Genomic DNA, 211,236 nt, shown 5'->3' with positions numbered 1-211,236 from the left:
GAGTCAGGATGGCTGGAGCACAGTGGTGGTAAAAAAAAAAAAAAAGCTGGAGTCAATTGAGGGCATCAGTTGAGGTGAAGTGAGTTGTGGGAACTTCTCCTTTATATTTCAAACACTGAGGAAATTAGCCATGGGCAGCACTCAGCTCAGCTATGTTGTTTCCAAATATTATGACCATGAAATTTTAGATCTATGTTTGATCATTTTGGTTAATTATGATTATTTGTATTGCTATTAGAGTGGGAAACAGGGGAGATACATTCCGGGAACTCATCAGTTCTAATGAAAGAAATTTGATGAAAACCCTCCGGTCTCAAACTAGCCTCTCGCCCACAGTAGCTAAAAGCCGGAAAACGAAAACCTTCCCAACAGAATCTCTTGACCCTTATCTAGTGTGATCTTTCCACCAGGCATCTTGGTTTTTCAGTTTTATTGCACCCACATACAAAATATCTACCATCTCATGTCAGTGTGGACAGAGTGGGGGCAGCAGGTCAAATGAAGACGTGAACCGAGTCTCACTTGTGCCAGTTGAGAAGGCTGCAATCATAATGCATCTACTGCTGTCGTTACTTTTTGTGGTTCACAAAGCAAGACCGAGCATCTCTGCTTATTCCGATATATTTATTCTCATTTCGTTTACAAATAATAATGCAAAGATACAAAGACATAAGCCTTCACACGAGAAAAATACATCAGGTACAGTCCAAACAGAAGCATATTTCCATCTTGAATATATCTCACATTTACAGCCAACTTGGATTCTTTTGGTCCGATTTCACACTTAAATTAGAAAACACACCGTTTTAAGAACAAGGTCAAGACTTTTTTTTCTTTTAAAGGGTTAGCTCAAAAAAGTACCACTTTGCCAAGCTGTGCTGCAGAATGCTAGAGTTTGCATATTCTATGAAGATAATGTTTCCTGTAGCTGTGAGCGCACTGCAGGAGCACGGTGCACCCCCTTCATGGCAGTAAAATGCATGTGCAGTAAGTAGAATATTGTATCACCGTACTCAGAAACAAAATACATTATATAACAATTTAGCTGCCATTGAATGAGGCTTGGACCAGGAGCAGGCCGTCCTCAAAAATCTACATAAAGTATTTGTAGATGTGGTTAATCCACAGGCTGACCATGCATGACTGTCCACGTCGTCTTCCTGATTCAGTTTAACATGTCACAAAATCAACCTACGTACAATATATATATATATATTTATATATATATGTATATATGGCCTGACCATCCAGTATTTGTATCTGCTATTTCTACTGTTCTGAAGGTATGTTCTTGATTCCTCTGACAAGATAGTGTTATATTCACTTGAAAATAGTGTTTGACAACAGTTCTATAAAACAAAGGCAAAACTTAAATCATTTAAAAGCAAAATGCAACATGTCAAGGTTTTCTGACATATTTTTAAAATTCAGTATCATGCAGAAAAGAGATTTCCCAGGTAACGGACGATCAGTCACATCTCTCTAAGTTGTGCTGCAGGATTTTCATTAACTATGTCCAATAATTAATGCATTGATAAAGTCATAGATAATGTATGAAATTACAGAACATTTTCTTTCAATTATGGCTGATTTTAACTTTGGCTTTTGGCATAATTGTCAAAAAATTATATACAGTGTTGATGACAGACTTACATTAAAGATAAATTCAATAAAATCTAAACAGAATCTATTCTCTTAAAATAACATCTGATGTTCTGTATAGATAAGAATAAAGTCTGTAAATTAAATAAAAAGTGCTTTCAGGGCTTACTGAAATTAAATTACTTATTCACTATTGTAGTAGTTAATATGTGGTGGTTCATACATGTCTGTTATTGTAGATACAGCATTAAGTAATTTGACACATTTTATGAGGAGAAACACAAACATTGCTCTGTTGTAAACTCTTTTCTCTGTAAACACTGGCGTTAACACCAATGGATACCTGAACGTTGATGCATAAAAAGGTGGCAGTAACAGTAACATCTACATGACAACAAAAAAGTAGAAAAAAAAATCAAAACAGAAAATGGACCTACAAAGATGTCAGGCTCACTGTAAAGTCTGAGGTCCAGCAGAGAGTATAGAGCCACAATAATATATTGCAACACAGTATTTTCTCAGTGCATTTTCTCACTTTGACATCATATCACATGAAGCACGAAAAAACATTGTTCCTATAGTAGCAATATACAAAGCTAGTCTATACCGTGACGTAATAAAATCCCTGCGGGTGCAAAACAGAAAATAAGCATACATACTATAAATTGCAGAGTAAAACAAAGGCCTAACATAGTACCAAACGACAGCTTCTACATGTGCATAAAAGGCTGATTACCATAAAATCTGATGCTTTCAGGCTTCACACAGCATTAACGTAGCCGACCCATGACGCAGAATCAAAGAGACAAAAGACAGTTTTACAACACAAGGAAAACAAAACACTTAGGCGCACAAAGCTGAACGCGCCCTTGCATGGAAATAAATCCCAAAGTCATCAGGGGTAACATGTCCAGTGAGTCATGCAGTCACAAAACTCAAAATATCACAATAAAAAAAACAACAGCATCAGGAATCAGAAACATGATGCATCCAAAACTTAAAATTATTTTTTAAACAGGAAAATAATAAGTCTTCAAGGTAACAATTCAATTTCATCTGATTCGATCACGTTTCACGGAACACGTTTTGATTCACACGTGTGTGAGAAGGTGAAACCTTCTGACAGAGGGACTATGACACATAAACAGACACAAATTAGCAGCTATAGAACAGCCTTTTTCATTATGTGGACTATTGAAGGGATGTGGATGTATAGTATAAGAATTATACTAATATTATGGATATTTATATATAGATTCTATAAAATACCTTTCAGCGACTGATTGATTGATCGTGTCCTGGTACTGCATCAGTAATATGCCCTTTACATTTTGAGAAATCAGATTATTTCTGTATCTTTAATTATTGTAATAACAATCTTTTAATTTGCTTATTAAATAGCTCATTTAGTTCCATTTACCACAACCTGCTGTTAAAAGCAGAAAGAGCTGAAACATCACCTCATAACTCTGATTACCACTGTCCCAAAATAAATATGTTTTCCAAAATTTAGGAAAAATCTGTGTAACAGCAGACAGCCAACAAAATACTCACAGATTAAGTAAAAACAGCTCTTTGAAATAGACTATCTATATATGACTATTCAAAAATAATTATAATTTATTCTCATTTTTCTTTCAAATATTTCTGTTTTGTTTTATGTGTTTTTTACAAGAAGACAAGTTTAATCAAAGGGACAACAGGTCCAGTGCACACAACAGTCACATGGGGGGGTATAAATCAGTGTTTAAATAAATGCATAAAGTGCAGTATTGATGAATGTGACAGAACCCAAAAAGATTCACTCATTAAAGGAGCAGATGCATGAAGTCGTATCAATGCAGAGCCAAAGAACGGAGAGACACTGCACAAATCAACAAAAGGACACAAACACCATGAAGAAGCTGATATTCAGTGTCACCGTAGAGCCAAGGAAACAAACACAGTCACATGTAGAACGTAAAACAGAAGCCACATCTCCTCTGAACAGGTGAACCAGCTTTGGTCCAACAGGACGTAAAGGCTCCATATGCTAGGCAATGAGGATGACAACATGGCAACAACACAACAGCACAGATGTGACCGAAATACATTCTTGTTGCACCAACAATGCTGTTCTAGTACAGAGGCTGCTCAATCGTGTGGAAAAATATATATATCTCAACTATACTGAGGTCACATCTTTGGGAGTAATCCAGGAGAGTTTCTACCGTACGCCACACGCCCCGATCTGTTATTTTTTTTCTCCACACAGCCCTAATATAAAAGCAATGTCACAAAACAAATATAACATGACAGCATCCATCGCCGCTCATTCTCTCAAAGACTCCTGCCTCGTCTACGTAAGGATTCGTTTTCTCCGTTTCGTTTTACAGCCTGAAATCAACCACTGTAATTTTGCATAGATACTATTACGCAAAATCTGATCACATACTGTACATGTAAAAATGTCAAATAAAACCAGCCTGTAAACATCTGTTTCTCAAAGAATCATTGATCTGATGTGAGATGTATGAGCTGGTGTAGTGACGATAGATGAAGTCATGGATAAAGATCAGCACACCTCGAAAGTACAACTACACTAATGCAACTGTAAACACTGTCGGCCAAACCACCTGTAAAACAGTAAAAATGACCCTTTTTTCTTATTTACATAAAAGTCATGTTTGCATGACAAACCAAAATGTTTTAAGCTATTAAGGCAAAAACAAGTATGCACAGTGATTTGTGATCTCATGCATAACTCATTTTACTGCAATTTGCCATGTTGAAAATCAAACTTCAGCATTTCCTAAAAATAACTGAGATGGCAAAATGATGACTCGTGGTCACTCGAGACTTGACATCTTCACTAAAATCAAACTGGACTCGACTTTGGCTCCTCACACACAGGGATCAGCGCAAAACTAATACGTGTACTGCATGTACGACTGAGAACGACCAGCGCGACACGGGGGGGGGGGGGGTCGTTCTTGACCGGAGCTTCCTCTGAGTCATCACGCTACTCTGCACAGATGAGTTTGTTTGTTAAGGGTTTGCTCTGCGGACATGGCTCAGTCACTCATCAATGGAGATACGACACCAGAAACTGCCCTCGTGAAAACTAGGTATCTGAAATAAATCAAAGTTTGATGACCGCAAACATGATTCACACCGAAAGAGGAGGGAGGCTGGCAACAGTCTTCCCAAAACGTGTCGGTGCATTTTTCTTACAATAGTGTTTCTTTTGAAAGCTCTCTTTTGGGGTTCGATTGCTGTTGCCTGGTGTGGAATCGTTGCTCAGCCTAGACGAGGCCTTCACCAACATACTCCAAAAATACACCCACCCCCCCACAGGGCAGCAGCGTTCACACACCTGTGCATGAACACGTATGGTTGGTTAGAGCCGGTCAAGGCGAAACGTGTCCTCTGTGGCCGAGTCAGCAAGGACCATGTCTGGGTCATTAAGCATGTGCAGACCATCAAGCGTCAGTGGGTCGATCTTGAGATCATCCAGAGGGAACTGGGAGTCGACATCGAAGCTGAAATCTGTGGACAGTGAGCCTGTCAGGTCCTTGGGGAGGCTAGGGGGAGACTCTCCACTCACTGAACAGAAACAAGACAGGAAATTACACTTCAGTTCATTTTCAGTTTCAGTCTGCATTAATTCTTTTCCAAACTCATATGAGGTCACTAAGATGTTTGACTACTGGCATCGAATCAGTTAATCTTTGAGTCGAAATGACAACTGGTCAAAATCTGAAGACATTTCCATAATGTCAGACAGGCGACCACCCAAATCTAATCAGCTCATCTGTGAGTCTAAGTGAACATTTGTGCCAAATTTGAAAGGATTCTCTCAAGACATTCTTCAGGTATTTCATTCATAAGGAAAAATATGGGTTTTCTAATCAGGGCATCCTTGAGTCCAAGTGAATGTTTGATATGATATATCATAATCACAGGCCTTCGGCCTTCGGCCACTGGGTGTCTCCAGAGTGAAGGCATAAAATAAACGGCTAATAGTTTAAGGCATTCGTAGGCAGATTTTTATCTCTATTTTTTTTTTTTTTAGCAAATTAAATACTGTTTACTAAGTATACCAGTGCAATCTAATTTACTTTAACAGCCCAGTAATTAATCACATCTTTGTTAAGCTTAAATGTTCATGTTTATAATTGATTCGGTGTATGAGACACTGTGATGACAACAAAACAAACAAGCAAGTATGATACAGCTTTACTCTGCTCTGAGCTTTAACAAGCCACTTGCATTAAGAGTCAAGAAACCATGGGATGTGTCGCACTTGATGTGTTGAAGCAGCACCTGTGAGAATGATGTTGGGGATGTTGCCATGGCTACTGTAGCCCAGCTGCTGCGAGTCTTGGAGGTTGCAGTGGCCACCAGTCAAACCCATCATAAGCGCCTGGGAGTAGTTGAGGGTGGAGGTCTGGTTATACAAGCTGTCAGAGCTGATGGGGGTTTCCATCATGTTGAACTGCTCCAACTGGGGGGAAACAGAGAGAAGTGTCAGAGCTGTTGATCACTCTCAAATCTGCAGAACTAAATATGGACACTTATGACAGACAGTGATTGTACCTGTTGTGATAGAGCACTGGCCTGGATGGACGGGAGCTGCTGGTCGTAGAAGTCCGCGAACACGCTGCCTAGTATGGAGTTATGCTGCAACAAGAAACAGATCAAATCAGATTATTGATCTGCAGGTAAAAACTCATAGTGCCGGAAAGGTAATGAGTTGATTGTATGTATGCGAAAGCGCCCAGTGTTGTGTGTGTGTGTGTGTGTGTGTGTGTGTGTGAGATACATCATTTGTGTACATATTGCAGAAGAGATAGACTGCTCAGCTCAAACATTTACACAGCTTTAATGTGCACTGACAGAGGGGGGGATGATATACACAGCAGGACGCACTACAGGAGAAACATTTTCAGTCTCAGAGGACGTTTAAGACACACACACCAAACATGTGACCGTGCACCAAGGAATGTTTTAGTCCTCTGTTTTAATTATGAATGCAAACTAAACTCTATCCTGCAATATTTGCAACATTTTCTGTGGTATACATGTGTAGCAGACATCCGCCCTCTATTGCAAGAAATAACGCATTCATATTTATTAAGGGAGCTATATATGTATAGTAAATACATTAATATATAGGTGAATAAATAAGAATATATGCAAGCAAATAAAAGAGGGAACTTGATTAATCACTTGAATCACAACTTCTTCACGTCATATGCTATCATGCAAAAGGTCGCTTAGTACTGATAAATGACAGAGATGACTATAATGACTATGAGGGTCACAGCTCCTCCCACTTCCTCCTCCTTCTGTCCTTGGTGTTTTCATTAACATGAACAGAACTGAAATAAATTCACATGTAAAAGTGAATCAGTGAAAATAAAATCCCTCCTTGACTTTATTCTCCCTTCTCCCCCTTCGAGCGGCACCCTCTAATTCTCTTGAAGTTTCTCATTTCAATGTCCTCATTGAGACAGCGACCAGAAATTCTCCTGTTTCATCGTGGCCTCTTAATGGATAAGTAATTGGATCATATTCCCAACCCGTCCTCCTCCTAGTTCCAAACCAAATTATCTGTGTGTGCTGCAGATGTCCCCACAGGGCAGAGCAGGATAATAGAGCACATGAGCCTGTCAGTGGTTCAAGCCTGTGTGGATAATCTCAGGACTATACGAGTGAGACACTTCAGCTCAGGGAGGAACTGAGAAAACAGCAGGGAGAACAAACACAAATGCACACAGCGTTTATCATGGCTGTGACTCGCCTCAGCATTTTAGACAGACATATTCACACTTAAAACTCAGAAGAAGCAAAGACTTAAAATAAAATGCTCCCTGATTCGTTGGTTAACTTTGGGCTTTAATTTCAAACATTTAATGTCTAATTCAATGTTTCATTGAGCAGTGAATGATGAACAGAACAACCGCTTTACCAGGGTTTCAAATCTCAAATGCTTATACTGAATCTAACAGAGGTTAACAACCCTGATCCATGTTTACCTTGGGTGTGTTTAGTTTATCTTAAAGCACCACCCTGCAAGCAAGGCTCAGTTTGCCCCCATCCAGCCTCATCCCCCCTCCCCTTCCCATGCTAACTCAAATCCTCACACTTGTGCTGGTGCAAACCCTGACTAAGCACAAACATATGATTAACATACAAAAAAAACAGCAGGACTGAGGAAAAAGGGAAGAGATGCAACGCAAATACCACAGAAGCAGCAGAGAGTGAGGTCCAAGGACACATCTACATCACAACACATCAATGACACTAAGTGTTTATAGGGACCAGCAGTCAGATCTGGGCAAAAGAGGAACCACTTTTTCATGTCATCAACAAAGTCAGTTGTTTCTTTGACCTGACAAAGTTTAACTTGATCTTTTAGCATGTCAGAGCATGAAAAGCACATCTGTAATTACTAACATTAATGATGGTGTAATAGTGCACTCTGGGAGACTTCCTCTGCAGATTTCCTGCCATGACATGTTAAAATGTCAGTTTCTTATAACCAACATTTCCATAAAAGCGTAAAAACATCAACAAAATAGCCTGTGTTCATTTTAATTAATCTCGCTCAAGTGCTTGAAATAAACTTTTGTTTTTTTGCCCAGATCTACGAATGTTGACTCGACACAATAAAAGCAGCTGTAAGAGGGAGGGAGGGGTCAACAGATTCCTACTACAGTGAAGCTTATACAGAGCGAGCCACCGACTTTTTGGTTCACACGCCCTTACTTGAGGCGAGCCTCCGGGTGAGAAGCCTTGATTGGAGACAGGGGAGGTTGGAGACTGATTGGCAGAGGATCCAACCCTACTGCGGTACTGTTGGAGGGAGGAGGCCTGATACAAGAGGATATGTTTGAGTTATTCACACTGGAGGGTTGTCTGTGTGCGTTAATGTGCTTATACTGGTTATCAGGGGCAGATCCGGGGTTGGGCCAGAGGGATACTGGTCCAAGCTGAAAGCCCCCTAAGGTGCCCTTGTCCTAGATCTGCCACTGGAAACGCCCTGTTTTTGAAACTGTTTATCTATTTTCACAAACAATGGGTGGATTTAAACTGCAAGACACATGTGATTTCTGAGAAAGAACTTTCTGAAAGTAGCAAAACTGGAGGGGATTCATTTGGAGAAGAAAAATATTGCCAACAATCAGATCTGAGCAGCTGAACACAGTAATACTGGAGGATCAGAGAGAAACGACTCCTCTTTCTTCTCGTCTGTTCTGTCATATCTACTCTTTTCATTTTCCTCATCCAAAAGAATCAAAAGGAAGATATTTCCAAAGACCAAGATAAAAATAAACCAAAAAAGATGATTCTGATTCAAAACTCACAACCATAACTGTGGAGAGAGAAATATCAAAGTTACTTTCACAGTAAATAACAGATAAACTATCACCTGATTCAGAGTATCAAACGAGAGGGATCATTTCTTATCACTGGAAAGCTAACAGGGGTTCAAATCACCACATTTCTAATCTCTGAATAGATAAGCTATCATAATAGTGGTAGCATGAGATACAGACGTGATAAAGCAGTTCAAGGTTTCTGGATACAGATATAAACTACTGCAATGATCAGTACTGCAGTGGACATGTTTGAAACCAAAAGAAGAAGATATTTTCCATAACCAAGCCGTACCTGTTAGCTCCATAGCAAGAATGTACAGGTTAGAAAACAAATCAATGCAGAATGTGAGCTAAACTACTGCAGATGAGATTCTTATTCAGGATTTATTAATACAATGGTCTGAGCTGCGGGCCTGCCACAGTACAACTGAGGTGAAGAGAATGTAGGCCACTTAATTTCTGCAGGAATCCAAACATATTCCCACTGCAACACAAGTAGAGCCGCGAGAGCCAAGATCTGAAGGATGTGCAGCACTGTGCAAATACAAATAGATCTCATTGAGGTTGTGCACAGACTTTCAAGAATAAATGCACCCCATAACAACTTCACATTGTGACATAATGTGCAGAATGTTGACAAAGCAATAAAACTTTGACGAGGCAGTGTGTATTCAATGCACCAACGACATCTGAAAACACAGCCTCGCAACACACAGTCGCTTCTGTCAAGAAACCACGTCTGATGCGGACAGACGCGTGCACCGCTCACCGTGTTCATGTCCATGGTCATGTTGCTCTGCGAGGACGTGTGGTTGTCTAACGTGGAGCAGGAGTTCACCGAGGATGGCAGCTGGACCAGACCTGTCTGCTGGAAAATAAAGAGTGAGTAGACACAGATGATAAGTATAGTGATCAAGGGCCACTTTATAGTTATAATACTGGTTTATCACAAATACAGTACATCACTATCTGACCAGTGGGGAAACAAAACAGCATTTTAAATTGTATATTGAACCTCTTTTATTTAATTAATTAATGAAACTCTCATTCTCATTTTATTGTTTTTCAACTCTAATTCTACCATTAGCCCCCTCTTCTTCTTCTTATCAAAAGGCAGAGACAACAGATGGTCTGAAGCCTATGTGTTTGATTAAGAAATAACAGGTAAATTATCCAGTCATGTTTAGATTTAATGTGGGGGGGGATCAAAAATGATTGCTGTAAGCTCCAGAAGACTCACAGCCAGAGCTACCATATCTAATGGGGGTTTAATCAGCTGCCTACTTTGAGGCTATTTTTATTAACTATAATAAAAGATAAGCCCACTGACAAAAGCATTGCATTTCCTGTGACTACTTCACAATAAAAGTGATCTTTTGTCTTTACATGTGAAGCTGCAGCAGAATGAAAATTCCGTTTTTGCATTCGCAGGTATTCAATGCAGCATTTTTCTCACCACAGACGCCCAATTTGTAAAGCTGCATATTAATAAATATTGTAATGCTTTCATCAGCAGGCCACAGGTCCAATCACCATTGTGCTACCATATCTGTGGATGCATAGTGACTGAACATGTGTGGTCACAGTGACCTTGACGTTTGACCACCAAATTTTACTCAGGTCATTCTCGAGTCCAGGTGAAAGGGAAACTAACTTGCTGGCTCTGGTGAGTCTGGGACAACAGCTGCTGGTTGAAGAAGGCATACTGGGACAGCTGCTGCTCGAGGTTCATCGCGTTGATGGCTGCCTGGGGGGGTACAGGAACAGGAAATTAGATGAAGCTCCAATATTTCATGGGAAATGAATTGACTTCAGAATTGATTAACCTATTCATACTCATATAACACCAACGCAATAAAATCAATGTTCCACCAAGATATTGAAACACCACAAACACGACGAGAAAATAACAATCCGAACCAATGAGAATACTTCATAGTGAATTAAACCAAACACAATCGATGTTTAGCTTACTTGAGGCCAGAGAGTAGGTCTGTACCTGAGAGAGAGAGTGAGGTGGAGATGTTGGGGAGAGCGGGAGGTTCTGCTGCTGGTGGGAGTCTCCTACGTTCAGGATGAGAGGAACCATGTTGTCCTGTCCAAGCTGCATCTCCATGGTTACTGGCTGAGAGGTGTCCACGCCTACCCACCACACAAAGACAGAATATGGAAGGAAATCATTTTGTTAAAAGCACACACAGTGTCAAGTCTGAAATCACTGCATAATTACAGGAATCTCAAATTGTCTGTGGTACCTTGTGTGTTAGACAGGGTCTGTGTGCTGTTGGAGGGGCTGAACGAGGAGGCGGTGGCTGTATCATCCAAGTCAAGCGGGGTGGGCAGCGGAGGAGGGAACTGGATGTTGGTCAAGTCAGGCAGAGAACCGCCAGTGTTGTGGGCTGCTGGTTTGAGCGTGGTGGTCAGCTGCTGGTCGGGAGATGGGAATATGCTGCAGAAAAAAGATGGATGCAGGCAACTTGTCAGGGATGACGATCTTAACCTGAAAAATCTTCTGATTGAGGAAATTAAAGAACAGAAACAGAGCCCGACTGATTTATTAGTTGGCTGATAAAAATCACTCCAACCTGGCATTTTAAGAAGGTGGCCTTGTGGGTATTATGTGTGTGTGTGTGTGTGAGGAGATGTAGATGATGCAGTGTGTTGTAAGTTATGTTTATTCCCACCACCTCCATCCATGTTATTGACCTGTTTTGTGGCCACTGTGAACAGCAAGCCTGTATGTTCCCTGTAGTTTTGCAATTAAGTGTCCATTCTCTACTTCAGAATTGGTAGGGAGTGTTTTACTATTACCATCAATGAGTCGAGGCTAAGCTTAGTGTGCTATCGGTTTGGAGCTGCGACGCTGGAGAGGTGACACATCTGTATCAACATTGAACGTTTGTCAGTATGAAAGCTTTTATTTTTCAGAATTATTAGTAGTCATGTAGATGGTTGTATTTGTACTTTATTGGAGATAGAAAAATGTGTCATTAAACTGTGAAATATTAGCCTAAATTCCATTTATTTGTTATTAGGCTTTGATAAATACAATTTAGGAATTATTGCCAATTATATTCTGTCTATTTCTATATAGATAAATAGATAGATAGATAGATGGATAGATAGATAGACATTTTTACTTGCAAATATTGGTATTTGCATCAGCCCCCAAAACTCCATATCAGTTGAGCTCTGATTAATACTTGGACACTGAAAATGTTTTCCTAGACAAACAACCTCCAGAGATATCGAGACTTCATGCATTTGGCCAGTGGTACTTCAGCTAATGCATCTGTTCTACACTCTTATTACTGTGGTTGCCAAATGTAAATAAGAGGGAAATGAAATGATGTCTAATTACAGTCAGATCTTTTATTCATGCATGTTCTCCAGATGTTTGTAAGTATGCACTTGATTTGAAGCCACTGCTGCTTGTGTGCTCTTCACCGCCATTTTATAACAGTGCAGCCAAAACATCAATTCATTATGTTAATCTGACTTTATATAAATGTGTCCTTAGAATAGGTCAGATGAGGAAAACAGTAAAATACTTACTGGATTCCAGGAACTTTGCACAGCTTGGACCTTGAAATGTTCTAAACGGAGAGAATAATTGTAGCTATTGAAAATCGTGGAGATAAAGCTGACAGAAAAACATTAATTTTTGTGCAGGGTTTTCACCTTTTTACAGTCCCACTCCTGTTTTTGTCCGTCTTCATCGACCTCTAGTTTAACTGCTTCTGAGCCGGGCACAGTGAGCAGCAGAACTGCAGAGAGAGAGGAAAACAAATCTCCTCAGTCTCTTGGGTCAACAGATGTCCAGCCTGTTTGATCACAGCCCATATGCCCTTTTTCAATGTAGTCAAACCATATTTAAAGACGATATCAGAAAAATAGGAAGCGTGGAAAGAACAAAAAGTGAGACATTAGAAAAAAAATGTTTTAAACTGAGCAACCCCATAGCTGAAACGTAGGGTGTGTACCACATGGGTGTATATAAGCCTTGAGCAGCAGGTCCATGTTCAACTCCTGACCAGCTGGAACATTTACTGCGTGTCTTTATTCTCTACAAACATTTCCCGTCTCTCGTTCAAACAAAGGCAAAAGTCCAAAAAACATAAAATTACTGAATAACAATAATATGTAAAACTCTCAATGTGTCCAAGGAGATTTATACAAAGTCAACAAAAATGCTTCTGCAACTTCAATATCTGGCTCACGCAGCTAATTAGCAGAAAACTTCATCCAACACTTGGATCCGCTGCATGTTTGCAGTAGTTCCGCTCAACAATCTAAAATGCCACAAAAAATAATCAGGTTTACAAAAAACATCCTCCACCACTACCTATAACTGATAGATGATAAAAACACCTGAACAGTCTACAATACACATTAACTTGGTTAATGTATTAACTCTATGTGTGGTAGCAGCTTATTTTCACTTTATCTTATCTTTTTTATTTTTTTGTCTTTTGTTTTGCTCAATGACTTTTTCCTTATGCCTGGTGTCTTTATTATTAAAACTTTTCAGATAACACGTACCTCGTTTTGGCTGGAGCTCCTGTGATCCTCCAGTGAAAGAGGCCTGCTGGGCGGGGGTTAGTGTGCTCTGGTGCAGCGCTGAGTCCGAGTTTGTCCTGCGGCACAAGAGGTCACACAAATCAACGCGAAGTAAAATACAAGACAAGTCTGAATACTGTGCATATGTATGAAAGCAGACAGAATAATGAAAATAGCAAGAGAGTCTTGCTGTGAGTTCCCAGCTTTACTTTGAATGTGCCTTGTTCCCGCCTTTTCATGAAATGTTGCATTGAAGTGTGAGGATTTGTGATTGTCATTCTAAAAACAGAAACACTAAGCTGTACACTCATACTGAGACAATGTTTCCTCTTTTCAGGTCGTCTCACCTCCTCCAGCTGGTATCCAGTGGTGGTGACAGATACACTGAGCCATAGGGACAGCTGTCAATGTGAGATCTCAGGTTAAGAAAATAAAGCTTGATTCAGAGAGTCTTGGCAGATTCAATGCTTTGATTCCTGTGGATTATTTGAACATGAGAAGATAGATTTAAAAAAAAAAGAGAAAACCAAACCAGCATGTGATTTATGGAAAGAAAGAACAAACTTTGAGCTTCAAATCAGGTTCTGATATTAGTCAGGGCTTCATTTGAAATACCGACTGGATTCTATAGGATGTTTTTCAACATTTTCACCAATTTCCCACAGGTAATTAATGGATTTTGGTTAAAAATAAAATCTGGCACATTGAGGGGGCTGATATTTATGAGTATGTGCAATCTGGTGTAATTCCGGATCTTTAGTCTCATAATCGGACCGTTGGGCCTGCTGACTGCCATTCTAGTTTGACCTAAATTCAACAACAAGCAAAAACAAAACTAGTTGAGCGATTTTTAAACATCCGTTAATCTAAATGTCAGATAACTAATCCACAGACTGAGGATTTGTCATTTTTAACAAGCTGTTAACTGATGATTTATGGAGGCTGTATTTTTCCTTATGAACTATCTTACATGATAAATACATGATATACAAAATATTGTGCTGACTGACGTTCTCTGTGATTAATGATGATCAGAACCACTGCTAATATTCCAATGTCAAGGACAATGTTTGCCATGTTTTCCTATTAATGTGTTATATTTTTATTAGGCTATTATTCATCACAGTAATATCAAAGTAATTTAATTGTGACAATATCTGTTATTATACTTGATATTTGATTCATTCCCCAAAACGACAGGCTTTTAAATTAGATTGAGAGCTCAGATAGCAAATGATGAGATATGAGAAGAAGCAGGATTTTACCAACAGTGTTCAACCTCAGTCTCCAAATGAGAAACAGCATTAAAGGATATCTGGCGCCCATGTTTGTCCACTGACAGTGGTTTTTGATGCGGGGATGCAATGCGGTTCCGGTCCCGGTAGACTCTGTCCACCAACCCGTGGTGTCGTGTCGATCTGTTCATGTCCAGCTCTGAATTCTGACGAACAAAGACAAAATAAATTTGATTTAACTGAACAAATTGTAAATATTACCTATAATTTCAAGCCGCCACTTTTGTTTGAGGGTCAGCTCGGACTATATTTTGAATAATGAAATGCAAACAAAATTAAATCCTTTGCTAAAGTCTGACTTTAATTTAAACTAGAGAAGTATTGCACTAGCTCGACTGTTTTCTGTGTCCCCAGTTACACTGACTGTCCTTGACTCAAAGAGAATTAAACTGTGTTCTGAGCCCTCACATCAATAGAGATGCTTGTGGAGCAGTGATGAAAGCTAATACGACTCAAGGCAAGAAGAACTACAGAGAACAGGAAAATGCCTGTGAAATTAAAAATGAAAATGAAAAGGTTTTGGAAATGGGCCCATTTTGTTCTGTTCACACAGGTTTTCTTTTTATATTTGCAAAGGCATCATACTGGAGCTGTTTCACAGGATAACAGAAGTATTAAATCTCACCATACTCTGTATGTAGAGAAATTTAATTTAGTTCCTCGATTGGGATTATGTTGAGATTTTGGTTTTTTGTTTGAGATTCAGCTTCTGTATTTCTGTCCTGAAAGAATCGTATATATCTTTTACAGTAATAAAGCAAAGGCCTTTCAGATCAAGTGACAATTTAGTAGAACACAATGTTTGAACAAGAAACAATTTTCTAAATATATTAAGTGAGGTGTGTCTATGCCCAAAGCTACAGATGTAACAATAAACAATGAATGACTTAAATGTGCACCTTATGAATAGATGTTGGACATACAATCGGCCCCTCTGTGTAAATTGTGGCCCCCTCAAATCCAATATGCACTTGAGTTAAACAGACACTAACCAACACAAACCAAATCTTTCCAACATTATAGACAAATCTATTATTTTTCATTGATCCAACACCTCAGCTGTTAAATGTACTGAGATGAAATTCTACAGAAAAAAAAAAGTCTTGAATCTTACCTGAAAAGACACATCAACGGTGCCGTTTCCAATCTGATTGACGTTTGGCAAAGACCCTCCATAGTACTGCCCACGGTTCTGTCCCAGCTGCAGGTACTGAGTCTTCTGCAGCTGCAACTGGAAACACAACAACAGCAGGTATGAAACATGAAATTACAACTTTATTCTCCAGTGACATGAACAAGAAGCAAGAAGATGTAGTCATTAATAGTATTAATCATGACAGCTCAATGTGTTTCCTGCAGGGACATTCAAGAAAAATACTACAAAGGAGACATAATTGCACCCTTACACTGCTCCAACCCAAAACCCATTAAAGTCTTATAATTGTGCCGGCTTCCCTGAAACCACCATATTGATCAATCGATCATCTTTATTAACCATCTGTTTGAGACATGACAACATATTGATAGACATTTGCTGAGGTATCATTAAAAATGAGAGGAACAACACATTAATCTAACTAAGAAAGAAAAATGAATTCGATCCAGCAAATATTGATGCAGAATTTGCAGCAGTCATCGCAGCAACACTTTGTGCATTCAATAACATGTGAAGAGAAGTTGCACATGGTATGAATTACTAAAAAGCAAACTTCCTAAAGCCTGTATGACAGTGCTTATTTTCCAAACAATGTCCAGTTCCATTTCCCAATAGAAATCGTCTATTACATTTTCTCATTCAAGCCCACTGCTCACTGGTGGCAGGGCACAGAATCTAATAATAACAATTACTTTGCCTGTATCACTGGTGTATTTTAAATAAGCCTCAGACATCAGAGTGTGTGTTGGTTTTAAACACATGTAAACCCGCCCTGTTGACAAAAGGTTGCATATTGTGACCTCCTCTGATCAAGAGGTAAGTCGGTGCTAATCTTTTTAAACAGTGAGACAGGTACAGAGAGAGGAGAGCTGAAGGAGAGAAGGAGTGGACCGAGGGAAACTCTAGACCCGAGGTTTCATGAATCTAACTTTGGCTCAGATGTGAGCTTCATGTACTATTATGTCTGTTCCACCCATCCATCATCTACACCCTCTATTCTTTGAGGGTCACAGGAGGGAGCCAATCCCACCTGACATTGGGCGGGAGGTGAGGTTCACCCTGGACAGGTCCCCAGTGAGGGCCAGGGCCGACATACAGAGGCAAACAACCTGCACTCACACTCTCCTATTAACCTAACCCCCTTCTGCATGTTTTTGGATTGTGGGAGGAAGCAAAGAACCCAGAGAAAACCCACAAGAGTACAGGAGAACATTCAAACTCCTTACATAAGGACCAAACTGGGATTCAAACCAGAAACGTATTACTGTGAATGTTAACCAATGTTCCACCATGCCACCATTTGTCTTTTTAATTATGAAAATCATGTAAAACTGAAACCTTCAGTCAAGAACAAACTCAATCTTTAGACATGCTTCCTAAAATACAAATGCAAGATAACATGGCAATAAAAAAATATAACTTACAATTATACAGTTTTATTTCCACCGTCAAGGACGTTATGTTTTCGTCTGTGTTTGTTTGTTTGTTAATAAGCAGGATTACGCAACGTCTAGTGGATGGATTTCCACGAAACTTGGTGGAGGAGTGTAGTATGGGTCAGGAGAGAAATTATTACATTTCCAGTAGATTCAGATCAGGGAGCAGGGCCATTTTTTTCACTTTCTTTAACATTGTGAGATAGGACGTTTTGCAACATTCTCAGTGATTTCTCAGAAAATAATTCATGGATCTGTTTTTTTTTAAATCTGGCATGTTTTAGGTACTAGTATTTATGGGTGTGTGCAATTTGAATTTAAATATGTTTTCATAAGGGGACTGTTTTGGCAAAGGTTTGGACTCTCTGAGTTCCATTCTAATTTGTCACTGTGGTCTTATATCGCAACATCTGCTAACGCTTCATAAAAAGGCCTTTTTCCCGGCAGACATTTTGACCTGTTACAGCAGAAAAGCAGACGTGGTACTAATATTATTAATGAGTGCCCCATTCTGTTCACGTGTCCCAAATAAGTTATGGCAGTGAGCCAGCATGCACCGAGGCTTTTACAACTGGGACATATGAAAATATCTTCTGTTGGAACCAAATACGTTAAGAGTTGTTGCCTTTGGATGGATTAACTTTGCAGTTTTTCTAAAAACTAGTCCTGAGGCAGCTGGATATCACACGCAGCGGAGATATATACAGATTTCACACATGCACATTTCTCTTCCACTCAATATATTGACAGTTAAGAATATTCAGTTATTGCTATGTAGTAATAATAGTTATTGCAGTACAGTTATAATAGCTATTGCAGTATAGTTCTAATAGTTATTGCGGTAAAGCTATACAAGCTATTGCAGTAGATTTATAACAGTTACTGCAGTATAGTTATAATGATGATTGCAGTATAGTTATAATAGTTATTGGTGTATACTTATAAAGATGATTGCAGTGTAGGTATAATAGTTATTGCTGTATACGTATAATAATTATTGCAGTATAGGTCATCAGAGCATGGGTCCATCATGTTTCTCCTCACATGCAGCTGCAGAATCAGTCAGTACAGAGCCCAGCTGCCTCCATAGGATTTATTTTGGAGGCCTGTTCTGTATGTGGCTTAAAATCCACATAATCTGTTGGCCTTCATCTTTGGTGTAGATGGCAATCACGCTGCGGTGCACTGTGCACCCAGAGCAGTCAGACAACTTTACAGATCCACTCTGCTCATCACCGCCTTCAACACACACCGGCCTGTACACTATATGTAACATGTTATAATAACAATGATGGAGCATATAGAGAATAATACGTGTGTGTGTGTGTGTGTGTGTGTGTGTTTCAGTGGGTGATGTCCGCCTCTCTTCTCTGAGCACGAGACCAGGCTGCAGTTGGTCGCGCGCTGTCAAATCCGCGTGCACGCCCCTTCGCTTTCATGCGTGGGACAAGACAATACAAATGTAGGAACTTTGTTTTAGGTTCAGATCGTCCATGTTTACATCGATGTCACTGCGTGTTAGTGTGTGTGTGTGTGTGTGTGTGTGTGTGCGTGTGTGTGTGTGTGTTGGAGGTGGCGGGAAGCGTCGTTTGTTATTGTTTACCTCCTCAGCTCTGACTGCGTGGAGCCGCGACACTGACGCATATTTGACAGTTCGCTGAAAACACTCGGAGATGCCCCCCCCCCACACACACACATGCACACACACTAACACACACACACACACGCACACCCCTCCACACGCACACGCGCGCACACAAACACAGACACGAAGCGCTGTCTTTACCCTCGCCGCCCGCGTGATGCTCATGTCCTTCATCACTTCTTCGAACGCCGCCGTCTCCTCCGCCTGCTTCTGGTTGTGTAACGCGATTTTCTCGCTGAATTTCCGCGGATTGTTCGAAGTCGCCATGTTTCGCTCTCCTGCTCCGCTTCGCCGTCAGTGGTCAGCGTCAAGTTACCGGAGGTAACAGAGACACCACTTCCGGTTAGAGACACTGGGTTAGAGATGTTGACGCATCAGAGCGAGAGAGTGAGGTGAACATTTCAAATTGTGGAAGAGTTCAGTGATCGCCAGGGAAATGAAGGACGAAGAAATGACTGGCGAAGTATAAATAAATAGACAAACAAACAAACAAATAAATACGGAAATTACGATAGAATATTAGGGTCAATTATGGGACAATTATGCGATTTCCTTAATAAGGTCGTGCCGGGAAAAAAACATATCATTTTACAAGAATAAAGTTGAAATATTATGAGCTTGAGTATGAGTATAATTTGACTAGAAAAAAAACTTGAATAAAGTCGAAGTAAAACAAGAATAAAGTTGTAATATAACTCGATTAAAGTCGTACTATAACAACAATAACGTTGTAACATAACAAGAATAACGTTTTAATATAACACGAGTAAAGTTGTAATATAACAAGAATAAAGTTTTAGTGTAACAAGAATGAAGTTGTAATATATTATACTATAATACTGATATGATCCAACTGATTTTTAAATACATGAACTAAAAAGAAACACTGAGTGTCAAAGCAGTGACAAATGCTTTTTACAAGGAATCACAGACCAAAATGATCTTAAAATCGCTTATATCATCAATGTAACTAGTTGTCTGTTGATTGGTCAACAACTTTAACAACTTGACGCGTTTCCAGTGGCTTTGCTCCTGCTTGTCAAACTAAACTACTACAACTGGGAAAGCTTTTATTTTGAAATCCCATTGTTTTGTTTCCGGTGTGTTTTGTGTTGTCTATGTTTATCTTGATGCAGCCTCCTCAGTGAGGCTCTGCGTTCTCACGTCGCTGCATGGGGGTGTTGAGGGGGCACTGCACATCTGGGAAATGATTACTATAGTTATTATTATATCTATTATCGTCGTGGTTGTTGTTGCTGCTGCTGTTGTTATTATTTCACACTAGACTTTCTAGGCCTGGAGGTGATGCTCCACCACATGACAATGTGAATGTGATTTTCACAGGAGGATGAGCTTGAATTCACTTCACTGGCCTTTTTATCAGTGGAATATAAACCATCCTCCTGGTGTGACATGGCCTAAATGTTCATGACATGAAATCTGGGTCTGTGCCTCCCCCCTCCCGGCCTGTGCATGTGCACCCCTGCTGACTGAGGATAAACACAGTCACAACACTGTCTCCCTCTGCTTTCCAGCTGAACGCGCACACAAGGTGAATGGAGCGCACTGCCCTGTGAGAGATTTACTCATGTGGAGACAGATCAGCTCTTTAGCTGAAAGAGGAGGAGGAGGTGCCATTTCCATCACGATAAAATGTTAAGCCCTCTCCTCCGGTAGCATTATGTGATAAATGCATCACAATCAAGAGGAAAGGATCTCTGCGTGTCCGCTCTTGTTTCCCTACTGCAGTGGGAGTTTTTATTTTCACACAGAGCAGCTGCATGCACAACCCCAACAGGCCAGTGAGTTATTATTTACAATGACGCATTGAGATTCCTACTAAACAAAACATCCAATGCCACACCTTCATTTAATGTTTCCTATTATTGCTGTCACAGACACTCAAGGCCCAGTGGAGCTGTTTTACCTGCCTGTCAGGAAGGTGTAATTTGGTTGTCACGTAACCATGGTGACAGAAGAAGAAGAGGCGACTCCAGGGCAGGTGGAGAGAGGGATTATTCTGTTATTGCTTAACAAGGCTCCCGAGAGATGGGGGGATGGTGGAGGGGTCACTGAGGTTGGTTCTGATACAGTAAGGAAAAGCACATGTTGTGGTGCATGTTTTCTGTATCCAGCTGTGTTTGTGTCTCAGGATAGATTTATTGTTTATCTCAAAGAAAAAACCCTGCAGAAATATTACCAGTAAAACAAGTAGCGGCAGCTTGCACTTCAGTGCAGCAGTCAAACTTGAAACTCTAAATGTCTCCCCTGTGTTTTTGCACCACAAACCATAAGATGAAGCCACTGTGGCGTACCGCAATATCATTAGTATCATACAGTGAATGGATGCATGCGGGCTGCTCTAGGAAGCAATAATATTGTCATTTCCACATAGATGGAAGTTGCTTTATTTTGACTTACATTTTATTTATTCAAAAAATCAAGATATTTGCTCTGCTCTTGAACATCGCAACACTTGTGTCTCTCCAACAACAGTCTGTTCCAAATCAAAACATTAGGAAAAACTCCACTACCCATCCATCCTACTATAGCTTCACCTTTGAGGGTTGTGGCGGGGAGCTGCAGAAGCCAATCCCTGCCCAGGATCAACATACAGAGAAAGACAACAATTGCCATTCACACGTTTTAGTGTCTCCATTTAACTTAACCCCAGAACATGCAAACTCCACACAGAAAGACCCTGAGGTGACCAACCATCACACCACCATGCTGCCAAAAAAGCATATAGGCATATAATATGAGCAATATATAAATTCCATTCTGATTAAATAAATACAGAAAAGCAACGTTTAACTGCAGCTCATGTGGAACCCTTCTCCACTTGGGCCTTTGAATATTTGACCGCCAAGATCTGTCCCCTGCTGCAGCTCGTTTGTCAGTCGAGTAAAAACATCCCCAAACAGATTAAAATTGAAAGTAATAACCCAACATTTTTGTTGCTGTGGGTGGGAACGATAATAATCTGTCTGATCTAAAGCCAGGATAATGCGATTTGTCACTTTGTCAGCACGGACATGGATTCTCCTTCAGTGGAGATCTCCTCACGCTCTCAGCTGGATTCAGTGGCTGAGAGAGGTGATGCAGCTTAAACTCAAGAAACTTAGATTTATGGTACGTGGATCTGCTGGTGACTTTTTTTTATTTGCTGTTGTATCTCTTTTGTGTTGTGTTGCTGTTGTTCTTTCAAAAGAGAAGCAAGGAAATTATGTTTGAAAAAGTCATAAAAAATAAAACCTTTAACAGTAATAAATTAATATTTAAAACATTCAGACATCTGCACAGAGTAGGATGAAGGATCACTGAGTTCCATGTATTTGGTGATGGACTCAGTGATGGGCGCCTGCATGTGTATATGTGAGCAGTGTGAGATGCAGACACCTTTACATGTGGGGGCTTTGTTATCCAGCAGTAATAGTGATGGTTCAAATCCCTGATACAACCACATGCACAGGGGTGTACAGTGTAAAGTTAATGAAACATAACAGCCGGGTGTATTCTGAATATGGGAAGTGAAACTGACTGCAGGGGGAGGTAAAGGTCTGGTAAAACGGTGTCGCCAACAAGACAAACATGAGGATATATTCATGTAATTGTCTCTTCTTGGGACAATTTTATACTTTTTAACCAGAGAAATTCAAAAATACTACATTATTAATATTACATTTTCTTCAGAATCCACTATTTCATCAGAACCAATGTTCCAACATCTAAACTTATGGCTTATTCCTTGCTCAGACTGGAAATTTGTTGGTTGAGTCATAAAGGTTTGTACAACAGGACAAATTTGAGTCTTTTTTCAGAAGGAACATGTACAGGAAATCTTTCTTTTTTCAGCTCTTTCATTTCCCTCCTCCATTATTTCAATAAAGGGGAACTTTGCAAATGTGAGTTGCTGAAGAGAAACTGCATGACTCTCACTTCAGACCTTGACCCACAACGTCCCCGTCTTGTTCGGTAAGTTTTTCAGTGAGCCACACTTCTTTGTTTGACTTGGCTTACATGATTGTTTTTGATAGCATTTACTGGAATGTATTGAGATTGTACAATTAAGTTTTTTAATTAAATACATTTCAAAATGTTTTTCTTTTCTAATGTAATAATGCCCGAATCATGATATTATTTTACATTTTGGATGCCTTATTTTTAACAAGAACATATATTTTATGTTCTTGTTATTTACTGTATATATATTTTGGATTAATAATCATGAAATGTTAATTGTTACAGATAGAAATATACAGTAATTTGAGGAACAGGATGTTAACATCACACAGTTTCTTTCTTAAATTTGCAGATAATGATCAATAGCACCCTGCAGACTTTGGTTACTGGAGATGGCAAAGACACAGCACAGCCACTCTCCAGCTCCGTAGGTCTGGCTGTGGGGCTGACGCTCTTCTCTCTGCTCATTGTGCTTGCCGCCGGTTTGATCGCGTACAAGTTCCAGAGTAAAATCAGGAATATGGTGCAATCTGGACGAAGAGGAGGAAGAGACAACCAGAAGAAGATGGACTATCTAGAGGCGAAGGAAGATGACTCCCAGCACTACAGCAATCTGATCAGAGAACAACCAACCGCACAGAGCCCAATCTATGAAAACCTGTCAACGCAAACGCATGGCTACAATAGGCCTGCAGCACACCACAGCAGGTAGGCTGGACATTCATTTCTTATTAGACAAAATATGGAGGAAATGATGAGTCTGAAATGTCACTTGTGAAAGAAACAGACGAGGAAACAGTTTGATGCAAATTTCCCCATTTTGCACAACCCCTGTTGTAATGCATGCACACAGTTCAGCATCTGAAATCTGCAGGTCATTTCTGCTGTTGTTCTCCTGCCATTCAAAGTCTATTAATCAAACGTGCCAGTTCATGACTCAGTGCTGCAGTTTGTCTTCTGAGCAAGAATAGAAACTAGGAGAAAGTAACTGACACGTATTTGGCTTGATGTCATAATTGCTTTTGTACATCAGAAACGGGTTTCCTGATGGGAACATTATCAGTTACACGTATTGTTCCTCCGCAGGTCGCCTGGGGAACCGGAAGAGGACTTGTATTTGCAGTGTGATTCACCAGATAATGCGATATACAGCAACGACCCCAAGTGCAACCTCGTCATCTGTGACATGTCCCAAGAAGAGGATGTGTACATTATACCCGATTCATGAGGAGTAAAATATGTACAATCTTTTTTTTTTCAATTTGCACAGAATATGAATCATCTTTACAGGCTCAGAGGCTACAAATGTATATTGTTACAAGTAATAAATATACTGCTTCTGAATATAGCTCACCTATAAATACATCAAAATACCGTATACTCTGGATATTGAATTCAAGTTGACACCCACAGGCCACATATTTTATACATACTATGTTTTATTAATGAGCATCATCTGTAAAGTTGGAATCATGTGGAGAAGCTGCTGAAGGCTACATGTTCTGGTAACTATAGATTTAATGATTTAAGGGAAAAACATTTTATCATGAGATTTATGAGGCTGTCATTATATTTTGTGGTTTTTACACGTCTCCGACTACTTCTTGACACAGTTCCGGTTATGGCCGTATTGAACACAGTGTACAAGTTAACACACTTTGACAGCGAGCCAGGGTCATCAATTCACTGATTAGAGCTGATTGTTTTAGGGCTTTCTCTTGATATGTCTGGAAATAACTGATGACCCACTTTTATCTTTTCATGCTGACCTTTAGAGTTGAGAAGTTTATTCACACTTGTCTGATAAAGTCATGCATCTGACCGTCCTTTTTCTTTTCTATCAGCAGGCCTGCGTCTGGCCCTTTATTAGATTTTCATCATCTTTGTATGCTTGATAAAAGGTCAGAAAGGTTAGAATGCACATTTTCATTATAATTATATATATATATGATTTATTTGCATTAAATTAAATATCGATAGCTGAAGAATGCAACATATTTATGCACATGCCCAGTAGATTGCTGTAGCATTCATTATGTTAAGCTGCCACTTATAACTAACTAATTTAACAGTCTGTCATGGTAACAGCTAACCCTAACAGCCGCATCACTGACAGAGGTCACAGTGATTCCATTGAGTTAATTCTTTTTTTAAATGTTTTAAAATAAAATGTATATATATGTGTAAAAGATGTTTGTCATGTGGGAGTTTCATTTCTCCGACTCAGCACATATTATTATTACTTTCATATTCATCCCAAGTTCACGAGGACAAAACAAAAAAGAACATAAAATGAAGCAAACTCTACAACTGCATTTGAATTTAAGCTCAATTTATTAGCCAATAGATACAGTTTCTGTCAAAAATATAATTTACTATTAAATATCTGTCAGATACCAGACCTGCAGACAAGATGTATACTGAAAAAGTTAATCTGTTCAAATAAATGTATCATGGGAGGTTGTGTTCCTCTTATTTACCCCAAATTATGAAAGTAATTTTATTTGATGGACATGATGAAATAATGACAAATAATAATGAAATCATTAGCTGCATTTTCTATATCAAACCATGTACTTGCTTAATATTTGTCAAATGCACAATAAGATGAACATTGCATAGTTTTATAAAATATTATCAGAGAAGAAGAAATTATGTCTGCATGCAAAAATCTATTACTGCAAATGTCAGCAGCAGCACACTAAGGGTTCTGCAAAGGGGATGTGAATCTCTTTTTGACCATGTTGCAGAACTGAACTGTTGTTAAACCAGAGTTTGGAAAAAGAGTTTTTGCAGACTAATAATATGAGAGATTTGGTCTCGACAGACAGTGACTGGATTTGGGCAGGAAATTGTAGCCCACAATGATTTCTCCAGTTTCATTTAGATTTCCTGTAATTCTGACATGAATCTCAACAACAGCTCTGCAGCAACGTGAGGATTGAAACCAGGAGAAAGCCAAATAGTGGAGGCCAGTGAGTTCATGCTGTCTATTACACACAGAAGGGTTTGATAAATCCTGTCCCTAATTCTTTTATTCTTGTATACTTTGGGTGGTACTGAAACTGCGGACCTTTCAGAGTCTAAGATTGAAGACCTTTCCATCCACCCACAGTTGTGTAATGACTGAGGATGTCATCCTTGAAACAAAGGAAACAACAGAACAAAAACAAAGAAATGAATGAGCAGTTACTGGGCACAGGTCTATATTTACCATAAGAAAAGTGTCATTACATTACGTTTGTGTCTGCAGCTCCGATTAATCACCTTTTGATTCATCTGCCTATTTATTCAGTTGTCCAGGGTCAATCGATGTGCCCCACCCCTGAATGCATCAACTTTATTAATTGAGAAACAACATATGCTCACATTAAGTGACCTTTTCGCATTCAAAGATAGACTATAAAGGACTCATTAGGGGTGGTGGTGTCACATCTTGGAATAATTAAACTATAAATACTTCTGAGGAGCTTGCTACTGGCCACATTCATCAGGGCGCTCAGTTCATAACAGTTTTTACTGAACTCAGGCATCTGTTCAGTCCTCCTCTGTGAGCGTCTCTCCTAACGTGAAATTATTTCTTACTTGTCCTGGTGATCACACTTATCTTAAGATATCTCACCTATGTATTTGTTCATTTTCAAGCAACTTATCGCAACCTGCTTAAAAGCAAACACATACAGACACAAGCTCTGATAATCTGCAATGAAAATTCATTTACAGTATTGTCATTGATAAGTAATCTGACGATTCTCAAGTTTACATGGCGGACAGCTTTTTCCCTACATTCCCTCTCAAATCTAACTCATAACTAGAATGGCACTCAGTAGAGCACATGCCTCTGCCAAGGCCCAGCAATCCCCTTAAATTCAAACAAGCTGCACCACATTTCACACATGCAAAGATAAATATATGTATATGTAAAAAGAATATATCTTGTTGCAAAGTAAGACTTCATTATTCTGCTTACCTACATTACATCTGTGCTCTTTAGATTCAACTCATGTAATGTAAGTCATTGACTTATTTGACCTAAAGGAACAATAAAACCAAATCTACTAAAGTAAACTGGACTGGTGTTCCTGGAGATAAAGAGAGCTCAGCGTGTTGGGGGGACTGTGTCCCAGCATGCTCCGTGATAATGTTGTAGACAGAAGTTAAGTTGTGTTCCAAGACCTTATAAATTTTACTTGGCATTTGCCGGTGAGTTCTTTTCGTTATGACAGGTGAAGCTGCTGTTGGCACCATAAGCTATCGTATGTGCACGGTTAGTAAGACCCCAGAATAGGTGTGACTTTAACTTTGAGGGAATATACACCAACTTTTTATAGCAACTAGCATAATAAAGCATATAAATGGATTAATTATACACTGATAACCCTTGTCTATATTAATAAAGGATCTTGTTGTTATTTTCACTGTTGAAAGTTATGCTTGTATTTTCACAGTGAAGAGATCTGGGTTTAATTTAAACTGTAATGATTGTATAATTTAATTTATCATATTGTTATAAATTTAAAATTGTGTCAATTGCATTAAATAAAAAAAATGTGAACCAATCATTCTTTGTTGTGCTAACTTATCTGAGGCAATCAATTTCTTACTGGGTTAAGACAACTATTCAGTTTAATCTGAATATCAGTTTAATCACTAACTTGTTTTACTTTAACTGCTAAAATTTTAAAAGAACAAGTTGCTTTCACTTGCCATTCTTAAGTTGGAAATACTTGTAAAATTAAGTAAATGCTGAAAATAAGTTTTAAATGGATTTAACAGGTAGATATGAAGTTAACATAACTTAAAACTATGGTTGTATTTATCTACTTTTGTCAAGGCCATCGGTTTCTAGATTTTTCCTAAGTAAGAACGACTTCAGATGTTACAGTGCGTTAAGAGCACAGTGAACACGACTTCAAGGCCAATGATGGGAGATAGATGTTATCATATCTTGCTGATTTCTCTGACACACCCTGACCTTCAGAAACTACAGTGGTTGAAAGCACTTCTGGAAAATAAATGACAAATCTGATAAAATGTCACGCACATGTGTTTATTATGAAATGTACATTCAAGTGCAACAGTTCAGTGTGAATTAATCACGGCATTTATTTGGACATAAAATGATTGAAATGTTAATGACAACACAAGATTTCTCATAAACACTACAGCACTTTAAATAAATAATAAATTGTACTTGTAACATAACACAACAACAAAAATAACCATAAATACAACTTAAAATAAATAACTATATGGTTTAAGGCAAAGATATAAATCAACAGATTGACAATGAATGACAACTGAACTGTGGCTGTGTGAAGCAGTAACATCTTTTTTTTGATTCATTAGCTAAACTAAAAAAATGAAGAAAAAGTGGATGACCATAATTCTAATTTAGTAAACTGATGACGAGATTTGATAAATTTGTTAATTTAAGAACACAGTCAGTTTTGTTTTCACCGTGTAACATATTTTTCCCAGTGGAAATGATCCTCCAAAGATTACAGTGAGTAACCTGTGTTTGGCATCCCCCCCCCCTCAGGCACAGTGACATTTACTGACAATAAAGTCGTTAAAAGGTGTCAGCTTTAACTTTCCCCTACTGTCATAATGCATGAGAACCATTGGCTCGTAGGCCGCCGGCACGCAGCAGGGGTGAGGCGTCCCTCCTTTGGTAATCTGGTGCAGCCGGGACTTCACCTGCGTGTGCATGCTGGCTGGCTTGTAGTTGTGGGGGCAGGCGCCGTCACAGAGATGCATCGTGTATTCGGCCGGGGCCACAACCCAGTCCGTCCAGCCGATGTCTTTGAAGGACACGGTGACTGACTTACGGCAGCACAGTCCTTGTTCGTCACAGTCGTCCTCCTTGTTGGAGCGTCTTGTCCTCTGAGCCGGTTTGGGCTGCACAAGGCCTAATTCCAGAGAAATGATTGGGTTTGCCTTCAGTGCATCTCCGTCGACCAGAACCATCCCAATGTCCACAACCAGCACTTGACCACCATCACTTATCATCCACTCCTCCACCTCGGGGCTGAGGTCCAAAAGCACATCTTGACAGGTTGAGACGTTGACGTGGTCTGTGTGAGTCCAAGCAGCAGAGTTCATCGGCTTCATGCCGTCGACTCGAACTTTAACCTCTTGTCTCACCTCAGGCTTAACTGATGTGGGTTTATTTAAGATCTGCCTGGAAATCTTCAGCTCTGCCCGAGCCAGAGTCAGCCCAGTCTGGATGTGGGGGGTTTTATGGAAAACAGCTCTGTACCACTGCATATGTCGAACTGATTGTGGGTGTTCTCGCCTCCAAGGTAGTTTTACCGGCTCCACTAAAACACACACACACACTTCGTTAGAAAACCAAGCTGTAATGATTTACCAAATACATTCAGGAGACAATATAACAATTAGCAAAAGGGAGAAAAAGGTTCTTAAAATGCTTATTATTAAAGACATGAATGGAAATGTGTTCAGAGAGCATCATGGTAAAGGTGTGCCTGTCACGCTAACGCTTTCTAAAAGCTTATAGGAATGTGTCTGCTTTGTTTACACGGCTGTTCCATGGTTCTCCTCCAACACTTACATATGTTTAAAGTCTAAAGGTAAATTCCAGGACTGACATCTTTACGTGGAGCATGAGCTAGAAAGACAGAAGCTGTTTATTGTCTTCACAACAACACAATAGCTTTTATCAGCAGAGGTTAAACTTGTTTAAGATTTCATCATCTTGTCATAAAACATTCCTTCCTCCTCCCACTCAGACTGATTAAATTGTCTTTTCACATCAGCCGTTCCAGTGTGACAGTGGTTAAATCAGCACTATAAGTGTTTTCAGACATATCTCACCTGTGGATGGAAAAAGAACTGTGGAAATTGTTGATTGCCAGGTTTCGCTCATCGGTTGGCTGGAATTCCCTCTCATCTCTCTTAGCTTTTCTCTGTAGAGATGAAACATCTCCCTCAGCTCCGGGCCTGAGGCCTTTTGGGTCGCCCTGGGCTCCCTGTCCATACCCAACGAGCTGAGGATCCCCGTCTTCACGGCCTCCAGGAGCAGGGCCCTTTGGCTGTCTGTCCTGTCCATGTCAGTTGCGCCCCTGTGGGCCATGTGAGGCCGGCTCTCCCCTGGGCTGGAGAGAGAGAGGAGGAGTAGCAGCGTGTAGGAGAGTCCGTAGAGTGAGCGTGGTCTGAGCATGGTGAGCCCGGTGGGTAGATTTGGTCTGAGAGAGCTGCAGCTCAGTGGATGGGGTTTGTCATGTATGACAATTCTTGACATGCTTTTATTTATAGAGCTTGCGTGTTGCCACACCCCTGGTCTGTCAGGTGAGTCAGGTGAGCCTGTGATGGGCTCAGCCAGGGCCATATGTCAGTATGTGGCAACGTTGCTGCATTGTTGCATGACACCTATGGAAATAAAAATCTGTGGCATTTACTTTTAATTATCAGGGTTTTTTTTTTTTTATCAAACATTGGGAAGTGAAAGGACAGTGACATGAAATAAAGGGATTTCTGGATGAGATTTGGTTACGTCACAAGTACACAGTGTGCACATCAGCACGCTAGGTCACCAGGATTGTCCAGTAATGTGTCACTTAATCAAATAAATGACCATATGTCTTACAGTAACCAATTCTAAGGAAAGGTACAATGGGCAATTACATTAGTTCCTTCCAGGGTTATTAATGATAATGTGATAGTGTATTGATCCCTATGAGGCTGTGGCTCTGTTCCATTATAATTCTGCTCTGTACGGCCAAAGGTCAGGATCAGCAGCAGACCAAAGAAGTTAACTTCCCAGCATGCATGTTGCTAAAATCTGGGAAGCCCAATCTCGAAAAACAGTGCAGCCAAGTAAATAAACAATGAAAAAGACCCCCCAAAAAAGATGGAGAGAGGTAGTTTTGTGTTTAAACCAGCCCACACGAGAAAACACCTCACGGTTAATATCAGACAAACAAAGAAATATAAGAAAAAGTCTGTGAGAGTTATCCGAGACTCACATCACAGGAGCTCAAAGATCAAAGCAGAGCTGAGTGAAGGAGCTCTATTAAAATAGACTGAAACCATATCTGATCTCAGCCCTCACGGCCTCCTGTGCTGGATAAAAGAGCAGCATTCCTGCTCCGTCAGTAGTTAAATGTTGCCTCAGACCAAAGAGCAAAACACAGGCTACATCTACGTCTGCACAGTCGAGCGTTGCCAAACAGTTATCAACCTATTATGTGAAAATCCTCACTTGTATCAGTAAATAGGATCAGTACACTGCTTGATTACAAAATCGTTTCCCCACACTGTTACGTGGCCGTCTGTGTCTTGCGGACATTCCCGCGCACAGCAGTCGCTTGCTGATAAAGATTTACCACAACATGAATGGAAAAAAAGCTTGAAAATTACTATTACAATATTCTGCATCTGATTAAAAGGACAGTAAAAGTGTTGCGTGATAAGAAAGTTATTAAAAGTAAAATCAAATACTTATATGCACATTATGTTCTAATAAAATGATAAAACCATAAAGAAAATGAAAGCCACACAAACACAAGATTAACAGTGTGTATGCTGTTAAATTTCAATAACCAGTCATTTTAATGTCATAGTTGGAAAGGAGGGGTTTCAGGAAAATAAAGATTAAAATACTGCTGCACAAATTCAGTTTTTTTCATCATGAGATATGATTAATTTTAACCACTCTAACCAAAATCAAAATTCAAACAATTTGTAGAGGTAATATTAATTTCCTATATATGATAATATGTGAGTATATATATCAATATATTATAATTATAGATACAGGATATTCTTTTAGATAAATTGAAGCTGCTCTGCACTGCAGAGTGTGTGAATTTCTGAGCAATGAGTCACTGAAGTGATGAAATGATCATGTGATCTCTTGCAAGTTGAAAGTGTGTGAAAGGTGTAAAGTGACTCATGCAGACTGGCTCTCTCATTTCCTTCACTTTCTTCATATCACCTTCTTTCACCGCACTCCCATAATTCCCTTTTGCTATTGAGTCCTGTATGTCTTTGTGTCCCGTCTGTGCTTTAGTGTGTTTTTTAGTCTATTTTATTCAATTTGATGCCCATCTTGAACACAACTCTGAGGCAGATGAAACAGCATCTCTAAGTTGGATTAATGATAGATAAGGAGCTAAATGTGAGAGAAACAGAGAATGAAAAGGCAGAAGTAACAGTCATTTCACCACACTGGTGAAACATACAGAGAAACCTTTCACTCAAACATTAAAAACACATCTTTCCATTAAACTGCACAACTCAGACCTGTGAGGACGATCACAACTGTAAAAAATGGATTTCACTTCCAACAGTTATTAACATTAAACCTTCTATTTCAGCAGCACATGTGCACAGTTGTTTAAGGGACCTGCTGCAGGTACTGTCAGTAGTTTTAACATCTTGAAGAAGTTGCGAGAGTTCCTCTGCGTGTGTGTCCTCCAGTGGCGCAGACTGTGGGAGTCAAACCATCTCCTTGATCTTACTCATCTCAAAAGCAAATATTTTATAACTCTGGCTCTTTGGGCTGATGCTGTGGAATGAATTTGGAATTGATGAGACACCTCCTGAGGATAAATGTTCATATAAACAGATAGATAAACTAGTGTGTCTTTACGTTTCACTGCCATTCTTACCTTATTTGACCCATGTTACTTTCATTTATTCATCCATTATTTACTTTTTGTCCTTCCCTTTAGGTTTCATCACACTGGGATCTCTCCCAGGATGAACTTGGCAGATCAGAGAATAACCAGTGACACAAGCACATATAGCTGCATTCTGCCCCCTTGTGGCCCTAAAGCTACAGTACGGAATTTAATTAAGTCGGCTAAGCTTGATGTGGAGTCAGAGGGAAAGTGGAAATGTGAACTTCATGTTGAAGTCATAACAAAGATGTCTCTGGACAGAATACAAGAGGAAATCCTCTGTTTTCCAAAAGCTGAACAAAAGGTCAAGTGTGTGTGTGTGTGTGTGTGTGTGTGTGTGTGTGTGTGTGTGTGTGTGACAGATTGTCCACAAGAATAATAATTTTCTTCATTTTCTTTCTTTTTCCATTTATTCCGGCTGCTCCAGTGGAAATGATCAGGTTTGTGATTTAAACTTGTCCTCTAACCATACCAAACTTTTCAGCACTAGTCACCCGGAGGTTTCATTTATGTTTTATTTTCCTCATTTCTTTTGTGTTATATAATTCACACATCTGAGTGGCAGGGCTGTCAGATGACTCTGTGTGGTTACTTTTACCTGTCTGTGTTTAAATGGTATCAAACAGAAGAGGGTGAAAATTGGGCTGAGGAAGAGCTGACTTTCATACATGATTGGTTCCACTAATGAGCATGAAGCATCTGAAGATGACCTATGCTGGATCACATGGAGAGCGTGATAAAAGAACAAACAGTGACTCTACAGTCTGAGCCTTCTTATAAACTATCATCATCATCATCATCAGTCTGCTACACAACCATAATCCAGATATTTGTTCACACATACGATTCGTTTTGTCCATGTTTGTGATGATGTTTGCTCGGGATCATACAAATACACAGGGACACATCACACAAAAAAGAATACGACTTTATTAATCACAAAGGCAATCAGGTTCAGGCCAAGAAGACTTAAAACCAAGATACAGACATCCACTGAAACAATAACACAATAAAACATCTGTTCAGTTGCATTGAGCTAAAAAGGTTGTTATAACTAACTAAATTAATTACACAGAAGGACTCAGTAATTTCCCCCTGTCACCTGGACTGTTAAAGCTGATTATAATGTTTTAAAATGGGTTATAGTTCTGTTAGTTGATGGAGAATGATAAAAGGTGAAGACACAGAGATAACCTGCGATAGACACACATTAACAATAGCAATAATTTGCTGTGATAAATGTTGATTTTGACAAATAAGAAAGAAGACAAACACTGTGTAAAAAGCAGAATATATTAACGTTTGGACAGTGTTAGATCATCTCTGTGGTAGATTCCTGACATTCCTGAGGGGCTCTTTGTTGCCACAAGCACAAAGAAGTGAAATTAAATATTTTTCACGCTTCCCCCGTGCATTTTATCTCATTTAGATTGGTATCAAGGCCACTTTTTTAAAACTTGAATTTATGGAGACTTTGTATTTATTTCATTGTTTTGCTCACTCCGTAAATACTTGATTTCCAACATGTTGTTTTAACCTATGAAACTGAAAAAACATAAACTTCAAGGGGAAACAAGGGAGGATTCACATTCCTCTGCATTACAGACACGGACATGTGACAGCACAGGACAAGAGAATAACCATTGTTGTAAAAGGAAGAGAAAAAAAGCACATCACGGCACCGCTCGGTACCACACACACATCAATCACTGCTATTCAGCTTTAAAGCACAATTGTTCTTCATCCTCTCTCTGCTGAGGTTCCTGCAGACAGACACTGTGGTGTTTTACATGTCTGGTGAATGCATGAGGACTGAGGTACATACAGTCTATCTGCATGTGATGGAACATGTGGAAGTAAGTGGAGTGCATGTGTCACTGTAGGGGAAGGCTGTTCAAATTCAGTAGCAAATGGGCCAGACAGGAAAATCACTGGGGTTCGTCTGGTCTACATGTCACACACAGCAACAAATGTTTGGTGCATGATCTTACTCTCTCGGCAGCAGCACTAAGCGGGGTCAACCCACTCCTTTACTTACCAACAACAATAACAATAAATGACTCTTTGTTAGGAATTTATATCTTCTATGCCTTTTTAAATGGAATGATGTAAATGTGCACCTGATGTTGAACATGCCTCTGATTTTGAAAAATCCTAGATCTGCCATTGGCAGTAAAAAACTAAATGTGGTACATTCTAATGCCACTGTTCCTTAATTCACAATTCCCTTAATAATTGAATATTTTAATGTTCGTTTAAATTCTCAATATCCATAATATTTATAATTATATTCAGGCATTAGAAAATCAAGAATGTGTTCCTTTTTGTTTCTCACAAATCAGAGGGAAATGACTCAGTGACAAGATAAACCACAAATATAAATCATGGAGGAAATGTGTGTAAACATATGAATATATATCTGAGAAATATATGTATGTTACTGCAGGAGGCTCCATTACATATTCACTTTATTAAAGATGATTTGACCTGATATGAGTTACCTGATGTGTCTGTTGTTTGTAAGTTGTTTATTGTTTATTTATCTATTTACTGTGTGAATTCATTATGATCATGGATCTTGGGTAAAAGAATCTGATATATTATAAGATACATACGATTATAATAAGTCCCTCTATAAGACATGATGGGATGAGGATATAACAGGATCTTTGTGGAGTTTGTGTATTTGATGGCCACTGACCTGCAGAGAAATAGTGAAAACAGTCTTTGTGTCTTTTGTCAACAGTCTTTAAATAAGAGGGTTGGGTCAACATGCTCCATGTTCCTCCTCCTCCTCCCTCCACCTCAGAGTCAGGTGATCTGGTGCCCACCACCTTCTCTGGGCCGGTCGAGTGAGCCCACCCCGGGGTAGGAGGAGGAGGAAGAGGAGGAGCAGGTGGCTTCTGGTGCTGCTGCTGCTAGTGGAGGAGCTCGCTCCCAGGGAGAGGAAGACGCACAGCATGGGCTGACTGATCCAGGGATCCGCTCTGGGGCTTTTTTTTTACATTCAGAGATGGACGAACCAAATATCCTGAGACGCCGCGGTCTGCAGGTAAATGTTCGGCTGTCATGGCAACGATGGAGTTGTTTCTGGGCAAACGGGATGATATGATGAGGATGATGATGGCGAAGATGATGATGGGCGACGATGCGAGGGATTTCTCCAGGAATCGCTGGGGGTGCGGGAGCTGATCTGAGCTCCTCATAGCTTACATATCTATTTTAAAGCCCATACCGTTTATCCTTTACTCCCCTTAAGGACTATATTTATAGTAGATTGTAAACTAGATGTTATGATTGTTGTGTATTGATCATTTATTTCATTGTGTGCTGATCAACATGCTGTGACACTAACATGAATGAATATGCATTGGTGCACACAATGACATGAATGCATGTAAAGGCTATAGCAGCAGCTTACCCACTTGTATGTTTATATTTCGGAGCTCTCCATTGGTGCTCAGGAGGATCTGGTTGCCTTGGTGACAGCAGCACAAAAAGAGAAAATTCCTGCATGACTGGCACAGACATCCCTTTAATCTTCTGCATGTTTATCTCTGAGAAAGAAACCCAGAGAGGGAAGAATCCGGTGTTTTCTTCACTGTGTGTGTTTTAGCTTCTGCATAAATGAAGTCCCCTTGTTCCTGTGCCTCAGGTCTGATATGAAGGAGGTGATGTTGTTTTTGTGATCAAAGACACATCCGTCCAAATCCAATGTTGCCATTCAATTACAGTAATTTGTTTCCTTTCCACCTTGCATTCATCTGCAATTTGGATTTAAGCGGCGCTGTGATTATACTGATAATTAACTTGGTTGTGAGATTATTCAGGTTTGCTGCCGTCTCCCTGAAATCAATTATGTTGTAACACAACATGATATTAGTCTTGCACTGCTCCATATATTGTCTGATTGGTGATAAAGCTTAAATTCTAATTTTAATTAATTACATCTTTTAGGTGCTGTTTACAGGAACTGCTCCCTTACCTTGTTTTTAAATGTGATGTTGCTCACAGTCTGAGATGGACTGTCTTGAGATGTGATTGATTCCTATGGGAGAAAGGGTTTAATCACTGAATCAAAACGATTTAGTGCACAAGCTTGAGTGCCACCCTTCCCTGTTCTTCAAATCCTGATTGGCAAGTGCAGTTTTTCAGTTGCCTGAGCTAAAATGCAGCAGCCATGGGCTAGTGAGGGTTTGTATCCTTGCCAGTAAATGATGAGGAGACCTACTTGTCGTGCAACAAACTAGGCCATACAGCATCTGATGATATTTACACTGCATGGAAATTAAGATAAATGGGAATGACAGAGAACTGTGTTGCATTTAGGGAAATCCATCAGGAAAACCAATGAAGCCTTAGCTTTTTTTAGCTTAAAAAGCATTTTATAAATGACCACTAAGCCTCACAAAACCTTCATATTCCTTCCTGTTTATCCTGAGGAGGCAAAATGGGCTTTAATAACCACAGAAACAAACACGAATTACTCCACAGGTCCAACAGTCCCTTAAATTTAACCAATCTGCACCAGATTTTACACACATGTTTTTGTCCATTCATCATTTTTTGAGAAGTCATGGAAAACATGATAAATGCTCAATCTGGCAATGTTTAAGAAGGTGAAAACAAATCCTGGATCCACCCCGTGATCTAGATCCTCATCAAAATTTTGTGGGCTCCTCCCTGACACACACAGTCCTGTTGTTTTTGTGTAATCTTGCTTACAAACAAACATACATACAAGCCAGCCAACAAACAAACAAATTGAACCCACTGGGAATATATATAAGCCCTCTCTACTCCAACAGAAAAAGGCTGATATCTGCATTTCAAAGCAATGTTATAATAAAACATTAAAAGAATATATATGTTTAAGGACGTAGTCTTAATTCAGTCTTTTCCATCTCTTTTTTCCAGAAAGAACTGAGTCTTCCTCGCAGGGGAAATGTGTAAGTCTTATCCACTGAGCTATTCTGTGTCTCATTGTCTGTCTCTTTCACCTTTGCCCTCCCTCCCTCCCTCTCTCCCTCTCTCCCTCCTCTTTAAACCAGACCAGCCAGGTGTCTGTCACTTGTCCTCTTTATTGTTCTGAAGCATGTCCTATATCACCATTACACAGCAACCTGTGAAACCACTAATGCAAATCTCCTGACAGACGGAGCAGTCTCACCGCTCAGACAGGTTTTACTTCAACGAGGAAAGTGAGAGCAAGAATCTCTGATGGTCGCTGCTGTATGCAGGGAGTCTTCTCAGTATAAATGGGAAATCAATACATTTCCCCTCCCTAGCTACTAAAAATCCATGCTTATTGTGATATGTGAACCAGTTTTCTCCATTTTGCTGCTGCAGAGTTGATAATATCTCCAAGTGATAATGTATTTAAATACTTTTACTGAGCGTGCGAGCTGAACAGGCTCTTACAGATAGTGGTGATGTGTTTTTACCGCCATCATTTCCCTGTTCGGAACTCAGACGTAATTATCTGATGATTAATGGGAATTTTTTACAAAGCGATTACGGATGGTCTGATATTGTTTTAACAGAGAAGTGACCTTGCTGCTCAAAGAGGAGGTGACCCAGTCAGGACAACTTCTTGTTGCTGTCACTAACCTGTTCAGGGACTTTACACTGTCATTAGGGAAGAGTGACATCAACAATGGTTCCACTCTCAATGAGTCAGACGTCATATTAGAATCATGGGACATAATAACTGCAGAGCTGAGAGGGGGTGTTGGATGTTGGAAGTCTGTGAGATGAATGTATCATAAATAGCTTTTCTTATTTGTATATAATGTATAAGGATGAATGGTGTTAGAGACTATTTTTGTTTATTGCAAACTACATTTTCCTAAGTAAATTATTGAGCTAAATGCATCTAACTAATGATTTCAGACGATGATAGGCTGTGATGGAGGGAAGGGTTGGGACTGAGTCTCAGCAAACACTTCTAAATCAGATGGGAGACAGGGCATCAGTTTCGCTAACTATTTGACCTCATGTAAGACCATGCTCTGTTAGTTTATTTGAAGTTAAGCTAAATTAAGGTAACATTATTTGTGACTGAAGTATTTTGTAATTTGAATGTGTGACTCAAGAAGTGGAGCCTACATTAATGTGGCACAATTTAAAACTAAAGAATAGGCCTTGACAAACTGTGTCTCTGTGGGATCGATTATTTGACATCCTGTTTCTGGTAAATTAGGTAAATGAAGGAGGAATATACACCACTTTATAAAATATTGACACAGATAGAGAAGACATTTCCAAAGATATCCAACTGACAGTGAAATGCCTCAGGCCAGTTCACTTTAGCAGGTTGCTAAATCAACACTGTAGCCCGGAATAATGATGTGTTGTTACTGAAATATAAAACATGAAGTATTTAATAATTAACTTGAATTAGGACTAGGGGATTATTAACAATCAACATGAACAATAATTATTGCATTGTAATTTTCATCAATAACAATTTTAAGTCAATCATATACCGCTTATAGATGGTTTAAGCACAGTGTGGAGGAATAACACATAATTGATCAATCTCAGATTTGGAAAATGTTTTGCTGTTTCTCAAGTGTTTGACATTCATATGAACATTTTTGTGTTGATATGATTTTCGGCCACATCGCCCTCCCCCCATGTTGAATAGCCCAGGGGTGGATCCAGGGGAGGGGACAAGGGGGCAAAGGCTCCAGTGGAAATCGGATGTCCCCTGAAGTGTCCCTGTCCTGTCAGTCCTTCTCTAAACAAACCACTCGCTTACTAACAATACTAACAATAAATATGGCAATTGTTATGGTTTATTTTATCCAAGCTTTTTTGAAGAGCACAATGTACTTGAACTAGGAGCAGTTTTTAAAATGCATTCTTTGATGTGTGGCTTCGCTCAAAGAGCTGAAAGTAAATAAGGAATGGCTTAAGCCTTACTGAATCAGGAATTGTGCACAGATGTTGGACATACATGCCCCTCTGTGTAAATTGTGGCCCCTTCATGGCCCCTGATTTAAAAGATTCTAGATTCACCACTTTAGTAGCCCTGTTTTTAAACTGTTTATTTACTTTCACAAACAATAGGTCTGAATTAAAATTTAAAAAACTGTTTTATAGGAACATGTGTGCACTCTCAAACAAGAGGCCCCCAAGAGGTGTAACGTTCAAGGCTGCTTGAAAACTGCCGAACTGACATTTGCAACCATGATACAACCTGCTGTGTACGTTTTACTCTTTTTGTTTTAGTGCATGTATAGATATTTAACTAATAATAAACTTAAAAACACATAACCCCTCAGTCTTCCAACCACATTATTTGACTAAACTTTACTATACAACATTTACAAAACAAGACTAGGGAGCAAGAAAACACACTCCCCTTCACAATGGTGGAGATAACATGACAGTGTTGTAGAATAAAACAAGCAAATGAGATGGCAACTAAGATAACAAGGGATTTGAACAAAAGAAAGAAAGACAAAGAAAAGAAAGAACAAAGAGGTACACATTTTTAACCTTGTTGTTCCCCAATATATTTTACTGACAAAAAGTAGTTGTGCATTAACATATTTAGGAAGGGGTACTGCCATTCCTCTTAAGTATGGATATGACACGATGAGTCTTTCGATATCTCGGTGGCTCAATGTTTTAATGGATGACCGGATAATTCCGGTAGCACCTGAAGGCACCGCCAGCTCCTCCTCCCCGGGAGCGCGCTGACGCGGCTGCGCGGCGGACGCTGCTGCTGTTGCTGGAAACTTTGTGTCACTCTCTCGCTGTTTGGAAGAAAGGAGGCGTCCGTCCGTCTTATGTCGCGTCCCGCCGGAGAGTGAACCGTGCCGGAGGAGACTCTGCTGACAACCGGGGGCTGGAGGAGAGGAGCGGACATGGCTGCTACACCCGTTCGGAACCACAGAGCTGCCGCTGCCGCCGCCTCAGTGTCGCGGGTCTGGGGTCAGTGTGTACCGGAGCTGCTGAATGGAGTCCGAGCTGTTGGACATCGAGTCCCGGCCTAGCTAACCACCACCACCACCACCAGGAACAACCACCACTCCACCGGAGCCTGGGACACCATGCTCCCCATTTGATTCCTCATATCTAATTCGGCTTTATCGGTCACCACCACCATGTCTGATCAGAACTACTACTGGACCGTGCTGCCGAGCTACAAAACTAGTTTTGTGACCGGGGCCATGATGAAAAGATCGAAAAGGTAACAGCAACCTGCCATAACGTGTGTTTATACGTAAATGTCCCCACACGTGCAGACAACCTCGACACAAACATGTCCCGTGTGTCTGGGGTTGTCATCAGCAGCTCCCCCGCAGCGAAGCAGCGATTTGTTGAACGTTAATGTTGAGCCATTTGTTTCTCGGCGGCACGTAAACGCAGCGTGTGCTCCCCCCCCCATCACTGTCCCCTTCACATCCATAATGTCACCGCGAGAGAACTCTGTGTGTCTGTGTGTGTGTCTCTCACATCCGCCCTAGTTTTGGTTTCCGACAGAGAAACGTGGCCATTGTAGTGTGTGTGTGTGTGTGTGAATGGGCAGACTGCATTGTCTGCTACCAGCTGTCGCATAAAACGACACAGTGCCACCGCTGATCGATTCCCCTGATGTGGTTAGTGGGACTGTAAATGTGCTGTTTATTTGTGAGATAGATGCGATCAGGCCTCAGAACATGTGTGTCTCATAAGTGAGAGATTTTATCTTAATTAATCAGTTTTATCCTGTTCGTCATTCCACCAATATTTCTGATCTATTTCTTATTTGCAGTGATCCTTGTTTACAATGCATCTGTCAACATTGCTCTCAGTGTCATTGACTGCAATTAAATGAGAAAACAGATGCAGTCGTTTTTCAAATATATGCTGTATAGCATTTTGAATATGGGCAGAAATTATATCTAGTTAACGAGTTTCATGTCACTCAACGTCAATAATTATCAATTATTCATCCATAGCAGCTGTTTGCAGCCTTGAACGTTACATCTTGTCCTCTTAGGAACCTCTTGTGCCTTTCATGGATTTCAAAAACTGCACTGCACATTTTTTTATGTTTTATAAACCCAGCCACTGTTTGTGATAAGAAATGAACAGTATCAACAATGGAAGCATGTTGTATGGGTCAAGGGAGAACCATTGAATTTTGGTGTGGCTCCAGATCAGGTGGAGGAGTGTGACCTTGATGGAAAAGTTCAGGTATATTTAATGATTTTTAAAAGTGCATTTTTGTTGCAGCTTAATTGAATTTAAGGGAACTATTGGGCCTTGGCGGGGGTGTATTGAGCTCTGCCGGGTGCTATTTTAGTCTCTGTATATATTGGACCTTTGTTCGATTGCTGCACATTGTAAATATATCGCAGTAATTACTGATATTGTTGTATTGCCTAGCCCTATGATAAAAAATCAAAGTACCCACTTTTTCCATCTAACATGCATTAGTCATGTAACCCACTGAGCACAGTGTGGCTTTCAGCTCAGCTTGGTGAATAAATGCGTCCCATTCACCATCAGCAGACGTGAAACTTGCAGGCCTTTACATCTCAGTGGCCTAAAGTCATCATTCTTCATGGCTTCCTGCAACACACACAACAAACCACATTGTTAGTCTCGAATATGTGTGGCCTTATCGTGGCCAACTGTTGATTAAGCTCACGTGATCATGTTGTGACACAGTGATGCTTTCATGCCATTTTTGCTCAGGCTCTATAGTGTGAAAGGGTTGTCTGTTTATTTTCTGATAAGAATAAAATGGCGTTTGCTCATGGTGTCTTATGTGGTGGGAGCTATGTTGTAGCCAAAGTCCAGCTCTTATTGTCTCTCGCTCTCTCTCTTCTCTCTGCTGCCTTGCCTCCTCTGCCACATTTTGGGTCGGGGGTGTGACACACCGAGCGAATTTGCCTCAGTGCCGACCCAGAAATGTCAGGCTCTGTTGTCGTTTCAGCCCCTCAATTATTTTAGGTCACTGCCAGAAAGAGGAGAGAGAGATGGCATCGGAGTCGCCAGGATGAAACAGAGAGCATGATGGGATTACATCCAAAACAATCTTAAAAGGAGCCCTCAGTGTATGTTGAATAAAGGCCTTAGCACACACAGCACGAGATGTACAGACGGCTGAAGGCACCATACATACCAAACCACTATTAGCGTTTGGTCTTTAGATTAATTGAATCATAATCTCACTGGCATCTGTGTGGGTGGGGCACAGTCAAAGAAAAGCCATTTAGGTTTAGTACTATAGAGACTGAGGTGGATGTTAGGGAGTAAAACATTTCTGCAGTAGATAAAGATCTGCAATGATTCCTAAGATGTAGTAATGATGTTATCAAACACCTATAACAAAGCAATATAGTTGAGGCTTTATATTTAACATCTCAAGTACAAACTTTATTATTGATCACTATAAATAAAAATAAATCATGATATGACCAAATATATTGAACTTGAGTTATGAAAATAAATAGATTTTTACTTAAAATGTTCACATAGATGCAGATCCTGTCTGTATTGTTTGTTCTGTAAACACTTTCAGATCAGCAAACATAAACGCCTGTAGAGATTTTTGTTGGGGAACAGATGAATGGTCGGGCTAGAGTTCTATCTGCAGCTTCTCTGCAGGTCTGCACAGAGAGGAACAGAGGAAGAGGCACACCAGTTGCAAGTTGAAGTCAACCAGCAGAGCAAAACGAAACCAGTTTTTATTTAAACATCACTAACAATTAAAAAGCACTAAACCACACCTCTTTGATACTCTCTATGAAACTGTGCAGCATGAGCTTTTAGCAGAGGTGACATGTTCAGAAAAGACTATCTGACTGTTGATAATCGGTGCCTATGGATCGGTTTGTGTTTACACTCACAGATTGAATTCATGTGTGGTGATGGATCTGTAATGGTACAGGCTCTATGTTATGTCACAGAAGTCACTGGGTCCCCCTGCTTCTCTGCATTCTTGTGTAAAAACCAAGTGAGTCTGTGATATAACATCAGCAGCTCTCAATCAACAGAGGTTTCTCATATTCTTACGTGGAAATTCCAGCAGAGATCAATGGGTCGTCATTACTACTTTGGTGTAATAACAAAGCAAATACTTCATACTTCTCATTACTTAATGAATGTTCATTTTACTTCGAGGTATTCCGTTGTTTGGTGTGTGTTTCTGAGTAGAACAGGAGGAAAACTCAAAGTAACACACTACATACTCAAGGTGTGTTTACATATATACATGTTTGTAGCTACAAGTGTGTGTATGTACACACTGTTGCTTTTACCATCACTGCCATCAGTGTTTTCCACGATCAACAACTGGAGTTTGTATTTTGACTATGGTTTTATTTTACATGACCGTACACTGCACTGAAGAAAGAATGATAAACAGCATGTGCCTCTGGGTGATTATGTCCCGAACTGCACAAGCAAATGTTTTATCTCATCTGTATGTTTTTCCTCCTCTCACAGTTCCCGTAACAACAAGAGAAGGAGTTTAGCGGTCGGAACCCCGTCGCCCACGCTCTCACGACCGCTCTCACCTCTCCCACTCGCCACAGGTACTTGTGTGTTGTTGTTCGGTTGCGTATCTGCTCTTGTTGTTGTGGCAATTACACTTTGGTTCATAGGGCCTACTGTATATAGATATGATTGCACAGAAAACATGTGACAGGAGAACACTGTGCCTTCAGCCTTGTGTTTGTTTTGATGCTGCATGTCACATGGTTTTCCTGTGGTGTTTATGAAGTTTTTATTGCTCATATTACAGTGTATAGGTCATACAATCACCCCCCCCCCCACGATGATGTTGCTTCCTTTTGGCTATTTATTAAGCTTCTTGACATTGAGAGGCATTCACTGTCTGCTTGGGTTTAAAAAAAAATTTGATTCAGGGTGTGGTTTTAATTTGCCCACAGGTACTGGCGCTGAAACCTTTTTAGTAAAACTTTCAAAAGTTTGTAATGTTGTGGGAACGACAACAGGACTTGCTGAAACTGAGGCAAGGGAGAGGCCTAGTTTACTTCTAGGAGCGTGTTACTGTGATCTATTTTTTCGTAGCTTCAGGCTGAAACATGAAATCACATACAGGCTGCAAAATTTAGGATAATGATCACAGAGCGTATTTCAAACTGAGCATGAAAACGAGGGGATACACAGAGACATTATTCAACGCTACACTAATATAGTTTCATACAGTTTAGGATCAACTGCTGTAACAGCTTGTTTTTGTTTCTTCAGCTGGCAGCAGCCCTTCAGAAAGCCCCAGAAATGTCTCTGCCAGCACCTCTGCCAACTTCCAGTTTGCCCGCAGGTAAGAATGAAGTCATAAGTCATAAATGTTATTTATATGGATTTGGTCTAAAGGTCTTCTAGCTCAGCCAACTTACTACAGTAATATTTCCCTATCCAGTGCATAATTTAGAAAAACATAGTGGGTGATCTTAAAAAAAACCCAACTCATATCACGATCACAAACTTAATCTAAATCTGATCTTTCTTCCCATGAATCCATGAAATGTACTGATGACAATATCCAGACTTGAACCAGCAAATGGACTTATCTGTTTTAACCATTTAAAACACAGTATTGCATTGAAGCTAGGGTTGGTAATCCTGGAAAAGCTTGTAAGAGCAGGTCTGCCTGAAAACCGCTCGAAGCCAACTTTTCTGTGACTCTCTCACTAACTTCTTGGTGTCTGTGATTCAGCAGTGTATGTCTCCTCGGCTTGTGAAGAATCCGGTCATGCACTGTGAGAGCACGGGTAGGGTCGGTTAGTGACAGACTTGTTTCATTTCATCCGGCCTGATTGAAATGATTGGTTTTGTTTATCACAGTCCTGCGAGGGCCACAGACACAGGCTTTTTTCATTTGTTTTTCAGACAACCTAATTAATTGATGGTTATGGGGCTAGGATTTCAACAAATGAAAAGTATTTCTGAAGCAACTTACCAACCCTACCTTTAAAGAGTGTTTTCAAAAAGGCCCTGCATCAATATCTTAAAAACCCTCATTGTCCATGATTCACCATATCCAGAGCTCGACATAATATGACCGTCTCAGTCACCTTTTTTCTTCATTTGCTGCTTTAAACGATTATTCAGCTGCTGCTGCTGCAGTTGCATATGATCCATCACACTCTTCCTTGTGAGGTGGTTAAAAAGATGTGTCGCAATTTCTCCAGAACCACTGTCGAGGTCGGTTCCTTGTTTGGCACCAGCTCCTCTTCTATCATGCTGCTAGTTCATGTTTAATTGTCAAATGCACTGTACCTCATGCATGAAAGATGACATGATTTGGTCAATCAGCACAGCCATATAGTAGGAACTCTTTCTCTTGGTTTGTAAACGTATGGAGCCACATTAGTTGGCTATATCGAGTGTAAATGTCATACAATTTCGCAATCTTATCACATCTTTATGATCATTCAAGATATAACATTTTTAGATCTCCTACCAGAAAACAGCTAAAACTGTTTATCTGATAAAACTGCATAGTAGAAATAGTAGAAATGAGGGAATGGGAGAAGCAAGTCCAATCAGCCGAAAGGCCCCAGGGCCACTTGCTTGAATTGGTTCTTGGCATTTGTTGAGGCAAATAATGTGGCAAGTCTGTGTGCACACACACACATACAAACTATTTGCTCAGACCAGAAAAGGTTCGCAGCTTGCCCTCTCATCACGCTTCTTGCAACTGTTTATAGACTCTCTGGGAAGGAACAGTGTATACAACTGGCATCCTTGAGGAGAAATTGTGTGTTATTTACTTGCCATTGAGGAGATTGTGGCATAAAAACACCAGCGTGTGGGCTCACTCTGAAGGAGTTAATAATACATACATACAGTATAAACATTACAAATATGTTGCGTCTGTCTGACTGAATCTACTTACAATGTATGTTTATGCTGCTTATCTTATCTATCATGTATTCTAAATTGGCATTTATTGTTGCAGTGCAGTAGCATATTGCACCATAAGCTCAGGGATGGAGAGGGGATGTCTCCTGGTAGAATCGGCTGCATGACTCATCTAAATTTATTGAGACTTTTTAAGCTGCCAGTGTGTAGACGGATGCTGTGGCTGCACTTTTCAGATTTCTGCTGGGTTTATTTGTTATTCGCACAAGCTGTATAGCCCTGCGGCTTGTGGTCGTTTTTTATTCATGTAAACATGGAATAGCCCAAATCACTGCGTAATAAAAAAAGTCCTTTTGATGCAAGTGAAGTAAAACCATGGTAAAGAACAATCCCAAGGGAGAGGCACACGGGTTTAATTGCAGCTCCCTTTTAGACATTGAAAATGCTTTTTTTTATTACGGGTGTGTGGACTGCCCACAAACAGGTCCACAATAGTTTTTTTCTCCTTTTACACAAAGTTTTTATTCTAACATCAATTAAAAACCGTATTTTAATGTTATCTTCCCCTTAAAGTTGGTAATCCTTAAAAAGAGCAGGCTACACTTAAATATGCAACCAATACATCCCACCCCCTCCCATCATCAAATGTTCCAAGATGACTTTTCCTTGACATGTAGCTAACTTCTGGCTATCGTCTCTGTTTCAGCGGCTTTTCTGGCCAGTCATTCGCAGTGAGAGCACGGGCAGGATACACACAGTTAGGCCATTTGGTTATTCAGCTTTCAGGCATGCACTGACCTTCAGATAATCTCCTTATATTCTCCAGAGGGGCTGGATGTGAGAACGCAAATGTCTGAGACAGAGGCTGCGGACATACTCCGTAGTTTCTCCTGCTAGCCCCCTTTAGTGAACACATGAGAATGTAAGAGTGAGCTAATGTGAGAATACAGCAGGAGATCCTCTGGAGGATTCACCACAAGCGAGTGAGCGTGTTGATTATGTTTCTAAGGCAAAATTGTAAAAACAAAAAGTATACAAATATCAGGATGAAAAAGCGGTGCCATACACGTAGAGGACACTGACCAAGATGTCAAGAGAGCATTTGATGATGGTCATGGCGACGTTAGCAGCAAGATTTATATGTAACATGCCGCGCGTTGTCACAAACATACAAACCCCACCTTTAAACTTTGAAGGATCTTTATACAACCAAATAATCAAATTCTTATTTTATTACTCACACAATGGATCTCATACATATCAGATATAAACCAGATGAGAAAGCACACATGTGAAACATCTCACTAATCCTCAGATCCCACTGCAGAGCAATCCAATCTCATCGCATCACGTCTGATGTAGCTGCATGTCCCCAAGAGCTGATGTCTGCGAGCAAACATTCGACCATTCTTGTCAGCACAGATTGAATCAGTGAAAGAAACTGGGCCACGTCCTCAGAGTGCCATATTAGACTGAAAAGCAGCGGCGATAGAGTCCCTGAAAGTGGAAATTTCACACAAGAAGGTTGAGGCTTTCTGCCCATCATGATGTGTATGTACACATGTTGTTTATGAGTGTACTCTGCGTGAGATGAGTCACACACAAGTGTCTGTGGTTCCCAGTGCTGCAGTATGATAGCACCCTGGCAGGTGTTCAGCAGCAGCAGATCACCACTGGCTGGGAGCTGTGACAGACAAACAGAACTCCCACTCTGACAGCTAGACTTGTGACTATCATTAAACACTTTTTTTTTCTCTCTCTCACTTTGTTTCCTCACCCTGCCCCTCTTTTCTTCTCTGCACCCCTCTTCTTCCCCATTTGTGTCTTCCTCTTTTTTTGCTTTTTTGCAGCCAACTGGCCCGAACTGAAAGGTAAGAAAACAGCAGACTTGCATAAGAAGATAGTTTTTTAATTCTAATGAGATTTTGCAGTTATAGAAAGGACGTGCAGGTTTGATGTTCAATGTCACGTGACCACTGAGGAGTGTGCAACTGTTTTGTCTCTGCAGACCGGACGGGCGAAGGTGGTCTGTGGCGTCAGTTCCCTCGTCTGGATACTGCACCAATGCACCTAGTTCATCAGTTTCTGTAAGCTCAGTCTCTTTCTGTTTCTCTGTGTCGCCCTCTTTCTTTTTTCTCTGTAAGACCTGTCTCTCTTTCTTTTGTCATTACCATTTCTCACACATGCCATTAGAGCATTTGTTTTCCTGTTTTACTTATTCTCCCTGTATCAGTGACTTTACAGTGATTTAATGTCTCATGGTGCTGAATGGCTAAATCAATTTAACTTTATTTGTATACACTTTTCATACAGGTTAGTGCAGTTTGAAATACTTCAGGATTCACTGATGAGCCAATAATAAGACAAAAGAAATCCCATCACATTATACACACTGCCTATAAATGGTTACATATTTAAAATGCATCATAAATTCTTTTACACCCTGAACCTGGATCATGTTTTAGATGAAGTGTAAAAATGTTTAACTTTTACCCAACAACTAAAGATTATTTAATTTGTGTTATAGAAGTTGAAAGTTGAAACTGGATTATCTCATTTTAGCTACAACTCTCTTTGTCTGTGTGTTGCCGTTGTTTTGTTCCACAATTTGCTTCAAAATTAATTTGTTTATCTAAATTCATTCAATATCACATCCTCATTCTTTGATATTAAATCTATGAATGCAAATCATTCGATAAAAGTATGATGTAATCCTTTTAATGACTCAGCTAAAACAGGATATATTCAGTGAAGAAGCATCCTTCCATCGTCATCCTTTTAACCACACTTTCCACCACAGAGAGGAAACGGGAATGAATCCTCAGATGCCTTTCCCACAGTTTTCTGGGAATTATTTACTCAAGAGCGGTTATAATTAACGATGGACCGGTTTTATATTTTGTGACAATTTAAATACACAAAACTTGTACTCAGTGTGGTGGGTTTTCTGGCAAAATGCAACTATCAACTCTGTTATTGGTGAAACTAAAGAGATTAAGGCATTCAGAGTGGTTGGAAAGTTGTGAAGTTAATGTTTCACTGCTGACCCTTCTTCTTAAATAAATGACTTCATAACTAATTGATTTGAGCTCCACTCTGCGTAGCCACTTTAGACGGAGGGAAAGTACAGGGATAATAAGTCTAAACATTAAAATAACAGGTCTTGTTGAAATGCACGCTTTGTCTTTCCTGCCTGACATCACAAAACGAGGAGGGGCCGTGCAGTGTTTTGAAGTGTTCTCGCTCAGCTTTTCCTCTCAGGAAAAAGTCAAACGAGGGGAGCGTGTCCAGTCTCCCAGCTACACCCAAAGGTTATTTGTTGAGGGTTTCTGTGGCGATTATCGAAACTGCAGTTGGTCGTAGAAAAACAATACCCAGCTCTTCTGTCACGGTTGTAATTTCGTACGGCCAATCACATGGCTTTTAGTCAGTGAGGTCAGCCCTCATCGCACAATGCTCCTTTCAGGCTGGCTGTCAGTGAGGTCTTTATACTGCTCTCACTTGCTTCTGACACGTCTCCAGTTTCCTCCTCAGGGTATCTTTCTCCTCCATCTTTTTTATCACTTCTTTTCTGTCTCTTTCATGCTCTTGTTTTTTCAGTAGTTCAGTTTCTTTTTCACTCTGTTGTTTTTACCTCTTTTAGACGTTTCTCCTTCCTGCAGTCAGTCAGTTCCTTTTGCTTCCCCCAGTGAAACACAAGATCCCAGCCAGATGGGAGTTCTCATAAATTCCAGGCTGCGTGTCACATATTTTGGCTTGGAACGAGAAAACCAATGCATGCATGGCCAACACAACAGCTGTTGCTGCTTTCCTCTGAGTGTGCTGCAGCAGGAACGGACAAAATGCTGCTTCAGGGGAGCAGAACACTAAATCTCACAGAGTCCCCTTTTTTAAAAGTAAAAGTGGGATTTGTGATGTTTTACTTTGCTGCAGCGTTTCTCAACATGCCCTTGTTAAGTGTTCAATCTAATTCAGATCTGTAGAAGAACACAAAAGCCTTTAAGACTCTGGGTATTAATAGTATAATGGGTGAATATATGAGAGTGGAGTGGTGTGATTGTCACAGGAAGCTCAGGCTGTTATATCATCAAAGCTGCAGAAGCAAAACCTGTAATAGATACAAATGTGCAAAGAAAAGTAGGCTATAAAAAGAATAAGTAAGTAAGTAGTTGACACTGTTAATTACAGATTTAAAGTGATTACACTTATTCTTTCTCAATGTAACTTCTCTTTGTCCCCTGTGTGCTTTTCCCTCCCAGTCTTCTTCTTCCCAAGAGTTATTGCACCAGTTGCCCTTCCAGCCCACACAAGATGATCTCCACTTCCTGTTCAAACATTTCCGGAGTACGGAGAGCGTGGCGGACGAAGAAGGAGCACACCCCTCGCCCACTGTCAGACTCCGCTCACGCAGTCTCAGGTAGCTTGGAATCACACAATAACTGCACCAGATGTATGGACTGTTTGCTTGTTACAGAAACATTCCCATAACACAACACTGCACTGGAAGGAGAGATAATGACGCCCTTAAGGTTGAGTAAGAGAGCGGACAGATGACATGAGGTTTGGCACTGAAGTCCACTAAAACACACTAATGTTAATTTCTAATATAACAAGTTTTAATAGAAGTTGAATTAGCACACTGCAGAATGCCAGTATACCAGTATGCTAGCAATATGCTAAACATATCTGCTTCATATCTCAGCCTCACTCTTGACTTTGTGTTTAAATGACTAATTTAAGTTTGTAGGTCAAATGGTAACTAAATGGTTAACATGCTGAACATCAAGGCTGTGAGTGTGACTGATATAACTAGAATGGCACTCAGAGAGCACATACCTCTGTCAAGGCCAAACAATCCCCCTATGAAACCACATTTAAGTTCCCTAGATCTAGGTTTTTATTTGGATTCGCACCAGATTGTACACACTCCTACTCACCTGTCCCATAGATATACCAGAGTTTTTTAAATCCATGAATTATTTTCTGAGAAATCAAGGACAATGTTGAAAAACACCAGATCTCACAATGTTAAAGAAAGTCAAAAAAATTCCTGCATCTACCCCATGATCCAGCTCCACATCAACATTTTAATGAGTTTTTCCCCGAACCGTACCGCATCCTTCCACCAAGTTTCATGGTAATTGTTTCAGTAGTTTTGTTTGAACACTGATGAAAACATAACCACTTTGATAATTCAAAGAAAAGATAAGGAAAATAAGCATAAATTCTTATTTGTCTTATTCAACTAAAGTGTCTTCTCTTCCAGTGAAATAATAATCATGTTAGCTAAAAAGCTTTATCGTCACTTCTGTGGCCCAGCGTCATTCTGCTCTCCTAAATGAAAATGAGAGGTGTGGAGCTCATAAAAATCCCACCAGCTCCACAAGCTAAAGACACACAGTGTGCACCAAACCTTGTGTTTACATTTCCCTCCGTTAAGCAGCCACTTACCCAAAGATGGATTTAAAATATTTCTATGAAAAATTAACAGTAAGCAGCGCTGCAGCCACTGAAAATCCTAGAGTGAATAATGAGTTGTAAAATACACACTTGGGATTTGAATATGGTGAAAAAATTATCTTATGTGGTTCTGGAGGAAGCCTCTCTGCTGGTTACTGGTAATCTCCTGGATAAGAAAACAACCATTTCTTATCTAACAAGCCCTCAAGTACAAAATGGTCTTCATCCTTATTATCAAGAATCCCCCTGCTAGCAGTTTGTATTGGTCATGTGTAACTGATCACGATTATTCATTGCCATTTTCTGCGTAATGTGAATAAAACGTAAAACATTACATCATCTATGAACATGAACTTCGTCTGAATCATGTCAGGTAGATGTTTATTGACAATGGTCATGAAGACAACAACTCTAATGATCCAATGCGTTTTCACAACGTCATCAAACCAGGCGTTTGTTATTGTTTGGATCGAGTGGCACATTATAAATTCAAATTCAAATTTTACAACGATTGTCAACTAGTTTGATTATAGACGTTTCTGCTCAGGAAGAATGTTTCTACATGTATAAAAGAAACATTATATGGTTTGTTAATGTGACCTCTGGCTGAGGCAGCTGTTCAGAGATGAAACATGAGAATCTAGAAACTCAGAAACAACAGCAGAGATAAAATGCGTAGCTGACTAACATAATGTAACGGACTTTTGTAATGCCATTAAACACATCTAAATTACTGCATGTGTTGACTATGGAAATAATACGACTCTCCATGTTGCCCTAAAATAGCTCCAGAGGGTGTGTGAAGTATTTCAGAGGGTGCAAACGGTGGCTGTTGCCCTCGTTGTGGTCACCCAGAAATAGTAAAGTGCTTGTGTCATGTCGATATTGTTATTTGTAGTGCGATGTATTGGGGCGCCCAGTTTCTATTTTTAACACGTGATGACAGTCCAAAGATATGTAACATGTATGGACAGTTTAAAAGGTGCCCTCTCGTAACTGAAGCCCCGTGCACACAACAGATGTGGTCACGGATACTGCACATGATAACCTGATCTGAATCACATTAGTGTTGGGACGGCCGTTAACACTTGGAGTTGGAATTTACGGATAAGACATGAATAGATTTTGTGTAGCTTTAATATTATTTTTGTTATTGACATTATTATTTCTCCACATTAGTATATCATCTGTTAATTTAATGTAATAAAACTTCTCCTCTTTCATCACCTCTCCATCCCCTGATCAGTTTGCATCAGTTCCATTGTTTTGTATGACTCAAAATGAACATCCATTACTTATTTATTATATCTGTGCAGAAATATTGTCTGGTATTTATTGTTGTGATATCACATTTTCTGTTTTTCTTTTGCCTGGTTCTCATCCAGCCCTGGACGGACCTGTGGAATATTTGACAATGAGATCGTCATGATGAATCATGTTTACAAAGAACGCTTTCCTAAGGTACAAGCACTCCTTTTCTCGTCTTTTTTAAAATTTTTGCTTTCTCTATTTAAAATGTTGCTAATGTATCTTCATGCAAAACGATGATCTACAATAGTGTGGATGAGGTTTGTTACACATGGAAACCAGGACAGGAGATTTTATGCTCCTGGCAAAGTCAAAATCTTGAGTCACTCACCACTGGGATTTAAAGTAACAGTTAATAAGTGCCACTGTCACTGCTGTAAATTACTTCTTCCATCTTGGTTGTTTTCCAGGCGACGGCACAGATGGAGGGTCGGCTTCTCGACATCATCGCAGAGTGTTCCCCGGGCACCGCTCTGCCCCTGGCTGACGGCGTGCTGGGATTCATTCAGCACCAGCTGCTGGAGCTCGCCAGAGACTGTCTGGACAAGTCCCAGAAAGGTCTGGTCACCTCCAGGTACTTTGTGGAGCTACAGGAGAAGCTGGAGAAGCTGCTGCACGAGGTGGGTGTTCTCCATCACCAGTAAATGTTTAAGGAAAATACTTACTTTGCTGCTCACTGTTAATTATTCATCCACTAAGCCAAGTCTATTTCGTTTGAATTTACTGCCAGTGGGTTTTTGATGGTTGGTAGCTCAGATTGCCCCCTGGGACATTACAGCATACGACACTGTAGCTGCACTGGGATTATTGAATTGAAAATGCCTGTTTGATTGGCTGTCATTCGAAGCTGACCCCAGTTCACTGGGAGTAATGGTGTTGTCATTTTCTATCATTGCATCGATTTGTGTAGTGGTCAAGTATTTGCTTATGTAATGAATGATTACATGACCTTTCCACCAGCAGTTTTCCTGCAGCAAATGCTGCTGCTGCTAAATAAATCACAGCCTCTGCTGCAGAATGACTTTCTCTTTTTATTCAGAAAGTTGGATAATGTTACAATGACTTCATTTCTAATGGGGCCATAGTTTGCACACTCGCTCATTGCAGTGCTTTTTTGTGTTCTTCCAGTTTCCTAGCAGCTTTGTTTATCCTACAGTCAAACCAGGACCGCACAAACACTTTTTGAGTTTCTACTAAACCACATTTCGAAAATAATTTTTCTGTCTTGGCATAGAACATTTTTTTTAATGCCAGAAAAGGTTTATTTTAAAAAAAATTGTGTGTGCTTAAAAATGTGGTCAAATTATAATATGGTTCAATTTGTCCCTGTGCTTGTTAGGTTCTCCTATGGTTTTATATTTCATGATGCTTTGTTTCTGTTTGAAAATTACTTTTAAAAAAAACCTTGTAGCTCTGACTCTGAACACTGACATCACTCTTTCCCCATCTCTGCAACACAGACTCTGAACCTGCTGTTTGACCAAGGCAAGGCAGTGTTAGACTAAGATATGCAGACAATGAGATTCAATAATAGTGTGTTGGCAGGTATTATTTATTAATCTGGCAAAGGCAGCAAGCAGAAACAAGCATTGATGCAATATGTGGAAATATCAGCCACAATCGCTTGACTCAACATCAAATAAAGTAAGAAGATGAAATAGGTGCTAAAAATAATGTGAGGGTAAAGTGTCTCTGGATGAGCCCTCTTGCCAATTTGCACGAGCCGTGAGGTGGCACAAGTTCAATCCATCGTCTTTGTCTTTTTCCTAATCAGGCTTATGAGCGTTCAGAGAGCGAAGAGGTGACCATCATCACCAAACTGGTCAAGAAGATTCTCATCATCATCTCCAGGCCTGCCAGGCTCCTGGAGTGTCTGGTAAGAATAATCACAGACAAAGTAGTGATTATATGTAAGTGACACAACATTTGTATAATGTTCAGCAATGTAGAGCCTTGAGTAAACTGTTCCCTCAAATGCAGGTGTGACAGGCGACTCTAATGATGCACTGTCGAAATGATAGCTTCTGCAGTAATAATTACAGTTGTTAGTGTTATTGGAATAAGCCAAGAGCAATGAATTCACAACACGTCTTTTGTCCTCTCTTCTCCAGGAGTTTGATCCAGAGGAGTTTTACCAACGTTTGGAAGTTGCAGAGGGTCAAGCTAAGGTCGGCCAGGGCATCAAGACTGATATTCCCAAATACATCATCAGCCAGCTCGGCCTCCACAGAGATCCTCTGGAAGGTGCAGCACCAACTTCCTACTTCATTTTTCTCCTCCTATTTGTCTATTTAGGTAGAATAGTTTGCTTTCAGTTTCAATTGCACTATATTTTTGTGCTGAATGAGCTTGATGGATTGTTGCCATCATTATTAGAGCAAGATCTAATCATTCAACAGAATTTACTTTCTTGAAATGTGCAGTTATTGAATGTTATACCTCAATGACCACACCACAATGAGAGAGTATACATTGTTTTTTAAATTAGGGCAAACCCACTAAGACAAAGAAATCGAGTCCTTTCTCATTTCCAGTAGAGGAGTTTGCTTTTCTGTTTTATTTCCCTGATTAATGTTCGATATCAGAAACGTGACAGAAACTGAGAAGCTCTCTCGTCTTGTCTGTATTGCATTTTAGAGGATGCGAAGAAAATATCGCTGTTGCACTTTGTACCAAAGATGTAAAAAACAATAAGTACACAAACATTCATGTGTCTTTACTCGCCAATACACAGAAATGTCATGCGGGTTGTGTCTTTACCACAGGACAGCACTACCTTCAAGATCCAGCCTTCCAGTCCTCAACTGAATCTGATGTCGTTAATCATTAAAATGAAGTGACTCATTATAAAAGAATTGCATGAAACAAACCTGCCACCAAATATGATATATATACAGGGACAGCTGTCTGATTTTGTTTTACTGAGCATCATTAGTATAATTGCTGACAGTTGATTAAACATGTCTTCATTGGAGCTGATTTAAGGTGAATGGAGTTTGATCTGTGTGTCTGATGCTGTTACAGAGATGGTTCATCTGGAGCAGACGAGCCCGAGTCACAGGTCGGCCAGCAAGGATTCTGATGACACTGGAGATACGACACTCACACAGGTATAACACAGCAGAGATGTAGTTCATTTACTCTCAATGAGTTCACAGAATAAACAGTGGTGGGCAAAGGAATCTAAAAGGCAGAAGAAGACTTCTTATCACAGGCTTTTCTCTCAGTGAAGACATGAAGTAAATGGATTCATGCTTTTTTAGAAATGATGCAGCAACTAAGTTCCTGTTATTTTCCTCCTCATTTTCCTGATGTGTATGATTCAGAGCCGAGCAGCATGCACCCCTCCTCGTAGGAAACCGCTGGAGAGTGACTTTGAGACCATCAAACTCATCAGCAACGGCGCCTATGGGTGAGTCAGACAGACGTCTTTGTTTGCGTTTTACTGACTCACTCTCTTTGTTGACATTAAAAAAGGAGTTTTTAATGAATAAAAGCACGACAAAAAACTCAAATGAGGATGGTTTGTTGTCATGTTTTTGTGTTTACAGACTTTACACTGAGAATTTTTTCAGCTTCCGTTTCTAATGTAATCTCACTAATTATCTCCCTTCCACATCTGTCTTGCCCTCATCTATTTGTTCCCTCATGTTCCTCATTTCCCTCCTTCCATGCAGGGCTGTATTTCTAGTGCGCCACAAGGAAACCCGTCAACGTTTTGCCATGAAGAAGATAAACCGGCAGAACCTGATCCTAAGGAACCAGATCCAGCAGGTGTTTGTGGAGCGGGACATCCTAACATTTGCTGAAAACCCATTTGTGGTTTCTATGTTCTGCTCTTTTGAGACACGGAGGCACCTCTGCATGGTCATGGAGTATGTGGAAGGTAGGCTTGGTTTGGATTGGACTCTAACATTTATTCAAAGTTTTTCACACTGATCTGACAGAGCTCATGTTGGCCTCCTTTCTCCTTTAAGGTGGGGACTGTGCAAACCTATTGAAGAACATTGGTCCTCTGCCTGTGGACATGGCGCGGATGTATTTCGCAGAGACCGTCCTGGCGCTGGAGTACCTTCACAACTACGGCATCGTACACAGAGACCTCAAACCTGACAAGTATGTCTCCAGCCACTCTCAAAAGATAAAACAGCCTCACACATTTTTCATATCTTCTCTCTTTGCTCTCATGCAGCAGCTCATTCCTTTCAAGCTCTCATCATTTTGGATTAACCATCATTTTTTAACACCAAGTCTTTCTGAAGTTGGAGCAGAATTCTCTGAAATATTCTGCCTTTAATGTTTTTTTTACTGAATCTGAGACACATTTTTGTGTTTCCTTCCCTTCTAGTTTGTTAATCACCTCCATGGGCCACATTAAGCTGACAGACTTTGGACTGTCTAAAATTGGTCTTATGAACATGACGACCAACTTGTATGAAGGACACATTGAGAAAGACACCAGAGAGTTCATTGACAAACAGGTTTGTCTCCTCTCATATCATCCTCTCCTCATTCCTTCAGTTGTGTTCTTGAGCTTACCTCACATCTGTTCTGCTCTTTTCGCTCTCTGCAGGTCTGTGGGACTCCAGAGTACATCGCTCCTGAGGTGATCCTGAGGCAGGGTTATGGAAAACCTGTGGACTGGTGGGCCATGGGCATCATTCTCTATGAGTTCCTAGTGGGCTGTGTGCCTTTCTTTGGAGACACACCAGAGCAGCTTTTTGGTCAGGTGGTAAATGGTAAGAGAGCCAGTGAATGCATTGTTGCTCCTTGCAAGTTTATTTTTGTCTTCATATTATAGATGGAACTGGATTGTGCTTCTTTGTCCAGATGACATCATCTGGCCTGATGGGGAGGACGCTCTGCCTGCTGATGCCCAGGACCTTATCACTAGACTACTGAGACAGAGTCCTCTGGAGCGTCTGGGAACAGGTTGGTGGTAGTTAGACTGAGGGGGGGGGGATTTTTTGTCACTGAGACCTCTTCGGTTTTGGTACCAATGACACGAGGCATCCCACTGGAAATGGATTTCAGAACAAGTCAGATGTGGAGAATGTTTGGAAAACATTTTAAGTTGCTTATTGACATACATTATAAACGACATACCTCAGCTCTGGTGCTGGAAAGTAAAGCAAGTCTTATGACTATATTCCATAGAAATTGAGTTAATAAACCACCCTTTTCAGAAGGCAACTATTTTGTGAAGAAATCAAAGGATTATGTGATTTTTCAAGCAAAAATATTCAACGTGTGATGATTGTTGGCTCTCAAATGTGACAACTCACTGTTTTTCTTGGTCTTACATTATATATTTTGACATGGAAGAAACAAGATATTTGATGACAGTAGCTTTTTTTCATGTTCTCTAATATTTTATTGAACAGACCAATAAAAGAAAATAGCCATCAAATGAATTCTAATTAATTCTCCAGTTGCAGCTCTACATGAAAATAATCTAATGATTAAACTGAATGTTTTTATAACAAACTGATATAGTCTGGTGTCAAAGGAGGTTCTCCTCACATTTTGGCAGAGGATTAGCTGTAAACTGTGGTAAATGCCTTTTCCAGGTGGAACAACTGAAGTGAAGATGCACATGTTCTTCCTGGGTCTGGACTGGAACGGGCTCCTGAGGCAGAAAGCTGAATTTATACCTCAACTAGAGACTGACGAGGATACTAGTTACTTTGACAGTAGGTGGATTCATTCACAAATACACATACAGGCTTTTCGTGAAGCAGGATGCATTACTATGATAATCGGATGTCTGAATTTTAATGTCAATTCAGATAAAAACTATTTTTTCAAATGTTTTAATGTCATTCAAATTCTACAGCTCGATCGGAGCGCTACTGTCACCTAGGCTCAGATGAAGATGATGAAACAAATGATGATGAATCGTCTCTGGAGCTCCGTCAGTTCTCCTCTGTGGCCCATCGCTTCAGCAAGGTATTTGTTCTGGCTCTGCTCACTGATCCTCATGCAACCTTCTTTGCTATTACTAGATATATCCAATATAAATAACTTATTCATTGACAGAATACAGTATTGGTGTGAATTCTCAGAAATAAAACAGCAATAGTAACACATGACAAAAGGAAAGCAAAGCTTCACCACCCCTCTGCTTGAATTCTAGGTGTACAGCAGCACAGAGCACCTGTCCACCTCAACTCCGTCCAACCAGAGCCTGTCGTCATCAGAGCGAAGCCACAGCGAGGAGAAGGAGGAGCGATGGGAGGGCAGGGGAGTCCTCTCTCCTGGCGACGGGTACAAACACTCGACTTGTGGAGACAGGAGGGCAGATGGACACAGGGGGAGGTGAGAGCATGAAACACCAGAGAAAGTGATATCCTCATTATGAGAGGAGAATGAACCAAGAAGAAATATGTGATGGAAATGAAATTTTCTTCTCTTTTTATGAGATAGTAATGGAATTTTTTGGTAATATGATCCAGTTCCCCCTCTGACGCCAAAACATAAATTACTGACATGATCTCGACTGAACAAATTGTGTTGCTTTGGCAGATTAAACCAGTGTTTTTAAAAAGATGATCAGTTGTTAGTTTTTTACTAAAAAGCTGATTAACAGCATAACAAAGCTAATTTCTTTATATGTGTGGAAATGTAATATAAACTGAGAGAAGTTTGGTTAACTCTTTGAATTGTGTTGCCTGTTGTTTTCTTATTTTTGATCCATTATTGCAGTTTTTACAGAGAAAGCAGAGTTTCTCACTCAACCCTGTGTTTTTATTGAGTGATTTTTTTTCCTTTGCAGTCTGCGTCCTCGTGCTTCATCTAGTTCCTCCCAGTCAGAGCGCAGTGCCAGCCCACTGGTTATGAACAGCACCCAGAGCCTTGACATCATGCCTCGCCTCGCCATCTCTGCAGAAGAGGAAGGTTAGCTAACAAACGCAGACCTATGCATTGTCATTTGTTATGATATTTCGCAGTTGTTAGTCCTCAGTGGTGTAACGTTTTGCTTCATAATCGTAGACGGGATGGTTTCCAACCTACGGCGCATTCGTCTCCGGAGCAACAGCACGGGGACCAGGCCGTCATTCAGGAGAGGAGCATCTCGACGAATTGCTCACCAGCTGGAAACCCCAGAGAAACCCAGATCCCCAGCTGGCAAAGTCCCCAAGTCTGCGTCTGTCTCTGGCCTCTCTCTCATCATCACCCCAGGTAGACCGGATAATAATCTGTACAAAACATGAAGGAAATACATTTATATTTGTCCCTTACCTTCTTATTGAAGCTGGTATACATTTATTTACATGGCCACAATAGATTTTACTTTTTTTTTTCAAGCTCCAGTGCCACCTAACTGTATTTGCCAAAACAATGTATTTGTTTACAGTGCCCTCTTCAGGTGGACCCTGTCTAATTCACAAACCTTAAATACTAATTCTATGTCCATAATAACTTTCTGACTAAGAATCATGTATAGTGGAATGACTTCAGTTGGTAGGATTATTATTATTTTAGTAGTTTGGTAGAACTTTTATAAAATACTGTACTGTATCAAATGAACTAAAGCAGCAGAGGTAAATTACATATAATCCATAAACATTAATCTTCTATTCATCTTCCTCTCCTGATCCAGACGACTCAGCAGCTCCTCCTACGAGCCCCAAATCTTCCTTGTCCCTGTCGTCCAACCCCTCGTCCAGAGACTCGTCTCCCAGCCGGGACCTGTGCGTCAGCGTCAGTTGCCTCAGGCCTCCTGTGGTCATCCACAGCTCTGGAAAGAGGTTCGGCTTTGCTCTGCGAGCAATCAGGGTCTACATGGGAGACAGTGATGTCTACACTGTCCACCACATGGTCTGGGTATGTGTCCTCATATCAAATGTGAAAATTACAATTTGAAACAACTTTCATATACTGTGTTTTACAGTTTTTATATGTTTTTCCAATGCACTAAGTAAATGTGTTTGATTTCCCTGGTGTCTTTTTTCTCAGAGTAAGTAAACTGAAAACACTTAGTAATCAGGTGAAACATGGACTGTAGTACTAACAGCTGATTAGGTGGTTGCTTGACCAGTAATTTTGATCTGTGTGTGTGTCTCCACAGTGTGTTGAGGAGGGCAGTCCAGCACATGAGGCAGGACTGAGGGCGGGTGACCTCATTACTCATGTCAACGGAGAGTCGGTCCAGGGACTCGTCCACACTGAGGTGGTGGAGCTCCTGCTCAAGGTAAAAGGGCTTGTTATGCCTTACAATGTCTTTGTAGTATATATAAATCTAAATGTAGTGCCTCCCTGTTAAATATATTAATCTTCTGTCAGGGACATGTCATTTTGTGGCTCTTCACCTGCCTACGTATTTATGGTAACAATCTGGTTTAAATAGAGTGGCAACAGAGTGACCTTGCAGACGACTGCACTGGAGAACACTTCCATTAAGGTGGGCCCGGCCAGGAAGTCGAGCTATAAGGCCAAGATGGCACGACGCAGCAAGAAGAGCAAGAAGAGGGATGGACAGGACAGGTACGTGACGGGGGAATGAAGTCATAACTGTAACATAAAAGAATACAATAAACTAAACATAGATCCACTTTTTGCTTTTGCAGCAGACGACGTAGCATCTTGAAGAAGCTGTCGAAGCATTCGCCGCCTCCACCCATGCAGAGCAGTCGTAGCTTCTCCTCAGGGTTCCACCAGTCATCGAGCGACAGCCTCTCTGGTTCCCCCACGCAGAGTCTCTCTTCTGGGCCTTCCACACCCTGCCGCTCCCCTGCTCCAGACCATTCAGGAGGTGAGTGAAGATGCTTTGTATCATTTGCAGAATGTATCCAGTTCTCTTGTGGATCTTTAGTGCTTCATGGTTGTCTGTTTCTACAGGAAAAATAAAGTATTATTTCTCTTTCCTTCTGTTAGATTCCAGTTCTTCACCTTGTTCCAGCTCCCCGAACTCACCTGTTCCTCAGGCCCGCCCCAGTTCCTTGCATGTTTTGGGTCGCTACACCAAAGCCGGCCGCTGCAAGTCCACCAGCAGTATCCCTCCTTCACCGCTGGCCTGCATCCCACCTCCTCAGCCTCTCTCCCCCCAGTGCTCTCCATCCTGCCTCCCCAGTCACCCCAAGTCCCTGCAAGGTTTCCACGGCAAAACATTGTCCCCTCCCACTATTGCTCGCCATTCTGTTCGCCCCCGCAGTGCAGAACCACCCCGTTCACCTCTCCTCAAGAGGGTCCAGTCAGCAGAGAAGCTGACAGGAGACAAGATGACGGGAGGGTACCACGGAGACAGGAAGGCCTACAGCACCCGCCGCCATACCATGGAGGTGCCTCTGTCTGAGGGGGAGGGGCTGGAGGACATGGAAGGGGACACAGCCACCGGGTTCGTTTGCGTTGGTGAGCACGGCCGTCAGGGGCTGTATATTGGAGGGCAGAGAGGCCACCAAGACACAGCCGGCGGCATTAGCGAGCACCATCGTTCCACCGTCTCGCCACACCGTAGCGGCAACCACCACTCCAATGAGGTGGTGGTGATGAGGAAGCTGGCTCTGTCAGAACGCAGGGACTCCTTCAAGAAACAGGAGGCTGTGCAGGAAGTGAATTTTGACGACCTGGAGGAGAGAGATGCAACACCGAGCCCAACACCTCCTGTCACGCAGCCGAAGGCGTTCAAGGCGTCCTGGATCAACTCGGCCGCGGCAGAATCCAGCATGAAGCTGGGAGGAAGAGGATCACAGGGTACAAATACACAGCAGAAAGCCAATCCAAAAAACAAGGAGGAGTTTGGCAGAGATAATAGGTCAACAAAGTGAGTGGAAGTCTGACCTGCAACTGTTCTTACAAGCGATAGCCTTGTGTCCAGAAACTGTGACTAAGCCCCATAATCATCATGAGCAACTGTCTGCAGACGGAAGAACAAAAATTAAAGTCGATGTTTCTAAGTAATATATGCACCCTGCAACACTGTTAACGGAATAATGACTGCAAAACTGTGTTCTCTTCCTCGATGCTTGTTTTCTCTCTCAGTTCTCAAATCACTGTGGCACCAACATCTGATGTAGTTTGTAAATATTTTTGTTTTACAATGAAGAAACCTATTTATGACTTTTTATGCTCACCCTGTTTTTTGGGGGGGCGGGGGGGTCGTTGAAAATGCCTTGGATGCTTCAGCTGTTCTTATTTCAGGAATTGCACAAATAGAAAAAGCCACGCAACACTTTCTGTATGTGATTTTTTTGCATTAGGTGAAGAAAAGAGGAGTAAAAATCAGTCAATATCATTTTTATATACCACCAGGGGTCAGGGGTGTTATATGTTCAGAAAGAAACCTGCAGTGTTTGCTCTGTAACATATACTGAACTGTAGAATTCAAAAAGAGATTCAGTGCTGCCTCTGAAGTATTTTTTGTGGTGGTAAACATTTAAACTCATCCATCCTGATAGCATTTTTTTTTTAATAAATATTTTAAAGAACAAAATATCAACATCAAACCATTTGGAAAGTGTGACACTGGTGCCAAAGCATGGTTTAAACAAAGAAACCATTTAAAAGAGGAACTGTAGTTGTACATAAGAACCTTCATGCATGTATGGGCGTCAGTGCTACTTGCCGTCTGTCCTGTTAATAGAAAAAAAATGTGCTTGCACTCCTTGCAGCGGTTTCAACCACAGCCTGATCACCATGCAGGTGTGTAGAAAGAGCTTTCGCAAATACCTTCGGAAACCAGGCTGTTTCCTCCGTCTTCTAAATACCTTGTTGAATCAAGCCTCCGTCCAGCTGCTCACAAAACCTTGTCTCGCTGAAGTGTTCGTACAAGTCGTATTAGTGGTAGAACAGTTGGAGAGCGTTGCCATTTCAGGACGATCTCTTTTCTCTGTGGGATTCAAATATTGTACAGTGGATGCAACAAACAGAAATGGCTCCCTTGGCTGTTTTTTAATGTGTATTATGAATGAATGTTTACAATTTAGTGCAAATATGTGTGTGGACTCGTCAAGGTTTTTGTTAAATTATTATGGAGAAAAAACAACAACAACAAATGAATGACAGGGAATGGCAGAATTCATCCAGATGGAGGAATGAGTCGAGACGATCGCTCCTTTTGTATATTTTGATATGGAAACAGTCTTGTTGCAGTACTATTAACCTATGCTGTTGATGTATGTTTAAACAATGGTGGACCTTATAGCAGCTGTAGGTGGTGTTTCTTTGAAAGTGACCTTGTAAGGGTAGATGGACTCTGAGATGAGGATCTTAACCTTTTGTTTTGATGAACCTGATTTTTTTTTTTTAAAGGTTAAAGTTATTAACCTTGTTTGAGAAGCCTTGAATTTTTTAAACATGAGAATGATTTGAGGGTTAAAGTGAGGATAGAGATATGAACGCAAGGGGATTTTGTTTTCTGCTATAGGTTCCTCCTTTCTATTTTTACTCCAATTTTGAAGCTGTTTTAGTTGTATTGTTTTTATTCAGACAACGACTGGATCAGCAGCCAACAATGCTTCCAGTCTTTTCATTTACATTTGTTACACAGAAGACACGTGCGTCTTGTTGAAGGAACTTAAAATGGGAATTTACAAGTCTTGAATAATGGTTATGAATCGTGGGGGTTTAAATGAGACCTAATGATATTTTTTCATTGTAAAAAAGAACAACTGTGGGATTTCTCTCTGAATTTCTGATGCAATATACCTGTACATCCTCGATTGTACTTGATTTCATTTTCATTTTGCATCGCCACCAAAACATTATCTCTTGACCTGTAAATTGTATCATCAAGTCATGTTTTTTAAATCAAGAGTTCATTTTGTGGGGATCTCAACAGCAGCAGTTCATTACACATCATCACAAGGAGCTCCTCATCTCTCTATTTGCCTCTGTGTGTGTGTCTGTATGTATGTAATAAAATCCATGTTCTCAAACGGTTGCACAATGTTGACTCTCCACATAAGCCACACTCCTTATAGCGTAGTCGTGTGTTAGAAGTTGTTGCCCCCTCCTCAACCCCACCATGTCCCAGAATGACAAACTAGCCTTTGTGAAATTCTTTCCATGTGGATATCTGGTGCAGACTGGTGTGACATTGTCTGTTTTTTTTCTATTGTCTTAACAGTGCTTGAAATAAATGAATTGCAGAGGACTCAAAAGTCCAGGACTACAACAACTTGTGTGTACCTGTCGTCTGTCCCTCATACAACAATATTTGCAAGATTGTGGCAACAAAAACTATCTGAATCTTTCTTAAATGTACTAATGGTCAAGTGTGACACTCCTCACACTTCATGTGTCACTTCAACAACACAGATTCATCTTAATGTGTTAATGTGTTAATAATACACAGACAAAGCTGAGTATTAAAACTAACACGCAGAACCCATACTGCCGCCAAAATAAGAGCTCTTCCCACACCAGACCTATGACCTCAATCCTCAGGCCACAACTTGCATCACAACCTCAATAGACATCAGGACACCGGTACGGTTCAATAAGGTGCAAAAGGGCCAAACCCTTGTACCTTCAGCCAAAGCAGCAACAGGATATAAGAAGACACAGTGACAAACCTCAACAGAAAAGGTAGGTAGCTTCTATTGACAGGGCTCGTCACTGATTGGACAGACTGTCCGTCCTTTTGAAGAGAAACAAACACTGACAAAATGTGTTGAGTGATCTGTTGTGTTTTCTTCTTTACTGTTGTTTTCACTTCTTTGCTGTTGGGTATACTGATTTGTTGTGTTTGGTTATTTGTCATTTCGTTTCTTGATTTGTGGTTGTATTTGGTTATTTCTCATTGTGTTTTCTGAATTACCGATGTGTTTACTTATTTGCTGTTGGGTTTTGTGCAACTAACAAACAAACAAACTAACTAATGTAGATAAAATCCAGATTTTTGCTGACTTCTTCTCCTTGTTAAAAATCAAACAAGCAAAGCAAGATACATACATATGTTATAATTGCGAAAGCAAGATACATTATACACATTTATAATTGACATAGATTGACAGCTGGAATGATAAATAATAATGATAAAAAACTAAAATAGAATAGAAGTAATTCAAATTTCCGAGACCATCCGGTGACCCCTCTGTGATGGTTCGGACCTTTCCGCCGAACTTCGTCTCTTTCCGCTTCTCCTCATGTGAGTTCCCACGCACTGCTCCCTGCCGGAGCTGGAAAATGGCTGAGTAGAGGAGTCGCAGGAGGACAGGGAGAGAGAAGAGAAGAAGAGGACAGAGAGCTCTTCTCCTGGAAGCTCAGTGCGCACACACACACACACACTCACTCACACACCGAGGAGCTACAGCCTCCACGCGGTCTCTGGTCGTGTTGTGTCCGCTCTGAAGCTTCGCAGCGCCGCACGCTCAAAGTGAGAAGAGTGGAGGAAAGATCCGCGGGTGAGTTTTTCCAACTTGCTGCACATTTCCAGCGCAGCGGCGGACACTGGGCTGGAAAATGGTGGAGGCGCCGCCGCCAGCGAGCGTTTCACTCGGGCAGCAGCCCCGACATGTTCTCCACTGTCCCGCTTTTGAAACCTTAAACCCAACTCTCTGTTTGTCCGCAGCTTTCTCGCATCTTCTTCTTTTTATCGCGCTATAAAAAGCAGGTCTTCTTCGCGGGGCTCGTCGACAGTTGACGTGTATCAAACGTGGAGCCCGTTAACTCACTGTAACGTTGCGCGTTATTCACGAACTTTAACTTGACTCTGCGCACTTTTTCTTTATTCTTCACGGTCGCACAGCCCGGTAATAACGCGAAGACGACTTTTAAAACAAACCCGAGTTCTTCAAACTAAATCATTTAACCTCAGAGTTGTTTATCTTGATGCACACAGTCAACAGTTGTAGGGGTTTTCGAACGTGAGGAAAGTTGTGTTGGGGCAGCTTCGAGTCAGACCTGCGTGCAGCACTGTTGCTGTGTATGACACCACAACACTGCGTTTACACTGGCTGCAGGGTCCAGGCGGCCATGCAGTGTGGAGGCCTCTCACTGCTGCAGGCCTGACATGATAGGGGTGTGTTGTGTCCCTGCTTTGACTCTCTGCCATGCACCGAGCACTTAATGTGGCACTTGCATAATAAGATAGGCCTCTACCCCCCAATACCCCCTCCCTGTCTATTAATTACTGAATCCAGAGTTATGCAACAAAAATTCAATTCTCCAGAATAATGCCGCTGCTTTATCAGCGTGAAAGCTCGGCTTGTGGCAAAGCCTCCATTCTTCCTCTGCATGTTTTTAGAAATGCCCTCAATGACGCTTTGGGGCCGGTTGTGTTTGAACTTCCAAGAAGTGAAGCTTTGCAGAATGCCAAGTGTCACTTATCAGAAGGGCTGAATGAGACATTATTCAGCCCAGACACAGTACAGCTGTGGGTATTGTTGCTGAACGCCCCTCAGCTGCGGGAGCCAGTTGAACTGAAATTGTGTTATTTGATCAAAATAGCATCAGAATGTGACTCCACTGGAATGGCTGCAGACTCTGAACTGAACAGAGTTAGATAGATGGACCTGATTCGCCTTCTCGGTTGTTGGGAACACGTCCGTGACATTTCGACTGTTTTCCCACTGCTTTTTGTTTTGATCCAGGAATAATGTTGATCATCACATGTTTTTACATGACCGGAATGTAAAGGTATAGACAGAAACCCCTGAAGTGAAATAGATTTGCTGTTGGTGCTATTTAATTTAAATTATTGAATTACACTGCATTATACTGGGGGAAAGAAACTATTTATGGCAAAAAAAAGTCTCATGGTATTTTCATGCGGCGCTGACTTTGGAGGTTTATCAGATTTCTTGTCTTTTTTTTCAATCAGATTTGTCTTCGGTCAAACTCCGCATCGCCTGCGTCTCATATCATATCTGATAGATACAGCAAGTCCTGTTGAGGCTTGTGGCACAGTTGACTTTTTCTGAACAGTGCTGTCTCAGTGCTGCATAATCTTCGCAGCAGATGTTTCTGTTTAGCAAAGGGAGCTGTTTTAGCTTCATTAAGCATAGATAGAGTTCAGGTGGGCCTAAGTGAAATTATAACAAGCCTAAGCCACTGTTTGAGGCTGAAAAAAGAAGTTCTTGTGTTGTTGGCCTGTCCTCCCTGTCTGTGGCGCAGTAGATTTTTTCGCCTCCATGTGGACACATGGCCCGAAGCCAGGCTGCATGCGTGGTGGCTCAGCTCCTCATCAGCAGAGCAGTAAAGGGCCAACACACACACACACACACACACACACACACACACACACACACACACACACACACACACACAAAACTTTAAAGAAGCAACTGTTACCATCTAGTATATGTCTGAATTCTATACAGCGTGAAAGAAATGAACTGTGATCCACATGAAATCCATAAACTGTGTCTCCGAGGCGTCGGCCAACATGTAGCCCAGCATTTATATCCTTTTATAAAAACTGCACATGCTAAGAAAACATTCTTTAACTCATCAACCTTTCAGCTCTGTATGAAAAATCATCACATTCAACCGTGGGGGGGGGGGACTGCTCTTGATATTTGGACTGGATTTGCTGTGGCATGTTTCCCTTCAAACTCTCAAAGATATGGAAATTATGGGTTCGCATCATTTTAAACAGACCTACATAGATGTGACTGTTGAGGAAACGTACACTAGAAAGTCATGATTGATGATGTGTTGGTGTGAAAATGTTCAACACAGCCTCAGGTCCAAGAGAAACTTGTTTATCTGCATTGGTAGCAGATAACCGGGTGATTGATCGACAGAGGAAATTAGCTGCACGCTTGTATTTGGGTATATTTTAATGTAGGTTGTTAAATATCTAAGTTCCAGCAAGAATTCAAAGTTCCAGCAAGAATTCTTGCATCCGTCAATGGGTGTGATCATGATCTGGAATATTGACTTAAAGAATTTAGAGGAGATGATCAGTCTTCAAATTATTGATTTTAAATTACATTATTTCACTACCAGGAAATTCTTCCAACTATTCTACTCCACACCCATTTGCACATTATGTAATGAGGATGACGTGGAAACTTATTTACCTTTAACATGGGCCTGTCCAGCTGTGAAGCCCTTTTGGTTTGTGTTGCACACGTACGACCGGGTGTAACTGGAATGGATTTTCTTATTATTAGACATTATCTCTCTGGAACTCTCTATGACACGAACCAGTGGAGCAAAGGGAAATACAACTGACAGTTGATCCGAGGTACTGCAGAAGTTCAAGTAAAGTTATATAACTGGTGAAATGTTTATATCACTGCAGATATGGTCTGCATTGTTTCCTGAGGCAGATTTTGATATTTAGGCTGTCGTGCCAGGGAGGAGGGGAGTACCGATCCAATATCAGTCAGTGCATTTAAAAAAGTTATATAAAGTTATAAAGATTGACTGCTGTATGCTGCTAACCCTGTATGGAAGTGATGATTGCTATCATTAGAGTATGGCCAGGCTCAGCCACCCAGGTTAAACCCTTTGAAAAACAAATATACACAGAGAATAAATGACATAGAACATATTTTACTGTCACGTTTGACCACAAATCATTTTTTCCTTTGACTTGGTAAACTTCTTTTGTGTAATGGTTCCTAAAATGCTTCATGAGATTGCTAGTATTGTAACACTATACTATACACATTGCAGTTTTACCTGTGGGACTTTCCAGCCGGAAACAGTGTGGCAATGAGTGGCAGGTGTTCGTAAGAGAGACAGAGAGACATAGGGAGTAAAGAGCGCTGCACATATGTCTCCAATTAACTAACAATGCAAAACACAAATCTGAAGATCTTTTCTGTTTAAATGAGAAGGGTAGAAAACGTGTTCATTACCAAACTGTGGCCACTAAAGTACTTCTTCTCATGATTATGTTAATATGATCAATGACCAGTGTTGAAGGTGAATTCAGTGGCTCATGTTTTTCTCTTTGTTTTGTCCTCCTGTTCTCGGACGTTACGATAAACCTGCATTGTCAAACTTTGGTCCCCACCCTCTGGCAGTAAGAGTAATTACATAAACGTTGTCAATGTTTGACGTATGTCCTTCACGTGGATTGCTTCCTTTTTTGACTGTAATCCCTCCTCTGAATGCTCAGTTTGCTTTTTATCTGAAGCTTTGTAAAATGTCCTTGGTTGCATCCTAGGTTTCTATGCTTAGGCTCTGCTAGTCGCTGCTGTAGCCTACATCATCATCTTCATCGCTATGGTTGCTCCCCTCTTCACTTCTGACAGATTTTGTCAGCGTGAGAATGCTGCCACCAACACCAGATTTAAAACTGTGGTTCAGGGAGATACAGAGATATTTACCTGGGGTTGAAAGTCTGACTTAACATTCTGTGACATAATTTGGCAAGATCTGACTCCAGCTTTGATTTTTTATAATGGATGGTATGATTTAATAGACTATATTTACTGTCAAACAATAAGCTTATGTACAAATTACACTGTGATAAATGTCTATAGTTTTCACAGTTGTTTAGTTTCCCCCCTGATATATGACTGTACCTTACTGTACTTTCTTGATAATCAATAGTATTTTTTATAAAATTATATATATGCATGACGTAATGTCAATTCAATTTCAGAAAAATATAACTGCATATTATCTACATTGCCCTCTTATTGTTACGTAATTTAAGTTTGAAGATAGTCTGGGGCTTATCAATATATTTGTTTGAGGAATTATTTATTTAATGATAATTGTTTGGCAAATGTTGTTAGACTTTATGAAGAAACCTGGTACGAGGTGATGTTGATCTGAATTGATATTTTTATATATAAAACTGAGAAAAGCAGTAAATTATCACAATTGAGGACCATGAAGTGTTTGACATTATAGCTTGGAAAATGTTTGATTATTTGATTAACGTAAAAATATCAATTCTTTTGTTATTCTGTTTTCTGCAAAAAAAAAATCATCAATTTATCAGTAAAAAGAAATGAGTTAAAACGTACTGGTCTTTATTCAGTGTATCCTGTAAATAATAAGAGAAGACATCCAGTAAAAATATCTCTAGTCATATTGAATTTTTCTGCAAAAATAATTACTGTGATCACTGTGTTAGTGATGCTCTGAATGGCTTGTTTGCCATTTTACATTATGCATACTGGTGTATAATGAACAGGTCAGAGCGACACTGGGTGACTAAACACATCAAGAGTCATCTGATGTCTGCAGACAGCAGAGTCTAATCTAAATGCCATTTTAGGTTCAATGTAGGTCTCGCTTTCCCCCACCGTTATGTTAAATGTCTTATACTTTCGTGCTATATTGCTTTCTTGCTATACTTTTCACACACAACTTGTCACAATGTTGTCATTTTGTAAAATATATAACTATTTATTTCCTCCTTCTCGTGCAAATAATCACATATATTATCATGCTCTTTCAGAAAAACAAATATCTCCTCTCATCCCTTTGCCCGACTTTAACATGACTCATGGAATTTGCTCCAGTCACGCTCAGCCTTCACATTTTCCATGTTGTGTTTTTCATCATCGGCATCATCAACCTGTTTCATTTAATGTAATCCAGCGTTTCATGAGAGATGATAAACAATCATCAAGGTTACACGCATGAGAAAAGTCAAATGTGTGGGGAAAAGGTTGAGTTGTTTGGGTCAGATGTTTGATCGCTGCCTAGATACATTTTCTAATATTAGAACATTTCCTTGATTTGCCCGGCTTCTCTGGTGACTGGGGAACACATGGCCAGAGCAGCAGCCAATCAGAGCGCGGGATTAGCTTTCCCTCTCTCTAGCAACAGTGAGTTACTTGCTGCCTATTCATTAATTATTTTCCTGTGGTCTCCCTCAGCCGTTTGGACTGTGCTGATAGCAAAGTGCTCCGTCTCTCACTGCTTTTTTTCACTGCTCTCTGTGCTCTGACAGAATAAAAAGTCTTTTTAAAAAAGGGGGATGGATCCAGTGAGGCTGAGCCTGACAGCTGCTGCTGCTGCTGCCCTGAACTGTGAGCTACTACATCAGACCAGGACTGTAACAGAGATGACTCGTCTCTCACCTCGCACGACTTTTTCTGCTTCGGAACTAAATAATAAAAAAGGATTACTGATTCAGAGCGCTCCTTGCGCACTGCTTTTTCTTCTGCACCGTCTTCATCGAGTTTTCGCTGCTTTTCTGCACCGGTGCTCTGACTATAAACAAATAAAACATGGCAACTGGAAAAACAACTGGACTTTCTCGCTGGCTGAGGATTGGGGGGGGGTGTCAGTTGGAGGCAGGACTCTCCCTCGCTCTGTGTTTTATTTTTTTTTCGGAGGGGGTGAAGAGCAGGTGGAGAGAGGAGGGAGGGAGGTTTAGGGTTGGGGGGGGGGTATGGTGGTGTGAGGATTGCGGGCTGTGGTTGGGTATGCCAGTGCCACGTGTCTCGCCTGGCACCTCTTGCTTCTCGACTCGAAGGATGTTGGACTGAGAGTGTGGCTGAGCCTGTCGGGCTTCTCTCTGAACCAAAAGTGGGGTGAGTGTTGCACTGTGCTGCATCCTGTTATCACGATAACTCTTAAACCTTTCATTTAAAAAAAAAAAAGGATGATATTCTTACGAACAAACGTCTGCAGGGAATGTGCGTTTGCTTTCTGAATGTAGTGGGGGCAGAGAGGATAATCTAGACTAAGATTCGCAAGCATGCACTTTGGCATTCACAGATGTAAATCGGAGGTGTAGGTTTATTTTTTATGCATTCACCTAATTTTTCTTAAGCGTCTGCAATGCATCATTCAAAACATTGTCCATTCAAGAGCGTTTTCGAAGTGATTGCACATCAGGCCTTGCAAACCAGGCCTGTGGTTATTTCGATTTGGGCGTTTTGGTAAATTGCCCCAGATAGATTCTTACTCCTGACATAGAGAACCAAACTTCCATCCACCTTCCTGTCGCCTTCGTCCTCCCTTGCTACCTGCTCCATCTCCTCACGTACATCTTTTCATCCCGTCCAGAGAGGTTAACATGACCATTGTCCTCGGATGGTCCACAAACCACAGATGTCGTACTTAATCTGGAAACCCTAATCTCTCTCGTCCTTGCTCCCTGTCTCTTGCAGGATTTTTATTCTTTTTTTTCGTTTACATCTCAGATGACCAGGCATGATACATTGTTTTGATATTTTACTGTGGACATTATAATCCAGTAATTCTGATTTTTTGCAATCGAGTGTCTGATGAATTTGGTTTATTAGAACCCCTTACACCAATCCCTCCTTCTGAAACTGTTATGTTGCTGCTATATAGTGATATTTTCGGTTTTCTGATTGGCATTTTATTGGGCCTTGCAATCATCTCATTGAGACAATATTTGTTACGGTTACATGGATTGACCTTTTGCTGTATGCAGATATGGTATGATCGACTAGAAAGAGCATTCAATTATTCGTGTTAGGTGGTGTTTGTTGGTCTTTGGTTGCTCAGTTGACGGTCCATTTGGTATTCTCATGCAGAAAAATCTCAAATATATCTAAGGCAACACAGAGCTGCCTCTTTTCTCTCCTAGGACAGAGGGAACTGTTGCAAAAGGTTCCACTTCTTTCCGAAAATTCTGGTTGCCCTACAAACATGGTACAGGTCTTAGTTTCCTTTGCACGCTCATTCTGCAAAAACCCTGTCTTCACCATTTTGCCTGGATTTCTTCAAATCCTGTTAATTGCACATGCTGTTGTGAGTTGAACGGATGTTAATTTCACAGTAAAAACTTCTTGTTCCTGTGGAAACTGTGATGCGCCAGTAAAAGCTATGAGTGTGTGAATGTAGAATGGAGGGAATGGAGGCTCCTGTCCAGGGACCCAGTCTGCTGTTGGTTATGACGCAGCAGCATCATCCGATCTCTCTGTCCTAACCGAAGACTGCACAAATGCATTGAGCTGCTGCAGTTCGCCATTTTCATGCACCGCTTTAAGCTTCGTTTCACGTAGATATGGGCCGCTTTACTTCTGGCTGTTTAATTAAATCGAATTCACCGTTTGTTCTTATTTTTCACAGTTTTTATTATTGAAATTTTCAAACATTTCTTGCCCTCTTTTCTCAGTTTTTTTGTTTTTTATTCTGTGCAGGTCGGTCATAATCCCTGTCCGGAACATGTTGGAGCCTGAGAGAACCCAATAGGATTAAAGACCATCCCACTCCGCCACTTGTCTTCCAATCAGACCACTTCATTTGACCGCGGAGAGCCAGCAACACAGGGCCCTCAACTGGCAAAGACTTTTTTTTTCCTTCCCCGGCTGCTCCAGTAGCACCCAGCCAGCAGGTTTCCGCTGCTTGAAAGAGCATGTTGCCAACGTTCTCGCTCTGCTCCATCATCTGGCTCAACCGGGGAATCAAGCTGAGGAAATCGCACCAGTCCACCAACACCGGTCAAGTCTGAAACCGCTGCAGCCACAGACACAGCAGCAGCAGAACGCCATCTTATCGACTTTTTGAAAATGCTTCTTAGCTTCGGGTGACTCCCCCCTCCTCCCATCATCCCCCTACCCCCTCCCCCTCAAGCCAAACTAACATCCAACACCAGAATTTAGTGACTCGACAACCTTTTTGGTTTCTGAGGAGGATATCTGTAACACTTGCAGTTGCAGTAGCTCATCTAATTCTTTATTTGGTGGCCATTTTAATTTTTGTCTCCCCAACAAAATGGCGGCAGAGGGTTTTCAGTACCGTGCTCTCTACGCATTTACCAAGGACCAGGAAGAGGACTTGGACCTCCAGCCCGGAGACGTCCTGACAGTCAGCAAGGCGTCGCTGTCGTCCATGGAGAAATACCAGGAGGGCTGCGAGGAGCAGCCTGAGTGCCTGGGCTGGCTCCTTGGGTACAATGAGCGCACCAAGCAGAGAGGCGACTTTCCGGGGACTTACGTTGAGTACATTGGCCCTGTTAAGATGGCAGTCCCATCGAGTCAACCCAGGTCCCAGCGACCACTACCTGCTGCACCCAGACCAGAATCGCCTCAAGGTAAAAACTTCTTCATATAGATAACATCACCTGGCTTACCTCAGCTGTGAAGATGCACAGTAGGTCAGTCATTTTCAAATAAATTGTCAATGTTACACTGAGATAAACGCTCAGCACAAAAACTTTTACAAACTGTGAGACCACCAGTTAATATAATGTATCAATAAAAAAACCAGCACATAATTTAATTGATTTCTCATTTTGTTTGCACAGTTTCATGTTGCCAGTGAAGTTAATAGTAAAACTGTCGCTTAATGCAGTATTGCAGTGAGTTATTGATGCCAAAACCCTTACTGTGCATTTTTTACAGAAACTAACTCCACTCTCCTGATTCTCTGCATTTTTCATATTTATTTTTCTTTATTTTCCTACTCCACTTTCTACTCTGTTGTTTGTATTCAATTTCAATTATTTGTTTGTTAGCCTCAAATATGCAGAAGATATCCACTTTGAAAGGTTGACAGATTCATGCAGCCGTTTGTGCCTTTGTGAATATGGATTTTCTGGGTTTGTCTTTATTCGTCTGAGGAGGTGTGGAATTTTAGACGTAGGCTTTTTTGCAAATAAATATATTTTTTCTTGACCTTATCTCCATAAGGAGAAATGTTTCTTTGAGCTCCCCATCAATTTGAGTTTAAGATTTTTTTCAAACAAGACCATTAATGTGAGAGACACCAGCTGCAGATAACATTTTCAATCAAAAACCTTTTTGCATTTTGAAGAGTCTTTTTGATTTTAAGAATTGAGGAGTCATTGAGCTTTTTATAGAATATAGATAGGCACAATTATAATATAGGACCACCATTATCTTGTCTCTCAGTCAAGATTTAGGGTTATGCACCAACCATTGATTAAATACTGAAATCAAGATATTGATAATCTGGGCAAACTGGACTATGTAGATATACATCTCTCAGTATAGAATATCCATCAGCCAGTTCAGCCAAGCCATAGTATAATGGTTGACATGGGTCAGGGGTCAGGTTGGAGGAAAATACCTGTAAAGAACATAAACCACATTAATTGGAAGTGGCTTAGACGTGTCCCATGGAATGAGTCATAAGCCTCACGTCTTCGTACGCACAGCTAACCAGACTGACTTCCTAATAATAAAGAGCTAATCCATCCACCCACTGGACTCTCCTGTACAGGTCGGCCTTTCACTCTGTCTATCTGTGTCTCCTTAAATTCAGCAGTAACATGTGGATGTTAAGAGGCATCTAAACTGCATCTGGGCTTATCTGCACAAAAATGCCTGCCGCTCTTTCGTTGAACCTTTACTCACCCTATGGGTTAAATGATTGTGCAGGCTGGAGGGGCTGTTTTCTACTGTTAGAACCAAGATACAGATATAAATGGTAATTTTGGCACACAAGAGTTATACCTGTTTACTTACATTTCAAGAAAAAGAAATGTTTTAATGGGTGTGTTTGTATTTTGTGCACATTTAGTTTTTTTTTTCTTTCTGAGAGATAAGTGTTCTGTTCTTTCACACCTCTCTTCACTCCTGTGACTTTGGGAAAATAGGCACGTCTGATGTTTATTCATGGTGGTAAGTGCCTGCTTTCAGCTACGACGGCGTCCAAGTCAAACATTGACATGGCGTGGATTGGTCGACTTTAGCGAGCTCAACTTCAAGTAAAACCTTTTGATTTGTTACCACAGTCTCCCAAGATTTCCATCATTTTTTGCTCATTTGCTTTTTGGCTTCGGCTGCTTGATTTATTGCTTCCTTGTATGGGATGCCAGGAGAAAAGATGCGTAGAGCCAAGACAGAAAAATAAAACTTTTTTTTATTATTCTACATATGAAACCATACATTCCCCTTCTGTCAAAGGCTGTTTTCTCTCCCAATTCCCCCATGCTTTTTTATGACAGATGGGCTAAGTACCACTGTGAGCACGTAGGCTGTGAACTCTGAATTACCTCTGGTTGAGCCAATTGGCTATTCATCGAGTACAACAAAGTACACTGAGCCTCATTCAAATTCATTAGCTGGAATTCATTTCTGAGTATTTCTCTCCGAAAACTCCTAAAAAGCACAGGATATCATTGCTGCAGCACAAATGTATCGAGCATTCTTATCAAATAGGATTTCTATTTGCCAAGAGAAAAATACAAATTTAGGTTGAAGGGAATGTGTCTGTGAATAAAACAGGCCTCCACTGTCTCCGGTAGAGGAAGGTGAGCGGAACAGTATCCTCGCACTTTGACAGACAGTGAGACAAACCAGTTGGGCAGCAGGCATTTGTGTCTGATTTGGTAAGAAAGGGGCAGAAGAACTAAGTGAACGCCTGAAAGTGAGGAGTGGGAAGTGAGGTGAGAGGTGTGGGGGGGTTGGTGGGAGGTAATTTTACAAATATCATCTTCATGTCCCTAAAGCAACAGAAGCCCTGGTCATTGTGTGAATAGAGCTATTGTTAGTGTGGCCCATTTACTATTCACATAAAACATTTGTTGTCAACTGGCAGAACCAGCGCCTGGTGGTCAGGAAAAGTTGACCAAGTTACATGTTTAATCCCGGTGTCTATATTTCAATGTACAGCTGAATGCGTCATTCATTTCCTCATCTTAACTGCAGTTATTAGAACACACAACTTTCTCAGCAGTTTGTTTGCCTCTTGGAAGAAAAGAGCTACTGATGCAGTTGTCAGCTGCTTGCACTTTGAAATACCAGAACAAATAGCATGATCGTGGATAAAATACAGCAAAGTAAAGAAAGCTGTCTTTTAATGCAGAAACCTGGTTACTGTAAAACCCACATTCACATGCAGCTGGTTGTTTATCAGATTTCAGCTCAGCCCCCAACAATACTTCAGAGCCAAGACTGAACATTTGAATTCAGATATTAATATGTTATGTGAAGACTGGCCCTGTTGTGACAGAGCAGTTTCTCTCCCTTACTGTAGTAAATGTATACATGTTAAATTATATTTATACAAATGTATTTTGTTTTAAATTTCAGGCTTTTGGATTTTATTGTTTTTGACACAGCTACAAGAATGGCATGCAGTCGAGTGCATACATCTGCCAAGGCACGACAGTCTGCTTATGAAACCACATTTAAATCCCCTAGATCCAGATTTTTATTTTGATCTGCACCAAATTACACACAATCAGTCCCATAAAAAAGATTTTTTCATGAAGTTCCATGAATTATTCTCTGTGAAATCAAGGAAAATATAGTATTGAACGGCAACAAAATTGAATTGCTTCTTCCCTGACATATTCCACATCCTTTCAATAAGTTTCATGGTGATCCGTCCAGTCATTTTTGTGTAATCTGCCAAATATCAGACAAATGCTGATGAAAACATAACCTCCTTCACTGCTGCTACTGTGATGTTCAGCCTGCAGTCTTTGTCGTGCAAATACACAAGTAAAACTCATCAGAAAGTGTAGACAACATTTTGCCAAAAAAATTGGCCTATTTTCCAGAAATGTTATTCTTAACCAGGTTTTTCCTAATCCCCTATCCAGTTTCAGGAAACCAGGTTTCTCATTTGCATTTTAGAAATCAGGTTACTGCAGTATGTCACCAAGACGACGACTACTATAGTTCATGTAAATGTAAAAAAAACAATGTTTTTCTGAAGTAGCAAGCAATATAAATAATGCATATTTCTTCTGCATGCACCTACACTTTTGTAGATTTTGCATGTTTTATTTTTGGGTTTACATAATTGAAAATGTAAAAAATAACATTCTGTGTCAAAGTAAATTTTGTGTTATTTTTTTCTTCATTTCTACTGTTTTTAAGGTTTATCAGAATGGATTTAGTTAAATTTATCATCATCGCATTAGGTGCATTTTGCTTTGGCACAACCAAGAGATAAATTATGACTAAAAATCACTTCCAGTCCTCAGATTCAAATGCATAACATTTCTAAACTTGCTGCAGAAATAATTCTCCAAACCCAGAGAGAGTTTTTTTCTCTTTTCTTCCTCCTGCTCTCTCCTCTCTTTGGCCTCACTTTAACTGCCTGCTGAAGTGAACCATGGCTTGGCATTTTCGCAAACTCCTCCCTCCGTATCCCCCCCCCCCTTCTCTCCCTCTTTTTTTGCAGCCTCGCTCCCTGATTCACATACACGTCTGATACTGTCTCTGGGCAGCTATAAACCATGTTAGCACGGCCAGTTCTCAGAAAGGAGAGGCCTCCGCTCACCCTCCACTCCCTGTGCCTTACCAGGAAAACACTTTCAAAGAACCCATGGAGGGGCTGCGAGAGGAGGGGAGAGGGGAGAAAGAGAATGGGAAAGATATGAAGGGGCTGGAAGGGAGGGAGACGAGGACTACAGTGTAGGCCAAGGCCACCCTATCCAACTGCAAATATAGGAACCAGCTGTATTATTTCTTTTCTATTCTGACGGTTGTATTATTCTCCTGGACTTTTGTAGATTTAGCATGTTGCAATTTGCTGAGCTATAGGATTTAGTTTTGTTTATGGTTCTGTTTATTTTCTTTACTGCCAGAAAAGGAAGCGAGAACTCCTTCAGGCATGATGTTGTCTCAGAAAAAGATGAATGGCTTTAGCAAACCAGAAATAGAGTAAAGTATGTTTTGTATAGTTGACAATGTGCATTTTTTCACTAAAATAACATGCATAAAAGACTCAAAGGTTGTGTGAAAGCCTGGCACAGAGAGAGACGTTTACAGAGGGATCACAACACACACTTTTGTTCCTTAATTCCTGAAAGTTATTTATAATTTTGCATTTCTTATGTACACATGAAAAGTGAATTCAGTGTCTTGAAGAATGAGAAAAAAGTGTTTGTGAGAAGTCGCGCACCCAGCCAGTGGCTGTGTGAAGTGGGCGTGAATTTCCGACTGTCGAATTTGGAATGTGACAAAAATTAACGCCCTGACTCTGATGTTGGAAAGGCTTTGAGACGGAGTTCAACAACTCGACAAGCATACTGACCCATCTCTCCTAGACTGTCAACACTCAGGCCGGTTGCTATGAAGCCATGTGCACAGTTATAGAAGACAATTTCCCTGTTTCTACAGTCTGAAACTACAACTGAAATGTACTAATATGAAGACAATTGCAACACAATATGTTATGTATATTGTTTTGTTATGTTCTTATTGTTTCCTAAATGTTCTCAATGATGTTCAAATCCAGACAAATCTACAATTTTATTCAAGGTAACAGGACGTATCAATTTGGTTTCATATTAAATGTGTCATATCCACTTAAAGTTGTGGCTTTGCTGCCACTGTTATAACTTCTGGGGCAAACGACGTAAGGTCAAGAAAAAAATGCGCCGCTTGTTAGTTAGCTAGTTAGTCAGTCAGCTGTTTTTTTCCTTCTATTCTTTGTATTAGTCACTAGTAATGGATCACAAATATTCATTATCATTTGTTGCATAATATGAATAAAACTTAAATACTCATCCATGAACATGACTTGTCACGTCAGGTAGATTTTCATTGACGGTCGTGGTGAAGACAGTAACTCCCATGATCCCACGCTGTTTCACGACGTCATCAAACTAGATCTTTTGTTATTGTTTTGATTAAGAGGCCCAAGTTATTTAAACGTTTAAAATCAATGTATAGACATGTTAACATTTGCTCACCAAACAATCACTCAAGTTGTCGCTTACATTGTGAATGTCCATTCCAATGGAACAATAAAGCTACCAACTTTGAAACCTAATAGCAAAGTGACATAAGCACAAAACTGTCAATTATTTACAACTTTCAATATTACCTTGCTAAAACAAGCCTAATATTAATGGGGTCCCTCTTTAAAAATATAATGAGAAAAATTAATTCTCATATTTGTTAAAATAAATCCATAAATTGACTCTCATTGGTTCTTTTTTGGGGTTAATATTTTTATTAGCATTTTTTATTTTTGGGACCTGGGCCCATTTCAGATACAGCTTCAGTATGTCTTTTTTCTAAAATCTCAATCATTCTGCTCTTACTTGTTATATACCATGTTTCTGCATTCATATATTTTCTGAGTGGAGCGGGCAGGCCCATAAAACCAGACCTGACGTTGGTGTGTGTGGGGATCACCTGTGTTTGACTTGGTTGCAGGGTCTCACTCTACACGTGTAGCTTTGAAGCATGTTGTGACAGAGGAGTGGATGGTGTGCCTGGTCATGATGCATTGCCTGTCTGCATAGTTGGGATGCAGTGAAGACATGTAGCAGTGAAACCTGACCAGCAGCATACACACTGTTACACACCATCCGTGAGCCAGACACCAACTGGGCCTGTCACCACTGCACACAAGGAACACATGCTTGAAGTAAACGGCATGGGTCAAAAATGTTCCAGCAGATTTTGTTCTCGTTTGTAGATGCATGTGTTTATTTGTAATTTAGCCCTTAATATTTATGTTCCTTTGGAGGCCGAGGGAACCCTGGGAACTCAGAGATAAAAATGAACACCTTTAGGTGTAATTGAAAACATTCAAGTTAATCTCATTATAGAGTTTTGGGGATATTCCATTCACTCTAATGGAAATCAGAACTTGGCAAAGCCAGTACTTCTACAGCTAATAGAAACCAAAATTACTCTGAGATAGAAAAGTTTCAACAATCTCCAGTCAATATTAATCATTCTGCTAGTTGTTGGACATCTGTGTTTATTCAGCAACGAAATTGCGCATACTCAACCATGAAACCATACTTCCATGAAATCTTGTGGAGGGATGAATGCTGACACAAGGCAGAACCCAGATATTAGTGCAGATCCAGATCAAGGGATGGAAGTTTTTTTGTTTTGTTTTTTATCATTGTTGATCTGTCAGAGAATAATTCATGGCTCATGATGAAATAAATCAAGCATGTTTACAGTTCTACGGCACTTATATTTGTGTGCTTGATCCATTTAAAAATCTGTATTGATTGAATTTAAATGTGATTTGTTATGGGGGCTGTTGGGCCTTGGTGGAGGAATACACTCCACTGAGTGCCATTCTAGTTTAATCCTAACTTGCCTAAAATCTGACGTAGATATTTCAGTGTACATAAAATCTTTGACCCAACACTGATTTGAACACATGGCAAATGATAATTAGTTGTGCCACCATAAGTACTGTTCAATAATTTCACATAATTTACACAAAACCAGTACAAATCCACAGTGTTGGAGTTAAAGTGAGTAAATTCCTGAGAAGTAATGCGACCAGTGAAATCCTGTGAATACATTCACGTCGTTTCTCTGCACCAGGAGAAACTTCATTTTCTGACAAACAGCTCCAAGAGGGAGAATGCAGCAGAGCCAGCATATTACATAAGAACACTGATGCAGAAGATACAGAGCAAATCATTGGCTTTGCATAGTTTTCCCTCATCCAGTCTTATTTTGCCTTTAATCTGCTGCTTGCCTTGGACTGAGCGAACGATTCAGCGTAAACACACAAAGACAGAATCTGTAACTTTCATCCGACCTTCGCACTCTCAGTGTTGTGTGTAGACGACACACACTACACGTGACTTTGTCGGGTTCTCACTCACACAGATGTTGTGGAAGGACTCAGTTTGGTCAGAATTGACTTCCTGTTAAGAGTCTATCTAAGCTTCACTTTAGGAAAATTGAAAACACGGTCTTAAGATTTTGACTGTAAAACAATGAATCCATGTGATAGAGACACGTGTAGCAGAATTCACTTGGCAAAGTGTGAGTGCAAAACTACTCTCTCTCTCTTTCTCATGCTTCTTTCTATCTCTCCATCTTTTCTCTCTTTCTGTTGATCCTATTGGCTACGTTTCAGGACATGTCAAGTCATATGCCTGTCTCTGAGCTGTCTGCCAAGGAAGTGGTTCTAATTGACTAACAAGTTGCTGTTACTTTATCTCTCTCTTTCTCTCTCTCTCTCTGTCTCTCTTTCCCATATCTTTCCAAAACCCTCGAAGTCTCCAGAGCTCCAGCTGCCTTGCCAGAATAAAGAAACGACTCCCTCTTTGCACGAAAGTCAAAGTTGGACTCATTTTCATTTTGAACACAGGAAGAAAAATATACAAGTGAAATAAATTGTTTGAATGTAGGAGTGAGAAAGTTTGCTCCTTTGAAAAAATATGGAAATCCATGCTCTCTTTCTTGCAATCTGTTGGAACGTGTTCATTTCTGTGTTTTTTTAGCCTATGTATTTTCTTAATTCTCAGTTTCATTTGATTTCACTGTTTCATAGCCTGCAGAACATTATATGAGTTTCATGAGGATTGGATTTTGCTCTCTTGTACTGAATAATTAATACATTCTGCTTTCTAAAGCAATATCATTTACATTGTGCTGTGTGTGTATTTGTGACAGTCCAGTCCAAGGTTTATTTTCTCTGACAATTGCAGATTAGAAAACTGGCATAGAAATATTTTAGTAATGATCATATAGTGACATCCGGCCTATAGCAGAGTCAGGTCAGAAAATGCTTGTGAGTTTTGTGATTTCATACCAAATGTTTTATTTTAAACCTTGGTTTGGGATTGTTATTACAATATTTGTCAAAATTGTTTTGCACATCCAGAAGAGAGATACTGTGATGAGGGGGGAGGGGTCTGCCAGTCAAAATGGCCATCAGAGATCAAGATGAGGTAGAGGTGTGTCTGTGTCTCTGTGTGTGTGCGTGTGTGTGTGTGTGTGTGTGTGCGCGCGCATGCACATGCGAGTGTGCATTTGTGTGTGTGTGTGCACTATCAGGCAAAGTTTCCATGTTTAACCCGGCAGGCATGAAGAAAGAAAGAGAGAAAGGCAGAAGAAAAAAAAAGAGAGTTAAAAAAAAGAATCTATGAAAAACCTAAAGTGAAAGGGAGAAAAAAAAGGAAGGAGCAGGAGAGAAAGTCCTGCAAAGAGCAAGAATGCAATAGAGTGAAAGAGAGAGAGTTCACAGTACAGAGGGAGTGGGGGTTAGAGAGACATCCATGGAGACTGAGAACAAGAACCAGAGAGAGCGAGGGAGGTGGGGGTGGTGGGGTGCCGGGGACGGAATGTGCTGACGCGGCGTTTCTTGTTTGAACTCCTCAAATTAATAATCAGCAGCGGTTTAGCCGAGCTGTGCCAGGAACAGGAGCCTACTGCCAAGCCCCGGCCAGGCCAGGCCCTCCCTGCTCCCAGCGTTACCCCCACCCCCCCCCTCATCTCACCCAGCCTCAAACCCCAGCTCACAGCACACTGCTCTGGGGCCGAATAGGAGGCGCTGCCTGTCCTGGTCGGGCCGGGTCTGGCACACTGCCACAGGGCTTTTGCTTGTTCAGGAGTTTTGATTAAATCCTTTATTGTGCTCCACTCACGCAAAGAGCTAAGGCGAAACACCGAGCAGGACGGAGCGGTGGATAGGAGAGAAAGCGAGAGGGGAGAAAAGAAAAGGGAGAAAAAAAGGGAGGGAGGGAAATGGGATCTCTCCCTTTTCCCTCTTGCTTTCTCCCTTTCTCTTTTGTACTGAAAAGATGTTTGATTTAGTCTTTGGGGAGATGTGAAGTAGATAAAGTTTTTCTTACCGGCCATCAGCAGTTTTTTGTGGCCTTTTTATTTTCACTTCTTTGAATAATGCATATTTTCATTCTTTTGTACGTTAACTAAATTGCTGTGGGTTTATTATCGTTTATCTCATCAGCTAGACTTCCAGACTACAAACCAGCTCAATAACGTGCTTCACACGCTTCAGTCCTGTTTTAATTCTCTTCAGGAGGTTTTGTTTCATAAAACTCTGCAAACTAACTCTCACGCTCTCTGGTTTTTGCCAAACAGGTGTGCTTTTTGCAAGAGTGACTCCACCTCATCATATCATTTGTGTTCTTCACAGATTGTAGATCGAGTATCAGCTTTAAACACGCTCTGTATCTCCAACTGCTGCTAGTTAACTGTACCCTTGTCAGTGCTGCAGCACCCCCATGGTCTCTCAGAGGCTTTGTGCCAGAAGTGTAACAGTGATTTGTGTTGTTGTTTCAGCTGTTTCTGTGCTGGACCTGAGCGAGCAGTTCACACCGCCTGAGACGGCTCCCCCAGCTCTCACCAGCCTGATCCAAGCCATAGAGAAGAGAGGTATATCCATGTCAGCCTGCCGTCGTATCCGTCTGTCTCACTGACACCCTGTCCGCCTCCCCGCCTTTCGTCTATGTGCGACTGTCTCCCTCCCGCCATCTGGCTCTTGCTCTCTCATGCCAGCATTTGCACAAGTGTAGACACACAGACATGTGAGTGAAGTCAGACAGTCAAACAGATGTAGAGGAGAACGTGCACACACAGGACCGTGCGTACTCTCAGGACCTCCTCAGATGAATGGAGACTTAATAAAGTTTTTCAACATTGATGCATAATGCGGTTTTAAGTCAGAGCAGTTTTCATTGGCCTCACTGAGAGTCCTGCACAGTGGGTTTGGTTCACACTATGTTATTAACAAATAGAGCTCAGTGGGACTCCATTCACAGTTTTTCCTCTTTTTTTCTATCTACCTTCTTTTCTTTCTCTCTTTATTCAGGGCTTTAACTAAAGATTACATTCAGTTTTTATGATATGAACATGATTATGTCAAAAACTTTTAAAAGATACATCACAGTTTCTCAGGGGCCATTATTAAATCTTCAAACTGCTGCCGACCAACAGTCCAAAACCCAAATATACTCAGTTACAACAATGTAAAACCAAAAAATATTTGGCGTTTTTGCTTGAAAATGATGAATCGATTTTTAAGTAGCTGCTGATTAACGTGCACTTACTGTAGCAGTAACATTCAAAGTCCCTTCAGTCAGGATACAAGAAACCAACATATTTTTATCCAGGAAATACTGCAATACTCAACAGTAAGAGAAAGCAGAATGTCTGAAGTTTGAATATTTTTTTCTTGACCTTTAAGATTTCTCTGTAGCCGTCTCACCGCCTCTGGATTATTGGTGTCAACAGATCACTCTAAAATCAAGCATTTTGTGAGCTTGTAAACTTTTTTTGAGGATACTAAATTTCTGGCATTTTCATTGTGAGCACATGTACGTACTCTAATCCTGTGGTGTGAAATTAGGTCACAGCTTTAGTCTGTTCATAAAGTTATTAATGCCACTCAAAAAATAAAAACTGAAAGGAGTACTGCAGATAATCAGATCCTCCCTGTCGTCCTTCTGGTCGAGAGAAATCCACCAAAATGATTTGTTATACAAGTAAAGATTTCAAAATGTCTATATTAGATTGGCGACAGGAAGCCTGCCTCTGAACTAAAATGTTGCAGCGAGACTTATTTCCCAATGTTGGATGCACACACGCTCTGACTGCATAGTTTGGTTTTCACAGCTACCTGAGAGACGGCCTTGTCTCGAGGAATTGTCTCCTAGATGCAAGCTGTCTAGACCCAGTGTTTCTAAAATGCTTTTTTGTATGGGAAATCTGTGATATATTCATTTGAGTTTTCTTCAGTTAGAGTTTCATAGGATATTTGAAATGTTTCTCTTCCTCGTGGAACAATCTGCTGAAAAGAATCTCATGACGCAGGATTTCAGATTGCAGAGTTGTTATATTTTCTGGGCTGTGTCTGGCTTTAAACCACATTTTCCACGATAAAAGAACCCAAAAAAAAAGAAATGAAACACTTAACAGAGGAACATTTGTTGGCCCCTCTCTAGTAAATATTGGTTGTAGAGAAACATTTTCAGGAGCAACTCTCCCCCCATTTGATTATTTACCTTCACTCTGTTATTGGATTTGAGACCAGAATGAAAACAGGTGACACACGCTCAGTCGTGTCCACGTTGTTGCTCACACAGTAACACCGACCAACTGGTCATAAAAGTTGTGGGTTGAGTATCTACTTACTTTTTTAAATTTGGATTTTCATTTTATTTTTCTTTCCAATACAAACAACACAGTCCAACAACATCGTCGCCAGAGTATTTATATGATATAAATACTACCCATATAAAAACATGTGTGAACAAGTTGTTTTTTTTTACAGCATTACATATTTTGAGTAAGTCCTCCCAAGATTGACAAATCACAAATAAATATTTAAATGAGTAAATTGCTCTTTCGGAGACGAGATACCAACCTAGTTATTTTTGAAAAATATATTTTCCCTTTTGTCCATCTTGCGAAATGATGTCAAGTATCTATTTCCTGATATTCCTTCTGGCTCAATATCTAAATAAAGCATTGTGCATTTGTTGCTCAATTACCTGTGGCGTGATTCACTAAGTACCTTCGCAAAGAGTATCTGCTATTTTTGTTGTAGTTGGAGTGAGCTACTGCCTAGAACGTTTTGTATTGACTCTTTGTAGTGACTGTGATACGTTTATCCATAGTCTGTGACCGAGAACTCACATGCAGTTTGCATTTCTCAGGTCTGGATTTCATGACATTGTACAGGACAGTTGGCTCCCCCTCAGGTTCAGACAGTCAGGTGTACTGCCTGAGCTCTGGTGAGTTAATTTGATACCTTATTGTTTTTTTCGGAGCATTTAACCGATTAGTTTCTGATTGTTTCCAGAGCATGCATGCTGCTTTGTACCTGTGCCTCCATATTTAATGTTAGTCAGGAAACAGCGATAGTCTACTGCTATCAGCCAGTCAGTAGCTCAATGGTATGTCTCCCCTGCCTGTTCATAATTGCCAAATGACCTTACAACCTTCAGATCATAGCCCTGCCTCTTTAAAGATCTCCTCAACCAGTGTGGTCAACGAAACAAAATGTCTAACAGGTTTATATTTAGTGATTTGATCGATTATGGTTGAATTTGCCTCTAAATGTCTCTGTATTCTGTGTGTCTTCTGGTCCAGAGAGTGACGCGATTCAGAAAGACGTGGGTTACCTCTCTGAGTGTGTCCTGCACTACCTGAGAGACCTTCCATCACCTGTCATCCCGGCCTGTATCTACCCTCACCTTCAGACTGTTGTCACGCTGCAGCAGCAGGTCCTACAACAGTCAGCAGGTCGGTCTCATCTCATGAGGAAATACTTCAAGCTGACACTTAAACATTTCAACTGTTTTATTTCTTCTCATTAGGACAGTCTTTTTGAAATGTCTTTTTAATAGACAGTTAGGACATTTTACTTACAGTTTCTGTATGTTACTGCTGATTATTATGGATATGATTGTACCATATTCTTTTACAATAAGTAGCAACATTATGCCGTCCTGTCCTCAGTTAATAGTCAGCTGCCATCAAGTCTTGTCTTGTTTGATTAATCAGTGTATTTGGAAATCAAACTGTAAACAGAAGTTTAGTTGGTTGTCTAAAAACCATAGTCTGTATATAAAGATGGACGACACATCTCCACTTTCTACTACTATCCAGAAATGAAAATATTCAGAATAGAAAGGCTGCCATCTTGCACATTTGGAACCAGTCTGTGCAGCAGCAGTCGAGGGATGGGGTCGTGGGCGCAAGGTCCCATTGATGCATCAAATAACTTATTAAAACCAAACTTATCAGAAACATTAACACAAAGTCAGTGATAGGTACATAAAACCACAGAAAACATTTTTGAGAAAAATTAATTTGAAGTGTATTTGGTCCATGCCCCTTCCACTAACATGGAGGAGGTGGGATTTATAACGCAGGCAGCCACCAGGTGGTCATTGGGGTACTTTGGGTTTTCTTTTGGGGAGCTCTCAATTCAAGACTCAGCAAGAGGATGTCATCATACATGTTTAACTGAAATCAGCAGCTTTCTGTAGGAACATATACAAAAAATATACATTTATCAGTATACGAACCCACTGTATACTCTGTAGAATAGTCCTTTAAAAGAAAAACTGAAGTTACATCATTCCTGACTGCTCTAAATCTAATCCAATTAATCCTGGAAAACAAATTAAGTTGATCTGTGTTGATGTGAAGAGAAAGACAACTTTCATTGCTTCAGTGGCTGTAATTGAAGTAAAAGAATTGCACTAGGCCCAAGCTGAGTGTTGTTTGCTGGTGATCGAGGTCAGTCGCATGTTAGCGTTGAGAGAGTAGAGTTAAGTGTCGGGAGAGGATGAGCTCACTGTGGCATGTTAGAAATGCTTCTGATTCTCCTTTGTACAGAGGAGGCCGTGATTTCATTACAGATATACACTGTATACTAGATCTATTTACAGAAACATGCGCAGACCTCATTGACCATGATTGTCATTGCTTGAAAAAGACCACACTCTAGATCAGATTAAAGATATAAGGATGTTTTTTTAATAGCTTTACTGACATTCCTGAGATTTGATGTAATTGTATAATTGTGATTGTGTTTATTTGATTCACTGTTACAGATGGTGCAGTCGCTGGCAGCCATGACAGAGAGGTAAGCCTGGTCCTTGAGAGCTCCACCGCCGTCCCTCTCCACAACCGTCTCACCCTGCAATACCTCCTCACACACCTGGCCAAGGTCACCCAGGTGCAGGCCAGCAATGGCCTGGACACACACACACTGGGAATGATCTTTGGACCACTGCTTATCCGGACAGGCCCCTCTACTCCATGGTACATATTTCTTTCTGATATACATAAACAAATGTGAGAGTGTGTGAATTTGAAATGATGAAGAGGGATCAGGGATCTTGGAATTTTCTCTTCTGTTCGGCAGTTTTTCTAGATGAGTGTACTAAATATATCAGCCATTGTATGTCAAACTGTTGTGGTTGATTGCTCCATAGGTTATCACTTGATGAGAAGTTCCCTGCCCTAGTGGTGGAGAGACTGTTGATAGAAAGAACTATGGAGCAGGACCTTACTCCTCCAGGTGACTAGAATGTTTATTTTACCCCATAGCACAATAGCATATAATCTGTTTATCAGACAACTTTATACTTGTTTGCAGTTTCCTGGTGAGTTATGTATTGACTGGTTTTATTTTCTGTGTGTCTATGTGCGTGTTTCTATGTAGTTCTTCCAGCAAAGCCAGTCAAGTCAAAAATGGCCCCATCAGCCATGACGGACACAAGCAGCCTGCTGAATGATGCTGAGTGGTACTGGGGGGAAATCTCCAGGTAAAACCCAAAAGTGAACTGTAACTGTTAAGAGAGCAATTGATCAGAGTTAATGAGGTTTCCATCCATTTCAAAGTCTGAGACCTCACCTGACTTTCTAGATGGCTGGATGTTTTTTGATCACATAGACACTCAACAGTCGAGCAAAGCTAAGGCTAATGCTGCTGTTTGAAAAACCTTCAGACCAAGTAATCAGACCATACAAAAGGTCTGTCCTCTTGGGCATTTATTAGATTCTGACTGAAATTGCAAATTTTCCCAAAACTACTGTATCACTGAGGTAATTATATTACTAATGATAATTTGTCATCTTTTCATTCCCATTCACTTACCTTAGACTCTTTGTGGAGGCCCACCAAGTATTCTGTCTTTGACAGAAAGGGTAGCTTTAAGCCATTAATTGCAATATATAAGCTTTTGATAGCCACAAGCTAAGGACCTGTCGTTAAGGAAACACACTGCAGGAGCACAGGCCCTCTGAAAATTCATTTTTGACCTAGGAGGGACTATGGGTGGAACCACTTGATATTTTTAGTAAATAGGATTATTGTGTGCACTAGCAGCACAACATACATGTAAGAACTTACAGAAGGCCTTGTTTTGTGGTTTAGTATCAGCTGAGTTAGTGTTAATGAAATGAATATGTTGCTTTGTTTGCAGAGAGGAAGTGAATGAGAAGCTGCGAGACACTCCAGACGGCACCTTTCTTGTCCGTGATGCCTCAAGTAAACTAGAGGGCGAGTACACTCTCACCCTCAGGTAAAACAGCACTTCTTTTTTAAACTGTATTTCTGCAAACTGTCATACTATCTCCAGTCTATGTAAAAGAAAAACTAATTTTCATTCTCATTTGGCTTCTGTCTCCCCCTGCAGGAAAGGGGGGAACAACAAGCTCATCAAGATTTACCACAGAGATGGGAGGTACGGCTTCTCGGAGCCTCTCACCTTTCTGTCTGTAGTGGAGCTCATCAATCACTACCGCCACGAGTCTCTGGCTCAGTACAACGCCAAGCTGGACACCAAGCTTCTCTACCCGGTCTCAAAATACCAGCAGGTTTGTGATGCTGCAGATTTTAAAGCAGTTTGTTGGTTGCTGTGTGAGTCTTCAAATTCACTTCCCAAACATACACATTTGTATGAATGACAATTATCACTGTTTGAGTTGTGTTTTATTGTTTCAAGCATCAAATTGGTGATGTTGCTTTCACCTGCTTTTTGCAGCTGGTTAAGGAGAACAGCATCGAGGAGGTGGGAGAGCAGCTGAAAGTTTATCATGAGCAGTACCAGGAAAAGAGCCGCGAGTACGACTCTTTGTATGAGGAGTACACACGCACCTCACAGGTACGGGTTCAACACACAGAGTCACATCAACACACACAAACAGGGAATGTGTCGCACAGTGTTATGAATCTTACTTTTTAAGTTATAAAAATCATAGACACATGAAATATATCCTGAAAATAAGATGAAACCTGGTTTTAGCCAGAAAAGAATAAAAATATACTGGAGCTATACAACCATGCACATAGCAACAATTTCTTAAAGAATTTATGATAAAGATTAAATGTGTGTATAACACCAACAGTCGAGGATAAAAACAATGTGAAATCATGTAAAATGAGACAGCACACAAAAATAGAATATGCTTAATTATAAACAAGTAAATTGTTTAACATGCTAGATAAATATATATCAAATAATATGAAGATTAAAGATGTTGTGAGAAGCTTACATATTTTTATGATGTTCAAAGTTGCTGTGGAGAAATTCATACATAAAAATAATTGTTGAAGACTGTACACACTCTACAAAAGCATTAAATATTAAATCAAATGGACTTTCACAGTTTTTCTCCTTCTCTCTTTATTCCACAGGAGCTGCAGATGAAGCGCACAGCCATTGAGGCCTTTAATGAAACCATCAAGATCTTTGAGGAGCAGTGTGAGACTCAGGAGCGCTACAGCAGAGAGTCTTTGGAGCGGTTTCAGCGCGAGGGCAATGAAAAGGAGATTCAAAAGTACACTTATGTTTTTTTTTTACTGAGCTGTAAATCAAGCTGCTAAATATGTGAATTGTTAAGCATTTAAAGGACACATTTATATACATCATTTTATTATTCCCCTCAAATCAGGATCCAGAGCAACTCAGAGCGTTTAAAGTCTCGTGTGAAGGAGATCCACGACAGCAAGTGTAAACTGGAGCAGGACCTGAGACAGCAGGTCTCTGACAACAGAGAGATCGACAAGAAGATGAACAGCCTCAAGCCAGATCTCATGCAGCTGCGCAAGATCAGAGACCAGTATTTGATGTAAGAGGAATGAATCAAACATTTAGTCCCTGGATAAAATACTGTACATGCTCACCCAAACTCCAAGCACACGTATCAGAACTGGCTGTCAGCGATGTAATCATCTCTGGGGTGTTTTGCAGATGGCTGACACAGAAGGGGACACGGCAGAAGAAGATCAACGAATGGCTGGGCATAAAGAATGAAGCTGATGAGTAAGTGTTTGAAATGGAGGAGCGGTTCAGCAACTTGTGCTGTGATGACAGGGTGCCGTCGTATCTGCACCTATAATTTAGAGAGTGGTTGGAGCTCGCTGTAATGTTCATGGTATGAGATGTACTTCAGTTTTTGCTGCATTATTTCTGCCTTTCCAGCTCCTACTCGCTCGAGGAAGATGAGGGCTCACCCCACCATGATGAGTGTGCCTGGTACGTGGGTGACATCAAACGCACCCAGGCTGAGGACATGCTGAGAGGCAAATGTAATGGAACCTTCCTCATCCGTGAGAGCCAATCACAGAAGGGCTCCTACGCCTGTTCTGTTGTGTGAGTTTGTGTTTAATCTTATTCGAAGGACAGAAATCCACCTGAATAGTGATTATGCTTTTCCATTGATATAGATTTTCTATTGAAAATAATAATAATAATAAAGCTGTTTTCTTAATAAACTTACAAAGTTCTCAGCAAAGTTTTACACTTTCAGTTTAAAGTGATTTAAAATGGTAAATTGTTGAACTTTCTTGTGAAAGAGGGTGAATAAAGCTACCAGGGTTTTAACCACAAATGAAATGAGTTCTGTCGAAGCACGTCATGAATCACAATAGTTTTATCTGGCATCTGATTTTGGTTTGTTTTAATCAGTTATAGGTCACACTTGATTTCAAGCTCAGGCACTGGTTGCTCAGGAGCAGTTGTAGTCCTTAGAGTTTAATTGTAATATATCAGGCAGTCCTATTACATGTCATACCTGCAATTCTGTAAAGTCAGCATGCTTAGAGAGCATTCAGAGCAGCAGGATGACTGCTTGTTTGTTGTAGTGCAGCACAACAAGGATTTCTGTCGACAACATTGTGGGATCTCTGTACTTAAGGTGCTTTTGTAACTTTGCATTGTTCAGTTACATTTACACAGGGAGAAATCCCTCAGGAAACTGGCAAAGAGTAGGATGTATGACTAAGATGCAAACAGTTCAGGCTTCATGCTAATTTCTTCCATTAATAGGAATTCTGGGAAATGTAGGAAATAAGTTCAGCCGTTCCCTAATATGAACTACTGAGAATGTCCTCAGAATTGACATCATTTCCCTTTCAGTACAATAGTAAATATCTTATCCTTGTTTTCAGCGTGGAGGGTGACGCTAAGCACTGTGTCATCTACAAGACGGCCACCGGTTATGGATTCGCTGAGCCCTACAATCTCTACTCGTCCCTCAAAGACCTGGTGCTCCACTACAAAAACGTCTCCTTGGTCCAACACAACGACCAGCTGAATGTAAATCTTGCCTACCCAGTCCTGGCCTGCTCCCAGAACCAGAACCAGCACCCCAGATGAATAATCGACCGGCAGTGTCGGACGCCAACCAGGGTGGGGAAACTAAATTTTCAATCAGATGCATTGGGGGGGAGGAAATAAACATCTGAACAATGCAAGTGTTCATGTGGTTGTCGGCAGCCACAATTAAAACAAAAATCATACTTTTTTTGGCTGGAGGCTGGTGCTTCTTTCCCACACTGACCCCAGTCCAGCAGCAAAGAGCACTCCTTGCTAACAGCATGGCTTCAATATAAGCACACTGCTAGCAGCAAGTAAGCACTGTACAGTTAGCCTGGCTGACGCAGCGAGTTTTACTGCGAGGAGAATGTCAGCCAGGACTGTACAGTGTGAAATTTAAAGACACCTTCGACAGGAAAAACAAGACTAAATGTGTTGAAGGAAGAAAAAAAAGCACACGCAAATGTTGTTTTTCAAGATGGTGAAGAGGAGAGACCAGATGGGATGATGGGAAAATATACAGGGGGCACTTTTTTTTTTTTTTTGCTTTGAACACGATGAGTGTCTATAGACAAAGGCCTGATCTGTCATCCCCAGACTGCCTGCAAACTCTCCGTAGACAAAAGCCTGAGCTGTCATCCACTAAAAGGACTGGCTTGGCTAAACCAGGCTGCTCGTCACACCTGAAGGCGGCTGAGGAACCGTGGACCAGGAGGGTGTAGTCACTGGAGCCGGGGGGAGGAGGGGAGTAGGGGAGGGGGTGGAGAAACTGCTGGGGTTGTTATTTTTGGGGTTTTTAAAAAAAATGTATTCAATTTAAAGCTTGCTCAAGTGCCATAGTAATAGCTTTGGATGACCACAAGCCTGTGTCACTAGAACGAGGGGGCACGTCGCGGTCGAAAGAAGGAAGGAGAGAATGAACGCCTGTCGACATTGACAAAGCTACAGCTTTAAAAATGATCTTTATTTCCAACTGCTCCGGCTTGTTGCTCTCTCTCTCTCTCAGCGGCGCCTCCCTCTGATCTGATGAGGTACAACGGACAGCAAATAGTGTATTTCATGATAGAAGTGCATGCTACGTATTTGGTATATTGTGAATATAGAAATACTTTTTAATCACAATACACTAGATGCACAGGTACATTGATAAATGCAGTTCCACATAATTCAGGTTTCCTTCTTAAAGGAAATAGTGGAAAGAGTCCTGCATTAAACGTCTCTTTGTTTCTGACTTCTTCCTTCATTTTTCATCCTGTTTAATACTGTAGCACCTGTAGCCATTGACTTAAGGCATAACTGTTAGTGCTTCTCTTAAGTGTCTAGTCTCTATATGATAAAGACACTTGCAGGGCATAAATCTTTGTGATTATTGTATCTTCGGTACTGTATTTGCTTAGCCTCTGTTAGATTAGACTGTTGTTAGTGGTACAATGTCCTCGCAGATGTTTGTTGTTGTTTTTTTTTAAAGCAGATTTCACTCTCGGTACTTCCTCCCCCTTGTGACTGTTGGTTTAATCACAAGCTTGACTCACAGAGCTGTAGAACATAGATGTACAAAGAGAAAGCGGTTATATAACACACACATATATATATATATATATATATATTTCAGACACACATGCAGACAGTATGTGATTTTCTACAGATTAACCGCCGTGTTTCTTGAATTGTTTTCCGAATATTTGCTATCGCTCTTAGATTCTGTTCGAGGATGCACAGTATCCAGCTAATGTGAGCCAAATGAAGGATCTTTTCATGTAGCAAGAAAGAGAAAGCAGAACCGGTCGTTTTGCCATCCAGTGTGGCCTTTGTGGTCTGAGAGATTATCTAGTACGATATGCATGGAGTAGTCCTTCGTTTGGGTAGAGGTTTTTCTTTACTTGGTGGCTGATAATTGTGCATTTTGTAGAGTTTATACAGTATGGTATGTGGTGAATGCAGTAGTACTATCATACTGTAGTACTATGCACACCATACATGTATAACAAGCTTTAGATTTATAGCGCTCGGATCGGTTCCCGTGCCGTGGCAGCGAGTTTCTCCTGTTTTCCTCATGTTCATTTGGCTCGAGGTGGAGATTGTACCACCTCTGTTCAAAGCACAAGTCATTTGTGTAAAAGGCAGGATTATCCAGTCATTATTTTGTGGTCGATAAAGAGGCGTCACATGATGTCGCCTCTGAAATTGATTTTAGTTGATTTCTTGAGATGAATGAATATGAATAATCTCTCAAATTTATTACACTTTGTCGACTGTCATTGCCAAAAAGAAAAGTATTTTTGTAGAAAGTTATGAGTCGAAAGTCATTAGCAGGAGAACGTTTCAGAAAAATAATGCACTGCTTTTAAAAGTTACACATTTAAGAGTTCCATGGATTTTGGATGGATGGATTTTGTTTTTATTGAGGAGGGATGGACATTGCGGTTTTGTTCCTAAATGAGATTCTCACCCACTCAACATGTCATGAAACTCAATTATTAGTGAATAATTACGTTTCATCTGATTTCAGGTACCAAACCCATTTTCAGATCGAACTCAACCTGTAGAGGTTAAATCAAGACGTCATTGTTTTATCAGTCAGGATGAATCAGTTGTACTGTACTTTGCACAAGTAGAAAATCCCAAGAATTTGATTCTGATGCTTGTGGTTAGAGGGCTATAAAAAGTGAGGAAGATTAGGGAGATACTTAGAAGTGCCTTTAGTCATCGTGATGAGCTTGTTTCTCCTTGTTGGAGCGTTTCTCCACAAGATGGTGCCACCACCACACATGCTGTGCCCCATGGTTAAAACTTTTGCCATTTGTCTAAAACTGGCAATTGAGCATTGTGTGTGTGTGTGTGTGTGTGTGTGTGTGTGTGTGTGTGTGTGTGTGTGTGTGTGTGTGTGTGTGTGTGTGTGTGTGTGTGTGTGTGTGTGTGTGTGTGTTAGAAAGAGTGACTTGGGCCTCTTTATTGTTACATCTATAATTGTTACATATTCCTTCTCTCTCTGGTGGGGGCTGTACATTGGCTTGGTGCGCTCTCTCTCATCGTGCACACAAGCTAGCTTTCTTTGGTGTTTTTTTTAATTTCTGCTATATTTTTGAATAACACTCATAAGATAGAAATGTGAACCGTACATATCCACGTCCCAGCCGAGTTGTTTGAAGCTCACTTGATAAGCTCCAGAGTTAATGCATGCAACATTTCTCAGTGATTTGTATTAAGAGTCGCTTCCTTTGTGAACGGCTGTTCTGGTTGGGTCATCCGCCACTGCTGACGCTTCCTTTATCCAGTTTGTTGGACCAACAATTTGCGACTGCACTTCGTCTTTTCTGTTCCCCGCCCTCAGAGCAGTGTGTCTAATGCCCAACAACCATAAACTCACAGACAGTGGCAAAGCTCAGTTGTGTTAGTGTTTTATTTGGTAGTTCTCTGTCTTTCCACACAGTATATCAGGAGTGTTTTTCTTTACAGTGTACAATATATACTTTTGTTGTCAACACCTATCATGTAATTCTGATGTTTCTGACTGATTGCAATGTTTTTAGTTTCACTAAATGGACTGTGTAAACTCTTATGCAATTTTGTGTCCGCTTAGCAAACATTGTCTAACTTAACAAGACAAATAACGTGAATTTTTCTAAATGGTCAGTTCATCCAAAACTTGATATATATATTTAGACATGCAAGTAGTTTCTGAAATATCAATATTATAGTTGAGCTTTTAACTGAAGAAATTTGAGGAAGTCTGTGGATTATCCGGAGAAACCAAAACATTGTTCCTGAAAAGATGTGTTTTTGATGTTTTTAAATGTTTTAATTCTTTTACTAGCACAAACAAACATCTGTTCACCTCCATTGTCCTGTAGGTGGCAACATAGGTTCTATCCCCAAAAAACTACAGTACATGGAAGTGAAACTAAATGCATGGATAGATACCACTCAGAAAAGATTAAAGGTTTCTGGATAAATCAACCATTTAAAATATGTCTTGGAAAATCCTGCCAATGGAGCACGGTACTTTTAGTTTATTCCACATCAGGTCAACTTGTTTCAGAGAAGTCTATAAACGGGGCGGTTCTGCTTCTGTTCAAGCTATTTTTTTGTTTGTTTTTAAAAGAGAGAAGAACTGAACTTCATCACTTGTTGAGTACTTATAACACTTTCACCTGCCATATGCTCCTCACAGATGTTTAATGGCTAGAAGCAATGCAACTTCAGTAGCAATGGAACCCGATGGCGCGATGTGTTGGGCATGAAACAGGCAGGAGATGAAAACTTTTTTCGTGCTTCGACTCCGAGGTGACTTTTGTTGCTCGGAGCATTCATCCTACTAATCTCCTACATATGCATTTGTGTTGAAGCTTCTAGGAGAACACTTTTCTATACAACACGTGACCATTCAAGGAATTCAGATATTTTTTCATCCGCTTTGGTACACTGTAAATTATATTTCTTGAAATTGTCTCGTACGCAAAGCACATCTTTCTCTGACTACAAGGAAACACATATTTGGTGTCTATTACGGTTTGAAGAATGAAATACATACTAGAGAATAAATATTTTGAAATATATTCTTAGATATCTATATTTTTGGATTATGTAATTCTGATTTTGGATCGTGCTTGAAACAAATCAGAACGAGGCTTTGATGTGAACATGATTCTTACGCTTGCTCCACGGGTGCTTTGTATTCAAGCGGTTATTGAAACGCAAGCATTTTTACTAATTGGCTGCAGTGAGTTTCATCGCGATCAGCAACACGCTTTGCGGTCGCGGCTGATCGACATACACGTAATCGATTGAGCATGAATATCAGGTGCATTCAGAGGATGAAGCAAGCTCATGTACATGTGTTAATATTTACAGAGCTATGTCTATATGTTAAATGCAGTCCTGGCTGCTTTGCATTTATTAAATATTAGAGAAAAGTATTTTTTTTTTTGGTTTTTCTTTTATCGAACGTGAGAATCTGTTAATATCAAATGGAAGATTCTGTTTTTTGTTATTTGTGAGTAGAGGCAGTGTTAAAAGTTGCACCACAAAAGAGACACTTGGACGCTGCCACAGAGATCCACCTCAGATTGGACACTGTCGAAGTTACCACTGTATCTTCCTCTGGTGGATCTCTGCGGACGCTGAAGTGGAAGTCAAAAAGTTAAACCTGCAAATCTGACAAGAGAAATAAGGTACGCGATTCGACAGCTCACGATCACTCCTCTGTGCAGATCTTTGTACTTGGAGCAATGATGGCATTAGAAAGTGTTCTTTTATGGTGCCTGAGTATAAATATTTTTATTTGGCTTTTTAAAAAAGCTGATAGATTTGTCTGTCCAAGGTTTTTTGGTTTGTTTGTTTATATATGTTAATGATAACCTTACAGAGCCTATAAAGAAAAAAATAAGCTAGCTTGAATATTTTCCTCCATGCAGAAAAAAAATACAAATGTTTACAGTATGTAATTAACCAAATGGTAAATATGCGTTTGAGAATCAATCTGTCTGTCCCTCAAAGAGGCTGAGATGGATTGATTTTATATTTCTTTATTTCCTCTGTCATTTTAAACTTGAAAATGTTATGAATGCTTGTTCCGTTTCTTCCTGTTTCCTTTTTTTAATTTTTACTTGTGAGAACAGTGCTCCCTCAATTTCAAAATAATAACTCAACAAAACGTCGTTAAAAAAAAGATTCATTTAAAACCACAACATACATGCACTCATCAGTCTGTCATTTTCTACCTGCTGACTGCTTCACCTCAAACTGAGCCTTGTACTGCAGCTTTTGCTCTTTATATTACGTACTGTGTGTTCTGGCTCCGTCAGGTGTCTCTCTGGGTCGTAGAGGGTTACAGTGAGTTGTTGTGAATAACAGTGAAAACTCACCACTTGGTGAACATGCTTGTGCACAACTTACGAACATAAAAGCTGTAAATTCAGGAAGAATTATCAAGAGGCATCCTGTTCTTGATTTTGCACTACACAGCAAATGGTACTCAAATGAAAAGGCAAATCAATTTCCCTGTTGGTTGATATCTGATTTCTTAGACTAAATGGCATCCAGAATAGAATCCAGTTTCCATTTAAAATACAATTACATTTCCCCTTTTTCTGCTTGTATACAGTCAATGTAACTTTACAACTAAATCTCATTCACTAGTGAAGGTTAGAAGACCTGCAGTGGTACAGAGCAGCGACAATCGAAAACATTTTTAACAAAACCCGCTGCTCTGTAACGTTTCCCATCAAACTGTATCGCTGCCAAGGCAGAAGCAACATACTTCTCTTATTTAATAGTGATCTCTTTCTTTCAAACACGTGAATAGAGATGAAGGGGGCAGTCCGATAAATTTACTCTACACCAAAGTGCAATTGAATTCAGAGGGAGCACTGTTAGTAGAGGCCTATTAGTTGTTGTGTGCTCAATTCCCTATGCACGAAAACGATGGTTTCTCTTCTGCTTCTTCTCTTGCTATATCCTCCCTTCGTTGGTCTGTCTTAAGTCAGATGCAACATTTCTCTCTTTCGTGTGCAGCTTGCTTCAGAAATGTTTGTCCTCAGACAGGTACTCTTTCATCTGTACTGTTCTTTCTTTATGCCGATGCAATGATTTTAAAAGACAATAAAAGACGTCAAATGGAGGGTGTGCCTGTTTCGCTGCTTCATAATAAGTTAATCATCACGCTGTCTCACTTTCTCAGAAGTTCTGACTCACTCACTGTGGTCATAAACAAAAAATATATGTATATATTTATATTGAACATTTGAAATGCATTTGGTTGCACATGAGATCAAATTTGTTCCCATTTTGATTCATTTGTGCACACAAGTTAAGTGTTTCTTCATATATGTATAAATGCAACACAATATTATTTACTCCTTTGCTATCCTTTGACAGTTGAGTATATTTTTTTTATATGTGCCAGGCACATTTTGCCAAATCCTTTCAAGAGCTGGTATTAAAACTGGCTCAGCATTTTCCCTTTGCAAAAAATGTGTATCGTGGCTGAGAAAAGAGATTGAAGGGAAATCAGGGAACTTGGAACAGAAGAGATAAGTGCAACAAGTGCAGTTTCAAAAATCTTATAACTGAGGGGGTAGTGAAGATGAAGACAACTATCAAGCAAACATGAATACAACTATGTAGAATCTAAGCCATTTTCAAACATTATCTTTGCTGAATTTCAAAGGAGGAAGGGAACGCATGCAACATATCTGCTAGACCTCAAGCAAACAAATAATGCATTCAACCCAGCAGTTCATAGGAACTTCAGTTTAAGCGAAACTGAGAGGAAACTGAGAGGGTCTGTGGTGTTAACTAGATTATTTTCTTTTCTAGAGAGGAACTGTACCGCACTGCACCTGCACACTGTAGGTAAATACAGCATAAAAACACACCACAAAAACAGTCACACACCTAAGGCAGCGTGAAGCAGAGAGAAAGCTGTGTGAGTCATGCACAGTCATGTTGTGTCCTATATCTGTCCTGGTGTGTGGAGGAAAGGCTGGGAGACATCATGTGAGAGTCATCAGGTAAAACATTTTAGTGATCAAGGGTTTGTTCTGTTTTTCAGTCTGTTCTGAGAGTTCTTGAGAAACACCTATGAACTTAGCTGAGACATCCCTGTCCCGTCATAATCAGCCAGATGGTGCCAAAGTCATCGCCAGGAAGCCGATCCCACTGAACAAGTCAGTTGAACAGATCATAAGACTGCAGTTCCTGATGTTTTCTCAGTTTCCTCATGATTCTATATCTGTGAGCAGCAGATCACCAAACCAACCCACCACTGGTTTATGGCCTGTGTATAACAATGTATGAGATGGATGGAAAACTGTTTTGCATTGACTTAAAGAAAAAATTTAATATTCATTTAGCAGGATTCTTTTCTCAAAATTCTTTCTTTCATTAAAAAGCTGAATATAATCTTGTTTATTTAAAAAAAAAACAGGGAATTGTTTCTCAGATTTTTTCTCATAACAATTTAATATGCTCTTGTTGTCTTGAAAAATGGTGGAAATATTTCCCCTCATAACAACAGACTGTAGTCTCATTAGTTAAGCAGAATTATTTTATCAGAATTGTTTTTCTCATTAATAAAATGAATATAATATATCTTATTTAGAAAACTGTAGTTGTTTTCTAATTTAGAATACACTGTTGTTATCTTGAAATGTTTTGAAAAAACGGGTCAGAATTAATTATTTTCTTATCAAAACAGAAAAAACATGGAAGGTGGAATCAGAAAAAACGGATTCATTCAAAAAACAGGGCAGATTAAATAATCTGAATTTCTCATGAAAAGAGCAAATAATCTCAATAATCCAGAGAATCATCAGATTGTTTTTCAAAGATTTATTGACTCATAAAATAATGGAGTTAATTAAAGGACAGAGCTTCCAGAGAAGAAGAGTAAAGTAAATAAACTTTCTGTGTACGAACTTGTTTGTCACATTTCTACAAAGCTTCAGGCTCCATTTAAATGTGTCTCTGCTGGTAACAAGTGACGCTGCCGTGATCATGTGACCGAGAACCAATCACAAAGCAGAGTCGCTCTACGAGGAAGCGGCAGAGCAGGATATAAATGTGCTGGGTAGTGTAGTTTGTAGTTTGTGGGTCCGTGTTGTGTTGTGTTGTCGCTGACTTTGTTAACTTGTGTCAAACTGAAGAAGATGAAGATGACGAAGGCTCCTGTGCTGCTGCTGCTGGTTCTGACTGTGTGGTCAAACATCGGACACTGTGCTCCCTCCTCCTCCTCCTCCTCCTGCTCCTCTCCTCCTTCGCAGTGGTGCTCCTCTCTGGACTCAGCTGTCCAGTGCGGGGTAAGTTCACATTATTTAAGATTTGTATTTATTTAATAAGAAACAACCCCAACGCACTACTTTAACCTCACAGGACATGACACATGCCATGTAGTTCCGGTCGACAGATCAGCCACCGTTTGAAATCCCTGCCCGGGATGAGAATGGAGGAAACCATGGCAACACGTTAAATTAGCTCATTTAGCTCACGAAGTTGTGTGGACTTCATTCTGTCCCATCTGTACGGTGGCCTGGAGAGTTCAACGCATTGCAAATTAACAAAACATTATGCAAATAGAAAAAAAACACATTGAAATTACGACTTGATCGACACATGCGCTGCAAAGAATCACAGCACCTGCAAAAAAAAACAGAAACATGCAAATAGCGACAACGGAAATGTTTCCAGGGGACCCATAAAAGCGATGAACCTGGCAGTAGTTCAATGTAAAGTCATTGGTTGGCTACTCTCTGCTAAGTGGTTGTATTGATTTGCAGTGGGCTCTGTTGGCCGCCGTTCATCTGCCAGTTTTCAGTTTCCTTGAAGAAGTGGACAAATGTGTTTTAGTGGGAAGTCAGGGCACTCAGTGAAAGAGGAAGTGAAACAGTATCTATCTCTCTGTCTCTCAGTGCAGAGGTAGGACACTGGCGTAAACACAGATAATGCCATGTTTAGTTCTTGATTTTTATATTACTATGTTTAAACCTGCTTTTTCTCTTTCACTTCTTTCTTAGGAGCTCGGTGACATTTGAATTTCCCTACGGGGATGAACAAAGTATTTTTGATTCTGACTCTGATTTGAATAAACATCACAGTACATGAAACCCACTGTCAACATCTGGGTCATCTGCTTTGTGTATTTTGAATCGTTGATTTTAAGGTGGCACTAATGTAAACAGACATGTTAACACTCAGTAGAGTACATACCGCCACTAAGGCTCAAGAGTCAAGCCACCCCATAATTGGACACACTCATACATATCAGTTCCCTAAAAATGCCCCAGAAAATGTCCATCAAGATCCATCTGTGATCAAGATCCACCCCAAAGTTAAATGGGTTCTTCTCTGACCCACACCTTCCTCCAAGTTTCATGGAAATTTGTCCAGTTATTTTTGTGTTATCTTCCATGTAAACAAACCAACTAACAAACAAATGGAGAGGAGTGAAAATATCCTTTTGGTGCAGGTAACTAGAATGGAACTCCACCAAGGCCCAACAGGCCTCTTAACTTTAACATAGCCGTACAAAAATTGCACATACTCAGATGATCTTTCTTGACTCACATGTCACATCCCATACTTACATCAAGTTTCTTGGAAATCCACTCTGCAGTTTTTGCGTAATCTTGCCCGAAAAACAACTGAGTGTATTCATGTGGTCTCGCAATAGTCTGAAAAACATGTTCCCGACTGTTGAACACTCACGTGAAGTCCAAACAGAAATTGCTGAGATGGTGACATCATCAGTTATAAACCAACCGACATTACAAAATCAAACTGTTGCTTTTAACGTGAACTCATCACATGTTACCCCCCCCCCCACACACATACAACTAAAGTTGATCTCTCCACTTTTGCCCTCATGTGCAGGTTTTGAAGCACTGCCTTGAGTCTAACTTCACCAGGTCCCGCCAGACAGCAGATCCAGTCGTGGTGGGGCTGTACTATGAGAGTCTCTGTCCCGGCTGCAGATTATTTCTATCAGATGTTCTCTTCCCAACCTGGGTCTTGCTGCAGGAGATCATGAAAGTTACTCTGGTTCCCTACGGAAACGCTGTGGTAAGCAGTGAACCAAGGAGGTTGGTTCTATGGTTCGATTGTATTTCTATCTACTCTAGATTATGGAGGGTTTTTGGTGTTGTCATAAAGATAAGTGACGTTTATCTTACTAAAAGAAAAAAAGAAGTATAGACAGGAGAAGTCAAATCTAAACAATATGTCAAACTTTTTTGTGGTCACAAAAATAAGCAAATAGACATGAGGATCCAAGTATAGGTTTCCCTCTTAGCTGCTGATGGGAAAGGTAGAAACATGTATAGTAGATCACAATCTTGCTCAAGAAATTATGTTTGTTTGTTTGTTTATTACTAACCTTTGAATGTGTGCATTTACCCGTTCCCCATCCACAGGAGAAACCTGATGGAAAGAAGTATATTTTCGAGTGCCAGCACGGAGAACAGGAGTGTCTGGGTAACATGATCGAGGTAAAGTTTGATCCCTTAACACACAGTGAGAGAACTGCACTGCTGAGAGTTAATCTACATATTGGAACCATGTTATCCGCCATCAGTGTGGATTTTTATAAATCTGGGTGACGTGATAGCATTGTAATTGGTCAGAGAATCACTGTCTCCAAATTTCCTTATTGCCTTTTTTATACTTGTTATATACACACTACTATATTTCCTTGATTGTTAGTCATGTGTGTTTCTGCCCCACTCCTTTCAGACTTGTTTGATGAACAAGACCGATGCTTTCCCGATCATCTTCTGTATGGAATCCTCAGCTGATGTCATCAAGTCAGCCAAAAGCGTAAGAAAGTGTGTGTGTGTCATTTGGCTGTTGTCTGTTTGTGTACCTTTTTCTTTGGACCATCTTTTCTTTCACTATCACCCCCCCACACACACACACATATTATTTCACTGCTGTGTGTCCATTTGCTTCTGTTGAAATTTGTAGTGTACGGAAATCTACGACCCAGACTTGAGCTGGGGCGATGTCATGAGCTGTGTGACAGGAGACGTGGGAAACGAGCTTATGCATCAGAATGCCATGATGACCAAAGCTCTGAACCCTCCACACGAATATGTGCCCTGGATTACCATCAACGGGGTAAGGCTCCTGTGTAATTAGTCAATCCTGCAGAAAAACCATGCCCAGGAAGTAGCTAGAAATGATTGCTCTCTACCACTTATCCTTTGAGGGTCACGATGGCCACGAAGCCAATCTCAGGCCCCTCTTTTCAGTGCCCCCGTTCTGCCGCTGCTGCTGCTGCATGCTTTGTAAACAAGCAACGTAACATTTAAAGTGATGATATAATGTTGTGATCATTTAGAATTTTGCCCCAAAGCTCCAATCAGGGAGTCAGTGAGTGCTGTGACTGATGCGTGTGAAGCTGCAGCTTGATGTGACCCAGGCTCAGTACAACAGATGCCACTGTATATCTGCCAAGAAACCTGGGGCCAAACACAGTGACTTGAAACTGGAGTTCACTCAAAAGCTACTGGGCAAGAAAAGAAGGGGGGGGGGACTCATCACTCACTAGGCACCAGAAAAGAGCCAGTCACTGTGTGGAGAGCTAAAGATTTGCAGCAGTTTACTGTATTCAAGCCTGAACAGAAACAAAGAAAAGGAATTTTACAGGATATACATTTCTTTCTAAAATAAACAGGACATTTACAAGATTGCGTGGAACCCAATATTCTGATGTTAACCAGATTAAGACATTAGTCTGAATTAGACACTGCCACACAAAAAGCATTTTCTAACTACATTAACCTGAATAATGAGATAGAAATGTGAGTATTCTGATCTTAGTCGCATTATGTAGACATGTACGCCTTAAACACATTATATTGTCGTACAGCAACGATGTAGTTAACACATGCTTGATGAGCCATGACCCCTTCACGAATAACTATGTGCTTTAAGACACTTTCATGAAATCATACTTAAAGAAGTGTGACACGGCTCCTCAGATCATTATTCTTATGATTTAAGTTCAGCTTTGGTCCTACATTCGGCTGGTGATTCATGTTTGGGAAACAGCCTCAGTGACACCAGCTCCGGTTTATAAAGCTGAGTCAAACTTCTCATCTTTACAGAGTTGAGAAGCAACAGTTTTGTGGTGTTGAGCAACAATCACATGACCCTGTAGGTAAACTTTAACTGCAACCGCTGTTGCTCTTTGCCTTCGCACTCACTCTGTTTTGCACTTTGTAGTTTTTCAGTGTGACTGTCGTACTATTATAAATGTATATTATAAATATGCAACTTTTGGGCAAACCTCAGCTACGTTCCACTGAAGACGGTGTTGCCCTGCGATGCATCCCTCCCTCCGGGTCTAAGAGCGTCAAAGAGGCAGAGCAACAGTTTTCAGAAAAGCGTGAACATATATTTCTAGATCTGTTGAACTGGACAATAAAGCGACTTTATCCTGCCACCTCCGTAGTACAAAGTCTGTGTAATGTCCGAGCTGTAACAGGCAAACATGACACAAAATGTTCATTAGCATTTTGCACTTCCACAGTTTTCAACTACATCCTTAATTTCACACATTGACTATCCACGATCCGCTCATGTTCGAGGTTTTGACTTAGTCTTGTTTAATTTTGATATGTAGTAAAGTTAGTGATAGTGTGAGCTCCAATAGAAATATGACATGCTGCTATGTGGCATTTGTTATAACATTGCCTACTGGGTTGCAGACATTGCGTCTCTGTCTTGGTTATTCCAATAAAAAGCTTTTAATTTGTATTAATTTTCAGAAGCACACAGAGGACCTCCAGGATGAAGCCATGAATTCTCTCTTCACTTTGGTCTGCAACATGTACAAGGTGTGTTTTGTTTTGCCTTCTGCCCTTTATCACAATTGTACTTGTCATTTTACTTATTTTTTATTTGCTTGGACTTTATCTTTGACCTCTAAAACAATCCCTTCATTTCTTTTTCAGGGCACTAAGCCTCCAGCGTGTGGAGGGGACCAGAGACACTACAAAAGCTACTGCCACAAAGAGTGAAGGAGCATCACCAGCTGTTGTGCTCGCTCTGTTCCAGGTGTGGCCTCCAAACAAGCAACTCAGAGGGATGTCATCAAGACATTTTTTTTTTTTTTTTGTTTCTGTTTGTGTTTGTATAAAGGGAAGAATTGATTACCTCACTTTATAATTCACAGAATATAAATACAAGGTCATTTTTTAAATAAAAAAGTGCCATCATTAAAACTGTTTTCCTAAACCATGAAACCATAAATAACTTTTTGTAGCATTTGGTCAATGTGTTAAAAAGTGTTTTTAAGTGAGTGAAATGAAGTGGAAGAATCCTCGTGGCAGCCATGACAAGAGCTGGTTGAATATTTGAAGGTGCTTCAGGGCTTCCCTTTTTACAGCTTTTAGCATAGCACACATTTTAGGAAAGGACATGAGATATTGCCATCCCACAATTCTTTGAGGTAGCAATATTTAATAATGATAATAATAGTCACAACATTTTGTATTATTTTTTGGATTTATATAGTTCCTTTCAAGGTACCCCATGACGCTTTACAAAATAAGGAAAATCAAAACGTAAAATGAGACAACATAATAGAAATCCAACTGGGTAGTTTTTTTTTCTAGAGATGTGCCGGAGAGTTTCACAAGGTGGGGGCTGCCACCCTGAATGTACTGTCACCATAGGTTCTCAGGTTGGTACAAGGAACGGTGAGCAGATCTGAATCTGTGGACCGTAGGTTCTGGGATTGAGTAAACGGGTGGAGGACAGGCACTGGAGGACATGGAGGGACTTATGTGTGATGAGCAGAAGATAATTACATAGTCTACGCTGCTATATAAAACGTCCTTATGAATTTTCCTTCGTAACTTTCCTCAATCTCATTCGTGTTTACATCAACACAATGGAAAACATGGGCAGGAAAGGTTTAACTGTCAGTGTTCTTGCTGTCCCTTAGATGGCGCCATATCTCACAGTCTCTTTTTATCGAAGTTAAGAGAGAAACAAACAGGCACATGTTTATGTTATGTGTAAAGAACTGTTATCTGTGTCATACTAGTCTTGAGATCATTATTTTAACTCCATAACGTTCCATAACTCTGAATGCATTATATTCTGTCCTATGAAAAGTTTTACACAACAGATTTCAAGTTCAAATACATGTTATAGCAAAGTCCACCTAATTATACTTTCTACACTTGTTAATGAGCAAAGCAGAGCTCATAACTAAAGGCACTGCAATAGTTTGAGGGATTCATGTGTCACAACTGACGTCATACTTTGTTTTGTGTTTGGATTTTAAACCCAGCTTCATGTGGGTGTGCAGCAGCAGGAGCAGGGTCATTAAAGTTCATCTCTTTAGAATCCTACTGATCATCCTGCTGATGATTAGAAATAGTAAATCCTTCAGTAGTTTAAAAACGTATGTTAAATGTTGACGTTGCAGGCAGGTCTGTCGGGTCCGACCAGCTCTGGTTGCCCTCGGTCGTCTGATTCTACAGTCAGATAGACACACGTGAATAATGGTCTGTAATGCGTGCAGCTCCACCACCTCAGTCTCACCCCCAGCTAAAATCTGCCCCCTCTGTATGTTCAATCATTAACACTCAACATACCAATGATTCCCAAAAAATATTCATTGTATCTTGGTCTAATTAGCTCACAGGTAAGAGGCCACAGTTTGTTTAACTGACGAGAGAAAAGGTAGCTGCTGATCACTGATGTATCGACAGCTGACAGTTTCTGAAGAGGCGTGGAAAAAGTCCTTCGCTGAGTGACGGGCCAAAGAACCGTTGGTGCCAGAAACGACTTTGTAGCCGATGTTAGATGTTGTTCCTGTGTCCTGTCTTTCCCGCCTAGTTCCCCTGATTTACTGAAGCAGCTGAAAGCATGAGGAGAAATAACTCATCAAAAATATTCAACTTCACCGAGGTAAGCGTCATTTTTTATCTTTTAAAAAAATACAAAGAAGAAAAAATTATAAATCAAAACAGTAAATTCTGTTTATGGCTTTGGATTCAAAGTGAGCATGACTGAACAGCTGAAGAGAATATTAAAGTAAAAATGAATTAAAATAAGTCTTATCTAATTACAAGCTCAGATCAATTGTGACAAAAGTAATTTGTCTGTTATGTTTATTAGTTTAAACAATTGTGTTTTGGCAGATATTGAAATAATTTAAATTTACAAACATAATTTCTTAGTAATGGTTTATTTATGACAAGAGAAAATCTGTGTTTTGTCCTGCTCCCTGTGTCCTGGTCACCTTGCTCATAAATGGGCAGCAATAAAACTGGAGAGTGTGTTGACAATTGTTTATGGAAAGGTGGAACATCCCAAGCAGATGGAGATATAGGGTCACGGGATGGAACAGAAAACAAGGACTGTTATCTGCCCCCCCCCCTCAATGCTGACGCTGAAAGAGAGATGCCCTAAGAGCTAAATCCCAAACACCGTCTCACTGTGAAAACTGTTTCTCGTGTCCAAGGTGTGTGTGTGTGTGTGTGTGTGTGTGTGTGTGTGTGTGTGTGTGTGTGTGTCTCAGGACCTGAAATCAGATAAACATTTTCAAAAATAATGCCTGGGTGGGCTTTTTGTGAGGGCTCGTCACATTTTCAGCAGAAGCACAATCACAGCCCTGTCTGCGATTTACCTAAAAATCTCCACTTTTTTTTATACTGTCTCTTCAAGAAGTTCAACAAAGGCCAAGCTTCACCTTTTTAAGTTTACTGATTGTGTGGACATTTATCTATGTACATATGAAAGTGAAAATGTCAACAAAGTCCAAGACAAACAGCTTTTTAATTTCGTCTTCACTGAGCTGTAACACACACCAGCTAATGTCATTAACACCACTGAGGCGCTCGAGGTTCCATCATATCTGTATTTCATCCTCACTGCAATGAAAAGACACTGCTGACTCTTCATATACTGTTTTACGATGGCCCTGAAGTGCAAGTCACTGGTGTGTGACTGTGAATAAATAAATCAGTGAAAAAGTTCAGACAGCTTTTCCATCAGCCGTCACTTCCTGTGTGTAGGAGCAGCCCTAATTCCCCAGTTTCACATTACAGGCATCAGTCTAATAATTGAATGTAATGACTTGTGTTTCCTTTTGCTTTTGTTCACATCTCACTCTGTCTCATTCTAGTCTTTGTGTTTCTTCTGCCATTCAGAGACAGTGGGACTCTTCGGAGCAGACCTCCTACACTGAGGCTGTGCAGGACCCTGATGACAGATGTACTGTGAGGAGGCTCTTCTCTGGCACTCTGCAGCTGCCCAGGCTTTCCTGCAGACAACCCACACCGGACAGACCTGAGGATGGCCCCCAGTCCAGCCCCTTGGCCTGCAATATCAAATCCTCCAGGAGCCTGGGGACTCTGACCAACTACTTCTCCATAGACTTGTGAGTCAATGATGCTGTTGGTTGTCAGTGTCCTGCTGCAGATACACTGGATGTGTTTTATAAAGTCCATCAGGTTACTTCAGAGTTACTAAATTCACATTATTTAATCTCCTCACGCTCATCAACATCACAAAGTTTGAATTTTAGGTTAAAAAACATTGTTAACACTTTTAAACCAAAGGTTATACCCAACATTTTTCCTTTAAAAACGTTTTTGTGAAAATGTGTGGTTTTTTTCTAGTTGCCGGGCACATTTTCATAATCAATCTATACCCATCTCGTGTGAGCTCACAGTGTGTTGTGGTCTCGTAAGCTGTAGCACAGATTCAGGATAACCTTGCAGCACCTTCTTCCAATTCGGTTTCCTGTAAAAAAAAAAACAAACAGCTCATTGACGATTTCTGTTGCTTAACTACCTCATTTATATAGAAAAAAGTGAATTTCCTCTTGAGCATAACATTTGACAGAGTGCTCTCCCGTCTGCCACACTGCAAACATTTTCCACTATAGAAGATCAGGCAAACAGGGCTCTTATGATTGTTTCCACAACATTCATGCTGCTGCTGTTTCAAACACACCTGTAGCATGTGGTGTTTTGCCTGTCTGCACTGTGTGTGTTTGTGTGTGTGTCTACTGTAATTCTTCCACACGTCGAGGGAATGCAAACAGACCTGGTTGTATTCGTAGTTAGCTGTAGTGCATGTCAGAGGTGATCAGATATAGATGTACTTTGTTTGGACACAGTTGCATCAGACTGTTACAGCCAACAAACACTGTTTGAATGAAGGAAACATCACATATACTTCGATATCATGCAGACTAAAGAGATGCTGGTCATATCCCTATTCACTAATAATAGTCTGTATGATCAGATTTCCAAAGATCTAACCTACAGTGCATGAAAAGTATACAGGCCACTTACATTCAGTTTACCAAGACACATACTTTTATTAAGACACAGTAAACTGTATATCTAAAATGAAAGAAAAAACATTGTGATGATGAGTCTATGTTTATTCCATAAATGTTTATTCACCAGCAGGTATAAAGCAGCACTCTCACAGCCATGACTCCTGTAGTGTTGATAGACCTAAAAGCCTTTCATTGTGCTCCTCGTCTGGGAAGAGGGCCATGTGCTTGTCTGTTTACAAGTTGATAGTGCAGTTTTGATGCGGTGCCAAGGAAATTGTTTATGGAGCAACATAAATTTAAAGTGAAATGAGTTCAAACCTGACAATGCCACACATGTTGGAGAAATCTAATAAAAATATAACTGATTGACTTTATTAACATATCCCACACATTTTGTCATCATATATTTGTCAGGTAATATTCAACTGGCACGAAATATCTATAGAATAGTCAAATGATGACATGTAGAACTTGTTTCTGAAAGTTGACAACAGACCATAGACTGCTTACAAAGATGGACGACACGTCTCTACTTCTTCCAACTGCTCAGACATGAAGCCAAAATACCCTGGGTAGGAATGCCACCATCTTGCTCATTAGGAGCAAGAGCCTGAGCAGTCTATCTGGGAGATGGAGCCGGTAGCGAGGTCCGATCGTTACAAGTTGTTCAAAAGCTTGAACAGTCCTCCTCCTGTTCTGAATGACTCTGTTCTTTGTCACATTAACTCTTCCCATGCAAATGTCCGACCTGCAGCAGTGCCGTGTGGAAGAGAACATTAGGTGTCGTCCAAATGATTAAAAAAACTGTACTTTAAAGAGTGACTTGTAGCATGATGAAGAACAATATAAAGATTAATATGAAAAGATGGATGATTTTCTATTCTCAAGTTATGTATATCATTTTATCATGCTGCCCTAAGGGGGGGCCCACTATCTATCCTCCCAAGGCTAGAGAGGACTCATTCCCAAGCATGTTTTCATCAATCTATAAAAACGCTGCCTATAAAGACTACATCACTGTCTGTAGCATAGATTGTGGATGAAGATGGACAATATGACTGCTCTTCGAAAGTCAAGGCAAAAGCATCTCAATTGCCACCTGGCTGCAGGATCCTGCCTCTTCCATGTTAGCGAATGGGTCATGGACCAAACAAAAAGTCATAGTACACGTCAAATTATTTTTTTAAAGATGATTTCTGTCATTTGTGGTAGTTCTCATCACATCGATGTAGTTCAAGTGTTTCTTTTTCTGTTAACTTGAATTCTAATTGGTTGATTCTATAAAAACAGGTATATTGATATGTACAGTTTTAAAATAGGTTTGAATTTAAATTCTGCCTTATCAGATTTGCTATGATCTCTGCAGGGACACTTAGAAAAACCGTTAATAATAACCGTTGATAATGCGATGATACTGTCGTTCTGTGAATCTGGTGTCAGAGAAGTTATCACTTGGGAAGGATGGGTCAAAAGTCATATCCGGTGTTAGACACTAATGATGGCTGATATAAACAATGTTGACATGCATTGACCTTGACTGGTTTACATCCAAAATGTTAGATTTGGATGAGAGCACATTTCTGCTTGTACAGTGCTGTCGCTCCAGAATACATACAGCAGCTCAGAGTGTACGTCCATAAAAAGAATCTTTCTTCCCTGTTCTTCCTACCAGCTGTTGGTCATAGGTTCAGTCCTGTGTCAGATGCTCCAGCTCCCTAGGTTATTTCAGTTTCTCTAGACGGCACCAGTGTTTAGCTGTGAGTCCTTAATCACAGGAGGACCTTTTCTCACTCTTTAGCGATAAACAAAGCGATTGGGTGTGGCAGAAGATGATGTTGCCTCTGGTCATAGATAAAGAGCGCCATCGTGACAGCACCCATGCTCTCTATAGCTTTTATCTACCTCTGCTTTTTATAGTCAGAGGCCCTTCATGTGACTCTTCCTGGTAAACTCAGAGCATGTGAAAGGCAAAGAAGCTGTCTCTCAGGAAATAGGCAACCTAACAACAAATAGCACCTCAGGGACCAGAGGAAAAGCCTGAGTATGCAAAGTCAGTATAAGTGAGAGTAAGAGAGGCAAGCTGGAGGGCCAGGCCAGGCGACGGCTTAATGTTTATAAACTGGAGGAACTCGGAGAGGAAGTTATTATGGAGCACAGTCTGCAGTTCATAAAGAATATTCCCCATCAGATTGGGAGTGAAGGAAGGGGGAGGCAGAGTATTGGAAAGAGGGTGACCCATGTTTCTCCTCCCTGTAAATCAGACGTCCATATTTAGTTGGAAAGAGGGAAGGCCTAGCACTAATGTAAACAGAGCAGGGGAGAGGGAGGGAGCAGGGAGAGTACATCAACACTAATGTTTGTGTATATTGCCCAGTCCGACTGCTAGCATGGTCTCGAGGAAGAGACAAGGAAAGGGTTGATTAGGTTTCAAATAAAGATTTAAATAGATGCCTTATATAGAGAAGTGATTTCAGAGACTTTGTGGAGTGGTGCTGTTTCTCTTTTTGGACTTTTAAAGCAATTTTTTTTAGAGTGGATATGAGCAGGCACAGGTTTTGTTCAAATGTGAGGAAGTGAGGGCTGGGCCAGATCTTCACCAGGATTTTGGAAAATCACGACAGGTCAGGGCATGTACCAAAAACTTCACATAAAGCTTTTTTGAGAAACAGACACTAAAGTGATCCTTAGACCAAAATCACTAAAGGCAGTGCGAGTAAAGGACCTAACCACCTGGCCCCTGACAGTCCTCCACCCACCATGAATGACCTGCGCTCTGAGAGCTCTGAGGAAGAACATTCTGAGGTTGAGGAGAGGCCGAAGGAAAGAAAGATGACCAGGCTTCCAATCATTCAGCTCAAGCCCAGATCCAAAGCAGGCTCACCGGGAGGATCCCCGAAGAGCTCGCCCAAGGATTCCCCATGTGGGTCTCCCCGAAACTCCCCGGTTCTCTTCAGGAAGCTGCTAATGAACCGCAGCATCAACCTCCAGAGGCGCCGCTTCACCCTCGCCCACACACCCAGGTAGAGTCCATAACGCTGGGGTGATGATGACAAAGATGACAGTGCCGTTCCACCGATAAAGAAATGTGTATATTTAACAGTACTCACTCGCTTCTGCATCTGCACTGGACCGCTTGAGTGAATATTCTAGTCGCAGCTATAAAGTGGTAGAGAACAAGCCAGATAACCACATCTATATACCAACTTAAATTCATATCCCAATATTTACAATGCAAGCATATTTGTTACGATGCTCAAATTTAAAATATGTGACGAATGCTCAATATACACAGTACTGTTGGAACTTTTTAATTTGTTTAACAACGTTAGTGTTAACACAGAGAATTCATTTTATTGCCCTAACATGCCAAGTGCCAGAATTTTGACAGATTTATATTTTGACCTGAGGTTTCATTAGTAGAAGACTCATAACTGAGATTTTCTCCAGTCTCTCTGTCTCTTACTCTTCAGTTATACTTTTTTAAAAGCTCTGGTTAGTGTCTCAGTGGATCTGTTTGTGCTGTTGAAGTAGGCGATGGCTCCTTGTCTCATGGCCAATAGTCACTCCACTCAGCTCTAGATGTTACATTTATTTTTGGTTTATTTTTGTGCAGGCAGGCAGCAACCTTTCACACTGGAGAAGTGGTTGCCCTCAAGCTTACGTTATGAAATTGATCCTGACCACAAGATGTTCATGTACTGCTACATTTCAGTTGAACCCACTGTCCTCTACCAGAATAAAATCCCTCCGCCTCAGGCAAATTAGGTGAAATGAAATCCTATTAATGTGAGTATTTTATAGATGCTCTATTATCCTCTGTAAATGGAAAAGGTGATATTTAAGAACAGATGCAGGATTTGTTCTTGATATTCTGCTTGATTTTCTATCATTTATATAATTGATCAACAAAGTACTCACAATAGATGCAAAAAAGAAATGGATGCGTATATGTGCTGTCGGTTTTAGTGCTTCATTTCCTACAGGTGTGAGGGTTTTCCCAGCTTTTGTCAGCAAACACACAGCTCAATGACACTGCTGCTGGACCGGCAGTTTGCTGTTCCAATTTTGTCAAGCAAATACTTAGCGACTAAAAAAACCATTTTTAAATAACCACACAGCAATGACACACACTCATCAAGCGTGTAACAGTTTTTTCCATTTATTCTTAATTGTTCACGCTTCATAGTGCATTTAACTCTTGTTTGTAAAGAGCACAGCTGTCTTGCTAGCTCCACTCTGCTACCTGTTGATAGCTTTAGTTTTATGAGGCGTTATTGCATCACGCTCAGCTCATATTTTCAATGCTAATTAAACATTTACATGGTAAATGATGTCATGGCAAGAGTCGTATGATCAATTAAACCATACATGACTTTAATTCATTGAAAGGAAGAATAAATAAGGCCTTATGTGTGGATGGATATAGAAACAGTCAGATATGTGTTCTCTTTTGCTTCAAGCACACTATGTATTTCTTTCTTTTTAAATATGTCTGTAGGTTCCTTTTAATGAAGTGCCTGTTGTGGAAAATTGTAAAATCCTGTAAAATCGATCGAATGTATCTTTTTGTCAATGTATACCATTCACCTCTCAACATATATGCACATTCACATATAGGTACATGCAACTGTTACAAGGTGTTTCCAACTTGTTGAGGTGAGGTCAGATCACATGCACCTCCGTGACATAAAATTAAAAGCCTGGGAAAAGCTCCAGCTTGAGCTTTAAAACCCAACCTTACTTGTATTGGCAAGAAAAGAGTATTAAACATTCCTTAAATAAGCCAGGGCCTACTTGAAAACCGTACAGTGTTTACAAGTTCAATCACCCTTTATAAACACATAATGGGGTGGATCATTTCCCTCCAGGCGTTTAACGGTGGACACGTGTCTTTTCTCGGGTTTAGTGTAAGTCTGCAGCCAGGAGCTTTCATTAATTTCAGGGTGTCTGTTGAAAATCTAAATATCATGGAGGGAGAGTCGGGTTGAGGGGATTTCAGTCAGATGCTTGTGGGATAACAGAGATATTCAACATATCAGAGTCATTACACAGATCTGAGGTCAGGCCATTGGAAGTTTCCCTCTGCTGGGTATGTGCAGAGTCCTATAATGTCAGCGCTGAGATAAATGGAAGGGGATGAGTTACTGCAGGATGGCTGGCAAGGATGAGGAATTAAACAAACTGGTGGTCAGGCGGAAAATAAATGTCGCAGGCAAGTTCAAATATAGAATGTAGCCATGAAGTTATTTTCACTTAGTGTCTTAGTTGATTAAACCTCTTTTTCCACTCAACAGACTCCGCATGTCAAGTGGATTTTTTGATGAAGAACATTTTGTGAAAATTGTTTTCGTGAGCCAAGTCTGGGGTGACGGCCAGTTTTGTTTCCGTTATGTCTTTCATTGATAAATTAAAGAACATTTTCTGGACTGACAGAACTTAAACAAACACAATGATCATCACTTTTATGTGCATCCTCATCTGCAGTCGATCAGGATATATATATGCAGGATGTATACACCAAAGTTGACATTAACATACCAGAAATGCATACACAGCACATACAACTATATATTCTCTCTCTCTCTATATATATATATATATATATATATATATATATATATATATATATATATATAACTTATTATACCCTAATTGACATGTTTTTCCTGGATTACGTATATATAAAACATGTAGAAGAAAAATAAAGGACATGGAAAAAACATGAATAAACGTACAGAACTGTTACAAATTTAATCAACTCCATAAAAAGCTTTTTTTCCCCTCTTCTACCCGGCATTCTCCAACTAACTAATTTAGAAGTTTCATTAATAAACAGCCAACTCAGTCAGTACTTTTGTACAGCTCCTGAAGCTGACCTGGATGACTATCTCCACATGTAGTTCTCTGTACCATATTTAGTTTTTATCATTACAAAAATATGCCATTTTGGTTTCATCCATAAATCGCTGGCCCACTGTCCTTTATTTTGTGCAAACAGATCCTCTAAACAAACAAATAGTAACCTTTTCATTGCAATCCCTCTATTACAGAACAATATGAACACATCTGTAGACCAGGAGCTGGTCACATTTGTCTTGTAGTCCTGCTTTCTTCCATATCAAGTAACCGATTCCATAACTGAGCTAATCTTCCAACGGGTCTCACATGATTCCCATTCTATGTCCCCCACTATAGCCAACCTTGGCGTGCATTCATTTACACCTAGAAAATATCTTAAAGCACTATTTTTCACTGGTTCACAAAGAGATATATATAAATGACCTCTGACTCCACACAGACTTGAAAAACCTTTGTATTTATAGTATTACTGTGTTGAAAAATGCTACACAACTGAAATACAAGTGATAAAATGATTTATGTAATAATTCATTGCATATGGGGCTGTGAGAGATTTGTATTCAAATGTTTAGTTTTGTGAGTGATTAGATATTGCTCAATAAATACACAGGCATATGTTTCATGTTTAGATTTTTTCAGGATGCCAACACTTTCTCCAAAAAATGCATTTGCTGTGGTTGTCCACTAGAGGCTGCTGTGTTGTGAAGCGTGTGCAGAGTCTGTCAGGAGGATGGGTCACAGTGGAGGAAAGAATGGAGTATTTATATTTTAATAACAATAATAATAATAATAATATGGCTCTTGAATGAGAAATGCTGCTGTTAAGAAATATTAGTATCTTTATCTATATGTTAGGTCTTTTCTCTGAGTTATATCAAACTTACTATTGTAGATAAATAAAAGTTTTAAAAAGTGAAATCATGCAAAGTAACTTTAAAAACTCTCAGCTCATTCATTTGAGGTTTTCCAGAAGTTACAACCTGATTTGTGTCATAAAAGGAATAGAAGAGGAACACGTCTTCCATGTCGCTGAACCTTATACCTATTATGGACATTAATAACCTCAAATCTGACATAACAGACACTTCCTCTTTGCTCCTCCCTGACATGATGAAAAATGTGAAGTTTCCATCTCTTTGCTGATCACCTATTTTCTGCAGTATTTTCACAGTCACGGGTTTGGTGACACCTTTATTTGTTTAACATTGCGGAGGATATTGTGCGAATCCGATGGATTAGAGCACAGCACGAGAGGAGGACTTAATATGAAATTGAATCACCTCTAACTCACACACACACACACACACACACACACACACACACACACACACACACACACACACACACACACACACACACACACACACACAGTATTGAAGTATTGATTGACCAGAATGCTATTGCTGCTGCTGGCATGGGGGCAGGCTGAGAGAGTAAACACTCATCATTGCAAAAAAAATAGTTTACAATCTTGTACTTGTAATATTCTTATGTAGCACAGTGTTAAAAAGTTTTACATAAGCTTATACTAGTCCCACTCCAACACCACCACTCCACTTTTTCATCACTGTCACTCTCTGTTCTCTCTGTTCTCTCTCTCTCTCTCTCTCTCTCTCTCTCTCACCCCACCCCTTCTTTCTCTCTCCCTCTACAATATCCCTCTCTCTCTCTCTCTCTCTCTCTCTCTCTCTCCCCTCTCCCTTACTCTCAGGGGAGATAGTGTTGTTGTTTGTTGTTTTAAGCCTGAGCTTGGTCCCACCACTCTCAGGAGAGACGAGAAAAGGGAGACAGAGCACAAGTCTGTTATGGCCCGCTGACGAGGGACTACATGGGACGTCCCACTCCGGGAGCATCTGATGGGATTATAACAATCTTTTCCAGCTCACTTTTTTTCCCCCTTTCCCCTCCACTAAGAATAACTCAGTGTGTGTTGGTGGTTTAGCATCACAGAGGAGACTCTATGTTCAGGCGGACAGCTCTGTGTCAAGATTATTGGACCTGATTTTTGTTTTTTTTGAATGCAGAGAAATATCTGGGGCCTACTGTTGAGGAATTCGGTTTTGTGAGTTTGCAGCTCATTTGGAAGAATTCAAGCTTGCATTTTCCTATTCAGGAGTAGAAGAGGATCAAGAAAACTCACACACACACTCAGCCACAAGAGAGCTGTTTTTCTTGGCACGTCTGTGATGGTGAACTGAAAGGAGAATGAGAGAGGAACTAGTCCCAGATGAGCACTGACAGCTGACACCATCCTCAATTCCACTTGATTTGATTTGGCACCTTACTTCCACTGTCAGTGAGATGATATGCTAACTCGCTCTGTGATAGGTCTCTAACAGCCAAGACTCTTTGCCTTTTTAGGCTGTCCACACACAAAAACACACACACACACACACTCAGACTGTGCTCTAAACCTTTTGGGTTCTTTTTTTTCTCTCACAAAAAAACAAACGGACATATCCTTAACACCTGGATCAAAATCTGAACTTCAATATATATTTCCAGCTTGATGCTCTTTGATCTGTTGATTCCACACTGAGCTGGAAGTGAATTGCGTCTAGCTAATCAGTGTTATCTAATAAATACAGAAGGGGGACCCAGCAGGCCTTACTTACTGTTGGGTTCACTTTTAGTCTTGATTCTACCAGGGGCAGCTGCAGAGACTCTGAATTGACTTTTGCTGTGTTGGCCCCTGTCACTCTTGGACCTGTTTTTTCCTGCACCATCCTCTCAAAGGGACCTTTCACCCCGGTGCCATAACTTGACCATAGATAACATAAAGGAATCCGGACTGTTTTCGTTTCCAATTTATGACAGCATGGGGATTTTCATTCTGCCACAGATGTTAACTTTGTGCATCTCTTGCCTCCCAAAGTTTCTATTTTGATGCTGCCCTGAACTCAACTCACGTCTTTAAAAAAAAAAAAAAAAAAAAGTGAATAAGATGATGAACAAAGACTCTCGCTTCTCAAGGAAGATGCATGGCAACTTCTCCACCCGCAGACACTCGTGCATTGGGTACGTATCAGGTTGTGTGACTGCGAATACATTTGCTGATGTCAAGTGAAAGCAATGTAATACATGTGTTTGCAGAAGTTTGGGGAGTATTGGGAAGCTGTTTACAACTGTTTTTTATCTTTTACAGCACATGAAACATGATCAGCTGATGGTTATTATTTGACAGTGCTGTTCTGTTTCTGTGGTTACTGTGGTGTTGTGTTGCATTGCTGTGTTTTGTTTGACTAGTGGCTTTTGTGTTTTGTTAGGTTATGCAGTCTTCATTTAGATCACATAAAATATAAAAATGGATTCATTCATTCATTCAAGATAGAAAGGAATATTTATTTATTTGCAATTCTGTCAGATGAAACCCTTATATTGTTTTGTGTCAGTGACAAGAAAAACACTAAAACAAATGGACATGTGCTGTGGTGAAGCCAGTGGGTGTTGCTGTTGGTGTGCTGTGGTTGGCAGCACAGGCCTCGGGGGGGTATTGTGGATCAATGGCCCTGTCCACCAATGTCCCTCCTTGGGGTCCGTGGACCTGAGCCAAGCCGAGACATCCGTGTTAGGCACGGTATGACTGTCATGTGGTCCAGGACTTTTGGGTTTCATAAGCAGGCTGGAGAAATACTGGCGCACTGTGGAAAATTATCCATGAAAGCACAGTTCATTTTGTCCTCTCGGAAACAAAACAGAGGAAAGTAAAGTATTGTGTTAAATGAACTCACTTTAAGGTGTTAAATCATGGTGTCAGGCTCCCTTGTTGACAGACTGATGCAGCTTATTTACCTAAGTGTAGTTGACGCTTAATGATGAGTAATGTGTAATCAGCAGACCGGTTTCTGGGAAAACCCTGCAACACAGGTTTTTTTTAAGTTAACAGACACTAAAAATAGAGTCAATATATGAAACAAAAGAGCACAGAGAGGAAGACCCAGCATATGAAAATGCACATGCACATAAATCTGGAGGCCAACATGACTCTGCAGATTTATTAAGAATCTCTAAAGTCAGATCTTTCTTGGGATATTTTTCAGTGCAGCAAACTTCTATGAACTCTGGGCATAAGGCATGTGCTTCGTGAGTGTCATCTGTACTCCTCCAGCCGTGAGCCTGTTTGGATCATATGAGGAGATCAAAGCCGGAGATTTTAGACCACAGCCAGAAATACAGAAGTACAGAACAGAACAAATCTCTATTCTCCTATTACCTGATTTCTGCATCGCACTTTCTAGCTGAAAAGCAAAGTTCAGAAAAGTTTTTTTCACTTTCAGCGCCAAGGAAATAGCGATCTATTTATTGTATGATGGAGGAGAGAATACCATACTGAAATAGTACTTAAATTAGAGTCATTAAATTCATTCTTCTCTATCATCATACAATACACACACTCACACACAGATACACACACACTCACACACAGATACACACACACTCACACACAGATACACACACACTCATACACACACACAGATACACTCACACACAGATACACACACACTCACACACAGATACACACACACTCATACACATACACAGATACACACACACACACTCACACACAGATACGTGCACACACACAGATACACACACACAGATACACACACACTCATACACACACACACACTCACACACAGATACACACACTGACACAAAGCCGTCTCTTGTAATCCAGATGTGTCCATCACAATAGACAGCTCTCATCTTCACTTGTACTAACAGTACCAGGGCACTATTCATCCTACCTTATGACTTATGACATACACGCACATATATACATTCACACACACACATGCACATTCTCACACATATTCAAATATACATATACATACGTACATATTAATGCACATATACACACACACACACCTAGTAACCTTTCAATGTTTTTTATGGCCTATGTGTGGTGTCCATTTAAACAGCACTGCATCAGTGCATTTAGTCGGACACGGCTGGAGACGGGAGCTCTTAGTATCAGGAGAAGATAGCTGATGTTGCTCTGACAGTCTGAGAAGATGCCATTTATTTATCTGAAGTAGAGGACGATAGGAAGAGACAGCGAGAGGACAGACGCAATAGTCGACTGGCTGGAAAAAAGAGATAATTGAGACAGAGAGGGTGAAGGCGCAGACGAGAGGGCGGTGAAGGAGTGATAGAGTCAGCGTGGTTGCGATAGCCCTGCTTTTAGTGCAGAGATAAAGAATGAGTGGAAAGAGAGGGTCAGTCGAAGAGGTGGGGGTGTTTACAGACCATTAAATAGATTTTACTGAAGTAGATGAAAAAACAAAACAATCAAGTGCTATGTTTAATTTTCTTATTTCAAAGTCAGGATACAAAGTATTTAAAGAAAACAAAAAAAGATAGGCAGTGTCAAACTGGCAAATCGTGCAAAGTTAAAACTTACATTTATATGCTCATATATATTATACAAATACTAAATGTTGTTCAATTTCCACCGTTCACATGTAAAATGATAAGACCAAAATAAACTTGAGAAGGTTTCAGGATGTACAAAATAAAAAGAGCAGTTAACATCTTTAACCAATCTTTAACCAAAAAAAGTGTCAAGTGAGGCCATCCCACCAAAGGGCAACAGTGTCAATGTCAGAGGTCCTAATATAGCTGCCACCACCCCCCCCCAAACACACCCAGATTAGTCAATAGGGCCTGTGTGGCTGTGGTGGCCTGGCTGCTGTGTGCGTCACTGCTGTACTCCATATTTTCAGCATGACTGATTTCCCCAATCGCCTCCAGAGCCTCATCGATTCCTGAGGCTGGCAGCAACAGCAGCACAGCACAGCACTAACGCTGCTGAAACTCATGAACATGAACGGCTCCACTGTGTGAGGGGACATTAAAAGTGTCTCTCCTTTATCCAAAGTTCACAGAGACTGTGGCAAGAAGCAGAAAGATAGTAAATGAAGAGAAAGAATATGCTATTTTGTTTAAAAGGTCTGATCAGATGCAATTAAGTGCAATTATATTTCATAAATAGCACCATATCAAAATATACGTTGTCACAAGAGTATGGTAAAAACCTTAGAATATTATAGTGTAGATTTTTAATTATATATCAAACCTGAAATATTGTTATGTGTTATAATGATAAATGTAAAGTATTAACCATCGATGAATATATACTGTACAAAAAGAGATATGAAAATGGAGAAAACCCGTTTTATTTCAAACATCAGTGCTGGGTGTTAGCGGTGCCTTGCAGCAGTATCAGGATGACTGTTCTTTGTCACCACTAGAGGGAGAAACTGACTAAGCTTATGGTCAGAGACAAGCTGATCAGAGGGCTGAGACCTCCGGTTGACTAAGCACTAGTTGGACATGAGGGGAAAAAACGTGTTGATTTGGTAGAAAATAATAAAAAAAAATTGAAATTGGAAATTCTCCACATCATCTCAGCCTCGAGGTCCAGCTCCTCAAGGCACAACTGTCTCATGATGAGATATGAAGATACTGAGCAGAAGAACATTTAACGTCTGTCTGCCACCTCGGTGACACAGATACATAAAGTACTTATTACTTTTTTGACAAGAATGAATGTTTGAAATTAAGTATAAACAAAATGATAATATTACAAAGCCAACATAGATGATATGTTTTCCTATATTACATAAAATGAGCGTAACCCTACTACCCTACTACTGGTCCTGACAAGGTCAGTGTTACTGCTATAAAAGGTCCTAAAGATGTAACAACACACACACACACACACACACACACACACACACACACACATACACACATACACACACACACACACACACAAACACGCATGCACAACTTGGCAGCCATCTGACTAACTTGTTTCATATGGTTCGTGTGTCTGTGTGTGTGTGTGTGTTTGTGTTTGTGTGTTTGCGTGTTAAGGTTGAGTCTCCAGGAAATGAATGTAAGCCAATGGTAATGTCCTCCGAAGTCACTGAAAGAGGACCCTGTTTGTTGTTGTGAGTGTTTGTATGTACATGCGTGTGTGTGCCCACAAGTCTTTCATCCGTACAATCCCCAAATCAGAGGAGACCCAGAACCCTGCCATCATGCGAGCAGATGGCGGCCTAATGAATCACGAGGCGACACACTGATAGCCTTTACTACAGTACATGCTGTAACATGATGTTTGACATCACTAACTCAGTTAAATATAGGCTGTTAGCAGCAGCCCCATGCTGACACCTGGTGCTGCTGCTTTGTTACGTATACTCAGTATTTAAGACGATGTTTGTTTCTGCAAGATATTTGTTTTAGTCTGTTTGCCTTTCTTCTGCACTTTGGTAATCGCCTTAAATTATCTGAAATAATCAGAACAAGTACGTTGCTGTGTGGGTAAAACTCGTATTTCCAATGTGGATAGTTTGCATTGTTGTGTTGAACACTGCTGCACTTTACACAGTTTGTCTTTTAAGGAAAAGGTTGTTTGGGGAATTATTCTTCCTGGAGATTCTGTTACAGATCAGCGACGATGAGCGACTCATGTGAATATGCCTGTGTGTGTATATTACTGTGTTTTTTTCTTCTATTCTTCTGCCGCTGCTTTTTTTAACTCTTGAACTCTGCTGTACCCATCACTCTGTCCCTTTTATACAAACTCACATTGTTTAGTCCAGAGTGGTTAAAACAGACAGTTATTTCAAATTGTAGAGGAGATCCCAGAGTTTTTTTAAGACAGGCTGAACTTAGAAGAATGTAATGTTTTGGGTTTTGATGTATTAGAGGCAAGTTTTTACTAAAGTTTTGCCACGCTCTTTTAGACACCTGTGAATAGAATAGCATTTGTTTGTATTTATCATGTGGCTGCAGAGAAAGTACGTGCCGGCATGATGGAGAAAAGCATCAGTGTTAACAACTGCATGTTTGGATTAATGCAATATGTGTTTTATGGCCTTTGTATGTGAGCACTCTTTCTATAATGACTATGCCTTTTATGTACTTTGCTGAGACAACATTGCTCTGGTATTTTAGCAAAAACAAGTGAACATGGAAAATATTGCGGTATTATCACTATCACACTGTTGCATGAATTTTAGAAAAAAGAACAACACAAAGTGACTGACACAAATTCACAAAGTTGACACAGGATTGACAGACAAAAAGTTGTTGAATGTTCTTTCTTCATTAACCCACATGAGAACAGGTTCTCCTTTCCTTTCCCAGTTAAAGTCAAATACATTTTAATACAGATCAAACCAACGTGTTGGAACACAGTCCCTCCTCGTTCAGCTGCTGGGGGGTTTTATTCCAATGTAAATGTTATTATATTTTGATTCTAACCTCACCAGTTGGCAGTGGACAATATGACAGTGGAGATTAATCAGTGTCAGCTAGCTTTACAAAACAAACCGCAAACAGACGGTGTGTCCACTGACGGGCAACAATTGAACAGCGCTCCTTGCTGACTTCAAAACAGCTCGTTATACAGGAATGCTTACCATGCCTCCGTGTAGCCAACACATGATGTCATGAGGCCCCTTTGCAAATAATGGACTATTAAACCCACAACTTGTGGGTCAGCCAGAATTTATGATGCCTCCTTATTTTATGAGTTTTAAGAGATCACCACATCCACTCTGCGTCCAGCGCCTCAGAGCACGTCTGTCTTAAAATGAGAAGTGAAGATTACCCATAAAAGAGTTTTGCAGAAGCAAACATTTCATGTCTGTCTTTCCTCAGACAACCACTCTCTTCCACCACACTGACGCAGATACATGAAACACTGTGAGAGCCTCTGTATTCCTGCCAACCTACGCGTGTGTGTGAGTGTGTATGCATGTTCACTCTAGATAACAAGGAATACTTCACTTGAAACACTTTATTCCTCTAACTGCACATGCAAACAATTTTCCTGTCATGGAAATGTATCAAAAGTGCAGGTCGCTGTGATTCCCAATGGGGATTAACTCTCCATTTAAAAAAATCCACAGTCAGATTGCATGCCAGTGTTTGTACAGTGTGTATTCACAAAAGATAAGCATGAACTGAAGCTTGGAAACTAAAGAAAATGAAAATATTAAGTCTGTTAGGTTTCACTTGTAGCGTCTCCTAATCAACCGAGGAGAGGCCGGATCTTGATTCTGATCCTGCACAGTCAATCCTGCCAAACCCAAGCAGCTACCATTTAAGTCATGTGATTGGATTCATAATCTGTTGCTGCTTAACTGGGGCTCCAGATAATATAATGTAAATATAATGCACAGCAGTGTTGTAGGTCTTTTCAGTTTGTGGTAATGATTGTACGTGCACCTCTTCAGATTTCCTTACATGGTAGTTTTTTTTTTCTTGACGACTGCAGACACAGAATCTTTGTATAGTAGTGCCTGATTCTATCAAATCGTTTTAGAGAGAAAACACCACAGCTATGAGAAGCCTGTGCTGTGTGTTGCAACCAACATAAATATAAAACTGAGAAATAGAACCATATCGAATGAAAAACTACTTTAGTGGCTTTCACATGATGAAGCAATGGCTCTGAGATTCTCTATAACAAGGCCTATTTTGTTTTAAAGATACCTGTTGAGCCTCGTCTGTGTATATGCTCATACTTTTTCTTTTCATTCTTTGCCTATTGTTGTCTCTCTGCCTGCCCTCCGTGAATTCCATGGTGATGAAGTGATGCCATTGATTGATTTGCCAGTTTAATTGAACCGTGTCGTGCTGCATGTAGGTTGGGTTCAAGTCCATTTATGGAGATGTTTTTGATGCGTAAGAGCTAGCTGGACAGCGATTGATCCTTTGTCCAGCCACGCCACGTCTGTCAATCTTTCTGTACTCACGAGGCACGTACAGTACATATCAGCTGTAGCTAGCACGCTATATTAAGCTTATTTTAGCTCCATGAGTTGGTTAAAAAGGCTGTCTCAAGTTTCCTGCTGCCTTTTTATTAAAGATAGTTCTTTTAAAAGGATCTTGAATATGAAATTGATGATATAAAATAAGATAAAAACACAAGACCGACTAAAGCTTCATGTCCCAGGGATAACATCCTCAGGATGATCCGTGTGTAGGACGTGAAAGACAACATTGTTCTTGTTTTGCAGTGTGGGGCTCGTCAGCCCTTGTTTTATTGTATGAAAAAGAATCATACTGTTATTTCATTCTTACATAACTCTGTTTTGCCACTTAGCTTACGTACATGTTCATATTTTTAGCAGTCTGTCTGAGGGCAAACTGATGTGTAATATAATGCTATCTTGTGTAATCTTGTCCGGAGATGCAGAAGTGTAAAACCTTCCAAATACAATGAGGAGTCAGAAAGAGCTGCTAAGGTTAGCTTTAACACTGAGGGGCGTCTTCTGCTGGGGAAATACTACACAGTGTATATGCTAGTAGCTAACGTGTTGTACATAGTGTTACATGTAACCCTATAAACTAATGTAGTGTGTTGCTCCTTGCTAATCAAATATATCACTATTATATTTCTCCCCCTCCGTAACTCAAAGAGGGTTTTTTACTCATTTGTTTCTAATTTGAATGAAATACAAATATATGAAAACTTGTTCTCCGTCATCCACAAATCCATAGTAGCACTTCTTCTGTCTCTGGGAATATATCCTGTAGAGACATGGCTCCTGACGCATACAGAAGCTGTCGTATTTACTTTTCTCATTGCTGTTCTTTAAAAGTACACTTCCCCCAGCCACACTGGTGCCTAAGCTTGTGTGTAAGAACACACTGTATACGAATAAGTGTGTGTCTGTGTATTTGCATTTGTGTGTGTTTACGAGCTTGCGTGTGTGTGTTTGTATGTGTTCTCCGTCCTGTGCAAGCTGTCCCAAGAGCTACTTACTATAATACCGTATCATACTCATCCTGTTATCAATCTCTTTACCTAACATAGACAAGACATACTTGACACACACACACACACACACACACACACACACACACACACACACAGAGACACACGCGTGCACACACACACACACATACACTCCATCTGGAAAGGATAATGGCACTGTGCACAAAGAGAAAGTGCAATCCTGCATAGTATCAGGGTTGTGTGTGTGTGTGTGTGTGTGTGTGTGTGTGTGTGTGTGTGTGTGTGAGAGAGAGAGAGGGGGGGGGTAGGAAGGGGTTAAAATGGTTAAAACATTTGGAGAAGGCAGGGACCAAGCTGCCTCTGACCCCGCCCCCTTTCTCAGCTCTGACCTCACTCTGAAACTTGTTCCCCCTAGTGTGTGATGCGCACACGCACGCTCGCGCACACACACAGAGCTCAGTCACATGCCTACACACACGCGTGCTCACTGACGTACACGCTCAGTTGCTCCCACACACACACACACACACACACACACACACACACACACACACACACACAGATCTGTGGGGCGCTCGGACTCACAAAAACAGAAAGAACACCCGCAGACAAACTGGAGCAGAGGAGCAAGTTTGCTCAGGGAGAGGAGAGGACTTTGTTCGTTCTGTGACTGAAGGTGAAGCAGCCAGAGGGGAGAGGAGGAAGGAGGGAGAGAGGGGGAGAGAGGGGGAGCTGCAGACAGAAATGGAGAGGGCAGCAGTGTTGCGCCACATTTAGACCGAGGGGACCGATTAATGGAGCTCTGATGAAAAAGCTTCTTTGACAGACAGACAGGAGGGAGGGAGCAGCTCCCACAAGGTGCTCAGAGACGAACACACTCCGAGGCTTCCACCGAGAGGACGCCGACCACCAGCAGCTGTCAGCGGCGTGTCTCACTGGAGCCGCTGGTCGTAGAGCCGGCGTCCATCCCTGCCAGAGGTAATGAGAAGTCCCGGGAAGCCGTGGAGAGCCGGACAGCCCGACAGAGCGAGACAGACGAGGAAGCGGGCCGGGTGTCACAGGGATGAGAGGGGCCACAAGCTGAGAGGAACCAAAAGAGGGAGAACAGCGGAGCAGCCCCGACGAGGAGGGTGAGGAGGCGCTAAAGAGAGTAGAGCTAAAGAAACATGAGTGTGCCGACGAACTGTGGGTTCTGTTACTCCGTGGAGCGGAGTATCACTGTGCGGAGTGGGAACATATGGGGATCGCCGTGTGCCGTCAACAGGCCCATTGACATCATACAGAAACGCAGGCGGTAATTAAGAGCTCCCTCATTTACTCTAACTCACTCCTATTGTGTTTGTCTCCCTCTCAGTGTCTGCTTTCATCTCTCTCTCACACACACACACACACACACACACACACACATCCAGTGTGTAGCACATCATCATGTGCTGCATCACTGATCATTTCTTGAATCAGTACAAACTCAAACAATACAGAAAAGTTTATCTGGCTACCCATGTTTTTTGTTTTATCTTTTAGAGAATAAGGAAATCTTTGGAATCTGAAATCTTTGGACTGCATACTGTCTTTTATCAGCTGCAATATTTACTAAAACATTCTTTGGGCCCTTATCAGTTTTTGTTCATATCTCCAACTCCCAAAATATTCTTTATCAAGTTTCCTCTTGAACACTTGTGTCTCCTTTTTAGTGAGACTAGGCGCCGTTCCAGAGGAGGTTACATAAAAAAAATATACTAATGATTAACTATACAAACAGAAGTATCATTTAAAATATGTGAGGGAGACAGAAAAGTGGCTGTGAAACTCTTTTATGGGTAATAAAGTTTGCAGAATTATATAATCAAACTGAAATATGATTTTCAAATAATAAAACGTGTTCATATTCACTTTTACTAATAAAGCAAGATATGCTGTTCCTAAATGTCACCTTACATGTTGGACAAACAGCAGGCAAGAGAAAATCATACATGTCTCTTCGCAGTAAAAGATAATTGAATGCACAACAGCAAGCTGCTTTCTGAAAAAATGTTGGATAATGTAGTGAAGTGAGACACTGATCTCACATTGTGTTTTAATTTAATTGTTAATTGTCAGTCTGTTACATTTTAACAGCAGCAGTATAGAACATTTTCCTGCACTGTCACTGCAGTGTCACAAAAACAACCACAGTCATACACACTCAACACCAAAAAGGAAAGTCTTGAATGTGTGTGGTTGCAGACTGTTAGCACATCCTGCTCACATCTTCCATATGACTCTTTCTCATGAAAGTATCTGCCATGTAGCCCTGATGCTGCTGTTCCTTACACAAATGTTCTCACAGGAAAAGTCCAACATAAGTAGCTTCGCACATAATCCTCAATGCCAGCGGGGAGGCGGCGAGGGAGGACTCTGAGATAAAGTAGTGTTTACATTATGGTCTCTTTCTCAGGCAGGATCTTTGTTTATCAGATGTAATGCAGAACATTTGCGAGCATGGGGGTTTGAAAGGGCAGTTGTCCATTCAGTTTAATTCCCCTCAAGACCCTTGCCAAGAAATGTAATTGACTTCTGCTCTTAAACAAGCAAAGATCTCCTCTGTAGCTGAAACTTGAGGGGTATGGATGGAAATGTTTGAAAATTACTTCATGCACAACTGATTTGATGACATCCACCTGTGGATATAAAACTCAGTCCAGGAATTCTCTTCCTGCTGGATTATATTTTTAAAAGCAGTGGTATTTGTTGAAGTCCAAAAAGACAGGATGTCATTGACCTTGCCAGTGAACATTTGGGGAAACTATTGATAACATATTCAAGAAAGAAAGAAATCATTAGATAGAAGTAATGACTGGTGGCATGTAAATCATAAACCATCTCTACCATCTCCTGTGCCGCTCAGTTAATCACAAAAGACAACAGCCGGACAACACAGGCCCTTTTTCCTTAGATGGATATGTGGCAAGTGTATGTGTGCAAAACACGTACCATACAAATGAAAGTGTTTAATACCTCTGCTCTTGATGCATCCCATACTACTTTTCTGAAAAACCCTCTGGATGAGTAGTGGTTGGTTTTGCCCGTGGCGGTTATTGTTTTCTGCTTTCAGCTTTAAAGGTAATACCTGCTTTTCCTAAAAGAGGACAGATAAAGGGATTCTGTTAAAATTCCTGGGTCGGTTGCAGCTTATTGGCTATGATGTGTTATACTGCATTCATTTATCCTTTGATTTCAGTTTTATTAAACCTAAAATTGGCTTCAGGCAATAAAAGCCATCTGGCACATTTAATGTAACTTTATTTGCCAGCCAAGAACAACATAATAAAACTTTTTATATCAGCAGCGTCGCCCAGTGGATGGCAACATCTGTCAATCAATTCACCTTTTTTGTTCAGACAAAAGTTGAATGGATTTATATGCATCTTGTGACAGACATTCATTGTCATCAGAGGATGGATCCTAATGACTTCTTTTGCACCATCATGACATTGTAGTTAAATATCTCCACAACTATGTGACCAATAGCCATGGCATGGCTTAGATACTAATATCTCCCCGAGGTTGTTTTGGTGAACCTCTTGCATTTCATCTGGCGCCACCATGCCGTTAGCATTAAGCTCAAAGCACCTCAGGATCACAGAGCAATGAGAATGGCTGTAAATGCTTTGTCTTGTTTTCAGAAAAGACCACATTTAGTAGTTTATTATAGTATTTGAACCTGACAATGAATACAAGCATCATTTTTTATTCAATAATTAAGTCTTGGATAGAATTATATTGATTTTCTGCCGATTAATTACCTCTATTGATTTGAGTGACGTTACTCCTCTCCTCGGCTCTCACCATTTACAGACTCCTGTGTGCCCATATGGCTACTGATCTAATTTTCCTCAGTGCTGTCTACAGTGGGCTGAGTATAAAATGAAGTGGCAATGACACACGCAGCATTACAGCCAGGAAAGGGATGTAAAAAAAATCCTAAAAGATTATTTCAAAATGAACCACTGACAGCAAATACAAGTATGAGCTTTGCTGCGTGTTTGGGGGTGAGAGGTATGATTCATGCACAAAGTAATTTAATATGAGTTACAAGTCTTACAAAGTTTTGGCAGGATGCATGTGAGTGAGCTAACTGAGGTTCAGCTTTAAGTGTATTCTTAGAAATCCAATACTCTCCCCTGTCAGTTTAACCTGGGAGGAGAGGAGAGGAAAAGTGAAAGCTTTATCTTCCCAATTTATCAAAATTACTAAGTGTGAAAGTTGGATTCATTCTTGATATTTTAGATTCCACAATTCTATCAGGCATCTTTTCGCTTTTGATTCTGGTTACAGATAAAATTGTGTCTATAAAATCTTCTCTTTGAGATAAATGAAGTGTGCGTGTGCCAGAGGTCAGTTATCTAAATATCTATCTTAATTTGCCAGGTCAATGTGGCCTTGCCAAATTAACCTGAGCTTTCCGTCACACTACATGAATCTCCTAATTTGCATTGCCCTGCGGGATAACTCTCACTGGTCCTGGCAAACGAGAGGAGGCGTTGCAGCCAAAAGACGTTTTGTACTAATAAATGTGTCTAAAAGTATTTCCAAGGCATTTTCTTAAATCATCAGTGTCTTCTAATGGTGGTCTGGCCTGCAGGGACATTCATTTGTCTGCCTCATAGACAGGAGGAAAAGATCCCCCAGAGTTAGGTTGCAGGCCTCACGAGCACCGACGCACTCATGGTTTACTTTACTCGCATGAACACTCAAACTCAGTGTCTCTTGCTGGGTCATTTGTAACCCTCACTCACAGTTAAGTCATGGCTGAGTTTTCACAGTGTGACAGGCATTATGGACTTAATGCTCCTCTAAACCCCATAAATTTACTGTCCAGTGATGAGCTTTCCAGATACGCACACAGGAATATTTTTCATAGAATGACAGAGTAATTGTGCAATTATATGTCTGTGTGCGTGTGTGTATGTGCAAAAGTTATAGCTTTTTTTTCATTTGACATCCAGAGTGTTCTTTAGCATCAAGATACTTTAACCCTTTATTGAAGCAAGTGAGCAAGTTTTACATTGCCTCACTTTAAACTGCAACAGTGATCGTTTTTTTAAACGTTTTTAAAATATCCTCCTCCTTCACTAGTAACAGTTTGAATCTTTCATTTCACATTTCATATTACACCTTTTTGCTAATAACCTTTGAAAAACAAGTTGTGTTATGCTGTCTTGACATATACACATGATGTGTGATGTCTCACCTTTACCACTAATACCTCACACTGATCATGTTACAGCTCTATAATAGACCAGGTTCTGAACTTTTCTCTTCTCTCTTCCTCTGTTCATGTGTCTCCTTCGCTCTTTTCCCGTTTCCTCCAGTTCTCACTGTTCACTGTTTTCTCTGCTGCTCTACTCGATCCTGGAGGATAACACAGACTGAAGTCTTTGATATGTGTGTGTGTGTGTGGCTGTCAATGTGTGTGCAGGTGGACAAGGACTCTCCTATGAGTCACTATATATTTCTTCTGGTCTCTAACTCACTCAGTTTTATTTGAATAATTATTTCAGTTAAAACAATAGTCCACAGTTTGAAATACAGTACATACAATATGCAGGATGTCAGGGAAAAATATACATTCATCTTTTAACACTTTGGCTGCAATAAAACAGCTTTTTTACAGCTGATAAAAACATGTAGATGTAGATTTTAAGGAAAGAGGGAAAAACACTAAAGTTTACAATTCAAAATGGACAAGTCATTTGTATCTCCTGCTCTCAGCCACCTGGAGATCCACAGCTCTCCTGAAGCTACGATTGTCTCCTTGATTATGATATCATACTTTCCTGCTGCTTACCAGTCAGCTTGTCCTCAGAAACCACCTCGCACTGTACAGTTCATCAGAGGTCAGTGTCCACCAGTGCCGGCCTCATAATCCTGGTGTGGTTTCTTTTCCAAAGGAAATATTCTAAGGAAGAGGGCAGGGCTCTGATTACAGCCGTCAGAGAGGGAACACTGACAATACACTTTACATATAATAATAATTTCCCACACACACATACTCAATAGTTTTGTGTTTATTTTTTATGTACTTTTCTTGCTTTTGGCTGCTCTGAGCTGCTCATAGCAAAATAAACTACTCTAACTTAATCACACACACACACACACACACACACACACACACACACACACACACACACACACACACACACACAAGCACAGCTCCTGGTTTATAAACTATTCAGTGAGGCGACAGCTGCCAAGCTCTGTGTGTGTGTGTGTGTGGTTGCGTGCGTGACACAGATAAAGAGAGAGAGAGCATGCCCTTTATTTAATATAAATATCTTATATCTTTGTATAAATATAATAATATTTGCTCATTTCTTACTCACCACTGTGCTGATGGGGGGGTGGGTGAAGTGTTTGAGTCCAGAAAAACACTCGTGGAGGGAAAAAGCCTAAAAAATACGTTAAAAAAAACACTTGTGGAGTTTCTCGACTGAACAGCTTTGCAGCCAAATCCAATACAATTGAAGTAAATGGTGACCACTTCTTCAAACGTAAAAAAACCCATAACATGCCTCCATACTGCTCCTGAGATGTCATCCAAGTGTCCATAAACCCAGACATTCACATTCGACTTGAGACGGCATCATTTACATCAAGTTTTGAGCCTAAATGTTCTCTGTTATTCTTTTCAGGAGCTGCATTCATGCATGGATCACAGTAGACATTTGGGCTAAAAACAACAAATGACGCTGTTTCAAGTCGAATTTGATCCCTTTAATTCAACACATTCAATCTTTTTGAGGAATTAATAGTTTTTTAAATATTTGATAACCTACTCGTACTTCTTTAAAAATAAAAAGTTTCTCTGTTCTTATGTCAAACACTTCCTGTCCCAAAACTGTCAACAGAGAAACAGTGGAGTCTTTGTCACATCTCCATCTCTATACAAACTTAAAACATTCTCTGATTTACTTGGTTTATATAAAGGTCATTGAAGTGATTGTGTGTTCCTGCCTTTCTGTTGTGTCAGCTCTGTTGCCTCACTTTCTTTTAAAAACATTTTCATTGCTTAATTGTGAACAATGGGCATACATTTATATCACAGTTGCGTAATGTCTATACTTAGTTTTCCTTTTTGTTGGATGTGAAATGATGCAGCGTCTGAGAGGTTATTGTTTGTTGCTTTTCATGAGTAATTTTTGAAATAATAGCAACTAAAGTCGACCTTTAAATTCTGTCTGACTGGGTTTGTTGGATGCTTTGAGTCTGATCTGCAGAATAAATGCAGTGTGCAGTCGTCTCCTTCGTGTTTGGTAACAAGGGGGATTAGTCAGTAACAGAGACAAGGGCACAAACAGAGGGCCAGGAGCCAGATCTCGTGTTTTCAGCACACTGCTGCTCTAAGAAGAGTTATACCCCTGAAACCTGAAGAGGTTTGACATCTTTTAGAAACATGAAATACAGCTGGAAAATTATTTTGCATTCATGTAGTGACAGATTAATCGGAAAAATGAGTTCCTGACTGGGAAATTTCATGTGAACGCCAACTCAAGTTGGAACAACTTGGAAATTTGGGGGAGATTTTGGCCCATTAGTTGCCAATTGTTGTCGTCATCACTTATTAACATAATGTTACAATGAGCTCAACAGTCGCTTTTAATGTGAACTTGTCAAATTTGATGTCATTTGTAAACTGGATGTCCATCTCACACTGCTGCCTGACAATACAAACCTTTCATCATTAACGTGCATAACCCTTTTTCTTTGCTCTTCCTTAACAGTGTCTGAGTGTTGTTTTAAGGCTCCGAAGACATAAATACAACATATTTTGTTCACACCTTCATGTTTTTCACATTTTTGAAACACACCAAAAGTCGGAACGACATCTTAATGATTCAGACAATTGGACCTAGTAGTAAATGAATGTACAGTTAAACAAAGATTACTGCTGAACAGTAAGTAATCGGTAAAACACACCATCTTTGTCAAGTTTGCCACACGGCCAAATAGTTTGATGTCACAGGAAAGGGAGAGGAAGGACAAAACAAACAAACAGGGTGGTTCTCCCTCTGTGTGTGAGGGGCCGCAGCAAATACAACCAGACAACTGTCATACCCGAACACACACTGTCGTGACTGTCGGGTTGTGGAGTAACTCACACTGAAAATGTTGCAGTGAAATGGAAAATTCTCCAGAGTGTATACTTTTAAATCTCTGACCAGACTGACCGCCTCTGTAGTTCAGTCACTGTTCATTTTGTTCTGTTGAGCTGCAGGTGTGACCTCTGGTCTCATCAGGTCAAAGCTAATCCCTGTTCTCTCCAGAGCATCTTTCATGTGTCGTGTGCAGATGCAGCACAGTTGCAGTCTAGATTATAAAAGCTTCAACCACAGCAGGAAAAATACATTCGAGTTTTACACTTGTACCTCACAGATCTTATTTTGCTTCCGCTTGTTTCAATAGACTCATTATCAAAGGGAACACAATACTCTCAGGCGTCACGACATGAGATCTGTTACATGTAATAAATGTTCTGCATATCTCCTGAATAAATGGCTGAACCAGTCCTGCGAGTCAGCTCCGGTGTAACCAATTCTACCTCTGGTTGTGTCACAGTAAAAGCTGGGGAATGATGAATGAAGGTTCAGATGACAGTTTGCCCTGGTTTACAGGCCTATCTCCTCTCTCGCTGCCTCGCTCGCCCTCGTGCTGCCCCATAGCTCCTGTATTTTAATGCTCCACAGATGGGATTGACGTCGCCCTGACAGGCGGTGACGCAGGCAGGGTGTCGAGTATCATGGCCACTGATAGGTTACCATCAATCACGCTTCTTAATAGCCAGCCACTTAAATAACACACCTCTCTCTTTATACTTTTATTTTATTTTATTTTTTTGAAAAAAGTTTTTATGATGCCCCAGGAATGTTGGCTCCAGTTTGGGCTTTAGACTAGAGAAAATCATTAGGCGTGTTTGTATACAGTGTGTGTGCACGCATGTGTGTGTGTATGAGCCTCTGTCCATGTGCAGGAGGTGGATTTGAATGAACCCCAGTGTGTGAACTCAGAGGTCAAACTAGGATGGATGCAATTTAACCACATCCAATACTAAAGAGGTGGCCTTTGTTTCTGCTTGCATGTTTTATTACATGTTTGTTCAGCTTTTCTGCTTTTAATCTGTCTCACTAATCACAAAGTTTTGTACCTTAAAGGGATAGTTTTAATTAAAATCCACTCATTATCCACTGGTATGGAGGGAAGTGTTTGAATCGTTTTTCAGTTGATAAATACACTTTGGTTTTTGCAATTTCTATTTTTTTCCTAACTTTTCTGTGATATTCGGACAAAGATAAAATTATTTATCTGAAAAATATCGAAAAGAAAAGAGTAATTTCCAAAAAACAACTGCTTGAAATAGAAAACAGCAATTACAATAAAATATGTTGAAGACAGTGAACTCTGGATGAAAAGTAATAAAACATATTCATTTTACTATAAGACAAAGTAATGTATAAAATTTGAACCTCATAATACTTTATTAAAGACTTAAAGGTGTGGTTGACTATCACAATTGTTGGTCACTTATTTTCACTCTACTAACTGTGTGATCTCTGCAACATACTTCCGTTGTCAACAGTGGGATAGCCAGGTTGCTCAGCTCTTGCAATCCCGCTGAAGCCCAGTAGAGGGTCCCTCTCCTCAGACTGAATGAACAGGTTTAATTCATTTCTCCAGACAGCAACTGCACACACACACATCAGCCATCTAGTTTATCGGGTGTATTGTCAAACAACACCCTCCCACTCAACAAGGTTATTTTTAAAAAACTAATTCCGTTTTGTTCTTTTTTGTTTGTGTGATTTGTGGCTGAGGCTGAGAAAAAGAGCGAGGGAGGGAGGGAGAGAGGGAGGGTGTTAGGAAAGGAGAGAAGAGGTGGGTGGGTGTGAGTGGCTGCCATGTGAACGACACAATGACAATGGAGGGGTTTTTGAAGACTGACCGTCCAAACAGCCCCAGAGCTACTGTGGGAGTTTCCTGTCTGGGTGACATGCACGCTAAGCCTTAACGCTGACCTTTGACCTCACGGAATCACAAAATGCCTCAGTTGACACATTTAGCATGCGTTCTGTAAATTGTCTGCTTAAAGCCTGTGCACAATAGAGGGGTTAAAAAGTCATGATTCCACTGCATTGAAACCATACTGCCACTGCTATTTGCATCTAAAATGTATTAAGTTAGTCGTAAAATATAACTTATGTCACTATAAGATATTAAAAGTTCATCTTATCACTATCCTATCACTTTATTTTCAACACTAGATGCATTGGGTACACAATATAGTATAAATATGATATAACACATTTATATACTTCAACATACGTACAATGCATTACACCAATAACAACAAAGCTGGTTTAACAGCTTTCTGACACAGACATTTTCACTATTGTACTGCTTATTTGTATCCCCATCAGTTGTTACCTTGGCAACAACTACTCCTAGGTTTCATGCTACTGTGTTTATTATCCATTAGAGTGTGATTCATATAAACCCAATTGGAGAACATTGCGATTATGCCAGTGAGAATCATGCGAGCCAGATATATTGATCCAAAAATACAATATCATCGTGCCTCAGTGTGTGCAAGTAAAAGGTAATTAGTCCAATGTCAAGAGTAAGTCAGGACTCAATGTTCGCTACCCTGCGCTGAACTCAGCTGAGCAAGAGAGAGAGAGAGAGAGGAAGCGTGGAGAAGACTGGAAGTGAAATAGCAGCGAGGGAAAGACGTGGGCGATATTTTGATCTGTGGTCTAATTTTAGCCCAGCGTTGCCTTCAATTGGAAATGTCTCCATAAATATTCATGAATGGGGGGAAGAATCTGCTGCTCTGTGATGCAGAGGGGGAAGGCAAGGGAGGGAGGGATGCTCTGTATTCTACCTGCAAGTCTATTTTTAGCTGCATCGCTGCCTCTTTCGGTCTATTCCTCCAAGCGTGAGGAGGCTAAAATTAGCTACACAGAGACAGAAGCGTCGTGCAGAAACAAAAATAGAAACAAGTTTATGGTCAGAGCACGCAGGAACAGCCAGAGGTACAGCATCATTAGGGTCGACAAAAGTAAAGCGTAAGGAGTGGTTGAGGGCTCCAAGCTGCATGTGCCCTTGTAGTGCAGGGATCATGTGTGTGCACACGTTACAGGTGTGTATTGTGGCACGAGTGTAAATGCATCACAGTAGTATTTCCCGGTACGCACACTATAAAGTGAAACCACACAGTTTGCAGTCAGAACCCCCAAAACCCCCGATGTACGCATCTCAGAACACGCTGTACTCTTCCTCCTCGCTTCCTGAAATTTTGTTTACGCTCTTTCTCTCTTTGCCCTATTTTACCTCGGACGTGCTCCCACTCACCCCACCATCTCCGCTCTCCTTCCCTCTGACTCCTCCTTGGCTATGTATAGTGCAGTCAGTATGTCTGAATCAGTCACATGAATGGAGGGAAGGGGACTTCTGTTCAGCTGGTGGTTATGTAACAGCCTGTAACACACCAATGTCTTGCCTTCATGCAGCATCCCAAGCACGAAGGAGGAATGAATGGGGTGTTTTCATGCTGCAGTTGGTGCACTCCTTATGATAAAGCCTTGTAGAGAGTTGTATTTTTCACACACCAAACTAAGGTTGTCAACATGGTAAACATTAGCATGTTAGCATTGTCACTGAGAGCCTTTTAGCAAGCTAATGTTAATGTTTTATTATCGATCGTGCTGAGTAAACATCTATGAAGTGGCAGAAAATAATAAACAATGTCACGAGTTCTCAGAGCTCGGGGATTACGTTAGAGTTGTTTGCTTTGTCAAACCATCAATTCAAATCGCAAACAAACATGTTGAATTTAAAACCCTATAAGTAAACATTCTTCACGTAAGCGCTTATACAAACTTCTCTGTACGACTTTTCTATTCAACTAATGATTTTATCCAATCATTGTGTCAGTAATTAGCAGAGTTCCTGCTGAAAGATGCAGGACACCAGCAGAGACATTAACATGTCATAGGAGGAAGTGCAGAGATTATTTATTATTATTATATAATTAACGACAGTAATTCCATTGCATTCCATTAAGATTTGCTGGTACCAGGGCAGCATTATGATGGACTTGCAAACGTAATAATATTTTATTTCTTCAGCTGTCATTACTGCCTTGGGTTTCAGAGATTTCTATTTTTGAATATCGTTTCCCATGCTGTATTTATTTTAAAAAAAAAGTTGTATGTGCGTGTGTGTGTTAGCATCTGCCCATCTAAAATCCTCCACATTCTGCTCATGGTTGTTTTGTCAAAACATGGATTTCTCCTCTGGAATACCTCAGACTGTTTAGAAACACAGAGGTGTTGCCTAACGCAGCTAGAGGCTGACAGAGTGTCTCCGGGCTCTAATGTCAGCAGAGGGGCTGTGGGAAAATTGAGATGTAGATCAAGGAAGACACGTGCCGAGACTTTGAAGAGGAGCCTCTTTCCCACAAACTCTCTCTCTCTCTCTCTCTGCCTTTATTTGGTGTTTTTCGTCGGATCGTGTTTGATCAGGAGGAACCCCCTCTCACCTGTACGCCCGGCTATTTTTAGACTCTCACACTCACATGACCCGACGTCAATACGCTGATGCTAATTTTATACGTGTTGTTCAGTCACAGTCCACCACACACATACACACACACACACACACACGCACACACAAACCTTTCACCTCTCATGAAGTGCACATCATGTAGTCCATGAAAATGTGTTGGGTTTTCATCAGAGTTAGAAACCATTCGCTGTCTCAGGCTTTCAACACCCATTCATTGTGGTTTCAGACTCATTCCGCTGTTTCCTGTTCTTATCGCCCATTGTCGGACACATTTGAATACAGTGCTGGTTTTTCTCTATTTTGTGGGATATATCCGATCAGGTTTGATAAGTGCCTTCCCACATATTTCACACACTCGTATTGTTTTTGCTGCTCATTTAAATTTGTAATTTTTAGCTCTTATTGTGGTGTTTACTGCTTTATATTATCCTTTCTTCCCAATTACACCACTTCCTGTTCAAGAGATAAAAATGGCTGAATGCTGTTACCCACTGATGAAAGCTTGGGATATTTTTAGATGTGGAGTATTGTATGTCATATTCCTTTTCTCTGTTTAATTGTTACTGGAGCAGTAATACTCTCTTATAGGTGGAGGAGAGAATGGATTTATTGTCAGTTATGTTTTCAAGAGAGTTCATTGGAAAGGCTAAAGTTACATTTCCATCGTTAATTTGAAATCTCAACTTTATGGATCTGTGATCATTGATCCATTTATTTGCCGACTTCCTATTCTCTTGAGTAATTACTGACAACTCATTTGGTCAAGAGGACACCACAATAACAGCTCAACCTGTGTATTTCTAATACTGTTAACGTTGCTGTCTGATAAAGTTTGTCATCTAACCTCAATGAATTTCCTCCCTCTCTCTCGTTCTCCACAGTTTTGATGTGGAAAATGGATTATCAGTGGGTCGTAGCCCCCTGGACCCCCAGGCCAGCCCTGGCTCTGGTGTGGTTAAACAGGCCAACTTTCCCCACAGCCAGCGGCGGGAATCCTTCCTCTACCGCTCCGACTCCGACTTTGACCTTTCACCAAAAGGTCCCTCCAGAAACTCCTCCACTGCCAGCGACCTGTAAGTCAGTTTTCCTACTCAGCTGTCCACGATACAGTTGATGTGTTTTCTTTGGAAAGCATCATATCATGCACAGCAGCAAACAGTTTTGGTCCCAACTTAATTTGCTGATTTAAAACTAGTCTGGCATTTTCCTAAAGTGAACTCTTAAGCCTTTGGGCTACAGTTTAGAGGATGTGCTCACTTTTATAGCTTTGTTCACTAATGTTTTCGAAAAGTTTTTATTTGACAAAGGGAGTGATGACGATTGTCAACCTAGATGCTTTTCTTGTCTCATTATTTCAGTTCTACAATCTCATAGACTTCATTTAAAACATGGTCTATGGTGAAACATTTATCTTTCCATCCAGCATTTGGCATCCAGCATTAATACGTGCTTCATGCATGTGTGTTATATGTTTAGAGTCAGATCCCCAGTGTCAGAAAGAGCAACAATATACTTCTGTTTCTCCAGCACACAATGCTTGCATGTTAAATCTGCTCCGCTGTGACTGCAAAATGTTGGAAGGAAGGAGGCAACTTATTTGTCTGTTGCTTTATTTTTTTGATAGTTTTGTCTCAATCATGTCCCCAAGCTCAACCCCCTCCTCAAATTCATATTCTCTAAACACCTTTACGTTTGGAACGTAAGCAGTCATAGGTGTCCTCATCGACTCTCACCTATCTGTGTTTGAAGGGAGGAAAGCTTGAAGCACTGGGAAGTCAACTGGTTGTCATCTCGGTGAGAAGAACATAATAAAACAAAAGAATGAGATAAAAACACTGACTGTGTCCCCCTGAAGCCTCCTCCTGCATTCCCTCTAGATGGTTCTTTGGCCATTTCCCCCCACCCTTCTGACAAACATGACTAAATATTAAGCACCTCACCCGTGACCTCTGTTAGGCACCTGTAAAACACCCAGTTCTGTTGCATGTAACGCTTAAAACCAACCAAATATGATAACACACCCTGTGGTTTTCTTTATTTGTGAGTATTTACCATTTCATACCTGTATCACAAGCCTTTCTACCCCACATAGTCTGTTTCCTGATCAAGCAGTGCATGTCACTTTTTTTTTTTTTTTTTACATAGCTATGTTTTTATTAGAATAATGATGAAGGGAGTGATAACCGAGGATATCTGACAAATAAATGTGAACACTAATAATGTTCTCTAGCTGCCTAGTTGCACAGATAATCTCTGGTTTTGATAAAAACTAGATGTCATACCTCCATACCTCTCTTTATTTTGTCATGACAAAGTTAAGTATCATTATTTTTATATAACACAGATGAAATATAGAAATTAAGGAGCTTGTAGATTTGTCATCTACTCAGTGTAACGTGTCTTTGTCCTTCCTTTGTGTTCTGTTCTCTGTTTCAGACACACAGAAGACATGATCGTTACACCATTTGCACAGGTGAGTCCTCTGAAATCTTTCCATTCAGCATTTTGAAGCCATATTCCAAACTGAAAAGAAGCCAGGTGGTCAAATAAAAAGAAATGTATGTTCACTTGTTCGCTGATGAAAGCAGGTCTTTTAAAAACTCCAGATGGTTCGAGACCAGGCTATACTCCTGCACCGGAACAGCCCTCAGCGTTGTGTTGGCCCCGCGACAGGATCAGGCATCCTGCTGCTGTTGCCTGGCTCTTGCGTGGGACGTGCGTCACACTTGTGCTCACTTTACACAGTTGAAGAAGCAATGAATCTGCTGGATCACGCTGTTTAAATTTACATGCTGGCTGAACGGACTCGCACACATGGGGTCGCACACTGGATACTCTTGTGAGCTCCCTCTATGTGCTGAGTCAGTGTTTGGCTACAAATGGAGTGACAGACGTGACATGGGGGAGTGTCAGTGATGTCACCAAAACATCAGACAGAGACAAGGGAATGCCTCTGTGCAGCGCAGAGGACAAAAGCAACAGTATCCGGTTTTCTAGGGCCTGTCAGCAAATCCTATTGAGAAGCACATGATGTAGCGCCAGACCAATTAAGTGAAGAAGCGTATTTAAGTATATCACTGAGATGACACCTTTGGTTCTTTTATATGACAAATGCTTGGGGCGCTACACTCGATGAACTCGTACATTCAGTCTCTTGTTTCTTTCCTGTAGGTCCTTGCCAGCCTGAGGACAGTCCGAAGTAACTTTGCCATTATAACCGATCAGCAAGATCGCCCAGCAAGCAAGTAAGTTATTGGCAAATGTCCTTGGCTGACAAATATAATCATGCTGGATATATAGTTTGTCTTTTCACTTGCTGACTGTGGATGGTCTCTGTCTGCAGGATGCGATCCTCAGGCAGCAACCCACCATCCATGTGCAAGACCAGCCTCGCAGGTTGGTACTAGTATTAAAATATATACTGATATATACTGTAAATTTTGTCATTTAAGTCCTAGTTAAACATCTTTGAGAAGTTTTAACAGTATCTGAATGCACACTACTAGCTGAATCCATCCCATAATGCCTCCCTGTGTTTCTGTGGTGCAGAGGAGCCTCACCAGCAGCTGGCCATAGAGACGCTGGATGAGCTGGACTGGTGTCTGGAACAGCTGGAGACGCTGAAAACTCGGCACTCTGTCAGTGAGATGGCTTCAAACAAGGTACTTCATCATAATACACAACCCTGACACAGTAAATCTGACCACAGATTATACACACCTCAGAAAACTCACCACAACACTGTGCAGGTTAACATTTCATACAGCAAGGTTACCTGCAGAGGTTTCATTGCACTGCCTTAAATCTGTACTGTGATTCACCCCCTGCAACTTTAAGGTACAGTCACATTCAAACTCCAGATGACCCTGAATTCATCGAAGTCAAACTGCATTCTGAAGAATTTATATTTAAATTAAAAGATATATAACGACATGATTATGTACATCACATGGAAAAAGTTAAACCTCTTAACATCAGATGCAGCATATATCAAAAGTTCAAGTTTAGCCCCAAATTACAGAAATATCTATAAATATCTCACAATTCCTTCCTCGTCTCCCTCAACTACAGCTGCTGCCTCAGATGAGACAGTAGCCGCCAAAATTTAACAGTCATAGTGTAATTAAATAGATGTTTCCTTTTTCACAGTTTTATTCTAAGTAATAGATATGGATTTTCTGTGTTTATTTTTGGCTACATGAATGAAATCACCCCCCTGGCCCCCATCCATTCAAAGCCTTTCCTCCATATCCTCTTCAAACTTGGTGCACATGGTATCCACAACCTCCTCCTCTGACACTCCCAGCCCTGCCCACCCTGTGCATCCCCTGGCCAATGAGGGACCACCGCCTCTCCCAGCCTCTGCTGCAGCGAGCGCCCGATTGGCTGCTATTCTTAGGCTTTTTTTTTTTGGGAAGGAGGCGGGGATTAGAGTACCTCGTTCTCCCTCTGTTTACACACACACAGGCAGCCAGTAACTGAGTGAATGAGAGAGAGTGAAGGGAAGAGAGGGAGTGTGGCTTCCCAGCCTCTCCATCCTCGCATCCCACAGCGTTCCCACAGCTGTGCGTCCACTCTTTTGTTCATCTCTGGACTGCTCAACTGTTCTTTTCTTGCATCTGTTCAGCTCTCACTGATCAGAGCTCTAACAGCACTAAGCAGTGGACTGCTCTGCTTGCTTGCAGTGGATTTTGCTCTCAGTTGCAGTCTGATCCTCTGTCGAAACAGACAGTGTCACAGGAACGACCAGAAAGCTCAGCTGACTCAATTTTATTTTTGCTCCCATGCTTGATTTTGCGCTGAAATGCCAGAAGTGAGTTATTTAATCTCCGTGTCGTGGATGTTTTTTCAGGTAAGGGGAGGTGAGGGATGAGGGGAGGGGACCAGGGCAGCCCCAGGCTCACATGTTGCTCGTTTTGTGAATGAGTGTGAACCAACTAGTGGTCGAGATCCTCTGAGACTCTCTCATGTAGATGTGTGGATGGTTTAGGTGCAGCCTGCTTGTGAGTAAAGTCAGCCATGTGTTTTTTCCGTGTCCAATCATTAGCCTCTGCACTGTGTGTGACATGCAACACATTTGTGTGCTCCAGAGATCTTGTTGATTCAGTGATTCTGGGTAGATTACGCGGTAGATGTGTTTCCTCTTTAGAGCTATTGGTTCTCTATGTTTTAATAGTTAGGCACTTTAATACATTTGCTTGAACAGACAAAAAACGCTTCAAGTTCTAGTAAGTTTTAATTCTATGCTTATTTAAAGTGACATTTGCTGCCTTTAAGCACTGGAGAGTCAAGAGTTTGTCCAAGTTGTTTTTTTGTGCATCCTCAGACATATAATAAGAGCTTCATTCATTGTACAGAACATCACTTTCACTTTTAGTGCATATGTTGCCTGATCAAACTCATGGATGCTTTATGTGCATGTTTGCATCTCCAGTTCAAGAGGATGCTGAACCGGGAGCTCACCCAGCTGTCAGAAACCAGCCGGTCAGGGAACCAGGTGTCTGAGTTCATCTCGAGCACCTTCCTTGGTAAATCCCCTTTATTTTATACATTTCACAGAAATGCAAAGAAACATATTTAATATAGATTTGATCTATAATACTATTTTACCTGTTTCCTTCTGGCAGAGAAGCAACATGATATGGACATCATGTCTCCCCCCACCAAGGAGAAGGACAAGACGAAGCGGCCTATGTCCCAGATCAGCGGCGTGAAGAAGGCCACCCACAGCCCCAGCGTCGCCCCCTCCACCATCCCACGCTTTGGGGTCAACACCAGCCAGGAGGGACTGCTCATCAAGGTACGACTATTTCAATGCTTCATTTATCATTTCACTGCAGCTGGTTCTACATGTTCTCCTTTGTAATGATCTATATTGTTCACCGGCAGGAGATGGAGGACATAAACAGATGGGGCATCGACATATTTAAGGTCTCCGAGTATTCAGGGAATCGCCCACTGACCGTCAGCATGTACACCATCTTCCAGGTAACACATGTTAACATAATGTACTCTTCTTAGAGTGTTGTACTCGTACCACATGACCTCATAAACTCGGTACAGTAAATGAATGAACAAGAGTGAATGAATGAATGAATGAGACAATGACTCAACGAACGTTAATGAATTATTCATCTCTACCGCAACTGACCCAGAGTGTGATGTGTCTCCTGCGTCCGTAGGAACGCGAACTGCTAAAGTCCTTCAAGATTCCTGCCGACACTTTCATCACTTTCATGATGACTGTGGAAGATCACTATCACGCTGACGTGGGGTACCACAACAACATCCACGCTGCTGACGTAGTCCAGTCCACACACGTCTTGCTGTCCACACCTGCCCTGGAGGTAGACACTCACTCTTGTTCGTCCAAAATAAAGAAACACACACACACACAAACAATGATAGAGACACAAACACACACAGACACATATACTGACTTTCTCTCCCTTCTCTTGTGTGTTGTCCAAGGCTGTATTTACTGATCTGGAGATCCTCGCCGCCCTGTTTGCCAGTGCCATCCACGACGTGGATCACCCTGGAGTTTCTAATCAGTTTCTCATCAACACCAGTAAGTTAGCAAAGCTCTACGGGGATTATGTGTGGGTGTCAAGAGTATTTAACATCGTGGATGAGGTGTCTATAAATACTTGTCTGTGTGGAATATGATTTGTTAAACCTTCAGGTGGCTCACAGTGCTGTCTCTAAACTTTGTTTTTGCATTTTTTTGCCTTCAGACTCGGAGCTGGCCCTGATGTACAACGACTCATCGGTGCTGGAGAATCACCATCTGGCAGTTGGCTTCAAGCTTCTGCAGGAGGACAACTGTGACATCTTCCAGAACCTCAGCAAAAAACAGAGACAGTCATTGCGCAAAATGGTCATTGACATGGTGAGAAAACTTTGGCAGACAAGGCATTCTTCCTACATTTTTCACCTTTAAACTGTGAATTCTAATTATTCAATCTGACTGATATTTCCGCAGGTGCTTGCGACAGATATGTCTAAACACATGAACCTACTAGCAGACCTGAAAACTATGGTGGAGACGAAGAAAGTCACCAGTCTCGGAGTCCTGCTCCTGGACAATTATTCAGACCGCATACAGGTCAGAACCGTGTTTCTGTTCATACAAAAACAAAATCAGTAAACAGGAATAATCTTCTGTAAAAGTGCTTCTTCATCTGACAGCCACACACTGTTCACCGCAGGTTCTTCAGAACATGGTGCACTGTGCAGACCTGAGTAACCCCACCAAGCCTCTTGAGTTGTACCGACAGTGGACGGACCGCATCATGGTGGAGTTCTTCACCCAGGGGGACAGGGAGAGGGACAAGGGCATGGAGATCAGCCCCATGTGTGACAAACACAATGCCTCCATAGAAAAGAACCAGGTACAGTAGACAAACCACAGTATTAATTTATAGCACCTATTGTAAATCATTATAGTGTTAAGGATGAGGATAAATCCCTATAACCTACCACTTTCCCCTGTTTCCTCCAGGTTGGTTTCATTGACTACATAGTTCATCCATTATGGGAAACGTGGGCTGACCTCGTCCACCCAGATGCTCAGGAGATCCTGGACACTCTAGAGGATAACAGAGAGTGGTACCAGAGCACGATTCCCCACAGCCCTTCACCCAACTCAGAGGGCCAGGAGGAGGAGGAGGAGGACCTCACAGGAGAAGCTTCAGCACTAAGTGGTGGTTCCACATCCATCGATAAGTTCCAATTTGAGTTAACCTTGGAAGAAGAAGGGGAGTCCGACACAGAGAGTCCACCTGAGGAGGAGAGCGGCTGTGATCGCAGGAGGGCTTCTGCCCTTTCCAGAACTGGTTCTGGCAACAGATTTGATGCATTGTCTCGCCGGTTCCCCAAAATGCTCACCACTGATTCAGACAGGACGTTTTCTTTAGAATCTGATAAAGATATGGCAGAAGAAAGAGAAACAGACCAGGAAGGCATCTCTGGGGAACCACCTGTCAGACTCGGCACATAGCACAACTCATTTGTTTTTCTTTGGGCCTTTTTTGTTTGTTTTTCTGGATTTCGGTGCCTCATCCTCTGTCACTCCCCCTTCTCCCACTCCGACCAAACACCTCCACCGCTGATTTCCGTGGACAAAGGGTGACAGCTTCGGGGGGTGTGGAGTACAGCAGTACATGCAGGTGTTTTAAGGTGTTGAGAGAAAGTCTGCAGTTTTACACAGCAGTCACTTGCACTGGAGAGAGACAGATAGACTCAGAGAGGACAGGAAGCCAAGTTTCTGACAGGTCCTTTGCGTTCTGCGTCTTTCAGTCAGACTTAAAGAAACTATGAGAAGTTTATTTAAAGATACTTTCCTTTCTACCAGCCAACCTGAGGTCTTCTACTACCAACGGCTGACCCGTCTTCCTCTTTTGGAGTACTCATGAAGAAAGTGAGGAAGTGATGAATGACTGTGAAAACACTTAAACAATGTCTTGGAAGACTCTTGCCAAACTTGCAACTTACAGGGACAATGCTCTTTACCTGCCTTTTTGGTTTTCTGTTGGTTTATTCTGTTATTTCGGTCCATACACCATGAAATGCAGTAAAGGAAGGTTCAGTACAAGGCGCTCCAAAGCAGCATGAGCAAGTTACATCAGAAAGGAGCTCTCCGTGGTTTTATGCCGTACACTGTAGACGTAGCAGACATTTTGAGTTGTTTTTATTATTGTTGTACACACAGCACTCCTATAAGCTAAAAAGCTCATTAGTTATGTTTGGCAGTCGTTATAGAACATGCATATGGTTATGACGACTGGGCTAGCAGTACATATTATTTTGAGATTTTCAGTTGTTTCAGATTCATTTTTTCATTTTTTTATAACCCTAAACTCTGATATTGACAGCAACTAAACTGAGCCAGAGTCTGAATCACAGTCACAGGATAACGTCTGAAGCAATGTGGACTTTGCATCTGGCGCCTCCCAGTGTCAACAAGTGGAACTGAACTGGCTTTTGGAGGCTAATAATTTGCGGTGTTTTCCATGGACTTACATGGAAAATCCATTCAAAATGTACTTAACTGTAGCTCTACCCAAAATATCAGTCATGTTTCGGTTTTGTTGTGCTTTTTAATGTTTTTTTTAAATTTAAAGTCAGAAATGTTGCTTTCTTAATATTTGTCTCCCATTTTATCAGTTTGCCTTCAAGTGTAGCACTTTACAGTTTTATTCATTGCTAGCCCTCATTATGGTTTTTCAGGGCTTGAGCCGAAACACTTCTGAGGCTGTTGACTAAGGAGCAGTTTGTCATTGACTGTAAAGCAAACCAGCACAAACTTCATACAAAGAACACTATCCATTCAAATCCATTAATGTTACTACACAATGTGTCAAACACAGCTACTGAAATGCAGATTTTGGTAACTTGCATAACGTACCAGACTAATAAGGGCAATGTATTAGATGTGTGAGTGTTGCAAAGAATGATGCTCGCATCACTGAAACTGTAAAAAACCCAGGAGGTTACCAAGAGACAGTTTCCTGTGCCAGAACCTTTTTTTCTAATCTTTTTTTTCCTCTCATTGATCAATATTTTGCTCTTCACAAGGACATAGTCAATGACAAAACAAGTGCCAAGCAAGCATGATACAACCCGTACTGTAATTTCCATTTTGCCACTGGCTACTTTCCATCAGTGACTGATAAAGTTGGTTGATTGTAGCACCCCGTGTGCCAATCTGACCCTACTGTCTCTGGTCCTTTTTTTTTAACTCCTGTTCAAACAGTAACTGAAACTGATGTTGTCTTAAACAGTGATGTGTGTTTGTGTGTGTGTGAATGACTTGGTTGAATTTTTTTGATGTATTTACTTAGAGAGAGAGAAAAAAAAACCAAAGCACTTTGTATGGTACTTTTACAGTTCTGCACTTCCAGTACAGTTGAACATGTATATTGTGACTGTTTCACAGTTTTTTCTGTCGGCAAAAGGCCTGGTGATCGAGTTGAACTGCACGGGCTGGACCACTACAGCTCTTAAAGGTTGGATGTTGGAGGGACTGAAGTTGTTTTTTTGCTCTTTTTATAACTGACTGTACAAAAACAGGGTTTTCTGTTGAAATGCATGACATCGGCTGCAGGATTCTTAGACAGTGAAGAGTAAACACACAAAACTTGCCTGTGGAGAAACTTTATTTTATTTTATTACCGTGAAACAGAAAAACTCATGTTTTAATGTGTGAATGAGCTGAACTTTTTTTTCTTTAGTCGCCTTATTTTGGGTTTTGGTTGTAGATGTGTTCACTGACATGCTGGAGGATAAAACACGTGCAATCCCTTCTGTAGGAACTCAAGGATGCCTTCAACATTAAGGACTATTTAACAGAAGCGTAACCAGCACAACATGCAAAGATTCAGTCTATCTCTCTGTGTGTCACTAATTGTTTTGATTTTGTACATTTTCCTCACAGTGCTTCATGTACAGTTTATTTATTATTTCTATATTATCTGTCAGAAACAAGCAGCAGTAGACTTTTTGTTAGTCTGAGGTTTAGCGCGCAGTTGTAGCTTGATGCGTGAGAAAGTCAAACAGGACAGATTTCAACTATTACTCAGCTTTTTCCCTCCTCGTTTAATTTCTCTATCTTTGCGACTAACATTATTCATAAGCAAAAATGATCTCTTTCATGTTTTTCTTGTTATAAAAATAGTTGAGTGACAGATTTCCGTCTTGGTTTTCTGAAACATCTCGGAAGACAGATCTTTTCCTTCTCATTCTCTGTTTCCACTGATCTACTCAGATTATGTATTCATAAAGGATCGTACAGTAAATGTGCCGATCAAAAACGTCTTTGATTCATAGTGAAGATAATTTAGTCATACAGCCTCAACGGTCATCCTAGATCAGTATTTCTTTTCCCAGAGATGTTATGAATATGGGTTGTGAACCAAGACTGCAGCTTTGACAATCCAAACTCTGCTGTTTAACTGTGGGTGGGTTCCCCCTCTCTCCAACTAGAACTGTATGCCTTGCCAATAAAGGAAAAGGTTTTCACTCTTTGCTGTCTTCTTCTCTTTTACAAGGTGTATTCATGAGAGTTAAACCTATGCATAAGTGGCATCATCCTGATAGGATAGAATTGTATTAATCCTGAAGGAAATTATGTGAAAATCTAGCTCTAAAGTGACAATAATAAAGAATAATGTAATAGTAGAAACCTCAGAGAGAGACATGTGAGGGATCCCTCACCCAGGACGGAAAGAAGTGCAATAGATGCCACGTGTAGCTGAGCACATCAACAAAATAACAGTACAGCATTTAAAGATGTCTGATAGAGATGACATATGAATTGATATATAACAATAAAAGTTAAAAGAGAACAACAAACCATTTTTTGTATTTGATATAATAAATGCTTGATGGTCATTTCTGTATTTTGCAAACTATATCAAAATCTCAGTTTGTGGCCAGCTGAACACTTTAAATATTTTGAAGGCTACATTTTTTATTTAAAAAGTAAGCAGTAATTGCTTATTATTATTATTATTATTATTATTATTATTATTATTATTATTATCATTATTGTTATTATTATCAGTATCATTAATGTAATTATTATCAGTATCATTATTGTTATCAGTGTCATTATTATTATTATTATTATTATTATTATTATTATTATTATTATTATTATTATTATAAGGTTCATGATTATTCAATAATACAGAATTTCTGCCTCTGAACCATAGACTGTATAAAGAGCTCTGAACATAGAGTGGGTGGGGTCAGGTGTTGTGTGGTACCAATGAGCGGCCTCTCTTCTGTGATTGGTCGGCGGTCCTGTCACTCATCCTCGCGCCCCGGGGCTGTCACTCAGGAGCTGGTGCAGGTGCAGAGCCGAGTGGAGCGATAGCCGCAGAAGGAAGGAGGACCAGAGCTAAAGCACATTTCAGGGTAAAAACTGCGCTTATTTCTCACTGCGGGGCGGAATCATCGGCAGCAGGAGCAACACAGGACCTGTCCGTAATGCATCGCTCCGGAGTTCCTGTATCTAGACTGAGAATTTAGCCGTAAATAAGGAAGAGTAACCTTCATTTGACATAGCTGGGATGCTTAGCTAGCTGGGTTTTAAATACTGGTAACGGGGCGCCGCGCTAGCATTAAAGGTAGCGGTGCTAGCTTAATAACACGCATTTCTAAGGATTGCATTGTTTTCATTTGTGTCGCTTCCGTCTACTGAAGCCGTCGCTCGGTCTTTAATTGAGGTGAGCAGAGCTGGATAACCATGGCACCATGGCACCCTGCGTTTTCCAGTTTTCCCCGCAGCTAACACGAAGCAGACTGTTCACCAGCCGCTGTGGGTGTAAAATGCAGGTTGAGGCCATTTAAAGTGGGATCGTGTTGTGTTCAGGGTGCTACGGTGGTTTTTTTCGTTTCCTGTGGCCTACGAGGTAAATTCTGACAAACCATATGGTCATTGACGATAGCCCCGGCTAGCTCCACGCAGGCTCCCTGCCCTCCCTGGTCGGGAAGGGATAGTCCGTTTAGCCGACGCTTAGCCAGCTAAGCCCCGGTGCTTCCGTCCTCTTATCTCGCGTCGGGGCGGAGGTGTTTCATTCCCTGTCCGACCAGTATTATTGACATGAAGCAGACACACTTAAGGCTGTGAGGTGGTATTGGCTGCTCGTGTTGACACAGCCTCTCAGCAAAACGGTTCGATCATTTTATTCCCCGATAAAGATGTGAACCAGACTGTGTGGGAACCATATGGAGTGTGGCCCGACCTCGGCCAGCAGCAGATAGTGACGCTATTGAACCTCATCTCTGGCAAAGGGGTAAACACAAGGATGGATTACCCTTCTTTTGTGAATTTAGATGTTTTATTTCCACCATCTGCATTGAGAATTTGGATGATCTATATCTGGATTTCCTTTTAATGACCTCTCGATGTCTGCCATGATGTATTTCATGTAATGTTAGGAAACCAACCTAAAACACTGAATAACAAGAAACAGCTGCCAGGTTCTCTCGATAGTTGCTGTCTGTCATTAAAGTAAAATATTCCCATTTGTTCTTCAGTCCAAACGCCATGTAGGATCAAGGAATGTGGTGTCTTTTCCTCAGACTTTTCTTTCGCCTATCACCATCTGACATGAAGCCAATATTTTCTGCACGATGTTGACTCATTACTTGTAATTCTGTCCACAGATGTTTAAGACCTGTGGAGTTCAGAGGTGTTCACTTTACTGTGTAGCTCAGGCAGAGGATGTGAAATCTGCTGTGTCAGTGAAAACATGTCAGAGGATGTTTCTATTTGATACTAGTGGTTTGATCTTTCTTTTCTCTCTGTCAGTACTTTCCATCTTTCATATCTGTTGAATGTGGTGACATGTGATCTTTTAATCTCTTTCACCATCCATCAACTGTGTACATCTAGAAGAGGCTCAGAACTTGTCACATCTCCTAAAGCAGAACAGTAACAGTCATTTTCCGCATTATATAATGTTGACACTGTCACAGTATTGGATTCAACTTTTTATTTTTGCAACTGCAGTTTTTTGTGTGGGTGGTATTGTATCATGTATTATTTGGTCCAGCCTCTGTAAATAAGAACATACTGTTTCTTTAATCTTGTTTGTAACTGATCGCTGTGTGATTTCCATCCCTGCATAGATGGCGTCTGCAAATGCCACCTATGGACAGAAGGAGTCCTCAGACCAGAACTTTGATTACATGTTTAAAATCCTAATCATTGGCAACAGCAGTGTTGGAAAGACGTCCTTCCTTTTCCGCTACGCAGATGACTCATTCACACCAGCCTTCGTGAGCACGGTGGGCATCGACTTCAAGGTCAAGACCATCTACAGGAACGACAAGAGGATAAAGCTGCAGATCTGGGTGAGGAAGTGGACACATGCTTTACACATTTACAGATGTGTTGAGGGCGTCATGTACAGATTGGTCCAGTGGTTCCAAGAGCAGGTTGACAGGGTGCCTCACTCTTATTCGTAAAAGGAATCAAAACTCGCCTTGCTTTGCCTTTTCTTTTATCAATGTTTTGTATTTAACACCACAGTTCAGAACTGTAAAGTCTAAACTCAGGTGTTCTGTGTTGGTGTGTGGTCTATGGCCATACACTTGTCTTGTTATTATCAATTATATCTTTTTTTATTGTTAATTACTACAGATGCCACAGTAAGTATTTCCTCACAATCTGCTGTTGCAAAGTCTTATCTGATATTTAGATTTTCCTTCCTTCAAAACACAGTAATGTGACACACCCTCAGGAGGCTTACTTTGCTATGAGAATTACTGTTAAGGTGTGTCTGACAGCTGAATATGAAAATAAGAAAATCCAGTCTGCTCTACGTTTCAATTTCTTTAACTTAACCAGATGTTTGACTGCAAAAACTTGATACTTTTATTACCTACAGATCATCATATAAATGCATGTTTTCCATGTTGCCCCATCACATCTCTGACAGAGCTGGGAAAAAAAACACATTTTCAAAGTCCAAACATGTATGAAAAGAACTGACATTAATGCTGTAAGTGGACTTAGTGGAGCTGTGCATGGCTCCCTCCATGTCTTCCCAGGACATGGTGGCACTGTGGCTGGGCTGTGTGCCTTCTCCCTTGGGCTGTGGAGCCCTGTGTCCCAAACCAAAGCAGAAATCCTGTAACACTGTTACTTACTTGTATACTTAAGCATTTTTTTATTTATCTCAAGTCATATCCTCATCGCAATATTCAACAATTTGATCGCATATGGCACGTTTTCCTAATATCGTGCAGCCCTAATGTGTAATAATTCCCAGCTGTTAAACTGGCCTCTCCAGTGTCCAGCATCACTCCATCTGTGTGTAATGACAATACCCTTGAAGTGTACTTAACATGAGCCATAAAGCATGACCCTGGGACCAATTGCTTATTACATGCGACACCAGAGGAATACCTAATGCTCATGGGAGTTTGGCTGAATGGTAAACCCAGACAACCATAGGGTGGAACATGTGCAGTCGTTAATTGTTTGCAGGTGATGATTATTTACACAAAAAGACGACAAAACACCCTCACACTGCTGAGTTGTTACCAGGGCTTCTTAAATTCCACATTGACATGACAAAGACCATCCGTCATGTAAATCATGTCATCCTTGTTCCCTGGGACGACAGACCCACAAAAAAAATCATGTATACTCAAAAGTAACGGTTAAATGAAAAAAAAACTGTGTTTATGTGCATTTTTGTAGGACACTGCTGGGCAGGAGCGCTACAGGACGATCACCACAGCTTATTACAGGGGAGCCATGGGCTTCATCCTCATGTATGACATCACCAACGAGGAATCCTTCAACGCTGTGCAAGACTGGTGAGGGACAACTGAGTCTGCATGTCTCATGTGTATGAGGGCAGCAAATGAACAGCCTACAATCTTAGTTATTTAATTTAGTTCAGCTTCCATGTTGTTGGTGCCACATTTCCTGCAGCTGAAGAGACACTCGTTACACAGTGGAACCACAGGTGTGGTCAGATAGACACACCAGTTGATGTCATCTAATGATCTACCAATTTGTTTTCAAGACAAAAACGCATTTAAATTATGTTGATTATAATCATCATTTACTTTATCAAAAAGCAGGTTTGTGTGCCCAATAAAAGCACTGCAGGTCATAGTTAAACCAGAAGGAAGCATACACTGGTCCAAGTTAGGAGTTTGGATAATTGTACTAAATCTGATTTGTTTGAAACCTTACTGTTTGAATTAATTTCAGTGGCTCCATATTAGCTGACCACCCTGTTCTGTATCTGCCAACAGGTCGACTCAGATCAAGACATACTCATGGGACAATGCTCAGGTGCTCTTGGTGGGGAACAAGTGTGACATGGAAGATGAACGAGTGGTGGCTGCAGAGAGAGGCCGGCAGCTGTCAGAACAGCTCGGTAAGTCAACTGCTCGGAAAGAAAACTGGATACCACATCTACCATGTGAATTATATATTATTATGACTCATAGGGTTGTTTGTTAGGAGGATTACAAAAGAATACTAATCTGAAATCCATAAAAGCTGATCTGGATAAACAGGCAGATCCAGGACTTTTTTTGAGACTTTGACTTTCTCATATGGTGAGTTAAAGCATTAGCCTTGTTGGAGGTATGTGCCCTCTGAGAGCTGTTCCAGCATTTTTACTTTAGACACAATTTCAGGACCCCATCATTTTCAGCACGTATGATTTGTTGATAAATACTTCCATGAATCGGAAATGGGGGATGTGTCCTGACATTATGAGATAAGTGAATTAACTGAAAAGCTTCACACTGGAACAATAAGAGTAATCATAACCTCCCTCCTTCTGCGTCTGTCCCTCCCTCCTGGCAGGTTTTGAGTACTTTGAAGTCAGCGCCAAAGACAACATTAACGTGAAGCAGACCTTCGAGCGGCTGGTGGACATCATCTGTGAGAGGATGGCAGAGAGCCTGGACAACAACGACCCGACTGTAACCGGAGCTAAACAGGGGCCGCAGCTCAGCGAGCAGCCCCAGAGGTCCCATCAGGATTGTGCTTGCTAAACACACACACACACACACACACACACACACACACACACACACACACACACACACACACACACACACACACACACACACACACACACACACACACCTTATTTTTTCAGTTTCTCTTTTGCTTTCTCTTCATTTCTTATAAGCACACACACAAACACTGCCATACAGAGTCACACAACCTGGCTGCTTTAATTCTCCACCCCTCTCACTACATGAAGAGTACCGTCTACATGAGTCCGAACAAGTTTTCTGAGATGCTGTCTGAAGGTTTTTGTTCATTAAATGTGCTAATTTAGTCATAGGGGTGAAGAAAGTTCAACAAAGGTTTCCACAATCCTGTTTACACACACACACACACACACACACACACACACACACACACACACACACACACACACACACACACACACACACACACACACACACACACACACACACACACACACACACTTGTTCACAATGCTAAGACTCCATCACTCCTTATTGATGTGTCTGAAATGGGCGTTTAACTTAAAAAGGTCATGAAGGGAAAGATATTCTCCTCCAGGTCCCACTTAGCACCGAACGCCTCAAACCCGAATGGATTAAAAAAATAATTTGCCGTCATTTAACTTTAAGTCCCATTGAGAATATATGTTTGTTGCCGTAAATAGAGTTGATGTTTCTATTGAAAGTATTTTGTGTTGGTTGGGTTTGCTTTTTTGAGCATGTGAAATCTCTCGTCCTTCCCAGTGTTGAGTTTCTACTGAGAATTATGGTCCAAGTCTGACATCCAAATTGGGTCATTTTGAAAGTTTACTTTTTAATTTTAGGGCTGATTGCAAGAAACGTCATGCATATCAGTTTGTTAGTCATGTTACATTGTTATCAGATCTATTGTGGGCCCCTTCTCAGATTTTTAAAACCTTTTTCAAGTTTTGGTCCGATGTAAAAAGCTGCATAGCCTCTGGGGCTGCTAGATTTTTAATTTCTAGTTTTTTGTTTATTTTTTACTTTTCTTACTATTTTTAAGACACAATAAGAGGATAAGGGACCTTCATCACATAGGGAAGAGTGTATAAATGTTTAAAAGTGAATAGATGTGCATTTGTAAATGCATATATAATATAAATACAAATATAATTAACATATTATACAAATCTGAATGATTTAGGATATTGGATTCCTACCTGCTCTTTACTGAGAGGTGCATGTTGTTTGTTTTTGACCAGTGATGGTTGCCTGGATGCTTGTGTGAGTCGTGGCTGAATTTAAAACCCATCTGTCCGACACTTTCAGTACCAAATGGGGGTGAAGAGTTTCTCATGCTAAGCCCAAGGCCCTTCTCAGTATATTAACTTTCATACCACATCCAGTGTGCACCATGCACTCACTTGTCACCATGCACATCACAGAGTGCCACCTCCATCACCTCCCAGATAGACACAGACAGTTTTCATCTTTGTTTTGGAGGGAACATGTTTTTTTAAAGCACGCTTGATGTCAAATTGTCAGTTTCATTTCTCTCTCTGATGTGAAGGTTAGGGATTTGCGTTCACAGATGTGCTGAGGCATGTGGAAACATTCAAGTTATTCCAAAATATAACTTATTTATTTTGTATTATTTATAACGTAATTTATTTTTAAGATATTGTTCTTCCTAGATTATGCATCGCTATCTGCACTTGACTTCTTAATGAGATGTTCAATAGTACTCGATCGCTTAAACTGTTCCAGCTTTGATATGAGAAGGAGTATATTTGTGTTTACAGTAAGTACAAAGCTTGACATGCTTCCTCATGAGGAAAATTAAACATTCCAGTGTAAAAGCCTCTTGATCATGTCCACGAGGCTTTGGAGGGAAGTCTGTTTGTCTTTTGATATTAGTTATGTAACATTTAAGACTTGCTAGTATAGGAGCCGACTGTTTCTGGCAGAGCAATAGCAGTTCTTCTCTCCACGCCCAAATGTGAGCGGTGTACAACCCTGCAGAAGGTTTACTGTCCTGCACAGTACGTGGGTGTGTGTATGTACAGTTTGCATAAAGGCAGTGGTAATATTTGTTCTCTCCAAAGAGGTCTCGACAAACACAGTCGGAGCCAAAAAGACTGCTTGTTGTTACACATTGTTGGACTCGTACTGACAAACTCGTGCTTTCCTACTCAGCAGTGGCTTCGAAGAGAGGAAATGCTTTAGGAAGTAAACTGAATAAGCTGAACATTTTATTAAAAAAGTGACGGTTCTTACTGCATTGGTTCACTTGTCTGTTGATTTTTTTTTTGGTTACTTTCATTGTTATTTTTTGTTACAGCTGTAAACTTGGCAATGACTTACGCATCAACCCCGTCCTCCTCCCCCCTCCTCTCTCTGTCATCAGTAACCTCTGTAAATAGAACTTTTTTCTGACCGTCGGGTATTAGTTGTGTGAATTGTGCTGTAATTCTGTAATGCCAGATTTGCTATAAATGAGGAATCAATAAACCAATTCTAAATGCTGGAGTTTTGTGTTGGTTCAACGATTCTTCCCAAAGGTCAGTGGGTTTTAAAAGAAGAGCACGTGATGTCTGAGAAATGGTTCGGAGTAGATTCTATTGTGCCCACCAGAGGGCATGATCCTACAATAATGTCTTTTTTTCTGCCTTTTAGAGTAGTTTTACCATCTATGGTTTTGTTCAGCTTCTCTACTGCACTTTAATGCAACACCCACAGTGTAGGCAATGTTTAAAGTGATGCATTTATTCCCTTAAAAATGTTATAGAAGCAAAACACGTTAACTGTAGTAATGTAGTGAATTTAATAAATGTCAGGTAGAGACTCAAAGTCCATTACACATGGATACATATGGTTGTTCAGCACGTACACATACATTCATGGAAGTCTGGTGACTGAAGAACTACACAGCGGCCACCATAATGATAAAAACACGGTTACTGTACACGAAGAAGCGACAAGACATGCAGTGTTTTTCATTTTTTTGCAAAAAAAAAATACATGAGCAACAGGAGATAAGACCATATGCAAAATAAGAAATGTTTCAGTAAATAAAATATATATATATTTGTCATTGCTAAGTGCTTGTAAACAAGTAAGGCATTATATTACACAGGGGGTGACAGCACTTGGTGACACCCTGGTGTTTGGTTGCACTCTTTGTTGAGATTGTCCAGCTTACACACACATATCATATATGCTATCCTACACAGCACATCAGTCCACTGGATAGCACTTTGCTACATGGCTTCCCCCTCAAAATAAAGGATTAGGGCAACAAAAGTCTGTTTGCTGCATAACACTGTCAGATCATGTCTGAGAGGAGGCTGCAGCTCATACCTGCTGCGGCTGTTCAACCTGACATGTTCCAGGTGACTAGCAGCTCAGCTTCCACCAAGGCCTGCTCATCTCTGTACAATGCAATTCAAAGGTCTCTCAGTTACTGCCTCCTATCTGCAGGGGACATGTCCCTCACATGGAGTCTTTAAAGAGGATTTTAAGTTACAAAAGGCAGATGTTCATTATCCTCAGGACAGAGCTGGTTAAAAAGCAGCACCACAGCTGGGATCTAGTAAGCCTGGACCTGGTTTGGTAAAAGCTGGCACCCACTGCTGACATGGTTCATCACCTTCTGCTTTAGCTGGGCCACTTGCTCCCTGAGGACACTGGCTGTGGACGCCAGCTCGGTGTTCTGCGTTTTCAGGGACTTGACCTTGTCCTCCAGCCGAGAGATCCGCTCCAGTTTTCTCTTGCGGCACTTGGAGGCGGCTATCCTGTTCCGCAGCTTCTTCCTCTCCGCCTTGATGCGCTCCTGGTTGTCCATGTCGATGGGAGACAGCGGCGGGCTGTCCCCGAAGCTCTGCATGTCCGGCACCGTCTGAGGCTCGTCCTTCACGCCACTAGCGGACTGGAGTCGCGACAGAGCCGCCGCGGCCGCCGCGTGTTGCTGCGCCGCGCTCGCCAAATGAGAAGGCGGCGGCGGGAAGGGGATGGTGTCCGTGGAGTAGTTGATGGTGGTGGCTCCGAGCGGACTGGCAGCGTAGCCGTTCAACGTGGTGTACACGGGGAGGTCCGAGGTCTGGAGCCCGGCGGCACCCACCGCGTTGGAGGAGGCGAGCAGCTCCAGTCTGTCCACGGAGACGCAGCCCGCCTCGCTCAGCTGGTTCTGCTTGTGTAGATCCTCCAGCGCCTTGACGAAGCCCTCCGCGAACTCCTGCTCGTCGCTGGCGGACTTCGGGTAGAGGAACTGGGACGTGGGGTTGGTAGTGGCCGCGACCAGACCGTTGGACTGGATGATCAGGCGCTCCAGGTCCGGGGAGGTCAGCTTCAAGAGTCCCAAGTCCGGTGAGTTGAGGAGTCCGTCTGCGTCTCGGAGCGGGTTGGATTTGTGCTCGGGGTTCTGGTCCAGGTTCAGGTTGATTTCCTTCTTCATCATGGTGCTCTGGGAGTAGTTGCCGGAGACCCTGGGAGTGTGATCGGTGCCTGGGTAGAGGGTCGTTTCCATTCTACACCCTCACTTGAGGGAGTGTGGAGCGTTACGCATTAACGAGTGTTGACCAGGCGCATCCAAACATGAGGAAATCAGCTGATCCTTATTTGAAATGACCCCCTGCTCCTTTAAATCCTCTTTATTCCGAGTGATATCACACACTCGATCGCTTCATGTGTTGTTGTGGCTCCGGGGCTCTGACGGATCTCTCCTGCGCGCTGCTGATATTGTCTTTTCCCGATGGCACGACTGCTATGCGCAGCGCCAGACCTCGCTCGCTTTCTAGCCCTAAAAATTCCATTATGTCACTCCAGAGCGCGCAGATTGGCCCAAAATGACGTTGGTTTCCGGTTTAATTTGAATAAGGGGCCGAGCCGGTCTTTATTGCCATGGAGACTCTAGGTAAACTACAAACAGTGCAATGCATTGTGGTTTGATGTCATAGAATAAAAAAGCTCGGGGTCGCCAAAAGAGAGCAGAGACTGGGCGGGGAAGGTGTAAGAGGCGAGAGGCAGGGAGAGGGAGAACAGAGGAGAAGGCCCTATAGAAAATATCCCTCAAGCTTAGCTCTTAAAGAAGAATAGAATAGAATAGAATGGAATAGGTCAGGCCTCTAGCTTGATTTTATGATTTGATTCTATGATTATTTTATTGATTGAAGTACAAAGTCCACTGCCAGACTCACCAGACTTTACAACACTAACACCTCTGGTTTGAGCTCTTTAAGGATCAGTACTATAACAACCAAGCTTCAGATGAACAAGGGAGAGAGTTGAAATGAGGTGTGTTACAACAACCAACGCCTTGAGCTGAAAGGGTTTCCGGGGAAATCGAACGAGCACAGGAGAAGGAGGCCCTGACAGTGGAATGAGGAAACGTGTGTTCGCTGTGATTGAAAGTAAAAGCTGTCAGCTGGGAGAGGGCAATGTACATTATGTTCCAGAAAATAACAATGGATCCAGCCATGGAACGCAAGGCACAAAATGAGATAAGAGATAATTATAAAGATTATGAATAACCAATAATCAAGCAATTGTGCGTGACCAACAAACCCTCTTTAAATAAGAATACACATACAAAAAGTTACCTACTATTAAAATATCAGTAGAATCAAATGGAAAATAAAATAGATAATAGAAATAGAGTTATCCCTTTCTCTCCAACATGAATACTGTATGACCACAACACACAATAATATACATTTAAAACGTCACCTACTATTCAATTAGCAGTGGAATAAACCGGAATATAAAATAGAATATAATAGAGTTATCTCTCTCTTGACATCATGAATATGACAATTAAGCTATAATACCGCCTTTTCTGATTTAACCTAGGTTTTTGTGTTTAGATAATGGTTTATATTATTGTTGTGCGTGCTCATGCGTAAGTTTTATTTAATTTACTTTGTAAAGCACTTTTTAACTTTGTGCTATATAAATAAAGATATAATTATTATTATTATTCCCATTACACGTGCAGTACGCAGTATATAACACACTGGCCCTGTGGTGGAAACTACAGTAGAACATTATTATTCCACCCATACACAGCGAGGACGTCAGCAAGAGCGTCTGCATCAGCACCACCGAGCCGAGAGGGCATCATTAGTTTCCATGGCAACACCAACATAGCCAGTGACGCAGGCAAGAGAGAGGGAGAGAGGTGAATGGGTTGAGGGAGGCGAGGCGGGGGCTGCGAGCGACTGCAGTGCAGGTTGTGTAGGTGGTTTGTGGAGGTGGGATATTGTGTGTGGTGTGATCTTTGTTGAAGCTGTAACCTCAGAAACTCTCTTGTAAAGACAAAGGTTTCATTTGTTGGAAACATTCACCACCACCTAATATTCTCCCATGAAAGAAAAAAAAATCTCCCCTATATGCCAGCTTTGGAACCTCATTGGAATCCTAGTCCAGAATGTGTGAGTCATTTCGCAACCCAGTGGGTGTGTGCTGCAGAGTGCACCGCGAATGAAAAAACAAAAAGAAGTGTTCCTCTGAGATGATATTAGATTAGCTCTGCCTTCATGAAAGCAAACTGAGAGGTAGTCTTGTCCTTGACACACTCAGGTAATTAGTGAGCCGGATGTTGTGTAAGACACAGTTTCTGCTCCCTCGGCCAGAGAAGTGTCCTCTTGACTTTTACTCTCTTGGGAGAAACTAATATGTTCAGGAACGCCCTTGTGTCGCACTCACACCATTACAGTGCATACATTCACACCTGCCCAGCTAAACCAGCAGCTCCACTGGAGCCGCTGGAGTGGGCGTTAAATGTTCTTTCATTAGAGCGATTCTGAACTGGTCTTATTGAGAGAAAGGAGGCTGTGTTTTTAATAGACTTTAGCTGCACACTCATAAGACGGATAGATTCTTTATTTGTCTCCATAGAGGAATTGGTTCGCAGCAATAATTATACCAGCATAACAAAACTATCATGACATGATTGACACACTGTATCTTCAGCTGCTCTGGATTGACATTTAGTCCAGACTTGTTTTTGTGTATGTTTAAAAAACGTGACAGCTCGTGGCGAAAAGGAGATTATTGATCTTTTGTTGTTAGAGGGGGCAGTCACATTGAAGGAGCAGTTTACTGGCTGTTGTTACTGTTATTCCATCAGTTTTTTCTGGGCTTCATCAGGATTAACAAAGAAACACACGTGTCCATCAGAACGTCGAAATACTTCACATAAAAGCCGCAGTGGCGGATCTAGAATTTTTCAGGGGCCATCATTTACACAGAGAGGCCAAATATACATCCAACATTTAAATGATTCCTTGTTTACTTTTGACTCTGTAGATTCGCGTAAAGCCACACATGTACCTATTAAACCCACAAATGATGATGATTGCTTTTCATTTTCTCAGTAAACACGTGCAACTTCAGTCATATTCTTTCGATCAAAATACATTTAAACACTTTTTTTCATCCCCTTTTGCAGAGATCCAACTCCTCAGAACCCCCGATTACACCTCTTCTTCTTCAATGACTTCTCACTGTGATCTGCCGTGGACAGATACATGCCTGCACAGTAGGTGGCAGTGTGATCCATCCAGAGCTGATGTGTTATTTCCTGTGAGCAGTGAAGCAGAAGAAGAGCAGCAGGCAGCCGAAGGCAATCCTGTGCAGACATTTGATCCCAAATATTATAAACCTATGACGGTGTTTGTTGTGAGAGCTGGGGATCATGGCCAGTAAGAAGAAGGTTATAGTGACAGGTGAGAGGTTATGCTTGGTGACAGGAGGAGAGGAGCGAGGTCGGTGGTGCTCTGATGATTTCTTCGTGTTTACTACACTGCTGTTGCATGTCAGAGACTTCTACTTGTGTGTGAGCTGCACAGATGTGTGATAATGACACATGAAGAAATGCATCTGAAGTCTAAAATTCACCTTTTTCTCGGAACACAAATCTTCCTACATATCGTGTCCTTTCTCTGTATCATGCGCTTGACGGCTGCAATTAATGTTCAACCTGATGCAACCTTTAGACTTTGAATGAACGAGTCCCTTTTTTATACAGTCAACCTTGTGATACCGTGCTATATAAATTTGATTGATTGATTGAATTTGAACCTTATCACTTCTGTCCATGACAGATAACCTTCCTCTGTGACTTTTTAATCACCACGCACCGTCTCTGAAGCAAAGAATTTAGTTGATAGTTTGTTTAACTCATGTGTTCCCTGCAGGTTTTGAGCCTTTTGGAGAGCATGCAGTCAACTCCAGCTGGGTGGCAGTGCAGGTAATCAGTAATCAGGGTTTTCAATGTTTAACCAAGGTGCCACTTCAGAGATTTCCTTATCTTTGGCGCCATCTGAATGTGAAAGTGAATTTACAATAAATTTCTCTCTTACGTCAAAGCCTTTAAACTCTAAAATGCAATGGACTTACTGTACATTAGAGAATAGTTGAGAAAAAAAGCCCCGTTTTAATTTCTAACTTTAATATTTTTCATTTATTTTATTTATGATTAATTTCTTTCTATCTTATGCCTTACAAATGTTCAGTTTCGAGTTGCATCTCTTATCATGTCTGTAAAGCTGCACTTGTTACTTAGCTGTTATAATGCTATACAATAATAATAAAACTTTATTTCTATTGCACAAAGTTGTAAATTGCTTTACCAAATATAAAGGAATAAAACGACACAGAACCAAACAAGACAGGACAAAGAATAAGAAAAAGAACAAAAGCAGAAAATAATAAGAAGAATAAAATTTTGTAAAAGAGTAATACAATATATTTTAAGTAATGATTTAAAAACAGGTAAATTGGTGTCAAGTGTCCTCAGGCGAAGGGGCTCCAGAGCCTCGGGGGCCTGATGGCAAAAGCACTGTCACCATAGTTACCAGCCTTGACTGATAGGCGCTAAAAGCAAGTTACTAGCAAGCTTTAAAAGTTATTAAAAGAATCTTAAAATCAATCCTAAATTTAACTGGCAGCAAAAAAAAGGGAGGCACGAACTGGAGAGATATGAGCCCAATACACTTGGTGTTGGTCGAAATGGGAGCAGCACAAAAAAGAGCTGATTTGATTTTGGCTAAATTTCTTCTCTAGAGAAAGTCACAAAATGTATTAAGGTTTAAGTTGATACAGGCTTCAAATTATTTAAATGATACAGTATGTTGATCTAAGCCATAGTGTTTGTACATTTGCTAATTGTTCATGTTATAAAAGCTTAATCTTAATGTGTCTGTTAAAGGTGAAGGAGTTTTGTTTTGTGTGTGTCTGCAGCTGCAGTCAGGAGCTTTATAAAGTGAACTGTGTGTTTGCCTACAGACGCTGGAGCGATTAGGTCTGGGTGAGGCTGTAGAGCTGCATGTGTGTGAGGTGCCTGTCGAATACCAGGCTGTTCAGAGTCTGCTGCCGTCACTGTGGAGAGAGCGCCAACCACAGGTATTCAAGGGAATGCACAACACTGTACATTAACACTCGAGATGCTCACATACCATTTAAAAAAAACCCTAACTAACTTTAACCACTGTTATGGACGTTTTCTGGAAGCTGGTGAAAGGAGAACTCAGACAGCAGCTAATGTCTTATGCAGAAGATTTTAATGTGGTCTTGATGCATCAAGGAGACCAGAAGGTGGAACAATATACAAACACTAACACAGTAACATGAGCAATTGTCACCCCCAAGTCTGAAGCTGTCTCACCCAGCATCCACATATATCTTCCTCTACTTGTGTCACCCATTCTAACAGCACATATATGAATGGCTGTTACATGTAGGTGTTCACATCCTATTGGATACTGGTGTTATACGCAGAAAGAGTTGAAGTCGGTGAGAGTTGAAGTGCCTCTCTGTCTGTGGCATCTGAGTTAGATATGAAAGTCCCTAAGCGTAGACACTGTTTATCTATAACCTGACCTTGTGTACTGCTTAGAGAGACAAGGGAGTATCTGTGGAATTAGCCAGGCACTCTTCTCTTAATGGTGTACAGATATAATGTAATATACACTATATATACATAACATAGTATATAGTGGCATATACAGTAATGTGTGAGGATATACGAAAATTCCTCAACAACCACCTTTGTCTTTTACGTTCCTCTGAGCAGTTAGTCGTCCATGTCGGTGTTTCTGGATTAGCGACCACGGTCACTCTAGAGCAGTGCGGCCACAACAGGGGCTACATACGTCCGGACAACAGCAGCTTCTGCCCGGACTCAGAGTGCTGCATGGAGGACGGCCCCGACTGCATCAGCTCAGTGCTGGACATGGAGACAGTCTGCAAAAGGGTCAACAACTCTGACATCGGGGTGGCTGTGTCAGTATCGAAAGATGCTGGAAGGTCAGTGATTTTATTTAAACGTGTAGGATAGTTCATGTTTAGAGGAACTATTCAATTCATCCTGCATATTGATAGAATAAGCACTGCTGTTACCAATAGCATCAATGATTCCAACATAATACAATATCAGGGCCCTGAAGATAGAGTGGCGAGATTGGAATGCAGCCATCATTGATTTGTTTATTGATTATTTGATTATTTATGTCAAGATATCTTTTGTGGAATTAAAAAAGGCAGATTCTTTTTGAACTAATCTTTTCATCTTGATCTGTATTTAGACTTCTACTACATAACAGAATACAGAGATAAGCTACAATAGATAATACGTACAGAACAAACAGGACGGTGTGACAAACACATGTCTTAGCTTCTAATAAAGCTGCATGTATTTCCCTCTGGCTCTCACTGCGCTACTCATCGATTTTGATAAAGTAGAAATGTGATAACACAAATTTGACATAATCTTAACAACCATCCTTTGCCCCTGGCAGGTATCTGTGTGACTACACTTACTACAGATCTCTGTACCTGGGGCGGGGCCACTCGGCCTTTGTCCACGTGCCTCCTTTAGGGAAACCCTACAGCCGCCAGGACCTGGGTCGAGCCCTGCAGGCCATCATACAGGAGATGCTCAACCTGCTGGAGAGGGACTGTACAGAAGACGAGACACACATACACAATGATCACTGCAATCACAAGCATCAACACCAGCATGAGTACCAATGACTGATTCACAACCTGAACAGAGTCAGATTAACAACATTCAGGAAGGACCACTGGCTTGTAGTAATGGTTTCATCAATATAAATGTAAAGGCACATTTTAATTTGGTTTTGCTGCTTAGAAAGTTTTCAAGCTGTGAATTTTACACACACTGATGACACAAGTAGTTGGCATCAGTGAGTTTTTGTTTTGTCAGCCTCAGATTATCCAAAAGACTGTGAAACTCACCATCATTTACCAGTGTTCATGAAAAAGGGGATTTCTTTTCTACTATAATAACATATAATCACCCGTAGCAGCCAACTAATACGATAGTGTCTATGATAATAGGTTTTATGATGTCACACTGTGGGAATTCTTACTGTTCTCCACTTTTCCTAATCCTCCCTGTATGATTTTTGAGTAATGTTGTAATTCACTGTTATTGCTTATGTTTTTTACCAGAGAAATGAGATGACTACAAAATGAAGGGAACTTGAAGAAATATAAAGATTCACACTTATAATCGTTTGTTAATCTCAGGGAATATTTGCACTTGCAATCTGAGCTTGCAGTTCGATTAACTGGATGTGTCTGTCCTGTGTGTGTAGTGGAGCTTTACAAAGCAAAGCCACCCTAAATCTGTTTATAATTAAAACACTTAAATCACACTTAGTTTTCTTTTTCTTGGTCTGAACTCTTTAGTCCGATGTTATATTTCCCTGTTCCAGAAGCATTTATGCTTTTTAAGTAGATTGTAAATTGATCCTAAACATGATATTCTAAATAATTTATTTGGTTTTCTGTGGTTTAAAGGTTCTGACAAACAGTAAATAAATACATTTTTTTCTGTTAAAGTATCATTTAAAAACTGTTCTTCACTGCAAATCTGTATTTGAGCATAAATAAAACAAATCAGGAAGACTAAAAGTCCACTGTCCCATTTTAATGAATGGGGATACTTTCTGATCTATTTCATTTTAGTTTAACTATCAAAAAACATTTGATGATTGTTGATGCAAACATGGCTCATAAACATACTCTCTAGGTCTCAGTGAAATTACACTGATATTTTCTTTATTTTTTACAGAATGCCTTGGAGAGATAATGTCAGCAAATATAATACATTTTAATGTTTAAATCTGAGGAGTATGGAAAGTTACTGCTTAAACCATACAGGTGAGTTTGTGACCTACCAGACCTATGTTCTCCAAGTAGATTTAATTCTCCTGAGATGCTTCCTCAAATTTGAGAAACATTTATATTATAACTATTTTATTGTTCCTTAATTCAGTTTACCTATTACTCTTTACCTTGGTATAATGATAATTCCTGACTCTAGTCATACTGTCTTAAGATACATTTGATTTGTGATTTTTCTCCTGTGTTTGTTTGAGATTTGATAGGCCTGTATATTTTAAGTCTGCAGTTATTCACTGACAAAAACATTTACAATTCTTTTATCAGCTCTGGAATGTACAGTATCTTTGTTTTGTTGTGTGGTTCTTCATTCAGTTGCAGCGTGGATTATGATGGGTGTGTATGTTGTGGTTAGACAGACCTGCTAAACTCGTTCTGACCTGTCAGATTCGTGCAGGACAGACAGAAGCAGGTTCTACCTGACTATGAATGAATGAAAATGAAGTAAAAAATTCTCAAACTGAAGTATAATAATACAACCTGTTTGGGCACAGGAATAAATAAATGTTGTAACCTCTCTTAGCCTACCAGTGCCAAACCCAGTACAGCCAGTGCCAGATTACATCTAATAAAAATAACAATACTTCATAAAAAATATCAAATAAAAGCATATCTTTAAAAAATAATGAGTTTTTTAAATAACTTTAAAAGATATATGACAGGGAATAAACATTGACAAATAACTAATATATCACTACCAAACCAAATAAATGAAAAAAACAATCATGCCATCAACAACAATTCAAATCAATCATATTTACAATTTTCTAAATAATGTATTTATGAATTCAATAAAAGTATTTTAATTCCACTACCTTGAAAGCCAATGCTCCATAAAGAACCAATAAAATGTCAACATATACAGAGATATTCCCACTCATGAGTACAAAGATAAAAATTGTACCTTGAGTGGTTGTTTCTTTATGTGATGTGTTTTATTACAGTGCTGTCAGTGATATTGAATCATATCGTTTTGTACACATTTTATTGGGTTGAAATGTTATACGATATGAATAATGAATATATTTAAAAATATGAAACAATACATATTTCTCATACTTCTACATTAATGGCACAAAAATATGAGTATGTAATATAGTATATGAGTTCTATGAGTTGATGATGTAATAACATGTTATTATGTGTTATCATACTGTGCACAATACTACTTCTTAAAAAGCTATAGATACATTTCTTCTCTTTGACTTATACATCTGCTCCTATAATTAATATGTACTATAAACCAATAATCACTTTTGTGATGATATAGTTATCAAGTACATGTTGTGTGTTACCATACAGCATCAGTGGCTGTTTGCATATTCTTAACATCTTATATTCAAACTATGTTGTTTGATCGTGTGAAATAAACTGATAATAATTAATGAATTAAAATCTGAAGAGCTCTAAATAATATTCACAACTATTGACTCCGCTCACATGGTTACTGCATAAATATATGAGTAGTATAAGTATGAAAGATGTGACCTTGTTACATAACAAACTGTGCACACATGTCTCCTTGTCTCCTTTCCTTCCCTCGCCCCTTTGCAGGTGACTTCCGGTAGGGAACAAGCGGTAGTGAAGGAGGGAAGGAAAGGAGAGGAGCGGGGAGGGAGACGAACGGAACGCAGCCGCAGTCACCGCCACTGTTTGTCGTTTCTCCATCAACACTGTCTCCGTTATTCGTTCCCTCCACCGGAGCAGCGGCAGCGGCAGCAGCCTGTGGAGTGTCCGGCGGGTTTACGGGGAATTAGAAGAGCAGCACCATGAGCGTGGAGGCGTACGGGCCGAGCTCCCAGACTCTGACGTTCCTGGACACGGAGGAAGCGGAGCTGCTGGGAGCGGACACCCAGGGCTCCGAGTACGACTTCACCGATTTCACCCTGCCGAGCCAGACCCAGACCCAAGGCCAGACCCAGAGTCAGCTCGACGGGCAGGTGCGTTTCAAAAACAGCGTCCTCCACTGAACTAGCCGAACGTTAGCTCACAGTCCAGCTGGCAGGCTTCCACCGGCTAGCACGGCGACGCCTTCCATCTGTTACCATGCTTTTATCCCCACTAATTGGCTAGCACGCTAGCTGGCTAACTAGCTCGCAGCAACAGAGTTAGCATATTGGCACAGCTAGCATGTGAAGGTTCAGGACTTTACTGCAAAACAAAACAAGTGGTGAAATGAAAAAGTACTGCTTCTACACAATCCACTTGTACGTGCTAACTACCTTCAGTGTGTAGTGACAACAACAATCACACATGTCAGTGAACACAGCTGCTTCGATGACATATGTCAACACACTGTTTACACATGTGACAGTTCAGACCTCTCATGAACAATGTGATCACCGGTGCATTTGTCTGTATGTTTGGCTGTCTGATCTTTGTACAATCCAGTATTTTGTATTAGTTTATCCCACATGAAGCTGACAGACAGTTTCAGTTGATATATCTGATTCTCCTCACCTCGTCTCCTCAGGTTAATGGTCCTGACGGGGTGCTGCAGAATGGAGACGACCCTGTGGTGAAAGCCAGTCAGCTGCTAGCAGAGCTGAACTTTGAGGAAGATGAGGAGGATACCTACTACACCAAGGACCTTCCTGTCCATGCCTGCAGGTAAAGGGTCAGACAGTCACTTGTGATTATTTTCTTCTTCTTTTGTTGCGAGTAGTGTCTGTCAGCTATCTCTGATTTCACTAGTTATGACTTCATACAGACCCTGTCTTTACACTCAGTGTCAATGGGTTGTGGAGCATTGACCATGTGTGTTTTTGCTGACCATAATGTCTGAATTTATATTTTCAGTTTTTGCATTCATATTAATGCCACTTTAGACGTACTGAAATTGTTCAAACTGAGCATACTAAAAGCTTACATATTTCTGCTTCCATCTGCTGGTTTTTGCCCATGTTGGCCATTATTTTTTTCTCAGAGTAGCAAGAGTTTTTGGAATATTTGCCCAAAAGAGTAAAATACAGATAATAACAAGACAAAAGCATAAGTGTGTGGGGGGGTCACTCCCTCTATAGATTAAGACTTGAGCCAATTCATCAGATCATCTTGAATCCAGCTAATGTCAATGATAAATAATCAATATTTGTGTTGTGTCATGCAAAGCAGTGCTGCTGTTGTCATAATTACAGTTAATACACTATTACACAAACAAACTCTAGAATATAGTCTAAATATTAGTTTAGCTGGGCCAGAGGTCCTGCTGAGTTTGTCTGACCAGACCCTCTCTTTTACTCAGTGAGCATTATTTTATATAAACTTTGATACCCATCAGCAAAATACTGTTTAAATTTCTTTCATATTTTCACTTAAAGTTAAATTCTTACAGCACTGAATGTTTGCTGAGCACTTTCCATTACTACAAAGCTACTGTAAGTCACTTCTTTAAAATTTGTTTCTGAAAATGTGAAAAAGATGTGCATGTGCTGTTGCTTTGGTATAAATCTGCTGCAAGATGAATTACTGCCTCTCTTTTTATTTTAGTTTCATTAATAAATGATGTGTTTATGACATGAGATATCCTGCTGTTCAGTCTGTCTGTTTTGAGAGTTCAAGATTTAAGATTTTATGTTCTAACATGTCTTGTAGTTACTGTGGGATTCATGATCCAGCCTGTGTGGTTTACTGCAACACCAGCAAGAAGTGGTTCTGTAATGGCCGTGGAAACACATCCGGCAGGTAAGATACAGCAAATTATCAGCAAGACTACAGTACACATTTACTGTAATACTAATATGTAATTAAAGTCCAAAATAAAGAAGTATTTTTCTTCGAAGTATTAATAATCACTTATAGTCATTTTAGCTGATGATTGTGTCTTTATACATTTTTATAATTCAACTCGTTGCTGCTTCGGTGTTTCCTCTATATGTTGATCCTGCTTTTTGTGTATATGGAAGAATTGCTAGTATTTACACCCTGCCTGTATATAGGACTGAAGTCTTCAGTGTTTCCTCCAGCAGGGACATAAATTATCACTCTCTTTACTTTTAGCCACATTGTAAACCACCTGGTGAGAGCAAAGTCCAAGGAGGTGACTCTGCATAAAGATGGACCTCTAGGGGAAACGGTACTGGAGTGTTACAACTGTGGCTGTCGCAACGTCTTCCTGCTGGGCTTCATCCCTGCCAAGGCTGATTCAGTCGTGGTGTTACTGTGCAGGTGAGGGCACGTTTATGCGGCAGGCTAAGCACTCTGATTTCCCTGCTGATCGAGTCAGTTGAAGAGTTTCACATTTACATTTGACATTTTTGCTGTGGTTGTTACACAGGCAGCCATGTGCCAGCCAGAGCAGCCTGAAAGATATCAACTGGGACAGCTCACAGTGGCAGCCTCTCATCCAGGACCGCTGCTTCCTGTCCTGGCTGGTCAAAATCCCCTCAGAGCAGGAGCAGCTCAGGGCCCGTCAGATCACCGCCCAGCAGATCAACAAGCTGGAGGAACTCTGGAAGGTACAGTCAATACAACTCTCTGTGCACACACCCGTCCGTCATTTTGCTATGTAGATACTCTAAACCCACATAACTTACATCTCATCATGGGTTGGGCTTATCTATGCAGTTGAGCAGATATACACATACAGTAGAGTGTGATGCAGGTAAATTAACTGCATGTGTGCTGAGTTGTTTCTTACTGTTCAGTTCAATTCTTATGTTGCTATTATCTGTAGTTTCCTGTGTATAAAAGTTCTTTCATTCCTTCATTCTTTCATTCCTTCATTCTGTCATTCCTTCCCTTTGTCTTTTCACTCTTGTTTTCTTCCTTTCTTTCTTCTCTCCCTCGTTCCTCCATTTCCTCCTCACAGGAAAATCCCACTGCAACCCTGGAGGACCTGGAGAAGCCTGGTGTAGATGAGGAGCCGCAGCACGTCCTGCTCCGCTATGAGGATGCTTATCAATACCAGAACATCTTTGGTCCTCTAGTGAAGCTGGAAGCTGACTACGACAAGAAACTCAAAGAGTCCCAGGTAAACAAAAACTTTTTATGATAACATTGTATTTACAGGATTCAGTGTTTGTCATATCAGTTAATGATTAATTATTTGTTGATTAAATAATAATTTAATCAACTTGTGTCAGTTGTAGTGTAATTTGGTTTATTCACTGTTTTTTTTTATTGTACCAATGTTTCAGCAATTATCCAACCTTATTAATTTTTTAATTTTCATAAATTTAACCTCAATATGTTTTCTGTTTAAGTAATAAATGTATTTTTTAATGTTGCTTCTTAACAGACTCAAGACAACATTACAGTCAGGTGGGACTTGGGACTGAATAAAAAGAGAATTGCATATTTCACTCTTCCCAAGACAGACTCAGGTACTGAATTGTTGTTTATCTTTGTCGAACTTTGTCTTAGTAAAAATTTGCATGTTATTCTAATACAATTATCCAGAATTAACTAGAGACCATCTTGTGATGGATCACATCAGATGCAATGACCGTCAACACATTCTGAGCCCTGAGTACTAGTAAAACTAGCCTTTTGAGGTTCCTTTACTTTATGTCGAGATGCATATTTAACAAAGTGATTGTTTTCATGTATACTTCCCTCCAGATATGCGACTGATGCAGGGAGATGAAATTTGCCTGAGGTACAAAGGAGACCTGGCTCCTCCATGGAAAGGCATTGGACACGTCATCAAAGTCCCTGATAGTATCCTTATGACTGTTACAATAGACAAACTATATCTATCATTTTACTGGTTATTCACACATTCATCTGTTTGCCTCTTGATTAACTTTTAATTTATCATAAATTAGGAAAAATGTCTCAAACACTGACATATAGGTCTTTGGTAGCATCTAGTGGCAGCTGTAGAAAACTACAAAAATATTGGCAAACTTGGTTCTGTACTTTTTGGTACATTTAATCTGTAGATTTCTTGTACAGTTAAACATGTTCATTCAGCAAGAAATGAGGCTGCATATCTAGACAGTTCATTCAACCAAACTTTTCTTACCCATTTCTTTGAAGTTTAGTATTTATTACTGAGGTTCACCTTTGTTTTGATGAAACAAAGGTCTGTGCAGAGAAGTTACCTGTTTTATAAAGCTTGAAAAGTCTGCAGCAGGTAACAGAGAAGTGACTGAGAGCATAAAATATTACTGATAGCATCTTTTTGGTCATCTGACTTCAAATCATCAATAAAGAAAAACAGTTATACTGATATTGTCAAAGCAGTTACCACAAATATAATAATAAGTACATACAGTATGTATATTTAAAGGCCATTACTCTTCCTTGAGTTACTTTATCAGACTATGGCGATGAGATCGCTATAGAGTTACGAAGCAGTGCCGGGGCTCCAGTGGAGATCCCACACAACTTCCAGGTCGACTTTGTGTGGAAGTCCACTTCCTTTGACAGGTATTTACAAGATAATTACACACACTGATGTTTTTTGTTGTGACACCTGCCATTCACCATTTATAACAACAGACTATTTTGCTGTTTAAGCAAGGCCTAAAACTCAACTTGATCTCTTATTAAATGAAAGTACACTGTGGTTTGAAATGCATATTTTCATGTCAGAGTTTAAAGGTTATTGTTAGTCAGCCACTTGTTTAAAGCAGAGGTCAAAGTATACATACATACATGAATATACACAGAAAAAAAATCACTAAATGTTTCCAAGAAGTCTTTGCATTTCATAACAGTGTATTAAGTCTAGTGTTTGTAGCTTTTCAGCATGCAGTGATTTAGTTTGCTCCATATTTTAGGTTTTGCACAACTGATAAAGACACAGTCCCTTGACAATGTATTTCAGAACATATGACAATATAAAGAATATCTCTCTCTTCATCCTAAAACATTGATTTAGTTAGTGACTGACTAATTTAAAAAAATGTTTCCACTCAATGAGGGGGTCCTGTTTGTATAATCCAGCTACCCCTGTCTTAATATTCTCACCTTTCCATCATCCAGGATGCAGAGTGCCCTGAAGACGTTTGCTGTGGATGAGACCTCAGTGTCTGGTTACATCTACCACAAACTGCTGGGACACGAGGTAGAAGATGTGGTCATCAAGTGTCAGCTGCCCAAACGTTTCACTGCTCAAGGCCTACCTGATCTCAACCACTCCCAGGTAAGTTAAATAAAACAGCCACATTGTTTTCCTTGATATACTTTGGTGAAGTATAATCAGACAAATGTTGCCTGTGCCCACACCTGCATTACAGAAAACACAAACATGAAGGAGATAATTCAGAGTTTTAAGATTAAGGTCACTCATATCTCATAAAGCAATTTCAAGGCAAACCCTGGTACTATATATAGTGACCTTTTTTTAATAGTTTAAACATCTTCGTTTTTCAGTCACATCATTATGTTTTGCTGTAATACAGGTATATGCTGTGAAGACAGTGCTGCAGCGCCCCCTCAGTCTGATCCAGGGACCTCCCGGCACAGGGAAGACAGTAACCTCTGCCACTATTGTCTACCACCTGGCTCGACAGGGTAACGGGTAAGACACACACTGTGTAAATGGTTTCCATCTGTTTCTAGTATTTGACGTTTTTTAGCATCGGCCCAGTTCAGACCTGATGTTAACATCAGCCTGTCACAAGTGGACATTTTTATGATCATTCAGTTCACACCTGGCATTAGAATGTGTCTCAAGTGATCACATATGATCAGATCTCACTTCCCTGCTGCATAGGCAAATAAACATGCACGTCATCTGTCTCTCTTTAGGCCAGTGCTGGTGTGTGCTCCCAGTAACATCGCTGTTGACCAGCTGACAGAGAAGATACACCAGACAGGACTCAAGGTGGTGAGGCTCTGTGCCAAGAGCAGAGAAGCCATTGACTCGCCTGTCTCCTTCCTGGCTTTGCACAACCAGACCCGCAACATGGACAGGTAACACATAACTGACTAGTATCAGTTATCATTTTTAAAGAAGACTTTTCACTGGTTAGTTAAGTACCAGTTCTCCCAATAATAATTTACAACTTTAGTAGGAAAATGTTATCATGAACCCCTGAGAGAGTGAAAGAGAAGCATTGGCTGGAGATTGGGATGATATTGTGTATTAATAAACTGAAACATGGGAAGTACAAATACCATCACTGGTGGCCTATGTTTATTCCAGACCTTTAAGTAATACTTGTAATGCAAATACTAGTCATTGCTCTCAAGCACAAAACTGATCTCTTATTTCAAACCTGCAGTATGCCAGAGCTTCAAAAGCTTCAACAGCTGAAGGACGAAACTGGTGAGCTGTCATCCTCAGACGAAAAGCGCTACCGAGCTCTGAGACGTACCGCTGAGAGGGAGCTGCTTATGGTATGAAAACTGCTCTTGATGAAACCATCCTATATAATTTCCTGTTTTTGCAGTGCTATAGACACTACAATGTATATCAGCTTAGATTTAACAGTTACTATCAAGTGCCCACTAATTATTATGCTAATCCAACATGCCATGGTATTAGTTTTACCATTAAAAACATGAACAAGTCTGCTTTATTCCCTTTCTCTCCCAGAATGCTGATGTGATTTGTTGTACCTGTGTTGGTGCGGGGGATCCTCGTCTGGCTAAGATGCAGTTCCGCTCAATCCTGATCGATGAGAGCACCCAAGCTACTGAACCAGAGTGCATGGTGCCTGTCGTCCTGGGGGCCAAGCAGGTTGGAGACTCATGAGTGAAAATGCACATGAATCATTCTATGGCATCAGCTATCTGCTGATGTTGTGAGGTCTATGGTTTTATTGTGACTTTTCCTCTTAACTTTATGATCATCTGTTGTTTTGTCCTTAGTTGATTTTGGTGGGTGATCACTGCCAGCTGGGTCCTGTGGTGATGTGTAAGAAGGCAGCTAAAGCAGGTCTGTCCCAGTCTCTGTTTGAGCGTCTGGTAGTTCTGGGGATCCGACCAATTCGTCTGCAGGTCCAGTACCGCATGCACCCAGCCCTCAGCGCCTTTCCCTCTAACATCTTCTATGAAGGCTCTCTGCAGAACGGAGTCACTGCTGGTAAACTGCCCCTCAAAACTCCTGCCAAAGCTCCAGAATATGCCTGTTATCAGACTTCCTCATTTGAGAAACATGTTATTGACTGTACTCCGCTGTGCATCCTTGTCACCAGTATTTAGTCACATGTGTTTGGTTGTTTTTCCTTCAGCGGACCGTGTGAAGAAAGGCTTTGACTTTCAGTGGCCGCAGCCTGACAAGCCGATGTTCTTTTACGTTACACAAGGCCAAGAGGAAATTGCCAGCTCTGGAACATCATATCTGAACAGGTATATCACTTGTTCTTATTCTCTGTTTGAGTCAGGTGTCAGTTTGAGACCATGTTTAAATTTCTCTAATACACAGGCAGCCACTAAAGGCACTAAATGTTCCTTAGTTGTTTAAGATATACATTAAACCACTAAATGCAAATAATTCATGTCCATAAAATATCATAATATGACGCTTCTCGTTCATGCAGGACAGAGGCAGCCAATGTGGAGAAAATCACCACGAGGTTGCTGAAGGCTGGAGCAAAACCTGATCAGATCGGCATCATTACTCCGTATGAGGGACAGAGGTCATACCTGGTCCAATACATGCAGTTCAGTGGCTCCCTCCATACCAAGCTCTATCAGGTACAGTGAGGTTTTTTTGCAGTTTGAATACTGAATTGAGAAATTGAATTGAAGTGTTAAATGTATCACAACCATTTTAAATGAAATACAACGAAGCTGCTTTAAGACAGGAGGGGCTGTATGTGAGAACCACAGTTAGAGTCAGTTGCTCTGGACATTTTCCGTAACTTTTTCTAGTAAAATGTCCAACCATGAACTTATGTGAGAATACAACAGGTAAATGCCTAGAAAAAACACAGCAAAAGATTGGGGATGTCGGTGATGTTACTTACGCTGTACGTACTGAACCCTTGATAAAATAAAAGGATTACTAATATGTCAGAATAGAAAAGATGTTGAAGAAAATGTCGACTTGAAAGGAAAACTAGATTCCAGAGCTTTTGATGATAAGAGCTTACACCAGTGTAGATGTGCTGTAAACAAATTCTGAGTAGAATGTGTTATGTCCTTCCTCCTGCATTCTCTACAAAGGAGCCACTCCCGCCTGAATGTTCTGCACATTTTCCTGTTGTTGTTGTGAACATGTCTGCCCCAGATAATCTCCTGGGTAACTGTTTATTTATGCTTTGACTAAGAGGAGGCAGAAATAATTCCAGAACCTTAAGTCCCACTAATTTCTCTTCAATCTCTATTTAGGAGGTGGAGATAGCCAGTGTGGACGCTTTTCAAGGCAGAGAGAAAGACTTCATCATCCTGTCCTGTGTGAGGGCCAATGAGCACCAAGGCATCGGTTTCCTTAATGATCCCAGACGTCTAAATGTGGCACTCACCAGAGCCAGGTAACAAAACATGAAGTGAAATACTGATACTAACTTTACTCTTAATCCTGAGGTCTTTGTTATTAATCATCATCTGCTTCCGTCATGTAGGTATGGTGTGATCATTGTGGGAAACCCCAAGGCCCTGTCCAAGCAGCCCCTGTGGAACCACCTGCTGAACTACTACAAGGAGCAGAAGGTCCTGGTCGAAGGCCCCCTCAACAATTTGAGGGAGAGCCTCATGCAGTTCAGCAAGCCACGAAAGCTGGTCAACACCATCAACCCTGTGAGTTTAATACATGTTTTTCTCTGTGTGTGAATCATATAGAATGCATAGGTCTTTTTTTCTTGGTCAAAACTTACCTCTGCACCTAGAGTGAGCAGTTAAAGGAAAACATAAGTTTACAGGCAAGAATAAATAAACTGAGGCCTAAAAACACTTAATAGTATTTGTTTTTCAGGGGGGTCGATTTATGAGCACAGCCATGTATGATGCCAGGGAGGCCCTCATTCCTGGATCTGTTTATGACCGCAGCAGCAACGGTGAGTCATTGGGAAAACAAACTTATTCTTATCTCAAATGTTACAAAGTTTCTTACCAATTATAACAGATAAAGGAGGTATTTACTTTGTGATTTCATTTTGATGAGATTCAATGTTCTTAGTAAAGAATTTAAATACAAAAACAAGAGCTATGAGCACTGTAATGGGATAATACAAGCTCTGCACACAGTCAAAAATTAAGTACAATTAACATGTACGTCTTTCCCCTGCAGGACGCATGTCCAACATGTATTTTCAGACCCATGACCAGATCGGTATGATTGGCACAGGCTCCAATCCCATGACCTCAATGAACATCCCTATCCCCTTCAACCTGGTGATGCCCCCTATACCCCCCTCTGGATACATGGGGCAGGTCAATGGGCCCACAGGAGGTGAGACGGATACAACTCTTTGAGCCAGCTGCATTGTTCTTACACCTGTCTAAACTGTGATACCTAACTTCATCGTCGTCCAGGTCGTGGTGGAGGTATGAAGGGGAAAGCAGGCAGTGGAGGTGGAGGCGGGACTCGAGGTGGTCGTCAAAGAAACCGTGGCAACATGGGAAACCATGGTGGAGGGAATGGAGGAGCAGACCGTGGGCATGGAGGACATATGAGCGGCAGCCAGGCCAGTCAGGACCTGGGCTCCCAGTCCTTCTCCCAGGGTCCTCTGACGCAGGGCTACATCAACATGAGCCAGCCGTCACAGATGAGTCAGCCTGGGCTCTCACAGCCTGAACTCTCCCAGGTTTGTTTAACTTTATTAGAAAGAAATTTTGAATACAAATTCAGGATTCGAGAGGTCTTATGATCTGATAACTAGTTGCACTTAAAGAGGCTAGCTGTTTATTCACAGCATTTACTTTGCAGTGCCATAGCTGTCTGCACATATATTCCAACGTCTTGTCCAGTTTTCCTCCTCAAGTAAAGACTTCATCTTGTCCTTAGCCACTTACTTCTTTTTCTGCCTGGAAATAAGTGAGGGAATAACTGTTGACTGGTCTTTCTCTGTTTGTCCCATTATAGGACAGTTACCTAGGAGACGAGTTCAAGTCCCAAATTGATGTGGCTCTGTCCCAGGACTCCACCTACCAGGGGGAGCGGGCCTACCAACACGGTGGTGTGACTGGACTGTCCCAGTACTAGACTGTAAGAAATTCCACTGCGGACTCAGCTGACTCACAGAAAGTAAAGGAATATTCTGCCCATTTGTTTTCCTGCTGAAAATTACATGAAATTACATGAGGCTTCACTTTTCCAGCAGTCTGTCTTTACTTGTTGCAGCTGAATTACTGCAGGTTACTTTTACAGTTTCAGAAAGAAAGCATTACCACTGGCCAAACAATTTTATTAATGATCAAATAATGCTTTATATAGATTTTGGTTAATAAATGTGTTTGTCATTTTCTTACAGATTGCTGGAAAGGAGCTAGGCCTGTGTGTGGCTTAGTTCATCGGTATTTTAATCTGGGTAATAACAAAAAAGAACAAACATGGATACCCGTTTTCCACTGCTACAACCGAAGCACCACTGTGTGAAAGTAACAGGAGAGAGACCGTGAGAAACCAACCAATCACAAGAGTGAGAGCAAAAAACATGGGAGTAGAGCTGGACAGGAAGAGAGCAAGAGACCAGAGCGAGAGGCAGGTGGAGGAGAGAAGGCACTGCTGCTCACATGCGAAGACATGGCGAGGGAGAAAAGCTTGTCATCGTTGGAGCTGCACAGTTGGAGAGTCGAGACCTTGGACAGGTCAAGGAGGGACAGAAGGTCCAATCAATGCTGGAGAGGGGAGAAGGACAACTGTGTCATCTTGTCCCTCTTGCGCCCCTGAAGCCTCTGGCTTCTCTGGGCAGTGTGGTTGGGATTCTTGCTCCAGAAGCTGAGAAAGATGGAGAAGAAGAGGTGTCTCACACAGAAGTCCTCCAAGCTAACCCAACAGGATGTCCTCTGTGACTTGGAGAGAAAGAAAGTGAGAGAAAACAAAAAAGGGGACACAACTCTTGAAGCAGTTGACATGGCAACTTTTTTAAACTCAAAGCTTGATATGGGGCTCTGCATTTGATCACATCTAAGCATCCAGGAGAGACGAGTGTCAAAACGCTATTTGAGTGAACTCTAAAGCGCTCGTGGTGTTGTGTCTCAAAGAGCTGAAATGATTATTTGAGGATTACACTGCCGCCGTGAATCGTTAGCTTTGAGTTGGAAAGTTTTCTAAATAGATCTGTTTTCATTGAGGTTTTTCAGCGATTTAAGCTATTGTTGTCGGCCGTCTTTCAAGGCAGGTCTTTCTCGAGGTGGTCTGTAAAGAACATGTGGGGGAATTAGCTCTTAAAAAAATATAAACGCAAAAAAAGAAAAACATCTTTGTCTCCAGATCTGAGGACGTCGATGACGCCAAAGATCTGCAGAGAGGGAGACAATGTTGTTTTTGTTCTTCTAAATGTTTCTTTAATATTGTGCAAAAGAGTGAAAAGCACCATAACCAGCTTATAACTTAAGGAGGCAGTCATTCTTTTCTGCTGTCCTTGAAGCTAGCAGGTAGTGATCATCTCGAGCATATTCACGGCAGCTAAAAGCATCAAAAAAGCCAAATGAAGAGGGAGTTACTCCCCAGACACCTTTGCCCCAAAATGTGCTTACAATGAATATATGTGCAGTTAAAGAAGCTGATTATTGGAGTGACAAGAGGAACTTTTATATAGGATAAATCATGATCTTGTGTTTTCAGGCCTTTAGTGGAGTCTCTTGGGAACTCTTCACTACTAAGTTATGAAAACTTTTAAGCCCCTCTGAGAAAAAATGTGTCAAAGAGAAACTTAGTCATAGATTTTACCATGTTGGATTTTGATGAAGGAGATTTCGAGATGTTTTAACGAAGGTCAACTGATTACATATTTATTAGCTTATATGTTGTCCACACACTGTAAAATCTTGGCTTGAAGACATCTTTTAATTAAGCAACGATAATGTGTAATGTATATGTAGTTGGACTTGAGTCCAGAGAATGACTCGTGTTTTCGTTAGTTTGTTGTCCTGAAGTTTTGAGCTCTTAGAAGAGTGAAACAGTTACAGAGAGTATTTCATGTGAAGAACAGAACAGTTAGTTTGTTCAACTTGAGTAAACATTAGTGTCTTTAGTTTCAGCTCCATGTATGTGTTTCACTTGCTTTATGAATTTTTCATGTAGCTTGTAGTTAAACAGTAACTCTAAATTTTACTATGTACAGCCTTTGGTTTTCTGATGATCGAAAGGACTTTTATTTGCATGTCATGCCCCCCCCCCCCCCACACACACACACACACACACACACACACACACCCACACACACACACACACCCACACACACACACACACACTGTCAGTGCAGCTGTTTGTCATGAACTAATCTACCATGAGCTAACGTGGTTGTTTCATCTGTGCGTTGCAGAGGGAACCTAAGCCTTCTCCTCATACTGCAAAATAGACAAAGCAAACACAGATCTGAATATGTTTCTGCAAACAAGTCACTATAGAGTGTTTTTTAATATCCTCACAATAATAAATTGGTAACAAACTCAGGTCAGTTTGTGACCAACTCCAGATGTGCAAATAATACATCCCCTACCTGTACAGAAAAACGGATTTTTCCCCCCCGCATGAATTATCTGTGGAGCTGTAGATCATCTATCTACTCTCGTTTATGGATGACATATGTCGCATGTACTGTGACTCGAGGGTAACTTTTTGAGTTGGATTTTCTTGCTATACATATTTATTTGCCCTGATAATTTAATTTGGCTTATTTATTTTTCCACCTGAACTGTAAATAACGACATTTTGTGTTGGCCACATGGCCGAACCTGTCTGCCCACTAAATTATGTTTGTAGTTAGAAAATAATACTCACAAACAATTCTCCTGTCGATAATGTTGGTAAATTAAAGTTTGCTTCTTTTTCCTTCTTTGACTTCTTAAACTCTGGTCTTTAAGAACTTCTAAGTCTTTTTAAACAATCTACAGTTCAGCATTTCTCTTGAACTTGCTGGACATCGGTCAGTTACACACTTATGAGCTCGTACTTGCTCACCAGTTACATAGAGCTAAGAATGGGTGTTTAGAGTGAGAGTGAAAGCCATTAAACTAATTTTGAAGCTGCTATTTTAAAGTTTAGAAAAGTTTCTGTGATTGTGTTGCTTCGAGTGAAAGTTTAAAAACTAGAATTACCTGTTCTGCACAAATGTATCCTGTGAAAGTCATTTATTATACACTACATTATGTGATTATTATTTGTAATGTACCAGCACACATATTATCTTATTGCTGATAAAAAGTCCTTCACACACAGTTGGGGGAGTTTTTCAGTCCAGTGCTGGGTTGACCTCCTCTGAAGGAGTCACAGGATAAACCTGAGATGATTCATGTCGTAGGAAAGAAGAAAAACAAAGTTGTTATGTACAATTTTGTAATAGATTTAGGTATTTTTCCTCCCCAATAATTTGCTTATCTGTAAAATATTATTACAACTCATCTGTAACTCAAACCATGAGAGAAGTTTGAACCTTATAGTTTCATGAAGATCATTTTTGTCAGGGATCAAAACAATTGCTGTTTTTTTATCTCTAAGAATAGATTCACTCTTTAACTTTCCACAGGACAGAACTATACCTGCAGTTGTAAAAATGTCTGATGATCTCAATGTCAGTGTGTTGCAGCTATAGGCCCTGGCTCTGCTGTAGGATGACTCTGGATGAGTCTTTTTAGGTCATGGCTTCTCCTTCGGGACGATGTTTTCATTAAGCCCCGGAGCTGGCAGCTCCTCGCAGACCTATAAGATCCAGTCCTGCGGTATATGCACACATGCAGACGGAGGCTGGTTGGCTGCGGGCGGACTGACACAGTTTCCCCTGCTCCTCCTCCGCCTCCTGCAGCTGTAGCGGCTGCTCGGAGCCTCTGGAGCCAGCAGGTGGTACTCTACCGTCGGCTGTGTCCCGCTGCTGAACGCGATCAGGCGGCTGGATGAGGAGCTGAGGAGGGTCAGAGACAGAGAGAGGGGGAGCTGTACCAGCACGAAAGACAAAGAGAATAGGGAGGAAGGAGCAGCTGTTGCGTCTCTTCTCTCCGGGATGGACACAACCGGGATCGCGGTGATCCAGGTCAGCCGCTCCGCCTCCTCTTCCGCCGGTCTGTGACTCTCCGGCGGATCCCGGTGACCGGCGACACTTGGCCGACACTTGGCCGCCTGCAGAAGGCTGTGTGCGGCTGTAGGCTTTAAAATCCTCCGGAGCGCTTCGCCTGCAGCGTCAGGGTGAAACAGCAGCTTCAGTGTGGAGTTAATAGACTCAACAGGGTTTTAAACACCGACATGGGGTGAGTGTGTCTGGGTCAGTGCATTTAATTAGCTGGTCTTTAACAGGAATTCCTGTTAAATTATCTGTTGGGTTAATAATTCAACTTTTTCTTTTGTAGAAGAGAAGACTCAGTCACCTTGTAAGATGTTTCCTCACCACAGAGAAAGGTAAGAACATTTAAAAGATTTTTCTCCTGATATATAATCATGATTATTATCATTATAAGCTTCATTTGTGTAATAATAATACACTTTATCTCTGTAGCACATTGTCAAAACAGTTTCAAGGAAAGCAAACAATAATAATTTAAAAGCAGGATACAGAAATAAAAAAATGTAAGAAAAGAGTTAAAACAGTGTCAAATAAAACGTGATAAAATGATTAAAATAGGCCGTTAGTTACAAACTGCTTCACTAGAGGATCAAACAACAATACAACCCCAATACAATTAAAAGTATATATTTAAAAACTGCAGTATTTCATATGCAACCTACTCCACATTCACCTCACAAAAAGATTTAAATAAAGAGAAACCTGTCTGAAACTTCTCTATTGTGAGAATAGTAATTGTAATAATACTGCAATGCAGGATGAGGAAAGGATAGGATCAGTCCTCTGATGCACACGTGCACATCTGTAGCAATGTTCTGCTTTCTTCTTCACCTTTGTCTGAGCACAGATTCTTCTGAATCATTGCAGACTTTATGTTAATTAATAGACTTTAATCTGTTAAATTCAGACATTATTATTTTGTGAAACTATCAGAGCTTTTAGATTATTTGATCTATGATCTAGGATGTCAAGTCAAAGCTTCTTTGTATAGCAAGTTTAAAACAACAGCAGTTGACCAAAGAACTGACCAGGTTTAATAAACGCAATGAAACATCATAAATATATGAGAATTAGAATAATAAAATAAAATCAAGGTCTCAAACTTGGTTAAACACTATATAAGTTACAAGCAGCCACTTGTTTTATCTTAGCACCAGCAGAAGTGGAGCATCTGCACCAATTGAAAGAAATGACACAAGCATCACATCAGAAATCAGGGGGCGACGGGAGGAACTGGGTGAAGCAGATTGTGGATATTGTAGATTGTAGGAATTAGTGGGGTTATTCATCTTGAGGTGCCGTCCAATCACTCTCAGGCTTTGTTAGACTTAAACACCCCCATTAAGCCCTGGAGGCCACATCCATCTGCTGAGGATGAAGGTCGAGCAACATTTACTCACACACACACACACACACACACACACACACACACACACACACACACACATAATCAACATGAGTGTCTCAACAACTATTTTCACGCACAGGAAGGAACAAGTGACAGGTACAGATACACAAACACCTAAAGCCAGTTGTTCTCTGTTCCAACATTTGGTCCTGACTGTGTGAAACTCCTAACTCCACCTCGGGGGCTTGATTCCTGGTTGATCATGAGTGTCAGACAGCATACGGATGTGGGCCACTTCAGGCAATGATGCAGCACGTGTGGCCTTCTTGTAAAATAGCAAATGTGACCTGAATATCCCAAAACAAATGTGGGTCTCTTGATAAAGTTGCTGCGCTCTAGGTGAGGTGTAATCTGGATGTGAACCTAAATATGCCCATGTGGTAAATGGTGACTATAGCCCAACTAGCACAAAATAAATGTGGGCCTCCTTTAGTATTTAGTATTGCTGTGGCTTACTTGTGGCCCGGATCTGGCAAACAGGAGCATATCACCCAAGTATGTGGGCCGGGTGACAGTGTGGCAGAGGGACAGTGTCGGCCAAATCTGGGCCAAAAACACTTTTGGCCCCTCTGTATAAACTGTGGCTCATTTATAGTCCCTGATTTCATCAGCTAGTTTCTAAAAGTAATCACTTTGCCAATCAGGCAGAAAAGTAAAAAGTCTACATAACCCAAACATAATGTCAGATTCTTTCATGATGTCAGATGAATTATGTCACTAGAAGGTAAGAGGTAAAATCTCACTCCAGCCTCCAACAGGCTGCTTTTGTCTCAGATCTGCAAATCCACTGACAACAACAGGATTACTTTGAAATGACGAGACTTACAGCGCAGGTTATTATCAGACTGGAGTTCTGGCGAAATGCCACTGTTCATATCAACATCTTCACGATCACACTGTGTATGTACGAGTCCATATGATGTCCCTTTAGTCACCATCTCCAGACAAGACACAGAGAGACCGTTCCTGGATTTGTGTGTCACTAATGGGGTCAGATATAAATGTACAGGGACTTGCCAAAACCTTAGAGTTCTACTGGGAACAGCTACAGCAATTCACAATACACCATAGAAAAAGAAGAAGAGGAAGAGGAAGTGTCCTGGTTTTTACTGTTTCATATTTTAACAAGTCTTGTTGGCGACGAGTTGGAGACGAGCAGCACAAGTGAAGAGAAGCATCATGTTGAGATATTGAATAGTCTGTTCGTCTTTGTGTGTTGATCTGCACTTTCACTGTTACGCAGAAGGATCACCATTGTACTTATCTGTCTCAGTTTGATGGCGTTTCACAGAGAAGGCCTGCAGTGAACAGCTCTGCTTGTATGTTACTGGATGGTGGGATGGCAAGAGAGAAAGTCCGTCCTGTCTTTCAGATTAACAGCTCATTGAACTTTCTTTAACTTATGGTATTTGGTCGTCAAAGTGACCTTCATCCATCGGTCGGCAATGTCAGTCTGTTGGTCAACGTTCTTTGGTCCAGACTGAAGTATGTTAACATGTATTGAATGTTTATCCGTGATATTTAGTGCAGCTATCCTTTGCTTTTCATAGTGCAGCTTGTTTTCAAATGTTTTCTTGGAGGCTCCCCTTCCAAAGTCAAGGAAAGTATCAGCTATCAGTCACTTACAATGATGAATAAAAAAGCTGATACATTTCTAGTGAAATAAAGGTCATGATAACATTAGTATTTGTTTATTTTTACTACATTAATCATCTATTCATTCATTATCTATACCGCTTAAGCTGTTTTTTAAGAAGGTCAGGGGAGGGACCTGGAGCTAATCCCAGCTGACACTGGGCGATAGGCAGGTTATGCCCTGGACAGGTTGCCAGTGTATCACGGAGAGATAAACAACCATCCCCACCTACAGTCAATACAGAGACTGTATGTGTTTGGACTGTGGCAGGAAGTCAGTGTACCTGGAGAAAACCCACGCAAACAACATACAAAGAGAAAGACACTGGCCAGACTGGGATTCTAACCAGGATCCTTCTTCCTGTGAGGCTCGATGGCCCTTAAGAGGTGCCTGCCTCCATTTTGAGAGCCACTGATCTATTAACATAATGAGGTTAATATTTGTTTGGTGGGTGGATTGGGGATTTTTGGCACATACATTCATGTTAAGATAAATATCAATAACTATTTGACTATTCTAACTTCAGCAGTGAGATTTGTTTTTTTAGTTCGACATAACAGAGTGTGGGGATACACACTGTGGGAAATCTGCTGTCTGGACTCCATCTGGAGAGGAAGAAGGGAGTTCAAAACAGAGGAAGACCTTTAGCAGTCTTGCTATTTACACCACATGACTGTGGCTTAACCACCTCCCTGCACTGGAGACGTTGTAGCTTTGATATATTTACCTTGTATCTAGGAGACATCCCTGCAAGACACTGCCAGGAGAAGAGCAGAGGGCGGAGGGTGAATGACTGGGGAGAGGGTTCAGAGCTTTTAGTCCTCAGTGTCAGTCTCAGCCTGTATATGGCTGGTGAATGACGCAGGAAAGAGTGAAGATGAACGAGCCAAAGGTTGATTTCCAATATTATCCTTATATGACGGCGATGTCTCATTGTGAAAACCATCAAGGATGTACCTTTTAAGCAAAAGCAGGACACATAATGAGGATTGTACGATAAAGGATTTTAAATTAAAGGTTCACATTTTCAACTTTTAGATTTCAAAATATCCAAAACTTCCTTCTCCTACCGCTGCATCATATTCAGTTGCTTTTAAATCATAGTTTTTAGACCTGGAGTCTGTGGAGGGATTTGCATGTTGATATTCAACATGCACAAAATTTTCTTTTCCTCATATCTCATAATTTCTCCTGCGTTTCATCCTCCAGGGAGCAGCCGATCTTCAGCGCCCGGGCCCATGTTTTCCAAATCGACCCCACCACCAAGAGGAACTGGATCCCTGCCAGCAAACATGCTGTCAGCGTGTCCTTCTTCTACGACGCCAACCGCAACGTGTACCGCATCATCAGCGTGGGCGGGACCAAGGTGAGAGGGAAAAGCCAGAGTTTTCAAATAAACACCAGATGTAGATCCAGAATCTGGTCACTCAGAAGTAACATGTAAACGATGGATCTTTCATAATCAAACACACATTTCTGAGGGATTTTCTCAAAGCTAAACACTTTGATTCCAGTCAAAACAAGCTTTTCAGTATTTGTGACAAAAGCAAAAGGTAACAAAAAAAACTAATAAATAAATAAAACCTCTGACGATGAGAAATATGCCACAAAGCCAAACCACAGTGGGTGTAAACAACTGAGCAGGCCTGTGGATATAGATTACGAGGAACAGGCCACATCAAGCAGTGGATTGGAGGGAGGGGGGGGGGGTCTATCTGATCTCTTCTTAGCACCTCTGGTCTGACCCACATTTCTGCCTCCCTGCAGGCAGTGCGGGGGGGCAGTTAGTCACTCAGCAGCCCAATCCTGCCAGGACTGGTGTCTGCCCCGAGAATAATCTTCACTGCCGCCGCCACCGTCCAACATGTTATGTCAAAGCATAGAAATGCAGACCGCCGGGTTCATGTAATCAGTTGTTGGACGGGAGAGACGGAGGAAAAAACCTCCTCCTAAGCTGCCACTGCCCTGCAATTCTGGGGGTTTAAATCAGTCCCATTATTGTAACGCTGGAGATGACGTAAAAAGGTTTATAAATAGGTCTGTTCTAATATTTTTTCTCATGTGCTCAGGATGGAGAGAGGTGGCTTCATTCACTTCCCTGAGAATGATGCGATGAACCTGCTGGATGCTCCGTGTCTCTTAAGCACAAATACAATTTCAAGTTGCCCTTTGCTCTTAGACTTAACAATAGGAGCTTGTGGTCTGGCAAAGCTTTGGATTATGATCATTTTCAAAACTATCTTTAAAGAACAAACACGTCTCGAGAGAGAACGTGCTTGAAAATATGTGATTGTCAGGAATCCCAGAGGAGAAATAATATTTCACACGTTTCAATGTGCAGATGTTTTCCTGTGTTCTTCACTTCTGCAGCAAACATGTGAAACATGGAGTTATTTCAGTGTAGACAGGATTTATGTACATACAAAAAAAAAAACGTATTTAAAATGTAAAATATAAAATATACTTAAAACTGTCAAAATATCACACTGTGTCTTATTCTGATAAGAAATCTATTTCTCTATCTTTATACTTCTTTTGATTTCCTGCACAATACTTGAAATTAAAAAGAATACAGTGTGTCAAATGCTTCAAAAGCAACCCCCATATCCCCAAATAACCCTTTTCGGTAAAAAAAACAAAACAAATCTCAACCACTGTTGTGGATTTTCTGAATAAATCTGCATGAATTAATTTGCAAAAAAAAAAAGATTAAGATTAAAGAGGGAAACTACATGAGCGTTACCTTTCTCTGACCCTCTCACTCCAATGATCATTTTCTCCTGTAGTAAAAAAACCTGATCACCATAGATCTGCTTATTCATGCTTCAACTTCTTGTTGAGTCTGTTTTTTGCTGCTGAACTCCCAGAATCCTCTGTTTCATTCACATGTATGATCACACTTGTAACCTGCAGGCAATTATCAACTGCACCGTTACACCCAGCATGACGTTCACCAAGACGTCCCAGAAGTTTGGGCAGTGGGCTGACAGCAGAGCCAACACTGTGTATGGTCTGGGTTTCGCTACAGAGCAACAACTGCACCAGGTAAATTATACCACAGAAGTGAAAAACACTCTGTAAATACTTCTACTTATTTCACGCACACTGTGCTTCTCCTGTGGTGAACTGCTGTATTATTAATATTTCTTGACCTGAAACAGTGTATCACTTGTCCTCTTTTTGAAAAGTTCTCCGATAAGTTTAAGGAGGTGAAAGATGCAGCTCGTCTGGCTCGAGAAAAGTCGCAGGATAAAGAACTGGCCAACACAGCACTGACCATCGCTGCTCCTCAGGTGAGGCAACTAAAGCTTTTAGAAAAGAAAGTATAGGCAGAGCAAGCCTCCGCAGGTGTCAGGCAGAAAGTGGAAATGTCATGAAACATCCAACAATGCAATTTTTTTAAGATTCAGGAGACACACAGTTTGGATGCAGGCACCTGTGTGATTCTGCAGCGGCTCAGCTCTCTGATTGAATCAAAGCAGGGACGGAGAGAAAGGAAAGAGAGATGAGCTGGGTCACTCGTCTCGGAGGGAAAGTGAGGGAAAAGTAGGACGATGGTAAAATTATCCCCCGCCGCTCAGCAGCACACCTCACCCGTGCACTCTCCACCCGCTGCTGCCGAGAAGCCTCCATCACACTAATAATAAAAATGTAGTCAGCGAGGGGCTCCTCTGATCAATAGAGAATAATTTCCCATCAGTTACATCCGCCTGGTCATGAAGAACATGCCCATTTCCTTTTAATTCTACAGCCGAGTAGATTCCAAGTTTCTCTCACGTCTGTATCGATAAGATGAACACATCAGAGGAGCCGGAGCTGCAGAACATTGCAAACAGCGTCATTTATTTTGTCCGTGACTCTCGCTAAGTATCAATGTGCTGTAAAACTTGTCACACAGCCCTGTATCATGGTCATAATGTATGTTTCTTTGTCTGTTCTTCTTCCTCATGGACTTACACTGTAGTTCTCACAGGTGAGTCCTTCGCTGTTTGAACGTGTGAATCCTCTAAAGTCATTTTAAGAACACATGATGAAATTGGAAGATAGAAAATAGGAAGCATTTTTAAAGCAGTTCTGTTTTATATTTTCACTTTATTTGTGTGTATTTTTATTTAAACATCTTGATTCTCAGGTCTAAAAGTAGTTCCAGTCTGAATTATACTGGCGTTGAGCTACACTGATGTGTTGTGTTGTGAGGAGTGTACATTTACTGATGTGTCCCTCAGGACCTCGCGGATGAACTCCAGTCTCCACCTGTGATGTGTGTGAACGGACCGGAGGACAAGCTGTTCCGCAGCCAGAGTGCAGACATCACCCTGTCCTCTGAGAAGGAGCGAATCAAAAAGATGCTCTCTGAAGGGTAACACACACGACCACACACACACACACACACACACAAACCTTTTAAAACATTTTTGTTTCTTTCTCTTCTGCTTTCAAACTCGACGACTGATTAAAAACTAGTGGAAAAGTTTTAAAGTCACATCTTCATCCCCGGCCAACAAACGTGCAGCTCATAGTTTTCATCAGTGGATGCAGTTGAACCAGTTGTCATGCAGACGGTTCAGTAGCCGTCACATGACCGAGGAGTGGGACCAATTGTGATAGTGATGAACAACAGGTGACAACCGTCTCCGTGACAACTGAATCAACTCCCAATGACACTGACAGCTCCAGTTAATCTTCAGTAAATGAGCTGTGTGCTAAAATATAATTGTTATTTTTTACAGTGTAGTATCATTACATGAATAATTCAACATTTGGATAATCATTTTATTCCTTTTCTTCCAGACAGAAAAATGAGATTGATTCGGTTATACGCTAAATATAAAGTGTGGATGAAGCTTTGATCTAATTGTATCGATATGCTGCAAGTGCTGCAGTAATTAAGAAAACTGAACAAACTGGAGTTTAGTGAGAATATTTGACCTCAGTAAATTGAAAAACGTCATGTAGGTTTTTCATGATTTCATGCGATCGATACTATTGATTATACTTGAGCAGGTAATCTCTTGCCTTTAGCTTCGGCCCTCCCAGCAGCGTTCAGAGAATTAAAATGGTTTAAATTATATGTTGTTAATTAGAGTTTACACTTGTTCAGTGGTCCTGTTTACTAAGCTTTCTGGAAGCGAAGAGGCCATTGTTGAGGTAGAGGTGACTTCACATGAGGCTTTTGAGCCCTTTGAGCCTCCCTCAATGCTTTTACATCTTACAGTTTTATTATTGCGACTGAAAGCTGCTTCTGAATGGTTGCCATGGTAAACTGTTGCCATGCAACAACCTCAAGCTTTCAAGATGTAGAGGAACACGGTGAAGACGAAGGATGATATATAAAGAGCGTCTGATCTTTTCTGCAGATTATACAAAAGTAAATTGAAGTTGATGACATTTAACAATCTCTTATGTGCATTAATGAATCAATGGTGTTTAGGTTCCCGCTAAAAATCATCTTTATGTGAATGAATGCATGATATATTTAATTTTATTTGATAGGAGCAGTCCTCATTAATTAAAATACTGTAAATGACCCAGAGTTAGCAGTATGAGCTAACTTTCATAGTATTGAGTATTTATAGTACAGAACTAACTGTGTGTCATTGTTATTTATTGATGTTAAAACAAAATAGTTGACAAAACTGTCTCCCCTCCAGGTCAGGTATAAATGTTCAAAATATTTGTTTTCAGAGCACTTAAAAGACTTCTTATCTATGTGGCCTCAATATATAATTCCATGCCACATAAGGTTTATTATACAGTATTATATGTACCATGTAAATGCATCTCTGATTTACAGTTCACATGTTTTTTCCAGGTCTATTTGTGAGATGAACCTGGAGGCTGAGCTCTTCACTCTGCAGGACAGCAACTCAAAGCTGGTGGCAGCTTTGCACGAGGCTAATGCTAACGTGGAGCAGTGGAAGAAGCAGCTGGCGGCGTATCAGGAGGAGACAGAGCGGCTGCGAGAACAGGTGAGCCTCTACTGGACACTTTGAGGACGCTCTGTTTCAGTGTGTTTACCCTGACGACTGAATCAGCCATTGTTAAACAGGCTTCATGGAAACGTTGCCCTTAAAGCTGTGTATTTCATGTATTGCAGAGACTTTTTAAAGCAACACTATGTACCTTGGCTGAGTAGCAGCGCCCTCTGCAGCCACTCGCAATAACCTATTCTGATGGGCTCCGTGTCTGAGCGATCAAGTGGTTTTCATGTTGAGGAAAAAACATAGCCAAGTGTAGTCCCACTCATTGAACTGAAGCACAGCTAAACAGTGGATATTACCCATGATCCCCGGCTTCCTTAACCAGAAGAGTTGGTGCTCTAACAAATTCACCAAACTGTGTTAAGAATTATTGATATTTTAAGCTTTTAAGGTAAATATTGGAGATAAATTCTGGTTTATAAAGACTTCTAAGTCTTTTTAACTGATGTACTGCTCCGCACTAATCTTGCTGTGCCTGATTCTGGTGATTAAGCTGCAACTATCTATCAATTACTCAGGAGATTGTACCCAAACACCAAAGTTGCAGGAACAGACTTTCAGGATGAGGAGTGGCACCATTCTCCCTACCAGTCAGTGAACCTTCAAACTAATTTTGAAGCTGATATTTTAAGGTAAAAAAGTTAGACAGTGTTGCTTAAACTCTGTTTATAGCCACGGTTGTGATTGTAGAAAAAGGCTGAGGCAAGGTTTGTTGGTGAGACATTAATTTTGGCTAAAAAGCATTCATGCATTGTTAAAGCAAACACCGAAAAGTAGTTCTTCTTTTGTCCTCTAGTGCAGCTAAGACCTTGTTTATTCTGCAGGAACCTGCAGAGCCGGAGCTGAAGGTTTAGGTCAGATCTTATAATCAGTGCTGGAGCTGTTACAAGAACAGACACTCAGTTTGTTGATGAAGGAAAGTTTTTCTCAAACAAGAGCAAGGTGAGCTGTCACTCTGTTGCTCTCAGTAAGGACAGTTCCCCTGGTTTTACTTACGTGGTCGCTTACAGACACTTAATTTCCCTGGTTTTCCAGCGGCAAGAAAGAAAGGACAAGTTGCTCAGGCTGGTTATATTCTTCATCATTCAGTGACATGACTTGTGCTGCAGGCGTTTCCCCCTGCCAAGCTTTAATCGATGTGTTCTCGGCTGGTTGAAGTGGTTCACTATAGAATGCATATACAGCAATGTCAAATTTCACCACAGGAGAGTTTGGTCTAAATACACAGAGCCTCAGGAGGATTTTATACTTGAATTACCTTTCAGGTTCCACTGGATGCAGATACCCCCCCCCCCCTTTTAATTCCTGTTATTTTCACCTTGGTGGCTGATTCCTCCAGGAATGATCCCGCCTCAGGCTGACAATTACAAACCTCTCTGATTCAACGATTCGAGACTTTGATCCCTTTCCATTATAGCCTGGCTTCACAGTATTGATCATTGCTTTTAAATTCTCTAGCACTCTATTTTTTTGTATTTCTGATTGATTTCATACAAGTCAGATCCAGGTTTCCTTTTAGGCTATAAGTTCTCGTTCCCTGTGTCTGATGAAGGGGACCAGGTGGCTGAAAATGGTTCACGTCTCTGGGGAGGTGTGAGAGGAAGAGGGGTTTGTAGGACAGCAATATCCTACTTTCAATGCCCCAGTTAGGAAAAAATGAAAAATTACCAGAGGGAGCTGGCATCCACTCGCTTCTCTTTTTTTTTTACTTCTTCTTCTTTCTGCTTCTAGTCTCAACCATACATGGTTGAAAATGACCTGCCTCTGTCAGACACAAGGGGGGGTGGAGGAAACCTGCTGTTTCTGATTTTTTCACTGCAGTGAGGACGTCTCTCATGTCAATATGATAATGGTCTCCAGTCGGCCTGTTGATTAATCCTTGTTGTGGATGAAGTCATAGTCAATGAAAATATGAGTCATGACGAGCAGAGAAAGCACATCGAGCTGAAAATTCTCACAAAGTCATTCAGACTGAGTAATGGGTTTTTTGTGTTACTACATACTGTAAATGCAATGTTGTGTAGACTAATTATAATAATATGACTGAATATAATGAATAAATGTTTAATTATTATATGACTATAATGCTATTAGCCATGTGTATTAGAGCCTGATTTTACCTTCAGCACAGATTTCCACACTGTAATTCATTGAAAGGCTTCATAAAATTCAACATAAGACTAAGAGATGGGTTTATACTATGTGTGTGTGTGTGTGTTTTAAGGTGTCTGAACTGGAGGCTCATGGAGGCCATGGCCCCAGTGACATGCTGAAGGACGAGCTGACCCAGTCTCTAGAGGAGCTGGAGGCGCTGCTGAAGGCCAAAGATGAGGTTGGTTCCATTTTCACCATCAGCATCAGTCAGAGGTGGAAAGATGTTTTGTTCGTCTCAGGTGTTAATGAATGATGCAGCTGCTCAAACTACTGTGAACCTTTCACTCTGTTCCAGGAGATCCACATTTTACAGAGCAAGAAAGCCGACTACCATGAGATGGAGCACAATAGAAATGAGGCCATGCACAGATTACGGGTATCACAGCGGCATTGCTTTCAGAAATGATGTGCACGTTTGTTGAGTCGTTGAATTAAGTTCAAAATTTTCCTTGCCACTCTGCAGGAGATGGAGATGCGTAATTCAGACTTGGAGCGGCGCATCCAGAACACAGAGCAGAACCTGAGTAACTCTCTGGAGGACCGGGATCGCATGGACACTGAGATCCAGAGAGCCATAGAGATTCTGGACATCAAGATCTTTGACCTTAATGACCTCCGCCAGAGCCTGGTTAAACTCATTGACAAATAAGAAATAAAAAAAAACACAAATCCATCAGAGAGCAGGAAAGAGGAGACTGAGTAAAATTTGTTGGCAGCAGCTAGTAAAGGAAACTAGATGGAGCTGGTCCCTGTCCTCTTCAAGCACAAGAACCACCTCGGCTGCAGGAAAGCGACAACACATCTGCGTTGCGGCAGCGGCTGCGCTGTGCTCAACGACACACTGCAGGTGTTGGCCTATAAGCAGCGGCATACACACGGTATTGCTTGTCCGATCTAATGTAACGCTTCATGTTGCTTTCAAGGTAAACATTCAGTGCAATAAACCAACTTTAAGGTAAGTGCTTAACACTGCTCGACATTTACTATTGACAACTGGTGCTTGTAGTTTTTCATGTATGCTTTTTTTTCAAGTATGACTTTTGTATTAAAAAACAAACAGACAAACAAACAGCGATGCAGTGTCAATATGAACGCTAAGAGGCCTTGCTTTTTGTTTTCCACTGACAGATTAAAATTCAACAATGAGATGAGTCAAGGAGCATTCAATAAAAGAGCGCACAAGACAAAATTACTTAAAAGTTTAACAACCTGCATTCAACGTAGTAAATTCACATTTAACTGAGTTTGATTTGTGCAGAGATAAACTAGTGTATCGTCTTGTCATTGCCTGTGTGTATTGTAGCAGCTACAATGTTGTGTAGGTGAAAGACAGAGTGGTTTTCTAGGTTGTAACGTACATTAAAAATCAATGATATAGTTGTGCTAATACTGTTCAATATGACAGGAAGCATGGACACACAACTTGAACTTGGATCTGAATATTGACACCAAAGATCAAATGTTAAAAGCAGTCGTTGACAGCAGCTTGTCTCTCATCACATCTTTGTTTAAACTTGTGAGGAACCTTTAAATATAAAGTAAGTTACAGAAACTCTTAGGTAAATGTTAGTTTATGATGTATTATTCAATTAAAATAAGGATAAGTGTTTTCAGAATAATACACAGTAATGAATGAGTAAACATAAGAAATATAAACCATCACTTAGTTTAACAGATAAGTTTAACTTACATTGCATCATATCTCAACTTAGCCACTTATTAATGATCGCTCCAGCTCTGAATAAACAAGTCGCTCTAAATGCTGTGACACATCCGAGAACATTTAGGAGACATTATTGTTCTTCTGCCATTTTGCAGCACGTTACCTTTATAACAACACCATTTGCCATAGGCCTTGAGAGTGTGGCTGTACTGTGTGAAAAAAGACACTGTTTGTATTGTATAACTTTGTCTATAAAGCTGTATTTGTATTAAATTATTTTTCCGGCCTTACTTGTTCTATTTAAGGATGATTGTGGACAGCAATGCCAGCTCTCTGAGCTTTGAACGACAGTTTGGAAATAAAAACAAAGAACACAGTCGCTTGATTATCTGAATGTCTTTTTTTCATCAACATGCTTAATGAATTTGTATTAATCGGAATCCTCAGAGCAAGTAAATGACATTGATGTATATTAACCTTTATTTTCTAGGAGCATTGTAGAAACAGCTATTCAGTGCTGGAGACATACATTCTTTGGTAGAAATGTGAGCACAATTGTTGCGTTTGCTTTGTTTATAATATTTGCATTGTACGGTCAGATTGTGATTGGTAGGTTGTCGGTTCGATCCCTGCGGACACAGCATGATAAATGTGGGTGTAGATAGGTCATTCCTGCACTTAAAATGCAATGAAGCATTGATTCTTCAAACTGAATCCTCTTTGAAAAGCAGATTGTCAATATACAACAGGAGGCCTACATCACAACGTGCAGCTCAATATAATCGATGGTTTGAATTAGATGTCCCATTTGCCTGCAACTACACATGAGCATGCAGAAAATGTCACTGGTCTAATTTAATAGGATTTGATGCAGTTGCACAAACTGCAGGCAATTCTGTAGGCAATTCTATCTTTGAAATTTACTTTTGAAATTTCTTTTGCAGCAGATGACAGCGCGTGGATGCCAGTGAGCGCTGCCCCTGACTTGAGAGGAGAACGCTGGTAGATCACAGTAGCACAGAACCATCTTGTCATAACAGATGAATCTCAATCTACAAGGTCTTCTCTTTCATGAAAACACAACTACTATTAAACACTTTGTTCAGGCTTTTCAGAGCCACATAGCCATCTCTAAGTCATGAGATGACATTTTAAATAGAATAATGGTTTAGTGAGAGCCTCAATGAGCCTCTGATTAGATTCAAATTAGATTCAAATTAAACATCTGAGTATGTGCAGAAGGGATTGGCGGATGGATCCGCGGTATCAAGGCCCATCAATATATTCCCTCGATTAACCGCGTCTTACATAGCATTTATAGCATCAAAGAACTAATAAACTATTTAAAAAAACAATTAAATACACAATTAATACGGCGATGGAGACACTTTAACTTCACTATTGGGGAGCAGTCCCTCTTCATATAAACTCTATGGTGAACATTAAAGCAAGATATACATCTCCTTAATGAGCATCACTTGTTTTAGTCTATTAACATGAAAATAAAAATGAAAAGAAGAAAGTCTCCCTCTCATTGGTGGGAGGAGATTTTGTATTTGAAATATTTTGTTGCCACAGAAACCAGCTTGCAGTTACATCTTCCTCTCTGAGACTGAGTTTGTCACACTAATAAAACACCATTGTGCAGGCCATCTTCTCGCAGTTGTACTTTTGAGCCAGTTGTCTCAGGCCAGCAAGCTGTAGTCCCACAGGGTGCGTCCGTCCTCCAGCTGTTTTCCAGCAAAGATGAAACATATACCTCCAAACAAAACAGTCCCAGTTGTTAACTGGTGATTGTGTCAGGTATAGAAAATAATTTTACATTTATAGCTGCCTATCAAATGTCAGGCCTATAATAAATGGTGTTACTCATAGTCCTTCTGTAATGGGGTTTCCTTAGAGGTCAATGTATAGTTTAAATACTACTGATATCAATAGACCCTACACTACTATATATATATATATATATATATATATATATATATTAACTGCCATTAACTGAGAGGAAACCTCCTCTCAGTTAATGGCTGAGAAGCAGCACCTTGCACGGGCCGGATCATGAATCTGAACTCGAACCTCGAACCTGTTGATTCGAATTTATATATATATATATATGATAACAGATTATATACTCTCTAAAAAAATAAGATTGACATGGATCTTAATAAAACATTCTGAGAGTATTTTGGCATTTTCTTGAAATATGGAAAAATAGAGAATAAAAGTCACTAAAGTCCTTTTGATTTTCTACATTTTATTTGTCCACATTTTTGAATAACAGACTCACAATGTTTTAGGGATTTACAAAACAGATCCCATCACATTATGTTTTACAGGAGGATGAGACACTAGAGTTAAATTGGGACTGATATTTATTTAAGAGGCTATAAGATAGTTAGATAAATCTGATCTAAAGATAAAACTGGTCTGTATAAAGAAGTGATGAAGTTACACTGGGATTTGTGCTCTTAGAGCATATGGTTCTGATTATTACATAACATGTTAAGTGTCACAGCAGCTATTTGTATTTTCCCACATCTGTTCGTCACACTGCAGATTATCGTCTTTGTCCTTGATTTTAACTCGATGGTGTCACTGGGCTCTACCTCAAGTGTAATGGTTTTAGAATCTGCATTGTTTCACTTCTTATCTAACTGCTTATGAAATCTGATTTGCCACATTTCACTGTTATCAGCAGGGATTTTCAAATGACAAATAACATCAACAAAAAGAATCATAACACAAATAAACTAATAAGGGTTCGAATGTTCTACAAACGTTGATATTATTGCTTATGAGTCAATTTTAACTGACATTATTGTGCATTTCCCTACATCCAACAACACAAATGATTGTTCCACAGGTTATAAAATGTACATTGGAACCTGATGATGTGATTTGTTATTTTTGCATCTGCTCCAGTGATACAATCTGCATAAAGATGGAGGAGGTGATAACAGGTGCTGACATGTTGTCGATCTCCCGCCGCTGAAGAACCAGTGTGTTCAAATAAGAAGTGAACATTGCTCCATTCACAATGAGTCAGCACTGTAATCATGTGAAAAGGAATAATGATAAAAATCGGCTGCTATCATTGGGAGGACTCGAACCGGAAACCTCCTCTCAGTTAATGGCTGAGAAGCAGCACCTTGCACGGGCCGGATCATGAATCTGAACTCGAACCTCGAACCTGTTGATTCGAATGTAGACAAACTATCACACAGGCTGGCAATAATCACGACGTCACACCCTGATCTGTGAACCGTTTAAAAGCATTGGGCCTTTCTACGTGCTTACAACCGTCTCTGTGGCGCAATCGGTTAGCGCGTTCGGCTGTTAACCGAAAGGTTGGTGGTTCGAGCCCACCCAGGGACGGAGCGCGTTTTTCATCCATGACTCATTTTATCTGTCAGGTTCATTACCGCGATTGAAAGCAGCGTCGTTTTTTCTTCCGGTGTCGTCACGGGTCCAGTGTCACAGTGGACACACAGCCCCACGATCAGCTGAGCAGTTTGGTCGAAACTGAGCGAACATCTGTTTTACAGATGTGTGATGGAAGCGTGTTGTCTGCATGCACACACGAGTCACTGGACGATCTTCGCGAGGACACACACGGTGCGTGATGTAGTGTTTTTACTTTATTTATCTTTATATACAGTCTATGGTTTTTACAAATGGGTTTTGCCGGCAATCACGTGGATCGCCAGTGTAGTAGCGCTCCCTTGTGGCAGTGACGACTCATAACAAGTGTTATAAAGGCTACAATGTAAACACAACCTGAGTTTAATTCAAAGAGAAACAATACAAGTTAGCGATGATCAACATAAGGTATTTCTGTTTATATGTCAACAAAGACTGTTCAGATGAAGTGAACACGATCCAGACTTTACGTGACACTTAAAACAGTTGTTATCACAAAATACTACAAAGTCAACGATTAAAAACATTACCCACTAAAACGTGTGGTTTGACACGGGCACATTAACACTGTGTACCATTTACGTGCATACACAACTTGTTAACCGAGGTAAAGCACTTTTAAAGAAGAGTGAGTAAAGATTATGATGAATAAAAATAATATATGAGGTTTTAACTCACTGTCAAAAGCCAGAAAATCAAGTCCTCAAATCTCATCATGACGAGTCTCCTCGTGTAAATGGTTGGATGATAAAAATGGTCACGTGTTTGAATTGGAAAACATCGTCAATTATTTATTTTCTTTATTTAAAAAAATCGAATTTATAATATTAATGTAACTGGCCTTGAGGATTCACCTCTGTCTCATCAACTCTCAAAGAATATGATGTTATTCAAATAATACGAGTTAGAAGAACAGCACCCTGAATGTGGATGTAACAACCACCAGATGGCACTGTGGTACAGGAGCGACACTGACTACACCCGCTGGAGGCACATTTACATTATGAGGAATGTTGAGTTTCATAGAAACATAATTCTTCATAAGGAGATCTTAATAAAATGTTGTAATTATAAAGGGTAACTTTAGTTTCTAGTTGTGAATGGTCCCAAACCTGGTGAATAAAACAGAAAACTACACTAAATCACATATTAAAACTGTTTTATTGTTTTAAATGATCTAAACAAACAAAATTGTCAGCATTTTTTTTTATATTTTATTTTCACTTTTTTTAAACTTTTTTTTAAACAAAAAAGACAAAAAAAGAAAAACAAAAAGACAAAAAGACAAAAAGTCAAAGTAATTGAAGTAGTAAAAAGAAGGATGAGGATGTATCTAATAACCAGTAGTCCAGTGCTGTCTCATGATACCATCAGGGGTATAAGTAAAAAACAAAACCAACCAAAACAAACATAAAAACTCTGAGAGGAGGATCAAAACCTTGGTCAGTACAGAAAGAGTAGCAGCCTGATTCCTACATTGGTCATTTAAGACATTTCAGCATTTAAATGTCTACTGTTTATTTTTAGATCAAATAAAATTTGCTGTCTAAGCTGCTAGTTACCTTTTTCTATTTCATTTTTTTCGTTGCAAACACTTTTTTTTGTTTCCTGAACTTTGCTAAATGAAAAATCGTGTAAAACATTCTGCATTGTCAGTTAACGTCATCCGTCAGCACTGAACAGCTTCTTTAAAAGGATCATGTTGTCAGTGTTGCCACCACTGAACACTGACCTGTGCACAGAGTCGTCCCAGCAGCAGCAGCAGCTGCAGCCCCAGTGGGATCGTGGGCTTGAGTCCTATCAGGAGCGGTGCAGCAGAAACAGCCGGGGCCCATCAGCCAGTCGCTGCTGAATCAAACCCGTCCTCTGCTTTGTCAGCACTTTTACAAAGATGAACAGTTAAACTCTCACCCATGTCCACATCTAATGACGCTCTTAATTAAAAGTGAAACACAGTCCCATCAGTGTGTCAGACTTGTGCTGTCCAGTGTGATGACTCATATTCATGTTATGTCATTCGATATATAAACCACAAGGTTGTTTTAACCTTGAGATGGAAAGAACAGTGCGAAAAGTAAAACATGTCAAGTCCCTACTGAGCTTTGCGCATCCTGTCGACTGCAGATGCTCTGTGGTTGGTCAAGTTATTCAGGACACAACTGTTGGTGAGCATGGACAGCTTCGAGTTCAGGGCGTCTTTACTTCTCTCCCAGCAATAATCTCCCCCTTGATCAGCAGTGTCCTCTCCTCCCTTATCCTCCTCCTCTTCTTCCTCGACCTCACTCTCATCATCACTGCGTTCATCTTTGTCCAGCTGAGGGCACAAGCAGATACAAGGTTTAATGTGCACAACAAAGCTGAGGATCCAGTGTAAATCTTTTACAGAAATGGAGTCTCTGATTCTCACCTTGCCTTTCAGGAACTTGTAGACCATGCGTAAGATCAATCCAGCCCAGAAGATGTGCAGAGCCTGCAGCACCATCAGCAGGATGTTGAAAAAGTAGTAGCCGACAAAGGGCTCGAAGGTCTCCATGGACAGCACCAGGGTGGTGTGGATGAGTCTGAGAGCGATCGAATAATCACAGTCAACTGGAAAAAGTGTTTCTGACTATATGCCGATAAACATACACATGATTTGTGTTCACTAAGACCACATGATGCCGTTTTTACCCAGTCTGAGTTTACAAATGTTTGAGTGTGAGTGTTGGTGTGTGTCAGTATGAGCAGGCGAGAGAGAGAGGAAGAGAGAGAGGAAGAGAGAGAGGGGTTGGGTATTTTACCCACTAGAAAAACAGACAAAAAAGTATTAAAACCAAACTGTAGCTGTTTCATAATGATAGAATTGGATGCGTTCAGACCTGAACTCAGCGCTGACCATGTGTTCAATTACTCAGGATGGATGTTAGCACCAGGTCTGGCCTCCTAAAATCCAAAAATAAAAAACACCTTGGGAGAGAAAAACTTACTTGCTGGGGAAAATCACCAGTCGAGTCACAAGGAAGACCACAGCAAACACAACAAACAGAGTGTCACACGTTCTCCTCCAGCCAGTGCCGTAGTTGAACATCTTAGCGGACTGCAAACATATAGATGATAGACTTCGTAAAATAAACAATGCAAACCATGTGAGGTGACCTGCTCACTTAAGTGATGACAGGGGATTCAGATAATGGATAAACAGGAACATTAATAATTAATAAGGGGGAAATAAACAGGAGCATGTGTGGTTAAACTTAATATTGAACAAGGCTATAAGTACATTTAGTCTCTGTGTTGATTCCTTTCATATGTACATTGTAGTTAAAATATATCTGACCCATGTTTGTACTGTTTTTTGTTTTGTGCAGGTAAACAAAGGTCACCTGAAATGCTTGTAGCGATCAGGACTCAGGTCACAGGACCATCCTGCTAAAGTAAGTTCACTTCCCTGCAGGAGACAACACAGATCTCAGACCTGATACTCAGATTCTAAGAAGAGCCTGGAGCACAGTGTGAATCTCTGAGTGCACAGTCAGCTCTTCTCACTCTGGTGAGGCTGCATGGAGGCAGAGGGGTGGCCAACGAGGGGATGAATCCATGGTGACGTGCTCTGAAGAGACTAATTATACTTGTGACGTCCCCTGTGACTGATGAGCTGCGGCTCTAGAGCCTCACAGGACTCCCACCTATAGGGTCCAGCCACAGTTTACATTGAGGCGGTATGTGAGTTACCTCCAGCAGGATGTCAGAGAGGTCATGAAGCATTATGACCAACGTGCCGATGCGGATGTAGTTGGCACAGTAGGAGAAGATGAGCAGGAAGATGGTGGCCAAATGGTGCATCACCTGTTCTTTAAAATCCTGGCAAATTAAACGTAGAAATAAATCAGCAACACAAAGGCTCTGTCACATCTGCTGTTAACATCTGTCCTCAGAGATCCCATAATAAGTGGACAGCCATAGGTTTGTCATTTCATACCTGGCATCAGAATTTGACTCTCGTGACCATAATCAAAGCTCTGGTATGCAAATACACACAAACGTCATTTCTGTTCATGATGATCAAATGATGTTTTCAGACAGACGTGTATATTGTCAGAGTGTTTGTCTGTTTGCGAGGTTCAGAGGTGAGCCGGGAGGGGCTGAGCAAATCCATCATTTGTAAAAACAAATCAGTAAGTGGCGGTCAGTGTTGATATTGTGGTCGCAAATAAAACAACGTGTGAGAAACATCACGAAGTGTAAAATTAGTTCTGGTTCATTGTGAAACTGTAGCAGGTCAGAGGACGTACGCTGAGTAGTAGATCCTTCATGTGGCCCAGGATGCATTGGCACTCACACTAAAAGAAAGTGTATGGTGGCACTGTGGTACAGTGGTTACTCCAGCTCCCTCCCACAGTCCAAAGCCATGCAGGCTGGTGTTAGGTCAAGACTCTAAATTGACTGTAGGTCTGAGATACGCCCTCCTCCCGCCCGTTGTCAGCTGGAATTGGCTCCAGCTCCCCCCGCAATGCACTCATAAGAGGAAAGGAAAATGAATGGATGAACTAAAAGAATGTGACCACATGCGTCCCAGACCACCTCCTCATGTGGGCTGAGCGATCAGAGAGTGTTTACACCTGTGACCAGAGCTGTCCACTTGTGATCAGATCCCTGAGACGGATGTTAATACCAGTTCTGAACAGGCTCAACATGACCTTCATTTGTCAACAGTCATTTGAATTTCTTCTTATGGTCACTCTTTAACCACTAGTCAATAATTGACAAAATACCAAAGAGGTCCTCACCTTCCTCTTGACGTCAACAGAGATCCGGAGCAGCAGAGAGCCATAAAACCCCAGCTCCATCATGTAGTACCAGTAATGAGCTCTCTCCATGGGCTGTGGAGGACGCAATAATCAAGTCACACAGGTAGAAGAGGAAACAGATTGTTTCCTCATATTCACATAGAGTTCAACATACTCTGCTTTCATTTCTTCTCAACAATCAACTTGATATGTTTCCTCGAGTCAGATTTCAGTCAGACAGGGATTATATACATGTAGAGAACACAGTTCTGCATATATATGACAAGGCTTTCCTCATTGTTGGGCCTGAACATGAATACATTTAGACCTGTTCACTTTCCTGCTGAGAAATAAAGAACATTACGAAAAAATTATTCCAACAGGACAACAGGACAAACTCTGTGACGTGACGTAAGTAACATATTCACCTGTAATGGATACTGTCTCCAACATTCCCTGAGGTCCCACAACCAGGGTTTCTGTGGAGGAAAGACATGGAGGAATTCAAATTCAACAGTAACCTTTACCAGTGTGAACGACGGATATAACGTTAATGTTTGAATTATACTTATCAGCTATAATTCACTTAATGAATGAATTTTAAGCAGAAATAACAATGTTGTGGTTCTATGTTATCGCTGTTACACTTTTTTTTACTCACATCAATCAAGCTGGCGAACGCAGCCGTGAAGGAAATAAGGTAGAAGAAGAATCTCCAGCTGCAAAATAACACATTAGATCAGAAACTCTCAACACTGGAATGAAAAACACTTCAACAATGGAAACAAGCTGTCATGGTTATTGTATTTTTGTCCTCTTTTATAAAGAGTGTTTTCAGTTGAAGTTTAAACTGTGTTTTTGTTACATTTTGAATTTACGTTTTAAGTTTGCTCTATGTCCCCTCTGTGTCCCTCGCTTGTGTCCCACTCTGTGTATCACTCTCTTTGTCCCTCGCTGTGTTCATCTCTGTGTTCAGCTCTGTGTTCCACCCTGTGCTTCACCCCGTGTTCATCTCAGTGTTCCTCTGTTTCCTGTTTTATTTTGTAGTCCCTGCTCCTGGTGTGTTTTCCCTCCCAGACTTCCTGCCGCCGTCAGGCTCACCTGTTTGTCCTGTGCCACCTGTCTCGAGTTAGTCATCAGTTCAGTGTGTATTTAAGTCTTTGTGCCCCCCCATGTATTTGTTTGTTTGTCTTTGTTGAATGCCCTGGTCATGTTCATGTGTCTTGTTGCCTCTTGCCATGTTCTCTGCAACTGTTTCATGTATTTCCCTGTGCTACTCCCCTGTTTTGCCTGAGAGCACCTTTTGATTTATTGAGGATTTCTGTTGCTACGAAAGATTAGGTTCTGCGCTTTCCTACCCTCTTCCTGCACTGCATCCCCCCTGGTCTGACACAAGTCTACTAATGAACCCACACAGTGTCTAATCTTCCACCAACTTTCAAACTTCACTGGGTTCTTAAGGATCTACTTTCTCTGTCTGGGTTTTGCAGTGGGTGTTCTTGAGGGAACTGATCTGTGAACTACAGAATGCAATGATTTGTGGAGAGACGGCACTTACGCAGCTTCACCAAACTTCTTTGTTTGACTCGGCCGGTCTTGGTTCCTGCGACGGCGGAACCAGGTCTCAATCTGTCTCTGGGTTTTGCTGCAGAGCTTCATCAAACTAATGATTTCACTCTGAAACAAAAAGAACGAAGGGAGAGAGATTCTTTCCATCAAAATCATCTCAACTTCATCATCCACAACCAAGTCACATGATGCACGAGAGTGAAAGCAGCATTTTACAGTTGTAGCTGTAGACCCTCAGAAAGGTTACAAGTTCATTCTAGGGGTTTGAGAGATGATTGATGCGGGAGGAGGGAAGAAAAACAAGATTCTTTCATATAAATCTGTTAGATTTTTTTAAACAAAAAATTGTACCCTGTATAACTAGTGCAGTGCCCTTTCTAAACATGGCCTTTGGTGATGCTGAGCTACTGATTCCTTGTTATTAGTGAGTCCTCCTCAAATAGTTCTACAATTCACTGGGTGAAATGTCTCTATGGTGAAATTCACAGACATCTGATATGTGACAGGGGGCCAAAACTAGGTGCTGCCTTTTTAAAACAAAATGAATGGCAACCACTGATCTTTCAGCAGCCCACTACATTATAATAGATCTTTTGATAAAAGATCTTCACCAGCATAGTATCCTAAATATCCCCTAAAAGAACCTGAGCATGTTTGAGTGTGTGTATGAGGTACAGACTAACCTGCGTCGGCTTTCTGCTCCACTGGGTGTAAAACGACTCCAGCCTCGGGGAGGGGGCCGCAGTCACCTGCAATCTATTCTTCACCCCCAAACATCTGCCCATGGGTGGGGCAACAAACCTTGGGGCGAGGAGAACAAAGAGGAGCTCACACAAATGATCATATAACACAAGCCGCCATGGTAACACTCACTTACTGTATAAACAATTTTAAGCCACAGGTAAACAGTTAGAACCCATCGGTGTGTATTCATTTGGTGTGTTTGAGTCCTGGTGTGTAATGAGCATAATGAGAAAGTAATGTAAATATAATACAAACACTTCAAGCACTTTCACATCTAATATTACTATAATATAGTAATGTAATATATAATGTAAAAGTTAAGATATCCCACATGTAGATACATTACTGTCCCATGGAAACCTTGGGTAAAACTAAAATAACAAAAACAATTATAGAATCAAGATTAAACAAAACAAAAAAAGTTTGACAGAAACACAAGATCACAGAAAACACCACAATAACCTAGCTCAAAGTAAGAAGGTTACGATAGTTTTACTAGATTTGATTCTATTTGATTTGATTCTATTGACTCTTTGTGTGTGTGTGTGTGTGTGTGTGTGTGTGTGTGTGTGTGTGTGTGTGTGTGTGTGTGTTTGTGTGAGGCTTGTTATGCTCTAAAGACTTCCACTTTAGACTAAATCTATTACTTTAGACTAAATTCTAAATTCAGACTTATAACATTGAATAAACTCTTCCATATGAGCAGGACTTGTTCTATAGCTATAATTTAAAATATTCACTGAAAATCCTCAGTTTAGTTCTCACCACTTCCCTCCCTCTCTTTCTTTCTCTCTGTCAGGCTCTCTAGTCCCCAAAGGATTTCTTTTCCTGAAGATAACAATGCCTGCTCTGCCATAACACCTGTTCACTGCCCCACTGATCAGATCCTCTTACAAATACAACATCCACAGCACCGATACTGGATGATTTGTTGCCCTCAACAAAATAATACTGGCTTCTTCACGTGTGATTACAAAGCTCAGATAGTCTGTGTTTGTACGTGGCCCTTCCTGCAACATCTACAACATCTCCCAGACCTGCACAGAACAGACATCAGGTGTGTCACTACCTCTCGAACAGGTAGCGTAGGGCCACAAAGCCCAGGGCTAGTGGCAGACCTAAGAGAAGGTCCAGGGGTCTGGGTCGATCGGAGTCCGCCAGTTTATCCATGTCCTCCCAGGTCACACCTGGAGGGAGCCAGTATTCCTGCCTCCACAGATCAGGCAGCAGGTCCATTCTGCTGTGGAAGAGAAGAGGTGAGGGCCCAGCCCTGTATCAACAATAAATAAATAAACTACATTTAATTGAACATCAGCTCTATCATGTAACCATGAAACAACCATACATGTAGTTTACAAAGAAAAGAGAGTCCCTAAAATTAATTTCAACTTATAACACCACAATAAAAACATAAATTCAAATAGAGAGAACCAAAACATATTGTACAAGTCTTTTTTGTTTGTTTGACCACAATGAAGTGTAGAGCAGCTAGAAAGTAGAAAGTAAATTCAAGTTGAAGGTAAAGTATTAGAAGAAAAGAGCCAGAGCATGAACCCACCTGTGTTCAGTGGAAAAACACAACTGATCAGTCCCAGAATCACAGAAATACAATCCTCTTTATTCGGTGGACTTCTGTCTTGTTCTTCTGTGGATGTGTCTCAGTCCCTCTGTCTCCTGACGACGACTCCACACAAGAGTCGGTCAGGCATTCATCAAGTTAGACATGGTGACAGGAAGCTGCGGTTACTCAAAATAATAGACTTTGTATATGTGAGCAGCAGAATGAGTGAAAATGACTTTGCAAATAAAACTATTATTATTTCTACACGTAGAAACACGTTGATTAACTTCATCCCACGTGTCTCCACATTTCTGCACAGCCAAACCACTGTAATACTTACTACATCTGACCATTATGAACCTTTATTTTGACAGCTTCTGGAGTTTGTCTGTCTCCAGCAGAATAACACAGCTTGATGGAAGGGCGTCTCCTGTTCACGGCCACATTTAAATCAGCATGCATAGTAAAGTTAGCACCGTCAGCCCCTGATACAATCACAGTTTAATGTCTGATATTCACACTTATGTAAATAAGTGTTGGACCTGCAGCTGACTCTGTAGGTCACATTTATTCACACTGCACGCTAGAATAAACAGGAGTTGAGCCAAAGTGCTTCACAATCATGGTGAAAAGCACAAGTATGCATACAAAGACAAAGAGACAGATGCAATAAAAGACACATGAGATAAAAGTAAATGTGAGACATAACAGAATC

The 211,236-nt window shown here is 40.7% G+C and overlaps 12 protein-coding genes, 1 long non-coding RNA gene and 1 other non-coding gene across 30 annotated transcripts; 10 read left to right on the top strand and 4 right to left on the bottom strand.

The window, feature by feature from the left end:
* Positions 1-607: 607 nt before the first annotated feature.
* On the bottom strand, positions 608-19,390 carry crtc1a (CREB regulated transcription coactivator 1a). Of its 4 annotated transcripts, none has more exons than XM_020100628.2 (15): positions 19,203-19,390; positions 15,939-16,055; positions 14,845-14,970; positions 13,877-13,938; positions 13,512-13,606; positions 12,651-12,736; positions 12,525-12,565; positions 11,225-11,418; positions 10,969-11,111; positions 10,624-10,716; positions 9,739-9,837; positions 8,356-8,460; positions 6,181-6,264; positions 5,908-6,088; positions 608-5,187 (listed from the first exon to the last, which is right to left on the bottom strand). In XM_020100628.2, exons 1-15 carry the CDS (start codon positions 19,326-19,328, stop codon positions 4,982-4,984), a joined length of 1,758 nt encoding a protein of 585 aa, XP_019956187.2. In that variant the 5' UTR covers positions 19,329-19,390; the 3' UTR covers positions 608-4,981. The 4 variants fall into 4 exon arrangements, with proteins under 4 accessions (XP_019956187.2, XP_019956193.2, XP_019956203.2 ...); XM_020100634.2 differs by having other exon boundaries at positions 9,739-9,834; XM_020100644.2 differs by lacking the exon at positions 8,356-8,460.
* An 8,663-nt stretch (positions 19,391-28,053) lies between these two features.
* On the bottom strand, positions 28,054-30,524 carry gdf15 (Growth differentiation factor-15). The gene is made up of 2 exons (XM_020106412.2): positions 29,865-30,524; positions 28,054-29,347 (listed from the first exon to the last, which is right to left on the bottom strand). The coding sequence occupies exons 1-2, from the start codon at positions 30,376-30,378 to the stop codon at positions 28,563-28,565; spliced, it is 1,299 nt and encodes a 432-aa protein (XP_019961971.2). The 5' UTR covers positions 30,379-30,524; the 3' UTR covers positions 28,054-28,562.
* Positions 30,525-35,568: 5,044 nt separating this feature from the next.
* On the top strand, positions 35,569-65,396 carry mast3a (microtubule associated serine/threonine kinase 3a). Of its 2 annotated transcripts, XM_020108738.2 has the most exons (28): positions 35,569-35,726; positions 37,592-37,623; positions 44,126-44,214; positions 44,894-44,966; positions 48,361-48,381; positions 48,519-48,597; positions 50,770-50,927; positions 53,356-53,431; positions 53,689-53,898; positions 55,053-55,154; positions 55,390-55,522; positions 56,303-56,388; positions 56,605-56,690; positions 56,956-57,164; positions 57,256-57,394; positions 57,627-57,759; positions 57,852-58,017; positions 58,109-58,210; positions 58,849-58,971; positions 59,115-59,227; positions 59,415-59,596; positions 60,054-60,175; positions 60,272-60,460; positions 60,882-61,105; positions 61,350-61,472; positions 61,629-61,765; positions 61,849-62,033; positions 62,156-65,396. In XM_020108738.2, the coding sequence occupies exons 1-28, from the start codon at positions 35,688-35,690 to the stop codon at positions 63,043-63,045; spliced, it is 4,221 nt and encodes a 1,406-aa protein (XP_019964297.2). In that variant the 5' UTR covers positions 35,569-35,687; the 3' UTR covers positions 63,046-65,396. The 2 variants fall into 2 exon arrangements, with proteins under 2 accessions (XP_019964297.2, XP_019964289.2); XM_020108730.2 differs by lacking the exons at positions 35,569-35,726; positions 37,592-37,623 and adding an exon at positions 40,377-40,877.
* A 979-nt stretch (positions 65,397-66,375) lies between these two features.
* pik3r2 (phosphoinositide-3-kinase, regulatory subunit 2 (beta)) lies at positions 66,376-94,568 on the top strand. Its single transcript, XM_069511079.1, has 16 exons — positions 66,376-66,624; positions 74,260-75,152; positions 85,060-85,152; positions 87,435-87,512; positions 87,871-88,023; positions 89,343-89,553; positions 89,727-89,812; positions 89,957-90,059; positions 90,720-90,818; positions 90,933-91,113; positions 91,281-91,400; positions 91,934-92,076; positions 92,191-92,367; positions 92,490-92,561; positions 92,721-92,891; positions 93,689-94,568. The coding sequence occupies exons 2-16, from the start codon at positions 74,834-74,836 to the stop codon at positions 93,894-93,896; spliced, it is 2,214 nt and encodes a 737-aa protein (XP_069367180.1). The 5' UTR covers positions 66,376-66,624; positions 74,260-74,833; the 3' UTR covers positions 93,897-94,568.
* A 7,760-nt stretch (positions 94,569-102,328) lies between these two features.
* Positions 102,329-107,557, top strand: ifi30a (IFI30 lysosomal thiol reductase a). Its single transcript, XM_020105332.2, has 7 exons — positions 102,329-102,634; positions 104,205-104,393; positions 104,744-104,818; positions 105,063-105,146; positions 105,294-105,446; positions 107,102-107,170; positions 107,288-107,557. Exons 1-7 carry the CDS (start codon positions 102,485-102,487, stop codon positions 107,351-107,353), a joined length of 786 nt encoding a protein of 261 aa, XP_019960891.2. The 5' UTR covers positions 102,329-102,484; the 3' UTR covers positions 107,354-107,557.
* Positions 107,558-109,126: 1,569 nt separating this feature from the next.
* Positions 109,127-149,021, top strand: pde4ca (phosphodiesterase 4C, cAMP-specific a). Of its 7 annotated transcripts, XM_069511072.1 has the most exons (17): positions 109,127-109,256; positions 110,501-110,730; positions 141,751-141,942; positions 142,619-142,663; positions 143,306-143,342; positions 144,041-144,114; positions 144,213-144,265; positions 144,419-144,531; positions 146,304-146,397; positions 146,497-146,669; positions 146,759-146,857; positions 147,052-147,216; positions 147,341-147,440; positions 147,607-147,761; positions 147,855-147,977; positions 148,081-148,263; positions 148,374-149,021. In XM_069511072.1, exons 1-17 carry the CDS (start codon positions 109,215-109,217, stop codon positions 148,869-148,871), a joined length of 2,376 nt encoding a protein of 791 aa, XP_069367173.1. In that variant the 5' UTR covers positions 109,127-109,214; the 3' UTR covers positions 148,872-149,021. The 7 variants fall into 7 exon arrangements, with proteins under 7 accessions (XP_069367173.1, XP_069367175.1, XP_069367174.1 ...); XM_069511074.1 differs by lacking the exon at positions 142,619-142,663; XM_069511073.1 differs by lacking the exons at positions 109,127-109,256; positions 110,501-110,730 and adding an exon at positions 114,350-114,662.
* Positions 149,022-152,678: 3,657 nt separating this feature from the next.
* On the top strand, positions 152,679-159,883 carry LOC109643601 (ras-related protein Rab-3A-like). 3 transcript variants are annotated; one of them, XM_020108767.2, is made up of 5 exons: positions 152,679-152,791; positions 154,511-154,735; positions 156,090-156,208; positions 156,656-156,780; positions 157,218-159,883. In XM_020108767.2, the coding sequence occupies exons 2-5, from the start codon at positions 154,511-154,513 to the stop codon at positions 157,406-157,408; spliced, it is 660 nt and encodes a 219-aa protein (XP_019964326.1). In that variant the 5' UTR covers positions 152,679-152,791; the 3' UTR covers positions 157,409-159,883. The 3 variants fall into 3 exon arrangements, with proteins under 3 accessions (XP_019964326.1, XP_019964334.1, XP_069367179.1); XM_020108775.2 differs by lacking the exon at positions 152,679-152,791 and adding an exon at positions 152,980-153,102; XM_069511078.1 differs by lacking the exon at positions 152,679-152,791 and adding an exon at positions 153,532-153,672.
* A 276-nt stretch (positions 159,884-160,159) lies between these two features.
* LOC109646467 (transcription factor JunD-like) lies at positions 160,160-162,191 on the bottom strand. Its single transcript, XM_020112219.2, has one exon. The coding sequence runs from the start codon at positions 161,877-161,879 to the stop codon at positions 160,944-160,946; it is 936 nt and encodes a 311-aa protein (XP_019967778.1). The 5' UTR covers positions 161,880-162,191; the 3' UTR covers positions 160,160-160,943.
* Positions 162,192-164,801: 2,610 nt separating this feature from the next.
* On the top strand, positions 164,802-169,032 carry LOC109646480 (pyroglutamyl-peptidase 1-like). Its single transcript, XM_020112228.2, has 5 exons — positions 164,802-165,078; positions 165,550-165,602; positions 166,640-166,756; positions 167,427-167,659; positions 168,151-169,032. Exons 1-5 carry the CDS (start codon positions 165,048-165,050, stop codon positions 168,383-168,385), a joined length of 669 nt encoding a protein of 222 aa, XP_019967787.2. The 5' UTR covers positions 164,802-165,047; the 3' UTR covers positions 168,386-169,032.
* Positions 169,033-171,115: 2,083 nt separating this feature from the next.
* On the top strand, positions 171,116-184,415 carry LOC109647518 (regulator of nonsense transcripts 1-like). 2 transcript variants are annotated; one of them, XM_020113338.2, is made up of 24 exons: positions 171,116-171,501; positions 172,035-172,171; positions 173,156-173,245; positions 173,561-173,728; positions 173,838-174,018; positions 174,372-174,533; positions 174,801-174,885; positions 175,124-175,222; positions 175,828-175,936; positions 176,495-176,654; positions 176,914-177,032; positions 177,263-177,427; positions 177,739-177,853; positions 178,053-178,196; positions 178,328-178,541; positions 178,690-178,807; positions 178,999-179,155; positions 179,792-179,934; positions 180,025-180,199; positions 180,375-180,456; positions 180,690-180,851; positions 180,935-181,206; positions 181,485-181,646; positions 181,873-184,415. In XM_020113338.2, exons 1-23 carry the CDS (start codon positions 171,331-171,333, stop codon positions 181,602-181,604), a joined length of 3,348 nt encoding a protein of 1,115 aa, XP_019968897.1. In that variant the 5' UTR covers positions 171,116-171,330; the 3' UTR covers positions 181,605-181,646; positions 181,873-184,415. The 2 variants fall into 2 exon arrangements, with proteins under 2 accessions (XP_019968897.1, XP_019968890.1); XM_020113331.2 differs by having other exon boundaries at positions 181,485-181,607; positions 181,873-183,026.
* Positions 184,416-185,666: 1,251 nt separating this feature from the next.
* On the top strand, positions 185,667-198,841 carry LOC109637861 (homer protein homolog 3-like). 2 transcript variants are annotated; one of them, XM_020100521.2, is made up of 10 exons: positions 185,667-185,806; positions 185,906-185,954; positions 189,873-190,029; positions 191,577-191,708; positions 191,852-191,956; positions 192,911-193,023; positions 194,476-194,632; positions 196,869-196,976; positions 197,094-197,174; positions 197,262-198,841. In XM_020100521.2, the coding sequence occupies exons 2-10, from the start codon at positions 185,932-185,934 to the stop codon at positions 197,445-197,447; spliced, it is 1,062 nt and encodes a 353-aa protein (XP_019956080.2). In that variant the 5' UTR covers positions 185,667-185,806; positions 185,906-185,931; the 3' UTR covers positions 197,448-198,841. The 2 variants fall into 2 exon arrangements, with proteins under 2 accessions (XP_019956080.2, XP_019956063.2); XM_020100504.2 differs by having other exon boundaries at positions 192,890-193,023.
* Positions 198,842-201,762: 2,921 nt separating this feature from the next.
* Positions 201,763-201,836, top strand: trnan-guu (transfer RNA asparagine (anticodon GUU)). The gene has a single exon. It is a non-coding gene; the product is annotated as a tRNA-Asn (tRNA).
* Positions 201,837-201,900: 64 nt separating this feature from the next.
* LOC138405160 (uncharacterized) lies at positions 201,901-207,497 on the top strand. Its single transcript, XR_011238841.1, has 2 exons — positions 201,901-202,076; positions 205,229-207,497. It is a non-coding gene; the product is annotated as an uncharacterized lncRNA (long non-coding RNA).
* Positions 203,024-210,677, bottom strand: LOC109641126 (ceramide synthase 2-like). 3 transcript variants are annotated; one of them, XM_020105479.2, is made up of 11 exons: positions 210,519-210,677; positions 210,030-210,200; positions 208,900-209,017; positions 208,206-208,324; positions 207,309-207,366; positions 207,076-207,126; positions 206,648-206,740; positions 205,593-205,721; positions 204,848-204,957; positions 204,289-204,442; positions 203,024-204,195 (listed from the first exon to the last, which is right to left on the bottom strand). In XM_020105479.2, the coding sequence occupies exons 2-11, from the start codon at positions 210,194-210,196 to the stop codon at positions 203,974-203,976; spliced, it is 1,221 nt and encodes a 406-aa protein (XP_019961038.2). In that variant the 5' UTR covers positions 210,197-210,200; positions 210,519-210,677; the 3' UTR covers positions 203,024-203,973. The 3 variants fall into 3 exon arrangements, with proteins under 3 accessions (XP_019961038.2, XP_019961030.2, XP_019961046.2); XM_020105471.2 differs by having other exon boundaries at positions 210,030-210,230; positions 210,519-210,676; XM_020105487.2 differs by having other exon boundaries at positions 210,030-210,197; positions 210,519-210,675.
* Between the last annotated feature and the right edge of the window lie 559 nt (positions 210,678-211,236).

This window comes from Paralichthys olivaceus, chromosome 16 (genome assembly GCF_024713975.1).
Source record: "Paralichthys olivaceus isolate ysfri-2021 chromosome 16, ASM2471397v2, whole genome shotgun sequence".
Classification (NCBI taxonomy): Eukaryota; Metazoa; Chordata; class Actinopteri; order Pleuronectiformes; family Paralichthyidae; genus Paralichthys; species Paralichthys olivaceus.
Note: the sequence above shows the minus strand (reverse complement) of the source record. Positions and strands in the feature narration are given on the sequence as shown.

Coding starts and splice junctions, on each gene's coding strand:
- ifi30a (XM_020105332.2), top strand. CDS start 102,485: ATGAAGATGACGAAGGCTCCTGTGCTGCTGCTGCTGGTTCTGACTGTG. Junction 104,819..105,062: donor GTCTGGGTAACATGATCGAG/GTAAAGTTTGAT, acceptor CACTCCTTTCAG/ACTTGTTTGATGAACAAGAC. Junction 107,171..107,287: donor TGGTCTGCAACATGTACAAG/GTGTGTTTTGTT, acceptor TTTCTTTTTCAG/GGCACTAAGCCTCCAGCGTG.
- gdf15 (XM_020106412.2), bottom strand. CDS start 30,378: ATGGCCCTGGCTGAGCCCATCACAGGCTCACCTGACTCACCTGACAGA. Junction 29,348..29,864: donor AGTTCTTTTTCCATCCACAG/GTGAGATATGTC, acceptor TGTGTGTTTTAG/TGGAGCCGGTAAAACTACCT.
- crtc1a (XM_020100628.2), bottom strand. CDS start 19,328: ATGGCGACTTCGAACAATCCGCGGAAATTCAGCGAGAAAATCGCGTTA. Junction 10,717..10,968: donor CACCTCACTCTCTCTCTCAG/GTACAGACCTAC, acceptor GTACCCCCCCAG/GCAGCCATCAACGCGATGAA. Junction 5,188..5,907: donor CCCCAACATCATTCTCACAG/GTGCTGCTTCAA, acceptor GTTTCTGTTCAG/TGAGTGGAGAGTCTCCCCCT.
- LOC109643601 (XM_020108767.2), top strand. CDS start 154,511: ATGGCGTCTGCAAATGCCACCTATGGACAGAAGGAGTCCTCAGACCAG. Junction 154,736..156,089: donor GGATAAAGCTGCAGATCTGG/GTGAGGAAGTGG, acceptor GCATTTTTGTAG/GACACTGCTGGGCAGGAGCG. Junction 156,209..156,655: donor TTCAACGCTGTGCAAGACTG/GTGAGGGACAAC, acceptor ATCTGCCAACAG/GTCGACTCAGATCAAGACAT.
- pik3r2 (XM_069511079.1), top strand. CDS start 74,834: ATGGCGGCAGAGGGTTTTCAGTACCGTGCTCTCTACGCATTTACCAAG. Junction 75,153..85,059: donor CAGACCAGAATCGCCTCAAG/GTAAAAACTTCT, acceptor TTGTTGTTTCAG/CTGTTTCTGTGCTGGACCTG. Junction 90,060..90,719: donor TACTGGGGGGAAATCTCCAG/GTAAAACCCAAA, acceptor CTTTGTTTGCAG/AGAGGAAGTGAATGAGAAGC.
- pde4ca (XM_069511072.1), top strand. CDS start 109,215: ATGAGGAGAAATAACTCATCAAAAATATTCAACTTCACCGAG. Junction 110,731..141,750: donor AACTACTTCTCCATAGACTT/GTGAGTCAATGA, acceptor CGTTCTCCACAG/TTTTGATGTGGAAAATGGAT. Junction 144,115..144,212: donor CAAGATCGCCCAGCAAGCAA/GTAAGTTATTGG, acceptor CTCTGTCTGCAG/GATGCGATCCTCAGGCAGCA.
- mast3a (XM_020108730.2), top strand. CDS start 40,792: ATGTCTGATCAGAACTACTACTGGACCGTGCTGCCGAGCTACAAAACT. Junction 55,155..55,389: donor CCAGGCTCCTGGAGTGTCTG/GTAAGAATAATC, acceptor TCTCTTCTCCAG/GAGTTTGATCCAGAGGAGTT. Junction 58,211..58,848: donor TCTGGAGCGTCTGGGAACAG/GTTGGTGGTAGT, acceptor TGCCTTTTCCAG/GTGGAACAACTGAAGTGAAG.
- LOC109641126 (XM_020105479.2), bottom strand. CDS start 210,196: ATGGACCTGCTGCCTGATCTGTGGAGGCAGGAATACTGGCTCCCTCCA. Junction 207,127..207,308: donor CGTTCGCCAGCTTGATTGAT/GTGAGTAAAAAA, acceptor TTTCCTCCACAG/AAACCCTGGTTGTGGGACCT. Junction 205,722..206,647: donor CTGTTGACGTCAAGAGGAAG/GTGAGGACCTCT, acceptor TTAATTTGCCAG/GATTTTAAAGAACAGGTGAT.
- LOC109637861 (XM_020100504.2), top strand. CDS start 185,932: ATGTTTCCTCACCACAGAGAAAG. Junction 191,957..192,889: donor TGACCATCGCTGCTCCTCAG/GTGAGGCAACTA, acceptor TGTGTCCCTCAG/GACCTCGCGGATGAACTCCA. Junction 196,977..197,093: donor TGCTGAAGGCCAAAGATGAG/GTTGGTTCCATT, acceptor ACTCTGTTCCAG/GAGATCCACATTTTACAGAG.
- LOC109647518 (XM_020113338.2), top strand. CDS start 171,331: ATGAGCGTGGAGGCGTACGGGCCGAGCTCCCAGACTCTGACGTTCCTG. Junction 174,534..174,800: donor AGAAACTCAAAGAGTCCCAG/GTAAACAAAAAC, acceptor GCTTCTTAACAG/ACTCAAGACAACATTACAGT. Junction 180,457..180,689: donor TTATGACCGCAGCAGCAACG/GTGAGTCATTGG, acceptor TTTCCCCTGCAG/GACGCATGTCCAACATGTAT.
- LOC109646467 (XM_020112219.2), bottom strand. CDS start 161,879: ATGGAAACGACCCTCTACCCAGGCACCGATCACACTCCCAGGGTCTCC.
- LOC109646480 (XM_020112228.2), top strand. CDS start 165,048: ATGGCCAGTAAGAAGAAGGTTATAGTGACAG. Junction 165,603..166,639: donor CCAGCTGGGTGGCAGTGCAG/GTAATCAGTAAT, acceptor GTTTGCCTACAG/ACGCTGGAGCGATTAGGTCT. Junction 167,660..168,150: donor GTATCGAAAGATGCTGGAAG/GTCAGTGATTTT, acceptor TGCCCCTGGCAG/GTATCTGTGTGACTACACTT.